Raw genomic sequence first — 269,165 nt, forward strand, 5'->3', positions numbered from 1 at the left:
AGTCCCAGTTTCTTTTGTAACTCTGAATATTCAAGACAGTTTCTTTCACTGTGCAGAGCTGGACAATTGCTGTTTCCTGGTCAATAGCTGGTGTCCGGGGAAGTCGACTTCTGTTATCTTGATTGATGGTATCAGTAGGGCAATGATCATCCTTGGGCATCTTGTGATCACTCAGAATAGTGGCAATCATAGCGATGGCCACATCTATTCGTAAATCAACTGGGTATTGTTCTCCTGCCGCCTTCAGGAATCTCGGAATTCCAAGTAGACGTCTGTCGTTGGGCTGCTTGTGGTCAGAGACTCATTTGGATTTCACAATCTTATAAAATACATTCTCTCTATAAGCATGAATTATTTCATAACATATATTACAGAATGGATGAAGGCGGAGGAGATTCCTGATTGCGCAAGGCAAGATGAACACTGGGCCTAGGGAAGAAAAGAGGAGGTCAAGATTGTCAATGCTGCAGGGCATTTTTCTACTTAAGTCATAGTATTATAGAATGTTAAGGGATTGAAGGGGATCTTAAGGATCATCCAGTCCATACCCCCCTCCCAGGGCAGGCTGTTCAAGGCCTTATCTAACCAGACCTTGAACACAATGTCTCACCACCCTCACAGTAAAGAATTTCTTCCTAATATCCCACCTTAATTTCCCCTCTTTCAATTTATACCCATTTCTCCTTGTCTCATCACTGCAGTTTCTGATGCAGAATTCCTCTCTGGCTTTCCTGGATCCCCCTTCAGATACTGGAAAGTGCTAAGAGGTCTCCACACAACCTTCTCTTCTTCAGGCTGAACAGCCCTGACTTTCTCAGCCTGGACTACTGAGTCCAGTTCTGGTGTAATGGAGTTGCTCCAGTCCTCTTACTAACTTTGTGGCCTCCCATGCACTTGCACCAACAAGTTCCATGTCCTTCTTATGATGGACTCAGTATTCCAGGTGGTTTTTCATAAGAGCAGAGTAGAGGCATGCTGGCCATGCTTCTTTGGACACAGCCCAGGATTTTGTTGGCTTTCTGGGCTGCAAGCACTCACTGCCAGCTCATGGTGAGCTGTTCAGCAGCCATCACCCACAAGTCTTTCTCTGCATGGTTGCTCTCAATCACTTCTCTGCCCAGACTGTAGGTGTGCTGGGACTGCCCTGATCCAGGTATGGAACCTTGCACTTGGCCCATTTGCATGGGCTCACCTCTCCGGCCTGTACAGGTCCCCCTGGATGGCATCCCTTCCCTTCCCCCCAGCAGGTGACTACACCACACAGCTTGGTGTCATCAGTGAACTTGCTGAGAGTGCATTCAGCCCCACTGTCCATATTCCTTACAAAGATGTCACTCTGAAGCTTTTCACAATAGCTTCAGTGACATATCTTATTGAAGCAGCCCTTCTCTGAGTCAGGAATCATTTAACCTGGAAATGAGGTCCTCCTACAAAGGCCTTGTGCAGTCATCCTCTGCAGGCTGCTTTGAACAGCAGAACAAGTCAAGTAAGAAAATCTCATCTATTATCAACTCCTTCACAAATTATTTTAATGTTGTTTTTTTAGAGGGTGTTTTGGAGGGTGAATACTGATGAACATGTCACAGATGCTTGCTAGTATAAATTAAGATCACATAAGGTCTAAAATGTTCCTCAGAAAATGAGTTTGCCAATAAGCCAGAGGAAGGTCTGTCTGAGCAGGGAAACGGTATGCAATGAAGAGATGCTCACAGGCTCCAAGTGCAACCAGAGGCAGGCTATTCATGATAACATATTATTTACAGAACAATTTGGTTTTTTAGCAAGTTTTCAATTTGAAGTGCTAACCAGCCACTCACCTTCACCTATTTAGTCTATTCTAGCAGTAATTTTGTCCATAGGTAGTACACAGGCAGTGTTTGAGAATGCTTTTGGATTTTTCCCATCTGCAGGGAAAGAGAAAGAAATGTTTTTAAAGACCAAAGGGCATTATTTGCTACATAAATTTGTCCAAAAACCACAGATAACACAAGTACCCAATATCTTGCCATTTCAACAGAAGAAAACTTTATATTGGGCTGTGGTAAAGAAAAATGCACTATCTTGCACAAAAAACTCCCACCCACTGGTATGCATTTTGCCATACACTCGTAACTGCCCAGTTTCACCATCAATTCTGAGTCCCACACTTTGGGTCAAGAGGGCCAGTTACTGCCCAGAGAGCAGCAAAAAGACTGGTTAGAAGTCAAGAATGAGGAGGAGGTTAGGAGGACATACTGAAAAACCAGGGGTTTTGACTAATGAAACAAGGGACTTTAAGCCTTCAAATGAGTGTAAAATGTTGTTGGGAAGATGAAAGCAATGACCTATTCTTTCCCTACACGTGTGGAGTAAAGAAGACATAAGCTAGAACTGCAGCAAAATATGTCTGTGGTAGGACTGAGTTAAACTATCCAAGGATTAAGCTACTTACACATGGAATTAGGTTTTCTGTGGAGCTGGTAAAATTTCCAGTAAAAGTGGTGGGAGATGAGTTTATGCTTCGATCAGTGTGAATGATTTGGATCATTTTGGCCTGAGCTGAGGTGTGAGGTCTCCTGGGACAACTTCCACGGCTGTGTGACATTTCTTTTGCATCACAGAGTATACTCAGCAAGATCATGGTATCTGTCTTAGGCCAAGCTGAAGGGCTGCTCATGATAACAACCACGTGCATTGCCTTTCTTCTTATATTGAACAATATATCCCTATGTATGAGATACTTAGTAATTTTTTTTCCTCTAAGGTTTTCTTCTTGTTCAAACTTTTTCCTGTTGACCTAAGTAATGTACTAAGTTAAGCAAAATCTCTTGCAAGTGTCTGTGAATAATTGATTGAAATAACTTGACAAGTTCAGTAACTGACATTATGTATAAAAGAAAGATAAGTGGAGATGAAGAATTAAATTGCTATATTGTGATGATCTAAACCATTGGGATGGTCTGTTTGCTTGTTTCCATACAATTCAAATAGGTTTATAATCTAGAAAATTATTTGAAACCTGAAGTCTAGCTGAAGCTTTATGACATGGTTTGACGCTGGCACAATGCCAGTGCCCCCCATGAAAATATATTCTCCCTGGTGTCTACTGTGGGATGTGATCAGGAATAGAGCAAAGCAGGTTCCAACTTAGGAATAAAGGAAAAAAAAATATTAACTTACAATATATAAAAGCAACACACAGAACTCAGAATGAAAACCTTCCAAAAGGTTTGACCACCAGACTCCCCAAAACTTACTTCCTTTTTAAACCAGGACACTTTATTTTAACACTTCTTGTGACATAACAATTTATTTTTTCAGTTATTATTAGTAAATTTTACAGCTCAGTTGCATTTACCATCCTGTTTTGGCTATGTGAATTTGGGAAAAACTTCAAGCTCAATATTTAACTAAATTCCTTATTGTGACAAGGCACTTCAGAACCTAGTCAGAGTCTCAGTATCAAGTAAATGAAGCAGTTCTTGAAACTTGAATGGCTCAGAGTGAGACTAATCAAGCCTGCATCATGGTCTATTTGGGAGCTCAGTAGTTACTCTGCATTCAGTGTATTAAAATTGGGAAACTGAGTCCCACTTGGGTCCAGACAAGGAAGGATTGACCATACTTTGTTTGGAGGTAGATGGATGAGCAGAATTAACTCCCTGTGCCAGGATTTGACCCACAGTCATCACCATGTGCAGAATTTCTGGTTTCCTGACAGGACTGTCTCTGTGTTGCAGTGCTCCTGCAACACTTCACCAATAAAATGATGTCCTCAAAAGCAAGATTAGCCAGGACACAACATGTATCCCTTACCTGTTAATACCTTGGTAGAAACTCCGATGTACCTGTCTCATTTTGTAGCGGAAGTATAAAACTTCAATCAAAGCTTAAGTGTACAAGTTAAAAACTCCTGCAATTGATAAAAAAATGGCAATTGGGAACTATTGAGGTAGAAGCTGTGGATTTTTCTTCTTTTACTGTTTTAGTGACTTATTTTCCTGCATCAGTTTTGATCATGCATTAAATATGTCTGTGGCTACAGGTAATTTCATTTCCTGAAATAAAAAGGAAAGGACTTTGTTTTATGTAATATTATTGTTTAATATTTTAGAATTAGTATTGATGCCACTTTGCTCCAAATTCTAATATAAGCTTCTCAGGGATGTCTGAATTGTGCTGAAGCCACTGGAATAAAATCCAAAAAACTTCACTGCTTGATTATTTTGTAACACTTTCTGAGAAATTTGCATCTCCTAAATAGATATTCTTGTTTTTAGGACAAATCTGAAATATGTATTGGTAGTGACAATATTTCTATTAAATAAATTATGCTGAATAGTTGATTTGCATAGTTAATAACTTATTTTCTGCTGTTAATCTTCAACAAGGAAGAGGCTAAGAGGCTGGATTTAAGGTCACAAGTCAGGCCAGATCCCTTGGCTGTAGCATGTTTGACATGTCTTTCTGACCTAAGTTTCTGCATATTTTTGGCAAGAAAAGAGTCCACATGCTCTGTTTAAACTAAAGAAAAATACTGAGACTTTATTTTCCTTGCGTCAGTTTGCTGCATGTGGCTCTTTTATGTTGTATTTCTTCAGATGCTAGATGTAAGGTGCAAATTTCATGTGTTGGTTTGACAGTGTGCATCAGGCAAATTTTAGTAACATAGCAGTGTTAATTTTAGTAGTAGAACAGAGAAGAGCATCATTGTCAGCAAGTCCAAGGGAATAATGTGGAAACATGTTTCTGACTGTGCTTGCTTGAGGCAAGTGAGAGCATTGTATACAAATAAAGCTCCTGAGGCTGTACAGGAGTTGAAAATATGTGTATGAATTATGTTGATACTAAAGCCCAGCATAACAAGCTTTTTGGAGTAGCCACATAACTTTTAGTGCCTATAAGACAGACTATATTATACTTACCTTGAATGAGTACATGGAGTACTTTGATCCTCTGCTACATTGCCAGCAGCCAGAAAATCTGGTCTTTATCTTTTGCATCTTTCTATGAAACTACCTTAAGACCTGTTCAGTAATCAGACACTTCAAGTTCTGTATCATAATTTGAGCTATATCACACAGACAGACTGTTTCTTTACAGGCTTTCCACTAGAGAGCATAAGGAGAAATAGATTTAAAAGAATGCAAACAGAACGGTTCTGGTCATAGAAGGGGAAATATCCAGAAAAAAAAAAAAAAAAAGACCTTTATTTATGGGGAGGAAAAAATTATTAATTGTTTTCCTGTCATTTACAGAAACATGCTTTATGTCCTGTCCTGCAAAATTTTATCTTGATTTAATACAGTAGGCTGTGGAGGCTTCTGATGATTAAGTTGAAAAGCATATTTATGGATGGCTAGGTGTAATCTAAGTGTCTACTAAGAAGATCTATGCTTTCCATATTTATTCTGTGCAATGGAAATGAAATGTGAAAAGAGAAAATCAGCTCTCCTGTACCTGGACTGTTACAATGTAAACTGTTTGAATGACATCCTTAACTCAGTTATTGACAGAATTAGAAATTTTGCTAATGGAAAATAAAAATTAGATAAGCTTACAGCTTCCAAATATATGAGAAAAATCATATTTATTACCAGGATCTCCTTACACATGTTAATGCATACTTCTTTAGGTATGATTATGGGAAAATTATATTCCATTAATTGTTCCAAACGTGTAAAGCTACCTATCCCCAAGTATAACAAATCTGCTATAATAATGGTGGTGATGATTAGGCTTTTTTTGCAAAATGATTGTGGAGACCAGCATCATGAATGTATTAATTGATATCTTTGTACATTCACTTCTCAATTCACTACTTTGAGGTGTAGTACGAACTAATAAGCCAATGAAGTTAAGAAAATGACTGTATTTCCAGATTTATGTCAAATAACTTTCCATGATGACAAAGATGATTTCTTTTTAGAAAGAAGGTAATGTCTTAGGCTGTTATGTTGGCATCAAATAAATCCAGTATTATTAATGACTGAAGGAATGATGAAATATTTCCTGTAGAGACCAGTGAGACAAAGCAGAGATATTCTTTACTGTGCTTCTCACTCTTTAGTAGGTGCACCTAAATTTTGGCCTCTAAAGACATTTTTAATAAGTACTAAATTGTTAGTGGCTAACTTAAAACTAAATTAAATATCAGGTTAAAACTTGCAGGTACCATTTTCTCTTAGGTATCTTTTTTTTGTTTTCCCCTGCAAAAGAATTTTCCCATGCAGAAAAAATAAAACACTTTGGTTTTGCTTTCTTTCAGTTTTTTAAAAAGTTTTATCTTCTTCTGGACTTCCTCAATATAATTTCTGGGGTTTTGTCTCTGTACAGGCTATTTAACAGACAAACCAAAAAGTTGACAGCTACCTGTAGTATATACTTCTATCAGAGGATAAGTACAATGTCTGGTTTGATTGATTCTCTCTATAGCAGTAATAGAGTATATTGAAATAACATATAATACAATTCAAGTAAAGCTCAAGTAAATGATGAGGAGTGTAAACTAACTACTTGAAAACACTTAAAGCTTCTTAGTACAAAGTAGATCAAAATGCTTGCATAAACTGAACTTCCTTCTCCATCAGAGATATCTGATATGAAATGATACATGGAAATGGACTATTTCCATAGAGTTCTTATTTTTGAGAGGACTTTTAAATGTCTTTGTTCTTGTAAAACCTACACAAAATGCAATAGAAAGAAATGAATGAAAGCAACACTAAAATTGAGAATGAAACATGACTAGTCTTGAAATAGACCATTTAAACCCTGAAGTCCAATAATCTCATTCATTAGAATTAATTTTGATTAAGACTTGTCTTTCCTGAGGACAGAGTCAGACCAACAGTACTTAATTTTCAAATCTGTTACATTTTGCTTCCTGGAACCAAGATACGTCCATGTTAATGAGAAGATGCTGTCTGCTCAGCATTTCTGTAGTTTTGTTATTTTTACTCTTTGAAATAATAGGCATTGAGTGGGAGAATATGAGATCCTGCTCAGAAAATATAAAATCTCAGTTACCCACATAAGAACCTTTTTAATAATAAATGAGATAGCTGTGATTCAAGGCTTTTTCTCCTGACACCCTGACTAAGATACCTTCCTGCTATCTTCTTTCTCTGTCTAACAGATACTGCTTTTTGAATGCGAAGCCCCTTCAAGGGCACTCAGAATTTACTGACCCACTCCCAATTTGGACATCTGGATTTGTCAGAATGTCCTGTGTTATGTTGACTATTAATTAGGGAGGGAGGGAAGGAACCAGAGGTGTGCCACCCTCATTGAGCATGAAGTGAAGGTGTGCTCTTTCAAGGTAGCTCCCATCCCTCCTCTGCTTGCAGGAGGAGCAGAGATCTGTGGGGTTATTCTGAGTGCTACTGAAAGGTACCGACAGCTGAAGGGGTTGCACAAATGCTCTGTTGTTGGTGTAATGATGCATCGAGATGTGGCACTTCTGATCTCTCCTGAGCAGGTGAGAAATAAGGGCAAAAACCTGCTGTTCATGCTGTCTAGTATAAATATCCATCTGATTTAATTGATATTACTGTTTTAGAGTTTAAAGATGATTTAAAGCAAACTTCCTTCCTGACCACATCTGTCTTTCTGAGAAATTCAAGCCATTTGCTATTTGTAGGAACTGGTATAATGTGTATCAGCTGGATTTAGCAAGCACAAATCTATAGATCAAATTACTGCCATGTGTTACTGGAAAAGTAACAAAGAATGCATGGGCATTTAGGTGAGCAACAGGAAAAAACTGCCCCAAGCTTTCATCTGAATTATGTTTATGACTTCTAGTTTTAAATGTTCATACAATGTGTAATACTTTCCAATATCCTGGTTCCATAAATATTCTCAGTTTCAGAAGAAGCCCTTTTAAACCATTGCTTCATACTGCAGAAAAAATAGATAATGGAAGAACTTGCTTGTACTTACAGCAACATTAGTTGCTGTAGTCACATATTAACTCACTGCTTTGGGATTATTGTATGCTACAACTAAAATGTGACATTCAGCATTGGTTTTAATTTTCAGTGTGGAGTTGTTTGATAATTTAATCTTTTAGAAGATTATTCCGTATTATTGCACGTTTGGTATACTCTGCCTAACTTGTAAGTATTTTCCTTGAAAAGAGTAAGTAGAAAAGAGTAGTTGCTGTTGATCTTTGATAGCTTCTCATGTTATAGTTTACAAAACATCACCTCTGTTACAAATGACCAGAGGACACAGCATTATTTACATATCTTCAAGTAACCTCTTAAACTCAATATGTTGCATATTTTCAATCCAGGTGGATTTCTATGATAACGCAGGCAAATGTAGCTGAATATGGAAATGACCACGGTTTTGTACTGTGAATATGGGAATCTCAAATTTTCCAGGAACTTGTTTGTTTGGCTAAGAAAAAGATACCAGATGAGCTGTATGGAAATGGAGGTTTCAAAGCACAGAAATAAGTTGTGTGCTTTTGAAACTTTAAAAACTAGCCCGAACAGAAAAATTTAAAAACACGATGTGAAGAATTTAAAAAAACAGAGGATGGTCTATGTTCCAGCTTGCTAGAATAAATCTGTTAAGCTTAACTGGAATGGAAGCTTTTACAGAAACGTTGACTTTTGGATACTATAATCTTAACTGTAGAAACTGGTGCAGAAATCTTTGGACATGTTAGTATATGCTTCTACTGAAAGCATAGTGTTGTTAATTAAGCAGAAGAATGAGAATGCTTTAATCTAGGATGTTTTACTGCATTTATTGCTTTCTGTACTTTTAGTAGAATTTAACACCTTTCCAGTTACTTCCTCCTACAGATATTTCTTGTTTACTTACTTTAAAAGGATGTGAGTTGATATTGGGCAGGTTGAATGTGTTAGTTAGCTGGGTATAACAGAAGGACCTCAGTAAAAATTATACTGAAAAATACCTTGGCTTACTTCAATCTTAAGATTTCTATAAAAGCTTTCTTCAGTTTTGTGTAATATTAGCCATTACCATCCCTCATACTGTTAGACGATAAATGATCTAACAGCACTTTGTTGATATTCTTATGATATTTTAGCTGAGCATATACTACTTTTTCACAAAAGATATCAGCATTTTGCTTTCCTTTTTTTCTGACTTTTAGTGCATGTTGAGGCTGGAGCAATGATTTGAAATCTCACATGCAGTAGGTCTGTGATTCATGCAGTTAGGTAAGTAAATGATACAGTAAAATGTGTGCACAGTTGGGTTCAGAGCTTAATGCTTGGGCTATTATGCCAGTAATGAGTATCTGAAGTAACATAACACAAAGACTTGAAATACTGTATTGCTTTAGAATGGAGGCTGCTTTTCTTTTGTAGTTCAGGAGTGTTGTCAGTCTTTCCTAAGTATCATAAAGCATCTAATGCTTAATAAAATCATGTGTAGCACTCACCTAAATAATGTCTTGCATGTTGATGGGACTTCTGTTCCATATGCACAGGCAGGGAGCTAAAAGATTAAGTTATATAAGTTTTCATTTCAAGGTCTGACTGCTTTGTTTGTATATCATTCTCAAGAATTATGAGTAATACATCTCTTAAGCCAGAGCAATTGAAAGGAGATTTCAGTAGCTTAAATCCTGTAAATTGTAGCTGAATAAAATACAGTATGAAGCTGAAGTGCCTCATCAGACAAGGACTGAATAGCAAAAGCAGAGCAAAAGCTTGGAGTTGGGGAGGTAAGTGAAATAACTGATGAGTAGTTTAGGTGATGACACAGCATGAAAAAAATTTGAACAATAATTTTCTACTTAACAAATAGTTATTTACTGCCTGGTGAGTAAGCAGTAGCTTATTCTGTTGCACTGTCTCACAGAACTTCTTTACAGACAAAAGAGCTAAAAATTTTGGGGTTAAAATGCAACTTGAAACAAAATCAGCCACTCTCCCCTATCATGATTTTAATGCAGCAGGAGAAGATCTTTGTGATGCTGTTGTAATAATGGTAAAAAGGAGAGAAGCAGGGAACACACCTATCAAAACCAGTGGAAGGTTTTGGAGGTAGAATGATGTTGAAAGAACGGGAAGGCATTTTTAGCAGCTTCTCCTCAGAGCAACTTGGGAACAATGAGGCCAGGGAAGAATTTACCGAAATAATCAAATCATGTCTGTGGCTGAGACAAAGGATTTGCTCATATGACCTAGGAGAGATCTGACTCTGAGTTTCCTGTCCATATGTGGTGCAGTTTCTAAAAAACAAGATAACATTTGGATGAGGAGCCAGAGGGAGATACAAGGATAATGACCACATTGGCTGTCTTGACTTGTAGCTTCATAGAACGATTTGGGTTGAAAAGGGCCTCTAAGATCACCTGGTTTCAAACTCCCCAGTTTCAATGAAGACAGCTTCATCCAGGATGTTTCTCAAGTTCAAGCAGTAATAAAGTTTGCTCAGTGCAGTCTCTCCATCTTTCCTGAAACAATCTCCTGGTAAGGACAAGTCCTTCAAAAATCTAAACTCTCAAATGCACCAGAAACCATGCAGATATAATTTTGATGATAAACATATTTCACTGCTGTTGGATTACTTTGGATGCCAAAAATTCACAAGAGAAAAAATGAAATATGTCATGTTTTGTAAGTAAGTCCAAGGAAAATCTGGATTTGAATGGCAGGCTCTTTTGAAGGGGCAGTCTGAATTACGAAAGTTTGTGTTGCCTCAATTCCTACCCTGTATTATTGGGGTAGTACTTAACTTCTCATGGTTATTTTGGGGGTTTTTTTTCAAATTGTATAAGTAGTTGGATCAAAAATCTGTCTTCAACATATTTCCAAAACAATCCCATACTCTCCTGATTGTCCTGATAGCAATTAGAGATAATGTTGAATTTTTTTACTGAATAATAATTTTTTATATAACTGTAAGTTAATTCAAATATCTGTATTTCAATATTAAGATTTTTTTTTTTTTTTAGGTTTTGGGGGATAAAGAAGTGTGGTTAGTGTTTTGAAATATAAAACAAATTTAATAAACTTTTGGATCATTTTTTTACAAGTCATGAAAGAAGCATACAGGCTGAAAGAAGTACACAGAAACACACATAGGTGCTTCTTTACCAAAAAGTTCTCTCTTCTTAAAACACTGCCTATTGATTTATGTAACCTGTATTTGGTTTGTGCTCTCAATATAGTATTATGAATAATATAATTTAATTTTATCTTCTTAAACTCAGGTAGTTCAGCTGTAAGATCTTCAGACAAATAAGAAACATGCTGTAAGAGCTGCAACATGACCTTTGGTTTTTTGTATTGCATAGAAACTTTGTCTTGGCAAAAGAATGCATGCTTGTGAAAGGGGCACTTGTTTTATTTTAATTTCAGATGTAAGTAATCCTTTTACATTTAGTATTCATTTAGTATCCTTCTACTTGTCCATTTCAAGCTTGTTTTGGTGGCAGTGTACTCCTCATCTCTGAGCTGATGCACTGTGAGTATTGATGAATAGGGATTTTCATGCCTTCGAAGTCTTCTGTGTGTCAGAATGAGGAGGCTACCATATAGTGCTGGATTTCACACAGTAATAAATACTAGTAGAAAAACGACTAAGATATCAGTGACCTGACAAAGCAATTGCATAAAGCTTTTTATACAGGAAATCATTAAATTTTTTCTATGATTTCTTCTCTAAATTAATTTATTGCAAGTTTCAGATGAAATATCCAGTAAGTTGTAGTACAAGTATGCTTGAAAACAATTTGAAACAATTGATGATGGGCTAGGGAGAGACTTACAAGAGAGATTATGGGGAAAATACTGTCTTTTGCCTAATGGAGGCTGGAGAGAGGTAGAACTCTGGCCATTCCCCACTGGTCTCACTGATATGTGAAAAAATGCATAACATATGAGCAGCCCACTCAATACAAAATACATAAATAATACTCAAAATACATAAATATGAGCAGCTAATAAAGTGCCTGTACTGAGATTTTCAAATCTCAAGGAACAGTGATGTTGCCTAAGGTATCCAGTTCCTCACCACTTTTAAGAAAAAGTCACCTGTTAGCCAGGTGGAAGATTATAAAGATGTGTGGCCACCCTGGACGTACAGACAGGCTGGGGGCTAAAACTCTCGAAAGCATTGCCATGCAAAGGGACCTGGGGCTCCTGGTCCAAGGCCAGATGGATCTGGGTCAGCAGTGCCCTGGCAGCCAGGAGGGCCAATGGTGTCCTGTGGGGTATCAGGTACAGTATCGCCAGCTGGGTGAGGGAGGGGATTGTCCTGCTCTGCTCTGCACTGGAGCAGCCTCACCTTGAGTGCTGGGGACAGTTTTGGGTGCCACAATATAAGAAAGAGATAAAGTTATTAGAGACTGTCCAAAGGAGGAGTAAGAAGATACTGAGGGGTCTAGAGGAGAAGTCATATGAGGCCTGGCTGAGGTCTCTTGGCTTGCTCAGCCTAGAGGAGATTGAGAGAAACTTCATGGGAGTTTTACAGCTTCCTCATGAGGGGAAACAGAGGAAGGCACTGATCTCTTCTCTGTGGTAAACCAGTGACAGGACGTGAGGGAGATGCCTGGAAGTGTGTCAGGGGAGTTTTAGGTTGGATATCAGGAAATGGTTCTACCCCTAGAGGGTATTTGGGCACTGGAACAGGCTGCCCAGGGAAGTGGTCTCAGCACCAAACCTGCTAGAGCTCAAGAAGCCTTTGGACAATGCTCTCAGACACAGGGTGTGACTCTTGGGGATGGTGCTGTGCAGGGCCAGGAGTTGGACTTTGATAATATTCGTGGGTCCTGTCCAAATCAGGATATTCCATGATCCCATGACATCTTTAAGATGTTATAATTTTTCATCGTAGTGTTTCTTCTCAGTAATGATCAGGAGGGAAGTTAGAGTAGTTTCTATTCAATTTAGCCAGATACACTAAGAAACTGGGAAAGAACCTTTAGCACATTTTTTGAAGAGAGGGGAAATTTCCATCAACTGGAGAAAATAATTTCATTACTTAGAGCTTTAGGAAGGTATTGGATAGGAGGTGATATAGGAAAAATCTGTAAATAACTTTCTCAACAACATAATAATGCTAGACAATATACCATATGGAAAGTAAATTTTATTAGGCACATGATTGTTATGTACTTGTAAATGCTCTTAAGACAAGGCTTAGCTCATCTGGCTTTTCACCAAAAGGCAGAACAGGCTAGTGACACAGTCCAAGGTAAAAAAATGAAAATGTTTATCTGATAAAAGTAATATATTATTTTAAGGATGGACTCATTTAGGATGTTGTTTTATAGCACATACTGCAGCTGTGGGCTCTTGAATACTTTTGGTCATTGTTTGGTCTTGGATTGCTTAATGTTAGAAAAGCTTGTAAACACTAGACACACCTGGGGGAGCAATAAGAAAAAAAATAAAACCGGCATGTGACCCATCCACAGGAATTTCTGTGGGACATCATTCTGAACTGGGCTTTGGTTTTCAGACAGCAATTGGAAGTGGCACCCCTCAGTCCTGCAACAGTTGTCACAGGCTTCTGGGAGGAGTAGCTACCTGTTTTGTGCCACTACTGAAAGCAAAGGGCAACTCTGTTTTATATAACCTTGTAAATATCAAGCAGTCAATTGTGTTAGCTGTACGGGTATGACAACATCAGGAGCCCGAAAACACAACCAAAGCTGCAATGCATTCAAAAAAGAATGAAGGCATGGTATGCCTTCCAATGAGGTTAAGATGTAATATTTGAAGGAGTTGAAAGATGAACTTGTTGTAATCTAAGTATTTTTGGGAGGAAGAGTCTTTGGACTGAAGATTGTTTGTTAATATGAATTCTGTCACTGAAATGAATGTATTTAACAGTGTGAGCAACAAACCATAGAAATGTCTTAGCCATGGATATGCTCACTTTAACCTCATTTGACCTTTGAAAAATTGTTTATCTCAAACATTTCTTTGAGCTGCAGGTTTGACTTACAGACTTCAGGCAGAAATATTCAAGTCATTTGGTTTGTATCAAAGAGGTAAGGCTCAGAGTTTTGCAATGTTATAGTTTTTAGAGTATAGGAATCTTATGTTACAATGCATGGTTAGATTACTTGACCCAGATCACAGCTTGTATGCATCCCAATTATTCTTCTGTAGTCATCATTCAGGCAAGAAAAATTGACTTTGGCTGTTTCTTACCTCTACAAGTGCTAAGATTTTTTCCAGTAAAGTGTTCAAGGCTTTTGAGATTTTTATGGTTCATAGGATTGCAAAGCATGTCAAGTTATTCAAATGCAAGGGCTGAAAGAAGTCTGACAATTAGTGCCAAAATGCAATAAAATATGGAATATTAAATGAAACTGTTAAATGTTTGTTTAAAGATGTTAAGCAAAATTCTAAAAATCATGACTTAATATACTTCATGTCACTGTGTTTAAATAACTTTACACAGCAATCTGTGCAGGAAACTAGCATGTTGATCACAGAAATTTTTATCGTCAGGCTTCCTTGATGTATTGCATTAAAAATTATGGTAGCTTGAGGATTGCACATAAAAAATATTACTGATACAAGATAAAACCAGAATTAAACCAGTGAACTCTGCTTATAGCTTCTCATACAGTACTTTTTCTACAACATTGCTAATCCATGGTAATCTGTTATGTCCATACATCTCCTGAGGCTTTCGAACCCACTGGCTTGCACTTTCCATGAAAATCTATATAGAAACTTGAATATTCAAGTTGAATCCAGTTCAATTTTCCTTCTGTAATTAAGTCTAAAAGTGATATAAAGGATTGATTCTTACTCTGCAACTTGGAACTAGCTGCTAAAATTACATGGAATAACTGATAAACCCATGAAAACTAGGTATGCAGGCAATTTAAATATTCAGGTTTTTTCCTTCTCTTTTGAGAATTTTTTTTAATCAGGTCAAGTTTCTATTTGCATGTGGAGAAAGTCAATAATGATGATCATAATAATAATAACAATAATAAATATAGTGTAATTTCTGCTTTTATACTGATCTAACAATATGCCTGTCCATGAGTTTGACTTAAAAACTGTTTAACATTTTTGAGCATAAGCAAGAATGTTTGTGGTGACTGAAGTACTGAATGGCCCTCAGCTAAAAGATACAGTGAGACAGTAAAAATATAAGTTCTGGAAGAAATCTGATATTTGGTACAGACTGTAAATGTGTATTTTTCAAGTCAAGTGAAATCTTGGCAGCTGTGTTTCTTAGAATATATATGATAGAGAAGTTCCTCACTAGATTACTAGAATCTGTAATCATAAAAATCAGAGTTTGTATCCCTCTTGTAGCTTTAAAAACATCATGAGGTGCAACACCGATCACTACTGAACAATCCCCAGGAGATCTGGACAGAAGGAACTTGAAGAATGAAAAAGAAAAGACATCAGAAAATCCCAAACTCATAAATATACCAAGTCAGATTTAAAATGCCTATTCCTTTAAGTTTCTCAAACTTTGCTTTATTTCTTTGTTTGGTACAATATAAACTTTAAAGCAGTGATATGGTTAATCTCATATCACATATACTTTAACAAGTATTCTTGACAAGTGCTTTCTGATGATAATTCTTTATTACAAAACTCAGCTTGGTTTCTCACTGGAAACAACTTCATCTGAACAACAAAAACAGTTTGATAAAGAAAGAATTGAGCTTTATGACTGACAATTAATGCCATTAACCCTGGTTCAGTGAAGATTTCTGATGAACAAGTTCAATTCATTAGGTCAACTGTTGTTTGATCTAAATTATGCATATATTATGTAATTGCCATAAAATTGTTCTGAAGAAAGTTGAAGACTTTAGTGGCAGGAATTTGAATCTTAATGGAAAACTCTCAGGAGGGAAGTTGACACGTCTAATAAGAAGCTTAGAGAGAGCTTTCTATATCATAGTACCTTTCTGTCAGAATTGAGTGGGCTCATTAGAACTTCTAAAACACCTTGCCTTAGTAAGCTGACAATTATTAGTGAATAATGAAAACACATAAGTGAAAAATCTAAATGGAATCCTATGGAGTTTTTGTAGCCTAAAATTGGTTTATCCCCTTGCTAACATAGGCTATAGTAACACTCTGCAACCTCACTATTAAAGGGTGGGATTCTTGGTGGGCTGGTAATGCAAGGTGCTGAAAGAGATTTGTCTTGTAAGACCATTACCCACTGGCTGAATCACTGGGTTGTAGCCAGCTAATGAGGTGGGATGAGCCCTGGGAGAGGCAGAAGAGCAGAGAAGAATTTTATAAGCATGTACAGCTGAGGAAACTGTACTTAAAGGCAAAAGAACAGGTTTTAAATTCGCTGAAAACTTCTAGAGAGCTGTCAAATTATTGTCGATATATGTAGTCAATTACTGTGGAAACTAGCATGTTTCTTTTCAGTCTAATTTTGGCTATCTCTTGTGTGAGTAGAAGAGCAAAGCTGAATCTTAATCTAAGAACATACTGCAAGTCAAAATAATTAAGCCAAAAAACTTGTTTTTTAAAGTGACTGCTAAGTATTCATAAGTGCTGAAATGAAATTTTAAGAGTGAATTTTTTACATGACTCTCATTTACATGACAAACTTTTAAATGGGCTAAATAATCTTTGATACTGTGTTTGGAGCACTTCAGAACATTTTCCTGTTTAGCTAGTAATTACCTAAAGGTAGGAGGTATTAGCTGCTGCCAGCCTTAAAGAAAAATATTAACCAGCAAACTGACAGCGAACTACTTGGCTAATGAACAATATCTTCACCAGGAATGTCAATTGCAATTGTCTATCATATGTAAACCACAGAAAAGATTAATGGTGTTGAAATTGCATCACGATTTTTTTCAAAGTTTATAGAATTTGTAAATGTTAGGTTTTCCTGAGGAAGAAAGTTCTTTTAGGGATAAGAGTTTGTTATTTTGGGGGTAGGAAAAACTATCTTTCTGGTTAAAATATATTTTTAGCTCTTTTGCCAGCTTACAGTATGCAAACATGGGCATGAAAATTTTTTCGGCTATACCTCAAGAAGGTACAGAACTAGTACAGAACTTTGGATTTCAGCACCTCTATGCCTTTGTTCTGTGGCTTATAAGATGTGTATTTTTTATCAGTTCAATGTTACTGTATATATAACATCTTTACGCTCTCTGGAATACAGTTTTGGTATAGTATCACCAAATATCAGAATAGTAATTACTATGTGCATCTGGAGCAATTCTCATTATTCTTGCTCATGTTCAACCCAGGAATAAATTGGCTATGCTTCTCAATTTTTTTCTCAGACTACCAAAAAAACCCTAAAGTGTTAGATTGTTTCAGACTATATATAAGTGTATGCCAGATTGCCAGAGAGATAACTGAAATTTGGCCAGTCGAACTGAAGCTTTCTTAAGAAAAAACTTGGGAAAAGTTTGTTTTGAAGACACTTAGCAAAATATTCAGACTTTTCAGACCATGAAAGAAAACATGGTACACAGCTGCACAGGTAATACAAAGTGCAAATACTGCTGTCTCTTTACAGGAGCACTTCATACCAATGGCCATAACATTTGGGAATAAGGAGTTACAAAATAGATGGCATAAGATCTGTTGCATATTGAGGATGAAGGAAGCCCCAAGAAAACCCTGTGGGGCAGCACTGCAAGCAAAGGACCCATGGGATGGGTTGGAGGATGTGGTTGTGTGGATGCAGGCAGATGTAGGCACCAGCCATCCTAGGGTGGCTGCCTCCCAAAGCTCTGCTCTCAGTCAGGATCCAAAATCCAGGATTTCTTCCATGTGGAAAATAAAGGACTACTCTTTGAAAACCCATTCTGTAATGCAAAGCAAAGCCATGCAGCTTTCGGATTTGAAAGATAGCAACCAGGGGTGGTGCAAAAGCATGGAATTCCTACAGTTAGTATCCTGCTAACTCACTCCAGGTGTTAGAGCAGAGGGACCATTATGAAAAATATATGTCTTGTCAAATTCTAGCTCCTTTTTCACTACACAGTTTATGAAACAAATGGTTTCCTTAATTTAGTATGCTGTCAGGCTTTTTTTCTCATGTTCATTGATATTTTTTCCTAGATGCAAATTTCAGTGACAGGATTATACTTATGCTAATTGAGACAATTTAAAGTTCTGGGTTGTGGGTGGGAAAATAAGGTTTTTTTTTTTTGATGGTGAGACATTAGCTTTTGAGCTTCTGAAGTACAGAATGGCCCTCAGCTAAAAGATACAGTGAGACAGTAAAAAATATAAGACAGTAAAAATATAAGTTTAGTAAGGAGTTGTAGGATTTTTATTTTTGTTTCTCTCTAGGTAGAAATATAAAATCTTGAATTAGAGTAGTCTGAAGACACAAGTGGTAAATATTCTGGAATCCCAACAGGAAGCAAGTAACCACAGTCTTAGCAGAGATGTATCATATGGAGTTCTGTCTTCACCTTTCAAGCTGACAGTAATTTTTCCATTAAAACAAAAATTGCATTCTAAAATCTTTTCAGACTCACACCTACCAAATACATTTCATATCTTATTTTAGTACTTTTTCTCCTTAATCTCAACATGGACAGGGTTGAATCACTTCAGCTGGCAAATGCGGCAGTACCATAGGGCTTTAGAAAAGGAATGAAGTAGTAAAAGGATCTCAGCTGACTACCAGCTTTTATCACTGTGATACAGAACAAAATGTCATCAGTTTCAACTATGTTTGCACTCAGTCTGATATTGCTACCCACAAGGCATCTGCTGCAAGATTTAATTTTGTCACAGTGGTAAGTGTTTTTACCAGGGGAAATAGTTGAATGTGTGCAGTTAATGATAGGACATGTCTGCTGTTCCGCTGTCAAAAGCATCCATCTAGACATAAATATTTTACATAAGCTTAAAAAGACAAAGGCTAACATGATTTCTGCTATTTGTACACACATCAGTGCTGAAAAGGGTGAAACATCAGTCACATTTCTCTAGAATTGGCTAGGGATATGAAAATCTCTAACAGCTTGCTACTCAGATTGCCTGCACACATCTCCTGGCCTCTCTTAATAAGAAAGATGCAGTCTCTGTGGGGAGAAAGAGATAAAAGACCAGAGAGAGGAAGATAACACACCCACCTGTTGGAGATTCAGAGTTGCTCTTCATTTTTCATTATGTGCTGTAAAGGATCCTGTTCATCAGACTAAAAATTTAATGGGTGTATGGGGCACGCAGGGAAATAGATATGAACTAGGTAAAAAAGACTTTGGATTGGAGAATCATTTGAAAAAAGGTAACACACTGTTTGAATAAAGGAACAGACAAAAACAGAGAGCAGCCTGTGTTCCTAAGTGACCCTTTGCTGTTTAAGATGTACAGATCAGGACATTCTGTGCTGTTGTTTAACTGTGCATTGCCTTTGCCTTTGGCACTTGTATTTCTTATGTACTTCAAAAGCTTGAAAACTGAAATAATGGAAATAACTGGAATATGGGGCTTTTCTTCTTAGCTTTTCCATTTTCTTTGTATTTATGTCAAATAACCATTTTCCCCTTTGCCAGTTAATTTAAATCTGGAAAAAATATGAAACTTTGAAAAAAAAGTGAATTTTAGGTTTTTGGGGTTTCTTTGTCACTAACAACTTGTTGTCACCTTGTAAGGGCATACAGACTGCTAAAATTTGAATTTTAGCAGGGTCATGTACCTGGATCACTGCCAGAGCTATTTTTAGGCAAGCCCTATGCCAGTAGGGTAAAGGGAGATGTGCACCATGCACTGCAGCAGACCTTGGGTGCACAACAGCTGTGTTGGCAGTGATTAAATCTTTCAGAACATCACTGTGTGCTGCAGAGGAACACATTCTGGAAGGCATGTTGAGTAGGAGGATCCAGTGCCCCTTCATCCCTCTCAGATGAGCCAATGCATCTCATACTTGGCTAGTAGCACTGCAATTTTCTCCTGCTGAATGTTCCTAAGACAGTTTGCTTTCACCGTAAACCAGTACTTTCAAGTTGCACTTATTCCTTTTGATGAATTGTTGCAAGTTTTTTCCTTCTAAAATGACTAATTTATCTTGAAGTGTTAAGGAAAGTTTGAAAACATAAATCTGAAGTCAAGAAAGCTAGAAGCTTGAGTATTGTGCAAATTCATGGTTTTGATTCTTTCAAGTATGCTCACTGTTAAGGAGAGAGAAAATGGACTTCTCTCACCTATTTTTTAAAAATGTAACTGAAATTCACAGCCAAATTGAAGGCAGCTACCTTCTTTCTTCCCAGTCAAATGTACAGGTTAATAAGAAATGACAGTTTTGAAATATTTGTAATCACTAGACTCCCTAAGACCAGTCACTTAGTGTGGTGCTGTGCATTGTTGTAAGGTCTTTGTTGGTCTAAAATATGACTTTTCCTTTTCTGTTGGTCGGAAAGACACATGTACTGTCTCATAGGAACAGCACTGGAGGCCCTTAAAAGGATACACATATTCATGGCATCTGCCTGGTTTTGGGGTTTTTTTTAATTTTGTTTTTTTACTTTGTGAAGATTTTTAGCACATGCCTTTCCTTTCTGAATATAAAAATGTCTGTTCTTGGCTCTTTTCTTTGACTAGTCCACTTTCACTCTAACATATTTTTGTGTCTCCCAAGGACATTACATTGGTAACTTCTAATCTAAACCTTGTGAATTTTTTTTCTTCCCCTATTGTCAGATAGTAAAAGATTTTACACTTGTTATTAATTTCACACATTCCTGATAAGAAAGAATGGCTATCATTGTTCTAAACATGAAGTTGTATTTTTATTTATTTTGCCTTTTCATGCAGGGCTTGGATGAATTAGTGTTTGTACAAGTGACATGACAGGAAGGATCATTATTTCTATTGCTGCCCTCTGGGGAATTCACTAAATTGGGTTTGAAGATTGTGATATTTTCAAGCTCAAGTATGCTGTTCTCTAATGGCAGTTGTTTCCACTCTTTCTTTCTCAATTTTCAGTTTTTTCTGTCATGACTGTCTTTCTGTCTTCTACAAGTTCTGCCAGAAAATCCACGTTAGTAGTAATGTTATGTTTCACAGCATCCAAATATGTACTGATTTTACTCACAGAGCCCAGGCTGCTGCTTACAGCTCTGAAAGTTGAAGTTTTTCCTAACTTTAGTAGGGTACAGACTAATTTATTAGCATTTGAACTTTGTGTTTGAATCACAAAATGGTTATGGAGTAATATTTCATCAGATGACAGGAATACATTTTCCAGTAGTTGGAGGGCAAGAGTTAAACACAACCATAGTGATAGGGGTTTTGGGTTTGGGTTGCTTTGTTTGAGTTTTATGTTTGTATTTTTAGTGGGTTTTTAAAGCAGTGGTTTCATTTAGTAGTGGCCTTCACTAAAAGAGGCTGTGGTAATCTCTGCTTCATAACACTTCAAACAAGTCCAACCTTCTGTCTTGCTTATGGTTTTCTTTTTGTCTTTGCCATGTGGAAGAGTAAAGTCTAATAGTTTTGTTACAAAACTGGCTTCAATATCTGTTTTCTTTTTTTTTTTTAATGCCACTATAATCCCCAGGTTCTTGTACTTCCTTCTTTATTATGCAGCTGTAAATGTGTTCAACTTATTTTTACTGGAAAATGCAGGTTTAAAAATAATAACTTAGTTTGGGTAGCATTCCCACATTTAAATACATGCTGTCTGAGGGACATGGAATTGTTTTTGCTAACTTTCATGACAATATATTCACAGGCATGGACAGAAAATAATCATGAGCTGCTTTTGTGTTAACAGTAATCCAAAGACACTCTGTTGCCTTTGTGTCTTTCTTTTTGGTGGATATGTGCTGTGTGATCCTTGGCTCTTGTATATGTTCTTTTCAAACCTATGAAATACTTTGCTTTATATAAAACCTATATTTTAATTTAAAAATATCAGAGATGCATTATGCTATTTTAAAATTTTGCCAACCTTAAATGTTAATTGTATTTTCTTTAGTAATGATTTGTAGTAGGCATCTGTGATCATGACAGTAAAGTGCACCTTGTAGCTACGCTCTTAGATGTATAATCAAATGGATGAAATACTTACTCAAAAACCAAAGGGAAAAAATACCAAAGCAAAACCAAACTAAAATGTTCTAGCAACTCCAAGCCCCACCTTCTGGTCTCTCTGACATATTACCACAAATTTTTGTGAAATTAATCATAAATTACCATCCCCATCACTGGCCATCATTAACTCAATTTCTACAACATTTCTGAAGCTGAACTTTACACTTACATATTCAAACTGGGGTTTAAGGCTTTTTAAGCAATGTTATACTCCTACCTTACCTTAGACAACTGGGTTCAATCTCAATAAGTTATTGTACCTTCTTGCTTTGTATTTGTTCTACTAAACAATCACTGTATCAATATTAGCATGTGCTACTTATAATAGGCTGTAATATTGTTGTGATTGAAATAATGATGCTTGTAAAACAAGCTACAGTCCTTGGATAGATTAACATTTTTATACTGACTTTTCTATTTAGCTGTGCCATCCTGACTTGAAGTCCCCACAAAGGAGATATTCAATTTCAAGGCAGAACTCGCTTGCCATTTCTTGCCATGATGCAGTCTCATCTGCCTACCTACACTTAATCCTAAAAGTATTTATGGAAGATCTAAAGTTATTCTTTCTGAAGGAAGAATGCTGAATATTTTTCTGTCTAATATCAGTGAATTGTTGCTTTGGGAATGAATTGAGAAGTTTCTAAAGTATTTTATCTGGCATTACTTTAATTACCAGAATTACTGGTAACCAAGCTTCTTGCAAAGTCAGCTCAAGCTTCTCCTTCACTTTCTGGGACATTGAAAATTCTAATAGTTTACTCCCTTACTGGTAGTATCTCATGATAGTTAAGACTTCCTCATGGCAATATCTGGTGATAGGTTCTTCATCCTAGATTACCTTGAAATCAATGTGTTTTGGTGCCCTGGGCATCTTTTAAAAAAGGAAGCCCCAGCAGAGAAAACTTTCTAAGCATGTTGCATGTCAAGTCTTTAACATTTGTTATATCCACACTATTAAATGCCTACATTTTGGCTAAAACACCCCTAGCTTTCTCTTAAAGCCTCTGCCAGTTCAAACTCCAATACAGTGAGGAAAAGACAGTAGCTCCTGGCTGAGATGCACCTTCTGAGCTGTCCCAGTGAATTTGCCACTAGGCAGCTGCTGTTATTTCACTAGAGATGAGGAGCCCAGATGCTTGAGTCATCATGTTATTGGTGCCTGGATGTGTCAGGAGCTAAATTAACCTACAGGATACACTGATACCTGCTGTCAATTTTTGTCTGGCTGCAGTTGGGAGGATTTCTTTAACTTTTCTGTGGAGAACCATCTACCCTCCTTTGCACTAGCAAGGCTCCAGGGGTGGCCTGGAGGAGTGCTGTTGGCTGCATTCCTTCTCTTTGGATGATGTTACAAAGCCATACTCATGGAATAAATGCCATACTCATTGCTGCAAATCTGACCTTGGCACATTGACATGGCAAGAGATCATCTGGAATGAAAAAAATGTTTGCTCTGAAGTTCTCTTTTTTCAGGTCTTGTTGCACCAGCTGCAGTTTATGTAATGCATATCAATACAGGTAGAATTTCCTTTGGTAAGGAAATTGCAAACAGCACGCCCAGGCATTTTTTATTGACCCCTGAAAAGATCTTGCTGTGCTTTATCTGCAATTCTAGTTGCATTCCCTTGACAGCAGGAACACGTTTTCCATGGCGGGCATTTCTTGCTGCTTGCTGTCCTCTCTGACTGGTGTGTGTGACACCACCTGCAATCTGTACCCTCTTGGAAGTGAGGTTCAGCATCCAGACTAGGCCAAACACAGAGTTATTTGTAGTCTTGTTGATTCATAATGATGCTGGAGACTAATGCTTGAGATGTTCTCTGTAATGTAATTGCTACATAATAAAAAAAGTGCAAATATGATTGCAGGGTGATCTAAAAGGGATGTTCTATTAGTCTGGATGGGATAAAAGCAGACTGAGTTTGACAACAAGTCTAGCACTCTGTAGTTTGAAGTAACATCTTTCAGTCTGACATTACCAGTATAGATGGAAGTAGGAAATAGATGCTTTGAGAGTTTAGGTTAAGTACTATGCTGGATACCTTAAAGTTATAATTGATTTGTATTATAATTGTCCACCTGGACAACTAGTATTCCCTACCCTAATAGAAGGCTTTTAGCACTCAGCTGTGTGAGCTCCCCTCTGAGCTCTGTCCTTCGAGCATTCAGGTGATGTGATACAAACTTTTTAACCCAGAAAAGTTCTTGAAAAAAATATTGTCCTAAAATTCAGTTGAAATTATGTGTTGTATACTTTTAGAGGCAGCTGGACTGAGTGAGGAGTGAAATGAGAAATCAAGCACTTGGACCATGTTTTATGGGATGTGCAGCCTACACAGTAAGTCAAGGTAATATGATATTATCTCCCTTTATTATTCCTAAATTTATCTTTTCTCTTCACATGCATCAGTATTGCACCTAGTTCAACAGATTTATGTAATATGATCTAAAACAAGAGTTTTGAGTGGTGATTGGTACTGAATTCCAGAATGGTGAACCAGGGAACACAAATTTAGGCAGACCTTGCCTGGCCTATGCAGACCTGTACCTTGAGTGAGTTCTGCTCACCCAACACTGCCTCAGTGTTGATTACTGCTCAGCTGGTAGCAGCAACAGGGTCAACCCCCAGGTAGTCCATTAATGAACTTGGTCTAAACTGGGATTCAGTGTCTGTACTTGAAAAATTACTATTTCCTGGTATTTTGGCACCTGACAACTAGTCTGGTCAAAAATTTCCTGTCTCAACTCAGATCTGAGATTGGGCAGGGATACTTTCAGCAGGCGTTAAATGATATTTGGAGCCAAAGGATGTTTTCCAACATAACTGGATCTTTTATGCCAGCTGGCATGTTTAATTTATGTCCCTTTGTATGTTGTATTTGCTAATATAGACAAAACCTTTTCTTGTTAAAGTTCTAACACTTACCAACTAAAAATAGAGCCTCCAGGTCAAAGTGTTTTCAAAGTGGACCTGAGGCTCCATTGAGAGATTAAACTCATCTTTATGTCAAGTTGGATTGTAGGCACATAAAATTTTCCTGTCAGCTGGGATGGGACATATCTTGGGCTGAGGACTGTCAAGTCCCTGCACCATTGTGGATTTTTTCCTGCTCCTACTTCAGAGCATGTAGCTTATGTGTTTTTCCACTACACTAAAGCACAGGGAATAACTGATTCTTGAGTAGCCTTAAGATTATATGGCCAGAAACTGGTAAAAGATGAACCTTTGGCTCTGAAATTTCTTTTTACCTACCTAAAGATCCCTTATGCTTTCAAAATCTTGTAGAACTAAGCATGTTCTTAATCCCCTGTTTTTTCCATCTTTGGAGATTTTTAGGTATCTTGTAGAGTGGCGCTGTAGGAACCATCCCTGATTTGTTGGACCTTTATTTCAGAAAGTGTTGGTCATAACATTTAGGCAGGTGTTTGAAAAGCCACACAAGGCTGCTGGTGGTACATCCCATGGTCAATAGGTCTCTTGAAAGCACCTTTGGACTAAAAAGCATGCATTCACTGAAGTACCTCTTTTTGGAGAAATTTTCTAATATTTTGTTTCTGAAGCTTGTGGAGAGGGTTAATTGAATGCATAAATACTTTTCTTTGTGTAAGTCTTCTATTCTTTTTGGCTTGGGATTCTTTTTTCCTTTTATAAACATTTCTGACTGTCCACCTCCCAATTCAGAAATGACCCATTTTTTTTCATTTATAAAGCTACTATGTCATCTATCCTGGCCAGCAGGCTATCCTTCTCTGCAGTCATATATGAAATTTGGTTATAGTCTTCAGATAGAATGAATATTCAAAATTTTTGGAGGTGACTTAACTGTGTGTCATTGATTAAGTATATTTTAGCTTAGAACTGTAATCAGAGCTCTGTTATTCAATTAAAAAAACAGTCTTGATTCAACCTTTAACTCACCCTGTGGTGTTTGTGTCGCATGGTTAAAACATTGGAGTTTTTTCTAGACAGAAAAAACTGTCATGAAAAGACATGTGTTGATATTTTGATAGAAATATAGTAATCTAGTGATTAAATTATGTAGCTACTTATATGTCATGCTGTAAATGTATTTGTACTTGGTACGGTACCCTGGTTATGGAAAGTACTTTTAGCACCCCTACAGGTTACATTCCCTGGGGTTACATTCTCTGGGGAAGTGTTTGCCTCCATAGTTAGAGGGCTTCTGTAGTTTTGTTGTCTGGACAATGTTTTTCTTTAATTGAACTATAAGTCTGTTCTCAGCAGGTATTTATTTTTCAGTTACCTGCTGCAGCTACTGCAGACTTGAAGAACAGGTTGGCTCACTCAAAGCCTTTTCTATTTTCTTGCATTATATTATCTGATGTAATCAAATAGATCACTCCTATTTACAGACCCTGTCTTCCATAGGAAAAAAAACCAATCCTATGCAGCTGAAAAGGGTCACCCCTGAAAAGTCCCAAAAGGTGGCTAGTGTCATGCAGATGAAGAATTTACTTTATGTATTTAGTTACTCATGAAAGAATGTTGCTATTATGACCCTCTTATAGATGAAGGTCCTGTAAAGAAATGGGTGAGGGTCTCATGTGCAACATGAACATGGGTAACAAAAATGCTTTTCCACCCAGAAAGAAGCCTGAAAGACAGTTATTTTTACCCTGCATATAATGTGGGAGTTGCTTGATCTCCAGAAAACCAGCCAGGGCCTCACTCAACTCTTGTCTTCTGCATGATGCAGCTGGCATTTTCTGCCTCAACTTCCCTGCTGTGGCTGCTAAAGGCACAAAGGTGTTTTACTACTGGTGAGTGAGGGTGTAGTGAGAGATTAATTTCCAGCCCCTCTCCACAACAAGATCTCCTTAGGGTAAGAGAGAGGTGATACTTTTTTTATGTCGGATTTAAAAATGCAGCTATGCTGCAGAAAGGTTAACAAAAAAAAGAAAAAAGTTAGTTTGTGAAGTTAAACCTGCTTGGATACTTAATGCAGTGCATCAGTGAATGCACAGACAGAGTGAGGCAGAAGAAGACAAGACAGCATTGGAGGTAACTGAGTATTCCCTGTTTTTGCAGGTGATAGCTATCAAAAAATGATGTCATTTTTAAAAGTGATAGCACCTAACTTTTGTTACATTTACATAGGGGTCTCTTAAATGCACTGCTACAAATCTATCTTGTTGTATTTTTATATATAAAGTAGATTTATCTCTTTTGTTTGAGACCCACCTGTTGCCTGAATTCATTTTTAGGAGAGAAAATGTTTTTCCCTTTCCCCTTCTAATGAAATATGGCATTTCTTCCTTATATAAAATTGTGCTTTTGGACCAATAAGTCTCTGCTGACCTCAGCCAAGGTGGACATGCTTATTCAGAAATTCATATGGAGATAAAGTATTTTTAAATAGAAAAATATGCAGTCCTGGCCCTTGGAAATAAAAATCTCTCAAATCTAACTCTGCCAGTTGGTATAAAATATCTTTGTGATAGTTTGTCCTCTCTGCTGATGAGAATCTGAAATGACATGATTGTGTGATGTGCCTCTGTTTGGATCTTAGAACAGGACCTCTCTGTAGATCTCCCCAAATTTCACCCATTTGAAACAGAAGCTGAATAACTCATTGTGTTTTTTTTAAACGATCCTTTTCAAAAGATGTATTGCTTGTTATTGTGAATCAGTCATGCTACAAAAAAAGAAATCAAATTCTTGTTTATAAGAAATACTAAATAAGATATCCAATATATTCAAGTTCTGTTAGAACTGCTTATGAGTGGTACTTTATTTGGTACATTTTTTTATTAAGTGTATCACAGCTGTGGATAAATATGAAATCAGTAGTCAAATAGGATAAATAGTTAATCAGTAGTCAGTTATGGTATTTTCCTCTGACTAACATCATCTAAATTCTCAAATATTGGGATGTAGTTTTATGTATTGCAAAGTTTTATGAAGAGGCTAATAAAAATATTTTTCTAGGACAGCTCTTTAGATGACTGAGAGATTTTTTTCAGTATTTTAATGGTTTATTCTTTTTTATGTATGTTTTTCTTTTATTAAATCTGGTAAACTGCAGAAACAGCAGCATTTCAAGTAACTAGCCTGAGTGGTTTAATAAAAACCATAAAAGAATAGTCAAAACTTTGCTTTTGTGATGTCATTGGAATGCCCTATGTGTTGTGGTTATAGCTATTTATATTAGTCCAAATATTTGTATAATGCACAAAGTGAAAGTATAAGGTGTTAAGTAGAGAATTACCATTTTCTTTACAAGAGAGGTGTTCATTTCTATGAGCAGATGACATCTGCATTTTTAGGGAAATGACTTTCAAGCTTCCAAATTTTTAAGGAAAACATGCATAACACAATATACCAAGGAGAAACATTTGCTCTTTCCTTTGTATTTGTCAGCTGGTCTTAAATGAAACCAAAAGAAACACCTCTAATTGCTATGTTAATTCCTTTCTATGAATTAGAGTGAGCTTCCCCATCTTCAGAGTAGTGCAGACATATCCTGAAAGTGGACGGAAAACAGTGGTTTTAGCTCCTTAGCTAAAAACACCTGTGGCTCTGGTGGGCCAGTCAGCATGCCCAGGAATCAGGACACAAGTCAGAGACTCTTGTGAGGTGTTAAATTCACACCTGGTTGGAAGGTAGTTTCACTACCCTCTCTGTTGTGGTAATCAATAAACAATGTCTCTAAAAAAGGCCTGTACATTATTCAGTGGATTAGAACCTTATGGTTTTAAATTTCTTTTCCTCTTTTGTTGTCATGACCTCAAATTGCACTGTTCAGGCAATTATTTCAGCTCTATCATAGACCAGAAAACAATTTCCAGTAGTAGCAAACAAAATACATTAAAAAAAAAATTCTTTTTGGTCAAAAGGGAGTAGAAAACACAATAGCAGCGCAAACTAGGTCGTATTAACAGTCCTTGCTTAGGATAGCTGGGTCTTCCATTAGCTTTGAACACGTTTTTGATTACTGGAGCTTACCTTTTGATTTCTGCATTCCCAGACACATCTGAACCTTGAAAGGTGGCCTTAATACAACCATTTATATACTCTTGAATTCAAATGTCCATTTAAAAATACAGCAATAAAGCAGTGAAGTACATCAATAACTGTGTCAGAAAACTAGGAATTAGATGATTGTTGATGGATGTTGATGCTTGTTGTATGGAGATTTCCATATAACCTGGTGATTCTTATTTCAAACTATTTTTGAACAGGCAGGAATGATAGGCTTTGCATTTAGGAGCGAATAAAAATGTCAGTTGAGTACTTTTAAGTTTTATTGCAGTCTTTTTAGAAAACAAAACTCACTGTCTGAACTCTTTTTTTCTCTTTGAGGTTCCTGGGATAGAAATCAGGTTGCACTTGGTATGTGGGCAGGTGATATTTGTGATGAGTACTAATTGATTTGATGGGCATATTCTGAAAGACAGAAGGCACTTTCAGGAATTTTGTGATAGTTTTTAAGCAAAATAGATGAAAAGACATACAGTGTTCTGGGATTTTTTGCCATATTGGTCTACATTGTTAGCTTCAATGAATTTGACTGGGAATTCAAAACAAAACTTGGGCAGACTCAGAATAAATTAGAATAAAATCAAAGACAATTGCAGGATGCTCTGTGAGGAAAATCTGTAAACTTTCATACAGTTCTAACTGACAGAAATCCTGTTCTCATGCTAATATAGCCAATAATGAAGAAATGTGGGAACAAAAATACAGTGAATGTGTTGTACAAGCAGAATTGTGCTGAACCAGGCTGAATAATGGTGTTCTCTATGGGATGCCAGCCAGCCCCTTAATGCTTACTGCTGCTGCAAAAGCACTTGCTAATCCTGCACCAGGAATTGTTTTTCTAAATCATGTTAGGACTTTGATTTCATTGTAATGCATGGAGGCAAGGGGGATTGTGTCTGAGGCTCGGGACAGACAGTGTGCCCCTTTGGAATAAGGGTGCTTTGTAATGGTGTGTCATGCTGGAATTGCAGCTGACAACAGCCTGCGCAAGGAGCAGTGGCTTGGAGGAAACTGTCTAATTCCCGGGCTCTTTTCTTACCTGGGAAATTTGGTGCTACAGACCAGACTAATGGTGACATTTGGGACTCTTGTGTCTTGAATGCTTTTTTTAGTTGCAACACAAAAGGGTGACAGTTGTGTTAACACTGTATGAGAGGAAGAAGGAAACAACAGCTAGTCTGGCTGCCAGAATCTTGAATTTCCATCTTACCCTGCAAGGAATTTCCCTCAGAAAGCCAGGTTTTAAACACTGTAGACAGAAATATGCTGGTTTCATAAGTATTTAGATGTGAAGGAGATCTAGCAGAAGACATGCATTCAGAATATCTTCATTTTTAACTTAAAATCCACACTGAACTCTGCTCTATTTTGCTCATCAATAGCTAAATATTGGGATGGTGAAAGGAACAGTTTTATTTAGCACCAAATATGAATACCTGTTTGTAGATGTATCTTGGTGTAAGAGCAGGGATTTCACAAAGGTGACTAATAAAGAAAGACCCAAGTGTTCCCTGAGATTTATGTTTTTAGGAGATTAGAGAATATTAAAACATACATAAATATGAACTATTGCTGAAGACAACTGAGGAGTTTTGTAATAATATTGAGTACATGTGGAAGTACTTAGCTCTGTGAATAACTTGTGGATAACTTGGGTAACTTTCCTACCATAACGTGTAGGAAATGATGTCTCTGTTCAGTGGAAGACAGGGTGGTTCAAGAAACATGACTGCCTGGCAAGCTGCCTAGGAAAGGCATCAGAATCCTCCCATTCCTTTCTTTTGTCCACTTTGTTGCTTTTTAATGCCTCGTTGAAGGGAAGCTGATCTTTTGCAAAATTCTCAGCAATCAAGCCAAACCAAGATGGGCAATGATAAGCAAGGAGTGATTTCAATCAGTTTCAGAATGTCAGTATAACTTTCTATTAAAATATGAATCCATCTAAAAAATCCTTCCCAAAAATTATTTTAAGGTAAGTCTCCCTGGAAATAAAGTCATAGGCTTCAAAAATCCTATTTATTGAAAACTACAGAAGTTAAGCTTTTTGTTTGTGAGATGTTCTGCTGTTTTGGGTAACTCCTGAGTGGCTTTTGTTAGTTTCAGTATAGACAATTTCTTTGACCACTGTTCATTTCCCATGAACTCTGAATCCTCAGATACCCTTTCATCTGACTTGGACATCTTTATCTTGTAGGCATAGAATTCTAGGCACAGAATTGTACAGCTAACATTATTATTCATAAATTGCTTTTAATTAAAAGTCTCTGGAAAATCGACACTGAAGTATCTGCCTGTTATGATTATAAGTTAATATACATTAATTTGCCTTGCTTCTTAAGAGAAGCAAGTGTTACTGCACAGAACTGTTATAATCACAGTCTGAAGCCCACAGAACTTCTTCATAAATTAGATTAAAAAATACTTTCTTATAAAGCTAAGTGACTTTATAGATCAATGTTTCCAGATAAGATCCAGCATAAGCTACTCCAAAGAGAGAGAGCATCAATCTTAGGTGATTCATTTCCTCAGCTTCTCCCAATGCAATTTAGGGAATAGACAGTCTCTGCAATAAAAACTCTTCCCAAAGGGCTGAATATTTATACTAAGATGTTTTTAATAACTACAAAAATTGCATCATCTCATGTGTAAGAGCTTTGTATAATGCATTTGAAAAATCAAATAAGAAAATTTAATGAACACAGTGTTATTTTTTTTTTTAAATGAACAATTTCTCTTTCAAAAGCAGTGTTTCTCTTTTACGTCAATATCAAAATCATAAGGTAACCTTCTTATTGTGGCATCAACTACTTTTACTAGTTGACATTTTACTGTCGTTCTGATTTCTGGGAGATCATTATTGTCAAATTTACTGCATGCACATTCACAAGCAAGTTTAAGAATGATGACTTTTACTTGCCTTTGCTGAAGGACCAGGAAGTGTGATTTGCATGGAAGAACTGGAAGTCAGTAGTGATCACTTTTTTTTATATATTTCCAATAATACTGCCTCTGCCTCTGTTTCCTGGGTGAAAGATAGGGAAAATAATTATTTATATGTCAGGAAATAATTTTAGGAATTTGAATGCAAAATGTTTTGGAAATCTGAACTTAAAACCTAGAACTGTGAAATCCTATATGGTAATTTATTTTTATTTTGCAAAAAGGTAGCAGAGGAAACCAGAAAATACTATGTCACTCTTCTACTGTAAAACATAACAATATTTGATTTGTGGGAAAAAGTATGTTATCTAGAAGAATCACTGCTTGCAGTCTTGAGAGGGAAGGTGGGGGTTCAGGAGTGGGGAATTCTTTGAGTGTGGGCCCTTGGGGATGGGCAGATGTGGCAGAGAGGGCAACAGGAGAAAAATTAGATTTCCTTTGGTCTGTATTTTGGGTCATGCAGTGGGAGCAGACAAAAGTATATGTGGCTTAGGAACCAGGGTAGAATCACAGTGGGTGGAAAAAAAGCTGAGCAGTTTAGAAATTAAAAAATAATTGTTTAACAAGGTAAATTGTAAGGAATATTAATCCCAATATTTCCGGGTGGGACATGCCTGGCCTCGTCTGACCCTTGCTGCTGGACCAAAGGCAGCAGCTGTGGTGTTTCACCCCAGAGATACCCTTGGCTGGCTGGATGCTGCAGCTGGGCACTCGGAACAAATCCAGGCATAGTAGAAACTCAGTTTTCCTCTGGTGGAAAAGGTTCAGGCGACGGTGAAGAGAAAATGGAGAGGATTCTATTGTATAGTTTTAATCCAGAGTTTTATTCCAGGATGATAGACCTCTGAATGTTGTAACAGCTCCCAACAGAATCCTGACCGCATGGTCCCGTCTCCTTTTAAGCCCAGGGACAGGGGAAGGGGAAGGGACAGGTGAGGCACCAGCCAGGTGGGACGAGGAGAAGGCTCAGGAGATAAAGACACTTGGACAGGCCAATGAGCCCGGACCTGAGGGGCATCTTTTGAACTTCTGCCAACCACACCACGACTCTGCTGGAATGTTAAGATTGATGGACAGCTCTCAGCCGGAGGGCAAAGGGGAAAGGAGATGTTGGCACACCTGGGGGGGTTGGGATAGGTGAAACAGGAAATGGCATCACACTGCAACAGTAAATGACTTTTTTTTTGGGTTTTTTTCCTCTATAGGCCGCTATGTCAGAGAACATTCAGTCACTTGTTATCATGGAATCAAACATACAAGGTAGCAGTTGGTATTTACAAAACAGGTGGAAGACTTTGCTTCTGAGGAAAGGCTTATTAACCACATTAAAAATCATGAACAAAAGCTGGCAAACTTGAGCTGATGAGCAGAATTCCAAAACAGGAACTACTCAATAGCAGTGATTTGGTTGAAATGCTAGTATGCATTTAAAGAACCAAATAGTTTAATGTTTGTGTCTGGGTAATCTCATTCCTTCTTACTGTGTTTCTTTGATTTCCACAGCCTAATTCAGATGTTTCCCAATTTTAAATTAAGACATAATCTGTATTATGGTAGGCAACTGAGTTTGGGAGTAGTAGAAACCATGGTTAGTCACTACACTGGGCAAAAAAGGTAGCCTGTATCACTCAGCAAAAAGTCAGGTGATGGTTACCTTTTTTGCCTTAAAAAGGACATTTTCCTACAATAGACAAACTAACAAAAGCTGGTAAATAGTGTGTTTGTGAGAGCAGCTCAGAAAATCTACATCAAGTATGGGAAAAATACCAAGAAATGTACGTGCTGTATTAATTTTTTAGGTTTCTTGGGGTTACCCTCTCCAAGTAGCTAAATTGTTATTCTTCAATGGTTTAGTATTTAGGTATCAAACTGTAAATACCTAGAAATAACACTTTACAACCTTTGTATATCTGGACTAAGATTAGACAAAAGATGTGCAACTTAGTTCTTGATCAAAATAGAGGCTGGTGTGACCCTCTTGACCTGTTCCTCTGTCCTTTGGGCAGAAACCAGCTCTGGATTTGGTTGGTTTGGAATTGCTGTGTGTTGACTCTGGGGATGCTCAGAAAAAAAATTAAATGAGAAATTTCTGAGACTTGTGGATTTTCAGCCATTAAGATAGCAGTTTGGATCATTCTTGTTTTTGAGACTGCTTGTTATCATGACCTTCACGCCTGGGAAATTCCTGCCCCTCTTCCACACTGGGCTGTACTGGCCCAGTAAGAGCAACAGCTCCCGGTGACTCTCTCAAGTTTGGTTTCCTTGAGTAGCTAGAGTGAAAGTAGGTTCTGACTTTCTGGAGTTTCATGATTAAATGGCAATTAAGGTTTTCTGATAAACAAAATAACCTAAATAAATACTGCTACAAACTCTCAGCTTTTGAAACTTGCTTTCTTAGCTTTGGGAATTTTTTTTTCATTTCTCCAGAGTCAAGGTAGAATTGCTTTCTATGTAGTGAGATTTTTTGTTTCCCAAGGCAGTCAATACCATTATTGTAAAAAAAATTTCTTTTCTTTTCATCATTCTATTGTTAGCTTGCTTATGACTAGAATAAAAAAAAATAGTGATAATTGCTAGGAAGTGACACCAACAGATAAAAGCACTGCAAGGCTTCATGCTAACATGCTGCCTGTCAGTATTAAATGTGTTTACTTTTCAGAATTATTGTCACCTTTAGCTGTCCAGAAGGAAAAAAAACCAAGCTGTTAGCAGAGGTAATTTCCAAGGACATAACAATTAAGAGGACGTGAGTGTCAGTTTGTTTAAATAGGTTTCAATATATGTTATTTTTTTAACATTAACTACTTCTCAGGCAAATTAATCCTCTAAAATACAGCTTTCGGTATTGAGAGTTACTGATTCACTGGTTATTTCCTATGAAGATGATGATAAATTGGGATGCTGGTGAACATGCAATTTAGGGTTTCCAGTACAGAAACAGCTGTTAGCAGAGACTGGTCATGTACATCATGTCAGGGAGAGTTTACTGCAGCCCTGGGTTAGGTCTTCTGGCATTCCATGATATGCAGCTTAATAGCTGCCCAATATTTAAATAAGGGGACCAGCTTGGATTTCAGGCCCTGAAAGCTCTAACATTCCTTTCTTGCACAGTCCCAGAGGGCCATGTGGTGCCTTTGATAAGTAAACATTTGTCTGGTGGCTTGAACAATTCAGGAGATGAAATGAGACAGAAGTTGTCTCTGCAGGTGGGTTAACAGCTGCTGCCAAGTGCCTCTCTATCTTACTATCTCAGAGCAAACCTCAAAGATGAGCCTGAATAATTTCCAGTGTCATATAAAGACTGGAAAGCAGCAGGAGTGATTTGTTCTGATTCTTCTGAAAAAGATTGATGCAGTGTTTGTTTTTCAATATTTGAAATTGAGAGAGAAAACCCCACTATTTTGGTTCTCCAGTCATTTAAAATCTTAATATGATATGCAGATTCCAGCTCTTTAAAAAATCTGATTGCAAGCAGAAGCAATTAACCCTCTAAATGCATCTCCATAATTTAGTTATCAATTAGCTTTGTCTTAGTGGCTCACAAACTGTTACAAACAAGACATAGGGAAACTTGTTGGAAACCAGTTACTTGGAAATGTAATTAACTGGCTTATTTGTAGATGAATGTTTTTGACAGAAGCTTTAAGGAGGGAAGCACAGAATTTTATGTGGAAATAGCTCTGCAAAATTAAAGCCACTTCTCCCCCTGCAATCCTATTCAAATCCTCCTGCTCTCTCCCTGTTTTTATCTGTAGGTTACCATGTCATTGCTGCTACTGATTTATCTTAAACTTGAGTTTCCCACAATGAGTAAAGGGGAGAGCAAGAAGGGAAATTATGATATATTAAGTAGAAGGCAAAGAGATTTCTTTGAGAAAGAGAAACCATTCAGTGTTTAGCTGAGCTATCTTCATTCTTCAAATGTCTCATGGCAACCTGACTTTCCCAGTTCACTTTTGTGAACAGGAATTGAAAGAGGGATGCATTTCCCATCACCTGTACATTGCATGCATCAGCAGGCCATTTCTGTAAGTGCATATCTGTGATGGTAGAAAAAGGTTTACTTTCTAAAAATCCATAGAAAGCAGATCAAATATGTGTCCTCTATGCAACTGAATCCTGAGCTGGGATCTAGCTGGCTTTTATGAGCTAATGAGAGTCACTGTGGGTCAAGACTTGAATGGAAACTTCCAGGAAAAATAAAAGTGTAGTAGGAAGTACTCTTTACTGCATCCATAAGAGGTGCTTGCCCTTTGACTCAGTGATACAATATAGTTAGAAAGATACTTATAACAGTTTATGAAGTCTTATGGAGTGGTGTCCAAAAAGATCAGGTGCTTTTAGTGCGTGGAACAACAGCTTCCCTCTGGAAGGTCTGGCACGATGTAATAATAGGGCATGTAAATATCTGGTACTTCTAATGGGCAGTAACACAAGCTGGGGAAATAAAAACTCATCCAAATGCTTCAACAACAAACCAGCTTGATGGAAACATATTTTTTCTTTCATAATTTACCAATGGTGAATATATACAATTAAGAAGTAAATAGTGGAATATATTCTAAGAAGCTGTGAAGGCCACAACAGCAAATGGATTAAGAGCAACCAAGTAACTTCATGCAGAAATTCATTAGTGGCAATAACATATGAGATTTGAAGGCAATCTTCAGACTATGAACAGCTAGTTTGCCAAATCTAGAGAATACACCACAAGAAGGATCATTCTGTGCATGCCTTACTTCCTAAGCAGGCTTTCCTCAGTGCCAACTCTGTGATAAAATAAATTCAGGAGATATTTTCCTAACCCTACTCATGCAGCCATTCCTACAACAATATGCACAGACAACAGAAGGGCTGTTTATAAAGCAGAATGAACTTTGTTTTGGTAGTCCATAGCTTTGAAAAAAAGAAAGAATTATGAAGAGCTGGGAATTTGTGAACTGGCACTGGAACAAGGGAAGTGAAGAAAGCAGAAGAACAAAACTCAGTGTGTCAGGGAAAAATTAAAGGTCTGTCAGTATTTAACTTTATCTTCATCACAAATCCATTTATACCTGATAAAACTACATGTAATTAACTTCAGTTAATTTGTATTGTAGAAGAGATGGGTTTTTTTTATGCTTTAGTGAATATCTCTTTTTCAAATCCTGCTGCTGAAATGTTGAGTAAGTTCAGTTTATTACTATAGTTTCCTATTAGTGCAGCAGATTACCAGGTGGCAAGGACCTGGACCAAGACCCAGGTCTCATGCTGTAAATGCCATTTAGTCAAATGTAAGTGCCACTGTGCATCTGAGGAAGCAAGGCAATTAAGGAGTGTTTTGTTTTGTTTTTCCTTGCTAATTATACCCAGACTACAATTTCCTGATACCTTGAGAGAATTGCAGTGTGGAGCATAAGACTTTTCATCATGTTGCAGTCTTACCAGGCCAGCATAAATATTGCATATAAACTGACAAAAAAAAAACCCCAAAAATTAATTGAATTGAAGACTTTTGCCTTTGTTTGGAAACAATAATTTAATCTTTGCTTTTCTTCCTTTGCATTCTAGACTTAGACTTTCTCTTGACAGAGAGATTTTCGAAGTTTTAACTCTAAAATTCAAAATAATGCATGCTGAAGTAAAAAACTGAACATGAACATTCTAAAATGAAAACCTTGAGATTTAGATTAGTCCAAGAAATTAGGCATGCATGCAGTTTTGTGAAGAGTGCAAGTTCTGAATTATGTGCAATTATCAAAAGTTCTGGAATACCTCAATCCAATCTTTAAGCAGTCTTACAAAATAGTATTCTAATTTCAGCTGAAGGTACAGATTCCTGTTCAAAATGAAATTTTTAGGACTTCTCATGGCCATCTTCAACATATAAAATAATTAATGAAACAGCTTCTGGTTTTCATACAAATTAGTTTTAAGTCACCCATGGAATCCCCATGCTAGCCTTGAATTTTGTCTGTGGCAATCTCTTTCTTCCCATCTCTTGCGACTCCTTGTGGGTATTAATATGAATAATTGCACTAAATTGATCAATACAAATAACCCATGCATTAGTAAAGGACCTTTGGTGTATGAAGCAGACTTACATTTCCCTTGGCAGTGTTAGGAAGCACACAGAGAGCAGCAGAAGCACTGATCATGTATTTACAGAGCTCTAAGTGCAGAGGGAAGTTTTACAGTAAGTTGGCAGGAGCACTCCCTGAGCAGCCCAGCTGAGCTGCTGTGGCTTAAGGATGAGACTGTTTAGCTCCAGGGGAACAGGGCTGGAAGTGATCTGTACTCTTTAAACTGAAGTAGCGTCCTGGTGCTGATGTGCAGAGGTGAGCCTGGTGTAATTTCCTACTCTCCCTCTGCAAATAAATGCAGTGGTTAATCATATGGGCATATACCGTCTGTATACCTTCATTTTAGTCATGTGCTGAGATCCAGTGCTCCCTGCAAAGAACAGCCTTCTGGGGACTTAATAAATGAAAGTGGGATTTTGTTTGCCAAAGTAGTGTTTGATGGTGAATTCTTCTTCCTTCTTCAGAAGATAAATCTCAACCTTTAATAAAGATGATGCATTGTTGCCCTTTGGGGCTTTGAAATGGGGCTGCTCAGTATCTACTGAGGGAGGTTAAAAAGAAGCTTTTTAAAACAGGTTTTGTGTTAAATGAGAAATAAAAACCAACTCAAAGAACCTCTCTTCAGCAGGCCAGTTTCACTTAACATATTTTTCTCAATAACATTTAAGTAATGATGAAAATATAGGACATAGTGCTGTGGAAGGGGGAAGTGGATAAGGTGTTTACCTATAGCTGCCCTGCAGAGTTTTTAATCTGTTTTGTCAATTTATATATGGACAAGTGTTGACCTGTACCAGCAGGTGAAATGTGCTGACACAGCCCTCTAGCCCTGCCAGTCTAAACTTTCATAGACCAGTATGTTTTGCTCTGTTTTTCACTCTTTCCACGGCTCCCCCTGTTCTTACAAAAATTTCTTGTAAACAAAAAAGTCTTTCTTTTGAGGAAATTCACACAGTACAGTGGAGAAAGCAGTAGGTAAGGCACAAGGAGAATTCTCTTCCTTTTTAACATTGCCCAATAAGTTGTTAAGGATTTGGCACCTCGCAGGTGCCAAAAATATTTACATAAAGTTTGTGTGTCTTTTGAGGAAATATAAGTATTTGAAATAAGTAAGACATAATTTTAAATCCTGTGCTTGGGAAAATATGTGTGTGTGTGTATAAATATATATATTTATATACATACATACATACATATATTTTTAAATATATAATTGAGTTAAATAAATATGATTTTCTGACACAGATGTATGTTTGTTTAGAGATGTGCATGCACTGTATCAGAGGCTATACAAAAGTTAATTTGGTGCCATCACATTAATTTGGTGCCAGTTGTGCATGTGGTTAATCTGTGTGGGGTTTTTTTAACTCTTATTTTTGATGAAGAGTCAGGACCTCTCAGTGGCACATACAGTACTGTTCTCTGTGAATATGAGTACTGAAGCCCTGAGGATTTAAATAGAAAGAGGATTTAAACAAAAACATTACCACAGCAGAGCTAGCAGGAGAAGCTATGAAGTGGCACATTTAAGATACTCATTTCCTCAGTGGCAGTCAGATGATGGGGTCCTGCAATGGTATCTGTGGAGGGCAGTTAACAGCTGCTGTCCTCAGTTGGTGGATGACCATATTAGAGCTGATTCCTCAGGTACTGGTAATTAGAGTATGGAGAAGAATAAGGTGCAGAGGATGGTGATGTTTGTCATTCTTGATGCACAGCAGAAAATGTATAAGTCACAATTTGATGGTGGAATCCCCAAATTTATTTTCTGTGTGTCTTTGTGCAGTGCTGAAAACTATCCAAACCTCTGTCTGAACTAGATATCTTGTACTGTTTCTGCCACCTACAAACCCCAAAATTAATTTGTTTATTGCTACAGAAACAGCAAGAGGTATGCAGAAATGTCTTGGAGAAAAGCTTTTCATTCTAATTCTTGTACATACCAAAAGCAAACCCTAAATAAATAAATTACATGCTAGAAAGGCTTCTTATGTCCCCTGCAGAATTTACATGTCCACAGGTATCATAAAGAATTGCAACTTCAGTATGCATGCTCGATTGTGTATATTACAGTTCATTAACCAGCCCTCAGGCTGACTAATTTTTGCCAGATGGTATAATTTCTGTGTGTACTTGACTTGCCACGAGTGTTACTATCTTGATTCTAATATTTGTCTGTAGTAAGTGTGCATGAGGGGGAAGGGTTTCTAATTCACAAGCACCTTCCCTGAAAAGACCAATTACAGATGGAAACAATTTAATGAGTTGTGATTCCAGATATATCAACATGAATGTGAACAGTCAGCATTCATCAGGGGAGATACTGAATAAAATTACAACCTTCAAAAACTTCTAATCAACATTTGAGCATGCTGCTTTGCAGTTGTGGGGAGGCTCATGACCATGCTGAGGGCAGGCAGGAGAAAAAAATAATGTTTCAAAGTTTACTGATGAACCTCTAAAATACATAATTGTATTTTATTTGGTGTTAACACACAGATATACTCCATCCAATTTTTGCACTCTCCTCTGAGGAGCACTGCTCCTTAGCACTTGGGAAATTTGTCCCTTCTTGCTCACCTCTTCTCCCTAAGTTGATACATGGGTAAATTTTGTCAGGATGAACATGAGATTGCTTTCCTTACAGACTCAGTACAAAATTGTGTGTTCCCTTCAGACTCTTGGATGAGAAGTGTTTTATTTATGTAGGTAATTTTTCATAACAGATAAACAAGCCAAATCAATCCCAATGAAATTTCTAAGGGCAGTGAGTGGAACCACTTAATTCAGCCTGAATTTCACAAAAGAAGTCAGTTGCAAAACCTGGAAAACCCGGTAGGGCACTTTTGTTCGAATTATCTCTCCAGTCATCTTCACACAGTTCAGAGCCTGTTATTTCATAGGGAAAGAATGATTACTCAAAAGGGTTCCTTCTGTAAATATGTTTTGTTCAGGAAAAAATAATCTGAGGCAGGGAAAAACCCTTCAATTGAGAGAAAATAATAACAGCAGGACATTCTTCTATTTCTTCAATCCTCCTTCATGTCTATTTGGCTTATAGAACTTTATATTCTTTCTATAAAATGGCTGTATTTTCATTGTGTAGAATATACTTAACTGTGTGAAATTCGCAGAAATACAGTGTTTTATGCTCTTAGCTTCCTCTATAAGCTGTTTCTTTAAATATGTGTCACAGAGTTAAAATATTAATATGCAAGGCTTTGAAGCTGAAAAAGTTGAGAATTTCAGAAGCAAAGTTTATACACATCTGAAGAAACTGGAGACACTTAGGATATGTATTCAATAATCATGTCGATAGGCACAAGAAAATGGAAGGTAAAGAAAGATCCTGAGTTGTAGTGGGATTGATTTGATTTGTAAAAGACACAAATAATCTCTAATTGTGATACTAACATAAACAAATAAATTGCTGTACTACCACTTTTTTTCCATAAAATCAGAGTTGCAAGACAAAAGGTCTAAAATAAAAGCTAAACTCTTATTTTGCTTTCTGATGCCTAACAAAACCACTTATACCATCAATAACTGCCAGATAAATAGATTTACAAAAGGCATATTAAAAAGCAAATCTTCCTGCAAGCTACTTTAATTTTGTCACAGCGCAGCACTCATTGTTTAATTTTAGCAGTAATTAAAACCCTTCTCTAGTGCATCTGAACAGAAATGGCACATTCTTAACAGCTTCTTGAAACATGCTGTACTTTTTTTGAGGGGGGGTAACAGGCAAGGCTGGATAATTTAATTTATTTTAAAAATGTGTTTTGGACTTGTGTGCTTTGGAGGCTTGTGTGCCTGTTGCTAGGTTTGCCTTTTAGTGCTATGGCAACCGCCGGGAAGTGCAGCGCAGCGGGAGCTGGCAGCCAACGCCGTGCATCCTGGAGGATTCCATGTCCTTGGGGTTAGCAGACAGACCTACACCTAGGGGTTTGAGGGGAGATGAATGCTTTAAAGATCCTGCGGCTTCAGACCCACCTGCCAGTCTTGTTCTCATTCTTCCTGGGGGCTGAAACTGGCAGCAGAACCTAAGCAGCAGCTCCTCAGTGGAACAAAACACACAGGCAGGGAGAAAGAGCTGGGCAGGATTTTTTTTAAGCTCATCAGGAAACCTCATAACCTCGCTTCTCAGTACCTTGAATTGTCCAGAACTATGTGCAAAGCCACTCATGGTATTTGCACTAGATGCCTTGATAACTTCCAATATTTATTCCAAATATTAATTACTGGCCTTCTGGCTGATTGGGGTGTTTATGTTTCTGAATGCAGTCATTTTCTATGAAAAACTGTTTTCTTGCAAATTTTTGCTTGAAAAATAGGTCTCTGAGCTGTTACCTTGCCCCTGAATGAATAAGGGACAGTGAGCTTGAACACAGAGTTCTGGGATGTGCTCACTGCCCAGGGAGGCCATCACCCTGCCTCTTTCCAGGCTTCAGTGTTTGCCTTGGACATACTTTGATTTGAGCACCTTGCTCCCTTGGCTTCAAGCTTGAGATTGCATGACCTTATCCTGTTGGTAAATGTTTACATGCATACCATTCCCAAAGGAAGTGTGGTTTTACCCCTGCTGCAAAAGCACGTCTGCTCTGGTCCCCATACTTATCTCTGCCTGGCAGCTGAACCCCTGCAGGGCTTTCCTCTGCCCCTCTCTGATGGCACCCAGCAAGGTGCAGTCACCCCAAGGTCCAGCCTGACTGGAATGGGGCACACAGTCAGTGGCTGCTCCAGGGAAAGTATTGCAAGATGTGGGGCAAGGGGTGTTAGGCACCCCTTAAAGCCCCTCTGTCTGAGAAGATTTTTAATTTAGAGGCAGTAATTCTTGGCTGAGTATGGATGATTGCATTGCTATATTAAGAGTGCTTGTTGCTCCTCATTTTTTACTTCTGTGTGTGATTTTGGAAGGTAAGGGCCAGAAAAATTTGTTGCTATTTTGGGTTTTTTTGTTTTTAAAATATGTATAACTGGGTTTTTCAAAGTCCAGAATAATGCAAGCACTGGCTTCTATGATGTTTTTTCACTTGGAAGTAAACATGGATTTTTTTTGCTTATTTAAGGTACATGTCTGTCGTGGTTTGATATTGGCCAAACACCAGGCACCCCTGAAAGCTGTTTGCTCACCCTTTCTTTCTCGCAGCTGGAAAGAGGAGAGGCTAAAAAAATGAGCAAAAGGCTCATGAGTTGAGATGAGGACCAGGGAAAAAACACTCTAAGGGCAAAATAGGTTCAAATTTAAAGGTATAAAATAAATTTATTATTAACAGAGACAGAGGAGGATAACAATAAGTAAAATAAGCCTTTAAAACACCTTTTCTTCCCCCAGCCCCTCCCTCTTTCCTGCTGACCCTGCAGAGAGACAGTACATGGGGCTTTGTTTTGGCCAACTTGACATCAGAGACCTTTTTCTGTTCACTCAGGGAGAGGAAGCTTTCCTCTGTTATGCCATAGGGACCCTCCCATGGGAGACAGTTTTCTGTGAACTTTTCCAGCATGGCTCAAGTTTCATGAGCAGCAGTCCTGCCAAAACTGCTGCAACTTGAGTCCCTCCCATGGGCAAACAGTCATCCCAAAACTGCTGTGGTGTGAATCACTCACCCACAGGGTGCAGTACTCTAAGGATAGGCTGCTCTAGTTTGGCAACAAGAGCCCTCTATCTCTGGAAACAAGGGCTCTCTCTCTCCATTCAGGTTCCCACTGGACCACAGCTTCCTCTGGCATCCAACCGCTCCAGCGTGAGCACTCCTCCCATGGGCTGTGAGTGGATCTCTGCATCTCCTGTGGACTTCATGGGCTGCAGGGGGACAGTTTGTTTCACCATAGTCCTTGCCACATCCTGCAGAAGAATCTCAGCTCTGATGCTTGGAGCACCTCCTCCCCATCTTTTTCCTGACATTTGCAAACCCTCAATACAACCAGCAGCTAACTTCCAAGGCACAAGTGTTCCATCACTCACTTTAAAAAATTAATGTATATCATTACTTTTAGAATTTGATATTCATCTTGGCTTAGACTTTGGGCAAATCAGCTGCCCATGTAATGGCCTTGATTTTGATTTTCTTCCTCTTTGTCCATGTTGCTTTTCAAGATTATCTGGTCATTGTAAAGCATGACAGAGGCAGCAGATATAACCTAGAAGGAAACTTTTCCTCACTTTGAGGTCCCTGGTTGGTGCAAGGAGCAGCACTGGCTGCTCAGCACTTCTGCTCCTGTTTATTGGGCACTTATTGACTCTCAGCAAATTAGCACGGTTGAATTAATTCTGAGTTACTGATGAGGGAACAATGTTCTTACACTGTTCCATTTCAGTCACTAGCAGGAGGTTTTAATTCATGCAGTCAGAACCTGAGGAAGCTGATGGCAGCCCTTGCTCTGTGCCAGGAGGACAGTAATAGGAGCTGTACCAGCAGTGGTAGCAGCTTGTCCTGCACTGAGAGGAGCACCAGGGTTGGAATGAACCTGCGAATGCCTGATGGGGTTCCTGGGTGACTGAAGCCCTCAGGCTGTGTGTGGGGAGGGCCCAGGTTGCAGCAAGGACAGACAGCTGCTGGAGGGAAGATATCCAGACAGAGTTCCCAGGGGAGCATGCAGCTCTCTAGAACTCCAGATGCATGATGTGCACAGGGTATTTGCTGCTGTCTGAGATCAATGGCAACAATGTCTGTGAGAGGTGCACACAGGTAGAAGAGCTGTTCCTCCTGTTGACTGAGCTTTGGGATGCAGTGAGGAGGTTGAGGAGCATCTGTGATTTTGAGAAGGGATGAAACACTGCTGATGAAACACTGCTGTCCTCTCTGGAACAAAAATGTTAACTAGGTACAACACCTGGTAAGGGGTATCCTGCACTCTCTCCCCAAAAGGAAATCAGTCTCTACCGGGGCCAGGGAGAGAACTCCCTCCTTGTCTCCTTGCACCTCCATGCGTCCTTATACAACAGATATCAAGCTCTGCAGTTGGATGGACTGGGACATGATGAGGTTGAAGATGACCCACACATTCTTGAGAAGTCATCAAAGTCAAGTCAGCTTATTTCCCCTGTTGAGAAATACTTTCAGTGCAAACAGTGGTGTGAGTAGCAGAGCAGCACCAGTCAGGTGACTGGACACTCAGAGACATGGCAGAAGCTGACAATCCCAGACTATTGCGCACTTAGACTGTAAGGGTATAAAGAACAGGGTTTCATTTGATTTGGGTCCCTCCTCAGAGGCACCTGAAACATTTGAGTTGTTATGTTGTTGTTTAGTTATTGTATGAAGATTAAATTATTTGAAGGATCTGTGAGTCTGAGATTCTGCTATGAAAAACCTACAGTCAAACTGGTGAGGAAGCCTGGTCTGTCTGTGAGTGTGGGGTGTGTAGCTGTGAAGGGGCTTTAGTTCTATCTCAGATGGTGCAAGTGGCTCCTAGATGACTGAGCAGAGGTTTTCTTAACATCCACATCATGATTGCCTCCATGAAGAAACAAATGTAAATTTATACTTATGAGAGAAACAGCAGGTCTGATCTACTGACCAAACCTGCCTTCAAGGGAAGCTTGCTGCTTCTCCTGGGGCTTGTGTTAAAGATATTAACAGAAGACTTCCTAGCCTGATACATCCTTTTCATACCAATAAAGTTGTAATTAGAGGTCCAAGGGTGATAAAAAGAGACTTCAAGGCCTTGGAGAGATTGCAAAAGGGATTGGAAATGCAGATAACATTTTCCTCTGTCCTCCCAATTGTAGGGAATGACAGTCATAGAAACAGGTAGCCTGGATCCTGAATGGTGGTGTGTTAGTGTGGGCTTTCACGCTGCACCATGATGTAACTGAGCACACCGGAGCGCATCTGAAATGTTTGTATGTGAAGGCATGCAGAAAATGGGATAAACAAAAGGAGATGATAGCTTTGTCTCTGTCCCAGAGCCAAGACATCACTGCCATAAGTGAGACTCAGTGGGAAGAGTCCAGTGATGGAGTGCTGTGATGTTCACAGGCACCTCAGGGAGAGGTGGGTGGGGCAGGCAAATAGAAGGGGTGTGCTGTATATAAGGGATGGGCTGGGCTCTACGGCACTTGCAGTTAAAGATGATGTGGTTGAAAACTTTGGGGTCAGAACCAGTACAAAAACTAATTAAACAAATGTTGTCAGAGTTTACCAAAGATCACTCTGCCTGCAAGGTAGCCACAATGTATTGTTCTACAAGGAATTAAGGAAAATCACTACATCCGTCACCCCTGTACTTATGGGCAATTTTGATGTCACAGATATTAGGTGGGACTATCATACAGCAGACACTGAAAGCATTAAGGAAAATCCTGAAACACTTTGACGATTACTTTTTGATACAGGTACCAAGGGACCTGGCTAAGAAAAATGCCCTCCAGGATCTGTTGTTGGTCTGTGTATGAAATGATGTTTGGTGTCTATCTTGGCCCCAGTTACCACAAAGTGGTAAAGTTTAAAATCTTTTGTGATATGAAAGAGCTCTGTTAGCAGAGTAGACCCATGGCTTTTGGGAGAGCGCACTGTAGGCTGCTTAAGGATCCAGATAGCAAAGTCTCATCAGAATCTGCTTTTGTAGGACTTGGGGTCCACAAATACTGGTCAAATAGCTGGTCCTGACCACAGGGACAGGTAATTCTAGCTCATCAAAGTATATGGACTTTGTAAGTAAGATCAGGTTTCGCAAGAGGATGACAGAGATACCACCACTGCAGTGAGAAAATTCATATGGCTTAAAATTCCATTGGATTTGAAAATGGGAGTAAGATGTGGGATCACAAAAAGGCTTTAATCATGTTAACAGCAAAAGGAGGACTCAATGAAACATTGATCTGTTACTTGAGGTTGGTTAGCTCACAAACAGGAATGGAGATAAAGCAGAGCATACTAAAAGAGTTATTGATATTATTGTGAGACCTCTCTCATTTATAAACAGTCTTGAGAATCTGGATAGGTCCTGGTAAACTGGAAGTTGCCCGATCAGTCCAATTATTGAGAAAGGCAAGAAAGAAGACCCTGGTACTTGTAGGACTGTCAGTCTGATTTGGTGCCTGGTAAAAAAGGCAAGAAAGAAGACTCTGGTACTTGTAGGACTGTCAGTCTGATTTGGTGTCTGGTAAAACTTCTGGGAGTTAGTTGAAAATGCTTGGAAGACAAAGCAGTCATCAGTCAAAGATGACATGACTTAATGAAGTCACGTTACTAACCCAACATCCTCTTATGAGAATGTTATCTACCTAGTGGTCAAGAGGAAGGTAGTGAATATGTTGTTGTTTTGGTTGGTTGTTGTTATTTTTATTTTAAGAAAACTTTTGATACTATCATGGTATCCTTTTGGGCAAGCATAAAGCTAGACGTGTGCTATAGGATGGATGAACAATTGGCTGAAAGACTGGGCCCAAAGCAAAGTAGTGAAGGGGCAACATCTAGGCAGTCACTAGTGGTGTTCCCCACAGCTCAATTTCAGGACCAGTTTTCTTCAATGCTTTTATCAGTGATCTGGACATAAGAGTCAAGTGCACACGAAGTAAATTTCCCAGTGATACTAAACTGGGCTGGTGATTGGTTAGAGAGGCCTTACAGAGAGATCTTGGTAGACTGGAGCACTGGACCATCCCAACCATATGAAATGTAGCAAGCATAAATGCCAGGTTCTGCATAAATGCCAGGTTTTGCAGGTTCTGCATCTGTGGTGGGATCATCCAGGATGTGTGTACAGACTGGAGGACAAGAGGCTGGAATGTTGCCCTCAGGAAGGAATCTGGGGTAGGATGGTAAGATCACTATGAGTCAAGAGTGTGCCCCCATGGCTAAAAGGGCCAGCCTTACCCTGAGATAGGAACAGAGGCGGAAATGCCTCTATCTCCTCTCTGGTGTCTGGTGATGCAATGCCAGGGAACCGGTTAGACCCGCATTGAGGAGGTTCAGATGGGATAATAGACCACTGAGGGAGGCCTTGAGCACTGGAACAAACTCCCTAGGAAAGTGATCAAGGCTCTAAGCCTGTCAATGTTCAGGAAGTGCTTGGACAATACTTTTAAATGTAAGGTTTAACTTTTAAATTACTCTGTGTGTAGCCAGGACTTGGAATCCCTGCAGGTCTCTTCCAAGCTAGGATCTTCTGTGCACTTGCTTTCCTCTTCCAGCTGAAAGAAGATGATGCATATTATGACATTATATAGTGAGTAAATTACATTTGTTTGTTTTTTCCATATGCCTATATTTGTGAAGAAAGGAAGCTGTTTTTCGCATTCTTATTTGTAATGTCATGGAAATAAGAAAGATCTAGAGAGAGAATATCCTGTTTCTAAGTTTCCTCACCATAGTTTTCAACGCATTCATTCTTTTCTTACCCTCTGCCACCACTTAAAAGAATAAAATCTGTTAACAACAGGCATATGTGATCAACAGCTCCTCCTACTACAAATCTGTCTTTAAGCTTCACTTTTTGGCAGTCCATCCTACATTAACCTTCTGCTAGAGTTTATATCAAACCAAAAATGCTGTAACTATGGTGCTTTGCAAATGTGTGTGTTTGTGAAATTTTGAACTTCTGCATTTGCTAGTCTGTTGATAGGGTATGGCTGAAATCTACTGGCAAAAGTACAAATGTAGGCTCTCTGAAAATTGAATGAGCAGTTACCTGGAGATGCACAAGAAATTAAACTTTCATCCATTAAGGAAATAAAGCTTTCTGACTTATGTGATATTTTAGAATAAAGCAACGTCTTCAAATTCTGAGGATTCAATAATTTCATTATATAAGACAAATAAAAAATGGTGCTGAACAAACTAATGGCTTAACTAAAGAAACAATGTGGTCTGATTCCATTCTTTGATTGCTTAAATTTATCCCTCTTTTGGATAGGGTTTTAGGGAAGGTTTGGTTTATTTCATTACAAGAAGGTTAACATCACTTTTTCTAATGCTGGCTTATAGAATTCTGCTCAGCTGTGGATGCTTGAGGTTTTTGTGTTGATGACCATAGATTGATTCATTCATTCTGGGCCATTTTCAAGGCTGGGCCTCTCTATCAAAACTGTCAAATATATTTGTGTCTTGAGGGATCTGCATCAGTCTGAGGGCTTTTTCTTTTTTTTTTTTTTCCTTTATTCAAGCAGAATATCTGAAAGGGAAAAGTATGTTGAAAGCTGAGAAAGAAAAATAAAAGATTTAAAAAGAAGCAACATACCCACAGGCTATCTCTGACTAATAAGAATTCAAGCAGCTGTGTTTTTTTTCAAGTGAGTGACCAAATGAAGCTTTTCTGTTTGACATTCTCTTTTGCTTCTTCGCCTGCGCCACACAAAGACTTTCAGTCTCCAGCCTCTGAATAAAATCTATTTTCAGGTCAGGTACACCTCACACTGGAAAGGGAGAAATGTGTCAGAGATGAAGGAAGGTCCAAAGCTCTTCTACTTTTACTTCCAGTCATGATATGGTTAATCTGTTTACTAGGACAGGTCTGAAAACTAATGATAACTATTTACTTTCTAAAGTAAATGCTACTTCTCACCTTGAAGTCATTTCAGAAGTGATTGAATATTCATGAGTTTTTCTTCAGAGTAGGATAAAGGCTTCTCCAACCTGGTTGTGTTCTTACTGATATTCAGGGAAACAAGGAAGATATCTTGCAGAGTAAAGAACATCCAAATTTATTTTCTGCAGAAGGAAATAGCACACTGTTTAATGAGCTGACAAAAGAGTAAATCTTGAGTAGTTAGAAGGCAGCCCAACATGCATGGTTCTGGAGTTCAGCTCTGACAAATATGTAAGACTCACTGTAATTCATTGGCATATAAACTCTTTTAAAAAAATTATGTAACTAAACATCACTACGGTGTGAAAATTGTTTTTTTTTTTTTTTTTTTTTTTTTTTTTTTTTTTTTGTACTAGACTCATATAGGAAATAAAAAGGAGAATTCTACATAAAATCATAGGGTGATTTGGGTTGGAAGGGACCTTGAATATCACTTAGTTCCAGCCCACTTCTCAAGGGCAGGGACACCATTCACTTGACCAGGTTCTTCAGAGTTCCATCTAACCCAGGCTTCCAAGGATGGGGCATCCGCAGCTTGTCTGCACAACTCGTTCCACTGCCTCAGATGAATGCTTTCATGCAAATAAATTAATATTGGCTTATCACAGATAGGTAGATAAAAGGTCAGATAGGTCCAGATAAAAGGCAAACTGCAAAGAAGGCTGTGAACCCTGCCCTTCTTTTTCCTTCCTAGTCTTCATGCTGCATATTCTGTCTTCAGCTCCACTGCAGCCTGCTGCTGCCAGGTGCCATCCAGTATCACTTAACACTGATTCACTTTCCCTCTTTGCAAGAGATCAGGGTAGCAATTGCTCTGATATATTTTGTAATCACAGATTTTATTCAAGTTTAAAATGGACATAAGAACAATGCCCATAACAAAGATTGGGGTTTTTTTTTAAGAAATCACACTGGTAATACCTGTTAAAATAGTTACGTGCATTTCTGGCTCAGCAGAAATGACTCTTGTGCCAAAGACTGAGAGCATAACCCTTTGGAGAAATTAAAATTATCTTATTATCTTAATTTTATTTTTTGTTACATGGGCATTGGGGGGTGTCCTGGTTCAGGGCAAATTTTGGAGAGAACCCCCAAAGGGGCTCCTCTAGAAAAGCAGATTCAATCGGCCCCTCCTCCCAACCGGTCCAGGAGAAAATACCTCCTTGGAGAAAAGTGGAAAAAACTGTTTATTAAACAATAAAACCTAAACAATATTAAACAATAAAACCCCTTGCTGCTCCAAAAGAGATGACAAACTCAGAAAGTCCCTCCCCAGGTTGCAGCTCAGCTCACTCAGTCTCTTATCTGTCCCTCAGGTGCTGGAAATGTTGCGGCCCAGGCCCGGCCCGGTGGGCCACAGGTGTGAGCTGCCGGTGCTCTTCTGGGTGTTCAGTCCAGAGCAGGTTTGAACAGGTCCAAAGAAAAGGGAAAAAGGAAAAGCCCACAGTCCAGGGAACTTCTTTGCCTCAGCTAGCTAAACTAACTAAAAGCAAAGGAGAGCTCTGTCCCACTGTCTGTCCATCTGCAGACAACACAGTCCAGGAGCAGGAATGTGGAGGGGTGAGTGCAGTGTGTGAAAACAAACTGTCCACTTCTTCTCTCCTCCCTTCACTCTCTGCAGTGCAAAATTTATTATTCAGCATAAACAGAACAAGGTGATTGGGGATAAAAGCATCATATAGTCAACCTAGGACAGGGGGTGAAATTGTTTCCATAATTTTTGGGTTTGTTTTGGAGTCTCTTTTACACATAACTAATACTCTGGGACTCAAGTTTGTCTTTTTGTCTTTCAGGCTTAGGAGCAAGAATAAAGAAATTCTGATAGTTCACCAAATGGTGAAGCATTACTTTAAAGGATTCTCTTTTTTCCAATCTGAATCATGCAAGGCTTTTTCTTACAAATATTTTGTATCTATGTATTTATACCTCAGTTATCAGAGAGACATTGATTATAGGATTCTTAATTGTTTTAATTTTGTTCAATCCGCTCTATAAAAGACAACTGTTGGAGATGGAGTTTCCTTGAAAAACAGGGAGGTTGATTTCAGTTTGAAAAGGGAATCATGTATTATGTGAAGCTTCTAAAGAATAAAAATGTATAAATTATGCCTTGTTAGGATAAGATGCTTTAAATGCATAGGGCTTTAAATGGATAGGGTTTGCAGTGTATGATTGTCAAAAGTGAGGACTAGGCACACTTTGGGACTAATTCAAATAAATGTTTCAGAACCATATCAGGAACTCATTCAGTCCTGTACTGGCATGAATGACAGTCCTACTTCCCAATGGTGCTGAATTCTAGAGGCAGTTACAGCTGAATACTAACAGAAGTTGGAGGTAATGTGCTGTCCTGGTTTCTACATTTCAAGGCAGGCACAGGGGATTTAATTGCTGCTCTTGTAACTAGTCAAAATGACAAAGGGAATGCAGTAGCTGAAATTTAAAAAATTTGTGACTGTAGTTTGAAGCAGAGTTGTCTGTGGTAGGCTATGACTTAGGTTTATAAAATTGGTAAAGGCAAGATTTAGTGAACTGTTGTTCACTAAATCTTACCACAGAAGAGCTAGGAAATTAATTTAAATAGATAAACAGATAAGTATTCTTCAATACAGTGCATAGTGGACTTCTGTATGTCATGGAGGCAGACACAAAGTGAACAGATGCAAAAAAAGATGGACAAACTGTGAGGGATGACTGGTCCATAAACAGATAGGGGATAAGCAGGGATAATTTTTAACATTCATAATCCATTTCTTGTAGGTCCTAGGGGAGCACCAGAGTGATGAACTCTAGGTCGTGTTGAGTATCATGTGTCCTTCTGCTACTTTGCAAGGTTCTCCATGGCTCTGGCCCAGTAAGGTGGGTTTTGTGCCCTTAACACAAAACAGTATTAAGTGGAAAACAAACAAAACAGTGGAAAATTTCATGTAGTGATCACTGGGTTTTTTACCCCTGGGGAGGAAGGGGTGAAGTCCAAGATGCATTTTGAACTTAACGCATAATTTTAGCTTGGGCCTCAGCTTGCTAACCTTAGCTGTCATTACTATTTTGACCTGAAGCTGAACTGCTGCCTTGTGGTTTGAAATCCCAGGCCTAAAAGTGGCATCCATTTTAATGTGCAGTACTGACAGAATGGTGGATTGCAGCTGTAGGCAGGGGCTAACTGTCAGCCCTGAACCTGCTGCTGTCCTGATATCATCAAAGCCAGGCTGCATGACTGCTTTGTCTCCTGACCTTTTACTAGCCAGCAAAGGAAACCTTTGCCTTCTTTCAGCTGAGAGTGGTGCTGCTTACTGCTCTCCTTCAGCCAAGGAGAGAATGAGGAGGAGAGGTTCAGTACTTGGCTGGAAGGCAAGGCTGCCTTCGCTACCTCCCAACTGAGATTTTCTTCTTTTCTTGACTGTGTGAGTACATAGTTCAGAATTGCTCTCTTATTGCTTTTAGTCAAATCACAGAGAATAAAGTATGATGGCCCAGGAGCTCTTGGGCAACCACCTGCCTCACCTGATGATGAACACCAGTGACTGGAAGTCTCTATTGAGACCAGTGTCTCCTTGTGCGAGTGCTTTACTGAAGCACTAAACTTTACTGCAGTTATTGGTTTGAGTGGAAAAGTTATTGCTGTCAAGAATAGTTATCTCTCAATAGACCCGACCTTGGCATAGGCCCTAATTTGGAGATGGCATTGGCAAAATAATTTGACAACATGATCAAAATCATAATGTTTACCTAACTATTTGAAAACTTTGAAGTCTCAGACTGAAAGGTATGTATAATTCATGGAGTTTAGGCAGTCATAATTTTTTCTTTCTTTCTTATTTTTTTTAAAGATTGGATGCCCAGTGTAAAGTAACATATGCACAATTTAGCTGCTCACAGTGTTTATCCCAGTACCAAAAGATAGGGCCTGAACAAAGAAATCAGAGTTGCTGTTAGAGTAGATGATCATTAAAAGTCCTTCATCCTAACATGCAACAGCATGAACATATTAATTTTAAAATACTGATGTGTTGGTAAAGAAGTGTTTGAAATGTTGAGCAGACTTTTTATTATCTCCTGTCATTGTCAGTTGTTGACCTGAATAACACCTTCAAATATGATGTGAAAATAATCACCACGTAGAGTATACCATGTAGGTTAGTTGAGCAGAAGAATATTATTTGTTCAGGAACCAAAATATCAGGAGATACTGATGTAATAAAAAAAAAAATCTGCTAAAATTGGTTAGAAGCAGAAAAGCTTACCATGGGATCATATAATTAAGGTGTGGAAATCAATGCTGCTAGGTGTCAAGTTAGATCTTAAAGTAAAATCAGGAAATTACATTGATGTGGCTGGACCTATGAATTATGGTATTTAGTGACAGTAATAAATTACAAAAATATTATGCTCTCATTTCCATTTCTGAAAGTGCTCTTTGCTGGTGCTGCTTGTACTTTGGGCGAGGCTTGGCTGCTGGTTGTACTCTGTGTGTGCCCTCTGTGGTGACAAATGAGAGTCAACCAAGGACAAAGGTCTATCCCTAGGAAACACTGTTATACTCATAACTACATTTTATTGACAAAAGCAATTGGCTTATTGGCCTGAAGACACCTTTGTCTGTTTGGACGTATTTTTTGTAATTGAGATTTAATCTTCCACTTTATAATGATCTTGAGAACTGTGTGCCATTTGTGACACTTCCTTTAAAAAATAAGGTAAAGTTAAGATAAATAAGGCTGCAAGCAGTGGCTGAAACATAGCACTATGGATTTTGCATTAGAGAATTACTCCTTATAGCTGGTTTTTCTTTCAGGTTTGGTTTCACATTTAAGTTCTCAGCTGTCAGATATTGATATGCACAATTCTGAGTAACTGTTTGTACTGTCTCTGTGTGACAGGGACTCCTGTTCTTTGCCAGCTCAACATCCGGCTGAAATGATTTTGAAAACTCTTGGAGGTTTTCAAAGTAATAAGAAATTTTAGTCTTCTTTTTCAACTATCCTGCTTAGAAATTGTTATAGGGCTCCTGGAAACTAGAAATCTTGCAAATGGAAATGTTTTCTTTTTTTTTTCCAGAGGAGACAGATGTCCATTTTTTTCTGAGGACTGACTCAACAAAGCAACCCAAATTTTCAGAGGCATTTATAGTTTCAATTTACAAGCCCAGCTTTTGAGGTGGATGTTATCTAGAAATCCAATATAGAACAGTTTTGACATTATCGTACCCAAGTTTTGGAAACTGAAGTAGCCACTATTCACCTGGGAAAAAGTCCCAGCAGTTTTTGAGGAAAGTTGATGTACTCATGCACCAAAAAAAGGTCTTCTGCTGTGAAGAAGTTTAGTTTTTTCTGTAGTGAAAAAAACTACAGAAGTATGAAATATTTTTTGTAATGGTTCAGCTTGTAGCTTCATCACTTCAGATGCTATGATAATACAGATGCAGAGAAAGGGAAGCAAGTTCACGCAGTTGTCAGGTATTTTATAAACCCAAGATTTTCTGCTCATGTCCAGCTGGCCAGCCATTGGCTTTTTCATATTCTGAACCAACTGTATTCACATTAACCACATGTTCTTTTTTATTTTTTACAGCTTGAGAATTGGAGCTTTTAGGTTGGACGTGATGATCTCAGAGGTCTTTTCCAATGTAAGTGATTTTGTGGTTTTCTGATAACTGTAACATTCACTTGGCATGGGAGTTCAGTCTGACAAATGTTTTATTCCTTATTTTCCTTCAGCTTTTATCTCTTCAAAAGTGTTGATACTGAGCCACAGCATTTGGGATTAATGATAGATGATGTGTTTAAGTGTCTCTGAAAAAGAAATTCACAGAAAACAGCTGAAGAGCTGGTGATTTTTGGAAGTATGTCCATTTGTAATGATGTTCTCATTCTCAAAGGTGGATATTTAGGAATCCCATTTGCTAAAAAAGCTGTTATCACAGCTTGAAATATTTGAACTACAAAGGATAGATTGCTGGTCTGAGCAAAGTTATAAGAGGGTAATAAGCCTATCCCTGTGATGTCAGCACATGAGCCATCCAAGATTAGTTGTGAAACAATTTACCAGCCTACTAACAATCTGTATTTTGAGAAGTCCTTGTTGTGAAAGCAGCTAGATGCAGTACAGTGAGAGGAGTTGAAGTAACTTTGAGATTTACCCACTCTCACCTTAATGTAGGCCATATATGCTAGATTCCTAAAAATAACTTTAATATCTGCATTAGACTAGTTGTCAGACTGTGTTCAGCCTCACAGCCTGTTATGTTTCAACATGACTTGAATAAGCTTTTAGATCATGGCTTTAGTCGCAGAGATTTTGAGGTAGCACCGGTGTGTAGTTTAAAATACACGGGTATGAAGCAGCTGTTGAAAATAGAATACCATGGGTGAATAGACTTCTCTGTTACATATATAGGACTTGCCAGCATTTTTCCTTGAAAATGCATTTCTGCAATGAGCTGGTACAAGAAACATGGATTAATTGCAAGGCATGGCTTAAATCAACTGTGAAGTAAAGGGCGTGACTATCAGCTAATCCATGGGCCCAACTGCCTATACATTAGCTTCCGATAATCTTCAATATACCCTCATGACCTACTCTTCAGAGTATGGCTTTTGCCTATGAGTAAGAGCCACACATACAAGTGGAGTTCAAGGTTGATACTGGTCTGGGGAAAGGACTTCAGCTGGTGCCTGCATGCTTCGTATCTCTTAGGCTGAGCCTGCAAACATGGAGGCTTGGGTCTGTGTTCCCAATGAGACACACAAGAAATCATGGCATTAATAAATTCAGAGTCAAATTTGTCAGAAAAAAAAAATATAAGAACATGAATGTACTGATAGGTTTGGACCTTCTTGCTTTCTGTTTTCACTCTTGTCTTTTGTTATGAGCAGACCCCACGCAGTGGATGAAAATCTTGCATTTATTACTATAGTCTTTGGATTTATGTGTATTAATAAAAGGGGGCTCTTGACATAAAAGCTCAGCAGAGAATAAAGTATTGTAGTTACTCCTGGAGTGAGTATCTTAGAGGTCCCACCCACAGCAGATCATCAAGAGCTATCAGAAGTTTCTGGCTTTCTCTAGGTACTGGTGGTTGCCCACACAGGGAAATGGCATTATCATGCCTGGAAAGAGGACTCCATGATCACAGAATAACAGAATCACCGACTCACAGAATCACAGAATCACAGAATGAATTAGTCGGAAAAGACCTTTGAGACCATCAAGTCCAACTTATGACCTAACACTTCCTCATCAAATAAACCATAGCATTGAATGCCACATCCAGTCTTGTTTTTAACACACCTAGGGACAGTGACTCCACTACCTCCCTGGGCAGATGATTCCAGTGTCCAATTACTATTTCAGTGAAGAATTTTTTTCTGATGTCAACCTAAGCTTCCCCTGGCAGAACTTAAAATTTTGTCCTCTCGTTGTGTCAGTGATTGCCTACAAGAAGAGACCAACCCCCACATGACTACAACAACCCTTCAGGAAGTTGTAGAGTGTGATAAGGTCTCCCCTGAGCCTCCTTTTCTTCAGGCTAAACACCCTCAGCTCCCTCAGCCATTCCTCACAGAACTTGTGTTCCAAGCCCTTCACCAGCCTTATTGCCTCCTCTGGATGTGCTCAAGTGTCTCAACATCCTTCCCAAACTGAGGGGCCAGAACTGGACACAGCAATCAAGGTGCGATCATTCATTCCCATTCAATATTCATCATGAGTCTTGCAATCCCTGGGTTAGTATGGGTCCAGTTCATTCAAAGATATTTGAGACCCAGCTGGATGGCTGATTGAGCCATTTGGGCTATTGCATTTGGCTAGAGTTCCTGCTGGCTCACTCTTACACAGGGCTAGGCTCACTCTTACATGTCTTCCTGAGTGACCCTTGGAATTTTGGTCTGGCCTTCCTCTGCAGCAAGGGAATTTCACTACACTGGGAGTTGGTGGATGGTTTGGGCACAAGCTGGGAGATCTGCAGATCATTACACTGACAGTCTTTAAATAAGTGCGTGCTTTCTCCCTACCCCTTCTTCCTTTCATACCCATGCATGTGAGGGTGTCCTCATGTCTCTTTCTGCTGCTAGGGAGGATGAGCAGGTCACAGCTCATGCAATAGCTGTTTCAAAGGCGTATGCATGTGCTGGTTACTCAACTGAGTCAGCCAGACTTGAAAACAGAGCTCAGAGTTCTAGTCATTCCCTCATTAGAAGGAATGACTTAGGCCTTGTGTCCTCTGCACAGCAGCAAATTTTCTCAGAACATGTAGTATTTGCCTCTTGTCTCTTCTCTGATGAATGATGCTGAAATTTCCTAATGAGAACAAAATTGTTGGAAAGATCAGGTTAGTGGGAGGCAAGGAGGAGAATAAGATCAATAGTTCAATCTTCTAAGTAATCTTTCCTTAGGACCCAGTCTTTAAATTACCTTTCGTATCCTTTCCCTCATCTTAGAGAAATGTGTTCCAGTTCTCAGTCCTGCAGCAAGTGCAAAAGAACGCTGCTTATATGCTATGTATTGAGGAATGCCTTTAGTAGCATGAGTCCCACGTTGCCTAAAGGAAGCCCTTGGTTCTGTTTCTAAACTTCACAAATTAGGCAGACCTGTGAAGCTAGTTAGCTTTAATTCACTCGAAATCAATTACTTGAATGCTGAAATCTAAAACATTTCATTTATTTTTGACATAAATTCTTGGATCCAGTCCAGTTTTTGAAAAGTTTGATTCTGCTTCTAATTCAAGATAAAGTATTTTAGAAATCTCGTAGGTATCAACATATATTCCCTGGATAATCTCAAAGTGGAGTAACAACCAAGGAAAGAATAAAATTTAGTTCAGTTGAAATCAATACTTTTTATGCTGGCAGGTTAAAATGTGCCTGCACTAGAATCATGATAGTTCTTTTTTTGTTGGTTTTTTTTTCCTCCTGTATTGCAATGAGTTAACTTTGATGTTGGCAGTGGAAATTTTTTAAGTAAATGGCTCTCATCTTCATTTGATTTTTGAAATATTGTCTTGCCACTGAACCATTGTGAAACTTCATCTGTTTTAGGAAACATGGTTGATTAGTTCTGTAACTTTTGATCCATCATTTGTATATTTTTTAAAACCATTCATGCAGAAAGCAAATCATGTAGGCAATTTTTTCCTCTTTTATCAAATCTAGTTTAAAACAGTAACAAAAAATAAGTCACAAAGCTTTGTTGATGGAAAACTTGTTTCTGTTAGGTTAGACTTGCAACCATTCTGCAGCATTTGGAAATCAGGCACAAGTCCCCTTGAAAGTATGAAGTAAATTAACCATGAAACAAGGAAAGCTATGGCTTGGTGAATAATTCAACAGCATAGTTTTGTTAGTTATCATTTAACAACTTAGAAGACTATGTGGTATGAGAAAAAAACATGAAAAGGGCCAATTTTGTGAGAAAGTTCCAGATTGGTGTATAACAGCCTGTTACATCATCTTTGTAAAATGAAACCAAAGGCTTTGCTAACTATGCCAATAATTCCTGATTCTGCATACAGATAATAGATAGGGACATATTTATTGTTTTTAAACAATAAATGAAACAAGTGTATTCAAATATATCATATTGCTGTTTAACTTTTTTGCAAAAGAGTAGCTAGATATGTGTGGTAAGACTTAATGAGACACAATATCACAGGGAATTTTTTTTCAAGGCTTCACAGTCTTCCTGACCTGAACATTTGACCTTGAACAAGAAGGGTGTTAAAAACCCACTTATATTTCATTTGATAATTTGTATAATGAAGTTGCCTCCTGGGTATCCTCTTCATGGCAATGAACTACTCAGTGCTGCACAAGCCAGTCATGCAGCAGGTACTAGGAACACACTGGAACAGTGGCAAGATGGATTGAGCAGTTAGCCAAAACCAGTGAGTAAAAATACAAATTAAGAAAAAACCTTGCTGTGAGAGCTCTCTGGCTAGGGATCAGTGCTGCTTTGCACACTGAGCTACTCTGTCCAGTTTGAAATTAGTGCTGAACATCCACATCCACTTTAACTACAAAATGAAGACTTGTTCTTTTCAAAACATGCTTGCTCTGTGTGAATCAATCATCTTGTGCACGGAGCTCCTGTGATAAGGAGGTCAGAGTTACACCAGGTATCTGTCAACTGCTGTCAATCAGGCCAGGCCGGGGCAGTGTGGGGATATTAACCTTTGAGACAATTTTTTAGGGATAGGGGATGATTTCTTGACTTCTTGAGTTTTTGATGAGAATTTTACAAAGCTCTTTGCGTGTTTCTAAATGATTCATTTATTTCCCAGACAATCTTCCCTGACACATAAACTGTCTACTTGTGTTCACAGTCATGTGAGTTTCAGAAAAGACAGAATGGATCAAAAAAAATGTATCTCTGATGGATTGTATTTGGCCTGAATTAAGAAGGAGTAAAACATAATCTGTGAAATATTTCAGTCATAAGCTACCAGATAATGGTATTACAATGAAGTCAACAAAATTAAAATAGGTCAGATAGTTTATATGCTGGTAAAAGCAATCATCTCAATTTGTTTCTTGATGGTTCTTTGTGAATCTGGATTAGCTTCCAAAGGAAACTTTAGAGGAACTGATGGAGTAGCTGTTGGTCAACTATGTTGAATTGACCAAACTTCTGACTGTAAACCAATAAGGAACTATAACTACTTGCTGCCCATTTGATAGGGATGCTGGAGCCTGATGCTGAGAATTATCTTAGCATTTTGTAAAGTGCTGGAAGAATTGGATGACATTAGGGGTTTGACTCCTGGTCTTGACTCTAACTCTCAAATTCTTTTTTTTAATATCAGCATAATACACTGTACATTCCCCATTCATTCTTACTGTAAATACTTTTTAAAAATAATTTTTGTCTGAATTAGGCTGAAGTCTCTAGTAGTCATTATTTAATTCAGTAAGAACAAACTCATTTTTTGTTTTAAATGGACATGGGACATGCTCACATGGGTGGTGGGGTTAAAGGGGAGGTACTACACAGTTATTTCTTATTTTCTTGTTTTTATTGGAATTACATTTAGCTCATTGATTACATTTAAGTAGTTAGGAAGCTCACGCTTTAGCCAAAGTAAATTCAGTAACAGTTAGATTTGTTAGAGAAAAGGAGTGTATTTTATAAGTAATATGAAGTCAAGCCCACAACTTCTTAAATGTTCCTATAATTTTTCTTCTTGGTACAAAATAATACACTTGCTGAGAGAAGTTCCTGTGAAAATAGGAAAGCTAACTCTAGATTGTCAGAACAAAATGGTAATCAATGTAACTACTTCAATAGAAATAGCCTTCCTTAGGTTTAATTTTGTGTACTTTACAAATTAGAGAATTCTGATTTTCCACTTGGCAGCTCCATCTTACCTAATATCCAAATCAATCTCAAAGGCTAAATCAAGGCTTTACTGATATCTCTTTTATTCTATTGTTACCTTTGTGGCTGTTACTCATGTAACCTATAATATAAAAGGCAACATACGTGACAGTTTCACATGCTTGTGATTTTCTCCTCCATACAGACTAGTCAAGTATAATTAGAACATTAATTACATAGGAGGACAGGAGACACTAATTAGACGAGCAGCTTTGTTCAGACTGAGATGATGTTAGAACATGGGGGGGGGGGGGTTGTGAGGCAGAATATATGGCTAAAGGAGACATCTTTAATTGGAACTGCTGTGATATTGCTGAAATAAGCAGGCAAACTTTTAAATACTTTTAACTGTGGCTGAAGGTTGAACATACAGGTTTCTTGTCTGGATGCTGAAGAAAGTAACTACTGTATTGATTTTGCTGTGTAGAAGAGTTTTGCCAGCAAATAAGGAATTGTAGGACAAAAATAGCAAGGAATTATTTTTGTACAACTCTATAACAGGCCCTAGTGACTAGTACTGGTATTTTAATAGTTTTGCAGAGTACCATCTGCTGCCATAATCAATGAGGTAAATAAGACCTAAGTGACCATCTTGCTCCAAAGTGTGTGTGTAGGAATATGTACACATATTTGATATCCAATGTATTCACAGTCAGTCTTACTGTATTGGATATCAGTGTTTGCAATCAAAAGGTCATTGATATCCTGAAATTATCTGAGAGGTAGATAAAAAAGGCTCCACTTAACTGATGCTTCCATTTTTTTGAACAAAACCTGAACTGCAGATGCCTCAGAGGGTGGATCAGCATAGTCGTCATGCATTAGCTCGCAACAGTGAAGTGGGAAGTGACAACTGACTGGGACTCATGGAAGGAAAAGATTTGTAAACTGTGGGGTTTTAAAAATAAATTAAGTTGATATTTGAACAAAACTTGACAATACCCATGTTCTGTAAAAGAGCCATGTGACCTTTGACCAGAAGAAGGGCAGAAAAGAGCTGTAAAGAGAATCTAAATGATAGCTGCGCAGTACTGTATATTATAACAGTATTAGAAAAGTTGGCTGGAAACAGATCAGAGGTGGGGGAAGAAAAACACTTCTGCAAAATTCAGCACCTTGTGTGGAGAAGGATTGTTAGCTACTTGACAGTTAAATAAAGCAACAGGCATTAGACTTGAACTCCTGAGAGAAAACTACAGAACAGTTGCAGCACCATTACTTTTACTCAGCTCAATATAGCAAGAAGATTTTAGATCAGGAAATTCTAGTTAGCAAGTGAACTATGCATCTCAGTAATATCTCTTGGAGAAAGATGAGATCAGTGGTTGAATACTTCACTCAACATGTAAATGAAAGTACACATGATAAAAGCTAAATTACAAGGAAATAAATCCAAAAAAGACTGCTGTTTTACCCATTTTCTATTAAGCATAAGAAAGTTCATCTTGGAAGTAGAGAAGGAAATATAGGGATTTTCATCTCAAGCTCTAAATCAGTGTCATTTTATAATGGAAAACGGTGAAACCCCGAAATATGTCTGACAATGGGTTGCCTCAACAAAATAATAGAAGATATTTGCATTTAACCTTTGATTTTTAGAGTAGGATATATTTTAATCTTCTTTAGACTTCATTTATCTGTCAATTTTTTTGCAAATTGAATTCCTTCTGAAAGGCTTAACATTCATTTTTGTACAGCTGACTCATAGCCCAGTTCTGGCACAAAGAGAAATGCCCTGTTTTGAGCACTAAGGTGATGCATCACTCTTATCCTGCACACAGAGCACACTGCATTTTAATTAAAACAAATGATCTGATTTATTCTGCATTCTCAAAACAAAAAAAGGTAGGGGGGGGGAAGTAGGGAAGAGAGATGGGACTAAACCAAAAAATCTGTCCACTCCCAAATGGGAAACTTGGCACACTAATTCTCTGCTTAAAATGTGCTATAACTTTGGTGCCGAGAATCTTGTTTGAATTCCATTTTTCAAAAATATGAAGTAATTAAAAAATGTATTTTAAGAATATGGGTTCTTTGCATTTTGTTGTGGTTATGTGTGAAACCTCGTGTTGATGGGTGGCTTTAATGGGTTTTCCTGCAGTTTTGGGACAGATGATTAGTATCCAAGGAAATGTTACTCACAGCAGCCTGTGGACAGGTCAAAGTTTGTGAGCTAAGTATAGCCTGGCATAGTCTTACTGCTTTTTAATTTTTTTTTACATGAGGGGTAAACACACTTCTGCCATTATTTTTCTGATGTAGGGTCCCTCTGAATAGCGCTGCAGGTGCAAATGAACTGGTACTTTTGTTCATTTTACAGTGCTTCTTCAGGAGTATATATAAATAAGGAACAACTCCATCTCAACCCAAAGACAGCAACTAGTGTTATGAATTGAAGAAGATCTGGGCCTTTAAGAAGAGCATGAAGGCCTGAAAACCCAGTATATTGGCAGCAGATGGGAGATAAAACAATTCTTGCCGATTACTTGTGCTAACTACGCTGGGAGAGATGCTGTTATGTAAGTGTCTCAAACTGGGGGGTCACATGAATAGAACAGTCATCGATGATGCTTTCAGCTTCTTGAAACAATAGACTTGAATTAAGATTGCCCTAGCACTTCCCTCCTTCCTCCCTTTCTTTTTTTGTGCCAAGCTTCATTAGCTCTGTGGTTTTGTTTCATTTGATTTCAATGCTTATATAGAACCAGAAACATATTCAGAATTTTCATGAAAAATGTGCAAGTAGAAATACTGACAATGCAGGGAAACTCTTTTAGTCAGTGCAGAATTGCCAGAACTTGCCAAGAATAGTGATGTCTTGTGGAAAAGTTTGTCTCTTAATCGACCCTGGTTTGAGCAGAGGTTTGAACTCAATGAACTTCAGAGGTCCCTTGCAAAATGAATTTCAATGTTTTTATGGTTTTAGCAGTTCATCAAACAGGCCAGGGATGTTAGACTGGTTTGAGATGCAGGATGTTAACTAGTTGGGTCAGAAATTTCTGATCCGCCTCTTATATACAGTCCATGCCATGGGCTTCCAAACCCAAGGTTGGGTTTGGCTGTCCTACAGTCCTGGAATTATGTGGAGCTGAAGGAAAGAGCCTTCACTTGCATGGCTAATTCTGGTTTCTAGTACCAGATAGTTACCCTTAGTGCACAAAATTCTGTAAAAAAGTGCTGCCATTCAGAATTTTTTTTCCTCAGTGATGCCTCTAATATATGCTTGGAAGGACCTGATCTGCTTTGATATCTTCAGTATTTGGCCTGATTTCATTGTTGTGACCACATTTTCATTATTTGAAGATGAGCTACAGAAAGTACCTTCTTTTCACTTGTTATTTCCTTGTGTTTCTAACTTTCTTGTTGCTCTGAAATTCATTATTATTTTATTAAAGTAAGCTGACAGGAAGATATGCTGAAATAACATTTGACATAGGAACACACCAAATATTCCAATTATCTATACTTTCTGAAATCCAGGATTTACTGGAATATTTTCTAGGCTGCTCATTATTGAGTAATATGAAACATGTTAAAACAAAATATATGCATTGGCAGTGAAGGCCTTCTGAGTGGTTTTTATCAAGATCCTAATATTTTACAGGATATTTAAGCTCTTAAATTTAAGAAAAATTTACTAATGAACAGTAACTCTGTTGTAGTTTTCCAGAATTCAAATTAGGTTTTTACATATTGCTCCTTTCTTATAGGTGGTGAATGCAAAAAAAAACAAACCAGACCTTTTTTTTTTTAAGCATAGAGGTCAGAAAAAGTTGTTGTTCCAGTTCTTTTGAAGTGTGAGTTAGCTATATAAAAACCCAGTAGTGTTATGTACTTTATTCACATTGATATGCTTCTAATTGAGTTTGGCATAGCAATGAAGTTGATCCTTTAATTTTGTGATTTCAGTATGGCTCTCAAAAAAAACTATTTTACAGAGTCATGCCATCTTGGTCTCTCCTCTTCCTGGTAATTTTTAAATGTTTTGACCAGTTTTTTTAATTTAGGTGATTCATTATATTTTATAATGTGAAACTGGGCAGGCAGGGGAGAGAAAAACCATTAAATATGGTAATCTGAAAAGCATACACTGGATCATTAACTCACAATATTAGACAACCAAAGGCTTAATGGAGTTCAACATATTGAAACGTCGCTTGATAGAAAACTGAGCTTTCTTACTTAGGCTGGAGATTAGAATGAAATTTCTGGAGCACAAAATATATGTAAAGCTTTTAGTGAGAGAAACTGTAAAAATAAGTATGGGTAAGTGAAACAATGGTGAAATTGAGTGGTAGTATTCAAAGCTATGACTGTACCTACTAATCTACATTTTATTTCCTTTCTGATTTGATTTGTTTGAAACTTGCTGGTGTTCAATAAGATTGAAGTGTGTGTCTGTCAAGTCTGGGTAAATGCCTTCTCTAGACTAGGGATGCATTTGCGTATTATCAAATCTGGATGGTATGTCACACAACAATTTATGTAAAATACATTCAGCCTTACAGAAGAGTTGGGGTTAGAGGAGACTTCTGAAGGTCATCTAGTCCAAACCCTCCACTCAAGCAGGGCCACCTGGGAAAAGAATCACAGAACCATGTCCACATCTTCTGCAAGATCTAGATCTATTCAGTTTTATGCCCGTTATACATATATAATTCAAAAACTTTTATCTATATATGTGTGTGTGTGTATGTGTAAAATTAATACATACATTAAAAGCATATTAGAAGCATAATAATACCACCATTTTTGATGGGATACATTACTTCAGGGAAAGTTGTTGGTAAATCTGGAAAACTACTTCAAGAAAACGTTAATAACTTTAATAACTGCATCTCCTATTGTTGCAAGAAAACTTCTAGGACCTTCAGACCTTTCAGAGAAATATTATAAACACTATGTTTGTCTCTTTTCCAATTTTCCTTTCATAAATACAGCTAAGATATATAAAATTGCAGGGATCTCTCATTTAAAAATAACAGCTTTCAGATAAAGGCTAACTTTGGACACAAAGAACTGTGAAACATTATTTTTTAAAATACACCTGTTAGTAGCAATTTTAATGCAATGAACTGTGGATGGTGACTTAGACTTCTTGTTTCTGCTGAATGTATACAAAAATGAACTTTCACAGCTGACTGAAGAAAAAGCAAAGAAAATGAAAGATGACCATAAAATTGCTTTTAAGAATCTTCTGTGCTGCCTGCTTCCAATTCCAGTTTTCTTCTCTGGCAGGCTCCATTAATCTTTTCTGTAGCTATTTTGTTTCTCAAATGAAATAATGAAATTAAGGAGAAAGTATTAGTGAGTGAGCTAACTGTAGCCCTAACACACTTTGTTTTTCAAACTGAAATTTTTCTAAAAGACATTTCAATTTAAATGTAGAGAACATTCATTTTTTTTTTTAACTACCTATTTTCTTACCTCCTTCTAAAATTTTTTTTAAACAGGAAGAATGTAGGATCTAACACACTTTTGTGTTTAGTAGTAAAGTGGACTGTTGGCTAACAGTTTAAAATGACAGCAAGTGTGGAGGTCATCTTTGTTGGCTGCTTAATTTGAAAAGGTGTTGCACCATAACTTGGCTTCGACAGAGTAGCTGAAGGTGACTTCTGTCTTTTGAAAATATTTCTTAATTGCATTTATTGATTTTTTTTTTGTAATAGCAAAGTATTAAATTCTTTATCTACATTTTCCATTTTTTTTTTCCAGTAAAATGGAAGTTTCTTTGCCTGAGACAGAAATGTATATTTGTTTTTATGCCCATAACTCGTATGATGTCCTGCAGGTTTTTGCAATAAACTTTCTATGGGTGGCTACAAGAGGCTATAGAACACATCTCTTAAGAACTTAAGTGATATTTGTAATTTTGCAGCAGCCTGTTTTTTTTATCAAACACCATGATTTGTAGGATGAAGAAATTGAAATTAGGGGTGTCTGATTATCTTAGTAGTCAATCCTCTGATTTCCTTGTCCTTTACTTCAGTTTTCCCAGTTCTTCTATCTTGATAAAAGCCACATTAATCTATCCTGATACTGAAAGAAACAGCTGTTTGTGTTTCATAGATGTAGAAACAAAGCAGAAGAAAATATTTTATCCATGAGTATTTTGAATTATTTTGCAACACCAACATTTGCTGTAGTTGCACAGAGGATTACTTATAGCATTGCAAACTTCAAATTATTTTCTCCTTTCAGAGTATCACTCCCAGGTGTTATGTTAGAACCAGGAAATTGCTATTTCTTAGCACAGCAGTTTTTGTTGATTTCAGTCATAAACTAGTAATGATGAATGAAACTGTAATAAAACTGTACTCTGAAGACCATGGTCACTGAGAGCTAGTGGGAGAACCAGTCAGAATGAAGTATTCCTGAATTTGTAGTGCTGTACTGGAATTTGTTTCATCTCATAGCTTTCTTCCTATAATTAGAGATTGGCTAGTAACTGTTTATGTAGTCTGTAGTTTGGCAAGGAGGAATTTAATAGAATGCATCAGACTGCATTCTAACTACTTGGGTAGAAATAAGAAACAAGCTTATTTATTGTCAAACCATAGACATTTGACCTTTTCTAATGGCTGAATGCACTTCAGTATCCCTATTTTTTCCTGGGAGCTTATGTACTTTCACAGCAGCTTCTTTTGAAGAATTAACTTTTGGCTTTGGGCCTGAACAAAAATTAATCTATTCCTATATTTACATGTCCTAGCTGTGATGTCCCTTAAGGGCATTGGTAACATGTCTGCGGTCATTACACTGTGTATGAAATGATGGGCTTTTGGAACAGCTTTCACATATTGCAAGTATTCCAGATCAGTTTCTAACAAACTTCAGGATTGTTTTATTTGCTGTCAACTTTCACAGTGTCTTCAGGGATCAAAATCTTAAGCAGACATTGATGAACTGATTATGTCTACAAAGTCAGAATGACTGATGTAGCAACTTGCAGTTTGACTTTCTTTATGTTAACCTCCTGAAAACCAGATTGGATCCACAAACTCCTAATTGTAGAAGTGACAGCAGAGCTATGTAAATTGCCTGCAGTTTCACTGAGAGGTATGTCTGTTGAGAGTTACCTTAAATGAACTCCATGATAGGCCTATAATGTGAAAACTATTGTGCCCACGTGATTTTTCAGTATTAAATTAACTAAAGCTAAAATTAGGCAAGTGAAACAGGACTGAGGAACATTAGTTTGGATAGTGATTAGTCACAGGCAAAATTCAGCTTTGTCTTTTTATGGAAATACATTTTAATGTAAATGGTGTATTTAGATTTTTAATTTGTGGTGGAGTGAAATCTGTGTGTGTAATTTGAGTCCAAAATCTAAATGTGTCAGGAAAAAACCCAAACCAGAACCCAAAAGAAATAGAACTCTATCTTCCAAATCACAAGAATTATCACTATTTATATGCATATATCTGTGCTGCTCAGAATGTCTTTTGCCATAGCTGATTTCCCCCCTAAATGTGTCTGCTCCCAGTGTGGTGGGTTAACCCTGAATAATAGTCAACTTCAAAGCAGCTGCTCATTCCTCCCCTTAGCTCCCCCTGACCTTAGAAGGAAGCAGCGGAGAAAATAGGATGAGAAAGCTCAGAGAGGTTGCTCACCAGTCATTGTTGTTGGCAAAACCAACTTATCTTGGGGAAAAGAACTCATTACCCCATAAAAGAGATTCAGGTGGTGAGAAACAAAGAGGTGGGTGTTAAAGTACCACCTTTCCTTCTGCCTTTCCTAGTCTCACCTCTCTATTTTCAACTCCTCTGCACCCAGGTCTGTTGTTTAGCAGGGGAAAAGGTGGGGTTTTGGTCAGTTCATAATTGTTCTTCTCTACTGCTCCTTTTTCTTCCCATTTTCCCTTTGCTGTGGTGTCAGATCTGAACAGGCTTCAGGGGAATCTCTGCTCCAGTGCCTGGAGCTGCTGCTTCTCCTCTTCTGGGCAGTCTCCTTCCTCCCTGTTGCTCTCACCTGGGTATCTACATCCTGTGCATCCACAAGTGAAGGGCTATTTGTTTTATAAAACCCAGAAGGGCTTTACCAAATGGGGAGAAATGGTTTATCCTGTATATTTTGAGAATTATCATGTACCAGTTCAAGTAGCAATCTTGTGTTTTGCTCAAGTTTCATATTCTATCCCATTACTATAGCCTTCTACAGTGGTAAATTTGGGATCATTGTAAACTGCTGATCAACAAACAAGCCACATAGATTAATACATCACTTAAAGGCTCAGTTGTTTCACAAAGCTTGAACGCCAACTGAATTCTATCTAGTAGAGGTTTTCAGACCCTAGTAATAATCATAAAAATCAGTCATATAACTTGTGGGTCAAAGATTTCTCTTAGTGACTCAGAAATTGAACTGTGTAGACCTCAGGACAAAAAGTGTAATAGCTGCTTTGTAAAATCAGAAGTACTTCAGCTTTTCAGTAAATTCAATATATCTTACTGCATATCTGTGTTATAACACAACATCCTTTTCAATAAATTAGTGGATGAAGCTTGATACTGTCTTGAACCAAGGTTCAATGTTTTTCTGTCCCATTCAGGGCTGGAATACAAGATTTCACTGTTGATAGAAAGTACTTTGATCTGGTTATCTAGATAAGTTAACATTTTAGGGGGGAACTCAACAACTTTTTGTTGATGGTGACCATTCTGAAGGACTTCTAAAGGACACAAACTGTTTGAATACCCCCTGAAAGACACAAATTAATCTGTGCTGAGAACAGATTAGACAACTAAAGATGTGATAAAAAGAATTAATCACTAGGGTGTCTGTCTACTGATATACAGATAGAGACGTGATCATTCCCAATTTTAGTCAAATACATTATCTCACAGACATGCAGAACTCACTCTACAAAGTAATGCCACATGTTAAGGACTTCCTGCAAAGATGTTAAATTATAAAAATCATTAGGCTTACAGTTTCTTTGACATCTTCAGCTGCATTTGGCAGCTTCATTATTGTTCAAGATGAGGAAGAGGGATGCATGGATGCCCTCCTAAGCTTCAGTGCCACAGACAGAGGTTTTACAGATCCCAAATCCAGAGAGAGTTACTTTTGAAGGTTATACTGCTGCTAATGGGCAAGGCACACAAGTATTTATTGCAGTGCAGGTTAAGGGGATGATTGCCCACTTAGGGTTCTTTGAATTACATAAGAAGTGGTAAAGAAAAGGAAAATTTAATATGCTGCACTGATCCATGAATACAAAATTTTCTAGGGAATTTATAATTCAAGGATCAGACTTGCCTTAGGGGCTACCAACTGAAAGATGAAAAAAATCCTGCTATAGTTGGCCCAGGGACCCAGCCTGAAAGCTGCATTCACATCTTGTACCCTTCCTGCAAACAGGTGTGACGTGAGGCTAAAGGGAAGGAGCCTTTAGCTGTGCAGGACAAGAGCATCTCCAGAGTGCCTGGTGCTGAGATGATATTTATCCAGTGTAACCACACTGCAGAGAAGGCTGGTTGGGGGTGGACTAGCAGAAAAATAAATATAAACTAGAAAAATTCTTGGAGTTTTAAATCTTAGCAGCAAAGTTTTTTCACAGATAAATCTTGACTCCTTTCACCAAACCACTTAGCCCAGCAAACACTCTGCAAATGTAATTTTGTGTTACTCTTAAAGGCACTTCCAAAGTGCAACATGAGAAATCATTCTCTATGAACCACAACAAAATTGTTAGAATTTGCTACATAACTCTGTAAGTAAGATAGACTCCTGCTGAAAATACTGAATTTCTTTTGTTGTACAGTCTTATCAACATCAATCAGATAAACAGATTATGCAGAATTTCTTCATCTTTGATTTTTACTGCCAGAACATAAAGATAAGACCACCCACAAACCTGTTGCTTACATCTCAATTTGTCATCTTTTTCTCCTGTATCTTACTGTGCTTTTAATGTCTTGAAAAGATAATTATGCTTCATAAATCCTTTCAGTAACTGAGAGTTAAATGCCCATGAAAATGAAGGTTTGTCACTGTACTTATCAAGTGGAAACTAGTGACACTGGGAGGAAAGAAGAAAACTAAAATTTCCACAAAAATGATAATTTTTAGAGAGTTTAGCATTTTTTCCCTTCCCAGAGATTTCTGTGATAAATATTTTCCCACATGAGTCAACAAAGACTGTGTTATATTTTGCCTATTAATGTGTTATTCTGTGGAGCATAAAGTCAAATAGCTGTAACAGAGAGTGCAGCATTGATTATTTGAGTTACCTGGGAGCCAGCAGAAGTCTGGTGAGCTAAGGGTCCTTCTGGTCCTATGAAGTTTTTGTATAGCTTCATGCTATTATTTGTTTGGAGGGATGTAGAGTTAATTTTTATTGTAAAAATCTCATTTGAAACAGGGACCTAGAGTGGCTAGGTCAACCCTTCCAAAACTGTCTGCACCATTTGTGGCACCATCTGCAAAATTGTGGCACCATTTTTCATTGCAGTGGTGAAAAATATAGCTGTTTTCACCTCTACAAAAGCTTCAGAAAAAGTGTTCTCAATATTGGAAGTGTCTAAAATGGGAAATTATACTCTCTCCCAGAAACCTTCATTTTGTACTCTTCCCTATATAGGTAGGATCAGTTTGGCTCATGCATCACAAACTTAATGTGGGAGAGAATACTTTTTTTTAACATAACACAAGTGTCTGGCTTCATGAAATTTTAAATGTTGTAAATTGTAGTCACACTGTATTGTATATGAAATTTGTTATTCTAGCATACATTTGACTTGAGATCTGGTGGAGACAGTTTTGCCTTCGTGGAGAGCAGTGTCTATTTTTCCCTTCACATCTAACAAGCTTTAATATTTCATGTCTTTTAGCAGTTGAGAAGATATATTTGTGGACAGGTATGTTTTATTTGCTCTCAGTGTTTATGTCTTAAAATATATTTATGTAACTACTTGCTGCTCATTCACTATAAAAGATAAGGTGAACCTGCCCACAAACGCACTTCCCAACTAGAATTGTTCAACTTCCCCTGTGTAGGAAGAATAATTAGGGCTTCCCAGTGTGTAGAACTCAGCGACACTCTGTCTTTCAGGTGTTTGTGTGGTGAATGCAGACACAGTACTTGGGACGCTGCTCATAATACAAACAGCAGCAATAATCTGTAGTGTAAGAAATTAGGAACAGGGGATAGCAAGATTTTTCCATGTGTCTTTGAAAAGAAAAAATAGAAGATAGGCCTTTAATGTGAGGGGAATGGTACTTTGAATGAGTTGAAATATTTTTGCTGAAGAGTTTCATGCCACCTTGATTGTGGAAGCATGCACCCTGATTGTTCTTTTGTGCTAAGGTTTTGTGGGATGCTATTAAAAATATGGTGCCTGCCTGGCATTTGTAACTTTATTTTTAATCATTTGCTATAAATTAATTTTATCTCTAATTAGCTTTAACTGGACATTTTACTTTGGTCTCAATTTTGCTTTTAACAAAAGCTTTTTTAACTAGTAGCTTACTTGGGTAATTTAGGTATTTTAAATATATGGATTTGACCATAAAGCCCTCTTTATGTTGCAACATAATCTGACTAATGAAATGCGACAGTTGAAGATAATTCAAAAATAGCTGATATACAAGAAACCTGGACAAAAGGCAAATGGGGGCCTGGTCTTTGAAAATGGGAAGCCACCAGCTTATTAACTAGTCATAACACTACTTGTGTTTCTAGACAGAATATTGTAGCAAATCACAAAACAAAATGTGGATATGAGCTGGAACCATCATGTTATTTTCAGGAGTTTGTGTTGGAGCAGCCCGGTCTATTTGCAGGACAGCTAAAACCTTTGTGCATAGAACAGTGGTAGATGTCCCTCAGTATAGAAAAATATTCTATAGTGCACCAACTGCTCTCAGAAAAAAGATTAGGAAACACTGGATATGGGACTAATAACCCTGACCCTAAGGTAAGCAGGCAGAGAGAAGCACTCTGCCCAGCCTTGTGATATGAGCAATGCAGTGGGCCACAGTGACTTAGCCCTGTCAGTGGAAAAGAATTGCTGGGTACTCTAAAATCAGAACCAAGTGAATCATGAGAGATAGCAAATGAAGCAACCCTCTTCTCCCCCTTGAAACCCAAGTTCAAATCAGTTTCTAAGAGTTTCTCACTAATCTCTTGGTCCCCTAATATTTTAAATATAACTTTGCAGGTTTTGGTCTGACTTGGATTTTATTTGCACAAAGGAATTGATAGAGTAGGATGTCTCAGGGTAGTTCCCTTGTAGAGGGTTGGAAGCATAAATTTTTTAAGTGACTCAGTAGAAACGATACATAAAAAGTCACAGCAAATAAATTTTAAACCTTAATAGCTTTGGGTTTGATCTAGAGTTGGCTCAAAAAACCTGTAGGAATGAAATTAAATTAGTTAATCTGTTAAAACCTAACAGATGAATCGTATAAGAGAAGACTGAAAAAATCATTCAAAAACTGTATTTAAAGGTGGTGTTTAAATGGAATTTAGATTGCAGAGAAGAACCAGTTGGTCTTTAAATATTTCTGCTATGACTGACTCTCAGCTTCCTTGTAATTAAAAAAATGGGGAGTGGGGAAATATTTTAACTTGAGTTAGTTAATTTGGTTTTAAGTCCTAGTGAAGATGTTGTGAAAGAGTACTTTCTGTATGACTAAGGAGGCTAAGAAATCCTCTATGATCGTGTGTTAAAATTTACTTGCCATGTTAAATGTGAAAATGACAATTTGAGATGCCTTCAGTAAGGCTTCACTTTGGATTTAGTCAAGTTAGCTAAAACAAGTTCAATTCTTCCTCCATGCTCCCTGACTAAGGACAGGTGCTTGGTTTATAAGAATAAGAAATGTTAGTAATGACTGGACTACACTGACGGAATTTTGCAAGAGTATCAACAATCATATATCACCAATCGGTGATACTGAGGATTTCAAAATGTTTAAGAAAATATTGCTTTGAAAGAAGAACAAGAAGACACTGACAAAAAGGCTTCAGAATAACCACTGTGCTTACTATAAAGAAACCCAAAAGTGGTTGAAATGCGAATTCAGTCAATTTTGCTTTTGCGCTTGATATGAAGGCATCTCTTACTACACTTGATGTCATGATATTTAATTTCAGTCTTGGGGTAAATATTCATAATGGACTAATTTTTCCAAAAAGGCCCATATCCTAGGTTGACTATATGATGCTTTTATCCCCAATCACCTTGTTCTGTTTATGCTGAATAATAAATTTTGCACCTTTAAGACGTGTTCCAGAGAGTGAAGGGAGGAGAGAAGAAGTGGACAGTTTGTTTTCAGACACTGCACTCACCCCTCCACATTTCTGCTCCTGGACTGTGTTGTCTGCAGATGGACAGACAGCAGGACAGAGCTCTCCTTTGCTTTTAGTTAGTTTAGCTAGCTGAGGCAAAGAAGTTCCCTGGACTGTGGGCTTTTCCTTTTTCCCTTTTCTTTGGACCTGTTCAAACCTGCTCTGGACTGAACACCCAGGGGAGCACCGGCAGCTCACACCTGTGACCCACCAGGCCAGGCCTGGCCCATGACATTTCCAGCACCTGAGGGACAGATAAGAGACTGAGTGAGCTGAGCTGCAACCTGGGGAGGGACTTTCTGAGTTTGTCATCTCTTTTGGAGCAGCAAGGGGTTTTATTGTTTAATATTGTTTAGGTTTTATTGTTTAATAAACAATTTTTTTCCACTTTTCCCCAAGGAGGTATTTTCTCCTGGACCGGTTTGGGGCAGGGGCCGATTGAATCTGCTTTTCTAGAGGAGCCCCTTTGGGGGTTCTCTCTCAAATTTGCCCTAAACCAGGACAGCCTTTTATTCCCACAGAAGATATCTCACTTGAATTTGATATGGTAGATGAACATTAAGAACAAGGTCTGTTCACTGGAAAACAGACATGAAATTCTTTTCCTTCCTCTTAAGAAAATAAAAGACTCTTCATTTTTGCTTTTCCAGTGCAACTGTTTCATTGTGTAACCAGCACCTTCTCAGAAGTTTTGCACAAATTTTTAAAATTTCTACAGAGCATCTAAAACCACCTTTTACAGATCTGATGTCAAGAGAAAGCAGAGAATATTGCTGAGAATTACTGCTTAAGAAAGTGCAAAGACCAACTGCATGAAAATGTCAGTGTCCCATGTGGTGACCATAGGATAATTGCTGGAGTAGACCCACAAATACAGATGTTTTAGTGTAGCTTTCCTGTATTAGAGATCTAGAAAAAAATAGTATTTGGGGTTAAGCAAATTCACACATTACTAGCCGTGAGTAAAATTCCAGATTGTATTGAATGGGGATGCTTCCTAGTTTATTTTCTAGCTGATTACTTTCTTGATTCTGATGTCATTGACTTTCAGCCTACTTCTTTCACATGATTAAACCAAGACATTGTGTTTGCAACCAAGTAATTTTACCACTTTTTCAATGTATTCTGATGTCACTAAGTATCATAAAGCCTAGGCTACTTGCATTTAATGTTGAGTGCCACTCAATGATTTTTTTCCTTCAAAAGTACATCAGATGTATAATCATAATGGCAAAATATTAAAACGCTCTTGGTAAACTTGTACTGATATGGGATTTACTATTGAATTTCGTCCCAGATATGTTTTTTTTCTGCTGCTGTTCTGCTGGTTCATCAGAGTAGAAATGGATTAGCACATATTTATACTCTGTTATCTTTTGTGATTGTGTTGGTACAAAACATGTTTAATGGACAATTTGTCTAATATGGACAATTTTTCCATTTCCATGTGTTTGCTAACTGCATTATGTTAAAATGCAGCATACTAACTGAAGCTGAGCCAAAAAATGCCTGATCTTAGACCAGAAATTCTCACTGGAAATGTATAAACATTCAAGATATCATCTGATAGAAAAGTCTGGCTTTTGCCCTGTGGTCTCGTACTGAAGGTCCCCTGGCATCATTTGATGCTTTCCCTCTCTAGTGGGGACAGCTCAGCTAAAACTCAGCAAGTCAAGTAACTGTAGAACTGAGACCAAGTAGTATGACATTGTTCTACTTCAGATAACTGCTTTATATCTGCTTTCACTGTAAATTTGTGCAAAATATATAGCTATTTTGCTATAGCTGTCTCTGCCTTTCTTGGTAAGATAATGCAGAGGCAGGAAATACAGGCTAAATACGTTAAAGCTCAGTGAATATTTCTGTTTTCCTATAATCCCTTTTCTCTGCAGAAAAATATATGAAGAAGGTACAGGGGAAAAAAATTCCATAGCATACAGACAAGGAAAGGCATTATGTCTGCGGATGAGCAGAAGTCTGAGGACAAATAAATCTTTTAAGCTGTGATTGCAGTTGTCTTAAGTTTCAAAGCAGGTAGTTCCAAAAGCTTAGGAAAATAGATGAGCTTTAATGATGCCCTAATGATCTAATAGGCACAGACACTGGCTTATGAGTAGGAAGTAAGCAGTAACAATGTCTGTCCAAAAGAATCTTGGACATTTTTCTAAGTGTGAAATGCTAGAGTCTATATTGTTGACAGATTTGTGGTGCCTTTGTAGTACACCACTCTGTGGGATATTTTGATGGTGGTAATAGCTTAACTGGAAAAATCCTACCAACTCATAGAGGACTAATGCACACTCCAATGTCTTTAATAGGATGGTGGTCCCCCTGGAAGATGCTGGGTCTCATTCTTGCAAAGGGACAAAATATAGTTGGAGATGTTTTTTTCTGAAAATAGAAACAAGATCTTTGAACAACTTGGGACATTTGGGACGCAGTAAACAATACTTTGTTTACTACTGAAGGCTGAAAGTGTATGAATGTGCTATCTGATTAATTTATTAAATATAGTGATGTGGAAGTGGGATAGGAGTGGGAAATTATGTGTGGTCTGGAAAGTGAGGCCGAGGAGCTACATTTGATAAGTACATAAGAATTAAGAGTAATGGTGCCTTAAGTTGGTGTTTCTTGCAGCACAGTAATCACAATGTAAGTGAAGAGTGTAATAATCTTCATTATATCCACTAATGTGGTTTATTCCTGAGGTCTATGGAAAAGACTGCTAAACAGTAACACACTAACTAACTAGGCAAGCATCATTGGATGTTATGAATGTCAGTAAAACTATAAATTAACAGGGCAATAGGGATGTAAAGAAATAACCACATCCAGATTATTTCTCTGGTGGAGACATGGAAATAAGCAGCTGGAGAAACCAGTAAAAATAACTTTCTCTCGGAAGCCCCAACTTTCAGTCTTTTTTCTCATGTCTGAAGCAACTGCTCTGTCAGTTGTCTGTGCTGATGTCCTTTTCCTTGGGGGATTTTTTTAAACTTGACTTGTCAATCTCCTTTGAAATTGTGTGGTGTTGAATATCAAAGGGAATAGCCTTTTGCCTCAATGGTCTCTGGTCTGCGTGCTATCAGATTCCCAATCTTTTCCTGGTTCTCTAATATTTTGTCAAGGGATGGAAATCCTGTATTTTATGGTTTGCAGGGGGTTGCATTAGTTATATAACCCTGCTTGAAAAGCATGGTCAAAATAATCATTTTGTAAGGAAATGTAAGGAAAATCCTTTTTGACCAATATGTGAGAACTTCATACAAGATCAGTAAAGTTGCTCGTATGTTGAAGTGAAACAACTGTCACAGAGTGTTTAGTAGGAATTTTTAATACAGCCAATAAAACACCTTGTTCTGAGGCTTGCAGAGATCCTTAAGCAGAGAATGAGTCTGTTAGCATGTTTTAGTAAAGTTCTGATGGTGCTGAAAGCAGCTGACAAGGATTTTAAAAAAATCTCTAACAGACAAAACAAACCCAACTTGACTTGGAGTGCTGTCCAAATTTCTGCTCTTTGGTCACATTAGAGAGTCACAGGGTGACTTTATAGTCCTGAGAATTGCTTGGAAAGTTTTGCCTCGGTGAAGGAGGCTGTGCAGCAGAGAGGTGTGGAAGCAGATTGTTATTCATCATTGCAAGTTTCACAATTTATGGGGAGAAAAATAGCAAAGTTCTTAAGAGTCTGGCCTTGAACCGTTTACTGTGGGTGGGTGAAAAAGCTATATGGTAATGCAGAAGTTTTATTTTATATCAGAAAACTTGCTACGGCTTGAGAGTGTTGGAAGATGAAGCAGAATGTTCTGTTAAACCCAGACTATGTGGCCTTGGGTCTTCAACCCTATTAATGGATGCTAAAGGCAGTTTTCAATTCCAGAAGGGGACCACTGTCCATTCTTAGAGGTGAGTGTTACTTAACTGCAGTAAATAACTGCTCAGATGCCAACTTCAGAATGGGATATTAAATTAACAGCATTATGAAGCTTTTGCATGTTTAAGCTGCCTGAAGACTTGTGGGCCCTCCTGCATGGACCCACACTGTTTATTTCTTTTGTGGGCAAAGGAATGCTGATCTGAAAAAATGAAATGCTAACTTCAGAGTATTTGCAAACCATCTCTCTTGGCAAGAGTTTGGGTCAGCATATGGAATGCTTGAATGACTGCATAAACTTGAAAATTGGAAGATTGATCTTAGAGCTGGAAAGAGAGATTTGGAGGTCAAAATGAAACAATACCATATGATTCAGTTCATCACTATGTAGTACAAAAATGGCCTAATAATAGAGTGAATACTGATGTTGATCTTCTTTTTTCTAAAGAAAAATTGGCTAAAACTTATATATATGTTATGAGAATTTTGACACATTTTTCTAAACTGTAGGTTCCAATGTCTTGTTGTAGTTATAATCTTGCAGTAAGGTTTGTCTTTACCTCTCTATTTTTGTGTCATAATATTAGCTAAGCATGCTGAGCTTGGAAGGAGAGTTACCCTAATTGTTGCATTTCCTTGGCTTCACTGGCTGAGATTTTTTTCATTTCTGTATACCTTTATTAAATAAATAAAGCATTCTTGGCTATCAAGTGTCAGCATTACTGCTGAGGAGACACTGCAGAGAAATGCACATTTACTAAAATGCAAGCTTTAATTTCTCTGAATGTCTACTGGGAAAATATTACTTTGTTCAGAAGGGACTATGTGCCACTGGTTGTGAGTTTTCTAGTGAGGATTTGTGGAAAATGATAAGATTCTAAACATCAAACATTCTGGCTTTCCTTCACTTCTGAAGCATCTATGGATATCTGTGTTCAGGGAAGCCCTTGGGTTCAGAAACATCCATGATTAGATGCCTTGCCTTGCCTTCTTGGATTGCTTGTCAAACATGAGTTTTCCTGGTTGTTTCCAGGCACTGTATTATGGATGTCTGAATTAGATTAACTCCAGGATCCAGCACTCACTTGATGGAATATCCATCCCATGAGATAAAATGATAAATAAATATCCCTGGACACAGCCAGAGTCCATAATTGTGTACGGACCTGAACAGCTGAATCAAATCTGGTGGTGGACTCTTCTTTGAGTATGAGACTGATTTGGATGTTCTGTGGAGATCTCCTTCAATTTATTATCTAATCCACTCATTCTTCCTTGTATTTAAATTTGCACCAGGAAGCATGGGAGCACCAGCATCTTATATTGAAGCCGGAGATTTGCCTTGACTTCTCAGCAGGAGCAGGTGCAGAGCATTGGTCTGATTGGAGACGTAACTGCAACCAGGTTCTCAGTCACAGCAATGTGGCTTTGTGTCATTTCTTTTGCCTTTGTGGAGACAAACTCTCTGGATTTCCTTGCGCAATTGCAACAGTTGGCATAATTTTGTATTTTGAAGCAAGCAACAAAGACAATTTTCTTTACAGAATCAAAAGTTTCCATAGACATAAATTTCTTTTAAAAAAACCAAAAACCAAAATAAAAATCAATTGGAAATTTAATTAAAACTTTTTCTTCAAAATTATTGCATTTCTTATCAGAATTATATCAATCCTAATAAAAGCTGATGAATCAGTGCTAATATATATTTTTTTTACAAAGCCAGTGAGTTATCTCCTGAAACACTAACACAAGATTTTCTATATATTTCAGCTATTTTTTTAACCATGATTCAGGCAAGGATTTACATAGCTTAGCCAAAGATCCTAATCTTGAAATAACTTTACTTTTGCATACTCCTCTTTTCTGGGGACTTTTCCTAAACTGCTAGTGTAGTTTTTTGTGTGGTGGTGTTTTTGTTTGTGGGGTTTTTTTTCTTTCCATAGAAGAAGTATGTTGGATTTGTAAAGATTTTCTTTCCTGTGAACCAGAGAACTTGTTTTAATATTTCAGTTTACAAGGTATCAATTTAGAGATGGAATATTTCTCAAATTTGAAACTCAGGGTTATTTATTCTAGACAGTACTAGAAATGTAATATGCTTACTATAAGCATACTACAGCAAACCATCAGGTCCCTATAAGCTGATGTTATGGCAGATAAAACAGGGGGCTTTTGTGAACAAAAGCCTGAAACCAAATTCTTAGGAGGAAATGTTTGTTCTTAAAAATCTATTAGCAGCTAAGTATGTGCTGTGAAGATCAGTGTCAGTGTTTGACACCAGTAGTTTTACTTTTTTTTGGGAATGTTAAATAGAATTTATCTACATAAGAGATGGGAGGCAGAGCTTTGACCTTGTTATGTGCAACTAACTTCAAATTAACAACATCTCAAACATCTCAAACAACATCAGAATATCTCAAAAGGCAGCTGAAATCATGGAAGACAAACACAGCTCATTATTACTAATATAATGATAACTATATGAACTACAACTAATCCCTCCTTGATATTTTATTACTATTGTTTCCATTTCTTATCATCCTTACTTTAGAATTGAAAACAATGCAGAGATTAGTTTAACCAATTCAGAAAGCTGTACTCCTCTGCTTGCCAGGTCTCTTTCCCTTGCTGCAGTTTTAGTTTCCAAAAACAGTAAACAGTTACAGACTGAGTAATTGTAACCTCTCATCACCTTTTCTTTTCATGTTTGTTTCCTGCAATAAAGTAGATTTAATTCCATTCATTTATTCAGTCTGACAGGTGAGTTACATCAGTACAGCATGAGAATGGGTAAAACATCTTTTTGCTGGAAGCCTTGCAATCTAGGTAATTTTATTTATTTTAGTATGATAAGCATCTAATCCATGGTCAGACACTGCCTGGAGCCTCTGTTTATCTGTAATGTTGGAAGGGATTTTATTCATGCCATGTGTCTCAGAACCTTATGAGTCTTGAAAAAGACTGTAAACCAGAAACAATTGAAAAATCAATTCTGCAAGAGCTCCTTCCTTTTTGGAAAGTTTGCCACTTACCTAAGCTCTATATTTGAATGACCAAATGTAAACAAACCTTGGGTTTGAGTTTCTGAGCTACTATCAAAAGAGATTAGTCAAAAAAGAAACTGAGAGGTTAAGGGAACTGAGAAATTGAAGGTCTTTTGAGTTAAATTTACAATACTGGCAATTTAGAAAATGCTGATGCAGATGCATTGTGTCTTTTCAGTGATAAGTGTTGTACTATTCCTTAGTTTTTTTAGAGCTGGCTGACATGTGACCGCAAAATGATCTGTCTTTTAGAAAAGCTTAAAAATTAATGCCCTTGAAATTAGTAGAAACAAATCTACATTTAAAAGAATTTGGAGTTTCTGTGTTAGTTTTTTTTCTGTGATGACTCAGATTCACAAGGAAAGATCACATAGGCATTGCTTATTTAGCTGATTAAATACAACTGGTGATCATCCTTTTACTGAGACTTTCCAGTCACAAGCTGGGTGTCACAAACTTTAGTTCACCTGAACTGGAGACCTGAGACTAGTCTGCCCAGCCTCAAAAAAATCAAATTTCCCCACCCTGGAATATGCTTTATTTCCAGTGAGTGGGGCAGGCTATTTTCTGTCAGATCTCTGGTATGCAGATCGCACAGATCTCTGCCTGGTCACGCTTAAAACCATGAAAGAATAGGGCAGCTACCCCTCGGTTGGGTTTACTCTGCTGGGCAGATGAAACCCTGGTACTGGGCAGATGAAACCCTTTCTGGCCCAAGTCAACCCCATTTCCTAAGAAAGCTGTCTTCCTCTGACCATACTGGGCAGCTATTCTATGAGACATTTTCCATCTCCTCTTGAAACTTGTGGTGGATATCAGTGAGTGGGAAGGAGCTGGGTGGTTCACAGGTAGACTGAGTTGTAAAAACCCCTTGGCTTAATCATCTTTTTAAAAGGCTTTCAGATAGAAGAATAGGGAATAAGGGCACTTCTGTGCAGATATATATATATATATATATATTTTTATATATTTATATATTTATATATACATACTGGCCCATCCAGCATCTCTTACCTGGGTGAGGAAAAATCTCTCTCTCACCTGGCCACCAGATGGGGGCATTGCAAAGATATTGATTAATTGGCAAATTTATCATATCAGTGAGTCATTTGCATATAAAAATCACCTCCCTTTGTCTTTTATTCCACGTTTTTATAAGCGTTGTGCACAGATGAAATGCCCAATCAATTATTTGAAATAACATTAAAATGCCCTTAAGAAAACACCCGATAAAATTTCAAAGGATTGCTGCAATTTTAAAGGCAGAATTTTTTTTAAGCTTTTTGGATGTTGTTTCTTGGTTTTGATTCATACTTTTCACTGTTGGACATAAAAGGCTTTTTCCCTTATCAGTTTTGTCATTAGTTTACCAGATGCTGCTTTGGTGAGCATTACAAAATCCTGCTTTTTATTGCATATTGTTATAAATTATCAAATCGTGAGCCAAAATTATCAAAAATTTAGCAAAGATTTATTAATTTGTCTGCGAGACCGAAGTTCGGTCTTCGAAACCACCACAGCCAAAGAGACAGCGTCGAGCCTGGGATCGGCGCCTTGTGAACACTGATCTGACCTCCGAGTGTCAGAGTCTCCCCAGTTCACGCTCGCGGCTCCATGCAGCGAGGTTTTATGCAGTTTATTCTGCCCGAGGCAAAGATGACCGAATTTTCTTTGTGTCTCTTCACATGCATCACTGTTGCTTTCCATGTGCAGAGGTGCAAAAGCCTCATCCAGGTGTGTCGTTGGTGTCAATCGGCTCTGGAGGAGCCGTTTATTCAGATGTATCAGGATGGCGGGGCGCTGACTATCTTGATAGAGGCAATCAAGGGGATAATCACTTTCGGGTGGCTCTCGACAACTCTGACAACTCGGGGAAACCAACGATCATCGCCCTGGAGGCTTCTTTTCTTACGCTAAGGCATCGACATTAATAGCATGAATTATCCCTACCATATATTGCAATATGAAAATATAGTGTAGGTTGTGTCTTTTATTTGAGAGCCATCATCCATTTTCATGATAGGTTAAAATATCCTGCTATGTTTCATAAAGAGGAAGAGCCTGATTCTGCTTTGATTTTGTTCTTAATCCTCTAAGGCAGCTGAACAACTAAAAAATTTCTCTGCAAGCTAAAAAAACCATCATGGTTTCAAGTTGTTTATATGTAAAGTTGGTTTAAATATATAAGGAATGGAGTTTGCCCAGTTATAAACTAGAAAAAAGAGATATAAACCTGTAAATTTCATGGAAACTCATTGATGTGAAAGTCCATTCTCATGATTGAAACTTTCAAAATGTATCTTTGAAGTAATAAATTATGGATTTCTACATTAAGCAGATGATTACTTAGGGTATTTTCTAAAGATTTTTTTTTCTTATTGAGCAAGACCTTTCTTAGAAAATATACTATATGGAAGATATATAACTGCATGTTTCTAAATAAAAGGTAAAATTCTTCTACCTATTAACAAAAAATTAATGAATAAAAAGGAAAAAAGTTCATTTACAAAACTGTGATATTCTTTAAGTAGAAGTTGGACAATTTTTAGGCTGACATTAATTCATGTTATGTCTGTAATCTTTATCATGAGAGATAAGATAGAGAATGCCCTGCGGTTTGCTGATCTGATAAAGCAAACAGATTTGAGGAGAAACAGGAGAATGAAAACAGATAAGATCTCTGTTATGGGTCTCTTTGTAATGCTTCAATAAGGTAAAAAGAGTATTTCTGAAATTTTTGAAGGTTAGGGATAAGTCTTTAAATTTATTTGATAATAAACTTCTGTTTCTTTTACTGAGCTGCATTCTCTTTTAGAGTGAAAAAGGTGTAACATAACCTTATAAAAAGGATCTTTTTTGTTGTGGATGGAAACAAGCATGTGAAATAGTTTTTATTTCAAAACTTCATTTTTAAGAAACAAGTGGGGAAATTGTGGGCATAGCTAGTTCCTTATCTTCCCACAATTTATCTTCCCACTCTGAATAACACTGTTTGCACATTTATATTCAGAGTATATAAATTCAACCAGTTTAGTTAAGCTTTCTATTACTTGATTCTGCTCCCTTCTTAAGCAGGTTGTCTTTTGCCTTTGAATTTCTGTTGCACTTTTAAATGTTTCTTAATTTTCTCCCTTTGTTTTTGATAGAGAGGCCCTGACATGGACAGCACATATGCATGACTATTTGTAGAAATAATACATGCTGTATACATTCTCTATGAAGGTGACTGTGTCACTATTTATACATCCAATTCTCTCATAACAAGAAGCTGGGGGTTTTGATTGCTTTATTTGTTTGTTTGCATGAGTTTTTTTGCTATCATATCATATGGCAAACACTTATCTGTTTTATCTTTTAGGCCCAGACATATAATTGATGTATAAAAACTTGTGAAATATCTTACAAGAATTGTTAAAGCTAAGTCCTCAGAAAATATTTCCCCCACTTACTTTTCTGTATCTGATAATGGATTTTAAATGAGTGGGTAAGGTGCATAAAGTAAGGAGTTACACAGAGCAAGTAATGCAAACAGTTATGCTGAGCTCAGTATCTCAAAGTTATTAAGATGCAAATTTGTATTTGTTCATATTTCTACTTGCATATCCTCTGAATTGCTTTTTCTGTCCTTTTCATTTGATCTTGCATGAGGAAACATAAAAGCCTTTAACACGTAAGACAAATGTTGATGTGATTTGCAGGCCAGCACCAATGGTCCATAACCACTGTATAAAAGCAGATCCTAAGTTAATATTAAGACACTAAAGGGGGTCAGTGACATTCCTAAATGAAATACCAGATAAGTAAAAAAGATTCCCAAGTGTAAGAAGTGACAACTTTTAGGTCAGAATGTCCTGGTGTTTTTTTGTGCGTGGTGTTACCTAAGTTCATCTGACTTGACATGCAACAACTCTAAATCTCTGCCACATACAAATAAAATAAATGTTTCTTTAAAAATCAAGTTAACACTTGTAGAAATCTGCAGTTCAAGAAACAAAGTCTCTCTCCCCTCTCTTATTTTCTTCTGACAGCTAACCCCCGTGTATTGTCGGCTTGTCATCTGCTGCTGGCTTTTCTGGAGAGGGCAGTGGTGCTTATCCTTGTTGTCTCACTCACTCTTGTTTACTATGCAGGTGTTTCCCTCACTTGTTGGGCAGCTGGGACACATAAGGGAAAATGTAAGTCTGTGGAATACAAATGATTCTGGTAAATATAAAATGGGTTTCCAGTAGATTGAAGCACAATGTTCTTTCAGGTATTTCTGCCAATTTTGGCTGATGAAGGGACCTAACTGTAGCCGTTACATCCACAGAATAGGTAGGAAAGTAAAGTTGTAAAAACAGTCAGAGTCTTGCTAAAAAATCTGATTTCTGAGTCCACATTTTTGTTTCTATTCCAAGGCATGAGTAATGGAACAAGAGGTAATTTTTAGCTAGTAGTTACATTTACTCCTTCAGAATTTGAGCAAGCTGTTGGACAGAAGAAAAAAGTGCCAGTGCATTTGCAGTGCCAGCCAGTTACAAAGAGTTGCAGAGAGATTTTTTTTTTTTTCCTTTTCTCCTCATCCTAGCAGTCCTTTGCCTCTGATATTGACCAGTGTTTGTATCTCTGTGTTTTTCTAGATTTTCTTCTGGGACTTTCTAGATGTTAATCAATATGATAATAAAAAAATAAAAAACTTAACTAAAATGCTACTTGTATTTTGGTCTTCCAAAGTATTTGTGATCAGTCACAAAATGCATTCTCAGACAACAGAAAAATGTATCTACAAGATAAAAATACATGGGAAATCAAGATATACCACACTTGGAATGAGGTTTTTGGAGATAATTTTTACTACACAGATGCATCACAAATACTTTGGATTTTCCTCTGACTTCCAAAAAAGTATGTACCTCTGACTTTCAAAAAAATATTTCTTGTACCATGGAAAAGTTGATCTGCTTTAGTCTGTGAAATCTCTTTTCACTGCTTAGGTACCTACTTTGTAAAAAGCTGTAGGAGTGTAATGGCTGGTAAGAGGTTTTTTGTCATTTGGAATAAAATGTAGCAATGAAGTTAGAAATGTCTTGGGAGACAAACACAGAGACAGCCTTATGCCTAGGGTTAGTTTCAAATGGACTAGGCTTAAAAATATTTGACTTCCCTTATAATCATAAAATGGCATTTTAAAGGACCCTTCAACAGCATCTCCTTCCAATTTCCCATGGGCAGGAACACCTACTAGATGAGGTTGCTCTGAGCACCATCCAACCTGTCCTTGAACACTTCTAGGGATGGGGCATCCACAGTTTCTCTGGATGAAAAGAAAACAGGTGAGGACCTGTTCCAGGGCCTCACCACCCTCACAGTCAAGAATTTCTTCCTAATATCTAATCTAAACATACCCTCCTTCACTTTAAAGCCGATCCCCCTTGTCCTATCACTGCATACCTAGGAGAAGGATTTTTTGCTCTGCCCCACTCCCCATCACCTGCATATCTTGGGCAGCTCTTGAATCCTCTTCTGTTCTTTTGAAAGGCTAGACAGCATTTCAGGATTTTAGCAAGTTGCTCTAGTGAGATCCAGGACAGAGCTGAAGGACAGCTGAATAAAAGAGCCCGTTGACAGATCCTTAGGTCCTCCTTGAAAATCACCCAAATAAAGCTGCACTAGTCCATAACACTCCAGGAGCACATTTAATTAGTACACACATTTAAAATCAAAAAGTGAGGCTCAACCCAAAACTTAGGTGCCTGAGTCACCCATATGACCATACAAATGGAATAGGCGTAGTGCTGTTCTGCTGGCCTGAACATCCCAGGAATCAGCACAGAAAAATGTGTACCCTTAGTGCAGGAAGATTGGTCCTGGCTAGAGGGTGTTATAAGATGAAGCGAGATGTAATTAAGGGATGGATAACTAGGAGTGGGGAGGAAAATTGAGGGAAACATGGTTCTAGTTTTCTTTAAATTTTATGCTAAGGTCCTGTTTAAAAAGTAATTATTAAAGTAGCAGAGTGTATGTTTGAATTGTTTTGCTTGGACCCAGAAAATTATTTTTTCAGAGCTGTCACACAGATGCAGTATTAGAACTTTTGGGATCACAGAAATGGGAAAAATAACAACTTTCTTTTTTTTCCCCATGGACATTTCAAGTGCCTAGGATAAGTGTTTATGACACATGCAACCATTCCTGAAATCAAAGGCTCATTAGAGCTGCAGATAGAATGCACTAATTAAATGGTTAGCTGTAAGTTTATTTTTAACATTCTTTTTATCTTGATGTCCACAAATGAACACAGCTAGGGGTTCCTACATTGCCAGTGCTGTAGAGATCTAAAGCAGCCATGGCTCTTAGAGCTGTACAATAAAACTTGTGTTTGCTGTTTAAGATCTATTTTTTTCATCATCCAAACTAAAGGATCTACTGACACTAGGAAGTGCTGTTTTCACTTTTCATGTCTGTACTCTTTCCTCTCTGAAATAGCTTTGCTCTTCTTTTTGTTGCTAAGAGAAAGGGAATGTTGCCAGGTAAAAAGTATCCAGCACATCTGTCCTCTGTCAGATGTCAAAAGCATTCCTCCTAAATATTTTCATGTGCTTACAGTGGACAAGTCTTAAACATGAAGGTAAGGAAAAGTGGAATTGGCCAGCCTTGCTCAGTGATCTTCACAACACTAGCTCCAAATACTCTATAGTGTACTTTATTTTTTCCTAGCCCAAGCAATGGATAAAATACCAGGCCTAAAACTTCAGGGTTTTTTTTACCTTACTCATTTAGAAATGAAGTTTGCTCTTCCACGTTAAAATGTTTCACGTTAGTGTTAGGTGGTCAGAGTGTGCAAAAAATCCTCAGTAAAAAAACAGCCTGGGGTGTGGTTGAGGCAGTGGTTTGTTCCTCCTAGGTTTGCTCTTGAAACTGTGAGCATCTATCCTGTTGCTGAGGGCTACCATGGTGCCTGTGGCACATGCCAGGAGCAGCAGGCAGAGGTGTTTAGTGGGCAGTTGGACTGTCCTTAGCTGTTTACTTGGCTTTACTCCATAGTGTAGAATTAAACCTTCCAGTTCACAGTTTCTCAGTCACAGGATTTAGATGGCCGACAATGTGTAACGTGAAAAATCTCCTTGGGGAGAAAAAGGCAGTTCCTGTGCCGTCCTAGAATCAGGGCTGTGTGTTCTCAGTTATCAGGAGTATACTGCTGGAATATGGAAAAGGCATCTCTGGACCATGGAATATTTCTCTTCTTCATTAGACATCCTAAGGATGTCTAAGGATGTGCTAAGGATGCTCCAGGACAGGTTGTTGTACCTTACACTGTGTCTGCTTGTACTTGTACACATTTCATCAGCACACTTCGTAAAGACTTCAGAGATATTAATTGGTGTTTTCCACTGAAATGGTTTGTGGCTGCAAGCAACTTGGAGAAATGTTGAAAATTAAATGTAGGTAGGCAACACTTGGTTCAAAGAAGCTGGTAAAGGCTGATGTTTTAAAAAGCTAAAGAAGTTGAAAGGAAATGGATAAACATTATCACAGTTTTATCATGCTATTTGCATAAAATTGTGTATCTGGTAGATTTTGGCCTATCAAGACTTTCTAACATATGTTCTAACATATGTTCTAACATATCTGGGTTATTGACCTAAATTAGCATTTCTGTTGTCTTAAAACAAAGAAGAAGCAAAAACAGTGGATTCAGAAATAATGATGTACAGCTGTGTGTTAGTATGGTCTCTGCAAAGTCTCTGGATTGGGTCCTTTTATGGGAGAGTTGCACCCAGTGATGTCTGTTGTAAGGAATGCTTTAGCTCCTCTGGTCATCCACAAATCATCATGAAAAAAAGGGGAGAAAATTTGCTGTATTTCTCCCAAGCTGTTCTGCCCCTTGCCTAAGCCTAACTTTGGTCAGGAAAAAACAGAGAAAGGACTTGTGACTTTCTTTTCCAGAATTTCTGTTTACTGTTTTCCAACCACAAGCAGTTTTCCTTTCCATTTTACCTCTGAACTAATCTAAAATTAATTTTCGAATACCTTTGGGTTTTGAGGTAAACAATTCACTTCTGGGGTGCCTTTTACTTCACAGAGTTACATTATGAAGTATGATTCTGGAGATCCCTGCCTGTGGTCCAGTCATGCTTTTTTGCATGGCAGAGCAGGGCTTTGGAGACCCAGTTCACATCTGGAGCCAGCAGTGTCCTGTTAGCACAGGGAAGCAGCCCAGTATCCTTCAGTGATGCTCACCAGCTATGCTTTCATCAGTGCTTCATGTTAGGACCTCAGCTCCACAGCCACAGCCCCTGCTTCAATTCAACTGGCAAAACTGTTTCTTCTTGGAGAAACAAAAGCAATAGAAGTCAAAGGTGCTTTTAATGATAAGAAATGCAAATGAACAAGTCAAGATGATTAAGGAGTTTTAATCACACCCTCCTTTGTGTTGAGCTTACTGTCTACTGTGGAATTGTTAGAAATCATAAAAATCACTGTCCTTTTTTTTGTGTCTTGCAAAACTCAGCTATTATATTATCTCACTCATCTCTCTCATGGCTTAAGACTACAGCTGGGTATTCTTCCCTTTCATTTTAGAAAAGAATACAACTTGCAGAAGATCTTCTTTTATTTTGTCTTGCTAGATCTGTGTACAAACACCTCGTATTGTCCTCAGCTGATGGAGTTTTTTGAAGAGGCAATTGTCAAAAGCAGAAATGCACAGATAAGATGTTCTTCAAATTTTAACTATTACCTGTGACACTCATGGGAGGTTACTATACTGTTCTTGCCTCATACAATGAAAAATGTTGTCAAAAGTTTCCTGCAGAAAAGAGTAGTGCATACATGGTTTTTGGAAAATGACATCTTCCCTACGAATTCACACACAGAAAGCAAGAGTCTATTTTCATGAACTACATTCTGGGGGTGCTTGATATGCTTTTCATTTGTAAAAAGCAAACAAAAGGATATTATAGTTTTGCATGGATCTTCATTGTGTTATTTGTTCCTCAGTAGCATTTCACACAGAAACAGAGACTTAGAGTTTAACTTGGTCTGATGATGAATGAACAAGAAACAGTTTTCTACTTGTAAATCAGATTTGCCTTTTAAATGGTTTAGTTCTTCTGCCAACTTGTTATTTAGGAGCATGTCAGTATTGTAAAAAATACTAAAAATTAGTTGACATTAATTGTGCTTTGCTTGAGCAAAAACATTTTTTTTAAAGAAATGTTATTCACAGAAATGTCCTTTAAGTCTCTAAAATCAAAAAGTTAATTTTGTTATGCCTAAACAGACTTCCTTTAGGGTGATTGAAATTGATAGTAGTGTAGTGAATAAATGGTAAACAAAACTGGCTTTATAGTTGGAAATTTCCTTAATAAATCTGGATGCAGTTCTGCCTCGTGCCATACACAGTATTTTTTTATACAAAAAAGCAAACCTACCCTGTCTCAAAGATTTCATTGATCAAGTATGAGAGAAGATACTGAGAGAAAATGCAGTTAGGGTTTTTTTTATACTTAAGCTAATTTTATATGACTGAAATTGCTTCGGTGATTTTTATTCTACAGCATAATGATTAGCGATGGATTTATGGACCACCCACCGAAATGCCATTTTGTACTGAAGTGTTTGGCTATTGGAAGCTATGCTTTGTAATAGCATACAAGGGCACTTAAAAGTATTTTTTTAGGTAAAAAAGAAGTTTTGCTTGCTCTGTGATTATAATAGAGATGGTCTAAACTTTGTGGGAGTAGAGACAATAATTCTGGTCAAGTCTGCTAATGTTTTCCTGTAAAATATTAACTCTTCTAACTCTGCCATGAAGAATAAATCACAATACAATATTTTATAGATATATTTTCTCATTAATTTAAGACACTGTCAGGTTTATGGTGCAGGATATTATGTTCTAAATTCTCAAGTTAATATCTCCAAATAGTTACTGTGGCTTCTGAAGTTCATTACTGTCTAGTGATTTCTCAGTATTTTGCTGCTTTTCTTAGCATTACTGCTGGTTGTGAGGCACTATGTGTTTGCTACCAGTATTAGTTTCTTAACCAAAGTCTCTTTGGGTAGAGAGACTGGAAGATGCCAGAGAAGAGATGAAATTAAACAAGCCTATTTTCATGGGAGCTTGGGACTTCTTTATAGATCTTCTTTTAAATTTTCAATCTTCTTTTCATTTAGAAACACATTTGGATGAAGCTGGATTGATACATTGTGATAGCTACATTTTTTTCCCCAAATCTTGTGAAAGAGAGCTTGATTTGATGACATTATTGAAAGTTAATTACTGCTAGTAGATTATTGAGAAACCACTTAATAAAATAAGCAAGAAAGTCTATAACTGTCTAAGTCCTAAATTGTCTATAAAATACTGGTTTTGATGTAGGTGAAGAAGACTTTGGACTGCTCTCAAAATAGGTAGAAAAGAGCAAGAAATTTTACTTTTCATTAGGAGAATGCTAATTTATCTTCTTACAAATGTGGTTATTTGAGGTTTGTTTTTATATTTCGATGATTTATGACTAATACGAAATGTGTTATCTTAACACTGGTTTGCATAGTCCCTGAAATACTCTGCATTTTAATATTTTTGAAGGTGATATAATTGACAGATGGAAGTAGCAGCCAGACATAGGTCCTGTCAGTGTGTGGATGTAATTTGCTAGGACTACTGAAATGACAGATTTCAACATGCCTTGGCATACAACATGGTATGGATGATTTGCTTTCTTAGGCACAAGTTACAGATGACCCAGTAACCTGTAAATATCAAAGTGCAGCCTTGCACAGTGTGCTGTGAATGACTGACCAAATACAATCCGTATCTGACCCAATCTCCTCTGTATGTCAACAGTATGTTCTCACACTGCTAGTGTGGTATTTCATGTATTAAGTCAGCAGAGTGTCCGAGGACCTTGGTTCTCCTTCAGAACTGCAGAGCCCATCTCAAGTATCATGGCATGGGTGAAACCTTTCCCTTGTGCTTGGTCTGTGCGCTCATGAGCTAAGCTATCAGTGCAGTTTTAGAAGTGTTGGGAACTTGTGATGGTACTAGGCCAAGATATTACTTTGTTGTAATCGATGACATCTTCAGTCAGTCCAGAGTTACCTACAGATAGAGTAACTCTGGCAGGTTTTTATAACTTGAAATTATGCTGTGTTTTTTGTTATTCCTAAGGGATTTTACCTCAGTTTACTCATCATTACATTGTGCTAACAGAATCTGATCTGTTTGGTCATGTATTGAATGCAACATCACCACAGGCCTTGAAACTGAAGTTTCAGACTTACCTAAGACTTGACTTTTTTTTTCTGTAGTCTTGGGGCATTATTCGCTCTAGTGCATCAGGGCTCAGGCTCTTTGCTCAGTGCAGAATCAGGCAGCAAACTGTGCTGTGTGATTGGGCTGTCTGCAACCACAAATATGGTTGCTTTCTAGTGAAGTCTGTGGGCAAGGAATTTGGGAATATGATATTAAAGCTGTAGGGAGGTGCCTCAGTTTCCACTATGGCAGCAGTTGTTCGTTGAGCTTGACTTCAGATCCAAGTTTTACTGGTCTCAGGGGACACAAACAGAATGCAGGTAGATTGCAGGGTTTTGAGATATTGGAATTTTCCCTTCATGAAAGAGATATAGGAATGGACTCTTTTGGGAAGTGAGCAATTGAAAGAAAAAGGAAACCTGGTTCTCTGCTGCTTTTTCAGTGTGCAAGGTGCCACAATAGTTCTCTTTACCAAATTTATTTGTTTGACCAGTTAGTCCATTTTCCCTTTCAGTTTAAATGAATCAATAATAGATTCAAGCAAGAAATTAAAATGGCTCGAAGTAGTTAATATTTTTCTGTTAATCATCCCTGTAAAACATCTCTTTTAAAATTCAGTGATTGACCTATCATCCCAAGTGTCTTGCTTTAACTAGACGTCACTGTTTAGGCAGCTCAAGTAGTGGCATTGCTCTGTTCACCTGGCACACCTGCTTTTTGCCATAAACTGATGGCTGCACCATCTCCTTCTATGAGTGGAAGGAACAAAGAGAGTAACACAAGTAAGAGGTGAAGAAAAATTTGTCACTCAGTTTCTCCTGCTACATTCTTTGTCTTTTTAGCCAATATGTAGTGCTTTCTGTATGAATTGAGGACTGGGTTTTGGACAGGAAAATGATAGTGACTGAGAATAAAGGGTCCTGAATTAGAGCAAAACAGATTTATTGGAATGCCTCCTCAGGTTCATGTCATCAGTATATTTTTGTGTGCTTGTTTATACATCAGTGTGCTTGTGTATTCCGCAGTGGCCTTTGCTCTTTTTCCATTTTGATTCCTCTTCATAGTACTCCAGTCTTCAAGTCTTAGAGCTTAATCAGGGTAAAGTTGTGATTGCAGAGATAGTGAAGGATAAGTAGAGTTAGAAAAGGAAAATACAACATTAAGTCCTTGTGGACTATGTAAAAACAAACTGAGAGAAGAATGTCTATCACAATACACTGCAGATAAAAAAACCGATTCAGCATGAACTGCTGCATGCTATATTCAAAATGGCTCCAAATTTTATGTATCTAGTCAAATTTCTTCTGATCTCCCAGGGACAGGTTTTTACACTGTAACTTTACAACTAAATTTTATGCCTAAAAATCCTCCTCCAAATCTTAATATTTCAAACCCCAAATCACCTAGTTCACTGTATTTTATGTAAAACAGCACATTGAAACGACTGGCCATATTTCATTATGTGAGCTATTGAACTAGTGTGCATTTCTGCTTTTTTTTTTAAAGGAACTTTAAAAAAAATTTTTTTCAAAAAATCTAGTAAGAAAAAATCTAGTAAAGAAAAAATCTAGTAAGAACTAGTCAGAAAATACAGCCTATAATTATGTCTCCTTTCTGCATTTAAACCATTGCATGTGGGGATGGATGATACCTTATTACAGGGAAAAAAAGGCAAAGGACTTATAGATGACCTGTGAATCTTTGTAAGATGTGCCTGGTGGAGAATGGGATCCTAACTTCAGATGTCATGACTAAAATCCTAAATTTGGAGCTGTGCTGTACATGCCCTAGGAAACTGCCAAACCCCACTGTGTAAGACTGAGGGGGAGGGCAAATTACCTGGAAGGTCCCTTTAAAAACTCAAGTACTAACCTAGAGATAAAGAAGCAAGATGTTAAATCTCATGATTTTGTTGTTTCCTAGTGCAATATATGCTGAAAATCTACATGGCAGACCAATAAACCTGGAAGACTAAACTGCAACAGTTTCTGTTCTTGGAACAATTATTTCAGTCCCCAAAAATATTTCTAGGCTTCTGTGCAGCAAAGTTTGAATTTAGCTTTCCAGTATGCTAATAGAATAGATGAGACCTGAATTATACTCTGAAACTGAAGAGTCTGTGGGTGATCTGGATTTGGGCCACTGTTTCATTTATTTGTGTCTCTGTTCTTTCCCTGAACTTGAGTCTTTAACTAAGGGGAGCTGTCTGTGTATGACAAATGAAGATCATTATAAATGTGAGGAATTCGACTGAAATCAAACCCAGCAATATTTTAGACATTTGTTATCCCAAAATATAGTCACCAAGTAAGCAGGGGAAAAGAGGAGGAGTAAATTTCTACATTTTTGATAGAATTACTGTGATGTCCAAATGTGTTTTGGAGTATATGAGAAGAGGTAGAGAAGTAAAATCATCACCATTCTGTTTAGTTGCCTCTGGTGCTTGGGAAAGGGATTTATTCAAGGCACGAGTTATTAACTACATAGGGTGAAGGCTTCTGTTCCTGTTAATATTTCCATTCAATAGCTCTGAGATCCTGGGAGAAAAAGGTAGGAGCTGCTCAGTAGATATCAGATGTTAGTTTTCTTTGTCTGCAGAGCAAAGTTGCTTTTGAATGTTTAGGAGGAGAGAACAAACCTCAGTATCATCATCTCTGTATACCTGAAATTCCATGTTTGGGCAAATTGTTTCCAATGACAAGCAATTGAAGGTGGTTGATTTTTGATTTTAGTTTATCTTTAACTGAAGTTTCACTGCCACTGCTTATCATAAGACATGTATGCTATTATTTGTTGAACTTTGAATAATGCAGGCAGAACTTCTTTCCTTGATTTTGCCAAGTCTCATAAAAACCTTTGAGAGATAGAGTAGGTCCTCTTAGAACTCGGTGTCTTCCCTATATGACACAAGCTGTTTTATTTTTCTAAAATAATACTTTCACTAGGAGCTGGTATTTCAGATACCAACTCAGATATTTCTACTTGAGGGTGTTACTTTTTCAGATAATAGGTTCATTTCTTGCACTTTGGTGCATTCCATGTTTTGATGTAAGCTATTCAGATACCTCAGGATGCACCAGTTATAAATGAGTAAAGTATTTTATGATGAATATTGTCACTTTCCAAGGTTTCACAGTGAAAAGACTAAATATAACTTTATAGATTAGTCCCAGAAAAAAAAAAAAAAAAGAAGCAGAAAATATAAGTATGACCGTGGAAGCTGACCTGCCAACATTGAGCCATCTGCACTCTCACATGGTTAAGAGACAAAGGCCAAGAAGCCAAGGAGAGAACTCTAAGGAGCCCATTTCCTTATGTCCATTCAGCCTATCCCCTTCCTTACATGAAGGGGCTAGGCTGAATGGACATAAGGAAATAGAGAAGATGAGAGTGGAAACTTCTTACAGATATGGGAAAAATTTAGAAAGCTTATGAGGTGTTTCTTTGGATAATTACAGTAGGTTTTCAGGAGCTATAAAGCTTACAGTTAATTTACAAAAGGATCAGAAACTCTTGGTGATGTCAAATCAACTTCTCAGGTGCGCTTCCTGTGATTTTTGCAAGGCAGAGAAATATGTATTTCTGCTGCTTCTACATCTCTGTTATAGATGTAGCCCACATTTATTAAGTGTTTGTAGTTTTATCTCCTGTCTGACCATTAAAAGGAGAGATTTAAGATTCCCTTGCAGCACGCTGAACTGAGATGTTTTCAGATATGAGGAGTGCAAGAACTAATGAGTCATAATGGATGGCAGCTCCTGACTTCACAGACTAAATATCTGCCTGCAGCCACATCTTCACTAGAGAGCTGCAGATGCCTAAGATATATAAATATATTGATGATTTTTGCAATAATTACAGAGATGTAAAATGTGTGAAGGCTTTAATTTTTATTTTCATTATGTATTGTCTTTAGTTTTTGGGAGTTAGAGTATTTGGACATTGTCATTCACACCATGGTTACCCTAATGTTTGCTTTGATTATTCAGGCACTTGCATCGATGTGTGGCAGAACGTGACTCTTAAACAGTTTCCCAAGCTACCATCTGCCACTTGACACCTCACGTAACTGTGTGCATTCCCATAGCCCAGCATGGTTGTAAACTTAAATGCATTTTCAGCCTCAGTGTAAAAGTTAATAGCAAAAAACTCATTCAACCAAAACCCTCCTGTGCTATTATTTCCTACCTTTTAAAACTTTTAGTAAGTACATGTTATTTATATATGAAAGTGTAATTGTGAGCTGGCATGGTGTCTGAGCTGGTGGTTAGTGACTAAAATCAGCAGGACATAATTTTTTGGCTGTGTCCATGCACCTAATTTAGTATGTTGTTGCCTAAATTTTTGTTTGATATATTGATATCAAGCATCTAAGCATCTAATTCTCATATTTGGATATGGTGATAAGTAGTCGGGTATAGGACTGTGCCATTAAGAATGTAAATCATCAGAGTGAACACATTATCCAGGTGTACTAAGGGTTTTAAGAAAAAAAATAACATTCTTTATGTCATTATTCATGTTGTTATTTTTGTTATGATATTAGCTCTCTGTTGGTGATACACCTGTGCAAACAGATGAGCTGGAGCAACGAGGCAATCACCTCAGCAGAACAAAATTTAACACTGTACTTATAATAGGATCTTCGTGTCTGATATGCTTTGAGTAGTTTTGGGTGGCTATCTGTTGGTGTTTGGTCTTGTGGATTTGTCGTTTTTGTGATTGTTCCGTGTGGTTTTGGTTTTTTGTTTGTTTGTTTGAAATACTGAAGGGTTCACCATGTAAAAAATAATTTAACAATACTTAAAATACTTGACTGCTTTCTACTCCACTATCGAGAATGCCCATATCAGTTTGAACACCAGTGCAAAACATTGTAAGTAACATTTCACCATGAGTGGAAAACATGCAAGGTTTCATCTGTACCCCTCTCGTTTTGCTGTATATTCCTTTGTGACAGATACTGAAAGATTTTACTAATAGGACTGCCAGTAAATCTCTTAAGATTTTGTCATAACTTTATTTTGGGCTTTCTGATTTTTGTTTGGTCTGTTTCCGATACTAGCTTCTGATTTTTCTCTTTCCCTCAGGCCATTAAAATATTGCTCTAGATATTGTCAGGCAATAATTGACTCATAATTACTCATATAGCACTTTATGCACTGCTTATTATCTTGTGCAATTATTTAATTAAAACATACTACTAGGATGCCAACATACCAAAGCAGATAGATGAATCCAAATTTCACTTGGAAACATAAAACTTTTGAATTCATCTGCAGAAAACAAAAGGCTCGTTGACTGTAAAAAGAACTGGCTTTTGGGTATGATGCTTATCTGCATCACCACTATAAATGCATTTTATTTTGAAAACCTCCCCAGAGGGTCCATGAGGCTTGTTTGTTTGCTTATTACTATAAATCTGGTTGGGCTCAAGGCTTCCCATTAAATCAGTGTAATGAATACAGCCTTCTGGTGCAATTACTAAAAAAGCTTTTCAAATAAAATTGCAATTGAGTTACTACTTATTCAAACTAACCCAGGTGCTGGCAGAAGTTGAAGTTTTTACTTAATTTTTTCTTATTGTTTCTTGCATCATGTTGTGTTTTTTCATGCATTTTGAAAATAACCTTTCTAGAAGCATCAAAAGATTAACAGAGACCACTAAGCTGAGGCAGCTAATAACTGTAGAGGAGAGACAATAGTTTCCTCACACTGTGGGGTTTTTGTTTGTTTGTTTGTTTGTTTGCTTTTGATGTTGGGTTTTGCTTTTTTTTCTTTAACTTGATGAGTTTATCTCTGCTCTGCCTTTGGCCTGGAGTTGTCAAGCATTTGGTCATTTTGGTGATGGAGTTTAGATTTCTCCCTTAAAAAATATGAAAGTGATGTGAGTTAAAGCTCAGCTTTGGTATTTAGGTACCAACAAGCTTAGAATATACCTCACAAAAATAAAACTAATATCTGAGTTAATTGCATATGTATTTAATAAATGGGCTGTTTCCATTTGAGAAGCCACATTTATAGAAGGAACGTTCCTCTCATTTAGCTGAAAATACTTACCCCAAACAAATTTGTTGTTCATGTGACTGAGCCCCAAAAGTAAAATAAATGAGAACTGAATGAAATAGTTGGATTTCTTCCAGGAAACTTACAAATATATTGGAAAAATTGAATATGCAATGAGAATTAAGGAAGGATTATAAAAACCTATTAAATTCCGTTGGCAGGACAATTGAATAAATTTCTAGTCTAATGAAAGAATAGAATGCTGTCCTTCCATCACTTTTATTAATGTTACTAATCTTTGTTCATTCATATGATACTGATCCTTATTCCATTAATAAAATAACTTCTGGGATACTACAGCATTAGGAGGATATGTTAACCTGTGAAAAGGACTGCAAGCCTGAGGCAAAACCAGGGAAGACAAATACTAGGAGTGTAAGGCTGATGCAGTTTCCTTTCTATGCCCCAGTTCTCCTAAAATGCATGCACATGCTAAGTTCTTAGTCCATCAGCATGATTTAACTGTACAAATCTGGGTTAAAAGTGGTGAACAAAGCAAGATTAAATCCATCTGTTCTTGCAACAAAGCGTTGATGTTGTGGAGATATAGCCACGTCATCCAGAGAAATTGCTCTTCATAGGTAGAGTTGGGCAATAAGGAGACATTTGGAGGAGGAGATGGGAACAGCTGAACTGCAGTGAATTTCAAGGAGTATCAAGCCTGGAGCAAACTGAAGGCATAAGTTTGTCATGGTGACACTTATGCCAAGCTCTTGAGAAATTATTTAAGCAGGGTTTGGTTTTCTTTCACACATTTTTAAACACATACTAAACAAAGTAATTTAAATTGAGGTGAGTTAAACAAGTAGGAGCACTGTGATATCTGTAATCCAGTATATTCTGTTTGTTTTTTTAAAGAAAGTATGCTGTACTGTGGCAGTATTTCTACGACTGAATTTTTCTAAGAGTTTTTAAGCTGTGTCACCTCTGCATGTCAAGCCTCAGAGCCTGAGGCTGGTGTTTGAGCTCTGGCACATTGAGCATGTCAAGTGCAGAGCCCCAGCGCCCCTCAGAGCACCTTGCAAGCAGACAGACCAGTAAGGAACAAGATCCAAAAAGGGGCATCTCCTACTTGTTTCCTGTTCAAGTAAGTTGGGCTGGGAGCTGGGGCTTTCATGTTCCCCAAGAGCTGGAACTTTCATGTTCCCCATTTTAGCTAAAATGCTTTTGAATAGTTCTTTGTTGCCTCTCCCTTATCCAGGGATTGGTACAGCCAGCCCGTGAAAATAGCTTACAAGCAGCACAATTTCACAGTAAACTGAGTTTGTGTTTTGTCTCAGTGTAAGAGATGCTAATATTTTCCAAAGGACTTTCTGTTCTAATATGGTTGATATGATTCCCCCTGTTTCCAGAAGGTAGTTGAGAAGACTGATCAGTAATTTCCTCTAGAGATGAAGAAGAGAGGTAGATTTTTAGTGTTAGAAAAGAATTTACAATATGTCTGAGTTTATTTATTGAACAAATATTTGGGAAAAAATTCAATTTTTTGATCCTTGATTTCAAGCTCATATGCTGAAGGTATGTCCAAGAGGATGCAGTCACCGACTGTCAGTTTGCCCATGTGAACTGCAATGTCAGCACATGCCGTACTTTTTTTTCCCAAAAATACTTCTTCCTGCTTGTGTTCAATGAATCTTTGTTTCCACAAAAAGATATTTTTATATTAATTAGTACCTTAGTCTCTGAACAGCCTCCTCATAGGCTGTGTAAAGAAAGCTGAATATTTGCCTTCAAAATAGAATAATAAATAAACCAATTAAATACAATTTAACAAATACATCAGAAAACATGGTCAAAATGAAGCACAACCCATTTCTTTTCACCATCTACTTTCTCTTCCATCAAGAGGAACATCAATTTCCACTGCTTCTAAAAAAGACTGAAATCTCAGTTTTTAACTAAACTCTTTCACTAGAAAGGGTTTATGGTGCAGTGAGGTAAGCAAAGAAGTGCACAACAGTGAGAAAAATTAAGTAAACTGGACTTTTTCATGTCACCTTATTTTCATATGTGATTTTTGCTTTTAAATGCTTTTGTAATGTATCTTCACATCAGGAAGCAGAGTGGACAGGGAAATATCACATTATTTTGCAAGAACATGAGCTCTCAGAAATGCTTTGTGTCTTGGCAGGTCTGGAGAAAACCCAGTGTGTAGAGTTCCCTGCAAAACCAGATCCCCCAGTTCAATAACAAAAGCCAATCAGCAGGTAGCTGAGAATTTGGCTGTCTTCATTGTGACTTCCCAGCAGCTGGCAGTGCAGGAGCCACCAGTCAGGCCAGTTTCAGCCCTGGCCTGGCAGTTTGGGGCTCCTTGGTGTTTGAGCACCACCCTGGCAGGTGCCCAACAGCTCCAGTGTTTCCCTTCTCTGGTATCTCTAACAGCCACATTCTTAGGCAGATGCACACAAGTAAGTTAGTATAAATTAGCCAGCCTCTAAATATATCATTAATGTGATTAATGAGCAGTTTATCACAATATTGTCTTCTCTGATTCTTCTCTGAAAGCATGTGAAAATATTCATTGGACTGTTGCAGTAGCATAAGCACCTGTGGGATGCTGGGGTTGCAGGCTCCTGATAAAATTGCAGTGGGATGCTGAAATTCTGGGATTCAATAACAATGCTTTCTGTCAGTCCCAGAATGCAATGACAGCTTGTAGCTCTGGAGAGTATTGAGGTATAAAAGTGATTTTAAAATGGCATGGGTAAGAGAAACATGACACTGACAGTTGGGAAGTGTTGCAGTGTGATTTCCTGTTTCACCTATCCCAACCCCCCAGGTGTGCCAACCTTCCCCCTCCCCCTTTTTGCCCTCCTGCTAAGAGCTGTCCATCAATCTTAACATTACAGCAAGGGCGTCGTGTGGTTGGCAGAAATTCAAAAGATACCCCTCTGGTCTGGGTTCATTGGCCTGTCCAAGCGTCTATATCCCTTGAGCCTTCCCCTCCTCACACCTGGTTGGCTCTTACCTGTCCCTTCCCCTCCCCCTGTCCCCGGGGCTTAAAAGGACACGAGAGCATGTGGCCTGGGGTTTTACTGGGAGCTGTTAGCACATTCAGAGGTCTACCATCCTAAAATAAAACTCTGGATTAAGACTCTATGATAGAATCCGCTCTTTTCACCGTCGCCTGAACCTTTTCCACCAGAGGTAAACTGAGTTCCTACTTTGCCTGGATTTGTTCCAAGTGCCCAGCTGCAGCACCCAGCTGGCCAAAGGTATCTCTGGGGTGAAACACCACAGCTGCCGCCTTTGGTCCAGCAGCAAGGGCTAGACAAAGCCAGGCAGGACACACCCGGAAACATCGGGATTAATATTCTATAGTGAAGGTCCTTAGGTGACATTAATGCCATTTAAAGTCGTGAATAAGAAAAGCAGCAATAAGTGGTAAAGTTTACATGCATTTGGTTTTTTAAATATGTTACTTTGTAAGTAATTGATTTTGAATGATAATTGTGATGCTGCTTTTGAAGCAAATAAAATTATATATGGAAAGCTGGAGCAAATCAAGTAAATGTGATCACTGCTTGAAGTCCTCTTCAGAGGCATTTTTTGGTAATAGTTTAAGCTTAAGCTAAAGTGGTTTTCTAATGGATAATGCAATATTTCTAACCTAACAGTAAGAAATAAAAACATTACCCATTTGTTGCAGACATCTTTTTTTGAAAATCTTTTCTTTAAGATGTTCCTGCTGAAGCTGAGAAATTTCAGCAACACATGTAAACAATTATTATCTGCTGCTGTAGAATGCAACAGGTCCACCTGTGATTGGCCCATCTTAGATATTTATAATTAATGGCCAATCAAGGACCGAGCTATCTTGGACAGAGTCCGAGGGAGCTGCCTTTGCTGTCATTCTTTTCTTTTCTATTAGCTTAGTTAGCTTCTGAGAAAACCTGTCCTTCTTTTTCTTTTTAGTATAGTTATAATGTAGTATATATATATATATATCATAAAATAATAAATCAAGCCTTCTGAACATGGAGTGAACATTCTCATCTCTTCCTTCACCTGAAAACCCCTGTGACCACGGTCACACCCATTGTCCAAAAAATGTCCTAAAAGCAGTATTAGGTATTGAAAGATTGTTCTTGGAGGTTTTTCTCCTCCAAGTGCACTTGAATATAATAATGTGGTATCTTTCATTTGGGCTGTCTGAACAGTCCTCTGGAGCTGATAAAATCTGGAAACGAGGACTAGCGTTGTCTTGGTTTTGAGATGGCCGAAGGAAGCTAATGGGAGGAACTGCCACAAATAGTGATGGGACAGCTTAAACACAACCAGAGGAATAGAGCAACGTAATGAATGGTATTGGGTGGAAAAGTCATGCACTCTGGTGGATGCTGACAAGGAGCAATCTAGCAATTCAACAGGCTTTGCTGGAGGATTTTGTCTCCTCCTAGCTCTGCCTTCATTTCTCTTGACATTTTTTTAAGAGACACAAAATTTTATGACTACAAGGAGACTTCTGCTCTTCCTAGAGCTGTACTACAGTAAAGAAAACTAAAAGCAGAGTATTACTGACATAACTGAAGGATCATTTTAATAAACACTAAAGGGGATTGATATAGAGCTTGAATTTACAAATCTACACAAAGGGCCTTTTGCATCTGAACGCTGCATCTCTTAAGAGTAAAGATTTTCTTAGGAAGTTGAAGGAACGAATTTTACCGGAGCTGTCAAAATTGAAACACACTACAAAACCTGCTGCTTTTTTTTTTTTTTTTGGCTATTTCAAAGCCTTGGTTTTCTTCTTTAAGTAGTACTCTGGGGGGTTGAGAACTGGGATAAAACATAAGCCAGTAAACTCTCTACAAAAATCACTTCAAGCACTTGCTCAAAAGTGGCCATAAATAGGATGGTATTTGAATGTGACTTTAAGGGTGTTGCAGAACTTAGCAAGAGAATGATGTGCCATTTTTTCCCTCTTTACATTCTTTTTTTTTTCTTTTCTAGAAGTGTTTTATCTGTGAGTTTTATACAGCAACTTCTAGGGGCTCTCACTTTTTTTGCCAGAAATATGTCTTTTTTAGAAGTACAGCTTCATTCTCTCTGCCACAGTCATGAAAGCTGGTCTGCCACATATATGAATTAGGATGTTAACAGGACAAGAGCCAGGAAAATATATCTTGACAGCTTTAACATTGTGTACTGAGAAATAACATGAGATAAGGAAAATTAATGGTAGTAGCACATCAGCTAGTAAAAATGTGACTGGCAATTTTTATTTGTATATGCTTTCTGGTTCTGAGCTGTAGAAATTATGCGGAGATTAAAAAAAAGTGACAACTTGAACAGCTGCCTATTGAAATTCAGTGCTTGATATTATAAAATTTGTAGATTGGTTTCATCCTGTGATTTTACTGGTCGTCATTGTGACATCTGCTAAAAACTCTCATAGTTGATATTTCTGACACATTTCTCTAAGAGTATTAATGATTCATTGTTTGGTCTTGGTTTTAGAGCTTTTTTTTCGTGCTCCTTGCATGTAGTGATTTCACAGGCTCATTATCAAAGTTCTGGGGACAAAATGATCTCTGGTGAATCTTCCTCAAAGCTAAACTGAGGGTAGGAGGATTGAAAACAGCTAATTGCTAACATTAGGAGCAACTATTTGCTGGAGTCATATTGAGTCTAAACAGAACTACTGGTTGTGAATGTGCTTGAAAAATCCTAAGTTTAGAAACTTGCTTAGGTACCCTTCTGTCTAACTTGCACTCACAAAGATCATATTTTTAAAGGCTGTGTGCTAAATTTCTACCTAAGTTTTGAATTTTCTATAGTTTTAATTGATCCCCACTCATTTATCATTTTATCGCAACATTCAGAATTCTACTTGTTAATCATCTTTTGATGTTGACTAACACTGCTTAAATTTCTGAATACTACATTTATTTTGCCTGAAATACATGAATAAAGCACATAGGAGGGGTGGGGGTTTACCAGATCAAGAGTACTTTTTTCCTGGCTCATTATCTTTCTACTCTGCATGAAATTTGTTGGTTCTGAGTCAAGTGGATGCAAACCTGGTGTTTTATTAGGGACTGGATACTTGGAGAAATATCACATCTGAGGATGAAGTATCAAGTTTGTATCCATGTCTTGACACAACCAAGGTGCATAAAGCATTGAGTAAAGATAAGGTATGTTGATGGAGTGAGAAGTATCACATGAAATAACTAAGAGCAGAAAAGTCCTACAAGAAGGATCAGTAGAAATTGCTCAATAATCACGTATTTCAGACGTGTCTTATAGCTTCTAGAGCTATAGCTTCTAGGTATAAATTAAGGTGTTTCTCTATTTCTAGGGATTTGAGCTTCTTTTCTTCCCACTTACACTTGCTAAAGAGCTTTAAGGCTTAGCTTTGCATGTCCCCTGATGTACAGCAGCAGTGACATGCCAATATTGCTACTTTGCAAGGAGTTATGTATCACAAGATAAAAGTTATTTGTTTCACTGGATAGGGAAACCCCACAAAGATATTTTATCAGTAATTAACTTTTTGAGGTCTTCATTCTTGTCCTAATATTTTCTCCTGGGTATCTGGGTATATAGCTCTGTTTTCTTACCCACTGCTCCTGGCATTGTTTCATTCTGCCATAAATTCTGCTCTGTTTTTTTCTCTGGTCTGTGATGATTGTTCTCCACGTGTTTTTTAATTTGTACTACTTTCCTATTGTAATTCCTGGCGTAATTCCTAGCGTAATACTAAATTTTACCTAATTCTTGTAGCTTTACAGGAATCTGAGATATTGTAAGCTCATTTTATTGAGAAGGATTCGCTCCCATGCAGCTCATTATTACCTTGACTCTGCATGTAAACTGAGCTCTGTGCTGCCCTCATTTTGTGAAGTCATCTATCACATGCATTGCAAAAATCTGAAATATTGGGAAGAACACTGGGAAGTTGCCCATATTTAAATTGTAATACAACTGATGATAACCTTCTCTAACTGGCCTCTGTTTTTTGATCATTCTTGAGCTATTATGCTTCACTTGAAGCATAACAAACCTTTGTTACTCTCTGGCACTCTAGGCCAGTTTTAGAATTTAACAGCTAATCTGGGTTTGGAGGGGTGAGGTGGCTTGTGGGGTTTTTTATGTTTGGCTGGGGTTTTGCACCACTTCATTTTGGTGAACCCTCTCTTAGGCAGTTTCTGTGCATCTTTCTAAATTTTATATTGATCCTTTAATATGTTGCCTTTACAGTATTGTTTCCTACTTGAATCACAGTAGTTCCTTAATCTTGAATAATCTGAAGATAGGATCTGGTTTTTTATTCCTTATTTTTGATCCAAGTCAGAGGAACAACTCTTCCTCTCCCATATCCTGTCTGAAGGGCAGCCATTTGGCTGAACCTTTGTGTTTGTTTTGTGAGAAGGTGAGACTCAGGATCTAGGAAATAGGGAAGGTGGTGTGGTTTAGCCCTGCTGACAACTAAATATCATGCAGCTGCTCATTCACTCTCCCCCTGCTCAAGTAGAGAAAAATTAAACCTTGTCATTGCATAAAATCACTTTAATAATTGAAATAAAATATACTAATACTACTAAATAATAAAAAGTGTAATGGTAAGAAAAGAGAAATACACCTGAGAGAAATAAGTGATGCACACTACAGTTGCTCCCCACCCTCTGACTGATGTTCAGCCTGTCCATGAGCGCTAAACGGTCATTTACAGCCAACTCCCCCCAGGATATATACTAAACATGATGCTTCATGGTGTGAAATATGCCTTTGCAAGTTAGTCTCAGCTGTCCTGGCTGTGCTCCCCCCTGGGTTCCTGAGCACCTACCTTTAGGCAGAGCATGGGAAACTGAGAAGTCCTTGGTTTAGAGGAAACACTACTCAGCAACAACCAAAACATCAAACTGTTATCAACATTATTCTCATACTAAATCCAAAACATGGCACTTTATCAGCCTACTAAAAGAAAAATTAAATCTATTCCAGCTGAAATCAGGACAGAGGGTTACACGAAAAGGAATTCAAAGTATAGGGTTGTGTACTCACGAATATGAAGAGCTGAATTCCATAAGATTAGCAGAAAGGTAAGAAAATTATCAGAGCACCTAAACCCCAGTGTTAACTGTTGATGTTTTGAATCAAGTATTTTCTTGTTAATCAAACCCAGCGTATCTTCCTGATCATAGGATAATGATGTAGTAAAGTTTATATCATTGAAACAACCCACCCTTTTTGCTCTCAGAATGAGTACATAGAGGAGCAATTTTCAACAGCAGATCAAAGGTTTGAAAAGACCTTAGAGATCATTGAGTCCAATCTGTGACCTAGCACCACCATGTCAACTAGACTGTGGCACTAAGAGATAAATCCAAACTTCAGGCATTAAAATTTAACAAGTGCAAATGAATATACTATCTTGAAACTTATCCTTACATCTGATTTGCTGAATTTACTTTGATTGATTTGACCATGTATTAAAATCTTCTGACAAATCAAAAGGAAAAGCAGAGAAGATGCAAAAATTATGTAATTTTACATAGTGAAGCCAGCATTATTTTATGTACAAACAGTTATAATTACCAGTTGCTGGAATTTTCTTAACTTGCAGTTGAGTGCCTGAAAGTGGTGCCTTAAAATTGTGCTTTCAAAGTGGTAGTGTGAACTGATGTAGTTCTGTCATTTCCCATTGCACTTTATTCCTGTGGCTGAACAGGGTTGTTTTTACTCAACTCATTTGAAAAGTCTCTCCCACTATGCATGATAAGTTCTGGAGGCATAAAGGATGTATTTTTTTTTTTTTCTCAGGCCACCCTACTACCAGCTTTTGACGAAGGCAGAGCAGCTCTGTCAGTAGGAAGATTATCGTTCTCTAGGGTTTTTCCACCTTTGTTGTTTTGTTCTGACCAGTAATTAATTTAGCTGCTTTGTGTCAGAATTGTTGTTGATATGGCATAGGAACTGTATTTACTTCTTCTGATCCAGTAAAAATGCATTAGTTGAATGATGCTTTAAGGCACGTGATTTCTCTAATATTTAAACACTTGAATCAAGTTCAGCTGTAAATGCTATGGCTCAACCGTCATTAAGAGCTGTTTACATGTTTTTAAAAATAAAAATAAAAAAGCGAAACTAAATTTCATAGATTTGCCTGGCATTTGGCTTATGCATTTCTCCTGGAGGTGCATATGAAATTTTAGGGCATTTAGTTCTCCATCTACCTTTCCTCTCCATTTATTCACCAAACTGGGTTTTTTCTACCATCTGTATTGGACTACTACTTGATTAAACAGCTTTATTGCATTTGCTAGTAGCTTATTTTATTGTCATCCAACAGAAATTAGTTTTTACTGATTGGGTGAATATTTTAAACCCAGCAACACCTACTACTAGCTCTATGATAAATTCCTTTGTAATTCTGAAGCATGAAGAATATAATTTTACTGGGACCAGTATAAAACAGTTCTTGGTTTTTGTTTTTTAATATTGTTTGTTTGCATATCATGAAGTAATGATTTTGTTACAGAATTATCGGGAGTATAAGTAAATTCAAGCTGTAACTTGTGGGGTACTCAGTAGCCCTTTAGAAGCTGTGCTAGTACTGCTTTTACCAAGATAACTAAACTTATGTAGCTTTGAATCGAATTCACTCTTTTCTGTTTTCATTGCTCTTCTTGAATGATTGCCTTGCACAATGAATATATAGATTGAAGGTTAATAAAAGCCAGCTTATCAGGAGAGGTACTTTTATTCTGTGTGACACAAGGCACAGCCTGTGTGTGTTTGGTAATTTGACATTTATATTGTGTAATAATTCCTCTGGAATGGCTGAATTAGACATTGAGTTTAATTTTATTTAAATGACAAAAAAGTCTTTAAATGTGGATAAGGAAGAATAAAATAAGTTATTGTCCATGTTTCTGAGACAGGTTCTGAAATTGGATATATATGAAAACAGAAAATCTGTATGTGCTTTGTGTACTGTTGTGTCATTGCTTCAGTCTCTCTTTTATATACACTTAAATACTCTATTAAATGCATAACATTTTTAAAATATACTGAATAGTTGACATGATGAACACCTTCCTTTGGAAAGTAAGCTCTGGAGATAGAAGTAATATGTTGTCTTCAAGTCCCTCATCAGACAGTGTAGCAAGAAGGAGGGGTTTATTTAAGGAAAAAATTTTTTCCAGAAAGAAAAGTCAAAATCCTTTTTGAAGGTAAAGAAGTGAATGTATCTGCTTACCATTAGCAGGCAAAATGAAGGGTGTTCGAGCAGATTGTGTTTTGTACATCTGTTAATGCAATTACTACCATAGTGTATGTGAGCCTAATAAGATTAGATACAGCTGTATCTTTGTAAGGCATTTGTCTCTCTGCTGAAGTGGGTTTTGTATTTATTTTTCTTTGTGCTATTCTATTATTAACAAAAAATATAGTTTTCTATTGGTGGAAATAAAACTGATTTTCATCTTAGCAAATTGCTTAATAGTAGTACCATGATTTTGCTTTTATTTGTCACTATAGGAAGAAAAAGCACCCACTGCTCTAGGTAAAATTAGAGCTTGAATAAACCTTGCCTTGACAACAAAACTCGGAAATTTGTGAAAATCATGTTGATCTTTTCCCAAAAATGATGACACTAACTCCTATATATGGAGGTATTACCCTAGTCACATTCATATTTCTGCTTGGCATAGTACATAAACACAGAAGTCAGTGAGCTAAATGTTAATACAAGCAATATTCAGTGACTTATTCTTGAGCCACATTTAGATGCCTGTATGAGAAAATAATTATTTTTCTTTGTAACACTTGCCTAGCAAATAACATGGAAGTATCATAGGTCTGAAAAAATGTTTTCAAAGCAAGCTTCAGAATCCCTGTCACAATGAGTCGTTCTTTTATCAAAATATCCCTGTAGGATTTTTCCTGAATTAATAACTCTTGATTTACATTCAGGTTTTACTTTTGGGCTTTTCTTCTACTTGTTTAGTAGGGTAAGATTAAATGGATTTATTTAAAACAAACAAGCAAGCAACAATAAAAAAGGATCTGTACAAGAATGAGCAGGTCTATTTCGAGTTTTATGAAAGAAGGTCCTTAAGGCAATACAGATAGTGTTCTTTGCTCAAAATTAAGGTGGTCTCTGCTTTCCGCAGCAGTCCAAACTGAGAATTGATGATTTACTAGCTATACTAGATCCTAGTGGCTTTTATGTTTATGTGTTGCCTTCTAGTACCTCTTTTTAATCATAGACTGATCTTACATCAGGGTACCCCTAGTGGAGACCCTCAGCCCTTCTCAAATGTCAGGAAATATGCAACTGTTAACAAAAGAATAGTTTTCATTGACCATCACAATATTTATCACTTTGGATTTTCTCCAATACCAGTAGTACCAAAGTACTTTCTGGTTCCCCTATACCAATGTTAATTTACAGCATTGTTTTTTATTCATTTTTATTTACTTTCTACCTCATTAAAAAACCTATTAGGTCATGAGTTTCAGGGAGAAACTATACACAGAGCAATATACTGTACTTTTCTATTTAGTTATATTCATTTCTAACATGCAAAGTAAATCTCTGAAGACTTCATTCCTTCATTATACTCCTTTTGAGTATAATGAGTTTGCAAAACTGTATTTTAACCTCAGCATATGCTGCTGTAGAAATTTAACCATTCTTTACAGCTTCTTTGAAAAATAAAACTTGGAAAGTTCAGCAGGATGAGAACTCTATCTTTAAAATCTGTTACTTTAGATAATCATTGAATGTCACAGGTGCAAAAAATATTGAGGTAAAAAAATATATTGATCTGTGTGTTAACTCTGATAAAACTTGGAAATACCCTCAACCTACAATTCTCTACCAAATTGGTCAAAGCAATCTCTCCTAACCTGCTTATATACAATTAACCCTTGAATGCATCACAAGTCTAATGCATTCATATACAATTCCTAGTCTTTCAACAAAACCACCAAACCTAGAGCAGATTCCACTTGGTGGGGAAGGAAGTAGGGTCACCCCACATCATTACACATGAAGTTCGGTGCAAAGTACCTTAAAAGTTGCTATTTTCTTCAGGTAGGAGACGAAGGGTTACTTTATGAACTTTTGAGGCCTGAGGCCTGATACTAAAGAGTAACTTCCATGTTTGATCTTACTATGGTGCAGATAAAAAGAAATCTAGAGATAAGCATGTGGTGCACAGCTGTGAGTTTGATCTGCTTAGAATTTCTTCCCTGATGTCTGTGGGTGGAATTTATTTTGGGCAATTACATACATTTTCTGATCAGGTTCATGTTTAACTGGGGATTGAAATGTCAGGTGTATATAAAGTTTTGTTGACCTGTAGCTGGAGGTAAATCCTCTTGGATTTGTTTTCTCCAATAGCATCTCAAATTGGTCATTTGCTCCAACAGCACCTCAAATTTGAAGGAAAATATGTAGTTGAAAAGCTACATAGCAGGAGCTTAAGAGAAGAATTAGAGAAATTAGACAGCTTTTCTGAACTATAGTGAAAAAAAGCCAAAAGGATATTCTGAAGACTTGATATTTCTTAATTTGAACAAATTAACACCTGCCTGTGTAAAAGACCTTATTCAGCACTCCTAGCTAACACTCAGATCTTCTTAGTTTCACCTGGAGAAAACAAGCAGAAGAGGTGGCAGAGCAGGAGGAAGGAGAGGAGTCAGTCATGTGCTGTGCAGGCTCACAGCTGCAGAGGAGAGTGCCCTGGGTTATGTTCTCCTGGCTTTTCTGTTAAGAGTCTGGCAATGCTGGGGCCAAATATGACTAGTTTTAAACATTAAGCTTTCTTGAGTTTTAAGTCTGTCTGGAAAATGCCTTAGCCTTCTCTAAAGTGAATTATAGGTGGGGAGATGGTGCCTTTTATTACAGTTATTACACATACACGTGTTCAGGTATGCTACAAGTTGCTTGGCAGTGTCTCTTCAAGGTTCATCAATCTTCGCCAATTCTATGAACCATTTTAGGGACAGTTTTATTGCACTACCTTTCTAGTTAATTGACTACAAGCTACCATAAAACCTACACATTTGTGTATATGTATCTCTGTATTTTATTCTGTAGGAGCTCTTTCATTCAATCATTTGTGATTTAAACATTTTCATCTTTTATCACAGCCTCAGTAAGGAGAATGCTGTTTGGAAAGGGCCAGACATTTGTTGTACTTCTGCATGTATTATTTAGTAAGTGTTCTCAATGTCTTTTAGAAGGCATCAAACATACAAAGTACTTTGCAATCCTCAAGCAATCTTGTCAAGAGGAATCAGACCACATTCTTCTCCCATGTTGTCTGAGAGCTACTTGATCTGTGGATGGCTGTTGTCTTGGTCTGCTGGATATCACATTGCTGTGCAAGCCAAATCTTGCTGACTCCATCAGCCCATCCAGGGTGATTAATAGTCATTAATGATAAGTAACTTCAGATGCTGTAAAGGGGGGGTTGCATTCCCTAAATAAATGCACAAATACTTGTTGCCTTGAGATTCAAGAGGGACTCAAGCTACACTGAGTTAGAGCGGATTCAGGATGTCCTTGTGCTGTGGATTTTTAAATAGCAGGATATTTACTTAAGCCACATATTTGCATTTCAATCATTCATTCTAAATAAAAAGCACCCCTTTCAAATATGCAGAAACAGATTTTGTGGGTGGAAGTTTGTTGAGACAAAAGAATCTCCTAGAAAGTCAGGAGTTTATCTCCTAAAATTCCAGATTGGTATGTAGACACTTTCTTTTGGGGAGGGAAAGTTTCATTCCTAAATTACCCTGGCAAGCTAAAGAAAGTAAATTATGGTGAAATTCTTTGCACAAGAATTCTCTCAATTCTTTGTTGAAGAATCTTCTCAGTTCTTTCAATTCTTTGCACAAGAATTCTCACCTGCTGATTTATGCTACCATATTTGACTGTTTTCAGGTGTGACAGATTTTACTGTAGTGGTACCTTCTATGAATGTGGAGGTGTTAAAGTAAGAGATAGAGTTGAAAATGCTTTCTGGATCTGGATCTCTAAGAATTTAATCTGTTAATTGAGGAGGATTGTTCTTATAATATAATGTTTCATTTGTTGCCATTAAACCATATCTAAATCATGAAAAGAGGATAAATTGTCTTGTAATGTGTTTTGACTGGGGAAGCCAAGCAGTAGAAGATTATAATAACAATAAAACAAATGCCAGTGGGTTGCTTTCCAGAAAGGTCATTAAAATAAAATGAAAAATTAATTGAACTGTGAATTCCAGATTGGTATTATGATAAATCTCAGATCCAGTGCAAAGAGTAAATTCTGTGTATTAGAAAAACTTATGCCAGGGTTGCCCCCAGCTACACCAATCTAAGAAAGATGTCTTATACTAGAAGGAACTGTGGAATAAGGGACTTAAAATACAGCACCACATTGAATATTATCATCAGTGCTGAAGAACTGGGATTTTAAAAGTTTACACATAGCAGAAAATTGATTCATTTAAAGACAATGAGCCAAATTTGGGAAAAGATTGAATTCTCATGCTGATTTACCTTGAGGCTGTTATACCTGACTGGTTTTGGTATTTGCCTCTTCCATTGTAAAGTGAAACCATTTTTTAGGACTGTAATGACAGTAGTGTAGATAGTAAGAGCAATGATGAGGATGAGAGAAAGGTTTGTCACAGAGGAATGGGAACTAAACACTATCTGCTGACATTCTTAATACAGAAAAATGTGAAAATTTAGAAGAAAATGGTTAGGGGTATTCTCCAGTGCATGCACAGGGCTTTGGGGTTTGTTGCAGAGGGCACGGCACGCCAAGCAAAGAATCTGAGTTCTGCTTGCTCTGGAACTTGCCACAGATCTACTGAATGACTATGGTTTAAATCCACTTTGTCTTTCTATGTCTATTCTGCCTTTCCTTGTCTTGTCCTCTATCCAACAGTCCATCTAAATGTCCAATACGGTTGTTTAACATGTTGTATTCCAGTTTGCTTGGATAACACATAGTATAAGGGGACAGTTGGATGCTTCCATATTAAATTATTATTCCTCCAATATAAGCAGAAATATGAGATTTAATATGACAGCACGTCCTTAAAACTAATGTAAATTTTTATTCAATGTTGGAGGATGGAACTAATTTTAAGCAAAAAACAACCTGAGAAAAACCTATTCCCAGCTTTAGAAGTTTCAGAAAGCTAGGACTGGTGAGGAAATTTGGTATACGATGTTGTGTTTCTGAAACACTGGAACTTTTGAGAATTTTTGGATAATCCCACAGCTGATAAAACATACAGAAATTGCTAGTGGTAACAATCCTTTTTTCTTCCTGTAAAAGATACTCATCACCCAGGTCAACCAGCAGGGAGAAAGACAGTCTAGGAAAGACAGAATTTGTGGAAGTGTTTGGCTCCAGTATGAGTTGTTATTGAGAGATACCATCTTAGCAGAGGCAATAACACTGAAGGTTCAGCAGAGACATCTGTGGCAGCTCAGTCCAGAAATATCCTGGCACACTTGCAAAGCACCAGCTGAAATGCTGCTGTGGCAGATGAGGAAGCAGTTTGTAAGACACTACTAGTATATAATTGCTGAACACATGTTCACAGAGCAGACCTCACCAGGCTTTGCTGTAATTCTAAACCAGAGTCCCAGTACTGGTAAAGAGTAAAAGGAAAGAGACCACTTAATTGGCACAGTGGAGGAGCTTTCCAGAAGTTACTCTTGGCAAATAGCTCAAGCAACATGCTGGGATTTGGTATCTGACAAGTGCCAGTATCTAAAAAGAAGGAAGCCAAATTATTTCAACAGCAATTGCTTGCTTCACTTGGTTTATGAAAAGCCTAAAAGAAACTTTCTAATTTAACATTGAGAGTTACAATTTTTTTGTTTTCATGATAAACAAATATTAAAACAGAGGCTGAGCAGCTAAAAGACCTGCTGGAGGCCAGAGGTCCCCATGTCTCACTAAATGAATACCAGTAGAATGTATGTTTCACAAAGGGCTTAGTGAATTTCACCTCAGTAAATTTTTACAACAGCAGCAAGGCCAGTCAAGGCTTCATGTTTTTTCTTACACGTAAACATAAAAGATGGGTCATTTGTGTCAAAGTGAAATGAATCAATAACTAAAGAAGAACTTGATATATTCAATCTATACTGTACTTGTGTATCCTGTTGCTAATATAAATGTTTATGGTATTCAGTGAACAGTACAGTCTTAAAAACATACCTACAGCTTGAGTTATTAAATTTTTTTAGAAAACCGAAGAAAAAGAGATACTCAGAGCTCTGCACTCTGGATTCAGTTTGACTTTAGAGTTTGGCACTGGAAAGGGGCTTTCCCTTAGGTAAAATGATCATATGTATGTTTATAAGGATAGTTGCAAAACATTTCTCTAAAGCTGCTTTTTCTACACAAAGTGGAAAAAAGTGTATGGGAATTGGTGATGAGTTCTGACACCAGGAATGTGATCTACCATGTAGCTTTTGCCCCTGCATAGTGTGGTGAGTTGATCCTGGCTGGACACCAGGTGCCTACCAAGATGATCGATCACTTCCTTCCTCAGCTGGACAGGGGAGAGAAGATAAAATGAAAGGCTTTGGGTCAATATAAGGGCAGGGAGAGTCACACACCAGTTACCATCTCAAGCAAAACAGACTCAACCTGGGGAAGTTAATTGAATTTGTTACCAATCAGACTAGGATAACAAGAAATAAAACAGATTCTTAAAACACTGTCTCCATCCCTCCCTTTTTCCTGGACTTAACTGAACTGCCAAATTTTCTGCCTTACCCTCTTATTGACACGGGTTCATGATAGATGAGGGCTGCAGTAACAGAATCACACATTGCCCCTGCTGCTCCCTCCTTCTCAGAGGGATGACACCTCACACTCTTCACCTACACCAACACACTTCTCCTACTCCTCACACAGTTCTCCACAAACTTCTTCTACATGGGTCCTTCCCACATACTGCAGTTACCTCTCCACTAAGGGTCCCTGCCATGGGGTACAGTTCTTCAGAAACAGATTGCTCCAGCATGGGATCCCTGCAGGTCCACAGGTCCTGACAGAAGCTGGCTGCATCATGGGCTTCCCATGGAGTCACAACTTCCTTTGGGACCCACCTGCTCCAACATGGCCTGTTCCATGGGCTGAAGGTGGACCTTTGCTCCATCATGGACCTCCGTGGCCTGTGGGGGCACAGCTGCCTCACCATGAGCTGCACCCTGGGCTGTAGGGGAATCCCTGCTCCAGCAGCTGGAGCAACCCCTGCCCCTCCTTCTCCCCTGACCCTGGTGACTGCAGAGATGTTTTTCTCACATATGTTTATTTTTCTCTTCTCTGGCTGCAATTTCTCTTGTGCAATAGCTGTTTTCCCTTATTCTTGCAACATTATCCCAGAGATGCTGCCACCATCGCTGATGGGCTCAGCTCTGGCCAGCAGCAGGTCTCTTTGGAGCCACCTGAAGTTGGCTCTATCAAACTTGTGGAGGAAACTGCTGGCAAATTCTTACACAACCCAACCCTGTGCCCTTCCCAACACTCCTAAACCTTGTCACTCAAACCCAATACACAGGGTTATCTGAATGGGTGCTTTCCTGCCCTACTCCATCAGACCACAGTCGCCATTGCTTCTGAAAGATAGTAGAGGTGTAGTTTTTCACATACAGGATGACTTTTCCTTCCCCAAACTATTTGTTGTTCTCTTCTCCCACCAAAGACACCCTCAGCATCTTTCTCTCAAGGTTGTGTACGTTTCTTCATGTTGTGTCAAACTATCCTTCTTTGTCAATGACCTGAGTTTCTTTCAGCCAGATTTGTCTGCAGGCATAACCCTTCTCACACAGCAAATACTGTGCCACAGTCTTCCTTGACAGCCAGTTCTAGTTCCTGAATGCCTTGAGGTGATGCTGATTAAGTTCGCCAGCTTGAATAAAGCCAAGCCAAATTCAGATCTTATGAGACCTTAGCTTTGTTTGTGCTGACTGACACATGAAAAATGAACCAGGAAAAAAATAGTTGAAATAAGCAGGCACACTCGTTTCTGCTGACTGTTGAGGTTTACCATTAAAGCCTTCAAACCCTAGCTTGTTACCCCTCAAGACTGGGGGATGAAGAGATTGAGAGCAACCCTGCTGAGGAGGACTTGAGAATGCTAATGGATGAAAATCTGTCTATGGCTCAGCAATGTGTGCCCACTGCCCAGAAAGCCAAAGTCTCCTGGGCAGCATCAAAAGCAGCGTGGCCAGCAGGGTGAGGGAGGCCCCCTCCTTCACTCTGGTGAAACTCTACCTGAAGTTCTGTGCTCAGTTCTGGTCTCCTCAGTATAAGAAGGAAACAGATCTGTCATGGTGGATGCAGAGGAGAGCTACATAAGTTATAGAGAGCTGACACAGCTTTCCAATAAGGACAGGTTGAGAGACTACTTAAAGGAGGCTTATAAAAAAGATGGGACCAGATCTTTTAAAAGGTCCTGCAGCACTAGAACAGGTATTGGTTCTAAAATGGAAGAAGTTCAATTCAGATTAGACATAAACACTAAAGTTTTATGATGGAACTGGTTGCTCAGAGAGGTGGTAGAGGCTCCATCTGCAGAAATATTCATGGTCTGGTTAGAGCAACTTTATCTGGCTGAAGATGTCTTTGGCCATTGCAGGAGAATTGGACTAGACAACCCTTAAAATTCCCTCCCAACGCAAACAGTTCTGTAATGTTCAGAAGTTGATTCACAATAAATTTTGAGGGAAAAGTGGTCAGTACCTGTACCTGTAGGTATGATATATACCCTCCTATGAAACTTAGACAGTGATTAGTTTTTTGGCTCAAGATGTAGAGAAATCCAACCACATCTCAGGGCAGAGGATGTCTCAGAGCAGAGGCTGCAGTGGGTTGTGAAACAGCAGCAGCGTGGATCTGTTAGCAGGACCTTGGCAGAAGTGAGATGTGCCAGGGTCACCTTGATTCTCAGGAGGGTTTCTTGGTGCCTGCTGAGCTCCACACGGACAAGCACAGGGTGGCTGCCACTGTTTGGAATATTAGCTCGAGAGCTCAGCTGAGGGTACACTTCACTACTCATAGACACACACTCAGCAAACAGGTGGTGTCAGTGTACACAGACTTTCTTGGAACCTAAAGATGCTCTGGAAGGCAAATGCAAAATTGTATGGACTATAGCTGACTCTGGGAAAATCTTGCTCCAGTGTGTGCCTGCAGTAGGACATTATTTCCATGGCTTGGGTATATCTGGTTCCACGGCAGTCACAGCTTTATTCTCTCACCTTTTTTTTACTGATATAATATACCCTTTAGACTTTGAATTATTCCACTTAGACAACACAGGCATCTCAGTTTAGGATAACACGTGGTAAATTCCAGGATAATTTTGTAGATAAATCAAAACTTTCTGAGAAGTGTTTGTCCATAACAACTCTTTAATATTCTTTAAAATATATGTGTGTACTTTATTATTGTTTTAATAGGGTTGGGGCTGCTAGTACCTTTGTTTTCCATTGCTTTTCCTTGCTTCCTTAAGTAGCTGAATCCTATATTCTGTAAAATTTAGGCATATGTCTTCAAAGAACACTGGCCTGCCTGCGTATCAGACATTTGAGTTGGTAGCAGCTGGGAGAAAATCAATGAGTGGTACCCTGTGCTGTTATAATGTCAAAGCTAGAGTGGGGTGGAGAGGGTGCTTATATTCACAGTCTGTTTAAAAGTGGAATGTATCACATTTTTTAAACTTGTTCTTTTTACTGAAAGGGTTTTTTTCCATTTTTCTATTTCAGAGATGAAGTCTCTGGCAAAGAGTAGTGTGAAATTTTAAACAACTTATTTTGAAAAACCATAGGTCTCTAATTATATCTTTAGTTCTTAATTATTTTAAATTCTTTATTTAACTCAACCTATTGAGTCGTTTGTTGAAATAACAAAATGTGCATGTGCAGTTTCTTTCTCACATGGGATAACATAATGGGAAAACTAGAGCATGCTATGCCAGGAGAAGATGGTATTATGGCATGCTGCCATCACCTGTCCGTGGCTGTCAAAATTCTTGGTGCAGTGTTTATCACACTGTGTCCATGTATTGATGTGCTCTTAGGTACCATTCATGTGTGTAAATGTGGGAAAAGTGCTGCATGTACTATTTCTATAGGGATCTAGTAATCAACCGTTTGCCTTATACTCAACATTGAGGTTCTCATTCTAAGAATCAATTGCAGAGCTCAAATGTTGTAATTTGGATATTTTCTTTCAGGCATGGATGGAGTGTCTGCATCAGCACTGATCTTAATACACTCGGCAGCTTAGTCAGAAATGAACGTAAGAAAAGACTAAATAAAAAACATGGCCATTCCAGTGATCTTAGCTGTATCAAAAGAAAGTAATCTCTCCCATTTAATGTGTCTTGTGCCTTCAATTAAATCAGATATATAAACAGTTTATGTGACCTTGGATGGTATGGTGGCAAGAAAAACTACAAGCGAGGAAAGAATTAAAAGAGCCAAAGATAATCTAAACTGCTTTTCAGCAGACAGTGCTGACAGCAACACAATAAAAACACCCCCTCCTAGAAAAAATTGATGATCTTGAAAATCATCACAGAAGATCTAATCTTGACTCCTTTTGGTATGCCTACAATTGGAAGGCTGCTGATGCACCGGGGTTTCTGGGCAGAAATCTTTACTCTGCATCCTGATTATTTGCTCTGTGCCTGAAAATTCCATGGAAAAAAACAGGCCTTATAAACGTTCATATTTTTCCACCTTGTTTTCTAAATGAAAGGATGAAAAAGTTGCCACATTGTTACTTCTCCTTTCTGTAGACCAATTTTGTTCTTCCCCATCCCTGAAAAGATTCAGCTGAGTTAGAGGACAGGTGAAACTACGCTGGGAGGAAAAAAATGAACTCCACTAATGGAAAAGCCAAATAATGTCCTTTGTTTTCATAGTGATTTTGATAGACTGGGTTTGAGGAACAAAGGGATAATTTACATTTGGTATTGCTAAAGATGAAGAATATTTTTTCTTCATTTTAGAAATAAGTGGTAACTGTAAAAGAAGAGAATGAACAGTCTCTAAAACTGATTTCTGAAAAGTATAAATAAATTTTATTAAAAAATCCTTCAGAGTGATTTTTTCTGTCAATTTTTTATTAATCTCATATTTTCCAGTAACTTGAACAAAGAATAATTAGATTATAATACTGTGTAAGAACTTGATATTTATGCTCAAAAATATTGCATATCTTTCCTCAAGATTAAACTGCTTATATTTAAAGAAATAATATCTCAAGTTATAGCATTTCATTATGGGATTCTTCCATATCAAAGCCAGGTTTGCAGCATTTGTATTCTGTGAGTTACAATATTCTGTATGGTGTTTTAACTTGGTTATGAAGGAGACAAGCTCATCAATAGGGAAATGGTTATTGCATTATAAGTAAATAAGTAATGGGAAAGGAAGATAAGAAACCTCCTTCTGACATCTCCCCTGGCCATAATCACCTTGTCCTGATATTCTATTTGCTCTTTTTTCCTTCCACTTCATACCTTCAGCAATTCATGAGGAAATTTTAGAAAAAGATAATCTTCAGGCTGACAGAGAAAGTATGACCACCTTTATGAGATTTATGGAGTTTATGTGTTTTTTGCTCCTTTAGCAAAAAGAAAAAAGGAAAAATAGTGTCATTTTTGTAGTGGTTAACACAGAATAGAATGAAAAATCTGCCCAACCTCTTTCTGATTCCCTTTCTACCCTCATTATAAAGATGTCCCTATATTAAGTCCTATCATCTGACTGTAAAAGACCTAAATGTATCCCCCTTGGCACCCACTGTCAGGCATCTTTGTATAGTAGAAGAAGAGGAGTAATTGGCAATCCTTTGATGATACTTGATTTTCCCTAATGGAATAGTTGTAGAATTCTTCGAGATGTCATTAATAATTGTCAGTATGGGAACTGTTACTGCCTGAAAAGCCCAGGAGCATTCAAAGATGTAATGGAAGTACGGGCAGCCCTTCCAGCATATTTTTCTTGTCCCAGGAACACTGCTGAATTAGCTGGAAAGGCATATGGACTTTTTATTTTTTCTTAGTGTATGCAATTGTTGTAACAAAATGTCAAACTGTGAAAAATTACCATTGAAGTTAATCAAAGGCTCTTACAGCAGTAAGACCTGAAGGATTTAACTCAGGAGCAATTTATGGTTTCAATCTGACTACACAAGACAACCTTGTAGTTTTGCAAAGGTTGTCTTTATAATCAAAATTGGCTGCTACCTTATAAAAGTGCAGAAATAAGTTTGTGAGGAGGTTATCTCAGAAACAAATGTGTATGGTAAAGAATTTTATTTAATTATCAAATTGAAGACTAATCAGGGAAGAGATTTAATATATATCCAATACCAATTGGTCTGTTTTTAGTCACAGTGACCTAAGATCAAGAGCCATCCTCTGAGGACACCAAGTTTCATTCTCAGTCAAGCAAAAGGCATTTTTGCAAAGTAAACTTTATTGAGCTTTAATTAAAAGCAAGACTAGTCTACATGACGCTTCTGAAATCCATGTTCAGATGATGTAAGAGTATAGTTGAACACCACATTTTACTTATGAAATGTGTAATAGTAAAACTACTTTGGTGCAGATGCTGTTCTGATTTAGAAAGTAAGTTGTGAGTGTGGGTGGTAATATTTACTATTTTCAGACAGTATAAATGCCCAGAAAAAGTTACCCATGATCTTAAAATGGCATTAAGTGGCATTTGGAGTTATGAAAAGACTAATTATTTGGGACTATTAGACTAAAGAAAGATCCTTGTGACTGACTGAAACTTGGTATAGTTTGATGATGTTGCCATGTGGAAATATTTCATTTTATATTTTGCCCACTTTAGATAAATAGATAGTGATACTTTTGTTATCTATCAGAAGAGTGGAGTATATAGATGTGAGCAAACAAAATATGGCACAAATGTTTTTTACAGACTGTTGTCACAAATGTTTTCAGGAATCTTAATTATAATATTAATTTAAAATAATTAGTGCTCTAGATCACATGATGGTATTAATTGGTAAAGAGGGGTGGAGTGGAAGGAAATACTGGCAAGTGGTGTAGTTCCTCCTCCTGATATTCAAGTGCTTCTGTACAAAGGCAGAGTGTGTTCTTAGTCTGCAGACATCTGAGAAAGTTGTCTTTGCTATTGGCTACTGGTCTCCTGAAATTTCTTATCTCCAAAGATGAAGTTTACCTAACTGACACTTAACAGCACCATCTTACCTTTGGAGACCACTATTAAAACCAAAAGGTGTGGTGAGGAAGAATAATATAGTTGTCAGCTCAACTGTGAACTTCACTAGCTGAATGCTGTGTACCAAAGCAAACAAAATGAAATGATGAGTTGTTTTTTTAGAATAGAAAACCTGAATGATAGTGTCAGAAGCAGTTTTCCCAAAGCAACTTACTTATTGGAGGCAAAAAACCCCAAAAACAACCAACAACAAAAACCCATTCTAAAACTGTAAGCATGAATGCTGCTGAAAGAGACTAACACAGGCATTTCAGTGAGAGAGATTTCTTCAGGAATCTCAGAGGCAATGGTAGTTCAATGGAGTGTCCATCCTATGTGTAGCCTGTTGTCAGGAAAAAGGGTAGAACAATATGAGGAGGAGTTTGATGAGTAGTTACCCTGAGAGAATGAGTGACAGACATAGTTTGTTTCAGTATCAGAATACATGTTGAAAATTTAAGAAATAGTAAAACATGGGGTGATATTTTTTCTTATTGCCTAATCAATCTATGATACAGCAGCTTGAGATTTTAAAATGAAAAACATTATTCAGACAAAGGGATTTTTGCAGTAAACATCCATCTTCAGCTCTGCCATGTATGTGTAATGTAGCCTTTGAGAGCTAACTTAAGACTGTAAGCAGTGAATAGTGTCATCAGAGAGTGCAAAACTGTGGAGAAACTGAAAGCTGTGTCTATGTTACAGGTAAGTCAATATACATTTAAACGACATTGCTATAACTGCCTGAAGACAATATGAAAATATTACTAGAGTCTGGATATGACAAGTGACATTTTTCAGTGTTGAGCTCAAGTTGACATATGAATAGAGATGAAAGGAGGAAAAAAGGAAATTCTGCTATTCATCAAAAACTGGAAAGCACATAAAACTGTCAGCTGTAAGAAGAAAAAAAAATGGTTATTGCCTTCCTTTTCAGTTGCTGCTGCTTAAGAGCCAGCAGAATAAATATTACCCACCATCCATGAAAACACTAGTGGAGTTGTTTTATATTTAATACAACTAGATTTGGTATCTGGGATCGGGCTGTTTGGGGCTGGCATGTTAAAATTTCCGACTAGTACAGAAGCATTCCTCCAGGTCTGCATTGCTGACCATTTCAAAGGCCTCTTTATAGAGCTCTCCCAGTTACTCTTGTTTGAAGAGCAAAAATATACAAGAGAATATTTTCTTTGCAATCAGTCTTATCTCATTATTTCAACTGAATCTGGAGATATTTAGGACTTACAGAATATAAAAAAAGGTAGTGAATGTTAATGAATGGAAAGCGTTGATGTGATGTTTTGCTCTGGCTGTATTCCAGGTATCTTCCAAAGCCATCCTATCACTCCACTCTCCAGCTGGACTAGGGAGATAAAAGAAGACATTGTGGTTGAGATAAGGACAGGGAGGTCACTCACTGAGTACCATCACAGGCAAACAGACTCAGCTTGGGAAAATTAATTACATTTATTTCCAATCAAATAAGACCAGATACTGAGAAATAAATACAAACCTAAAACACCTTCTGCCCACTTCTTCCTTCTTTCTGGAATCAACTTAATTCACAATTCTTCCCTACCTCCTCTCTCCACATGACGCAGGGAGATGGGGAATAGGGGCCATCGCCAGTTCATCAAACATCTCTGTTATGGCTTCCTCCTCACATTCTTTGCCTGCTCCAGTGTGTGGTCCTTCTCAAGGGAGACAGTCCCCCACAAACTTCTCCAACAGCAATCCTTCTCACAGGCTGTAGCTCTTCATGAACTGCTCCAGTGTGAATATTTTTCCACAGGCTGCAGGTCCTCAGAAAAAGGCTGGTCCAGTGTGAATCCTGCACAGGGTCACAAATCTTGCCAGCAAGCCTGCTCCTCCACCTTCCATGGCTCCGCAGGTCCTACCAGGAGCCTGCTCCAGTGCCACAGGGTCACAGCTTCCTTTGAGCATCCACCTGCTCTGTGTGAGATGCTCCATGCACTGCAGGGGCACTTCTGCCTCACCATGGTCTTCACTATGGGCTGCAGCACAACCTCAACTCTGGCCCTTGGAGCACCTCCTCCCCTCCCTCACTCACCTTGGTGCCTACAGAGTCGTTATTCTCACATACTCTCTCCCCTCTTTGTGTTTGTTTTTATAGGGGGATTATTTTAGCCATCTTAAATATGTTACCCCAGAGTCAATACCTCTGCTGCTGAGGGCTCAGCCTTGCCCAGCAGTGGGTGTGTCTTGCAGCCAGCTGGTGTTGGTTTTATTAGACATAGGCAAAGTTTCCTCTTTTCACAAAAGAGAAGCCTTCCCCACTCCAAAACCTTGCCACACAAATATAATACAACTGGTGAAAGTGAATGCAGTCATGCAAATGAACTCAAACTTCCTCAATATGACTGGACAAAACTGATGATCAAGAGCTGCAATTGTCAAGTAAATGCTGAAGCTTACTCCTTCGTGATGGAAAACCAAAAGAGCATAGATGAAAAATTTGTTATTTAATGAACCATCTTTTTAAAATAGATTCCTCAGACAAAAGTTGAAAACTGTTCAGCCATTGTCTGTTCAGTTGTGCAATGTGTGGCACATGAAACCAAGACTGGTTATTTCAGTCCAGTTGCTGATGAACAGTTGCCTGCATGATTAAAAAAAACCCTGATGTTCAGGGGTGTTGTATGCAATCTTAAGAGTTGTACCCAGAACTGTATAATCTCCAGCACGTGACGTCTTGCTATTTAGAATGGCAAGGAAGTAGAGGACCAGCTGAGATGGTATCAGGGAGTATTCTTTTGTCACTTCAGAAGTGAAACTGCTTCTGTGAAGAAATAAAACTTCAGCTGTTGAGCATGGGACTCCAGATCTTATTCGAAGTTCTCAGAGATTCATGGTTAAATTCAAAAGCAAACTTTTGAACTGAAAGTACTGTACAAGGGGAGGAATATACTGAGCCTTTCCCTGAATTTATAACACTGAATGTCTCATCAGGGACAATACACAAATCCTTGCAAGACTTGCAGCATGGCAGTTCACTGCCCTAGTCAACAACCTGTAATCAAAAGTATAATCCCATTGACTTTACAGTGCTTGTGTCAAGCATTTCACTGAAGCATGGATGTTAAAATTAACACAAGCCTTAAACTTTGAAGGGAGCCAGGATTTGACATTCATTAAAAAGGAAAGTTAGGACTTGGGCACTGAGTTTCAGCATCAGATTCTGCTCCAAGAGATTATAAACACAGTGGTTAGGCATTTTTTCATATGATTAAAGGCTTATATTGCTAGGGATTAATTGCTTTCCATTAGACTCTACCAAGACCTTGCTTGGGACCATAATTTGAAACAAAATGGCTGATTTCATGTGTCTTTTTACACATAGAAGAAAAGAGAAATATCTCAGTAAAGGAACCTGTACTGCAGATCTGCTGTCCTATAAAAGAGACAGCAATGTGTAGCAGCTACAAAAACCTCTGAACTTTGATATCTGACTCTGATGTTATAAAGTCTCATTCATTTTATTGCTTGTTGCACAGTGCCAGTCACATTTGAGATCTCTTTCCTGCTGTGTGAGATGATTTTGTCTAGTTGTTCCTTTGGGTTTTTCCATATTTTTCAATCACCAAAATGACAAGTGACTTAGTGTTTAGTTTAATGTTTTCTGCCATAGGTAAACATTACTTGATTGATTCAGTCATTAACAAGGAAAAGCTAGTAAGGGAAAAAAGGTGCTAAGGAAACCAAACTCAAGGAACCCCCTCAAAGGTGTATGATGGAGACTGTGTTTTGATTGAATTATTTTTGGTCTCTCCTGTTATTTCTGTGAAGCTCTTACATCTACTTGAAAAATCTCATCCAGCTGAGCTTGCTTTTAGTTGAAAAGACTAATGCATTGTGACACACAAGCAAGGTTTCTTGCACTTAGAAATTATCATTTTATTTGAAGGAAGCTCAGGGCTTTCACATTTCAGCCATGATTGTGAACACATATAAAATGTATTCCTCTATGGCAGCAACAAGCATAAAGTTTGGCAGCAGAGGATATGTAAATTCTGCTATTCTGCTAGAGAATAGACATTCTGCTATTCATACAATTTTTTGTCCTGTAAGTCTAATATACCTTTTTAATCTTGTTAACGTCACTACTCTTTTTAATCTTGTTAACATCACTACTTTCCTTAACTGGAATTTGATGGCTTTTTAAGGCACCTTAGTTTCATACAAAATTAACTCCCTTGCTCCATAACAATAATCATCATATGACTGAGATAATACTCTGATGGCCTATTTATCTTTAATTTATTTTGACATTACTACTGAGCTTGCGTAAAAAGACTAGCCTATATCTCTGCTCTAGTATTGCAGTCTGGGAGGATAAGAGAAGACAAGAAATGAATACATGAATAAGATACATGGATTATAATCTAGCCTTACCACCTATTAAGAGTTGAAATGAGCATTTTACTGTCTCTATTTAAAAGGTTCTTTTGCTGGTATGGTCCCTGCCAATTACTGTGTTGCAGGTGCCACTGGCATGGAACTTTATACCTGAAGAGTGCACAGAAATAGCTCGTTTTTCTGTCATGTAAAAAAGATAGAAACATTGGTTTGGTTCTGTGTGATTATTTCTGTGTTTTGCCTTACGTGTTTACTGTCCTTCAGTTTCTGAAAATTGTGTGCCCTTTTCTTAAAAGCTGGGCAGAGGCAAATATTTTTTGCAGGAACTGAGAGAAAACATCCTTTTGGTTCCCTTTGTGTTTAAGGATGATAGTAGAGAGATCATATCAACTCTACAATCTGTGCTCTCACCTAATCAGACAGTTTTGAAAAGAGGGCTAAACACAAAGGAAGTTGTAACTTCCCTTGGATTTTCAGACTGGAAATGTACTTTTTATTTCTGTCATCTTTGGTCCCATATAATCAACAAAGCCTGCTAGGACTTAGTCTAAGCCAACCAATTGCTCCTCAGAACTATGGATCATTCTCATATCACACTAAAAAAGTACAGTTTCCAGATTGTTTGTGAGTTAGAGTAGAAACCCTGATTTTAAACCAATTTATTTGTGAGACACTACTGAAACCTGGTGTCTGTGACACTGTTGCAGAATGAAAAGTCATGGGCAAACTTTAAACTAAAGATCAAGTTCTAAACCTAAGCTTACCTTTGGAGGAAACAGCATGTTATGCAAATAGCATCAGGATTAACCTGATCTATATGCCCAAAGAAACCCAAAAAATCTCACTTTATCCATATTGGCATATATTTTGCCATGTTATCTATTCTGTTGATAAAAACTGATCTTAAGTAAATAGACATTTGCATATTAATGTGGATTCTTAGCCTGAACAGCAAAAGATAATATTTTAAAAGTTCATCACATTTTGCCTTATGCTAAGGAAGACTAATCTTAGTATAGCCAGGACACCTGCCAAATGCAATGCCCGAGGAAAATGAAAAAATGTTTCTTTGTTATCTTTTGCTTGCCTATTATTTGGTTTGGGTTTGGTTTGACTAAATATGAGTTGTAGATTTGAAATGTGTGGTATTTATTGTCACAGCAATATTGTCTCTTAAAGCACTTGGTAGTCCAGCCACATATTTTGCTTTTGAAGAAAAGTGCCCTTTTCCAAACCCAAGGCCCTTTGCCATCAACAATTAATACACTGGCATTTGCTAACAGCTTAGTTAATATTTCAGTCCAGAATTTAGATACTCTGATATAACCTCTTCAGTTCCTCCAGCCTTTTGTGTTGTTTTTCACATTTCTTAGCCTGAATCAATGTGAAAGTCATCTTAACCTCAATGGTTCTGTAGCAGCACCAATGTTACTACCATAAATGCTTAATATTGTATTCCCAAAATTTTCTGTTTAGAATTTGATAAGTGTAAGCATTAGCCAAAACCACTTTTTAAAAATGAATAAACAAATTATATTTTCTATTGAGATACTTAAGCAAATCCCCTCCTTTATTATTACCTATGAAGACTATATGGCTTTTAGTTTTTAGTTGGCAAGATGTGCTGCATTAATGACAAATTGCACTAAGACATTCATATTGACTTTGGACTGTCTCTGAGTTATCAGGGCTTTTACCTAAGGAAAACAAATACTTTCTTAAAAGGATTAGAAATCTTATTTCAAAACAACATTACAGTACTGTTTTGGGACCAAAACCACATTCATCTCATTAAGTTAATAAATCTCTAAGTTGACAGTCTTCTCTAGATTAAATTTTGTTTGTTGGAACCAATTTTTATCTAAATATTTTAAGAAATATTGACTAAAAGATGGCAAGGTGTACATATTGTGAACAGCTCCCTGGAAAAAAAAGTATCTCTCTGTTGCTTCAGTATTACTTCCCTGCAGTGGAAGCAAATAAAACCAGTAAGAAATAAATGTCTGTAGCAGAAGAAATCTCACTCAGAGACCTAAAAGTCTACATACCAGAAAGTACACGGAGCTCTGTGTTCCTTAGTTGACCGCACTGCTCTGACACAGCAAAGTTCTCTGACAGTCTAGATCTGTATCACTTCACTCTGCAGAAACCAAGCTGCAACACAGATTGAGTTTCCTAGTCTAGCCACAGAAAAAGGGTGTTAGCTTCCATGTTTATGTGTAAAGTAATGTAGGTATTCAAACTGTCAGACACTGGATACTTTAGGAAGCAATTTTTCTGTAGATTAGAGCAAGTTTTCTGTTTAATTGGGTACTGGCATTTTTTAATATATTTTTCAGCTAGCCAAAGGGATCATTCTTGTGAGCTGGGAAACAGAAGAGTGGCACCTGCTTGAGAATGAAAACCATGAGCTGGCTTGTGTTTGCCCTGATATTGTTGATTTTTCTGAAGGCTCTGAAAAGCCCTGATGTACACTAGACAATCCGTATCAAAAACTTTTTCTGCCCTCATTAACTGCTACTGAATTTACAAAAGGATGAATAAAAGCCAGCCTCTGCTCTTGACTGACAAGGAGCTGTCAGCCTCCTGTGTTATAAGAGTGTACCTGGGCAGCCCCAGGGGCTGGTGCCCAGGGCTGGCAGTGCTTCCCAGAGGGATGAAATAAATGTTGCAGTCTGCAGAAAAGCTGTGGTAAAGAAAAAAACTGCAGTTATCAACAGGCTGCTGATGATGTGATGCAGAGTCTCACAGTGTATCTCTTTGTATCTGAATGTTTGTAGTATTTTTGTCATAAGTTCCACATGGAAAACCTTCTGCAGATGCTATTTTGCTGTTTAGGGTGCACAACATGGGAATGTCTTTCCCAAGTTGGCCATATGGTCAAGTGATCTGAATCTTGTGACCTTCTCCTCCACACCCTAAAAACTCACCCTTCTGACTGGGATTGAAAAAGACTGGAAAATAGGCATCAAGCTCCTGACTGCTATTCTTCCAGTGCATACTGCCCATCTTGTTTAATAGACAGCAGCACAGTGTTATTGATCAAGAATAACATATTCTTCCTCTAGATGCAGGAGAGGAATTTTTTTACCTGGAGAAAGGATGATTTACAATAGTTCAGTTTCATTGGTGTTGTCTTTCTGGAACACCAAAAAGAGAGGAATGCAGAGCTAGACATGATTTCTATGCTTGTAGTGGGATCTTGTGCTATTCCTCTAACTCTTTGAGTTCAGAGATGTAGCTTCTAATGACAGTAGGAGAAGGCTGGCCAATAGGCCTCCTTTTCTAGGTTTTGGGTTAGGATTAAGTAGCTCTTGATAATAAAAATTAGATGAGAATTTCCCTATCTGAACTACAGGTTATTTGTCTTTTAAATTCTCTAGTCAGTTTTTTCCTAGCTGAGAGGTTGTTCCTGTGAATTGTGAGTACAGTGGTTTGTTTCTCATTCCTTCTCTCCCTCAAGAGTGAAATCTTTCTCATTTATTGATTGATTCTTCATTAAACTGTTACAAAAATAATTCCTGAAAGAGTTTTTTACTTTTTTCCTTTTAAGTTAAAGATTCTTTTAAATAGGCTGAGCCTTGCTTAAGGACCTGAAAACTGTAAAAGAATAACATTTTCATGTATATCTGTGTACTACTGTATGGGAACATCTTAAGGAATCTGTTTAAAAATTATACAGACAGGAAATCCATCTGAGATCTACAGTGTATTCCAGCATGTAAAAATGGGCCTAGAAAAAGTGATTAATCCTTTTAACACACTGTGTTACTAGACAAGTTGTATTTTATTGGTATGCTAGTCCTAGGAAAATGCTGTGACAATTCCACAATACTAATCTGCTGAAGTTAAATTGACTCCCAAGATTTAGCTGGATGAGTGAAACATGAACATTAAAGTTAATCAGATGCCTGTGCAAAGAGTGACCTAATTATCCTGGATGATGTTATTGTCTTAGAGCAAACTGTTTTTACTTTTTCAATCTAAACAGTGAAAAGGATGAGTTGTCTTTGATATGCCTAGTCTTTGTATACGTAGGGAAATCTAGATCACATGCAGTAAAGCATGTAACTGCTTTACCAAATCCAGACTTTCATGCAAAAACATTACCTACTTGAGAACCCTAGGAAAAGCTTAAGGAGTCAACAGGAGATCCTGGAAGTACATGTTACAGAGTCATCCTTTAAAAAGCATTGATAAATTGTATTATATTGTTTGCAGCATTACCAAAGCCCTAAAAACACACTGAAGTTATTATTCTTCCATTATCTTACTTTACTTTTTCTCAAAAACTGAGTCCGTTTTAAAACTCATAATTTTTTATTCAATCTATAAAAGTCTATCTTGGGGTCCTCTCTTTTTTCTTTTTTTTAATATAGGATTAAAATCACTGCTTAGTAGAAGAATAGAAGCAGATTGTGGGGTTTTTTTGTTTTCAGTTATGTGATGTTCCTCTCCTGATCAAGAAGATAAAAAAATTAATCCTTGAAATATCTTTTTCTATCTTTTTTCACTGGAGGCATCGTGAGTGCCTTTCCTCTAGCCGAGTTGGGTTTTTTTTGTCCCTAAGGGGCAAAGAATCCCCTTCTTCAGACTAAATTCAACAGTTCAGTATGTGATATTTTCCCTTAGAAGGGAAAGTTTCTAAAAGCTAAACCTATATAGAGAATTTAAACTGCTCAGTGTGATCACAGACTTCATCCCATATGCCATGATTCCAGGAAGAATGGAATGGAAGGCAGGTCCCTAATGTGATTGTTTTTAATTATTTACAATGCTGAGTGTTTTTTAATGGGACTTATGTACCTCTGCTTCAGATAATTTCTCCATCTCTTGCCTTCAAAACTCAAGAAATTGTAGGGTTGCAGCATAGTTCAGCACTAATACTCCTTCTTCCAGCTCTTAAACACTGATGATACTTAATTGGAAGATGTGATGGATATTCAGACTTGACACCTTTTAGTTTCTTTTCTGTTTCTCTCTCTCTTTTTATTTTTAATACATAGTTTTGTTGCTCAATTGAAATCTATGATTCTTTTACGTGTCTCTGCAATGCTAACAAGCTTGAAAAGTAAAATAATACTTAATAATCTAGTAATGATGTATAACTTGCAAAACAAAGACCACAACTGTTTTATATTTTACTTTGGGTTCAGATGAATATACAACCCCATCTCAGCCTTAATTTGTAATGAGTTTTCCTCTGCTTTTCAGGGCTTTATAGACAAAAAGAAATTTTCTCCCGTTTCTCAAATTCATACATATCCTTCTCATACACATTCTTTTTTACATGTTTTTTTATGCTCAAAGCCCTATAAGGAGAGGAGCAGTATCAGCCTCTTACAAATGAGGAAACTGAGGCACAGAGCTTGGTAGAGGCCAGTCATCTCTAGCAGGGATGTACACAGCTGCAGGGAGACCAAAGTTTCCAGAGTCCCATGAAAGTGATCTCAGTAGTGGACCAGTCTGGGAATCCTTCTTAAGAAGAGCACTCCTTATTAGCTAGTTTTTTTCTATGCTTGCACTAGACTCAGCTGCTTTCTTGAAGCATTATTTACATGAGGATATTGCCTAGCACATTGGCTTACTTAGGACTTGATATGGTGCATTCTGCTAGTTTGGGACAAACATGAATTCATGCAAATATCTATAGAGAAAGCATATTGAAAAAGAAAAAAAAAGAAAAAAGGAAAGTGATTTTAATGTGCCTTCCCATGTGGAAATTAGCCCATTCCCTGTGCTGTTGTACAGTATAATTTTTTCCTTTGTATTGCATGACAGAGAATGTTGTTTCTTTTCCCTGACTCACTGATACTTGAGAAGAGCAATTACAGTAATATATTTACATTTTTAGGGAACTATAAAAGTGTGTCAAACACAAATATTTCACCTGATTGTTAATGTTCCAAACAGTAGGGTGTGCAGAACAGTCTTGACAAGAAATGTATGGCTAATGTGAGATGAGTTTTATGGATCTGCAAAAATAAATAAAAAAATAAATCTCAACAGAGCAAAAAATATTAATATTTAAAAGCAAATACTAGAACATAACTCAGGAGGTGACAGCATATGCAGCTAGTGTGACTCATGCAATAAGCTCCCCATATTTATAGCTGGCTCTGAGTATGGTTCAGAAATGTCTGCTGTTTTGAGCATGTCCTCACTTTTGTATATCCCAGCATGGCCCCTTCTAGCTAAGTCCAGCAAGAGGAAATACTCCTCATTTCTTTCAACAAAAGCAGAACAAGTTTGAGTGTCCCTTCATAAAAGATAATAAATAATATAAAGAAAGATCTGGGAAGTGAATAAATAAAGCCTGGAGCAAGCAAGCTTCTCTTTACAGCCAAACTGCTGGCACTGGGATGCTCAACTGGCTATTATTTTGTACTAGAACATTTGGGAAACAGAACAGCAGAATTGAAAGGCAGGTGACTTAATATCTTTCAAGACCACTATTTGGATAAGGAAATTTTCTCCTTGTGCAAATGCTAATGCCTGCATGCTTGAATTTTGTACCCGATTGATGAGGGTGATGCTTTCAAAGTATTATCATTCCTTGGTGTATTTTCTACATGTTAATTGGGCACTGGTATAAGGGAGAAGAATCTGTGTGCAGTACAGAATTTTTATTTTGACTAGGTGTAAGCCTATAATTTTTCAGCTGTGTCTGAGCAGTACTTTCAAACACATCCTTAAATGCCTTGTGGGGTAATACAAACCTGTAGTCTAAAATCATAGTTCTTTTGAGATATTTTGCTAAAAATGGTCATTGTGCTACTATGAAGAAAAAAGAGTAACTGAATGAACAACACTCCATTAAACTAAAGAGGTTGTGTGAGCATTCTAATTATTGTGGGCAAAACTGATTAACTTAGTCTCATACTCTGGACACGTATTTATGCAAATTGCAAGAAAAGGAGAAAGGAATCCTTTCTCCGTTATGAACTCATCAGGGCCGGGAAGCTCGCAGTGGTGGATTAGTCTGGAAAAATTAGGAGTCAGACTTGGCTGTATTCTTTAATGGAAATATAATCAGCAATATATCTTGATGAAATGTGCACTGCCATCACATAATACCCACTTGGAGGTGAAGTAAGGGCTGGAGGCAGTAGTCCAAAACCATTAACATCCCCCAGGGTGAATATAATAGGATGATAAATGCTCGCTGGGAAAGGATTCATTTCAGTTTTCAAATGATTTTGAAAGTAGAACAGAAAGTCAGTAATTTTATATCAATTTAGTCAACCCATACTTTAATTCAGTAATGAAAGACTTTATGTCCATCCAACCTCAGTGTATATGTAATGCCTGAGTTAGGTGTTGGCATTATTTTTGTTAGCTCAGTTTCACAAAGGAAGGTGCCTGGGTAGGAATTCTTCCAGTGTACAAAGTGATTCATTCTTCTACAGAACAGCATCAATTGACTGAGTTTCTTTAATGGAACAGAATAGAAAGGCACAGTCCCTGGACAGATATTTGGGTCAATGGACTTGCCCTGATAGCATCCTTTCTTTTTATTTCTGCCAGGAGTGATAGGGTCTGGGATGGATCAGAAACAAATGTTCATCATGGATATTTTAAAACCCTTTAGAGAAGGAAGGAAATGGCTTGAATATTCTGGTTTTTATATGAGGATGCAGTGCTTTAGCAACTTATTTTTCAGTGAAAAGAAAATAATCATGCAAGATATTTGGAGGTTGTATAGATGCTGGGGAATCTTAGTACTTCAATTTACCTACTCTCACTACAGCAATAGACACCTTGTGGATGACTGCAGAAGAAACATTTCATTTTAATTGGATTTCTAAAGTGTCATTAACCCCAAAGGATTAAGTCTTCTGGAATATACACTGAATAGGTTATAGCAGAGAGAACAATATAATTGTGTCATTTGATTTTAAACCTTCATACTTTTTAAATCATCTGCCCCATTTTAAGGGATATGAAAGCAGAGAAAGCAGTTTCTCTGCTTTTGAATGGATATAAGAAAACGTTATTGCTTTGTCTGAAGTATTGGGCTTTGAGAGACATATTAAAAATAAAATTACTCTCTCATGAACTATCTTGCTAATAAATCAGAATCTGGTATCTACACTACTCATAACTGAAAAAATGGGGCATTTTTGACCTCTGCTTAGACAAATTATGCTGCTGCAAATGGATCTAAATTGACAAATATTTATGTATATACAATTAGTCACTTAGATTTCACCTTTCAGTCATTGCCATATTTATTGAGGAGTTTAGTTCTTCTCGGCAAGTACATCATGGACTTTGCAGTGTCTCAGCACACCTGAATCCTTGTAAGAGCAGATGTATCTAGCACACTGTTAGTAAAGTAGCAGCAAACACAAATCTGTGAGTTCTTACCTTTGACTTAAAGTAGAGAAGCTGCTTGAAGTAAGCTGAGTAGGAGTGATGACACTTGTACTACTCTCTACCTCTTTAGTTTACTGCCACCCTGAAGACAGTCAATAAAATTGCTGGTGCATAATATTTGTCTCTTACTACTATTTAGTGTCCTCTTATCAAAATTTAGGCACAACCCTTCCCACAAGCTCAAATTCTCTCTTAATGGTGTTCTTGTGCTTCTAGAAAATGGTCAACTTTTATCAGAGATTTAGGCATGCTTTAGCTTCTGGCTAGGTATGGTATGAACTAGAAGCCTGAGAGAAACAGTAATGAAATGTTTTTGTATTCAGAGTGGGCATTAAGTGTTGACTCCTAATGTCTGTCATTACAGTGTTGGAGAGAAATGCTAATAATGTGATAGGATGGAAGCAAACAAGTGGGTTGAATATAGCATGGATACTTAAGTTTTTTTTGTATTTGGATAGCTGGTGGATAAATGAGAATCCTTCTTAACTTTGTATGTATGTGTTGCTCATGTAGCCAAATGTCTTGCAGACTGTCAGGGAGTGGACAGCACTGCATGGTCTGGAAAAGATCAGTGCGTTGCAGGCAATGTGCCAGCAGGCATGAAAACATCAGTGTCAGAGGCATGGAGAAAAAAGGCATGTGGTACATCTCAGCTGTAGGAAAGGCAAGACTTGCTGATAGCAAAATCCACAAAGTCAAACATTACCTGAAAGGCCACTATGCTGAATCCCAGCCAACTTCAGTTCACCTAAAATATACAAATACTTGGGTTAGTTCTGGAGTCTGAGAGCTGAGCACAAGGAGTGCAAAGATGAATAATCTGAGTGGTAAATCCAGGTGTTCTGCATATTTCTTTCATTTGCTTTGCAATTGTGCCTCTTTCTGCTGACATTGTTGGCATGGTGGCTTTGCTTTTGTAGTTTTTGTACTCAGCTCTTGAACTTCCAGAGATCTGAGAGAGAATGGTTGCAGTGTATTATTAAGTGTAATATAAAGTACATTATTTAATAACTGTAGTGTAAAGTGTGTTATTATTCCTTCACGAGGAAGGAATTCCCTTTGTTAGATATGTCTCTCCCAAAGCCTTTTCAGGAGATGCCTACTGATGAGATTTGCAAAAGTAGTTGGCATCCATTTCAAAGGATTTGCTTAGGCCCTGAATCCTGCTATATGACATCCTTTAGTATTGCTACACCATTTTTCCAACAACTGAACTAAATACTTGTCTGTGATATGTCAGAGGTGCCTGACAGACTGCCACTGCTAAATTACTCAAGGCAGGTACCTACAATGACCATTCTTTCTGTTCAGTGATACAGGGAATGTGTTAGCCCTGGCTGAGAAAAATGTCAGACTTGTGGGAGAAGCAGAATCAATTGCCTGCAGGTAATGTCTTTCATTAAAGAACCTGTGAAAGAAATTCGCTCTCCCTGCAGAAATTCTCTACCACTATTTCCTATCAAGCCTCTCAGGTTTATCCTAGAGACAATCCTCTGGGAGGACTAATTGTGTGTAGATGTAATGGACTAGAAATCATTCCTTTTTTAGAATGCTAGATGAGTTGTAAGTGTAGTATTAAGCTAGCCTTTGTGCTTGCAAATGACCAAACTAGCCTCCTCCTGCTCACTTTTCCCAGATTTGGGATATCCAGAATTACAATTCAAATTTTAGGAGGATATTGGCGCATACAGCGACAATATTTTATTTATCCCCGCAGGAACATAAAAATGGTGTGAGGTTTTACATGATCTGCCTTTGAAGGCAAGGGTAATTTAGGTTCTTGCCAATAGGTTATTTGGGGTGGATTAGAATAAATTGACACAGAGTGATTGGTACTCATAAATATATCTGTGTGTTGGTTGCAAAGGAAAAGAGGTATGTAGCTACTTTTGCTATTATCTGCAGAAATATAGTAATATCAAAGCATAAAAGAAAGCACTTCAGAAAGGGTATAAGGAAAAGAAAGAGAAAGAAAGAATAAGAGTAAATATTAGAGAGGAAAGATAAGGAAAGATATCATCACTGTGGCTCCAGGGACAAGACCTGATGTTTGCAATTTTGGTGTCTGTTGTTTGTAGTGATGCTCACAGTCTTTATCTGTCAGAGGTGGGAGAAGCCCATGAAACACAAAGTTCAATGGGTTAATATACACTTCATTTTACATGGGAACATCCAGCTACTGCCCCTGGGGGGGCAGTTTTACACTGTCTGAGGCAACACTGCAAATCATGTGGAGGAGTCCTGTCAGAATTCAGGACATCCTTCTGGCTGTCCTAGATTGCCAGGACCCCTGCCATGGGGCTTAGAGACCTTGGCACAAAGCCCAAGATGCCTGTAGTTTTGATTGTGACCCATGGAGCAAGGTACCAACCTTATATGAAGAACTGCAAGCCACGACAGTTTAAGTAGAATGATAGTGAATTTATCACGAGGTGAAAAAGTAGATTTTTGGGGTTTTTAGAATGGGGGTTCAGGAGCAAGATGGAGGAATCTAGGTGTGTCCAGCCTTTCTCCTTCTTCTTCTTGGCCTCCATCTTCTGCGGTGATGTTGGCACTTTTAGATTGGTTTAGAGTAGAAGCTCACTGTCTAACATAGGTGATAGGTATTGGAAAGTAATTGTAAATATTGTACACATAGATTTTAGTATAAAATTATACTGCCCTGGGGGCAGGCAGAGTGCCACTGACTGTCTTGCTGAGTGGACCTCAACAGGCCAAGAGAAAGAATTTTATAGATAAGAAACAATAAACAACCTTGAGACCTAGAACTGAAGAGTTCTGACTCCTTCTTCGACCACCACGCTGGGAAAAGAGACTTTCTAATGTATCTCGGGGTCACTCTGACCAGTTAAAGTCCCGAGAGAGTCCTCTGGTGGAAGGCCCCAGAAATGAGTCTGGGGGCACTTCAGGGGTCTTTGATGGGTTATGACCCCTTCTAAGGCATGAGGGCTGCCTCCCTGAGCCAGTTATGCCCCATTGGAAGGGATGAATAGCTTCAGACCTAATTGTGAATGTCCTGGTGCTACCCCAGGTACAAGTTTTCCACATGATCCAGGTGTGTAAGGGAGGACATTGGCATGATAAAAACCATTATCCCACCTAGCAGGATCTGCCTTTTCACTCTTCCCTTACCTGACTCAGAACCCAGCTTGTTGCTAAACAAAGGTTGGTTTGTTGAGGTCATTCTCCAGTGAGGGATGTTTGCTTCCTCTGTCTTGTGCAGATCAGAGGTTTTGCCACCACACATAAAAAACTCTTATCAATCTCATTTGAGGGGTGCAAACCTGCCCTCAGTAAAGCACCTGCTGATTTTGCAGATGGCTGAATTTTTGAGTCCTTAACCATTAACATTTCAGTGTCTGTCAGATGTTTACTCATTTGACAAGAGACTATAATAAGAATTGTTGGAGAGCCAGCAAGCAGAGAAGTGGGTGATGTGATTAAATGCCTTTTCAAGTGATTTAGGTTATAGAAGTTTGAGAAAGGATGTGCTCTACCTATAAAAACTCTTTCAAATGCTCCTCAATAAAATAAATAAATTCTAAAGAAGAAATAGCTTAATATATCCTTAAAAGTGTTTGACAGTTCTGTGCTGTTTTTTTCACAATGGCATTTTGCAGCTGTAGCTGTATGGAGCTGGAGATGAGACCTGGGAGAACTAAGCTGAGGGTCAGGCTAGAGAAAATTAAGAGAATGGGATCTTAAAGTAAAACTTCCCTAGACAAGTTTCAGGTCTGAAAATGCTTGTTAGCCTAGACTTTACTATGGGAAAAAGAGAAAGTTTTTTCAACCAGAACCACTCTGGTCTGTACCTGTCCAGCCTCATGGACTGGAGAAAAAAGAAAGACTACATCAATTTTAGACAGCATTTTAGACTTCAGTGGGAATTAATTTTTTGGCTGGTCTGGTTTTATTGGTGACTTTTTAAAACTGAAGATAAGCTATTACTCCATCAAGGAAGTCCATTCCGTGAAAGGGCATTGAGGGAAGTGTTAATCTTCTGGATTCCTAAAATCTGTAGCACAAGTGCTATTGTAATTTTAATGTTTGAACCAGGCAAGATACCAAAGACTGCTGTCTGCTTATTTCACAGAATTTAGTCTGAATTTGAATTTCTCCAAATTCAAAACTCCAAGAATTTTAATTAGAAACTCTTAATTTCTCCCTCATTGGTCTTTCTTAATTTCTGAGCTTTAAAAAGTAGAGGGATTTAAGGATAAATAAATAAATAAATAAATATAATTTTTTATTGCATTCTGTTAAGCCTACAAGTAAACTTTCAAAGACCTGTGTTTACAGCTGCAGTGCTGAATTATCACTCAGAGTAAGAAAGACAGCTGAATTCCGTATGCACATTGCTATCAATTTTTGAGTATTGAGGATTAATTTACTACCACTTGCCTTAATGTTTTAGTCAAGAACTGTTTTTTATATTATAGACTGAAGTCTACAACTTCTTAAAACAAGAAGTTTTAGAAAAGACAAAAATGTCTCTCAGATGAAGAGGAGAAAAGAAGTATATGTCACCTTCGACTCACAATTCAGACTTTTGCAGCTGTCCTGTAGTCATGGGCAGGAGTCTAAAATAGAAAAATGGTGACTCAGTAGGAATAACATTATGCCTTGATGACCCTCCCAAGGATATTTTGAACTTTAAGTCAAGGCAAAGAAACACTGATTCAAATGCAAGGTGCCATATCTCTCCCCCTTTGTTGTATATTTTTCCTCTGAGGTTCCTCTTGCATCTGGTTTTTGAAAGTGTGCTGCATTGCTTAGTAAAACTGGGGATTAAGACAAAAATAAAAGTGGAAGAGCGATGATGAGTGTTTTATATTAAGGAAAAATTTTTGGAGGGAGAATGTAGCTGAGAATGAAAACGTGGGGAGCTGGAGCTCATTTCACCCACTGTAAAATGCCTTCTGCAAGGTAATGATGAAAATGTTTCTAACCCCCAGGATGAGGCTGTGAGTCAGCTAAACCCTCCTGTTCTGATCTAATAGGTCTATTGTAGTTTTTGACTGTGAGCCAGCTGTTCCATACAGAAGGCCCAAATTTGTCTTTTAGTAGTTGGGTGCAGTTTGCCAGGCAATGGTGTGAGTGAGGGGCTAGTGTGATGATGCAGAACGAATGAGTCCATCAGACTCCTTGGTTTATTTGCTGGAGTTTTTTTTCCAAAGGACATTCACTTTAAAATGTGCTCCATTTCTAATTATGTGGCCTAAAAGATTGAAGTCATGTAATCAAAATATTATCTTAATTACACTAATTACAGACCCTTATACTGAGAGAAATCTCAGGCTATTTCTAATGTGAGCAACTAATTAAGGTCTAGTAGAATAATGACAGCTTAATTGCTTAGGTTTGTGTGGAGGTATCAATTTAGAAAAAAACTTGTATATAACCTGCTATAATATGGTTAAAATAGTCATATTCTTAAGTGCACTTAAGATAAAATTACAGTTTCTAAATTGGTTTAATATCATCAGCCATCAAGGGAAGTATCTTTAACTTAGGGTTCTTTATTGAGAGCTATATTTGATAGAGTGTGCTTCTAGACCAATATGAGGTACTTGATTTGTAAAATAGGATAAATAAATGTACCTGTTTAATATAATAAATAAATAACTGAATGCTATTTATTATTAATTTATTTATAATTATTATATATAACATAATCAATATAATTAATTATATTAAATAATATGTATTATTATTTATACTTGAAAAGCTACTTTGCTGGTTTGAGTTTTCACTAGAGAATTACTTTTGAAACCTTGGGAAGGCAGTCAGTGAAGACTGACCTCTGATGACTTGTGGTCATTCTTTGACTTTGGGAACTGAGTTTAAGTATGTCAGGTCTTTTGAGAAGAAGATTTGTTAAAGCTCTCTTTATGCTACAGGATACACAAAAATTTGAAGAGTCAATATAAACCTTGCTGGAAGGGCCATATCAAAAGGAACATGTGATAAGGAGATATGGAATCCCTCAGAACTCTGCCTTAGGCTTCATACATTGGTCAGGGGCAAGCTTCCTAAATTGGAGGAGGAGCTGCTGGGTCACTGCCTGCTAGTCATCATGCCCAAAGATTCTGTTCATGCTTAAAGGACGAATTAATTCAGAATTTTGGCTTACAGGCTGCATCAAAAATTTGCTTTGGTTAGAGGAGGAGAAGCTTGAATTTAATTTTACTTTAATTCGGTTCTTTAGCTTTAAGTTGCTTCCCAAATGTACATTTAGTAAGAGGATGAATGAAGAGAGTTTTGGTTAAAACAAGCTGTTTGAAACCTAGTAGTGTCTGACTGTAATGGTCCATGGCTCTTTTCAGTCATGGCGACAAGACAGGCAATTACAGTAATCTTGGCTTCCAGTAATTGTTGGGCTCTGGAGCCATCCATAGGCTTTAATTTCTGAGTCCAGCTTCTCCTGAGAAGACCAGGGGTGACGTTTTGGTTCAGCTGTGGCCCTAATCCTGCCCTGAGCAGAGCCAGGGACCCCAGCCCATCTGCTTTGGCCGGGCACCAGCTCAGGATCCTTGAGGACTGTGCCTGCCTGCGGGAGGCTGTGCCTAGATGATCCCCCAGGGCAGCCCTGCTTCTCCGCTCTGCACCCTCACAGAAGGGGTTGCAAAGCCTGTGTTGAAAATATCTCTCTGCTTAAGGAGAGTGTGCTGGAGTGTGGGAAGGAGTCTACAGCTGACCAAACTTGGAGGGAACTTCTTCAGAAAGGGGCTGCATTGTCTTGGAGCAAAAAAGTTTGTGCTGTGCCCTCAACTGCTCAGACAGTAATCCACACACTTAAAAGAAAAAAAAAATGGAAATAATTAAGAATCTTACAAATCTATGCTGTGAAATAATCTATTTTCTAGGAAGATTCATACGACACAGGCAAAGGCCTCTCCTGCCACAAACTGAGAATACTGCCTAGTCAACTCTGCTTTCTTCTTATGTCTGCAGGAGACTCTGTCCATTCCCACCATTAAGTTGTTTAACAAAGTAATTTTATTTGTTGGAAATTGGTGCTTACCATTAGACTGTTTTTCTGTGAAATTCTTGCAGATTAGCACAAACCTTGAGAATGCATGTACCAGCTCTTGGGTGCTGTATACGTGGATGAAAATCACCTACAGAAATCACAGAATCATATAATGTTTTGAATTGAAAGAGATCTTTGAAGGCCATCTAGTTCAAATTTACTGCAATGAGCAGGGTCACCTTCCGCTAGACCAGGTTGATCAGAGCCCTGCCCAACCTGACCATGAATGTTACCAGGGAAGGGACATCTACCACTTCTATCACAAGGAGCCCCTGCTACAAAGTCTGTCCCTGTCTTTCCTATAAGACCCCTTCAAGTACTGGAAGAGCTCATAAGGTCTCCTAAGAGCCTTCTATTCTCCAGACTGAACAACTCCAATTGTCCAAGCCTTTGTCATCTCTTTGAGGTATTAATCTCCAGAATTGTTGAGCATTGGTGAGAATGACTGGGTTTTCCCTTTAAATGGATGTAGCCCTGAAAATGATACGTAAATACTTGGCATCTCTTTTGTGTAGGGATGAAGCCGGGAATGAAGAGGTTTTTCATTAATTTTTAAATTCTATTTCAAAGAAGTTCTTGATCTATTTGTCTTATGAACAAGTTACCCCTACTTGTGATTGTGAGACAACAGTCCACTCATTATTTCTGAATTAATATTAGTAGATATCGCAAGGTTTAGAATTCACTCTGAAGCTGCAAAACATTCACTCTGAAGCCCAGCTGGGCATACAAACTTTCAGGCCAGCAGCAGAAGATGATGAAGCCATTCAATATCTCTTTGATGACTCAGGGCAGACATCATGCTGGGAAAGAGGGGCTCTTCATCGTAAGGTGTTCTGTCCACCTAGACTTCCCAAGGTTTTAGTCTCAGCTCCATTAACACAGAAGTACTCTCTTAACACTACATATTCCAGGAATTCCATCGTTACCTTTCCTCATATTTTTGAGTGTCTGTATTTTTGGCCTTGCAATTGAACCAAACCTAATCACACACTACCATCATTGACTGCAACATTCATTTTGAAATACTTCAGAGCCTGTTTTCAGGTTCAGTTTTGTGTCTCTTGGACATAGTCTTGTTGAGTGCCATATCTTCCACACTGAGAACAATTCAGTCCTTAACTTCAGCTTAATCTTTAGCATCATCTTTCTTCATTGTCATTGTCTCCATGTGTGATGTCTCCTTTCCTTCCTACAATACCTTTCATTAGTCTCCATGATCAGAACTGTCTTAAGGAAAAACTGTACTCATTTTTCTTTCATTTCTTAGACTAACTAGCAATAAAAGCACAGGCTGTGAGCTGGATACTTTCAGGCTTGATTAGATTTCAAACACAACATTTTTTGAGAATAGCAGCTGGAGGAAACAATAGAAGCTGCAGAGGTAAAGGAACAAATTGTTCTGATAACATGTTTAAAAGTATGGTGAGAGTGCCTGTGTACGTAAAAGCAAACAAAGCCCTGCAGGCTTCTTTTACAATGTCTACATCAAGTCTTCTTTCTGAGACTGTGTTTTCAGCTATTCTCAGTCCTTCTATCTATATACAAAACAACCAAAACTCTTCTTGTCTAGCGTAGAGCTTACCTCTGTACATAGTGGTGTTGTTATTTTGGGACTTCATGGATTTTGGTATTCACAGAAACAGTTTATTCTTCTCCTATATCTTTCTAGATGAGAAAGTAGGAATGTAAAATTATCAGTGGATAGAACTTCAGCTGTGAAGGACCTCGAATTGACTTGGATGCTGGGTTAAAATCCAATCTTTCATGAATAATTCAAGCTGTCTTGAATTAGTGTGATGGTTCCTTGAGGATATACCCTTGGTTGGAACTGACACATGCAGTTGTCACTTACATACTCAGCTTTTCATTATAGAAATGCAATAGAACATTTTGGAAATCCTCTGGTGCTAATCTCCTCATCTTATTGAAGCTGGTTTTTTTCTATGACTGAAATGAACGTCAGGAATGTGAAGAGTAGAATCATTAATTGCAAGTGTTCATGTTAGCCTATGTGGCAGCAGCTCTCTGGCCACAGAAAGCAGCACATAACTTTCCCAGGCCTTTCTGGGAAAGGCTGTGAGAAGATTAGAGGAAAGAATGAGAAACCATTCTTATCTTCACTTGCTGCACCTGTTGTTGTGAACATGTGGAATGTGTTATGGAGATTTGTTTACCAAAGGGTGGTTTCTTAATTAGTCAATGGTGATGGTGAGGTGGAGGACCAATTAGGTCTATCTGTATTGTAACCGTATGTAAAAGCAATGGGCTTCTTAAAAATAATATAATATAATAAAGAGATTGATCAGCCTTCTGTGAATCATGGAGTCAATGCTAATTATTACCAGTTCAGGGATGCCTCGCAACGACAACCCTATAGCTCCATTTGCAGTGTACATTCCTTTGTTGTGATTTGATGGGTCCTCTTAGTAGCAGATGATATGCCTGGTCTTGGTTCTTCAGACACTGGTACCCAGGAATCAAATTGCCAGAACCGTTCTTACAGACACAGCCATATTGCTGTTCACTTACGAAGGACTGTGCAAGACAATTGTGATCTGAGCGAGCTTCTTTGCAGGCGAGATCCAGAACATGTTTCCTGAGCATGCATTTTGTACTAAAAATGGGAAAGTTTTTCAGAGCTGTGTAGGAAATTGTAGTGGCCTTCTGGTCCTCCATCTGGGATCCATGGTCTTTGTTCTATGGAGTACTTCTGATAAAGTAAAACAGCTAGTAATGCTTTTAGTTGACATTGCTGGTAATCAGAAACCTGGGTAAGCCTACAGTAAATAAAAGGTTAAATAGTGAGTCTCAAAAAAAGATAGTTAGGATATAATTGTTGTTAGTCCACTTTGAATGAGCCTTTCTCACTTCATAGCATTTCAGTGAGAGGCTCAGCACTATTGGCAATGTGTTTAATACCGTGTCTTTTAAGTTTTTTCTTGATAGTCTAAATTCATAATTACGACAACTGAAATTATTCATCCAGTTTAATTTCATCTGTTTGAATACACTGGAGATTTTATTAGTTGCTTGCCCTCACACTTGTCTAATTTAAAAGTTACAGATAACTGAATATTTCTGTGTTTATGGTCTCTATATTTGGGTCATGTCAGTTCTCACATTCTGTAAAATTTTAATAAAGGAATTTAGGATGAAGCTCGCTATTAAGTTGTGGGATGAATCCTGCTATTAATATTATGTTACTTTTGTAACATAATATTAGTAATATGTTACTCTTGCCAAGAGCATTCAAAACAACAAATCTGAAAAGAACACAGGGAAACTGTTCTCTTAACTAACAGTTAAGCATGGAGTTGTTGAAAAAACAATATGTCAAACCAATCTAATTTTCTTCTCAAATTCTCCCAGGGTAAGAGGCATTGTGGTTAGAAAAGAGATGGTAGGTGCCCTGCACCCTGACTTTGCTCAGGCTTTGTACACTGTCCTATCTGACAGTCTCATTAGCAGACTTGAGAAACATAATGTGGAAGAAATTAATAAGGAGGATGCAAGGCAATTTTGAAAACTTTTTAGCACTGTTGGTGATTAACTGTCAAAATGAAAGAAGGAACTGACTGGGATTCTGGAAGGACCTGCCTAGGCTCTAATACAACTCAATATATTTATTAATGACCTGAATGATGGAATAGCCTGTGTGTTATCAGATTTGAAGCTAGAATGGACTGCAAGAATGACAGAAGACAAGGTCAAAAATGAAAATGATCTCTACAAAATGAAGAACTCGGCTGTAACAAATAAATAAGATGCTACTCAAGAGGGAGGAATCTCTTTGTAGAAAAATGAATGATCAATCCTACAGCATTGTCTTGGAGGGGTTCACAAGCTGAGAGGCAATCAACAGTTATGTTGATGAGGAGAAGACAAACATCTCCAGTGGTCTATACTGAGAGTTGCATGCTGTCTGCTCTGCACCAGTAGGGCCCTGAAGTGCAGGAAGGTTTCAGGTAGATATTAGGAAAACTACTTTTGCCATGTAAATGTCATGCACTGAAACAGATTTTCAGCCCAAGTTATGGCAGGCAGTAAGAAGTTTTGTAAGTAGGAAGCAGAAGGAGCTTCCAATAGGGTGAGAAGATGAACCTAACGAGTTTTGTATAATCCGCCCTGCTCTCCTGCCTGTTTCTAGCATCTCTAAGGAAAACCTGCAAAAATCAATGACCTGGATCAGGGGCAAGACTCATGCTAGACATTAATCATAAGCTGGAAGAAACTTGTGCCACAAGTGCTCCAAATATATGTTTTACCTCAGTCTGCTGATCATGGAGCTTCCCAAGACTAGAGTGGAAAAGATCATCCAAAGTTTTGTAGGAAATACCATATGCTGACAGTTCATACATTCATGGTGACTAAAACATGACTGAAGAAATACCCTAAAATTAATTCTGTAATGTTTCAAATGCTTGTTGTAAATGAAGTGAAAGCATAGTTGGAGATTGAAGAATTGAAAAGTTGAATTCATGGCAAATTAGGTATTTCTGTAGTCTTGAGTTGTATAGTCAAGTAGGTAGGTAACTGATGAAACAAAGATCTTCTCTCCCTAATTCTAAATTAAATACTGACATTACTGGAGAATCTAATATCTTTAAATGATATATAGGGCCAATATATTACCCTTTGAATTTTCTTTGCTTATCAAAAGTCCACTCTCTTTTACAGTGACTTTTTATTGCATTATTAGAACAATGCACCACACACATTTTCCATAAAAATGTAGTTGTAATTATTCTTAGGAAAAAGAATATAACAAAACACACATAAAGCAAAGTTTATGCTCTGTGATTTCAGCTGTTGGCTTTGAAATTGCCTTTAGTTGTAGAACTATATAAACTCTGCGTTCTGGTGGTGGTGGCAGACAGTGCACCCCAGCACCCTCTTACTGTGAATGATAATTGTCCCCTTCTTTCTCACTCCCAGAATGTCTCCTAGTCTGAAGTGCAGATCACCACACTGGTCTGGCTGTGTTCACCCTTGCTTTGGTGTCTGTGGGTGAATTGGGGTTTAGCTGACTCCTAGAATACAAATAACTCCCCATGACTGTAGGTACGCAGAATCAAGGGCATTTTAATTAACTGATAACTAACAAATCCAGAAAGAAAACCAATCAATGCACTTAAGAAGATGATGTAATTTAGCAGATTCCTAGAATTTTTACTAAAGGTGAGAATAATGAAGAGAGTATCTTTGGTGCCATATCTGAGCATTTTGAAAGTTGTGGAAAAGGAGAAAGTGACAGGAATTTTTACTGCTGCTTTGGTAATGCATAGATCAGGATTTTAGGATTTCTGCACCACGAGTATAAAACCCTGTTGACTTTAGAGGTTAAACAATTAGCAGAAGAATTTCCTGCAGTTTCTGAATAGGCTGAAATAGTTTTAAATATATAGAAAAGATATACTGACTTAAGAAATTGAAACTTTTCTCCAGAGTATGTCTTCACCTTTAATCCCATCTCTTTTAAAGTATGGTTTTTTATTAATAAATGCTGTGATCCTTTGAAAACAAAGGGGGTTATTTTCAGTACCATCTGATGGGCCTGCCTTTGTCTGGCATATAATGCAGTTAATTTTATATGTGACTAATGAACACCAGTTATTTTCCGGGATAATTGTGACACATATATGGAGAAGACTTTCATGTCTTAATTGCTTGACCCTGAAATTAGCACAAGCAGATGGGCCTGAGCAGATACTGAGGCTGACTTGAGGTAAGAGACCACTAATGCAGTCAGTAACATGTAGTGTGTGAGAAACTATTTTCTTGATTTAAATAATTTATTTCTCTTTCCAGTCAGTTTCACTCTTTTAATATCTTGTGGCTGGCTGATGTGAGAAGGATACCAGCTTAGTTATTTACCACCTGTAATTTGCTACACTGGAATGATAAAGTTGCAAGGTAAATTACTGTCTAGTACCAAGAACATAGAAAAAGATATTGCTTAATTATAAAATGAAGTATAAACTTTATTGTGGACTTTCTTCATAGTTATAAATAAACTGTTAATTGCCTATATCCCTGAGTATGTGGGGAGGAAGATAGTGTTTACTTTTAATTTTGGAGTTTAAGTAAATTTTAAGTTGTCTTTGTTTCAGAAATATCTTGTGTATAGGTTACATTACCTTCAGCCTACCCAGACAACATCAACAACTTCCAGCCTTTTATGTGAAGTAATTCAGCACCAAATGTCATTTGCAGTGTGTGTCATATGAAGAAGAGGGAATTGATCGGGGATTTGGGAGAGGGAGAGCAGTTCTGTAATAGTTGTGGCTTTGTTAGAGGCTGCTACTTGGTGCTGGATTGCTGTTTGACTGCCTTGTACTTGCACCTTCTTCGGTCAGTTCCTCCAGGAGGTGTGTCACAGGGAAAAAGCAGCCTGTTGTTGGCAAAGATAGTCTGACCTCATTACTGAGGCAGACAGGTGTATTCTTTAATCACAGCCCTAAGGCCTCAGGAAACCCTGGACTTTTTCCAAGATCAACTGGGATTAGCCTAGTTCTTTGATGTTGCTGTATACATCCTGTGGAGACTCTAGTGGAAGAGGGTGAGTGAATACTGACTGGCTGTGGTCCTGGGTTTCTTAGGCAAGAGAATGATTTGTGTGGGAGAAATTGGACCAAAGAGGAAAACTCTTTCATGCTAATTGCAATTTCCAATGGTAAACCCGGAGGTGAGCTGCCACAGTCAGGCTCTTAAACTAATTAACCAAATAGTCCAGCACCCCATGCTGTGTAATGTTACACAACTATGAATAAACAACTCTGCTGAAGATTTATTCTGACCCCAAACTTCCAACAGGCTCTGCTGAAGTCAAACAGGCTGTTTGAAGTGTCACGATGATCTGCAGTCCTCCTGTCTGATGCACTACATGCTTGACTCTAATTAACGGTAATCAAATAAGGAAAACCCTAATCAGCATTCAGCAGCTATTACCATCAGCTTAGCAAAGAGAAAACATAATTTCAGAAGAGAAATAAACAAGTGGTATTGTGTGGAACTATAATAAATCATTTTAAGTGGCTTTGTGAAAAAAATGTTGTTGTAATATGCCATTAAACATGAATGCCATTAAACAATGAACTAAGGTTGTAAGAGATAAAAAGAAGGGGTTGGGGAGGAAGGAAATCCCATCATATCCAGGGTTGGCTTCCATTGAGTCCTGTTTCTGGAATGTAAGAAGCATTTTTCATCTCTCTTGACTTTGGACTTAGAAAGTAAAGTGTAAGTTATACTGTACTCTTAGGAAATACAGGCAAAATATTATTTTATAAAGACTTATAAAATAACTCTTTATTAAAATGCTACCATACATAGCTCATTGCAGTCTATAAATACTCATGATCTTGTGATGGGGACTTAGGAGGAGGGTTCACGCAGGTATCAGTACCCACCACATCCTGATTTGATCTATATGCTCTGCTTCCTACCTTCATAGGATCTTAAGGAACCTTTTAAAACTTTTCAGGGTGGTAGAAAAGTCATCTCTTAGATAATGTTTATCACTGAATACAAGCTTTGAACCATGAGTCCCTGTACCTTTATGCTACACTGCTCCTTGCTGCATGAAGAGTGGTCAGAGAAGAGAAAGGTTCTCAAGAGAGGCCTATGGTCACTACAGTAACCTGGAAGCTTCCTATGGTCTAGAAGATAGAGATGCTTTCAGGAAATCATTTTCTCCTTTGAGTGACTACAGATGATGAGATTCCTGACCTGCCTGGGCATCCAAAGAGCTCAGCCTTTGATTGTCAGTTGTTCATTCCTTGCCCACAGGTATACTCTTCCTACTATATCTGAATAATTGTTTTGCATCAAGTCCTTTGAACCCACTCTCAGTTCCATTTCAGATGCTTAGCTTCAAATTCTTTTTCTCCTTTCCCTGTGTTCGCAAGGACATAAATGGATGCTCTGTGATTGAAAGCCTTTATTTCCTCTTAAGTACCATGAGTTTGTGCATAACTGTAAGCAATTTCTCTCCTGACTGTGCAATTTCCCTTGGTGATGTTTAAAGGAACATTTCTAAGTTCTATTTTTAAACTGTTAGGAATAGCTCTCCAGAGCTTCCACTGCTGAATACTAATAACTTTTTATATTAGCATAAAAGGATATCTTCATCAAAGTTCACCATTTTAGGGGAAGGTGGTAGTATATGCATCTCAAGAGGCATGAGGAAGCTGTTCTTAGGCTCAATGAGGTTTTTGTCCTTTTTTTCAGCTTCCATAGTTTGGTTAATGCCAAATTAAATTAAATGTGCCAAGGATCTGTAGTGAGCTTTTGCTAATGTGCATGCAGGCCTTATCAGAGGGTGTTAGAGAATGCTGTTTTCTCTCAGATGCATGTAATTTTAACACCTACTCAGCCTGAAACTTAGATTACTTTGTCCTAGGACTTTTTATAACTGAAGCTGTTGTTGGTGATTTTGGTATTTTTACGTAAGCCCATATGGCTGCAAGGAACTGCAGAGAGATGTACAAAATGGAACAAAGGGCAAATAATGTACTGGAAAACCCAGACTGCTGTTCAATATGTCTGGAAATTGTGTAGCTGTAGGCAGAGTTCAATTAAATCATCCTGGGTTTATGTAGGAAAAGGATTTGCAACCACTGACTTGCCCCTCAAAATCAGCTTTCTTCTTTACCTCAAGCACATAACTCATTGAATAAAACCTAAGGTGATCTTGGTAGGCCAATATATATCCTTCATCCATGAAAGATGAGCAGTCCTGTCACACAGAGGCCCTAGAAGCTGTACCTGGTGTGACCTTTTCCCACACCGTGTTGTGCAAGTGTTGTGAATCTCCAGCTAGACCCAAGTACAACTGAGTAAGGAGGAAGGGCATTTCCTGTCCTTCAATCCAGACCTTGCTTTCAGAATTCCTTTAGAAATGTGTTTTGTGCGTGAGCTGCAGAAGTTGGGGGAATGAGTTCAAATTGCTAATATGCTTGGAATATTTGAAGAAATATGTATTTCACAGGTATATTACAGACTGGATATTGTCAAACACTGCATTTCCACGAATCTGTAAGACCTAAACACATTCATTATTGCTCCTTCTTCATCACACCACTTGATATTTTAAGATTTTGAAGGTAAGTGAAAACTAATCCACACATACAGCATACACATTTTTGGCTTTTTAAATTTCTCCTCCTGCAACCCAGGTGCCTAATGTTTCCAGTCTGAAAGATTTCACTGTGATCTAAAATGTATCTGATGTATGATGCAGTCCCAAGGAGGAGCTGAGGCTCTTGTGAGTGGAGTTTTGCTGCCTAGTAGCAGAGCAGATTGTCAGTGTCCCCTTGTCTGTTGAGCTCACATCCTGGTTGAAATAGATGGTGTTTGGAGGTCACGGCACCCAGCTATGAAATGCGTTGGCACAGAGGGACTGCACTACAGGGACTGCTGCATTTCCCTGGCATGCTGCACTGGGGTGGGACAGGGGAAGCAGCTGGATACAGCGACTTCTGCTGCCACCACTGACAAGCTGTCAGGTATCATGAGTCAACACACTGTGCTTCTGATCTGTGAATCCTTTTGCTTGAACAAAAAATGTTCAGTGTCTATTACCTCTCATCACAAATTTTTATGAAGCAGCATGAGGTTCTAGGCTGGATGGAGCTCAGGAGTGAGAAATACTGCATTATGGGTTTTTTTCATCTGTTTCTGTAGTTTTTTCTCTTTTATGCTGGAGTAATACATTTCCTCAGAGATTAAATATACAATTACTCTTTGTGCAGACCTGTCAAAGTTGAAATGTTGAAATTGGTATGTAAATATCATATACTACTGTTGCATTAATTGATGACTGAAATGAATAATTTTATTCAAATTGTAGTTTTAATTTTTATTACTAGGGTTTTAAGTGCCTGGACCTGGAAAGCACTAAAACACTACAGCAGCCAGATTCCATAGGGCAATATTACCCTTGTGTTGATATTTTAGTGAATTAAAGTAAATCCAAGACTTCTTACACCTTAGATTTCCTTACTTTTTCAGTAAGTATTTCATTCTATGGTTTCTAATATTCATAGATTAATATGGGAAAAGACCTATGACTGACAGCTTTTAAGATTAAAAATTAACACATTTAAGTATATTTCCTAAAATGCCTGTTATATTCTTTCTCTGTTTTCCTCTCTTTATTATCTTTATTCCCTAATTATTTTGGTGCACTACAAATATGTAATTGGTCTTTGAGAAGTGGGAAAACATGGAATTGTTTCTTTCCCCAATGGAGAAAGAGTGCATGTTTTAATTTTCACTCTTAATTTCACCTGTCTCTGCTGCTTTGGCCACAAATACATGTTCATTGCTCTTTATTGTTGTATGCCATAGTCAGTGATAACATGAATTTTTTTTTCATTGGTATTTTAATATGACTCTGTGAATCATTCAAGTTTTTAAAAAAGTCAGTAGCTGCTGCTATCATTCATATTTTCTTACTTCCTACTGCAGAAATTTTATGATCATAGTCTTTATCCTCTGGTAATGCAGAGAATGAAGCATCTTGGGAGGGTAAATCAATGTTTCTGAAATTTTGAACAATCTCCTGGAAATGTTTCTTTTAGCTGTATAAAAGCCTGAAATACCTGCTTCTAAGAAGCTTTTTAAAGCCAGGGTAGTCCAGGCACCTGTGCCACTTCTCTCAGGTTTTGTGGGAATGCCTCTTTTGATACCTCATACTTCTCATTTTGCTGGACTCGGTAGGCCCTGGTCTTTTGCGGGTGTTTTATGCAACTCTGAGTCACTGAGCTTTCATTAATGTAGGTTGATCAGGAGCTGCAGTATTTTGGAGCACACCTCCACGTTTTAAGTCTCATAAAGATCAGGTTAAAATAAATCTGCTGCACAGCTTGCATCTACCCTGAATTCTTCTACAGTGGCGGTGTGTTTCTGGCAAAGCAGCAGTGAAGTGTCCCTGGCCAATTGCTACAGAACACAGTATTTTCCAGTGTGATAGGGTTATTGTGCACACAGTAAGTCTAAACTTCTACCATGGTTCTTCCACCTTTTTTTTTCTCTTTTTTTTACTCTAGGGAGACTGCCTCAGAGAATAAGGATGTTGTTTCAGTCTCTTCTGCTAACGCTTGCCACAAGGGTAAAAATACTGTGTGTGATGGACTGTCTCTGTTCTACAGAGGATGAGTAAACTTTCTCATGTGTTTCATATGGGCCACTGACATGTTTTAAAATGAAACTGAAATCTGAATTAAAAGAGATTCTACTTAAAGACGTATGAACCAGTTCTTTTGCATTGTTCTTAAATGCATTCTCGACTTTGTTTGCAAGTCAGATTTGATTAAATTTGATATTTCTCTTAATAACTTTTGTTTGCTCTGATGTAAACATATTGTAGCTGGATAGATTCTGTAACTGGTGCTAAGATTGTGTTTTGATTAAAAAATCCCAGAAGTTTAGGTTCTATGTTTATTTTATTGCTTTTTTTTCTCTGTTAAGATCCTTTATCCATAGTAATAGCTGATCTCGTAGGAACTTGACAATTTATCCTTCACTGAAAAATTCCTACCTTCAACATCATAAGGGAGATTAATTTTTCTTAACATCACTCTTTAGTTCTACTAAAAGATGTCAAAATGTCTGCACTTCAGAATAAAAGTGTCTTTTTTATCAGCATAGCAGGTAGTGTACATGCAGTAGCGCTTTCAGATTTTAGAAATGTCACTGTATTTTTATTGTGAATTATCACTGACAGACTTGATTTCAAGAGTTAGAAACCAAGGTATTAAAGGGGAAAATGTGTCTAAATGAGATGATGTAATCTTAAAATGTGAGTAATTACATGGTAAATTGAGAAGACTCCGAGTAATTCAGTTCAAACTAAGACTCTTCCAAACTGTGGTTATTTTAACACTGAGCTAAGTATTTTGTTCACTTATTTTAAGCTGTATTTATATGACAGCCTGCCTGCATATATTACTCTTCATTGTTACAGAACAAAGAGCATCAACCATGTTGACATATGGGTACACTTGGGTCATCTAAAATGCCTCAAATGATTTTGTAGTTGTGTATATTGTGTATGATTTCCAACCACAGAATAAGGCACCCAAACTGTCATACAAGTGCCTACAGTTGTCACGTTTCCACAACAGAGCCACAGCAGGGCTGAGCACAGGGATGTTAATAAGCCATTCTGTGATCTGCTTCCCCTGTCCTATTTTGCAAACTTGCCTGTGACTATTGAAATCAAAGCTTTTGCCAGAGATCCACTATTTTTTTTTTTGTAGAAAATATCTGGTTAAACAGTCCTTTTCTGTACAGTTCAGCTCTCATTTCAATACATTTCTTAAATAAAATATAGAGTATGTTTCATTTCTATGTGAAATATCATTATAACAGGAAGGCAAACTTACCCATTTGGTTTCCAATGTAAATTTTTTGTTTAAAAAGTATGTTTGGATAGTACTCAAAACTTTGATCAGTAACCTGGATACTAAGGGATCCAGACAGTACTGGTTTAATCAAATGAATGCACTGCTGAGTAATTTAGAAAACGTAATTGTTTTTTGGGCTTGTGGCCTATTGTGACGCAAAGATACAGCTTCTGAGAAGACAGCTGTTAAAGGAAGCAATGTAGAATGAAGACATAATTTGAATATTTCTTCACCAGAGTAGTCTGACTTAAACAAAAAATATAACAGAGAGGGTATGAACTGAAAAACTTTCCTATGAAATCAAGTCCTAAGGATCAAGAAGGGAAAAAAATAAGGGTGAAGGAGGGAGGGAACTTTCAAAGCATATGAAGGATCCAAAATAGAAATGCCATTTTCTCCACAGAAGAGAAATCCCCACAGAAGAGGGCTGATAGCATTTTGGAATTAAGTCTGGAGAGAATGGATGTTTAGTAGCATCTAATGCACTTTAGCTGGCTGCAGTAATGGTCCTCTGGGCTATAACCTTCCCAAAACAAAGAAACACAAAATTCTTCAAATAAAACATACCATGTGTCACATGCAGTTTAAGCTCCCTCTTGATAACAATTCTCAATGTAAAACCCTTCTCATAGGATTATTTGTGTGACAGCTGTCACAGGTGCACCTCTAAAACACTGTTTGAAACACTGCACAGGTTTGTCTTTGCCAGAGTACGAACAGTTTTTCCATTTCATCTGACCTACAGGTCAGAGAGCAGAGGTGTTTTTTTGTGCTAGATACCTCTGCTGTTCACTGGGGAAATGGGCTCTGTTGGGGAATATTCCTCCCTGAGGTTTTTGCTGGCACACAATGGAAATTTGGGAAGGGAGAACTGCAACTGTAAATTGCCTGCATGGGAAGTACAGCAAGGGTAACTGTGGGTAATATTTAGGCATGTGACAAAGCTCTTAGACTTCCAAATAGTTCCAAAATTTCAGTGGCTTTTGTGAAGCATGTGAGCCAGATACAGAATCACTCTGCTCTGGCTAGACCAAATCATTATTTAAAAACAAATGGGGCTGATAAAGTATTAAACTGACCTAACAGAGGGATAGAACCATATTTGTTTTCCTCACAAGTCTGCTAAACTCTTATCTGGTTGAACCTTAACAAGTTCATTGAGTTTAATCTAGTTTTATTGAGCTCCAGTTGTTTTCTGCGATAACTTCCTCTGTCTTCTCAGTAAGTGTTTATGAAAACTTAAAGTAGTTAATTCTGTTCAGACACTAAACTATTAAAGAGGTATCAGTATGCCCCACGTGATTTGCTAGGCACAGCAAGACAAACTACCGTTATCAACCGTAGTCCTTAAAATGTTCTTTTCATTGGGCTGTTGGGAGCTGGAGGTGTCGTGTTTGTGTTTACCTAGGTCTGTGTCTCTCCTTGGCTGATAACAAGCTTCTCTCTGACACTTGTAATAGCTGATTTTTCAATGCTTGGGATTTTTGCTTAAAGGTAGATTGCTGAGGGCCTGGAGGCTGAATTTGGCAAGGTACATTTGATATAAATGGGCAGGCAATTCCCTTGGCTTGGCTTTAGGGCTTTGCAGCTCCCCTGCCCTCACCCTCCCAGGCTGTGCAGCAGGGCAGGACTGTGTTGTCCCAACCCTGCTGTGATACCAAGAGACCAGGAGCATCCTGCAGCTCCACTGAGCATCATCTGTGCTCTCAAGGAGTATCGACACATGATTATCTGCACCACTTTTAACAGGACATTTGGGAAATAAGTTATCACATCTGCCTCTGCTTGTTTGGTTGGTTCTGGAGGTTTTTTTGTTTCCTGGAGGAAGGAAGAGTAATCATGAGATGACAGGCCTGGCATGTTTGCAGGCCAGTTTATTTTTTTCCAACAGTGTATTCTGGATTCTAAGTGTGTTCTCAACATTAAATTCTCTTCTACTTAAGATACAGTGCCATGTTGCCATTGAATTGACTGTCAAACAGCCAGTTTCTTAATGCTACCTGGAAAACCTCTCACACATTATGCATATTTTGTTTGTTGGTTTAAAGTTCTTTAGCAACTTATTTACTAAAAAAGAAAGAAAAAAACCCAGAAAAAACCCCAAAACCCAATAAAAAACCAAAACAAAAAAACTTTAAGTTTTCCTAGCACCTGCTACACTGATGTTTTGTTTCTGTTTCAGACTCAGGTCCTGGAACTAACTCTCTGTGTGGATTAGAGCCTTAAACACTTTCTGGTATTTTTTTTTTTCACTGCTTCATAAAAAATATGATTGATTACAGAAGACACTGACACACAGAAATAGATGGAAAAAGTTTTAGTGCTGGTTTTGGAGCCAAATCTAAAACCTCACATGTATTGCTGAGAGTCAGCAGGATTTTCCAGATTTGCAAACTGTAGGATTACCAGAAGGGGGGAAAAAAATGTAATGTCTGCATGAAAGCAATTGTAGAGATATTTCAGGCTGTACAAACAGTTTCCAGGGTTATTTTCAAGGAATCTGGAGTACATAAAAAGCCTTCAAGTAAAAGCTGTGTATCAGATGATTGGTGTCACATTGCTAGCAGTTGTGCCACAGACATTTGAAGAATCACTTTGCTCCATGAATATCATGATAGTAAACTACTGTACAACAGCTGTCAAAATACATATTGATAAATCTTGACATTCTCCAAGATTGTCAGATCCTCTCTTGCTTTTTTACAGGAAGTTCATTAATTTTCAATTGATGGTTTAGACTTCTAATCGGTGTGGCACTTAATTATAAAGATGCCACATAGAGTTACCAAGATTCCATTTTTCATGTTCCTTGTCTTGTTTCTTGGCTCAGGTTAAACTCCTGCTAGGATTGCTCAGTGTGTATTTACAACTACTACGATTGCAAAATGAGCATAATTTTTGTCAGCTTTTTATCAGTTCTCCCCAAGACAAATTATATGACAAAATGCAGACCTTGTAGTCTTGCATCTCTGTGAACACAATGACATGACTTCCAAATAGTAACATGCAGGAATTATTCATGTAAGACTGTGTATTTATGCAATGGTCTGATTTTAATAAAGTAGGATAGAAATCTAACTTTTTAAAAATAAATGAGTAAAACCGACCTAAAAACATTAGGGATACTTTGTGACTATTATTTGCTTATCAATGAAGAAAGGTTTTGCTAAATCCATCTTCTGCTAATTATGAAAAACATTATAACAAATGTCAATGTTTTCTAACACATACATATATATATGAGAATTTTTTCTGTCTACATATTTTTACCACAGCAAAAAGCTGATCTTCCATGTTGCATGTCCTGTGTCAGGTTTCTAGTGGAAGCTTTGTTGAACTCATGGTGATTTAAGGACAATGACACAGAAAAGCTATGAAGTTAGAGCTTATCACTTTTAAATATGACAAACTTAACGTACTTTGGAAACAACATACAAACTATCAGGTGCACAGGCTGCTTGTCAAGTTGGAAAAGGTAGTAGCAAGTTCCAAAACCCAACACATGTTAGGAACAATCCTTATGACTTCCAATGGGAAGGCAGTGAGATTGATATACTGTTTTATACCTGTAGAGCACAGAATTGTTGGGAAAGGAGATGAAGTGGCTGTCTATAAGGGAAAGATAAAGTTATGATTTGAAATGCCCAGTAGAATTGCGATTTATCACTAAGGAATAAAAGACCAGGAAATTGAGGGATTGTTTTTGTTCTCTCACTGGCAAGTAGACATATTTGTCTGTATGACTTTACTCTGGTTTGAAATGGTTGTTCAGATTAAGACACAGAAAGTTCAGGGTGAGACCAGAGGTTTTGGCAAAATTCTTACACAGTGTTTTGGTGTTTCTTTCAAAATCTGACTTAATTCCTCAGAAGGGTGCCCTGCTGTGTACAGCGGGTATATTCCTCTCAGAGCAAAATGAAGTCTGAGGGTGTAGTTATATAAAACGGATTTTCTTTGGGGATGCTTCAGATATTTCCTGGGGTTTTAACAGGAATAGATATGCTTGCCTTTGGGGTTTTTGATTATTTTAGTGTATATTGCTACTTTTAAGCAATCATTTTGGTGGCTGGTCATGCTACATGAGAAATTGAGGGTGATAAGGTAGTATACTAAATTTGCTTGTTCAGAAGATGAGTTTCCAAATTTATGAAATAAATTAGTGTTATAAGCCACTAATTTTCTTCACTAGTTTTGTGAAGATAACCAAAATGTCATCTGAATGTGCTAACTTTACCACCAAAGATGCAAAACTTGTCTTTCAAAACAGGTGATGTAAATGGTGCTGTATTTTGGGTCCTTCTTGGTACTTCCCATATCCCATTCTATTTTCTGAGTAGGATGTGACAAAGAAAACGTTGGAATGATCTTCTCAAGAGGAAAGGATGCAGTAATTCTGTGACCAAAACATTTAATTCCTTTCAAAGAATCTGAGTTTACATCAGTTTGCATTGAGATTGGGATTGCCAGTGATGGTGGCTGACAATTAGAGATCAGCAAATATGAGTTGTTATTAATTTCCCTTACTTTTTTATTCTTGTGCCAATGGAAAAACTTTCTGTCAAAGGAGTCAGTGCTTAGCATGATCATGGCATTTAGCATAATTGCTCAAAATTGTGTATCAGCTTGTTCATAAGCAGCCAAAAAGCTCACATAATATGTAGCTAAAAAATATCTCAAAGGCATGCTTCAAAATCTCCAGATTACCTATTTTCCCACCTGCCTTAAAACATATATTATCTATCCTTTAAAGTTAATTATACAATGAAGAACCATCACTGGAACAAGCAGTCAGAACATAACATTGAGTTCCATTTATCTTCAGTTGTGAGTGCAAGAAAAATAAATGCAAACATGGAAGAGAAGGTATGTCAGCAGAGACAAAGCCAAGGATAACCACATTTAGCGCTAAAAAATGTCTGACTTATTTACAAAATTCCACCTGTGAAAAACAGTCTTTTCTGGGGTTTCTGGCTCCTCTGACATTTGATTTAAGCTGGAATTAATCAGCCCTTATTAGAACTTTGGGGGAATGAATTATACTTAATAGATGCATAGTATGTGTACCTGATATGCATGCCAGACTGTATACCCTATTACTAACATCCATTATGTTGATGAATAGCAACTTAAACCATAATTTCTTAGACCTATAAATTTTCAGTTCTAATGTGCTTGTAAGTTTGCTGTGTTTGAAAGCCAAGGTAGTAATGTGACAAGAGTGGCTCACCTACTACCAAACCTGTGACATGGCCAAGGGCAGGGGTGGCTCTGGGTCTTGGTGGGAACAGGAGAAAAAGCGGAAGGAAAGAGGAAGCAAAAAGCAACAAGGCAACATGTTTTAAAGACTTTCGGTGAATTAAGTTCTTCTACTAAAGCTGTTTGTGGTGTGGCAAACTCTCAGGATGGATACATTCTGGCAAAACTGTAGTGCAGCTGGAAATACTTGCCACTGGGCTGGTTTTTGTGTGTTTGGCAGGAAGCAATGATTTAGGTTTCATCTTCAGAATATATTTTTATGCAGGGTTTCAAATTACAGTCAGGAGTGAAATAAAAGTATTTGATTAACTCGTCATTTTTTGAGTGCTCCTCTCTATCTTGAATGATAGAACAAACCCAAAATATGAAGTGCCTCTATCAAGACATTCTCAACTCTTTTAAGTTTCTGTAGGATCATCAGTAGTATCCCATACTTATTTGGCAAAAATGTGCAGGTCTGATGAGAAGTGGTCAGGGTCTTCCAACTGAAGTTGTTACTATGGACTTCCATCTGGAACTGTGGGAACAAATCTGGGATGCTTGAGCATGGGCTCTAGTTTCCTCAGTAACTAGGTGTCATTGTCTAAGGAAATAGATGGCCCAAGAGGAGAATTAGAGAGGCTGGCTCTCTCTGTTTTGTTTTTTTTTCTTTTTTTTTTCCCATATTCCTTCTCTTTTTAAATATGTGTGGTGAATCTCTCTTGAAACTTCATTTGTCTAGAAGTAGATGGCACATTGCAGGAGAAAGTATCTGGCTGCTCCCAGGATGAGGGGCCTGAGTGTGTGTTTTTGAATGCATTTGAGCAAATTTTTGGCTGACAGATTTTCTGTTGGAAATTAAATTTTGACTATAGAGAGCATGATGATGAATAGCATCCCTGTTTTGTGAATTTCATTTAAGTACTGAGCTTTTTTCAAATTAAATGAAAAATACTTTTTGGTGTTGTGACTAAATGTGTCCTGACTAAAATAAAATTATGTGTTTTACCTAACTGCTCAATAACAAATGTTGCCCTCCCCTGTGTCTGATGCTTATTGGAATCTCACAGGATATGTATTGACCGGAATAAAATTTGGCTGCATATCACATTCTCTTACATAGTCATAGTCAGGACTTCACCCATAAAAAATCTGAGGACAGGTGTGAAAGAAAGGTGTTGTCTCTTGATAACCTGTAAATCAATTCTACCACATTCTTTAGAAGAGGGTCCCAGTTAAGCCCTGTAACATTGATTCATGGATAAAAATAAACATCTGCAGAAAGACAGTGTAATAAAATTAGCTTAATTTTTTCAGGATTCACTGTAGAAAGGGAGTACTTCCCAAAGAGTTCAAAAAATTTCTGTAACTCTAGGATTTTTTTCATAATAAAATGTAAATTAGTTTAATGTAGGCTACTAATTTTAATCACTAAAGTAGTCTTATTTCCTTTAATAATGTTTTATAAAGCATTCTGAACAATGTCAAGGGAATGAGACCATTTTGAGTTGCAAATTAATCCCTTTTGGTAATTGTTCATCTTTACAGGTAGAATGACTCACAGGATACTTTAAAACTGAGAGTATGAACTAATAATATTCTTCTCACTAGACTGGCAAGAACAGGTCTACTGTCCTAACACTCACACCTTGATTTGTCTAAAAGTGTAATCAAGTCTACTTCATGCTGCCCTTACAGGGTTTTGTTTAACCTTAATAGGTTTCTCCATTAGAAATTTATGCCCCAAAGGTATTATAATGTATTTTAGTATTGCACTCGAAAGGAAACAGTTACAGTACTTGCATACAGCAGTATATTGAAGACAAAGGTACATTTTACTATTTTTTGAGCAATAAATGTGAAGCATAGAATAATAAGATAATCAGGCCTCCAATTAGATTGGTGACTGTGATTCAAAGTTGGGTCCTGTTGGGTTTTATGAAATCCTGTAGGATTTTAAATGTTGCCTTGGCTGACTTTTGACATGAACACTGTCAGTGAGTCACTCACAGTTTTTTCATGAATTGAAGTGTTGAGTATATTTAGTACATATGGGGTTTCAGATCTCATTTAAAAGCAAGGTTCTAGACTGATGAGTGCCAGAACAACTTAGGGACACCAAGCCTAAACCTATGAGTAAACAAAACCAAGCAACAGGAAATAATTTGTTTTTCTCTTCTGCTTTCCTTGACAGAAGTTTTGGACATATCTTACTGCTATTATTAAGGTTTTTACTAACTTCAAAGTAGCGCTCAGATTTAACTGCTCATTGATTTCTTATTACATATTGCAATCACCTTTTGGTGAATTAAGGATCTTTGAGGTTTTGTACCATTCTTTTTTGGCAACCTTTTTCAAAAAATGTTAGAATAACACCTCAGCTGGAACTGTGTGAGATTAAATTGCAGTTGCTGGAACAATTGTGTTTCCGCAATTCTAAATAATTAGGCACAATGGATTTTTTGGGGTTTTTTTTTTTACATTTTGCCAATGTGGAAATTAACTTTTTCATTACTCTCTTGTCCTCAGGAGTAGCTGCCCCTCCTCTGTTTGACTCAGTTATCTGCTGTAGCAGTTTGTGGGGACAGTGTGAGTCCTTATGTGTGTTATTCTAACAGGTCTCACAGGTATTTTGGTCTTTCTCTACCAGAAAGAGAATTTCAAAATTCAGTGAAAGTTCTTGACATTTTTAAGAAGGGATGGAGAGGCAGTTCTCTAAAATATCAGGAAGTTTACATTTATATACACACATAGACATTTCAAAGCTATTGCATAAGTAACATCTTCGCTAGGATTACCTTCATCTTGCAGTTTCATAATGAAACTCATATTTAAAAAAACTTCCCCAGAAGGCTATCAAGACACTGAGCATGATCTACTAGTGAGAAATTACTCCTCATTTCCCTCCCAGGGGGAGGCCTTAGAGTTATGTGGAATTTTTAGATTTTTATTTTTATGCCTTATAGTTTACCTGAAATTGAAAAAATCTTTGCCATAAATTTAAAAGACAAATAAGCTCTCTACAAAATATAGCAAAGGGTATAATTATATTCTCATCATTATACAGGGGAGGCATTTATGGGTAATTGGTGGTTTACGTAAGCTGTTATGCTTGCCTCTTTTAAGCATAGCTGCTTTATAGAACAGCTTCAAGTGTGGGTTTCAGCCCGTTTTTTAACAGCAAACTCATATTTCTGTAATTGTTGCTGTGAACATCTGCAGCTGATGTGATGGTCTTAAGCTGAAAGGATCTATCCTATCAAATCAACACAATATTTGTGGTTATCAGCATGATTTTACAATTAGCTTTTAATTAAATGTGGCATTGCTCTTGCCTTTCCAGTTTCCGAGGCAGCACTGGGGTCTGTTTCTGTCGTTGAAAATCCAGCTGTTGTCCTTTGAGGCTGCTCACCCTACCTCAGACTCCTCTCATATTTTCAGTATGCCATTTAAGCTACTGCTTTGCCCTGTCTAGATGTTCTGGATCTACTGACTTCCTTTGCTCAGTATTTACTACAGTTAACAGAATTAAATAGAAACCTCAACTCAAAATCTTTGGCATAAAGTTTGTCCACTGCTTTTCTTCTAGTTTTTTGCATTTCTACTTTTAAAATATAGCTGACCTTTTCTTATAACATAAAGTTGTAGGAACATATGGTGTTGCTGACAAAAGTGTGTTATGTCTTAATATCTTCTCTGATATCTGAGCAATAATGCTGCCCAAAAGTTTCAGCAATGGATTCTGAATTTGTAGAATAGTTATCCTGATTTCACACTGAACTACTTGGACTGAGTACAGGATTTTCAGTTGCTGTGTATTAAACCACACAGAAACAAAGCTGTGTATGTCAGGCTTGCTATCTGTCAGTGTAGGCAGCAGTGAATTACTCACTGCAGGTGAGATAAAAGTGGTTAAAAGATTTGGTGCTAATGAACAGCAATGGAAGTAAAACATGCTTTTTATACTAAGTATTTCACTGTGAAAAAAAAGCAAAGAAACCATGTATTTTTGTTCATAAGATCTTGACTTGAGTACAACAGAAACAATATGACCAAAATGTTGTGGCAATTTCTGTCACTGGCTGTTTTGATTCTCAAAGTGGCGTAGCTATTTAGAGAAGTGTCGAGGAAAAGCAACTGTTCACCCTAAGGCAAAGAGGCTGGGTTAAGTTGTTTAGGTTTAGAGGTTTAGATTTTATTCCTACTTGGGATAAACGCAGACATGTAAACAACATCAGGGTAGAGTGTAGGGCAGGACAACTTAATGCTATTTTAAGTACAGTGCAACACTGGCTGAAGCCAGTGGCCAGGCTAGTTTCTTATGTGATCATGAAACTTTTGATTTGTGTGTTCCTAAAAGAAAGATGACATATTTTGTGTGTAAATGGGAATTGCAAAAGGACTGCTTTGTAACTTGGATTCTGGATCCAACCACTGCTATCTAAATAGTATAAAACATGGTAGTGGCTTTCAAGAAGATCCTCAAGGCCTTGCTTGTCTCAGTGCTTACTGGAAGAAAAAAATTACATATTCAAAAATCTTGTCAACATCTCTGGTGTGGGTTTTCCTCTCTGTCTCTCCATATTTAGTATCTTTCAACTCAAAGGCTGCCACAAGTCTGACAATGTTCCTGCTCACTCTGAAGGGACAAATGTACTTCAGCACTGGGTGAATCAAAAGGTTGATCAAACTACAAGTTTTCTGGTAAAATTACTGTGGTTTTGAATGCATATTCCTATGACTGAAAAAAATCCCCAAACTGAACTTAATATAAATTTATCCAGTTGTCTGCATGTTGGCTCTGTTCTTGGTTTGTTTTTTTTTTTTGAGAAGTAGTTCAAAGCTGTTGTGTGTTAGCAGTTCTTGGTAAATCCCAAGTGCTGTAAATTCCAACTTCTTTCAGGTACAGTTATGATTAAAAAAAAATTCTGTGAGGTTTTATTCAGCTCTTCAAAATAGAAGAGAGAGAAGTGAAGAGCCATGATTTAAGACAAAGATTGTGATTGAGCAGTAAGTTCATTTGGCTATGTTCCTGTGGCTGTTTAAGAAATCTAGTGATTTGGGATTTGCTTTATTTTAAGAATCCCCTAGCTTTGAAGTCAGTAGCTAGACGCCAAATTACCTAATTTGAAACTGATGTGTGCAACTCAGAGAAGAGAGATTCCAGCAGCCACAGCAGCTTCTCTGGTGGTTTCCCAATTCTGTGAGATGTAATAGTTGAGATGTAGAAAGCCACTCTCCAGTCTGCATTCAAACAGTGGTCTTTCTGCTGGGACTGACAAATGAGAAATGTTACGTGCTCTAAGAAGTGAACTGAGGCCACCAATTCTTCCCATATGTCACTGAGCTGCTGCCAGAAGTTAATGACTTTTAGCCATTACCATTCTGAGCTTTCTTTATAATGAACAAATAGTGACAAGCTACCTAGCTCATTAATTCTAGAGCTATGAAAAGCCATTTTTAGCTCTCTCAGAATTATTCCATGCCTCTAGCAGAAGGATTTTACTGCTTCCAGAAGGTTGAATGATGTTTGGGAAGCAGACTTCTGGAAGGATGCTAGGCAAGCAGACTTCTGTTCAGTATGGGTTGGCTTTTAAATATTTTACTTTGCAACATATCTACAAGTGAGGAAATATTAACTTTGTTCAGTGCTTGGATTAATAATAATTTCTATTTTCAGATCTTACTTTTAGAAGAGAAGCTAAAATTATTTAAAATTAAAATTTTAAAAAGTCTTATGGCAACGAGTAGTGGGACTCCTGGCATCATGTGGGACAGACGGAGGAAGGATGTACTTTCAGGTCACAGATGTGCTCCAAAAGATGTCAAACTTGCAAACCTGCACATCATAGACAGGAAAGTATGTAACAGGGTACAGGAGCTCATCCATAGTGAAACCAAAACCCAAACTGCTTCTTGCAAGTACTGGAGCTAGCTAATTTCCAGCTGTGTTTCTAAAGCCACGCCTACTCCTTCCCCACCTTATTTTTCATTCTTTTTGCATGTAATATGAGAAATTTCCTTCCTTTGTGGGAAATACTGGTCTGAGCTACATGTATGCTCTCAGAAGCTGTCCCAGAAGCCCATTTCTACCTGAGTCTGGGGGGTGTCAGTGAGAAACAGACTAAAGGACTACACCCTTTTGAATCCTTAGATCCATGTAATGGTCCAGGGCTCATATGTGTATTACACTATCATGGAATCTACTGTGAATTTGGCCACAAATACAAAAGGAATGTTTACTGGGAATGCTTCAGGGCAACAGTTTAGTCTCTGTATAAGTCTATGGTGACATTTAATCAACAAGTCTTTGTATTCTGTGCTTTGCAAAGGAGGCAGAGAAGGAACACAAACTGTGCCAGACTGAATCGCCAGCACCAGAAACCCATACCCTGTATCAGATTTTACTTGCGCTTCCTGGGTTCTGCTGATATTTTTAAAATTGATTTGCATCCAACTAATTGATATTGCTTTCAAACACAGTGTTAGTAGCTGAACTTCAGTGCTCCAGCCCCATTGTGTTAGGTCACATTTCACTTCTGTAGTAAGTGGATCAAAACACAGTTCACTGCCAACAAGATAGTTTCTTATGTCTTGCGTTATTAAAAGCGTTATTACTGAACATGTCAGACAAGGTCTCCTTCTCCTACATGCTCTCACGTGCTTGCTCTCTTGCTGGCATTTGCCCTCACTGCTGCTCTTGCAATCACTGTTGCCTGCTCTCATGCACTTCCTTGCTCTCCTCATGCTCTTTCTCACTTGGTCTTGCTTCCTCTTCTTGCTCTCTCCCCCTCTCATCCTGTCTCACTTACCCTCACTCTTTATCATGCCCTCTTGCACACCGCCTTTTACACACAATTCTCTTTCACTCCATTTCCCCATTAAGCTGTCAAAGCCAGATGCCTGATTTCCAGCTGCCTAGAAAATCCTTTAAAATACCTTCTCAATTCATAAACACTTAGAGATGCACAGTCATACGCTGTAGGCCTGTCTCTCATAGCCTCAATTACCTTGTACATACTGTTACGGCAAAATGGTTTTTTCTAAAATGTGGCATAATGAATTGGATTGTAGACTGACTCCCATTTTACAATATCAGCACTCACATTTTTTCTGTAATTACAGTCCTGGAAGACTTTCTGGCTCTTCTTTCTCCTGCGAACTAAAGCTTGGTGTGTATTGTCCATGTGATTTTTGGCTTTAAGTAGCCCCAGTCAACTTTTCAGCAGTTTCAGCTGTCTGACATACATAAAAGTGAAGATCTACTTTTATAAATTTTTTTAGGATTTTTAAGTTCTGAAATTTATTTTCTTTATTTCTTGTAAGAAACACAAGAAATGTGAAATGACCTCATTATTCATACTTTCTTCACCACCTTTTTTTTCCACCCCAGTAAGCAAAATGAAACAAGACCAAAGGCTGAATATTTTTCTATTTTGTCAGAAATCTGTTTCCTTCAAAACCAAGCCATTCTTATTTATTAAAATGGGCAGACAGCTCAAAATCACTTGTGTAGGTGTGTTGGTTTAATTTACTCAATTTACTTCATAAAGTGGGTAGCATCTAATTTAATTTATTTTGTAGAATAAGTCTTAGATGTGAAATCGTGTTTGTATTCTCAGAGACATGACACAAGTGATTTCTTACATGTCTTTGTTGTTGAGGGAATTCTCAGCACTCAAAGACTCAGGTCCCACACAGTAAACTCCATTTCCTTGAAGTGTCACATGAAAATAAACCACTCCTATATCTGTGATTTTTCTGCCTGTGATTGTTCATTTAGCAAGTACAGGTTTTGTATGCAAGAGGCATACAAAGAAATGGGGAGGTTAAAAAAGGCCTTGCAAAGTATAAAGAGAATACTTTTTCAGCTGAAGTGTGTTCAACTCACTTAATTAAATTAGTCTTAAGAGTAATTTACAAATGTCATTATAAATTTATACTTGAAGGTCAGAAGTTCTAAACCTTGCTTAAAATCTGACTATACTGCATTCATGTGTTTAATTCTAAAGTCATAGGAATAAATCTTTTGGCTGATTTTCATAGGCTGTGGCTGGATCAGTGAAGGCTGTGTCTTTTGCAATAAATATTGGAAAATACTTTTTTTTTGTGATGGGCAAGCAAACAAGCTAAAGTTGTGTCTAAAGCTAAACTTTTTGTTTTTTTCACAAAACAGATGAAAAAGCTAATGGGATTTTATATTTTGCAGTTGAGTGCATAGCACTTAAGACTATCACAAGCTGTAAATGCCCCACTGTTCTGTTTTTCTTGCTGAATTCCTAAGCACATACATTTTTTTTTCTGCTGGAGAGCCACAAGAGTATAGGATATACACCTCAGCAGGATGTTCTGGGTCACAGAGAGAAATAGATAGGATGAGGTTTTCTGACTAAGACTGACTAGAGACAGGTTGATGCTGTATAAATCTAAATCTAAATCACTATATACAATTGCATACAAGGACAAGTAACTTTGCTTTCATGCAAACATTGTCTTCAGAATATGTCTATGGCGCTTGTAGCTAGCTAAAACATGTTTGACAAAGCCATTTTGATCATCCTTAATGATTAAATGTGGCTATTAACGTAAAAGGGATTAAATAATTACATGTTATAACATTTTATATGCAATTACCTTCCAGTGACCCTTGCCTTTTGGCCCAGGAATTTGTGACAGAGGTCAACAGCAGAGTTGTTTTTAAGGATATTTTTAATAACTTGAAAAACTTATTTTATTATATTCCTGGCACAAGTTTAAAAGAAGCACAGAAGATGTGACGAGGTTTTATTTTATATATTTTTCTGAATTGTGACAGTTGGATATTATCAGTATGCTGTCTGTTAGCCAGTATTGTAACACTCTCAGCAATAATTCATCTAGTGGAAATATTTCACTAAACTCTAATTTCTGGTTCTCAAAAGAATTTGAAGCTTCTAGAGTTTTGTTTCTTTTTTAAAAAAACTAACTGTTGCAGTCCTTTTCTACAGTGGGTATTTCTACAGCACAAATGGGTACCTCAAATTACTACAAATATAAAAGCTAAATTGTCTTGACATGAGATGTTCAGGGGTAGATTCTGCCAGTCCTACAGGGATCATTTAATGAGTGCATTAGTGTCTGGTATATTTTCTTCAATAACACAAGCAAACAGTTTTTTTTATTTTTTAATAACTTGATTGAAGACAAGGTAAGTCTTTTCAACCATTAAAGGAGACTAACATGCATGCTCCTTCTTCATAAAAGCAATGAAATCCTGTATTTTCTCATGTGATCAACATTTGTCTGGGTTTTTTTAATCCAAACAAAACTATACCATAACAAAAAAGCACTTCTGCCACATAAAGAGGAATTTCCTAAAGACATTTGGAGAAAGGGAAATAATATTTGAGAGTAATTTTTAATATAAATCTGATGTAGTGCTCAGTCATACTGTGGTTTTGCCTTTTCTATCAAAAGAGTCTGTGGAACCCTCTTGTTCTTGGGGAGTAGGAGATCATAAATGACCGCATAAATGACCCTGGAGTCTGATACCTGCCTGGTTTTCATCCCCAGTGGACTTTGCTGTTCCTGAAGCAACTCCATAAAATACAGCAAGAAGTCTGCTTCCTAAACAAGATGGCCCCTAGAAATGTTTTCCTTTTGTTTTCAGCAAAATCTTTACTCTAAGCAGATGTAGAATTCATCTGTAATAATGCAGTGTGTATTTAAGATACTACAAATATCCTTGAACAACCTTTAATAGGACATAACAGTCTTCAGGATGTGTTGGTAAAGGTTTCCCAGAAGAGACTATATTTCAGCTAGAAAAGGGCAAACCTGCCAACTTATTTTGAGATTAGAAGCACAATCAGTGGGAATGTTCCACCAAATGCACAAAGAGATATTGAAGATAATACTTCATCTTCAGATGAAGCATTGCCCTTTCTCCAAAGTAATATCTAATTATTAATGCTTGCCCAAGAATAGCTGTGCTGCTTCATGTGTCTCACCTTTTCAATACCTGCACTTTTAGACTTGGTCTTTAGGAATGGTAACATCCCCCATAACCTTTAGAGTTTAATTTTTGGTATAAATTATGTAAAGAAAAATCATTTATTAACCACTAACAATGGAGCTAGCAGGTCACTCTTGACAGTGACTAATAATCTTCAAAGAGAACTCTGTGATGAAAAAACAATTGCTGAGACACCAGTGGCAGCAAATCAGAAAATTATTAGCACACATCATATTGTCACAGCAAAAACAGCATGACCAATTCTTTGTTGAGAGAGTAAGGGATTTAAGAATTTAGGGGAGATGCATTCAAAAAGCTTGGCTTTCTCACTGCAAGTAATGGATATGGATGAAATGGTTACATGTGTCAAGGGGAAGAAAGGGCACAATTATCCATGGTAAACAAGCTGTAGCAGTTTTATCTTCACTTGATACTGATAGTTTCTACTGGTTACTTCAGCTGTGCAATGGAACTTAAGTGAGCAAAGCACTGACATTTGCAGCAGTTATAGAGAATGAGAGAAAAACACAGTAAATTCTATGCTTTTGTAGATCTCCATGCCTCAAAAATGTGAGCAGGTGGTATTTTCAAACATGTGAACAGTTATCTCTCCCTCCGTAAGACCAATGATCAGAAAGACTTGGATTCTGGGAGTTTGTGTTCATATTTTTTGTTTATGGGAAATCTGTAATTCCTGCTCTTCAGTAGGTGCAGGAGACCTATGAAAAGCTTTTTCTTATTAGATATGTCATGAGCTGTTCAGGTATTTCTAAGCATTAAATAGGTGATGTGTTTATAAAAAAATGAAGAACTGGGCTAACCTTGAGAGTTAGTAAATGGATAAACTCAATGACGTATTTTGATTTGTTGTCTCCATCCCATCTTTGCTAGCCCTGCAAAATTTTGTCTCTTTCTATTCAGTGTTGCAAGAACATGCATATTGTAAGTTACTTAACAAAAATTCTCTGATTCTTAGTTAAGCTACAGATGTGCAAGGCTCCTGATGTTAGCTTAAGGCTCAGATTTATTGCAATTTCAAGCAGAAGCTCTCTGCTTTATATAGCAGAAGAAAAAGAAGACTTTTTTATTTTCCCCTTAAAGGTCATGTTGTTTTTCAGAAAATGTCCTCAGTATTTCTCCTTTAGTCACATTGGGATATTAACCTCTGAGGGCAGAAGCACAGCAGGCTTCCTTCAATGGTCTAATTGCTCTTCATCCCCATTCAGCATGATGTGCTGTTTCCTACCGGACTGAGGAGCAAAATTGACAAGATTACTATGACCAGTCATCTTGTTCCAGCACAGCCAATTCATGGATATTCATGTTACAATCTGTAGGGATTAGTTGCTTCATCCTTCTAGAAATGGAATTGAATAGAACCTGATTTTTCTGAGATCCTGATGTCTAAAAGATGGCCAAGAGTAGACAAACTAGTGAAGCAATTCATTAGACAAGTGGACAGGGAGATGGACTGGAAAGAAAACTGCTGGCCTCAGCATATTGTGATAGTGACTTGAATTCTTGCTGGAGGCCAGTCACAGTAGGATACCCAGGGATCAACACTGGGGGCAGTACATTATTCCTGACCTAGACAACAGTACAGAGTGTAGCCTGAGAAAGTCTGAAGGAAATATGAAAGTCTGATGGGTGGATCTGATGGTGGATACACAAAATATCTGTGCTGCTGTCTGAAGGTATCTTGACAGGCTGAAGAAATGGACCAAGGAGAAGCTCATAAAGTCCAACAAAGATACATGCAAGATCTAGAGGAGAATAACTCCACGCACCAGGACAGACCAGGGCCTGAGAAGCAGCTTTGAAAAAAAGTGCTGGGGAGCCCAGTGGACCAAAACCATTAAACATGAGGCAGTAATAAACCTCATGGCAAAGCAGGCTGCATTTGGAAGAACACTGCTAGCAGTTGTGACTCCTGGTTCTAGTCATGCCTGCTGCATCAAGAGTTCTGTGTCCAGATCTTTCCTCTCCAGTAGAAGAGGAGACATGGATATACTGGAGCAAAGGGCACAGTGATTGAGTACATACAGGGACATATAGAGAGAAGCTGAGAGCTGAGATGGTTTACCCTTAAGTGAAGGCTCAGCACAAAGAAAACATTTTGCTACAGAGTCAGAACACTGGAATAAAGAGGAACTCTACTGCCTGGAAAAGTTGTGGAGCCTCCAGCCTCTGAGATATTCAAAACCAAACAGTTCATGATTCTGGACAACTTGCTGTATCTTGAGCTGAGGGGTTTGGACCAGGCAATCACCCGAGATTCCTTTCTGAGACAAGGTGTGATTCCGTAAACTTGGTACAATCCAGGAATCCCTGGTACAGTGCCAAATGGAAACAATTACAGCCTTTTCATGGAGCATGAGGCCAGTGGTAATTTAGCCTGAACGTAGACACATTCTGCTTTTGTCTAGACTGATCCAAACAAATAGGAAGAGAACTATAGTTTTATTGTGCCAGACCTGTTTTCTAGCTTTTTCCACAATATTGACTCACTTAAATGGAGATAGAAATTAAGTTTCAAGTGCTGAAAATATCCAATTAATAGAGATTGCTGAGCAACTCTTTTGCAAAGCTCCTAATCTGCAAACACTTTTCTAATCGATAGCTACTTCTGTTCAATATAACCCCAAGGTGACTGCATTCTGTCAGCTGAGAGTGAGACGTGGACTTCTTGAAAATCTGGAAAGATTCACATCTTCAGGAAAAAAATTAATTCTTTTTTTTTTTTTGTTTTACAATACATCCTACAGAGTAGCATGAAATTCAGCATTCCTCATTCCTTACATTTATTGGTATAATCATCTCTTAGTTGCACAAGATTTCCAAAGCACTCTTTTTCTACAGTTCATGCTATGATTCAAGGGTCATTCCCTGATAGAACATCTCTTGGTGTGTAAATGCTTGCACACCTTCCCCAAATTCTTTAGTCCTCTCCTTCAGTCATTAACTAAGTCCAAGCCAAGAAGTGACATGTCTTGAGAAATTCCAGTGGTGCTGTGAGTGGATTGAGATATATTGGCAAAATTCAGCAATGTGCACTACAATGTATTTTTGCTGTAGTAAGTTTTAACCTGCATTTCATGATGAGGAAAGCCTCTATGAACTCACCTGCAGTGTACAGTGGTATGATTAATGAATATTCATGCAGAGAAAATAGTGTCTGCTCTGACAGACAGAACAGTAATTGGTTTCAGGATTGATGAACATTTATGCTGCAGTCTACCCCAGACAGTGCATACTGGAAACATTAGCACCCTGCTTCCCTTGTCAGAGCTCAAAATGAGTGGAAACAATTTTTTAAGTTATTTTTTCTGTGCAAATTTTTAATTGTTAATTTTACACTCTTTTTCTGCCAAGTCTCTCTCAAGGTGGCAGAAGATTACTGTATGTGGTGAATTTCTTAGTGTTGTCTGGGGAAAAGTGTCACTGGTTCAGATGATGCTCCTGACTAGTATGGAATTGCTTTTATTTTATTTCAGGATGCATCAGAAGTAGCTGTTTTTCCTCTATGACCCTGATCAGAGAGACACCAGTGCTCAGCACCTGTCACTCAGGCAGTGGGAGCAGTAAAGCTCATTCAGCACATTGCTCCAAAAGGAGCCACAATCACACCAGGTCCCCTGAAATCTCTATGCCCATAAGATAAAGATAATCAAACAAGAGGAACACCAAGGAAATGGCCAAATTTACAGATCCTTGAAGGGGAAGAGATTGATAAATTTCAGGCTTCCGAATAGCTTCTCTGTTACATCTTTCATTTATTGAAGGGAGATATCTGTTCAAAAGGTATTGTAGAGAAAGGATTAAGTATTCAGGCAACAACAATGTGCTACAACCTGCAAGACAGAGATATCTGTTACAGGAATGCAGTGGAATTCCAGATTGAATGGCTGAATTCTTGCATTCAAAACTGAAATGCTGTATATGAAACTTGTTTATTTGCAACATGTTTTTCCCCAAATGAATCAGTATTTCAAAGGCACTTACTAAGAAAACCAGATGGATTTACAGATAGAACAGGGCTGTTATGGATTTAATATCATATTTCTGTTGTTTGAGAGAAAGTAGGAAAAATTACCCTGATATGTAAAATTACTGATTAATATCTAAGTACTTACACATGACAATCATTGGGTAAATCCCTTTATTTTACTGCAGGGATTACAGAGAAAATGTAACACACAGAAAAATTTCTGTTAATCTATCCACATAACAGTGGAGATATGAAATCCTTAAAAGGCTGAAGATAGACTGCATAAGACTGTCCTTAGTCAGCTTATTTTAAAATACAGTGCAATCACATTTAAAACCAATTTAGCTCATTGATCAGGTGGAGGTTGAGAGATGAATAGATTTTTTTTAATCATTAGAGTAGCAATCCTTTGTATCTGACTCTTACCCAATGGCCTGCCATGTGCCTTGTGAACATGATTTCATCAGTTCTTGCAGGGCAGCAAAGCTGTACTATAAGATGCTCTTTCTGATAGGCCAGAAAAAAACCAAACCCTCAACAAAATCATGTTTTGCAAGTTTACATGCAACACAGCCTTTCTGAACCTGCTTACTTCTCCCAAGTCTGCAATTGAAATATTTTTCTGAAACTTGGGGATGTACACGCAAGAATACATAGCTTAGGAGCAGACTGTACTGTGTATGTATGTGTGCCTGGGTCTCTTATTGTAGGAAAAACCCTTTTTCCTTTTCGTGGCTCCTGAGATTTATGCAGTTGGCAAGGATTTCAAGTTGTAATTGTGAGTTGCTGGATGTTAACCCAAACACTCTTTCTTTGCAGGCATGGAATAAGCAATAGGGGGGAAAAACAAAGGGATAAAACAGCTTGCTTGGTTATATAAACAAATCAAATGACTACTGCTGCCCATCAAGTTTTTCACTGCAATAGGGACTCAATTCTCCTGGTCAGTTGCTGGTGCCAAGACTATTACATGTTGCACTTATCATCAAATCAGCTTTCTATACTAATTAAGTCTCTTGGAGTACTCTCTTGGCATCTCTTGTGCAGACTGGCTGTAGCTTTGGACACAGGCATAAATATGAGGCTCTGTCTGTGTAAATTCTCAGTACCATTTATTTTGATTCCTGGAACGTGAAAGAATAGAGCTTAATATTTTCAGCTTCTTTCTGCTACTTTAATTAAAATCAATATCTGTCACTGTGAAAATGGATGGTCTTCCTGGACAAGAGCTATCGGCCTCTTCAGAGAGAATGGAGTGAAGGGAAAGACATTGTAAGAAACTGTGAATTGTCTAATTACCCATTAGATATGACATTGAGATCTTTCAAAAATTAGGCTTTTGCATCTGCTATTGAAATAAAAGGATATATGGGAGTGAATAGTATTTTAAAATATAAATCTTATCAGGAGATGTTTGCTTTTTAATACAGTCCCAGAGCTGAATATGGAGATTTTAAGCATTGACCCTGACTTTTGCTGATGCTGTATTTTCAATTGGAATAGGTTTTCAGAGTAAATGGGAATCAAACAGAGAACTATATCACTGCTTAGGCTCTGTTTTGACAGTCTTCATTCTGGGTACTGACCACTGTATCTCCACAATTCAATTAAAGATTAAATTTTTAAAAGTGTGTTTGAACTACAGGTCTCACTTGGGAATAAATGGAATTTATATTTTAAGGTATTGTTATTGTTTTTTCTACACCAGGTAAATGCAGAGAGTCTTCCTGCATGTGGAATTGTTTAATGTTTGTGCAGAAGACATCCCTGGTACAAGAAATGAATATAAATGAATATATAAAATACATCCTGTAAACAAAGCAATATACTCTATTTGGCTGTGTCTTTCAGAAAGAAAAAAAGCAGCTTGGCAGTGTCAGAAAAAATTTTCATTTCTTCTTTCATACTATTCCTTTTTAGTAAGACCAATGTTTTTTCTATTTAATTTTTCGCACTGAACTCATCAGAGTAACTTTTATGGCCACTCTCTTTAAGGCAGCAGAACTTTCACGAGTGAAGATTTCTTGCTTTAGGATTTGTGGCTGTAATGCAGGAATGGTCTAAAACCGTAAAGTAATATAAGTGAGTCTTGGGAGGGCACAAGTTTGCACTCATTGAAAAACAGAACAGTGAAGTTCCCAGTAAGGCTGTCACAAAGAAACACAGCTTTTAGCTTAGAAAAGAATGTGGGAGACAGAGAGCATAATTTGGATGCCAATTAAGAAAAGTCTCCTTAGCTTTGTCTGAAGTTCATTTAAACTCTATATTAGCCACAAAAAGGAAGTTATTGATTAAAAATTGAGTTGTTATCAAGCAGCTCTTAAGCAGGACACTTGATTTCTCTTTCTGACTTTCCTGTCATCATCTGTCTTCTCTGTATTCCACACAATTGGTTTTTTTCATACCTACTAAGCCAGTTGGATCACTTAGTGAGTAAAAGCTAAGATTCAGTGTGTTCATACCACCATGTCTATTTTAATATTTTGCTTGATAGGCAGGGCAGCTTCTGAGGATAGTGCTATTGACAGAACAAAAAATACAAGGAGTGTGGTAGTGTTGGAATTAGAGCTGTCTGGAAACCCTGGTAGCATAATCATTTGTTTTCCTTATTTATTTCTTAAAACCCTGCTGGACACCTTTGTCTGCACATATGTAAAGCTGCAGGTTGCTTTACCCAAGTGGCTGGAAATGCTAGTTTTTTCTGCTCAGACTGGCCTCTGTAATGAAATGAAAATGAAACAGCACGAGTAAGTTCCTTTTGTTACTAAGATAGCAAGGCTTGAAGTAATATTACTGATTCTCACTGGGCATGTGTTGGTGGATGAGACAGAAAATTCAGTCTTATTTCAGAAACAATGTGAATGTGTAAAGAAACTTAAATTGAGTATGATAATAGATCTGTTCATAGATCTATGCCCCCATTTGTAGAAAGACAATGGTTTTTGCAATCAAGTGTTATATCAGGTAGCATTTAGTTTGTTAGGACATAGGCTAGTGAAATCTAGACTAACAGTGAGTAGATTGGTGTTAACATGCAGCAATTGCATGTGGCAGCTACCAAAAGCTGAATCAAAAGTCTTCCATTCTACATATGTTTCTATAGTTTTAAACATTTTACCTTCTGCTTGACTATGTTTTGTGTCCGAATATCAATATTTCTTGGACTGGTATTTAGTTAGATATATTATGGTGTCTCAGAATTAGCTGTTACCTCAGGAAGGAGGTAAGTGTTTCTTGTTAATGATCATCTAAAACATTGGAGATAAGTGAGCAGAAGACGGAGTCTGAGATTCATTCTAGTTTTTTGCTTAAAAACATGCAACTGCATTTTAAAAATTATCCATCATTTTGAAAAAAAAAACATTTTCTCTTTTAACTGAGCACAATGAGGTGCAGCTAAATCATGTATTACTGGATGTGGACAAAACATCTTGCCATTATGTTTTGGATCTTGATCTTTGTCTTCATGCTGCACTCCTGTGCCTGAGGTTCTGATTGCAAGCTCAGAATCTGTTTGACTTTTGTGTTTTGTGTGACTGCGATTGGTTGAAGATTTCAGCTGCAATTTCAGTTTAGAGCCACAGGGTATGCTTGAGCCCCGACTCTCTGGTCATTCATGCAGCAGAATTTGTCTTTCTCCAGTCTGAAGTTGTAAAATTGTCTCATTTTGTTCTATAAAAACTGAGTGCTCAAACTTTTATAGTTGCCTTTAGCACAAGCATCTGGGACCTCTCTGCATGGTTTTTTGCGATGTACATGTGAGGCCAAATGATGGGAAACTGGGATTAGGAGAATTATTCACATTTTTGCTGTTAGGAAATGGAGAAACTGCAGAGTGTCTTGGCACTTCCCTGACTCTATTCAGACTTGTCCAGCACAGACAAGTGCTGTTGGTATGTTGTACCTACAGTGTTATTCAAATGCTGCTTTAAGAAGCTTCCCTGAAACTGATAGGGATAGAGGTGGGAGCCATCACTGGGTAGGATTAGCACTGTAGGCCACATTAAAGTATATTTCTGACTAGTATGGTGATTTATATTTTATCCATGCAATATATTAGTTATTTATAAACATTCTGTATTTTTGCTAGCAGAATATGAAGAACAATGGATTATTTTATGCATCAGAGTGTCTGTGCACACAATAAATTCCTAGGAGTGGAAAAAAATCTGGGGAGCATGGGAAGTCTGGACCAGAATCTAACTAGGGCCTACTTTATGAAAAAAGTCGTCAACAAATCAAATATCTGAAGACTAGATAATGAAATATCTTTTTGGTTACACAGAAAGAGGAAATTTTCACTGAGACTGGCTGCTTGCTGACCTGGCCAAATACATGTAGAACATAATTTTAAAAATTATTACAAGTGAAGTTTTTGTTTTCCATATATTATTTTTCCACCTGGATGCCATTTTGTCTACTGTTAAGGAGATGCAAGGCAAAAACTGAGTTATTGCAGCCATGCAAATGGGATGGCTCAAGATGTTTAGCTGGTCTAAAAAGAAGTAAATGATAATTACTTGACAGATTGAGCATTAGGTGTTTTATTTCTTAGTCTCTCTAATTTTATTACTACAGAACATTCTCTTATAATTCAATGAACAATGGCGTTCATTGGTTTTTGTTAGAAATGTAAAAAAGAAAAGCCTGAAGAATTCAGCAAAACCCATGTTTTGTGCCCTTATGTGTTCTGGATGCTGGTGTTTTTCAAGGGTTTTCTGGTAAGGCTTCTTTTCACTTTGTTATTTTGCACAGTTTTTCCTGAATGAATCTTTGTGTCATATAGACCTTCACTGACTGCATTCTGACCTTCTCTCTTTGGAGCTGCTGTAAGGAAAGACACACGGTCTGTGTTGGTAAGGATTGGACCAAATGTCCACACTACCTGAAAGTAATATCTTAAATAGTTTTAGGGCTGTTTTGCAAGCTCATACTAATTATTATTTGTCAGCTCCCCCTGAACTGGATTAGAATTCTGGTTGCATATAAGTTTGCAAGGTCTCTTTTTGTTGACCGTAAGAGCAGCATGTTGCACCTTTCACAAGAAACAGTAAACAGAATGCAAGTTATGAGGTTCAACAAGTCCAAGTGCAAGGTACTGCACCCCCATCAGGGCAAGCCCAGACATAGGACCAGAGTGAAGATGAAGTCATTTGAGAGCAGCCCTTCTGAAGAGGACTTGGGGGTTCTCATGGATGAAAAGCTGGACCTGAGCCAGCAATGTGCGCTTGAAGCCCAGAAGACCAAACACTCTTGTGCTTCATCCAAAGCACCGTGGGCAGCAGGACAAGGGAGATGATTCTGCCCCTCTGCTCCATCCTTGTGAGACCACCTGGAGAACTGCATCCAGCTATGGGGTCCCCAGCACAGGAAGGACATGGACCTGCTGGAGAAAGTCTAGAGGAGGGCCATGAAGATGATGAGAAGGCTGGAACATCTATGAAGAAAGGCTGAAAAAGTTGTGGCTGTTCAGTCATGGAGAAGACTCTGGGGAGAGCTTAGAGCAGCCTTTGGGTATGTTAAGAGCTTTTACAAAAAAGAATGAGAGCAATTTTTTTTATGGGCAGACAATAATAGGACAAAAGGGAATGGTTTTAAACTTAAAGACAAGATTAGGTTAGATTTTAGAAAGAAGGTCTTAACTGGGAGGGAAGTGAGAAAGTGGAACCAGTTGCCCAGAGAAGTTGTGGATGTCCCATTCTTGGAAACATTTCAGACCAGATTGGATGAAGCCCTGAGCGACCTGGTCTAGACAGGGAATTGGGAACTAGATGAATTTAAAGTCCCTTCAAACCAAACCTTTCTATAAAATGACTCTATGACTTCCTAAATTCCCAATTCTAGCTGAAAAATGTTTAGCCTGAAACTAATAATTTTTATGGGTCTAATCAGCAATAACTATAACGTTTTCACAGGATGTTCCTGAGTGCATCTAGTTATGGAGGTTCAACAAAACTTCTTTGGATACAGCAATTTCTGAAGCATTGTGATTCCACCTTCTAAATGAATAGCTTTAATGTGCCATAGCTGCCTTTCCAGTCATCAGCTGCTTTGTAAATCATTGCAGTTGATAGCATATTGGGTTCTCGGAAAGCAATTACACAAGACTTTTTTGTATTTTCCCCCTCATCTCTCATTCTATCTGAACCTGTCTCTTTCTCATGTTAATTTTAATGTAAACCTTTTTTGTTTGGGTTTTTTTAAGGCTACGTAGTGTCTGCAGCTCAATGCATTAGCGGTGCCCTCCAATCTCGGGCAGACAAGTTCCATATCAGTAATTTAATAAGTCATATATAAAAAAAACCAGCATAGATTTATTTTATTTTAAAATTGAATAGGGTCATCTGTGTGAGCAATGTATCTGCCAACTACTGTCATTGTTCTGCCTAGGCAAGCTCATTTATCTTTGTTAGTAAACAACTTAAAAGGCACAGTAGTTGGATGGCTTAAGGGAATGTTATTAGGACACAAAATCTCTGATGTCTTGCCTAAATCCAGGCTGAATAACTTATTAGATATCTACCACCAGTATGCAGTTAGGGGATGCAGCTAAATATATGACTAGTATTAGCAGGTGACAGTGGAACAGGCAGTTATCACAGCTAGGAGGTCAGCACAGTTAAATCAATCACAGTCAGGGTGTCTGCAGAGAAAACAGTAAAGGTGCAAACTTGTAAATTCTGACAATCACCAGCATTTGAGGTGCATGTATGCAGTTGCAAAGTCTTAAAATTTAAGGGCCACTGACTGAAAATCTTAGACATAGATGATGAATCTAATTTTTTTCTTCCTTTTTAAACCTAAATTCTTTGGCATGTGGAATGCTTTATGTTCTCTGGTGGGAAACTACGATTTGTGATATATGAAACAATTCAAATAAGCAGTTTAAAACAGGTAAAAATTAGTGAACAATTTGTTTAGTTTTCCAGTCAATTTCCCATACCATCAACTCAGTAGTCCTATGTCAACTAATCTAACACCAGTTTGAAAATGTAGTTTAAGCATGGGTACACAAACATGCTGGATGGTGGGGAAGGGCTTTCTCTGCTGAAGAACCACAGCAAAACCACTATAAATTAAAAACATATAATCTGCCTTCAAAAAAGCCAACATGAACTTGCAAAACCTTTCTGAGACCATTAAAATGTCTGTATTTCCCAGCAGAACGCATTACCCTAAGTGTATCCCTGTGGACTCCAAGAACTCCAGCTACATATAAGAAGTATCTCAAGGGCAACTGCTTCCTCTGTGTCTGAAAAGAGCGTTGTTTTGCTCTTTTTCTGAAGACAGCACATACTTGAAATGATGCGTTTAGACGAGAAAAAGAGGTTATAGAATATACCAAGTTTAATGTCAACACCTGCAAAGCTACTTGTCATGTCAACTGTAGAACTTGGACAATTCTATTATGAAGTAGTTTGAAACACTTGAATGATAAAAATTGATAATAGAAAACTATTGGAGTCATGTAGGCTTCTCAGTATTCAGACCACAATAAATTTTTCTAGTGCTATTGTCCCTTTTTTCACTGAAGTAGAACGTTTCCAACATTCTTCTCTCTTTTGCTCCAGAAGACTGTTTTACAATACACTATACCTTACTGTTTACCTAATTTCTGAAACTTTTTACTTTGTTGCATAGAAGACCAGAGATTAATTTGTTTGTTTTTATTTTTCTTCTTCTGTGAAATTGGCAATGATGGGAATATGTATTTCTTAGATGAAATTAAGTACCTGAAGTTGCTGAATCAGGCCTCAAGTCTGTTCTGTAGAAATGTCCTTCAGCTTTGCACATAAAGAAATGAAGCGAGTTATAATGCTTCTGCTTTCTTCTCACTTACTCTTTGCAACACAGAATACAATGTATGATAAAAAGTTCATTAAATAGAGGTCAGCAAAGAAGTCTGGGAAGGCAGTGAGAGTTTTTCCAAAACAAGGAGTACAAAGTGTAGCAAGGGCAGAACATACTTGTCTGCTGTCTTGCTAAAGCTGCAGCTATTTCATAAGCAGCAATTTTTTTCTCAGTGTTCCAGGCGCCAGAGTGCAGCCCCTTTGTTGGAAGTTGGCAGCAGGGGTATATGAATATATGAAAGGCTACTTGCAGAAAACACTGGGAAACTGTTGAGGATGCACTTATCGGGCACGTTAACACAGTGCTGCTTAGACTGTTTCTTAAACTTCCAAAGACTCCCTCTCTCACATACCTCAGAAAAGGATAGGAAGGAGTGCTGGCCCGAAGTTGTTCTCTTCACATTAAAGCATTGGGATTTTTTGAAAGATAACTGTGATGATGATTGTAAGAACTGTGCTTTTACTTGACCTACCGAAGGAGCAGAGTAATGCAACCAAATCTCTGCATGAAGAGACTGGGAACAAATTAACATCAAAAATCTGGGGTTTATATTACACAAGACTTAAGCAACTAGGCAAAAAGAATTTCTCTTATTAGAGAAAACAAAGATGAGTGCACTTGCACAAACAGGAAGAAAATAAAATTAAAAATATAGTTTGAAACTTTTTTCCTTGAGTTTCACCTTGTCTAACATTACTTGTTACTTAGTTACTGAAGAAGACTATTTCTATTTAAGCATTGAAGATTAAAGGCCAAAAGATCAAATGTGCTGTAATAATTTTTAAACAAATTTTTAAAAAGATAAAAATATTTACAAAAGATTGAAATTATTCATAGGTTATAAGTATTGCTTCAGTGCATATTTCTGAGATCACTATTAGCAATATTAGTTTTGACTTTATTATTGGATGAAGAGCTATATTAACAATATCATCATTATTCTAAGAGGAAAAAGTAAAGACCTCAGTTCTTTTAGCAATTCTGCTGCTGTTTCAGTATTTCTAATTTTGCTGTTCTGAGTTCTTTGTATGAAAACCAAAGGAATATGAAAGAATTGAAACAGCAGGATGTTTCTGTTTCAGTGGCTGATGGCATATCAGCCAGTAACTACTGTATCAGTGATAACACTGCCAGTTTACGAAAGAAGAAGCAAACAACAGAGAAAAGTGAAAGTCTTTCTTAGGTAAGGGTTTATCTGCCAAAATAATAGGCAGCTGTTGATGTTGCTGTAGATTTAAAATAAATGTATCAAATATTGAATCACTGGTTGATTAATTAGGAAGCTGTATGAATGAAGGAAAAAAATACAGGTTTTCTATGTTACCTGTTACCTCAAAACAAACAGTGAGTGTAATCAAATTTATGAAGGATTGATTAATACTGTTCTCTAAATTATTTTCTTTATTGTTTTCCTTATAAGCAGTCACTGAAGGAGATCAAATTGTTTAGCCTGGAGAAAAAGAGACTCAGAGGTGACCTTATCACTCTCTACAACTTCCTGGTGGGAAGGTGGGTGTAGTCGGGCGGGGTTGGTCTCTCTCTCCAGGCAACAACTGAAGAATGAGAGGACAAAGTCCTAAGCTGTGTCAAGGGAAATCCAGGTTGGATATTAGGAAAAAGTTTTTTACAGAAAGAATGATAAAGTACTGCAATGGTCTGCTGAGGGAGATGGTGTAGTCAATCACCCTGGATTTGTTTTAAAAGACTGGATGTGGCACTCAGTGCAATGGTTTAGTTGAGGTGTTAGGGCATGGGTTGGACTCAATGATCTTGAAGGTCTCTTCCAACCTAGTCATTCTGTGAATGTCTCCATAGTCTGACTTTGTTACAAGTTGGAAATATGTAAGAAAAAAGGGTCAAAATTTCCTAGCTATGTATTATTTTCCTCTGGGATTTTTTGTTTTCTTGGTTGTTTCTTTAGGTTTTTGGGTTTTGTTTGGTTTTGTTGGCTGGTCAGGTGTTTGGTTGGTTTTGGGGTTTTTTTTCTGGTGGTGTGTGGTGGGCTTTTTAATTGTGAAAAGCAGTTGATGGAAAGAGCTGGCTAGAGTTTATCAATTGTCTGACTACTGTGCTCTCTGAGAACTGAAGCTGTTCACGGAGAGAAGTGTGTTCTGACATTTTATTAGCATAGTTCTTAAGAAAGCACTTAACAAAAAGAAGAAAAATGTAGGCCTATCATAGATAATTCTGTTATCTGTGAATACCTCACTGCAGCCCCGCAGTCAGAGCAACTCATGGTTCTTAATAATGATATAATTCTGTGATGCTTGTAAACTCAGAGTGAAACTAGCAAGGTACCATCCACTTTGAAAGATTCTGCAGGTGGGACTAATAAACTGAGCTACAGTTAGTTAGTTAATAAGTTATTAGAGTTAATTTAGTGTTAAAAGCTTGATTATAACCTCAGAGCCAGCTGTAAATCTTATCTGTCTTAGTTCTTGTGAGGGGCTGTTCTGAGCCCACTAGAATCCTGTTAATACATACCTTGTCACAGGGTTTCTGATGAGCAGAAACCAGGTAATTTTTTTACTCAGAAATTTCAGATTTTTTCAGGATTTCTACAAAAAAAGTATGTTTTAATGGAAAGTACTATGGCAAAAGCTATGGCTTTTTAAGTGAGAGGCTTTTCTTCTGCTTTAACCTTATGATTTGGTAAACTTCAAGAATGCAGCAAAGCAAAAGGGCTCCCTAGTGTTCTGGGAGAGCAGCTGGGCTTGCTTGTTTGAAAAAACAAAAACCCAAAAACCTATAGTGCCTTTCTCACTAAACCTTTCTCACTAAAGGACTTGCAGAGGGGTCCAGTTGAGAAAAGCTAAGGATGGCAGCATGCTGGAGAGAGAGAGGAGAAGACATGTGATTTCTGAGAGCTTTCTTTACCCAGCCAGGAGATGTGAAGAAGCAGTAAGTTTGGTCCAAAGAAGGACTTCCAGTTTCTTTGTCTAATCACGTGAGACTACCCCTGCTCTCTTGGAATACCTAAAATAAACCAGCTTGAGACAGCAGTTAACCACAGCAATTGCGGCGCTTGTTTGCCTGAACTAGAAAACAGGGAAACAAAAGCACTCTTTTACTGCTGTTCCTGACCAAAACAAAAAGAATCCTCCCCAGTCCTAAATGCAATACTTAGATGATCTGATCACCCTCAGATTAAATATGCACATTTTTTTGACAAAATAGTGGAAAATTTTCTTGTGTTGAGTTGCCAAAGAACACAGTATTTTTTCTCAAATATTTGTAGATGTGTGCATGGAGCAAAAGGCATCATAAGGATCCATGGGTGCTGCTGAGGAGTCAAGAAGCTCAGTCCAGGGCTGAAGTGGCTTTCAGGAGACCATGACTGTCTTCCTGAGATACTGAGCCCTGAACAGAAGAGCAGTGTCTGTCTTTCTTTAGGTGTTTTACCTCAAGGGGAGAAAGGTACAACTGCTCCCAAACCTTGAATTCTTAGGGCTTGTGAATTTTGCTTTTTCTGCCTTATTGGAAGGTTTCCAGATCTGCAGATGTTTGTTAGTTCATTTATAGTTTAATTTCATTTTCACTGGTAAAGGTGACTTAGAAAACACTCCGCTGCAAATGACAACTTTGTGAATAGATAACATTTTGCAAACCATACATGTTGGCTTACCTGACCTTTTTTTAATTTTTTTTTTTTCTCAGAAATAGCAGCTTTGGATGCAGAATCCAACTGTGGATCAAGTCAGCATAGGCCTTAAAAGGTAAAAAGATACTTTCCATATTATGTTTATGGGGAAAATTTTTTAGAAATTGTCTAAAGGTTGATAATTTTTAGCTTTTCTCCCTCAGCTTCTACTCACTCAATATCCAACCATTAGGAAAACTAGAATTTTTCAACTATTTATGTTTCTTGATTCTAGGGACTATATGACTTGCTAAGCTTTATAATTTTGTTACTCAGTGATCTTTTTTTTTTTTCATTTTTAATAACCAGCTTCTTTTTTGGAAGGGGGTGTGGTGTGGTGGGGGAAGTAAGGAGGAGGCTCATTACAATTTTTGATAATAATAAACAAAGTTGTGTTGTATAAGTGTTAGCTGGAGTGAAACCAGTTGCCAAATGTACTTGTATGCAAACGTCCTTGGCACCAGGTTCAACACCACCTTCCACAAACTTGGACAGCCATCATGATGCTATTTGTACAAGGCACCTAAACTCAAGAGTAGAATACAAAAGAAACTGCTAAGGCAGCTGTTGACGACAAAAACTAATTTAATTTCTTAACTATAGCACAGCTTCCTACTCCATTTTCTTTAACACTCAGCTCCTGGGGTCACTCCTGTGAAGGCATTTTCTGTTGTGCCAAGACAAACCACACATAAACCACATGGAGGATACAGCAATTATCTCTTATTAATATATACAGTAACAAGCTGGGACTATCATTTTTGTGTGGAGATTTTATGTTTACTGTTCTGGTGTTTTCTCTCAATGAGTCTGTACTGGCCAAACATCTTCCAGTCAGATGTGGAAGAGTAAAACTCCATGGCATCTTGAGATGGAATGACCCACAATTTTGCTGAGCTGCCTTTGTTTTTTTCTCACAGATTTTTTATTTTGTCACAATGCTGTCACAGTCTTACTTGAAAGCTCCTAGTAAAGTTTCAGCTCATCCCTTTTCTTTCTGTGTTCTTTCTTTATTTATACTTTTTCTCTTCCAGGACTTGGTAACTTCAATTAAACTCTTGCTAAACTCTTGCATTCTGACTGACGTGAGAGTAGAGCTATGGTTTCATCTTTAAGTTTTTTTCATTAAAACCTGTCCAAGTCACATATTTCCCTTCTTCCACTACATATTTAGGAAAAATCCATTTGAAGTACTACTTATACTCATTATGTACATACAAATTATGTTTGAAACTAAGGAGAAACTTCTGATTTCTGAAATTTTAATTGATACCTGTGAGAGCAACAGGGTTTTGCTTATATTTTTACATTGCAACTGAGAATTCAGTCAAAATTTAGCAATAATAGACTGTATAGAGCTAGCAAAATGCTTCATCTTTTTGTCATCAGAATGAATTAATTTCTTCTTTCATAGCTATCTGGATTCAACAGCCTTGGCTAATTTAGCAAATGCAGTTTTTCAGTGCCATATAAAAATGATCATTCTCCTTCCCAGCTTGATTTTGCTAGGTCATGGAAACATGTGCATTTCAGTTGTGACATGCAAAGCTTAATACTTTTTCTTTTAATGTCTACTGAGCTTGTGGAGCTTTTTTCTCTCTTTTGGCCTGGGTTTATTGTTGTTGTAAATAACAAAATATAATATAATATAATATAATATACTATTAATGTATTAATATAATATATTAATGTATTAATGTATTAATATTATAAATTAATATATTAACATAATATAGTAATATAATATATATAATGTAATAATATAATATAAGAATATAATATCACAGTAGGGCAAAAAAAAAAGACGTTTGCAGAAAAAAGACAAAAATCTTCCACTTGTGCTCAGTGTTGGTTTTATGAAGGACCAATCCTTATAAATCAAGGAAGAAAAAAGTCTTACAATCTTTGCTCTTGTGATGTCTTCAACTATGGTTCCTGATTGCCTGTATTTTAATACCAAAAAAGCATAAAGTTTTTACATAGGCCCTAGAACTCTCAGCTCAATTTAAAGAAGGAATGGCTAATTTCAATGCTGTCTTCTCAGGCCATAAATTTCACAGATTATGAGTGTGAATAGCTGGAAGCAATGTTCTCATTCTCTTTAAATTTAAATTCCACTGCTGTTCTTTTCATGGTGACATTTTTGCACTTCTGAATGTGAAAAAAGCAATAGTGGCTGTTGCAGGAAAATTCTCTAATGCCTCACGAAGGAAACATACCTATTTCTCTTGTTCTCCAGATAACTAATTTGGGGTCTTTAAACCTTCTTTTGCATGGTGTTCTCATCTATTTATAATTTTATGAGTGTCTTTGTGGTTGCCTTCCTAAAAATATTATTTTCTTCTGATGATAGTATAAAAGCTTTTCAAAACAGAACACAGTCCATTTGACTGCTGGTTATCTATTGGCTGTCCATTGAATGTAATGTTCAAAGCTCTAAAAACAGAACCATGGTATGTAGCACCTTGCTTAGCAGTGTGGTGGAAGGCTTATTTTCCCTGTATACTTTGCACAAGGAAGCAGTGGAAAAATCATCTGTTAATTTGAGCAACTTCTTGGAACCATTTTGTTTTTCAGTCTCTACATTCTGAATGCTATATAAGACTGTAGCAAAAATAAAAAATCTCTTACCTTTAAAAGGGGATGTTTGGTCCATTATGCTCATATTATTCCTCAGTCTGAAAGTCTTATCAGTGATAGTGCTAAAGGGAGTAGCTTGGCAGCATGAGTTGTTTAGCAGGATGTTCATAAACAGGGAAACATTCTTTTAGTTTTTGTTAAGGAGAAAAGAATGTGATTCATTAAAAATTTCTCCCAAACTGCTCTATGCTGTGTTGATCACACTTGTACAAAACAGAAGTCATGACGAGCTGATTCCACTGTCACATCTGTGCCAGCCCTGAGGTCTCTGGTCACTTAACTCTGTCTCCCAGCTCACGTCAATATTTGTGTCACCTTAATCTACAGCATGATCTCCAAATTGGAAGTGTTTAATTATTCCAAGTTGTTAAAACATGCTGGTTTGACTCCTCAGGAAGCCTGAACCAAAAGTATGACAATGTGACCAGATCAAATCCTGTTTGTATTTGTTCTGTACCCTAAAACATCTATCAGACTTTGTGGTAAACTTTTCATATTCTTGCTAAGTTATTCTGGACTTCATGATAAGAAATGAATGTTATGTTGCAGGCTTTACATAGTCAGAAATGTCTGTGGTTTGGTGCATTGTCTTCACTTCACTTGCTATTTCATGCCTTTTTTCATTCAGACCAGACACATTAATAAATACTTTTTTAATTTAGCAGTTTATTATGCTTGAGTTTCTCAGCTTGTTTTTTGTCTTCTTCCTGTAGAAAGATGAATCTTTGTGACTCCCTGGCTCCCTCCTAGGAGTTGTTTGCAACTAATATCTTCCCTAGTTGTCTTTTCCTTGACATGTTTTGGAAGGGACTTCATTTTTAAGACTACTGTCATTTCCTCTTGTGTTCCTCAGTGGATTATTACTCTTTCTTTTTCCCTCTCCCCTGAATATGGCTGTTTGAAATATTTCTTCCATGACAGTTCTTTACCCAAGCTTTTTTCAAAATATGAAAGTATTCCTTTTAAATACTTCTCACATTACTATTCAAAATGTACAAAATGTACTATGCCTCCCTTTTGATAATTTTCTGATTGCATGTTCCTCATTTTATTTCCTTCTAGGGAGAACTTGTGTTGTTTAAGTTTGAAAGTGTGTATTTCCTGACCAGCTGCCATTGTTTCACACAGGCCTTGGGAAGACTTGCTAATTGTCTCTGCAAATAAAGAAGCCTTGGTCCAGATGGAATCAGATCTCTGATACCTGGCTTTTGAACTATCATGTGGACTACCATCAGGTGTGGGCTTGCAGAAAAATGTATCAGGGATATAGCTCAGGGTAAAGTTTGTATCTGCTATTTAGGCATCAATCTTTAGCCCTGGTGACTGCTTCATACCACAATTGTAGAAATGCGTGTCCTATTTCATTTGTGTACTTATCTTTCTATTCTGCTGGGTATATTCTGTAGTTTCAATAGTAGGGAATGCTAAATTGTTAGTCTTGCTTTTTCTCTCTCTGTAGTTTTATAAAATACAAACACCTAATTTCTCTCTCTTCTTGTAAATCTGAATGGTAGATCTGTGACAACTCAGCTAATAGTGTCAAAAATGAACAGCTTTGGTTCATGAATTGGAATGGAAAACTTGTAAAACTGCTTGTGATAGACTCTTCTGGTCTCCATCCCCTTGCCAGACCTCTGAAAATTCCTTTAATAATCATGTTACCTTCATCTGATATTTTCAATTATTTGAGGAAAAAGAAGAAAAAAAATTCCTTGGGATTCAGTGTCCCCTTCTCAAGCAATGCAAGGCAGAGTTATGGGATGCCATAACAAACCTATTTGTATAAAGGTCCTTAATAGCCACCAGTAACATTTAATGATCTGAAACAGTCATTGTTAGTGATGGCTCTTGTAAGTCTTACGGGATCATTTCTGCTGTTCACATTTAAGTGTTAGATGAAGCTGCCAGACCAGATGGGATTCTGAAGAGAGTACAGAACAGACTCCTCCAGAAAACAGAAAGTGGTGGGACTAATTCCTGCTTTCCTGATAATAAAAGATGCCATGGGAAATTACCCTTATAATTTGAGTGTTGAAATTAGATATCTAAAGTCAGAGGAACATTACCAATTTTGTTTTCATATCCTTGTTTTTTCATTTCCCCAACATTGTGTGCTTAATTCATAGTGTGTCATATTTGTAGATGTATATAGTGGCTTCTTAATTCAAGCATAGCTGGAAGCTTTTAGTGCTTATTTTTGGATCATCTGGAATATGAACCTTAATCTTCCTAAGCTGTATTTTGAAAGGGCTGATGGACTTCTTTGCCAGAGTTTAATTTGACAGAAGAGTGGTTTTATTTGTTCCATCAATTAAAGCATAGTCTATTTATTATCAGTCAACAATATCATTTATGATAAGTACTGTAACTGTTAAATGCATTATGTTGCCCATACGGTGGCTGTCCTGTTGTTGTCTCTCTCTTCAAATATACATTTTTTTAAGTTGGACATCCTATTGCTTTTGCTTAAAGCATGGTAATCAGGAATATAACACTGAAATATAACCAGGAACTCAGCCCAAAGAACTCTGATGAGTGTGAAGGCTTAATGCAGCAGAACAGAAAGCAAAATGGAATCACTGTCAGAATTACTAAAAACTTATTATTTCAAATTTAACTAAAGAGAAAGGGTTCTTACTGCTATTTTAAATCAATAAAAACATTGCGACCAGTACATGTTCACTAATCCTGAAAAATTCATTTCCAGACAGCAAAATCCTACTTTGTGTGCCTCAAAAAAAAAAAAATTAAAAATTGGAAGAAATATAGGTACTCTTTAGAATCTTTCATGGTAGAGGGAATATTGTTTTTAAGGTATGTTTATATTTTGTAGTTTGAAACTTTTCACAAACATATTGTGGAAGTTTATTTTGGTGCCTACAGAAATACTTTGAAGTGAGCTTCCAGCATTACATATAAGTAAAAAGTAGTGCTGGGAACAATAACATACATTTTTCTCTCATCGTTCTGAGTTTTTCCTGAGCCTTAACAATGACTATTGATGACAGTAGCTCTGAAATCTCTGTAGGTGCTGTATTTTTCCCTTTCTATTGTGCTATCAGTACCTGCTCTGTACTGACTATTCTAACTATCAGGAAGTTCAGCCAAGAGTGACTGAGACTTCACCACTGAAGAACATGCCCACAGTACAGGTCCCACAATTTCTCTCTATGAAGCTGGTGCTGATGAAGATTCATCAAAAAGGAGAAGGATGCAATTGGAGGACTCCTCTCCTCTTTGGATTAATCTGGTTTGTAATATATTTTATGAGCTGTTCAGCACACTTCAACTCTGTGTTTGGGAAAATATGTGAATACCCAAAGGAAAATAGAATTTGCAGTGCTGAGCCTTGCAAAGGGACGTGGGCAACTTGGAGGCTCTCAGGAATATTTCACCCTTTTAATTTAACTCCTGTGTTTTCTGAAGGTGATCAGTATCAGGGAAATTGCATTGGGCTTTGGTGTGCCAAGCACTGTGATTTTTAGTCACAGTGTCTCACAGAAAACTGTTAGTTGAGTTTACTCAAAAGTTCTAAATATTTGAAGGAGTAAGCTGCTGACAAGTTAAAATGAAATAGTAATTGTAATGTTACCTTGATAGCAATTTCTGTACTTCTTCTGCTCAAGAAATTGTTCCAAAGCACTTTGAGAAAAGGAGAGCTACGTCAAGTTAACATTTTTTTCAGGCCATGTGCCTTCTTCATCTGGAATCCTATTTTCAGGCAGTCTGTCTGGACTTTCCAAGTTATTCAAGGCATGAGGTACAAAGACTTGCATGCACAGCTCCTGTAGAAGTGGAAAGCTGTTAGACCTGTCTGAGGTCAGGCATGCTGTAAATGGGCAAAGAACCTCCAGAGAGCTCTGCCACTGTATCTTATATTTGGTCTGTGCTCTGCCTTGGTAGTCTTTCAGAGTCACATACTGGATTTTGCATATGCCAGGTCATTTGCACCATCTGCAGCACAAGACTGTTGAGCAGAAGTGGGATGGGCATTTGGATAATTGATGTCAGTCTCTTTGGAACAGGAACCATTACTGAGGCAGAAAACTCAGGAAATTAAGATGGTGTCTGTATGGGCATTGCAAGGGGACCTCCATTCCTCAATAAATATGAAATAAAGTATGTGCTGTATTGTCTCAGCTGCTGGGTGCTGGAATGAGTGGCTCATCTTTTCAGACTGAGTACTTTATATAAACATTTGTCAAAATTCATCTTGTGGCTACTACACATCTTAAGGTTTTCCATTTTGGATCCTGATAAAGTCAGTCTCCAGGGCTGACTAGAGTTGTGGTGGAATAACCAACTGCACTGCTTATCATCATGACACAGTCGCAAATATTTCAGTCTGGCAGCTGTCATTTCCCTTAACCCTTTTGCCAGCCAAGTGTAAAATTCACTCAAAAATACTTAAAAAAATAAAAATAATAAAACAGAAAATAAACAGCTCTATGACAGTATTGTTATGGCTTGACTCTAGACCCTAAACCTCTATCTCATAGTGCAAAGCATTCCCTCACAGACCCAGATGTGGTCCAGGCAACAAAAGAAAGTGTCAGACAAATAGACATAATGCTCAAAATATGCTAGAGTTAACATGGAGGATCAGATTGGACATTACAGAGCAAATTAAAGCAAAAAAACTGTGGGTTTAGTCCCAGTAAGAAGCAGCAAGGCTGTACAGTGCTAGTCCACAGCTCATTTCACAGTGAGCCTAACATTGTAAATTTCAGAATTGCCATGTACCATGTTCTTCATGGATTAGGTCCAAGCATAAGCTGAATTAGAGCACAATCCACCCAAGCTATGCCAAATTAAAGTCACTGAACTATGATGATACTCACTGTGAAGACATTGTTTTATTTTTGGGTTTTGTGTCAGCCATAAGCTGTTTACAGGAACTTGCCAATTAAGGTTGACATAGAATATTGTCTTCCAATTACAGTTTAGGAGGAGGGTGATAGTGGTATACTGTCCAAAAAATTTTAGAAATACCTAATACTTTTTTGGATGATGCCTTTAAATGTTACTAACTCTACACTGCTTGGGGAGTTAAATTATCTCTTTTGAGGTATGAAAAAAAACAACATTGTGGTCACTGAAGAAACCAGATTGATAAAATCTCTCATATTAATGTGATTTTTTTGTAGTTTCCTTCAGAGATGAGCAAACCAGCAGCCTTTGCATAACACCTGCCACTGCCCAGCAGGCCAAAAGGCAGAGGGTGAGCAGATGGGTCTGGAGCCCTGACTGGCGGCGTGGATGTGAGTTATCAGGCCTCAGTCATGCATCCCACAGGCCTGTAAGTGGTGGTTCCCAAGCAGAAACAGGCTCCAGCTGTGGCTGTGTTGTTCTAGCAGCAGCAAGAAAACTGTATGTGATTGTGCAGTGCTTTGACTTATCAACTTCTTCAGTTTGCACTTCATCTAAATAGAAGAGAAAAGCACAAACACATATTTACACACACAGAGACGCAGTTGTACATTTGTCTGTATGTATATACACATCTATTCATGTATATATATGTACAAACACATTACACACACAAATCTGCATCATCAGAAAGAGTGGATATCTTATATCGTGATGAGAATATACTATTTGAAGTTTTCACCCGTGCTGTTGTGGAGGAAAGAAATAGAATTAAACCCAGAAAGAGGTGAAGAGTTTGTGTTCAAATTAAGGATCCTGGTATGATGGCAATTTTCTGCATCCTACTGCTAATCTAAGAACCTCTGTAAAATATCTTTCTATAGAATACCCAAAGATTGTATTAGTGTGTTTAAAATATCCCTTAATGATTCCTGATCCTTTCTGTATGAAACCCAAGAGCATTTACAGATAGTTCTATAATATTGCATCCTATGTTTTGGAAAGAAAAAGCTGAAATTCAGCTGGCTGCCTTCTCATGAGCTTGCTAAATTATCTATAATTTGGAGCATTTAGTTTGTGTGTGAGTTTGGATAATTAAAACATATTCCATTAGCTGAAATGCATAAGCATTGCTACCTGTTTCTGCTAATCAGTTCTGTTTCAGGAGAAATGGTTTCTCGCTTTTGTGGGGAGCTTTTCCTTTCACAGAGGAGTTTTCTAGAAACAATAGCACTAGAAGAATATGAATATTTGAATATCCCTATAAACTGTTATTTATCCATTGCAACATTTTTTTTCAAATACCTCATCACTTTTCTGTGGTTTTAGTTACACTTGCTTTCTACCTTTATTTGATTTTTTTTTCAGGAGTCCCTATTTGAGGAGATAAGAACTTGAGAAAAGGAGAGAAGGCACTCTGGTTTAATGTTATAAACTGTTAATATAAATATTTACCTCTTTTTACCTCTTGATTCTAATCATTATTGGAAAGCTGTCTTGTACCACCTTTATCATGAAAACTTCAATAGTTCCTTTAGTAGGTGTTTCTCAAAAGACCAGGCTGGAAATCCTGTCCCTGTTATCTCCTAATGAGGATCAATCTATGGCCCCAACAAGAACTGGTAATGTGCTATATCATTGCTTCCACCCTGAATTAGCAAGCTATGGAGATATATGGCAGGAGGTGAAAGAAATTTGCCCTGCAACACTTCTCATTTCAGAAGGTAAGAACAATTATCTTTGGAGCTGGTTAACACCCTGTGGAAGTGTTAACTAAGTAGGGCTCACCAATCTGAGAAAGTGCAAAATGTTTGAATTATATTGGCTCTTTTTCCCAAGCTACTCCTACATTTTTCCTGCTTTGTTTAGACATGGGATTTTAACAGCAGAGATAGAAGGACTTTCTTTGCTCCTCAGTGTTCTACTGTCTCTTCTTGTGCTGTTGCTTCAGTCCTTTAAAAGTCTCTAGACTATAAAGTGCAGTCATGTTCTTTCAATATAGTCCTGTGAGAATTAAAAAAACAAAAACAAAAACAAAAACAAAAAAACAAAAAAAAAACCACAAAAAAACCCCAAACAAACAAACAAAAAGAACCCCACAACAAACTCAAACAAAAACCCAACAAATTTGATGACCAGTGGCTCCTCCTATGGCTTCTTAATGATCTCTGGGCATTTTGACACAAGGTGAGTGGGAGCACTGATGTTCTCAGAAAGCTTTCCCAGTCCAGGTAGATAAGAAACCAGGGTATTTTAAAGGTTTCTGCTGGGAGATGGAAGCTATACCAGAAGACTTAACAGTTTAGTGCTGGGTTACTCGCCTACGATATGGGGGCTGAATTGCTATTAGACGCTGGGCTTACCTCCTCCCAGGCAGCTACCCTGATGTAATCATCAGGGTCTTCTTATCTATGTTCAGGCCTTTGGGGCATGAACAGTTTTCTAAAGAAAACTTTGTTCCGGAAAGCTGTTGTGTTCCCATATGTGTTTAGGTTTGACAGAATGTTATTAAAAATAAAATCTTTCCCTCCCCTGATTTTTCACTTAAAAAAGAATATAAGGGTTGAATATTTCCACTGAACAAATACCAAATACTTGGAGGATCACACAGCTCAGCCTTCAGGAGAACTAAAATCAGTGGAGTAACTCAGGCCAGTGGGCAGCACTGGGTGTATCTTTGCCTTGTACAGGGCAAGAAGGAGAAGCAACACAGCCAGTTCAACATGTCACTACATTTGGACTGCTTGGTACAGCTCAGCCAATGGACCCCGGGGTGATGGCTCTGCACTGGGGGACTCCTGCACCTTCTGCTCCCTCTTGGGGCATCTCTAACATCTCACCATCTTGCTCATTAAAGAGAGACCCACAACTGTTAGTTGAGTCAGTAAAACACTTGAGCCTGGACATTACTTGGGCATCAGGGCAGAACTGAGCAAAGCATACTGAAGTGCTTACAGATCTCCCAGTTATCATAAACTTTCCCTTGGCCAAAATGACTAGTTCTACCCTTTTGAGATATTCAAAGCAGGTAAAAAAGTGAGTATTTATAATCCCATTGAATATCTGCTAACTCTTCTTTGCCCTGCCTCAAAATTTATGGTAACATATTTTCTAACTGCAGCAATTGGCCACCAACCTATACAAGGAGGTAGAATATAAAGAACATATTAAAAAGTGGGACTAAATCAATCTCAGATGATTAAAAATTATTATAACTGTGTAAAAGTGTACATTCATATGAGACATTTAAAGTGGAAATGTGTAGCAAATTATGTGGGCAGGAGAAATGTCTGAACTCAAATGGCAGTGCAAGTCAAGGGAGCTTCCTCCCTGCACAGACATGGTTTTAAAAAGGCTGTGTATTTTTGAGGGTGGTTGCTATTTACTAGCCCATGGTAAACCTAATTACCCCTGCTGTTTGCCAACAGGCAAATTCTAAAGCAAATCCTAACCAGTGTGTTGGGGCAAAGAAGCACTTTCCATTAGCCCCAGTACAGCTGCAGCAGGATCTCTTCTGACAGCTGCCCCACTACATTCCCAAATGTAGCCTGCCCACTCTCCATGTCTCCCCCAGTAGCTGCTGGGCTAGAGGCATGACTTTTTTGTGTGTGATGGGAATGTTTAGCTTGGTGCTGCTCTGAACAGGGTTTTGCTGGCTCAGTGACCAGTATTTTTTGGGAACTGTCTGAGCTCCTGCTGCCACCAGGAAAATTTGCTGCCATGTGTCATTTACTGTCACTGTGACTGTTTGCCCAGTGGCTTGGAGGAGTCTATAATATCCTCAGTTTCCATAACCTCTTCTGCTTTCCTGTTTGTTAGCAGTGCTCCTTTTTCCTTTACTGTAGGACGCAAGGGTGTTTTGGTGTTGTACTTTCAAATAGTTGAATTTCTGATGCAAATGCCTTGGTCATTTACACTACTCACATGAGTTTAATTCTCATGAAAAGGAATCAAAGAAAATGTTGTGTGAAAAATGCATCATAAAGAATAGGCAAGGGACACAGTTAATATATATTTGGTTATATTTGTTATTATAATATTTGGTTAATAAGAGTAAATCAAATAAACTTAAATACCATCTTCCTGATGCTACAAGGTGAAAATTTCTTTCCCTTTCTCCAGTTTCATTTCTAGAGACATATTGTGATTTGTTTTATCCTACTTTTGGTCAGGAGGGGTTAGTGAGACATTGTGATGTCCTGCTCCCAAAAATCAAAATTAGGTTTAGGAAAGGTGGGTGAGGGGTGCATATGTTGTCATATACACCCAAAGACATTCCAACTTTGCTGCTACCTTAACAGGAAAATACAAGTTTCTCAGCTATGTTTTTTTTATTTATTATCCTCCTCTTTAAATTAATAAATAATTATTTTTTTAAGTAGCTCAGGAATCAAGGCACTGTAATATTGTACATAACAATTATTTTATGGTGTTTGGGGGGTTTGGTCTGAGAAACTTAGTCTCTTATGAATATATCCACATTTATAGATATCTATCATTAATAAAAGGTGGTTTAGGAAGGTATTTATTTTAAGTTCATAGGATTTAGTGTGGACTTGGCAAGCTAGTATCTGCTTTGGATTTATTTGAAGCAGATGTTAAGCAGAGAGAAGAGACTGACATGTCTGTCGTGTTCCATAGCTGTCTGAATTATTGTTAGAATCCCAGCACTGGCACATCTCTAATTTAATACACGTTTCAGCAGTGACTGTGGTAATAAAATCTGAAATGCCTCATTCTCCTTTCATTAAAGTCAGGAGAAAAAAAAGAGATCTGTATCAATATGAACAGAAGTGTTCCTGACCAGCATGAAAGCATCCTTTATTGTAACAAAAAAAGACTAATCGTCTTGTTCTATCTATTGTTCTATCTTGTATTCTACAAGCTATCTATTGCAGGCCTGGGTTTCTTTTCAATCAAATGTTATGCTATGACATAATTCTACATGCCCTCAAATGGTTAATTGCAAAGTTGAGTTTCCAAAGGACCATGCCTCACTTCTGAACTGAACAGCTGAACTCACAAGAGAAAGACAAAAGATGAAAATGTCTGAAATGGATGTGGAATTTAGGAAATTAATAAAAACAGGATCAAAATCATGAGTTACAGACTTCAAAACCTATCTGGATTTCAAGGACACTTCAGTGAACCACAATAGGCATCCTGTCTGGTAGGGGCAGGCATCATCAAGGGGTGGGGCACAGAAAGCCCCCACCATGGATTTCTGCCTCAAGCAGGGGCTAGGTCTGCTCAACATCCTGGTCTCTAAGATGGGGTTTCCTTCCCAAAGGTGACTTGCAGTAATAAAAGGGGCTAATGCCACCTCCCTGTGCTGCTTTCTTTTAACAAGTATCTCAGATTGTTTCAGCTGCTTGCCAGACAAGCATTCCCATTTAGTTTAAAGGTACCTCCGAAAAAATGGGGTTGAGCTGGCTTCCAAGAAGACAAGTTTGAAATAAGTGGCAGATAGAGGCCGTTTGTAAATCTGCAGAAGCTAAAAGTTAATTTTCTTCCCAGTATCTGAACAGAGATTATACCACTGTGTTTTATAGCAGAACCTTCTGTAGGGGGTGAAACATCTGCTCAATAGAGCAGCCCACCACCAGGAGTGTGTCTGATTAATCCTGCTGTACGGTGAAGGGGCATCAATCCTATCAACCCCTTTGGACAGTCTTGCACTTGTTTCAACAATTATATGCTGCTAAGTTACTGTAGTAAGGGTTGAAAATCAAGAGGGGGTTTTAGGAATATATATTTGTAAATTTGCTACCTTAGCATCTAGTTTTAGGATTTACTTATTATATTGCAAATAATAGAGCAGGGAAGTCATAATTTTGATGAGCTCTAATTACACAGGTAATGCTGGTACAGTTATCCATTTATGAATGCTTTGATCACTTGATACACAGTAATTCTCTGATTTAATGCTGTATGCAGTACAATATAACTCCCTCTCTTGATATAAGAATATACACCTCAGGAAGGAAGTTAATTGCTTTCAGAAACAAAAGAGAATTTAAACTTTGGGGCTAATTAATTTCTCATCTGCAGTTGTAAATTATTTTAACTACATTGTACAGATTGTAAGTAGGGTTTATCTGATTTCATTAGAAAATAGTATCATATAAGCACAGTAAAATGTTCCAATGAGACATTTTTCTATTACAATAAAAATAATCCATTGAACCTTGTTATGTTCAAAATTATTTACTATAGTGGAGCATGTGCAAAAGTCAAAATTATAAATAAGCACAACTATCCAACCAAAGAATAATAAAATCGCTAGAGAAGCATGCACTGTTATTTTGATTCTCTTAAACACATCTCTAAAAAAAGTGCTTCATCAGAAATTTAGGGAATTTATTATTTCCTTCACACTGATAGGATTGAAAAAATGATTAATTGTGTGCCATAGTCATCTGGGAGAGTGAGGAAACATTTTGCCCTAATAACACTTGTCTATAATGGCTTTTAAAAGTTCTAAGTGATCCTGCCAATTTAGAGACTCAAATAGTTAAAAGCTATCTTTTTTTTCCTAAGGAAGATAAAAAGAAGGAAACATCTATGATGACTCACATACACTAAACCTAATTTGAAAAAAATAAACCAGACAGAAACAAATGCACAGCACACTCTGTGACATCCTGCTCTATTGCAGCAGATTTAGTCTCTCTCCAAATTGCTTTGAGCACTTCTAGAGGGAGAACACAAACATATGTCGATGTTTTGGTGAGTCACTTCCTAGAGACAGGATATATTCTCATCACATGGTCTGTCATTAGCTGGCAGAGTTGGACAACACTAACACTTTGGAGATATGACTGTCCAGTTTTGCTGCTTGCAGGAATTTTAGATCTGACCTTTCCCTTTAGGTTGAACCAAATTTGTGCAGCTGTTTAACATACAAAAGGGGTGTTCTCATTCAAGGAGAAGAATGGCTTGTATAAATGGAAAGGTTTTGTCAGAAACCACTTTAATAGAAGACTATAACTAGGTCTTTGGATCCAGAGAAGAATTACTCAGTACTGTTTCTATGAAATATTTGATGTGAAGATTTTTTTTGGCTCTTCCTTGTTGTTTGCATTCTTTCCCTAAGCATTTTTTGGGTTTGATTTGTTTGTTGGATTTTTTTGGTCAAAAGTCCAAGAAGTTTCAGTGCTCAAAAAAAAAGATTGAAAGTATGTAGTTCTGAAGTTTTTCACAAGCATCCCATCAAGTTGCCTTTTTAAATTTGCCCTCTCCAGAAATGATTTAAATTTCTTAAGTTTTTAGTAGAACTTGCAAAGGAAACAATATTCTAGTTATCACTGTTGTGAAAGGAAACTATAAAATATAAGCAAAGAATATGATTAAAGTTAAAATTCAGAATAAGATAGAAATCTAATTTAAGGCAGTTTTGTAATTTGGAGATTTTGAAGCATAACATTTTGAAGTTCTGCCTTGTCAAAGTATCTTTTGTCAAGTTATACTTAGCAAGAAACAAGGCAGAACAAAAATGTTGGTAAAACATACTCACTAGAACTTCTTGTAAGTGTGCTCCTTCTGCTACTGAAATTTTTGTTGAAGGGTTTGGTTTTTTTAGTTCCATTAAAATAATCGGTATAAAATAAATTTTCAACCTTAGAAAGATACAATTCTTGGCACTCCTGGTGTCCAGTGGGGAACTTTCTCACCTACAGGGACCTGTGGCAATAGTGGAAAGGGCTTTTCCCTGTATTCTTGAAATTTAAATTGTGCATATAAAATTTTAAGGGCTTTTATCGGACGGAAAAGTAACTAATATATTTGTTTTCATTCTACAGCCCATTATGTTGTACTGAAACTATCAAAATTTTACATGTGTGTGGGCTTTGCCTTTTTCTACATGCGGCTTTTCAGGAGTCTGGCTTTTTTATATTTTCAGGTTTAGAAAGCAAAGCTGCAACAAAGGACAAACACATGGCAAACACAGAAATAGTAAAAAAACTGCCAGGGAAACACACATTTTTCATGGCAAAACATTAACATTTTAATCACAATAGCAACATTTGTGATTATGTACATGTTGTGAGATGAATTTAGTTACCGTTGCAGAGAGGAGTCGAACTGTGAGCACAAAAATAGCCAGTGATATTTGACTTGAATCTAGAAAGGTTGTTAAGTTAGATTTACATTTCAGTAGAAATTTCTGTGCTCATCTTTTCCTCTAACATGTGAGAATATTCAGTTATGTATAAATCCTTATTATAGCCTTCTGATATTGGAAAATAGTGTCATTTTGCCTGAAGAAGGGAAACTGGCAAATGGAAAGATTTAAGTGTTTGAATTAAGGGCCTCATCAACAGCATCAATGCTGCTTTTACCTATGAGGCATTGCTGGTGCAGATAAAAGTGGTAATTAGATTGAGTAAAATCATATACTTGACAGATCTTCTCCCTGGATGAAACTTTTCAGAAGGGGCTATCTTTGTAGATGAAGTACTGGTAAGGAATTGCAAGGAGCTTTGGACATCCATTCATTAGATAGGTATTTCAGGCTACAGTTGCTAGGAATAATTCAGCTTTATTAGTTTTTTTATAAATTTTAACTTACTTGTGTTGATAAAGCTATGTGTTGATGCATGGAAATAGCTGGTGGCCTAGACCTTGGTGTCACATCAATGGCAAAAGGAAATTACCTCCTTGTTGGTGTATAGACTAAGCTAATGTTTTTGTCTAGCATCTTTCTTCCTGAACTGCTTGTTGGCTGTGACCAAGTCACATATCAAGAAAACATGATGTCCCTCACATTTTCTTGAGTTATATGCATGTAGCTTAGGATACCTGTCTAGTTAGATGTCAAAATTTAGGTCCCATGTTTCACCTGCAAGTGCCCCCAGTAAATCCACTCGAGTAATTAGAATAAAAAAATGACAGACAGGACTATTTTCTGTTTGACACAGCCTGTAAGCTGAGTGCTCACTCTGAGTTGACTCTGAGAAATTAGACATTCTCATTTTCTCCTTCCCTTCTGTTTCACAGTGAAATGTGTTGGCTAGGAAGCCACAGCGAAAGGGCTGCTAACCTGAAGAAAAGCTTTCAGAAATGTCCCTATGCTAAATCAGGAGGAAGTCAAGATATCTCAGCTTGTTGTGAGAAATTGGAGGCAACAGCCTAGTGGAAGAGCTATCACCTGAGACTGGGAAGAAGAAGAGTTAAATTGCTTAAGAGTCTGGACTTGGCTAATGTCACTTGAATGACAATGATGTAATAAAAACTGATAAAGTAATGCCCTTCACACAGGGTCATTGGATATCTGAGGACAACATGCAGTGCCTGATTAATTCCTACCTATGCTTAAGATTCTTTCCAATGCAAATTTCCAACTAGAAACATCATAAAATGATGTTTGGCATGAAATTTTCTCTAAATATTCCATTAAAAATTTTGCATGTGTTATTGTTTACTTCCTGTAAAAAGACTATTATAGTACAAGACTTTTTCCCAAGAAAATTTGTTTTATTTTCATTTCAAAGGACTAGAATCCAGTGTGTGGCTTTTTCTTTTCCCTGGTTGATGCATGGTTTTTCATGTATTCATTATTTGACTGATCTTGAAGTGGCTACAAAATTATTTCCTCATCATTCAGATGTCCATGGAGGCTCAGTAGTCTGACTGTGATGACAGACTGTAATGTGTTACCTCAGCAATAGACAGGGGACCATGGAATTTCCCTTCTACGCTGAAAAATTAATTAAGCAAGAGGATGGAGGCAGCCTAATCTTTTTATAATAGTCCTCTTAGGCTCTATTACAGAAAAACTCTGTTAAGTAAGTAATGCTTATGATGAGCATGAGGCATAATCTGATCAGAGCCCAAAGCCTGTTCTCTATCCTGAGCCCTGGGTGTCCCAAGGCAGAGCAAAACTTCATGTCTGCAGGAGGTGCTAGGGCCTCCTCCTGATAATATTATGGCAAAATAATGTCTGCACTTCTGAATAGCATGTTTCCTTATGATTAAAGTCTGCTGAGTTCTCTCTCTTCTCTTAATGTTTTTCTCTTGCTTATTTCTTAACTCTCAGATCAGATTCCTAGCTCAACAGGACCAGGTATAACTTCACTTAACAGGCGGAACGTGCTAACAGATATTTTATAAAGATAATGCCTAACATGTTATAGTCAAATGCCAATACCAGAATCAAAAATAAATTAATTGTCTCCTTTTCACTTGAATCATAGCTTGATTAGTGTTACTAGTAGTGCCAATATTTTACTCAGGTTTATTTGAGCTTCTAAGGAGCAAGACGTGAGGCAGAAATATTTTTTTTTTGTTCAGAGTAACAAATAAAGCATTTTAGAACTTACAGAAATCCCCTTTTTCTTTTCATCCATGCTTTTATAAAATAAGTTTTCTTCCCTTGAGTGTGGCACAGGAAAATCATCTCCACAATTACTGTTTGTTTATCAATGCTTGCAATTGTGCATGCATACCAGGCACTGTTTAAAGCACTTTTAAAGTATTCCTACCAGCAAATGTCAGACTCCTATGAAGAGTTGACATCCTGCTGTAAATCTCACCCCTCTTGTCCCTCTGAGGGGGACTTATGACTCCAAGAGCACAGTCAGAGCAGAAGAAGTGTTCCAGCCTGTGCACTGGCAAGGCGAGTGGGAGCAGCAGAGGACACGGGGAAGCCACAGCTCAGCCCTGAAGAGGGAGTGCAGAGTGAGAAGCAGCAGGAGAACTGCCAGCAGCACACTTGAAAGCAGAATACAGATATGTTTGTACATGCCTTCCTGACTGCTGTCTCCTGACCTTCCTTTCCCCGTCCGCCCATGCTGGAATTACCATAACCCACTTTCAGGGCAGACACTTCCTCTCTCCAACTGGCTAGTCATTTCAGGAGAGCTTCGTTGTATGAATACTAAGTTAGTAGAACTCTTCCTTATTTCCACTTCCCCCTCCTGCTGCCTCCCAGCTCCTGTTCTAAAACTTGGCAACCCTAAAATTGTGACACCTTTCCTTGGCCATGTTGTGCTCCCTTTCTTACAACTCTTATTTCTTCTATGGTGCTGCATTCAGCAAGCGAATAAGCTTTTCTAAAAGCTTTCTTTTTTGAAACCTAAAATTGTCTCCACTAGTTTAGCAGTTCATGCCTTCAATAGAACTAGCCTTCATGATTCACAGAGGTTCAGTTCTAAGAAGGAAATATATTGGTTGTATAGAGCAATTATTATGTTTTTCAAATATTTATTTATGGCAAGCATTTTAAGATCTTGTGTGCTCTGTCCCTCTGTCTGTTTATGGATGCAAATCTCTTCTCTTCCCCAGTTATTTTTATTTCATTAGCATCTAGAAGCCTCAGCAATGGATCCTTTATTTATATATACTGGGGGAAAAAAAAGATACCTTTGAGGAAATGAACAAGAGCATAGGAGAATTCTCAAAACCTTTTACTTGTTACCATCTGTTTTTTTGGATATGTATTAAAGGGAGTATGAATGTTAGCTGTTGGAAGTACATGTGGGAATTTTTAATCTCAGAAGACTTCTCTTCTAATTTTTATTATTAACCTTAAATCTGAGGGATGTACATGTTTAGGTGATGCAGACTGGCATCCTTTTTTCCTTACCTAGAAATATTACTGAGGTAGCAGCTGCAGCACAATTTTCTGCAGCAAAATGCATGCAGAAACGTACAACATATTAATTAGATTATTTCAGTGGAAGTACATAGGCTTTTTGCTGAAGACAGATTATACTTAAAATAAAATTATACACACATGCATGTACATATGTACAAATGCTCAGATAAAAATAGTCTAAAAGCAAGAGCAGCCATGGTGATTTCCATTTCCAAAGTAGAATTAGAATATATAAGTAAATCAGTTTGGCCTTATAGATTATAGTAACCCAGCAACTTAGTAAATAGGGGGAACATGAGTGTAGAAAATGTAAAGAAATGAGACAAAACTGCCCAAAATTAAAACACCAAAACACTTTTTCTTTGGGGGCAAGCACTGATCCTAGGAATAACATCATTTTTAACTTATGCTTAGAACCAGCATCTCAGTGGCAGAGCATCACATGTAACTGTACACAATATGTTTGCCCTCCAGTAAATAAATCAATGAGAAAATAAAGAGCATGGCAGGAAAAACCAGAGTGAGGCACATTTCCTCCTGAGACGCAAGCTCATCCTTTTCACAAATTAAGAGTGTAGGAGAAATAAGTGGAACATTCTACTGCTGAACAAATGCCTTAAATGATTGTTATAAACAATGCTAAAGCAATCACAGGAAATGTGGGGTTCAGATTGAGGTATTCATCTCTTCAGATGTATACCTAAGAGGAATTTTTATTAATTATACTGTCTTGTTGGGTTTTTAAGTCTAATATAAAGAACCTATATTGGTTCTTTATGACTCTTCCTTGTCAAAAGAAGGCTGCAGTTTACCCTTAAAACAAACAACACAAAAAATAAAATGAAAACTCTCATAAACTGCAGTTAACTTGAGAACTTTGTTTGCTATTTGGTAGAGTATTGGAATTAAGCAACAGTAGAGTATAAGCTGAGCGAAACAGCAGGTACTGAGTGTTTAATCAAAACATGGGTATAGTGTGTTAAATTGGCACATCTATTTTGAAATCAAACTAGACAAACATTCATCTTTTTGTTTTTCCTTTGTTGATTTCTAGACCTTTCTATCTGTATTTCTAATCAGACTCACTTTGATAATAAATATATAAAAGTTGGTTGCCTTGTATCTGCGACAATGGCCTGAAGATGCAACAGCATCCCAACAAAGACACAGTTAATATCTCTTATTTAGACCATGTGAGGAGAAAAAACCCTCACCAGTTTTTGGCCTCAACAGAAAAGCTGTAGAACTAAACCTTAAAACAGGGGACGAGTGCCTTTGTTTTAGCTGTGTTTTGCAGGAGATTTTTAACTGTCAGATCTGCTGACAGGTGAGTAGACCTGCTTGAGCCTGAGAGCATGCCTGCTTTTCCAGCTGGTCCCATTGATGCACACTATCTCTGGCTCGCCAAGTTAGTCGCCTTAGCTATAAATATTTGAAGGGCAAAGATATTTTTTGCTGACATTTTATTAATAATCACATAGCACTTGTATATTGTCCTCAAATACTAGAACAATGTGAATCCCCTCAGCTGTCAGCAGTGGCTGCATTTAAGGTCAGAAAATGCAAACAGAAGGAGGAAAAATGTTCTATCACAGGCTCAATGAATTGAATTTCATCGATTCTTGTTCCAGTCTGTCCTTAGTTTCTTGCACACAGCCCAAGCCAGCAACACTGAAGAACAGTTTCCTAAAAATAATCACGCAGCCAAAAATACCAATGCACTAAATACAGTTGGACTACATACTTGAAGAGGGTAAAAGAGTCTGTGTTACATCTATAGAATGAGGCCTTGATCATCTTCCAGAGTACATATAGGAGATTTAGGTTCCTAATTAAGGCAGTTCTCCACAAGCTTCCTTTATATAGTAAGCATCCTTCAAATCAGTAATGGTAAACCTAAATCAAAAAAAAAAAAAAAGCAAAAATCTAGTATCTGTGTTCAGCTACCAAAAGCTCTATTCTGCACACATTATTTCATTTATTTCTTATTTTAATGAAATATGGATTATAAATTGTGTTAGCATTTGTCTACTTTAATTTGTGTATATATTAGGTTCTGATTTCTATCACAAGGATTCCCTTAGTCTCTTAGCTTACCATTAAATGCTTTTTAAAATACTCAAGTGACCTGGCAGGGAAGCTGTTCAAGATAGTCTCTTGAGGAAGCAAGTAGGTACTCTCTAATCTTCAAGTTGAAAGTGGGGACAAGTCATCAAGACAAGCTAGATGCTGGAGTGTTTTCTGCCAGTTCCCTCTGTTTGACTGTCATCACAAGACACTTAATACCTGGGTATTTGCTAGTTATTGTTTAAAAGTACTGTTTAACTGCAAATATTACTGGGTATGGTGCAGAACTTTCTACTTCTCCTGAGCCATGAGGATTCCAGTAAAAGTGCTTTGAAATTGCCGGACAGTGTTCAGTGAATGAGGTAAAGAAGCAATGAATCCAGGGAAGGGTTCTCCTTTGAGAGACAAGTGTGGGGTGAGACATTTCTCTCTTCAGATACTGGTGCAAAGAAGCATAATTGAGTAGAATATTCCTGGCTGGTACCATATCTTTCTTTAGACATTACAGTACCATACTACTTCAGTCAGATAGTATATTCAACACAAATATAGGAAAATAAACATTCCTAGAAGTCAGGAACTAGTCTTCTGATCTTTTTCCATATTCAGAAATAAATGACAATAAAGAAGTGAACAATCTCAGTAACACAGGAAGGTTTTTTCTAGCCTATAACTAGGTCTCAACACAAATGTTAGCTGGGAATTCTCTTACTTGTAACTATGCACTCAGAAAACATTTTCCAGACTTTGAGACAGCTATTCATTAAGCTCAACTTTGAACCATCTTCAAGTGAATTATACATATGTCTGGGGCTATTTGCTCTCTCACAAGGTGCATGCTCTCAAGTCATGTGACCATTTTTTCAAGCTTTTCCTCTTTAAAGAAATTATGCTGGATCAGAGCAGGTGGATAACAGCAGATCAACAGTCTTTTCTCTCAACAAGGTTGATGAACTAGGAAAGAATTCAGGATGGAGGTGAGGGAGACCATGCTTACCACTGCAGGTTTGACAAAAGGACAAAACCCCTCTTAAAAATGAAATAATCAGTTCCTTAAAACATACTGTGTGTCATTCTTCATAGAGAAACATTTACTTTACTTAGATATGTTAATATTTAAAAAAAACCCTTCCCTCCTGCTACCAAAAAAACCCAACACAAGAAGAAGAACAATAACGAAAACCCAAAACTTCATAATCCCATAAAGGATAAGATCATGTGCTTCAAACAGCTGTCTTTATATTGGAATTGCCATGCCATTGAATAATTCTAACATTTTGGAAAGCAAAGCAGCTTTTTTATGTCATGCTTCTGTTTATACATCAGATTTACATAAAATTCCCTTTCTTCCTTAATTCCTCACATACAGCTTTCCACCACCATCAGTAGAAAACCTGATCACCTTCATCTGCTCAAATCCTCTTCTTTCCCTTCTTCCCTCAAAGAAAACCCCTCAAAGTCTATTCTTCTTGCTGGGAGCTTGCTTGCCAAAAGCAAAAGCATAAGAAATAGCATAAGTTCTTTCTAGGAGTAAAACAAAGTGGTTGCTGGTCCCTCTTAACTCTTTCAGAATATAATAAATTCCTTGCTGTGGAAGAGGTTAAAAAGGTTTTATTAGTAAAGTGGTTAAATATGTGCACATATTTAAATGTTTGAAGCCTTCTACTCTTTGCATTGAATTAGTGTTTCTTTCTCAATTATGATTTTACCTATTAGATAGCACTGATGGTCCATCAGTTCTAATATCTTGTCTCTCACAAACATCTGATCTTCGTGCTTCAGAGAAAAGTGAAAAGTCTATGTTGGCTTTGAGAGCCTGAGATATACTCAAAGGGAACAGGCATTTGACTCTGGTGTCTACATTCCTCAGCCAGCTTTGTGAAGTATAAATTGGGATTTCTCTTGCCTTAATAAAACTAAGATGCATTAAGGGTACTGCTGGTAATCCATCATCTTGTAAATTCATAAAAATTGGATGAAAGAAACAAAATATAAGATGACTTTCAAGGGATGAAATTGTAAAATACCTTCGTGTTTCAAATTTGAATTCAATAGAAGCTGGGGTTTGTGGAGTTTCAGAACTTACAGTTGATTTTTGTACTTTATATTATTTGTAAGTGCTCTGAAGTGCTACAAATCTATAATCTGTTTTCCTTAGTTTACAAAGAACTTGAAACACAACCTTTGCTTTGTGAAGGATTTTCTAAGAACTACATTTAACCTGTACTGTATTCAGAAAATCACCACCACAGATGAGGGAATTACTGCTTGCACAGTTACAAGTATTAACTCTCTCTTTTGGAAAGCAAAAATTCATAGAGTATCCCATACAGAGAGAGTTTTGCAGGTATTTGAATATCAGAGTTTGATGTAGCACAATGTTCAGAAACATAGCATTATTATCTGGATTTTTTTCATAGTAGAATATTATAAATAACATATATTCTGAAATTATTTGGTAAAGTGCAGCCTGGCTACAGCCAAATCCATGGTTAGTACGAAAATTTTGTTATTTTAGGTCTTGTTGCCCAGTGAACCTTTTCATACATAAATGTCTAAATAAATTTGCTAAAAACTTGATCTTGTGGATTTCAGGTTAAGAAAGAAATGCTACCAGATTTATTTTTGTGTGGAGTTGAAACCAGAGGGTTTCAACTCCAGTAGTGCTTACCCAGTATGCTGTACAAAGAAAGTGAAAGTTATATGAATCTCTTTATTTTAGATGAACTCTCTTTCAATATGACACTCCTACATCAGATCAATGACAGGTCAGTGATAATGCTAACACTCTGCACTGCAAACTATCACCTCCTTTAGTATTGATTTTCATTGAATATGTAGCTGGGTGGTCACTTAGAAGTGCTTTTGGAGAACCCTCTAGTGCTATTACCCTATCAACCACTACACAAACTCTCAGAGATATTTGACCTCAGATAAAACTTTACAGTGTATATTTGTAGCTACCACCAGAGTTAAATGGGTTTTAAAATGGATTTGTGTAGTCATGCTAGGCTGATTCTGAGGTTATCAGTTTAGCAGCTGAGCTTGTTTGCTTGTTATTCTTGTGAGTAAGAGCTATGAGCTTCAGTTAAAGATAGAGCCAATCCACTCCTGGTCATAAACCAGCATGGATAGGCTCAGGTTTTCAGCAGATCTGCCCTCTCCTTCTGTGCATTAATAATGGTTTCTTCAGGTCAAGCAGGCATGCTGTTTCTTAAGACATTTATCAGAAAACAAGGATCTGAAAATCAGAGCTTCTCAAAACAAGAAATTTCCTTCTTGTTGGAACAGACTGCCTTTTAAAAGTACAGCAAATTTGTTGCATGTGTGGTGTCATTTTTAAAGTACTGTTATATATTTTCTTCTTTGAGATGGCATCTACACTGAGAAAAAAAAATCTGTAAATGAAATTGCTTTTTTTGCCACCCTCAATTCAGACACAGAGTAAAAACCTGTTTTATCTCAGTGGCAAAAGCAAAGGTGTGTTTTGCTTTCCTACATTTCCTGCTGGTTAGCCTCAGTCAGGTGTAACAGACATGCTTCCTGATGCCTAATTCTTCTACATCAATTCATCTACATCATTTTCTACATCACCTAGACACTCAATCACTCTTCTTTCATGGTTGCAGAGGTCTCAGAAAGGTGCAGAGCATGTCCAGCATACAGACTGAATCTAAAACTATCACAAAGTCTCTATGGCATATGCAAGTATCTTGAATTGATCTTAATGCAAATGTTCTGCTAGGTTACTCCAGAGATGATGCTGTTTAGCCAAAGCAAGAAGGAATGCCATGCCAGTGTGCTTGACCTGCATTTACCTCTTAGTACACAGCAAATTCAAGTCCTAGATTTCTTTTACAATCCTTCTATTTAATTTCTTGACTGGTTTTACTTTCCAAAATTTATTTGATCAAAATCCACAATACCTTCAACATATCTGTTGGTTATTTATTTCCCTTTGAGTATGTATCACTAAAAACCTCCATTGTGGAGTTTGTGATGCAAGCACATTCACAAAGCCAAGAAAATTGGGGTTGAGAACACCCTGGGAAGAAGAATGTTGATAAGAGATGGCTGCAGTGAAATGCTGATGCATGAAACCTTAATATTACAAGCTCTGGCAAGTGCATTGTGCTTGGCAAATTGTGATCTGCTGACCCAAGGGTCATGCAGACAAAAACTGCTCATTTCAATCAAAGTAATGGGAATAGGCATGTTACAAATAAAAGGATGCCATCAAGCTGCCTTTGTAGCAAAATGTAAAAAAAAAACATGTTAATAAAACAGGTTTACATGAGAGTAACCTTCAGAACATTATTCCTTTCCATTGGTGTATATATATATCTTAAGAATAGTTCAACCATAGTATTAGGAATTACTTGGGCTGGCCACAAGATATATATGTGGAGATTTCCTTACCAGACTACTCTTTGTAATGGGATAGAGTAGTTAACTCTCAATAGTTTTTTTCCTTCAAAAAAGTGTGAAGTATAGCCTAGAATCAGGAATTTCTGCATTAAGACTCACTCCTCGGTGGTATGAGAGAAAGATTTATACTCTAGAATTACTCAAATACCTGGTGGTGGGAAAACTGGTTCAAATAAGAATTCTAACTGTTGGCTGTTTATTTAAGCCTCTCTCCTCTGCACCTCTGAATTTATCTGTGGTCTCTGAAATCATGATAACTTTTACTGGAGCTGATATGTCACTGCTAAAAGAGAAGAGGCTTATTTTTTCTATTTTCAGTATGAAAAAAGTTATGACCAAATCTGTGATATATACATATAAACCTGATCTTTAATGCAACACTCTGCTTACACTGATTGTGTTCATTTACATTGTTAAAAAGTGACAGAACTTACATAAAAAACAGAATAAAATATGTTAAGTCAACCACAGTGCAAATTCATGGTCATCATATTACATGGTTACAGCCCAATATGTCTTGTTTTGTCTAGTGACTTTCAGTAAATGTGGAAAATGTTAGAAATTAAAGCTGCAAAATTCATTGGTTACAAAGCATCCTTGCTACATGTCGATATCAAAATATTTTGTGTCATGGATATGCTAGTGGTCTTCAAAATGCTATAAAGTATTCAATACAAAATGAAGAGTTTGTACAGAGGATGTTCAATATCTTTAAGGAAAATTCTTGGGTCTTTTAGTCAGCAATTGCAATTGCATTAAAATACGTTCTTTGCTAATGCCTTTGTATAATGAAATTAAGTAATTCATCCATTGAGAATCAGAAAGTTAAGGGCTTGATATATAACTACTTATTTAACTTTGTGTCACTGTGTATAGGACAGGACAACTGTTGTGAAAGAGATTATGTTTATCAGGTAACACCTATTTGTGGAGTGGGGCAGAAGTATTTGCTTGCTTAAACCAGTGAATTGAAATACAATTTAGCTGTCACTCATCTAGAAATGGCACCTCCCCTTTAGCAGTCTCCCCTTCAAATCTTAGAATCATAGAATAATGTAGGTTGTAAAGGACATTTAAAGGCCATATAGTCCAACCCCTGTAATGAGAAAGGACACCTTCCACTAGACTAATTTCCTCAGAGCCCCATCCAACCTGGCCTTGAATGTTTCAGAGGATGGAGCATCTACCACCTCTCTGGGCAATGTGTTATATAACACAAACTTTGTAAATGGGACAGTTCAATGCCTATGTACAATGTTGCCAGTCATGGCTTGCCTTTGATATATTCTTATTGAAGCTTCTATATATTGATTGTATGCATATCTAAGTGGAGCATAAAAAAATACTTTGTGCTGTGAAAGAAGGAGTCTGTGAAGGGATTTGGTAATGGGATTAATTTCAGAAATGAAATTGCTGCCAAAATTATCAAACTAGATACATGTCTTATGTTCATTATAATATTGCTAGGGGAAGGAGTTTCTGTGAGAGCCAATGGGAAATTCTGCATTAAGGTTGTCCTCTTGCTTATGTACCTTACTATAAACACATGTAAATTGTAAATAATTATGCATGCATGGAAACAATATCATGAAAGAGTACCTAATGATTGGTGTCAACTTCTTCCTCCTCTTCAGTACTTCTTCTCATCTCCCAGCAGGCCCTAACTGACATTTCCAGTTTGGGAGCCACAGTTATTCAATGTCTTCCTGCTAAATTGTGTGAGACATTTCTATGCATAAAGACTTTTGGGGTGAAGACTGTTCTATATAGGTCTGATTGGGCTGATCAACTACTTCTGACCCAGATTGAGTGCCATAAAAGACTTCCAGCTATTATTAATTCAAACTCAGCAGCCCCCAGAATCAGCCACAATGTTTAATGTATGTTTTACAGAAGCACTTGTATAAAGCTATTAATTGAAACTATTTGTAGGATCTATTCAGAGTGAGACTTTGTACTGATGATGAATGGCTTCATTGTGCTAGGTCATTATGGTCCTAAGTAATTTTGTTGGTTAGTACTTTTCCTTTTATACCTAAAAATCAAATAATAATGACGAATTGCAGAGAAATGAAAAAAGGTATAATTGGCAAAATAGATTATTACACCCTGTGACTGGAGGTAATGAATTGCAGCAGGAATTAAAGACAAAGCTTTACCAGTTAAACTGAATTTAATCTAAGTAGTGAAATAGATATTTCTGTAAAGCCATAATCTTTTTGGGTTATCTAAATGTAATACAAAGTCCACAGACCATATATCTTTAAACTAGTAGTGTTCAAGGGGCTTAACACTGGAGGTTTGATTACTAACAAGTATTAGGTCATGACCAAAGTGGTTAAGTGCAAAATCAAACCAGAACCAAAATCAGGCCCTGCCCAAACACACTAAACAGGCTTTTGTCAATTCTTGTTTGTGCACAGCCTACCTCCAAAGATTCATCTGGCAAAAAAAAGGCCTATTCAGAATAGAGAAATGGCCAGATGATCAATGCACAGCATCCCTTAGTGGTATGATCAGAAATGCACAAGTTGGAGTTCGTAAACTGGCAGATATTTGATGTGGTCATGGTTCAGACCAAACTGAATATGCAAGGAATGTGCATACTCTTCCTGCCCTTTAATATTCCCCCCCCCCCACCACCCCTTTTTCAGTAAAAGCATTGAGATTTAAGCCTGTGCTCTGTAAAATCCAAATAGATATAGCTGGAGAAGAAGAAGGATCCATTTGATATCTTATATCTTTGTGAATTGTTGAATCATTCAATGCTACAATTGTATCTAAAATGGTTGGTTTGCATCTTTTTAATGTGTTGTTTATCACATTCTTGTCATCATGTGTTAATAAGGAAAATGGCTAAAGAATTCTAGAAGTAGATTAGGTAATTAAATTATTTTGAAAATTAGTCACAAAGATAATTGATTTTTTATTTGTTGCCAAGGGAGGTAAACTGTGCTTCCTTCATTAATAGTTGGGAGGACTTGCTACACAGGAGATTTCTTAAGTATGGATGCTTTGTTCATTTTGACTTTCCCCTTGCAAATATATTCATCTGCAGTCTAACAAAGATTTAAGAATGATCTTGTAGCTTGAAAATTTTAGTCTTTTAGCTCTCTAAGCAGGCTTTAGAAATAATTCCATGCATTTCTTAGCAAGGAGCCTGTTAGCTAGCTTTCATTTAGATTGTGTGTTCTTTGCTTTTCAATTTCTTTTATCCACTAAAAAAATAAAAATACCCCAGCAATAGAGCTCTCTGAATAAAGTCATTCTAGGAGGTGTAAAAGTTTGAATTCAGAGTACAAAAGAGAATGTTTCCTATGTAGGGATTGTGGAATGCTAATAAGCCTGGCACATCAACTTGCTGCAGCTCCTTACAAGTCCTATAATTCAAAAAGTTCACCTTGAAGTTTGCATATAATTTTGCAATTCATTGTACATGTAACTTTCATTGTTAATACTGGCATTTTTTTCATACCAAGAATGAGACAATCAGTTTCAGTAGCAGCCTTGTCAACACATTAATTTCTTTTGGCAATTTTTTTGTCCCCATGTCTCTTTCCCTCCCTCCAACCTTAGTTAGTGTGATACAACCTTATTTTATTTTCTTTCTCCTATAACTCCTGCTATTGTCAACACACATTGATTTTCCAGTTAAACACACTGATTTCTGAGCTTTTTGTATTTCAGTCCAATTGGACAAATCTTCTTTATTTTACAGCACTTAAAATACTATAAATTTAATGGTTTGGGTTTGGTGGGGTTTTTTTGTGGGGGGGATGTGGGGGTGCTGGTTAATTTGATTTGGTTTGGTTTGATTTGTTTGTCAGTTAGTCTTTTTTGTGGGCAGCTGGTAAAGGCAGGGGATTCCAGCCCTCTACACTGCTCTCATGAGAGCCCAGCTGGAGAACCACATCCAGCTGTGGTGTCCCCAGCACAGGAAGGACATCAGTCTGCTGGAGCAATTCCAGAGGAGGGCTATGAAGATGATCAGAGGGAAGGAAGATTTCTCCTATGAGAAGAGTTTGAGAGAGTTAGGGTTGGAGAAGAGAAGGATCCGGGGACACCTAATAGTACCTTCCAGCAGCTAAAGGAAGCCTACAAGAAAGGTGGAGAAAGAGTTTTGACAAGGGCCAGTAGTGAAAGGACAAGGGGGAATGGCTTCAAATTGAAAGAGGGCAGGTTTAGATTAGGTATATGGAAGAAATTCTTTCCTGTGAAGGGTGGTAAGGCATTGGAATACACTACCCAGAGAAGTTGTGGATGCCCCATCCCTGGAAATATTCAAGGCCAGGTTGGATGTGACTTTGAGTAATCTGATCTCATGGAAGGTGTCCCTGGCCATGACCATGGGGTTACTAACTGGGTGGTCTTTAGGTTCCTCCCAACCCAAATCATTCTATGATTCACTATTTCTATCTACCCACTGTCTCCTCATCTCCTGTGCTGGATCCTGAATGTTTCAGATCAATTATTATGAAGCTGAAAGTTCATTAAATCTTTGGGATATTCTGCGTAGGCACTTGCCATTAAAAACAAGAAGAGAAAGAAAATACACAGATAATGCAGCAAACGGTTATAATTAAGCATTAAAATATTTTTGTGCCTCTTTTATTTTGTTGTTCTAGTGGATGAGGAATACATATATTATTTAAGAAAATAAACCAGGAAATCTGGAAAAGTGTTTCCTTGTGAATTTAAATTGAATGTGTGTAATATTTCCAGGGATCTCCAAGGAATATCCATTACATTTCTTTTGTCTATTCTTGAGCATTTTTACTGTGTGTATGAGGAGGTATAGAATGCAAAATCATAGAATCATGTAATATCCTGAGTTGGAAGGGACTCACAAGGATCACTGAGTTCAACTCGTGGCCTTCACAGGACACCCAAGAATCACACCCTGTGCCTGAGAGCATTGTCCAAACACTTCTTGAGCTCTGTCAGGCTTGGTGCTGTGACCACTGCCCTGGGGAGCCTGTTCCAGTGCTCAACCACCCTCTGGGTGATATCAGGAATATCACCTGTTCCTAATATCCAATCCTGGCGCAGCTTCCTGCCAATTCCTCAAGTCCTGTCACTGGTCACAAGGCTAAAGAGATCAGTGTCTGCCCCTCTTCCCCTTGTGAGGATGTTGAAGACCACAATTAGGTTTCCGCTCATTCCCCTCAGTCTCCCCTTCTCTAGACATGCTGAGCAAATGATGAGCAAAAAAATAAATCAAATGTTTAGACAATGAAATATTTATTTAATTAGTATTTAAAGACACATTGTGAGGGAGGCTAAGATATCTTAATCTGACTTGGAAATGAGTATGCATCCAGGTAAGGTGTAATAGTATGCACAAAATAATGTTTCAAGTGTTTTAAAAGACTGGAAAGTAAATAACTGGGGTCTAGCTTCTGTGGAAAGGTAAATAAATTTTCTACAATTTTAGTTTCTTTCCTTCTTCTCCCCCCTGCCCCTATCTGTTAGGCTGTCTTGAATGTAAATGGTAAAATTTTCACATGACACCTTCAATAACAGTTTTAAATTTTGAAAAATCTGTATATCTCCCTGGAAATATAGTGTAAGATATAAGCATATAAAAATAATTTGAAGAAAAATTAATTCACCTGACTAAATTCAGTCTGAAAAGCATTTAATCTCTATTTGCTCCTCCCCAGAAGACAGCTGGATACAGGGAGGGAAGATAAGCACCCCTGTCTTTACTTCTCAGCAAACTATCTGAACCATGACCAAGAGGGATTGCCTAGAGGCATGAAAGAAATGGCACAAAACATCTATTCAATCTTTGTCTCTTCTACCATCACCACTTAGTGCAAATGTATAGTATGAAGCATTTCATGAAGATGACTTTTCAGGTGAGGACTGGGCTAAGGCTGATTTGCCTTTCTCAGCCCACTGGACAGGCACCTGTCAGAAGGTAACCTGGAGTTGTTGCTGCAGTGTTGAACTGCACAATCTAACGCTTTGTAACTCTACACCCACTGTAATGAAATTTAAGAACCTTAATATGTAAAAGCCATATTGTATTATGAATTGCTCTCCTGCTTCATCAATGTGTTTTTTTCAACCAGCATCAACCTAGGGGCTAAGAAAAATCTCCTCAGCCCCCACAAGCTCCAGCAGTTCCTCAGCTTTCGATACTTTTGAGCACAGACCTCTTTCTCCCACCAGAGCTGGGCTTTATATTCTGGCTGCAGTTACATCACACACAGGAGACAGTTACAGTCAGGCTGTGTCCACAGAAAGGCCTCACATTTTAGGCAAAACACTTCCAAAAGACTGAGGGAGTTGTTAATGACTTCAAAAATTACCTTTACTTCAATTGCTTCAAATACTTTTCTGCCAGGCCATGGAGAACACTACATTTGGGACACATTCCAAATGTAGTCCTGATCCTCTGCAATCATGGGCGGTGAACTGTAAAACAAAAGAGGCGCAGAGGTGATTTGGGAGGAGTGTTTCTCTTTAAAAGATGTTGAAAGTCCTCTATTTATATCACTTGAGGAAAGGGAATGAAAGGAGTGAGAACAAAACCAAAGGGCTAAGTGAAATGATTACATACAAGAAACAGATTTTTCAGTGGCTCCAAGTACAGTTGGGCTGGAGAGAAGAACATGATGTAAGCTTCAGGTATATCTTTCCATGGCAATAGGGGATTAAAAAAAAAAGAAAATCTATGTAAAATGAAATAGCATATATTTATGAGCAAGATTGTATGTCTTGTTTCTAATACCAGATTTAGTATGCCTGAAAATATATTAATCCTATGCTTTTAAGCTACCATTAATATAGCCATCAAAAGTAAAAATTATTTTTGGACAAATCCTCAAAAGTGTATTTAACTACTACTCTTGAAATCTCTGTGAATGTAAAAAGCTAGTTTGCTTGTCTGCCCAAAAATTGATACGGTAGAAAAGTGTGTTGGATTATAGAGTATTGCACCACTGTAGATGGGATAACATTGAGCAGCTCCCTCGTTAGAGTGGTGTGTCTGACACAGTCCAGGTACGAACACCTTGATTGCCACTGGAAAGAAAGCTTGCAGGAATGAAGATTTGTGTTCTTGTCTGCAGAAGATAAAGAAGAATAACATACACGTGTTTGATAAAATGGGAACAGCAAAACTGTCTAAAATATTCTCAGAAAGGCTACACTGCAGGAGCTTATTAAAAAGGAGGTAAAATACATAAATCTGTTTTTACAATACCTGCACATTGATGGAGCTAGAGTTCTTGGAAGGAAGCTAGTGGAAAAAAAATAAGAAAACATCAAAAAAGTGAGGTAATTCTGGGTGCTGATAGCATGATTCCCTTGTGTTAAGGGTATGATAAAGAACCATGTTTAGGGTGGAAAATCCAGTGAAGGACAGCAATACAGAAACTAAGAAAAGGAGAGAGAAACTTGTGTTTTAACTGAAGCTTATCACAAATGCTGATTTTCTCTTTAATTAAATATACCATCTTCTCATTTATTCTTTTTAGATAGGAAGAAGCAACTCAGTTGCCACATCAGATCATGAAATTAGGTTTTTTATTCCCTGACTAAATCTTCCATCTGGCAGTAAGTACATCATGATAATAAATATATTCTTTCTAAAAGGTCTCTGACATCTCTCTACAGGAACTCTCTGTCAGATAAAGTTCAAATTTTGATAATTTAGCTAAGTAAATTTTTCGGGTAGGACTAAGAAGCAGAAGTTGTCATTCTTTCTTGCATAAATGCTACCTAACAATTTTTGCAGTTATTTTTAGACTTTGAACAGTTAAAAATATGTCTTGGCAGGACCACCAAGTTGTAACCCGGACCACAAAGCCCAGCTGAAGACTGCTCTCCACTGGAGTACTGCTGAGGGCAGCAATCCAGCAGCCCCATTCTTTGGCACTGGAGAGGCTGCATCTGGAGCACTGTGCCCAGTTTGGGGCGCCTCAAAAGCTTGAGAGGCTGAAGTACTGGATGGAGCCCAGCAGAGGGACACAGGTTGGTCAGGTCAGGAGAACAGAATGGAGAAAGAAAGGCTGTTAGAGCTGGGATTGTTCAGCCTGGAGAAAGTGAAGCTGAGAGTAAGAGCCCTGACTGCTGCCTGATGGGAGTGTGTAGGGGAGACAGAGACAGATGGTTTTCCACCGTGTCAGGATGAAAGAATGGATGCAAGCTGCATCCATGCTTCACATCCAAATGTGAAGAAATTCACATTTGTAATTAAAGAAAATAAATGTTCATAAAGAATTAGGGCAGGTTTGAGTGTCACCACTGGAGATAATTGAAGCGTGACTGGGTAAGATCCAGAGCAAACTGATTTAATTCTGAAGTTGGATCTAAGATCTTCAAAGTGGGTCCTGCTCTAAGCAGAGAGAGTAGACTGAATAATCTCAAAAAGTCCCTTCTGTCATAATCTGTTCCATCTTCCCAGGAAAATTCAGTTATCATTCAGATAAGGAGACATTTTCTCATACTTCAAATGGGTAAGCTGAGGCAGCAGTTACATAGGCTGCCTAAGGTAACAAAGCTATTTAGTGGCATCAGATTTCAGTTAATGTTTGCTTTAAACCTTTCTTATTTCCCATTTGAAATATGCCTTCATATATTTTCTTAGAATCTGTGTTTATCCCAACTTAGAGGGCCAACTCTTTTTTTCACAGACTACTGATCCATGTAGTATTAGCAACATTGAACATACAAGTGCTTATGTACTCTTCCAGGTTGTTTTTTTAATTGGCCCTTGCACATTTTCATTTGTTGCAATGTCAGGAGGGCATAACAGTTTCATTGCATGTGTGAATGAATATACAAAAGTTAACCATTACCTTTAAGTAGACAAAAGAAAGCCATGAGTATGCATTCATTCATTCCAGATGACATCTAATTTTTTAAAATTATTATTGTTCAAATAAATGTGAGGAGAAAACTAAGCTGATCTTATAGACACACAATATATGTATATATAGATACACATACCAGACTGATTTGTCAAAAAAAAAAAAAGCCACCAGCATATAGGAAATGAAAAATGTTGGCTTTAGGGAGCTCCTGAGGGAATTTTCATTCATCGCTCTTCAGCCAGGCTGCGTGCTGACACTGATTTCCTGACATATCAGTCAGCTCCTGAGAAACAGGTGCCACACACAGCCTGCTTTGTAGGTGCTATTTAGTGCCTTCTACTACCTCACAAGTGTGTTAAGATCATCTATGCCAATTCAGCAAAACGGTAGGTTAGGGCCTTCATGTTTATACTTAAAGGCTTTGTAAAGCCCCTGGTAAAGTAACAGCTTCTAGTAACATGACAGGCATGTTACCTGAATATAAAGTAATGATCTTGTTCCTGTGAGTCTTGAAGATTTTGCTTTGCTTCATGTAGCAGTGCTAAATATTTCCAAATTTAAAGATGTTGAATGTGTATTTGCAAGTCCTACACTCCCTCAAGTCTGTTAAACTGCAGGCCAGGGTCTCTCCATGAAAGTCAGTCAGAATTTGTCTCATCTCACTTCTATTTTTAATTGAAAAATTGTGGCTCAAAGCAGAGATGAAAGAGTCAAATTGTAGCCCATTTACTAGAAATAAGTTCATCCTAGTTATGACGATAAATTTTTATTTAAAATACAAGAAAAACCTTTTGCTAATTGCTTTCACATAGCGCAGCTGTAAATTCTTTTTTATCTGTCTTGCTGCAGTTTGCGTGTCTGCATTTCTTGTCTTGTTGTGATTATTGAAGAATGTTTTTTCTTTACTTTTTGGAGCTCTACAGTGCTGGCATTTATCAAGTGAAGACACACAGCACAGACTTGCATAAATAATGGCACAGGGCCAAGTACAGCTGAGGTGGCTGCCAGCACAACTCCATTGAAGTCAAAGGAATTGCACCACGGGTGGGTTTGGCCCTAGGCTCAGGTCATGGAGGACTTTAACATGACAATTTTCAGTAATGCTTCAGCTGTTTGAGGTAGTTGAGTCTGGGTTTGCTTTTTGGTTGAGTACTGTATTTTGTTTCAAATAAAGGAGCTGAACTTCTGCTCAATGGGGTGAATGGGGCTTTTGTAAGTGGACCACTTCTGCAGTTTCTGTCCTCACTTAATCTGCTGTGAGTGCTAAATAACTCAATTTCATAAGATATCATGACAATAGTATTGGGGTCTAGTGAATTCCTGGGAAGATGCACTGTGCTGAATATTTTGTGGGGTTTGCTCTTATCTTTTGCTTAATATATTGTATTTTAAGTGACAAGATGCTGCCTGTTGCCTGAATGCCAGCTCTCTTTTACACTGGTTAGAAACCCTCAAACAGCGCTGATTTTTAATTGGTTTCTCTTGTTGGCCATTGTATACATACACTTGTAGTAATCAGCTTCACAAATAAAGAATGAATTAATAAATAACTTCCAGTGTGCAAGGATGGAATAAACTGTGTTAAGCATGTTGTAGTAAGGCAGGTCAGTAAGTTTATAACAGTATTATAAACACACTAAAAAGCCAGAGACTTATTAGAGGAAGCCAAAACAGATTTGGATGTTAAATTTGGGGGTGTATGAAAGAATGGCAAACCGATCCAGATGTCAGATTCACATTGCTAAGCACTTCTGAGTCAGTATCTCAGCATTAAACAGAGATGCCTGTCACTTGAAATACATTAGAATTCAGGCCTGGATTTAATTGATCATTGTTAGATCATGATAGCATCACATCTTTTTTAATAGTAGGTGTTTTTCTAAGAGTCAGATGTCAGAGAAATGTAGTGAAGTGAGAAACTTTGGCATATGTTTAAATCAAGTAGCCCCAGAGATATGTCTTCGGACTTGAAGAAGTTAAGTGTCCACAAAAAGAAGGTAATGTGAAGTAAATGTGCAAATGTGAAGAATCTCAATGATATTTCAGGGGTTTTTGTTTTTAAATATCAGATTTTATGCCAATATTTTCAAGCTTTGTGGGGGAGTAGAGAAGACAGAACTAAGATCATGACAGTAAAAACAAATTGTAGAAAACATTGCACGAAGAGGAATTTAAAATGCAATCAAATAACAGTTCAAGCTTGTGCAGCTTTGTGTCATATTTTACATTTCATAAAATAATATTTCTTCCTCAGTTGGTAGAAAAAAACCAACCCCTTTGGAAATAAAGTGTCATTTAAAATAATAAATCTGTTTACAAGTTTATTACAGTACACCCAAAATTTGTATTTCAATTATTTTAAATTTTAAATGAAAAATTCTTGCTTGTCAGTAGACAAATGTTATATATTATTCTGAAGAAGAATATCTACATCTAAAGTGCAGATGTAACTAGTTCTTGTGGCCTAGTTAATAATTTGGAATCAATAGATAAGTCTAGAAATACATCTAATCATAACATTGGAGAAAGTGAGATAAAATTTTGTAGAAAAATCCTTGCCTCTTTTACAGAAGCAAAAAAAATCCAACAGAACTATGTTTTTTTAAAAGCATGCTGTTAAATAAGAAAGACTTGTTTTATTCATTATTACTCTTATTTTCTCAAACTTTTTCTATGAATATTCTCAATAGAGATTTTTAGGGTCAGGGGAATCCCAACAACAACAAAATACAAACCTGCATCTCCTTTTATGTAAGGAGGAGTAAAAACATTATGAAATCAATGTGTTATTCTATTAAGGGATAATAAAAACATTAAGGATTAGTCCTGGGGAAAACACATACCCACACCTGTTCATTTCCCTGACTCGAATTGCCTTCACTCTGTGTGCTTTCACTCTAAGAGACAGCCCGAGCAGCAAACCCAGGGCTGTTCTGCCGTACAGGCTGTGCACTGTGCAGGGCCTGAGGGTCTCACAGGCACATCTGGCTTCGTTCAGCTTTCCTGTCAGCTACAGCTTGGAACTACTGTTTGCTCCCACCTACGCTTTGTTCCACTGGCTGCTGTTAGCCAAACAGAGGAGATCGTGGAGGAAAGGTGAACAGGGGCTCTGACTGTCTCTTCCTTAGAGGCAAAGTTCACTGCAAGCACTTGGGGTGTAAAGCCTTCTTTGCACCGGGCTCCCAGATCCTCAGCAGTGCTAGGGGTAGCAGGGACATCTTTTAAGCTCCATGGCCATGGCCTTGACTCTGTCAGGGTAAAAACCAATGCTAGACAGACGATTAAGCAGAAATGTAGCATGTTCTGCAGTGACAATTTGTAATGAGGTTTACCAATATGAATATTCTGACTAATATGAATATTCCATTGGAAAGTCAACCCTGCTGATATTAACGGACAGATTACAGGAAAAAAAAACAACCATGTGAACAGTATATAATCTGTCTGTGACAAACTGTAGTAGGTAAGACCTCCAAACAAGAGAAGCTAGGTGGTCCTTTCTTTGACTGAAACCACTGTTGCCAACCTACTAAGCTAAACACACATTTCACAGCTTGTTGCTTCTTGAATACATTCAACTGAGTTCACTTTGCGTGCCAAGTACTTGTTCAGAATACACTGAACATAACATCTAGTTTTTCTGCCAAAACTGCCTCTGTCAAGCTTCCCTCCTGCATTTAGCCAGCTACAAAAGCTGTTCCTTGCTAGTGAATTCCAGTACCACAAGTGTTTTCCCTGAATAATTATCGTAAGTGCCCTTCTTTCATTGCTTTATAATGTGAATGTTCAGATCCTCAGTTTTCCAGAGGAGACAACAAGGCTATTCCTGCCTTGGCTAACAGAAGGCTTGGAAAGAAGGTACTGGCTAATACTTTGCTTGCCTTCTGTTACCTCTCTTCTTTAATTTACTCAGTTTTGTGTCAAACAATTCATTAAATCATGTCCTTAAAATCTTTCCAAGGAAGTGGGGAGATTCCTTCTGTTTGTGTTACAGCAGCCTTAAAGCAGCTTCCTTTTCAGGCAAGTCTGCACCTGCTTGTCTGTCATCTCCCTGGACAGTCTGGAATTATACTTGCAAATATAATCGTCAATTTTTTCAGGGATTTGAACACAGTGGCATGCATGCTAATTCTCCTGTTGCTTCTCAGCCTCAGGATAAATAGCAGTAATTTCTCTTGAATTGTTCAGAGGAACACTCAGTACAGGGCATAAAGTTGGGTTTGGTCACTTAGGGTTAAAAAAATAAACACTTTAATTAATAACTTTCCAGTGTCTGTCTAGGAGACACTTTTGGGGGTTCTAATATAAATGAGAAAGTGATGCAGCTTGGTTAAGCCCTGTAAAAAAAGGCTTAGACTAGATAAGGACAACAATTATAGTAACTCTTTCATTGCAAATGTGAGGCAAGTGTATATTTTGGCAGCAAGGAGCAACCTGAAATTATGAGCTCATCCTTGCCAAAGCTGTATTTCTAAGGTCCCTTCATATTTAGGTGCCTAGCTGCAAAACCATGCCAGCAATGCACTAACCCTCAAGTCACAAGTAGTTCCCATTAGTAATTTTTTTTTTAATTTTGAGTCTTGGTTTGCATTCCAAATATATTCAGTTGCCTGACTTACAGAGAGACAGCAGAGGTTTGGCTCCACAAAACAGCATTGTTACCTTAAAGATGACATCAGCTCCCCTGGATCCAGGGCTATTGTGTGAGGGTGAGTGACACCTGTATTGGGTCTGGTGTGCCTGAGAGGTGTGTGAGGTGCCCTTGCCCTGAGGGCCGCTGAGTTCTGAAGAAACAAACATTCCCAGCTCCGCTCACAGACACACTCACATTCCTTCCCTTGTGCTGGTGCCAGTGGTGGGCTGGCCCTTGGAAAGGTAACTCAAGGAGTTAAACCAGCAGAAAATTAACCCTACCAAAAAGAAATTAAGTAGTCATCTGTTTAATAAGTGTTTGAGTCTGCAAGAAGAATGTTGTCACATCTCAAGGACAGCTTGCAGGCAAATCTCCTCAAAAAATCATTGTTAAGTAATTTGTGATGAAATGATGGGAGTTGCAGTTAGCAAGTTCAAATTTACTGGGGTCCAAGTCTATAATCATCATAAAGAAAACATTAAGAAACACACAGTGGGCTCTGCTTTGATTTCTAGTATTTACCTCATCTGAGTTTTTGAGTCTGGGTGAGGCAAAGACGGAATTTGTTTATCAGCAATGTATAGATGTCTGGCCATGCTTTAACTGGTTGTCATTCTTCTGCCTCTTTCCTCTGCTTTCTGAGAATGTTTAATTTCTCCAATTATTTATCTTAACCTTTGCTTCCCTGTTGGGGAGGCACACTTGAATTATGACTTCTGGAGCATCTTTCCAGTAATAAGTTTTGGTTAGAACAGGTCTGAAAACTCTCTGACATTTCTGAGAAAGATCACCACATCTTGTCACCTTTGCACTTCTGTTTTGGCTTAGACAGGGCTTAATGGTGAAGCTGTAGTAAGCTAGATACAAGTTCTGGAGGAATGGTACATTTCTAATTAGTTTCTGATGAATGAAAGCAATGTTATAGAAGAATATAAGGCTCCAAGTTTGTCTGGTTTCCCCAGCTGCATCAGTTGTATTAATAGGATTTTACCTTACCAATGGGACTTCTACAGGTTTTGCAAGCAGTGGCTTCATAACCTAGCTGATGTACTAATAAACAGAGACCTTGGTTATGGTGAATCAGGCCTATTTACTGATGAGCAGTTTAGAAAACAGTTCTGCTTCAAAGAACTTCTTTTATCTTCATGTTTCAAATCAAGACAAACCTTATTACAAATAAAAAAGTCAACATCTCATTTCACTGTAACTACTTTAGCCTATTCTGTGAAAATATTATCAGAGGCATTAAATTAAATGGAAGAAGGAGAGGATATTGCATGCTTAGGCATCCAGGTTTGCGTATCCAGAAGGTGGGAGTCATCTCCTTGCTGGCTGAACTGTCTTGAAGGTTGCAGCCTTCTCTGAGCATCAGAGTTATTTATGACCCTGAAATAGAAGAGAGGTTAATCAGATTTTTTGAAATGCATTCCAAAAGGAGTTTTTATCTCACTCAGAAGAAGTTCAATAAATTCATTGGAGAACATCAGAAACAAAAATAGCGCAAGAAACTCTGCTGTTTGCCTACCACAATGAATTCAGTGAAGCAATTATCAAAGAGTTACAAAGAGTTGAGGGCCTTTGCCACTCTGGGAATACTGTTGAATTGGCTCAGCCTACAACACAATGAGGCTGTTGCTGGCTCAGCTCCTCTGTCTGCCCCAACCACCATGTACAGAGATTTTGTCCGAGCTGTTTTACATGTGCATACGAGTCACATATCACACAGACGCATAGGCCTGGTATCACACAAGTGTTATGCACAGCATACTGGTTTCCTCATTCTCTATCTCCTTTTTTCCCCTCTGGATTCCACTCTGCAGGCTGCAAGAAGCTTGTGCTTTTACTTTTGGAAGAGAGCTTTTGTCTACCTCAATTTTATGTTATTTGAGGTATTCATATGTTAATGCATGCATTTAATGCTTACACTCATAATTATATGTATGGACACATGTAAACAGAAGACACATGCAAAACTTGAATGTATAAAAGCTTAAACTCCTTTTTTTTATATTTTTTTTCCTTTTCAATATAAAGTTATTTATGTTGGAAATCATATCACAGTAGTGTGCTTTGCCAGAACACCTGAGTTTTTGGTTGCCCCATATTATTTTCCTTTTTATATTGCATTTTCACCTCTCACATTAACTGTTCCAAGAGACACTGATTGCCACCATCTTTCTGCAGTGCAGCTCTGTTTGACAGCAGGTATTGAGTGTGTGTTCCTTCAAATTCAGGGCTCACTACTGGCTGTTTAGAATGCATGTACATTCACACCAATATGCTCATGCTACCATGTCTTGTCTCTCTTATCTGGTTTGTTTCTCCAGATGTTGCCTTCTGCCCCAGGTCGCCCTTTCCCTTCAGGAGTACAAAGGCGGGTGTGTCAAAGAAAAGGGAGCACTAATGAGTCCTGCTCTGTCATAGAGAAGCAAAGAAAGCCACTGTTCTTGCATTGTACACTTTTTCTTTGACAAGTTATTGGATTTTGTTGTTGTCATTACTTGTTCCTTGCAATGGAAATGTCTACTGGCTTCTTAATGATGTTTTGAATTATAGTCTCTGCATCCTAAACAAAGGGTGTAATTATTTACAGTATTTGAATAAATATTCATCAGATCAGGAAGTAACCAGGGGTGGAGAGAGGTTTTTCTCTCTCACACACATACACAGTTAATCTCATCTTGTCCACGACCTAGAAATATATTTATGCTTAAATCTTCATGTTTTTCACTCCAAAGCACTTATTTTACCCATCTTAAGAAGAGGTAAGAAAATCTGGCTTGCTGTAACTTGACTGTGTAACTCAGCCAGTGGTGACCTTTGAACACAGGAAATGCCATGGTGAATTTTGCTTTGAAAGGTAGCCATGGGTAATGGAATGTGGAGATTTTGCTGTTTGCTACAGCAAGAGTAAGCCTGTGATAAAGTTAAACCTTTTGTTTCTTCATCTTCTCTCCATTTCTTTTGCTTCTTTCCCTCACCCCCCACCCCAGTGAATTTGTACATGGCAAGAAACAGTAATCTGAACTGCAAATTTCACACCAGTTATTGAATATAGGCCAATATTGGTGTCATGATTTGTGTCTTCCTTGAGTCAAAGTTCTGATGCCTGAAAACACCTTTCCCCTAACCATATTACCTCTGTCATCTCCCAGCAGCAACAACAAATGGCAGCAAAAAAGAAACTTCAGAGTGCTTTTTCACCCACAGATTCCCATTTCCAGGCAGTCAGGTATTGTGAACTTGACTGAAAGCAGTACATTTTTTCATGGTTTTTAGTCTTTTAGCCCCAAACTAATAAGCCTTCTTCATTGTCAAAGGGGAGGGAACTGCTAAGCCTGTTGTGCATTGACCAGTTCTCCCATTTCAAGCCCAAGAAGGTAGGTTTTTCAGCATGGCTATACCAGTGCTTTAGGATGGAACACTGAAGAGTCAATGAGGTCATTGTCATCTTGGGGCAAAGCTAGTGTTTGCAGAAAGCTTGGATAATTTGATTGCTGTTGTGCTGAAAAGGCATTATTCCCCAGGCCATCCAGAATTCAGAAGCTATGTGGTCAGGTTAATAAGTGATTATTAATAACTAATAACTCTAATAACTAATAACTCTGCTGGGCTTTCAGACTATTTTAAGAATTATGCTTATTCAGTATTTAAATTGTGGGGTTTTATGATATTATATGGAGGATACAGATTTTGATTTCAAGAAAATTGAACTGGAGCTACACTGGAACTACATTTTTGAGCATGGAATTTTTAAAGAGTAAACAAGTAAATTTTAAATAGAAAAAGTTGTATTAACTGTCTCCTGAAGCAGTGGCAGCTGCCCTAGAAAGCAGGTTCTAGAGCCAGAGGAGGGTGTAAGCTCGCTTATACCCACAAGGCAAATGATTTACCAGTGACATAAATTATGGCAGGGGCAGGCTATCCCTCTAAGTAAAATCCTCTTTTTTTTTTTTTTTTTCCAGGAAACAGGGCCAAATGTGGAAAAAAAGGAAATGAACCCATTGTGTCTGAGTTAGCTTCCCAGGATCAAATGTCCCCCTGCATGAACCTTTGAATGTATTTATGAAATGGTATTTTTATTTGACAGGGCACAAATGAACTCAGCAGCTCAGTTATTACTATGCCAGAGCTTTATAACATGCTTTATGTGCTTCTCAATATGATTGTGTATTTCCTGTCTCTATACATACCTCTCTATGTGTAAGTGTCAAAACGTTATTCTGCTGCTATTGTGGCCAATATCAGCTGGAATTTTGTCTTTTACTTTGAGGAAGAGGGATCAAATTCATATTTGTTATTGAGAAATGCTTCTTCACATAATGTGAGACCCTGTGTATCACTCAGTGTTCCTGTGAAAAAAGAAGCATCCCCAAAATCACACATAGTCAAAGGCAATAGAAAGACTCACTTTGTAAGGTTATGGTCTTTTCTACATCCCACAGTGGATCTTGACGTCTTTTCTGCTCTGAAATCTTGTTTCTAAAGGACACATATGAGACAGCAGGTCAAATTGGAAGAAATGCACCATTTAGATCTGAAAAGAGCCTTCAGCTACAATGGGATCAATACCTCAGAATACAAGAAGAAACATTTTTGTAACAACACTCAATAGAATTTATCATTTCTTTGTAATTCAAACCAGAACAAGCCCAAAAGTAAAGGGTGGAAGGGAAGGTAGCATAATAAATGTGAGAGGAAAAGAGACAGCAGGAAAGCTACAGAGGACACAAGCTGAAATAGTGTTGCACAGAAAAAAACCCAAATTGGCTTCTCTGCATCAAATACAGCAGGAAGCCTAAGAAAACAAAACAAAAAAAAAAAAACCACAAAAGTTTAAATGAGCATGGCTGCAGTACAGTGACTGTCCATGATAAAGTGTGATGGGGCAAGCAGAAAAGATACAAAGACTCAAAAGATTACTACATATTCTTAAACTTTCTTGTATTTTTCTTGTTGACATGGTATTGTCAGAATTTTGATCTGAAAAGGCTTATTTTTCCCATTATTTATCTGTTTCATCTTGAGAGAGTTTTGTTTCACCAACTGGAAGAGGTGTAAGTAGCCGTGATCGTTTAGTACCAGCCCAAATTTGTTACAGTGGTAATGCCATTAAGAGCATCCCCAGCTTTTTGGGACATATGTGGCTCTTTCCAAGGAACAGAGCGGTGGAGGCTGAAGGAGGTTATATACTGAATCATGCAATACATGGGTGTGAAGAAAATAGTCCCATGTATCTTATTCCCTTTCTGCAAATCAGAGCCAAACAGGCCAGCTGGAGAGATTTTTTCACCTTTTGTATGCCTTATTTTATCCATCAGATAAATACTCCCCTTAAAGCCAAAATTATTTTAAAATCCTCAGGTATTAAATGTAACATATTCACTTACATGGTCAAAGCCATTGTCCCTTTGTTCCCTTCAAACATAATTGGAGGCCATAGAAGGCACCACCGTAAAAGCCACAACACTTGATGACCCTTTTTTTTCCAAATGCATAGCCATTCCTACTGGATACATCCCAGCAAGGTGATCTTAGAGTGGTGTTTTCCAGCAATCTGTCCAATTGGTTGGTAACTTTCTAGGATGCTGAGTGCTCCCTGCAGCCACTTAGTACTGATGTTAGGAGCAAGATGCTTAAAAATGCATGGCAGATGGCTCACAGCAACAATGTGAGAGAATTTATCCTCCAGGAGACAACAGTTTATTCCTGTTCTTTTGCTGGTGACTTTTGTCATATTGAGCAAGACAGCAAAAGCTAGGGCAGAATGAAATATGATGTCTTTCCCACGAACATTTCAAAACCCACTTGAAAAGGTTTTTGTTTTGAAAATGAATTATTCAGTTTTGCAATGTAAGATGGAGGTATTTTATTCCTTTGGATTAATAATGAGAAGCATTAATTTTATTATTTTCCTTCCCAAGACTGGTTTTTGAGTTACTTGAAAAAATTAACTGGGGAGTAGCTGTAGTCTTCCTAGAACCTACTGAATTAAAATGTGCATATATGTATATATGGTGTGTGTAAATATATATGCATAAATTTATACAAATATGTATAGTGTATGTAAATATACATATATAAAAATATAGAAGTATGAATGCATATAGCTATAAGAATTTGCTTGAAAATGGGAATTACCCCAAGTTCAGCTTCTCTCTTCCAACAGATTCTGAAATGTTAGAGAGAGCCCAGATTTATCAGATGTGATAACCTTGCCTTTCCATATATAAAGTTTACCTGCGTATCAGTGTCTCCTGTGACCTTTGATTAAGAATGTTACAAGATTTCAAATGGGAAGAAAATATGTGAGAAGTCAAGTGGATATATTGGAGAGGGCTCCACTACAGCATGTCATATTATTAGTCTCTCACCCAAGTATCAAGACAGTAACTATTAAAGCAGAACTGTACAAACAGTCTTTCTGGTGGCATGACTCCAGTTCAGCTTAAATTTTTGGCTGAGAGTAATAAATTTTCCTTCTGCTCTCTCTGGTAACAAAGGACAATTGTCCTCTGTGGAGGCTGAACTTTCCACCTCACCTTAAAACCTGTCAGTGTTTTAATAGATCATACCTCGAAGTCCTTTCTTTCTGCAGACCTAGTGTAGACACCCTGAGTGCAAAGAACTTTGGTTGACTTATATTAAGATTAAGAAAACAGGCACTGTCTCTGCAGTATGGCTTTCCAGGCAAATGCCTGAGTGGTCCCTTCATGCCTTTTCCTGAAGCAGCAGTCCCATGCCATGTGTGCAGCCGCTCCTCTTTCAGAGACATGTAACTAAGGCACTCTGTGATAGAGGCACCAGATTCCACTTTTTCCAGACACCAAATCTGAGACGCTTAGAAAGTGAGTTCTCAGAGTGCCTTAATGTTAGTAAGGCTCAGAGACAATTCATGTCAGCATGACTTTGTCAGCTGGTCTTTGAAGTTCTCATCAGTTTTAAATACCAAACCTTAGGTATACAGACAAGGGATTATTTGAAATTTAATAAGTGTCAATGAAAAGTTGTGCTTTAGGCAAATAATGTGTTGTTATTAAAGTCAAGTTAGCAGAGCCAGGGTATTGCAATATGACAGCTTAAGCCACGATGCTGGTCCTTCTGTTACTTTGGAGCACACCCAAGCCAATGTGTCATTCAGGGAAAACTTCTCCTGCTCCTGATGTAATGCTGTATGGAGCCATCTGAGACTGAGCCACCCGTTTGTTGACATCTGCATCTTCCTGTTTCAGTTACAGGCTGAACAAAGTTTAGCTATCTAGGCAATTCCACACAGGATTACAAAAGGCAAATGTCAGTTTAAAATTACTCCTTCAGCTGTGATATATGATCTCACAGTGAAATAAAGAGTCTGAGTGTGGTTGAAACAAGAAGACAAATCCAGTGAGTTTAGAACTGAAAGGTGTAAAACAAGTAAATTCATGTTGAATTAATACAGTTTTTTATATTAAAATACAAATGATCAAACAAATGGAAATTTTGTCACTAAAAAGAATTGGGAGACTGGTATTTGTGAGAAACAACAAAACCCCAACTGCCTAGTGTTTTAGCACAAATGGTATATGAATAAAAACATCAAAACTAACTGTATCCTTTACCTTTCAACTATACAGTAAGCATTATGAAAGTAAATTTGTAAAGGGTTGCAACTGGATTAGGGAAATGTGAAAAAGACATGTATTTCTCTTCTCTTTTTGTTTTTTTTTTACTCGTGGTCTCAAGTTGCTTCACTTTCCTTTGATATAGTCTCAGTGAAATTCAGCTGTTCTAAGGTCAAGAACAGGACTCTCCAAATTTAAGGGAACACCTTTTGTTTTCTGGCGTCTTCAGCATGACTTCAGCAGGAAAGGCACTCCCTAGGCAGGACATTTGTTACTGGGTGATTACACTGGGAATAGATTGCATACTTACGGCAAACAACTAATTAAAACCCCAAAGATAATGTGCAGGGGTCTCTGACAGCCAGCTGGCAATACAGGGGAGCATTTAGATCTTTGCCTAGAGCCAAGGGGAGCTGTGTACAGCCAAAGCATCTGCAGTAGTGGGAAAGATGGGTGTCTGCAGGTGTGTGGCACCCTCCTGTGCCAGAGGCTGATGTACCACCACCAGGGTCTGTCAACAGAGCTTGGCAGGTCAGTATCAAAGGCCTGGTGGCAGAGAAGGAGATGGACTTGGCACCTGGGTGGCTGAGGAATGCTCTGGGTTTTTCTCAGTTCAGTTTTGGTGATGGAATGGTAAAAAGTAGCATGAGGTCGGAACAGTAACACTTTAAAAAAGCAGACCTGTGGAGAGGAGCCAGTGATCTCATGGTTTGGCCCATCAGCATCCCCCATCATTTGGGACAAAGGATTTGGCACAAGCCTTTTGTGGCTAACTATGTATAAATGTGGAAAAATGTGGTTTTGTAAAAAAAAATGGAAGAGTTAGAGTTTTTTAAAAAGTACATTGTTAATGTTTAAATTATTTTCTATTTTGGGCTAGCAGGTTATTAAACTTCCATTTTCTAATTCTGTCAAAGTCAAAGTCCATTACTCACTATGAAAGTGTACCCCAGAACCAGACTGCAAAGCTCAGTCTCCACATATAAGGTGTCGCTGTCGAGGCGGTCATGACATAAAGCAGAGACTACAAGCAGTCTTAGTTGGTAACACTTTATTTTTGAACATGGCTGACTTTTATACACTTTCTAATTGTTTATGCTTTTTCTATCTTTACTATTGGCCACAATAAATCAACATAATACTATTGGTGAGAAGTTATAGTGACTTCAACTAACTTTCTAAAAATGCTTCGTCCAGCTGAAAAGTTCTTTTATCTTTCTTCTCTCGGTCTCTAGTTACAGCCTTAGAGAGAGCTCCTTATCAGCTTCTTCTTACTTCTCAGCTTCTTCTCGCTCCTTTAGCTAACAGGCCTGCTGTTAGCCCCTAATTTAAGATGCCAGATTTACATTCCCTTAGCATTTGAGAGCATTAGAACCGGCAGTAGTTTAAAGTGTTATCAATGGATAAAATTAATCTGTACTCAGTTCTGATACTGCCCAAATCTGAAAGCCTGTATGTACAATGTGTGTGAAATCTCTCCATCAGAGCCTAGTGTGAGGAGTTTTGAATGCCACACCTGAAGGATCCCAAAGATTCAGAAGAAGCTGAAGTGTTTGTAGGTTCCCAATTTGGGAGAAACAGGAAAAAAGAGAAGAGGTTGGTAGTTTTTAATCAATGGTGACTACATATACAGCTTAATAATTCTCAGCCTCCCATAAAATGCCTTATCACCTCTACATAAATTAGAAGTTAACAATTCCTAAAATTAAGTCTCTTTTTATTTCTTTTTCATTTGCTTTTGATTTCTACTTCACTAGTAAGGACAGCTACAAAACTTTCCTTGTCTACTTCTTCCCCAGCAAAGCAGGAACTGCTTTTGGGGATCTGAAAGAAAGCATTCTGGTTTTGGCTAGCAAAGCCTTTGTCTCCCTTCACTGCCATGTTTCCCTGGGACACCAGTCTGTCTTAAGTCTTTCAGGAAATGAAGCAATTAAGGGACATTATAATAAAGAGATAAAGAAAAGCAAAAACTGAACTGTATTTTAATTCTGTGCTCCATTAAACTTCTTCCAATTGCATGTTCATTGTCCCTTTGTTCCCATTTTTCTTCCCATGCACAGCCACATGTGGCTGTAGGCTGCGAAGTGCTGTACTCCACAGCCAGTATCATTTTCACACAATGTTACAGTCTGTGGTTCTTCTGACTGCCCAGAGATGCTTTTGAAAGTTAAAAATACTCTGTTGCAGTGAAAAATAATGATATTCTAAAAAAGGAAGTCTGACCTGTTTGAGTTGAAATTAAATATTAGGAAGGCCAGGATGAAAGGAGTGAAAAGATGAGCTCTAATGATGAACCTATTACTGTGCCCTGGGGCCTATTGACCCACTAGAGCTGTGGGTCAAGGCAGGATGGCTCACTTTTGGCTAGTTAGAAATCATGTTAAAAAACATATTTAAAAGCAATACCTTCTGTAAGCCTGGAGACTGTGGGCTATACTGAGGACAAGGGAGTCCAGAGACTGAGAAGGATTTTGGACATCTAATTTAGAGGAAGAGAGAGATATTTTAAATTAAGCATTGAGCAGACCTGAAATACAGTAGTTAGTTTTAATGGGTATTTCTGAAAGAAAAAAGCAAGGGGATGAATGGAGGAGAGAAATAACTGGCCATATTGGCTAGCAGAGGAAGGAGGAGCAGAGCATGAAGGGCAGCCAGTAGGGGGTAAGTGAAGGAGTGGAAGCAAGGGATAGGGAGTGAGTGGAATGGGCAGGGAGCAGCTTACCTGCAGGGCTAGCAGCACCTGGACCTGCATTAGCAAATCCTGCTGCTTAGCAAATCCTGCCAGCTCTGTCAGAGGGCAGAGCATTACTGTGCCATCCAGTCACTGGGGGAGTCAATGGGCAACCTCCTCCTGCCTCAACACTTGCTTCCCCAGAAAAACAAGTGTCTTCGAAAATTTTGATGATTATGTATTGCAGCTTGATTATATGCCTTGCTTGAGTATTTCTGCTTTTTGTAAAATCCCAGTTCTTGATAGATGTCTCCGTGCAATAAAAATGAGCTGGTGAGGCAGCAGAGTGGTCAGTCTAATTTTCATCTGGGTTTGGGTGAGGCTGGGGCAGGTGTTTTATGGTGAACTCTTTCCTACCAAACCCAGTCCTTGAAACTGCAGTTAATTCTTGACAGAATATCTTCACTCATGTCTTAAAAAGAGTTGGAAAGTTTAAGTTTATGTTGCAAGAGTGACAGGAGTGCTGGACCCTGTGGCTTTGCATTATCACACTTGCACTAAGGAATTTAACAGGTTACAGTTGAAATATCTCACTGAGCCTTCACCAAAAGCTTCTGCAGCCTTCCTACTGTGACTCTTGCTGAGTGAGTAAGGATCTAAGCTGGTGTCCTTTCTTAGTATGAACTGTTTTTAGACTTCTGAATATCGGATTTGTCCTACTGGGTAAACTGAGGCATAAGTCTGGGAAAGCCTTTTACACAAAAGGTCATTTTCTCCCTGTTAGAAAAGATTACTGGAGAGTATGTCATGTTCTCCCAGCAGGTTCTGTCAAAGGCTGATGTCTGCCTCTTCACAGGAGGCACAAAACAGTGTTAGATCACAGCTGCCTGAAAGCTTATGCTAAGGAAAGGGAAAAAAATCATCAACTACCTTTTTAAATGCTGCATCAACACTTGCTGGAAAGCAAAAACAACCCTGTCCTGCAGAGCTGACATTTGAGGAAATGTTGTGCTATTGGTTTTCAGTGGATTTTATGGTAGGAAAAATGTCTTCCTCTGCCCTGTGTTTTCTACCTACCTGTCAATTGCCAGGTTACCTGCACCCTGCCTGCCTTCTTTTGAGCCTTCTTCTGCTAAGACTTCACATTTTCAAAAACATTTAGGTACCTAGCTTGAAGGATCTTTTAAAGTGGCCTGCAATTTATGATGCTCCTGGAAAGGCAGACCTTTTCAATTTGACAAGACCCATTTGACTATGGGATGCCAGTACACCTGGAATTAATTTTCTCCTCCCACCTCCGCCACCTTGTTTTAAACTTTGCAAGGCAAAGGTCTCTCACCCTTTTCCCTTGAGTCTCCATACTTCAATATGCAGTAGTGCTGTGTAAGCAGTGTATTGGCCTGGTAAAAATTTCAGCCCTGTATTGGGAAGTATAACAGCTTCTCTTGGGAGGGCCCACTTATTTACCTGTTGCCCAAAACAGAGCAATGAATCTGAAGAACTCTGCACCTCAAATGATGCTTCACTTCAAAAGTTAGAGCAACCTGAGCACAAAAGTGACAATGGAAAGAAGGGAGCAGGGAGGTAGTACCCAGCAGTCCATGCTGGTGTTGCCTCCCCTTCCCTTGGGTACTTTCTGCACATCATTAATGCAGTATCTGCCTGCTCTGCAAATACAACTGTGATTTCATCAAACATAGAGAATGTTTGGGGCTAAGACCTAGTTTTCCTGCTGGCTCCACAACATGTGAAGGCACTGAGTTCACATCCATTTGTTTGCTTGCACTGAGTGGGTTTGGACATGGGATCACCTTCCTGTACACATCTCCACCATCCTTGAAATGACAGAGAGAGGGGCTGCACAACAAAGAGCAGGGTGACTTTAATAAGCGAATGTATCACTACTGCAATGCCAATGCCTATACATGTAGAGTTGGTATTCTGATTTCAGAAGTTAAAATTTACATTTTTGCTTTTTAAATTTATTTTATGTTTTAATGTTTCATTTATGTTTACATTCTTTGTTTGTTTTATTTTGCACTGGGAAATACTGATAAAAATTAGGTGAAAAATATTCATTTCTTCTATGGCTTTATTTTCTTTTTATTAGTAATGCTAGGTGAAGTGCAGTCATTAAGATACATATATATGGATTGAATATGAATCAGGTATGGGAGAAAACTTTGGAAAGAACTTGACATTTGTTCAGTTTAATATCAATGGTTAAGCTTTTGACTTTTGTTGGAGCTGAGTTTGGCTGCTGTTAGGTGCTTTTTTTTTTTAAACCCTTTAAAAGAAAATGGAACCAATTTCATGCTGACTGTTCTCAAATGCATCAAAATAGGTACTATTTAAGGCCTTTTCACTCGACCTTCTTGCTGAGAACCAATGTCCACCTGTCTATTTGGAACTACTTTGAATTCACCAATATATCAAGGGAGACTTGAGAAAAATCTTCATTATTTTAGAGAGCCTTACACTTACTAAGTGTCTGGATGCCCAGAAAAACAAGTCTCTTATTTCTGAAGAGCTCACAGCCTAAACAGACATGGCTGCAAGTGGAGCTGACAAAGTTAAATGCCAAAGCCAAGTGACAAAGGAGAGAAGTGGTATGGCAGTGATTTACTAAGACAATTGATGAAAATGTGTGCCTGTCAAATTAGTCTTTATATTTTATGGAAAAAACCCTATAGCTGCACACATGATTGATGTCCTGATGGACTGATTTTCTGGTGATTCATAAAGAAAAAGTCACTGCAGCAAGGGACAGCTGAGGAGAGAGGCATGAAGAAGGGTAAATGCATGAGTGTTTGCAGGACAGGTAAGTTAAGCAGCATTAGCAGAGGTGAAGAAAACCAGGAGACAGTGCATGGAAGTGAGAAAAGGATCAGTCATAGAGATCCAGGGTGAAGAGACTGGCAGTGTAAAACCTGGACCACTGGAAATGGCCAGCCTGGTTGGGACCAAATTATCTGCTTTATATACCTTCACTACACATATTTCTACTGGGGCAGTATTTGTCATCTGTTTTTATGATTCTCCAAAGTGATTGTTAAAGTCACCAAACAAATAATACAGAAAATGTTCCTGGGAAAGCTCTGCATGTGAGTAGGGTATTTACTACTGAAAAATATTCCTAAAATTCCTTTTCTAGTATCTAAGTATTGATGTGGCCCGGTGTGTGACTGCTCTCACAATTGTGTCACGATTATCACTTTTACTAAGGATCACAATAGGCCATGGCTGAGGAGCCTACACTGTCTGGGTAAGCTCCTGTCAACCAGGAAATTCTTTTCCCTTGTCTCAGAAAAACACAAATTAGAAAATGTGGTGCATGGCTCATGGCTTCCACCCCTTGCCTGAATATTAAGCTTGCCATTTATAGATCTGTGATTAATTCCAGATTTGCTTTTTCCTTGTTTTTCTGGCACAATGTTTTCTGCTGGAGTTACATGAACGCTTCTTCCTTTAACTTGTATGGTCCCAGGACAAATGCACTAAGCAAAAAAAATTCTTGCTCCCATTACACAAATGGGAAATGAACATACAGAAAACCCTCAGCAGTTTGCCCAGATTCACAGAGGAAATCTATGACCAAATATTGCACTGATCAGTGTAAGTGCAGTGACCAGATGCGGAAGGCTGTTTAATGTGAGGAGGTCTATGTCAAGTATGCTCTTGCAAGCTGCTCTGTTAATTGCTACTGGACTCAGCACAGGTGCTTGTAAAGCAGAATTTTTGGAATTGGGTAGGCCAGAACACATTCAGATTAGCTTAGACATGGATTAGTTTAGGCTGTTCTTGGATTTTCACTACATAAGACTATACCAATAGATACAAGAAAATAGACTTTTCTTGTATTTTTATGCATTACACAGAAGAGTCCTTTATATATTTATTTGCCTAAAAAATGTTGAGTTTGTATCACAATTTGTCATGAAAGTCTCCAGTGTCCTATTGAAATCTGACAGATAAATGAAAAATTATTTGCATGTCTTACATTTTCTGGTCAAGCACATAGAAATTTTTAATTGGAACAAAAGTATGTTAAACTGAATTTTCAAGGAGATAAAAATTCACAGTTTTTGACTAACATTGTTTCAACTATTTTTTTTTTTAGTTTCTGCTCAGTTGTTCTTTCAGGGGTTTTGTCTTTTTTCAGATTCCTGTTTGCCATAAAAGTCTCTCAAGAGCTTCATTTTGTGAACAGAAATTCTATTAAATGTATAATTGGATTCAATGAGATATACTTGCACTTTGAGAAGAGTTTTTCTGTCTTCCCTGTAGTTCTAAACTGTCTCTATTGCAATGATCAGTAATAATTGTGGCTGGATGAGGTAGTTCAGGTCAATGTGTAACCAGGAGTTATCTCTTGCCCGTGGCTGAGGCAGGTGAAAAGTCCCCAGGTGGATCACTGAAGTTGAATGATCTTTAGCCTTATGGTGCTTTACTTCAGAACCGGGGCTAATCTGCTTTGCTGAAGAAACGGGTGGATATAGGCACACAGAGTGGCTATTTGACCAGAGGGAAAGACAGACTTCAGATCTTTGACATTATTCCTAAACAGACTCTGTGAATGATGTATTCTGAAGAGAGAAAGGGATGTGGCTAGATCAACAAAAAGTTATATTACAATAATCTTTAGTACTTTCAGTTATTTTTCCACAATTTACAGTTCCTTTTCACTTTTACATTGTTACTGGCTTTATCAATTTTTACTTTAGGAGTGTAAAATCTGGTATATATACCTTCAGTGAAAAAATATGCATGGGCATATGGTCCCTTGGCTATGAAACTTTGCTTTGAAGAAGCCTATTTCTGACAAACTTCTTGACCAACTCTACATCCCACTCCTTTCTATATGCATTCAGCTAGCCCAGAATGCTTCTCTGAGACAAGCTATTTTCCTTGCTGCTTCTATTAATATAATGTTGATGTCTTTGGCAAAAGAAACTCCAGCAGAGAGGCAGAAATTGTAGAATGAGATTGAAAATTTCTTGAGTTGGTCGGATGTGAAAGCAGTGTCTCTCTCTGACTCAGAAAAATTTTGTGGAAGTGAATGTGCTCGCTTGTTATGAATTTAACAAAGCCCCTAGCCATGAATGCGCACTGCAAAAACAGTCCAAACACTACCAGAATAACCATCTTGAATGCAAAAGAGGCTGAGCCAGACAGCAATGTACAGCTGCCTGTATCCAGATTTAGAAGGTACCAGAAGTGATACCTTTTCTACACCCATCACATCTACATTAACCATGGAAAGAGCCATTCCCTTACTAAAACATATCAGCACTGCATAAAATCACTCTGAAAAAAATGTCCTTCTCAAAATAAAGCCTGCTATTAGAGATTAAATTTTAATGGGACTCTCATTTTTTCAAGCAAACCAGATCAAGCATTTGCCCTTTTATTAAAGCAGTAGCTCCAATTATGAGAGCTATAATTAAAGGCATGTCAGTGGCCCAAAGACTGCTCATCTGGTAGATTATCTAGACCTTTTACTAACAGACTGAGAGTAAAATAATTTCCTAAGGTGTTTCTCCTCTCCCTCCCAACATGAGCCATCTTTCCACTCAGCCGAGGTGGTGCTTGTGGTGTTTATCAAAGGTTTATTATCATGCTGGAACGGGAAGGTCAATATCCATCTTCAGCTGAGGAGGAGGGTCAGCACAAGACTGTGTGGGTCTTGCCTTTCAAATGCCTTGTGCATTTTCACTTTGACTGAACTATGGCTGCTTCAAAGGTTTCATGCAGTTAAATGTTGCTTGCAAAGGTACCTCTTCTTGGATAAAGGGAGAACCTTGGAACAACATTTAGAGATGAGGCTGGATAGTCCTGATGTGCCTAAAACTCCGTGCAGAGGGTAGGAGCATTAAATTATTCCATTGCTGTGAAAGGAATTCTGCGTGAATTGGAATGTGGTGGCCTAATTGTGGCTTACCACTGGTTATTTTTTTTAAATAAATACCTTCACTTATTCTTTTGGCTTCTCCCATTCAGTTACTGATTCAAAATAGCTTTGATTCAAAATTTGGTTCTAACAGACAAACTGGTTTTCTACTATATTATCTTTCCTCAAATGCAGTCTTAAATACTACCATATAGCTATTTAGACCATCTTTTCATGAAAACTAAATTGTGTGATGTCATCTTAGGCTTTCTTACCCAATTCTGTCCCCAAATCATGCCTATTTCCCATGTTCTCTTCTTGGCTTGTAGCAAACTGTCATATTTTGAAAGGAAATCACCAGGAAAATGTCTCAGCAAACAACATAGCCAACTCAGCAGCTGATGTACTTGAAACAAATATTTCTGCCAAAACTGGCAGGAATTGCTTGAGTGCTAAAGCAGCAGGCAAAGAATTTCACAGGAAGTTGAGGAATTCTGCTTCCCTCTATAAAGATTTGCTTCTGTCATGATTAATGTCTTTTTTTTTCCATGCAGTAATAGTTGAAGTGAGATCTTTGCCACAAAAAGGTCCCTCATATGCCAGGTCTCAGAGTGTGCAACACTAAAGTGGAAGAATGAAAATTCCTTGAATAAAGATGTTTCCCAAATACCTGTGTCATATCTGTGTGGGTAGCTTGTCAGGATCCTTTCAAATATTAATCTTTCCCTAATTCAGAGCAATGCTTAAAAAATTAAGAAGCATCTTCCAGCTACTTAATAGGTTGACTATGATATAGCTGATGGAAAAAATATTTGGCATTTTAAGAACCTTCAAAGACTCAAGAGAGACATAAGTTTAATTCTTCCCAAGCCATATTGATTCTTACCTCACGCTCAGTTTGGATTGATCTGTTTAGAATGAAGGTTTGGCACTAAAGACAATTTTAAAATGTCAAAGACCCAGGGTAAAAAAAGAGTGAGAAAATGCACATAGAGAAAACTGTCATCAGTATTGAAGAACATTTCCTTTCTTTTTTGTGACTAGGCTTTATTTGGTATTTTTAAAAATTGGTTATCCACATTTGTTTGGAAAAATGTCTCATGAGCAACAGAGGGAAAAGATTCCCAGTTACCACCAAGAAGTGAGGATTTTCTGGCAGCTGCTGAAAGATCACTTTAATCCAGACGAGGAAAAGGGACTTAGTCCCTTTATTAGAGAAATAAACCCTCAATATGTTCAGCTCATGACCTACAGCAATCTGACAGGGCTGGAATGATGCACTCCACTAGAGAGGGCTACAGTAGTTTCTTATAAAGGTTGTCTCTTTGGCAACATTCGTTTTACACTGCCAAGTTACTGGGATTTGTAGGCTGCAGTGACTGCCTTGGTATTTCTCTATGGCCCTTTAGGACAAAGGGATAAGTTTTAGTCCTATGCAGTCTTTTCTTCTTTCCCTTCTTTCCCAGCAACACAGATTCAAAATATGTGTTGTTTTCTTGCACGCTTCCATAAATAGAACTGATTGCTATTAATCTCCTGACATTTCTGAAATGGTCAGTAATTCTTTCTGTGTATCTTCTTGCAAGATTGTCTAAGTGTGACTGGCCTTTCTCCTGAGGAGACCTCTCTTCAGACTGCCTTGAATTAACAATGGGATACATATGACATAAGGATTAGGAGGGAAGTTCCTTCATGCAGGAGTGCCTGAAGACCAGTGCCAGTGAAACAGGTAACAAAAGCAAACAGCCTGTGAAGAATGCAGAGCAAGGGGAGAATCAAGAGTAATTTCACCAGGGGGGATTGGAATTGATTGTAATTGCAGAATGGCCTAGAAGGACATTTGCAGTTTTCCTGCAAAACTATTTATAAAGGAAAAAACAGAGGGAGAGTGTGAAGAGGTGAAGAGAAGAGGGTAGGAGGAAACCAGAAGCAGAGACTGGAATATGCAACAGTTGTTTCAGGTGCAGACAGGGAAAGCAAAGGATCTATCCAGAGCATCTGGATAATGGTAATGGAGAAAATGGAGAGATAATGGAGAAAATGGAGAGAGTTAATGTGCAAATATGCATTCTGAAAGAATTGATGTGCATCTCACCCTTCAAAGAGCTGTATTAGACCACAGAAAATGACCATCACCATAAAGCTGAGGTGACTTGTGTGGTAACTATGCAAAGTTCATAGCTGAAAAGATATTGACCTGAATACACTAGCTCTTTGGGTTTTAAACAAATCAACAACATATTTGCACATATCTCTGAAAAAAAAACACCTGAAAACCCATCACTGGTTTGTTTTGGAAAGATGGGTACAAGGAACAGCAGAAAATGGCTGTTCCATAGCACAATCTCCTCTTTCATGACTTTAGCCTGAACTTGCAACTGTTGTTTCCAGAAGAGCTGCTGCTGCTCAACAGAAACTGGCAAAGGTATTGAATCATTTGGCTATGCAATTGTTTACACCAGAAATGCTGAGCAACACAGGATTAGGAAAACACACTGTTGAAAAACAGGGGAGAATCAAATCTTCATTTTACAGTCTGTCAAGATTCCCTTGTTTCTCTTTTTTTCCTCAGATCATATGGTAATGAGATTATTTTACTATCCCAGTGCAAATGTTGAAAATAGAAAGGGTTGGAAAAACTTCCTTTGTGTTTCTGGAAAGCAAAATGGGATTTATTCATTAACAAGTTCATCTTTTTATTAGCATTGTATTTTTCCCATCAGAACAATCAGGCTTGGTTCTAAACCCAAATTTCTTTGAAGGTAAACCCTCCCAAGGAAATTGAAATGGTGATTTTTATGTCTATTCATTAGGATTATTTATTATTTTCATTTTGCTTTCAGCAGTTGAGGACACTTGAAAATCCAAGACGGGCTCCTTGAGCAGGTTGCGGTGCTGGTGCCGGGAGGCAGCAGAGTGTGTGCTCCCTCTAGTAAACCCTGATCCCGAGCATCTGGGATCAGCCTGCCCGCAGCCTCCGGGCAGCTTCCAGGGCTTCAGCCACAAAGTGTTTTCTTCCTCAGGTAACATTCATACCAATTCTGCTGTCCTGTCTGTGGAAACTGCTTATACAGGCTGAGTCACTGCTGGAGCTGGAGGAATCTAGGTCGGCCACAGGTTTGCTGAGAAGGTCATTGTGCTCTGAAAGTTCTACACCTGTGTACAGTGTTTTGGAAAACCCTTTTCATCATACTTAGACAGCTCTTTGAACCTTCTTTCAATGAACAGCAAATTTAAATTAAGGAGGAAGAGAGCACGCACTGACTTTATCCCTGTGCAACACTTTGAGATGCTCAGGTAGAAGGAAATCTTAGTGGAAGATAGTCCCTGAAAGAAAACAGTCAGTGGTGGAGCACACTGACAATGCAGTGCAACTCCAACCTGATGGTAAATTGCTCACATGTAACCTGCAGCTCTGCCATTTGGTCTTACTGATTCTATAGTAACACTTGCTTTGTATATAAATATAGAAGGGGAAGGGAAAGTGTGCAAAATCTAGTTTTTACTGGGTATTTCTGTATTTGAGTGGTGTAGAGATAAGCATACTCTCTTAAGGAGACCCTGGGATATAAATATAATATATCAAATAAGAATTCACATGAGAAGTAATAAAACCTACATGTTATATTTCAGACATGATTCTCTTTCATTTCATGGTCAGTAGGAAGGATATAAACGAGAAGAAAGGGAAATACATATTGGTTTTGTCCTTGTTTATCCTCCAGCCTTTAAAACATGAAACACAAAAAACAGAGGATCAAATTATTTAATAGCTGTGTGTAATTATTCACAAAGTTATAGATGTCAGGGTCTGGGTTTGTGAAGAAAGATAAGGATTCTACTGAAATGGTTTCTTTTCTTGGACAGAAAGGTACCCTCTGACTGTTGTCATAGCACACATCAGTCTTGAATAAGATAGCATGAGAAATATAGGTGTAAGAGGAAAAGGAGTGAAATATTTGTTTGGAATGTCATATGAAAGCCCCTGCAAAATCTGGGTTTGTATAATCAAGTTATGAGTTAAGTCAGGGAAGTAGAACATGACTTTTATTTAAAACATTTCTGTGATAAAGCTGTTCCATACTGCACACAAATCATTAAACTCCCAATGCATTTTGAGTTTTGACCTGGAGGGAAACCAATAGATTTCACTGCCTTCCCTTTTGGCTTCTGAAAAGGGCAAAAATTGTGTAGCCCGCAGAGGAAACATCAGTCTTGGCAGCTCTGCATCACCTATTTCTGGTCAAAGTCTAATGAATGGAAAAGATGTTGACTTCTAAGCACAAATTGTCCATTCATCATGATGCAATAGAAATATCTGAAGTTAGGTTAGTAGTCACTAGATTGTGATTTCTCCACATATATATATATATATGTGTTTAAATCCTTATTTAAAGTCTATGAAACACTGGTTATGGGCATATTTTCAAAACTTTGCACTGGAGACCAGGCAGAACCCTTAATTGTTTATGGATATTGAAGATTATGAAACTGTTGTGACCACTGGACTGGACTTTTTTAAGAGTAAAATACATGTCAAGCTCTTTTACTTTTCTTACACCAGTTGTTTATTTACAAAATTCTTCTGCCATGTAGACCTTTGTACAAAAATCAAGCATTTAATAAACTCTCAAGTTTTCTCCACTATCCTTAGCCAAAAATAATTCACAGAGAAGGAAAATGTGAAAAGAAAGCCAAAAATCTTACTAGGGAAAACTTTCCCAAATTTCAGTAGACATTTCATTCATGTACGAGAAAACTGGTTCCCCCACCCATCCCCCCATTTTTACTGGCAGGAAGTTTCAGAAAACAAGGTTGAAGATCATTAAGTTTTCCCCTCTCAGAAATCTTTACTAAAAGGCACAAGGTATGTATGAATGGCATTAGAGTATAAAGGCTTCATGATTCCAACTGCTGACAGTACTTCCATAGAAGAAACTAGGCTTATCCATGGAAACCAAGTATTCTCCAGAAGAACTCCCTCCTTCCCCATCCCCTTTTAGCCATACAAGGACTAATTGTGGTGTCAGCTGCCACAGGAATGCAAGGCATGTATCTGGTGAATCCAAAGAATAGCAACTGCTGTCAGCAGCATTCCTGCTCTTCATCCACAATTGATGGCACAGGGAGCAGTTTGAACAATCTTTGTCCTGCTTACAAGTAGGGGAGGGGTGTAACTTTTTTATGTGTCTTTTATAAAGCTTTCTTTCAAATACATATATGTACACATACCTGTGTACATATGTACACAGTATGGCAACTACACTTATTTTTTGGAAGCAATATTGTATTTGTGTTTGCCTACTGCTGATGACATTCTCTAAGCATGTTAGAAACTTAAGATATTTGGGTATACAATGGTGCCATTTCCTTTTTATTAACAGTAGCTCAAATTTTCTTGTAATGATGTGAAAGTTCTAGTCCACTAAACAGAAGATGACTACTGTCATTTTTGTTTGAAGTAGGAATATTTTCTCTGCTCCCTTAGCTGAAGTGCTACTCTTTGAAGTGTAATAAGCTAGGCAGAAGTCCAACATTTTATCTCAATTCCAATATCAAACTTTGCTTTAACTTGTGACAGAGTTGCATGCCTGGAAGGCCACCAAAATTGGGCCCTAAAGCTTCAAGCCATCTGCAAACCAAGACAGGGGTATAAATTGACTTTTGTAGTTCAGGTACTATAAACAGAGCCATCTCATACATAGAAAAGAAAGGCTGTGAATAAGTCCAGTCCTGTTGTCTCGACCTCTGTTTCATGCAAAGTATGTACATATTGAAATGAGACAAAGTTAGTAAATAATATTAGGCATGAAGAAACATGTCCCTGCTATTCTACATGGCTCATTTTGATGCTGTGGTTAAAAAAAAAACAAAAACTAACTAACTAAAAAACAAAACCCAAACCAGCAAACAAACAAAAGCTGTAGTTTTTGTTATTCAGAATGGTCACAGAGCTGAATTTTAGTGTCTTGTTCAGGTAGATAACCATGAAAGAGCATCCTTGTTGCCTTTTCAGCAGGCTAGAACTGGTTCAAGAAGATGGGAGAAGCAACAACAACAAAACATTTTTTAAGTTGTGATATTAATTTTTATGAGCTTTTTTTTAACTGCCAATTTGTACTCAACTATATTGTATAAGTGAATGCACTCAGAGCTGTAGGCAAGACAAATGAATGCAAATATATCCTCACAGAACAGCTTGTAAGAACATACCTTTTTATTTCTCTTTTCCTGATTTAGGTGACTAAAGATATCTGTTCCTAGAAGCAATTTAAGAGGCCCAACTGTCCTTCAGATAATTGCTGAGACTTTGAAGTTAAGAAAGCTATAATTTTGTTTACCTATATGCAATATGATGGCTTTTATTCTGAAGAGGTGATTCTATGGTAGACAAGACTCCAAGACTCTTCCTACATTGCTTGTGTGTAGGCTGCCTCCATTTCCTCTGTTTGGGGGAGAAAAACCTGTACATGGTGATGGGCTAGTAATCTTTACACACACGTATTTTGACAACTAATACTTGGAAAATATTGAGTTTGTGGACAAAAGTTGCTCTGACAATTTTAAAATGGCAGCCCTGAGACTCAGCATCTTAAATTTCAAACTGTGACCATTGAGTCACACAGGAATGGAATGAATGTCCCTCTAAACAAGTAGCTGTTTTTTTTTAAATCTATGTGCTTCTTCAGTAGTCATTCTAGGTTCATAGTGACACAAATCAGAACAGCACTTTCCTTCTTTTTTCAGCTGGGACCTGCTTTTACACAAGTTACTACTTGAGCTGAAGATACACATCCATGTGCCATATAAAGCCCTACTGTGCCATATGAGGTCTTACTGTAAAAAAAAACCACAACAAAACATAAGAAAAATCAACAAACACACACCTCCACCATTACTCCTCATATCAAAGCCCTGTTCCATTGTGGAGTCTATAAGATTTTTGCTCAGATGACAGGTGCAGGTTACATTCATAACAGTCAAGAAACAAAACAAATAAATAAACACAATCTGGCACCTAAGCTTTGCATAACAGTTAGTACCATGCTGGGGCTACTTAAAAAATTTAGAATAGAAACAGTTGACTCATTTTATCACTTTAATGAAGAAAAAAAAAGCATCAGAAATTGGAGAGCCTAGTAGAAATTTTGAAAAGTAATGGTTAAGTTTAGAGATAAAATTAAGTAAACTTTAAAGATTGCTAAAGGGTACATTCCACAACCTCTATGGTTTTTAGGATAGATTTCAGTTTCTGGAAAACAGATAAAATCTTTATAGCCTACAGATAATATTGAATAGGATGTTTAGAAAATATTATTGAGACTAAAAACATATTATATCTTTGTTGATTATACTATTTAAGGTATGCTATATGAATTATTTAATCCTGACATAACAATGTGTAGAGAAAAATATTTTCATTTGTCTTCAATTCAGATCATATTGCCACAGAACATAGCATGAGGGAAAATATTATCAAGTCATAATTTTACCAGATTTGTGCCAAAATACTGAGGTATGAGCTGTAAGAATGACCTTGATAAGTTTTAAGTTTGGTGTTGTACATAATAAAAGTGATAATTAAATGCATACATCTAAATTAATATTTAGAATTTACTTCTCTAGGGCAACAGTGAAATAATGTCTGAAGCACTGTGTGCAGTGCTAGTCATCCAGGCCCAAAAAAGCTGAACTCTAATTACAGCAGGAGAGAACAGACTATTGGAAAAGTTATGTGGAAATGCATTTTCTTTTCAAATGAAAAATTAAACAGGTTGACTTTTTTATCTAGCAAAATCATGACTGCAACAAGACATTTCCTAGAATACTTGGTGCAATGTGGGAAAAGAGACATTTTTTTAAAAGGGCAGTGTTGTTATGAGGATAAATCAGTTATGAATTAATTTGAGATGAATATTACAAATTTCCAGCAAGTTGCAGAGCAGTGGGGTCACAAATATTTGACCTTACTTAATGAATGAAACAGGGAATTATGAGACTGCATGAAATGAAAAGAGTTGGCAACAACTTTATCCTTGTCTTGCTGTAAACAGAATGAAAACTACCTGCAGATTTATTCTGAATTCAAGGATTGTTAATTCCATTCACTTTCCCTACTTTCTCTTGGGTTACAGCTGTTTGTCTTCTGAAAGAGACTTTTCAAGTGGGAGTTCTAGTGTGGTGAAGCCAAGCCACACCACACTCAATGGCTTCAATGTCTGTTTTTCCTGGTTGCCTTGTGTCAGCAGAGCCAATGGTGTCTGCAGGAACAGCTTGGGAGCTCTCCTCTCATCCAGACTGTTGCCCTAATAATTCAGTTATGCTGCCATCCTGTAACTACAGTTGTCTCCCTTTTTGCTGAGAAAACCTTAAGCTAAATCTCAAACTGAATTGCCTTGAATGTTAAGTTGCAGATTTGTTACAGTTTGAATGCATGATGTCTTTTATTCTGTTTCTGGCAGGGCTTCTGAGTTCTTTAACAAAGGTGGGTGAAGGGTTTCTTCTGTTGGCACACGTTTCTCTATGAGCAGTCACAAGTGTGAGCTCTTGGTGAGGATGGCAAAATCGGTTCAAGTACTTTCTGCCCTCTTCTTTTTAATACTCAGAAAAGCTTTTACAGATTCATAGTTCTTGTATTCTGACTGACCTCCAGACACGTTCTTCCTTCCTGGAGAGGAAGAGACTTGCAATGAAGGAAGTTTTTCTGTTTTGTTTTTTACTTTGGTAACTTCAGCAGTCTCACCAAGAGCGCAGCACGTAGGAGAGTCACACAGATATAGTGAAGAAATGCTGAAGCAAAAGCTGGACCAAGCAGCAGAGGAACTTCTTGATCCAGCTTTGATGCCAGAAGTGTGTTTGTGTAGCTATACCATTAAACATATGTATATATGTATATACCATTGTGTATATGTATACCATTAAACACATGTGTAGCTATACCATTAACATGGTGTTTAACCTCATGTTGATAGCTGACAGTTAATAAAGCGAGTGCTTAAAAAACTTGGGACTGAGCATGTTTCCCAAATCCAGAGATAGAGCTATTCTGGGAGCTTGCTAGAGCCTCCCTCTCATGGATATATCCATCTATTAAAAAGCAGCTGTGTACACTTACATGAGTTTGGTTTGTTCTTGTAGCTCAGGTGGAGGATTCCTGGGTACGGTTTATGATATCCAAGATTGATGGATTAGGTGTGGCTGTAACTCCATTAATTTTCACTGGCATTAAAGCCCTCTGAGAATGACTTGGGAGCAGGAGGCTGCTGGCAGGAAAGCATCTGTCCCGTTCCTGGTGTTTGTCATATGCTGGTGACAGGCTGGATGGGATCACTAAGATTTGGCTCTGAAAATTAGGGAGAATCTTGCAACGTGTTTGCACTTGATGTTATTGGAAGATCCCAGTGGAAGACAGACCTGAGCCTGGTTTAAGATTACTTTCTCCACAGATGAAGTTGCAACTGATCAGGTTTATTTTCACAGCTGTTCAGCTGTGATTAGGCAGCAATTTTGGCTGTTGGATACAGCAGGCCTTGGGCACAGTGTGTGTAGATGTTTCCTTTTGTAGTAGAGCTCCGTGGGTGGTGGTTTCATGGCAGTCCACAATGATCCGTGCTAGTGCTGGTGTGGGTCTGCCCTGAGAGGATGTATACACTCTCAGAAAGGCAGAGCATGATTCTGCCTTTGATGACCAGGATGGCCATATGGTCTTCTCATATATCTCCAGTTCTTTCCTCTTCAGCTACACAAACTAGGTAAAGTAAGGACAGTTTCTAGGAATCTGGCTTAGACCACAAAGAAATAACTGAGTGGGACTGTGAAGCCCTGTCATTACACTTGGAGGCAGGTGGACCTTGGACACCCAATGAGATGCCACAAGCGCATGCTGCTGCATGGGAGAAGAGAAGGCCTGACATTGAGCTTCACCCATATGCCACTTTGGCATGAGACGAGAGATTTCCTTAGAGGAAAATATCTGGATAGTCCCCAGTAAGAACAGTGTATATAACACCATAAAGGAAGATAAAGAGAGACAGCTAAAATGGTCTCCTCCAGTCTTGCCATGGGAGCAGAAAATGTCCTATTTTCAATGAAGGAAATATTACATAAAAAATAATTGAAAGGTTTTGAAAAATGCAATTTTGTGAGAAGTTAGTGAAGGAAGATACTCTTCTGAATTCACTATTTAACATATTCAGCAGTCAATGTTCAATTCCTGCTCCTAACATTTGCAAGTGTATTGGAGATGTGCTCTGCCAAACTGTAGAAGCAGTTCTTCAGAGAGATCAAGAATACTGAACAACAGAGTTCGTTTAAATGAAATGAATTTTAATATGAGAAGTAATCAAATAATGTGTCTAGAAACATAGACCAACATTAAAAAATAGGGGGAAAGAAAAGTTGTGACTCTGAAAAAGAGATTAGAGGGGGCATTGGATCAGTGTGACAGTCCCTACAATGACAGGAAAGGTGGCATGTGCTTTGGAGCAGGAAAAGAATATATGGAAGCAGTAACATAATTTTATGTGTGAGTACAAGTAAGAACCTGGAAATGTTTTCATTTCATACTTTTTAAAAGGATATTAAAAATTGCAGAGTGAAGAAAGCAATTACTACTAAAGAGGAAGAGAAAAAGCTGTATAATGAGATACTTGCAGATCAAGTTGTTCTTTATACTAGAACAGATGGAGAAATTACTTGATTTGTATATAAATGTTTCATAGGAAGAACAAATGAATACAAAAGTGCTTCTAAATTAGCAGAGAAATACACAACAAGAACTAATAGCTGGAAACTCAATGAGACAAGCTCAAAATTAAGTATTAGGCAGGGAATTTTTATGATTATATTTATTTAGCTGTTATTAACCAGTGGCAAAATGAACACAAATCAACAAAAACATGGGTGGGATATCTTCAAATTAAGAGCCAGCTTTAAGTTATTCTCCTAAATACAGCTTAAATACAAATACGGGCTACAGACAGAGATTGTTTTCATTCAAAACTTTGTTTTAAGAATTGTGTTGTATTTAAAATAATGTAAGCATTGAGGAAATATTCTTTCACTCCTTTGGTAATGTCCTGGAACACATTACCTGCACCGTTTTTCAATTGTTGTCCCCGTGTTTAGCATGGCAACATCTAGTTACAAATTATTTTAATTGTTATGTGGTTTTTTTATTATTATTGTTGATGTTAATTGAACTGATATCAGGCTTTCTTCTTACCTCATGTGGTACACTGACTTTCCTTGAGCCAGATTTCCTAATTCACAGTCCACCTGGTTTTGTGGCTATTTTTTACAAGGCAGTGGAAGTAATTGTGAAAGACACCAGAAAAAATAGAAGGGTGTTAAGGTTTTTGTAAAAAATGAGAAAAGAAATTCAGAAGTATTTGTTCCGCAGGATCTGAGAGAGATGCAGAATTGCTAAGAACTCTAGAGCTGCCCAAATGCTGTGCCATCTCTCCATTTCTAAAAAGTAGCATAAGCATCAGTTCTGCTATGTAAAAGACTCAGAGGACTGCAGTTTGTGTAGGTTTTGGCTGGGATACAGTTCATTTTCTTCCTGGTAGCTCCTGTGGTTCGGTGCTTTGGATCTGTGCTGATAACAGTGAGAAGTTTTCATGATTTCTGAGAAGCACTTGCACAGCGTCAAGGCCTTTTCTGTTTCTCTCACCTCCCCATCAGCAGCTGGGCTGAGGAGCACAAGGATCTGTGAGGGGACAGAGCCAGGATAGCTGACCTCGAGATGTCACACACCATATGGCATCATGCTCTGCATATAAAGCTGGGGGAAGAAAGAGGAAGGTGGGACGCTGCTGCTTGTTTTCCTAAGTTATCTGATCCATCTTCCTGATGGAGCTCAGCTTTCCTGGAGATGCCTGAACAACTGCCTGCCTATGGAAAGTGGTGAGCAAATTCCTTGGCGTGCTTTCATTGTGTGTAGGGCTTTTGCTTTATCTCCTAAACTCTTTCTCTCAATCCTTTACTTTTTTAACTTTTATTTTTCCCATTCTCTGGACATCCTACTGAGGGAAGTGAGCAAGCAGCTGTGTGAGGCCTAGTTGTTGGCTGGGGTTAAACCACAATCCAGACTTAGTTGTTGAAATGAAACTGTCCAATATTTGTACCATAGGCAAAATTATGTGGTAGTGGATAAGCAGAATTAATTTGGTCTTAGAGATGGGCAAAATTTAAAGCATGGGCATAATATAATGACAAAAATCTCAGTTACTCAGCCTTCTTCCTCTCCTTTAAGTGCTGTAGTCTGCAATGCATTAATTCTTTTTCTGTCTTTACATTAACAGGCCAAGTTCTCCATCATGCTCATAATTTTGATTTGAAGAGTCTCTGTGCTTGAAGTATTTCTGTTTTCCTCTGGTTCTAGCTACAGTTTGAGCATCTGTCTGGACAGCTTTGGTTCTGCAGTAGTTAAACATCTTGTGACTTGTCTTCAGTTGTCACATTCCTGGTCCTTCCAAAAGGCACATATGGGCCACTTAAAACTTTCATTTAGCTCATTAGTAATGTAAGTGTAACTTGATGGTATGCCAGATGCTCTCCAGTTCAGAGAAATATGTCTGTCTGAGTGTGACTCTCTCCTATGAAATCTGCTTTCTGCAGCAGATTTCCTCAGACAGATCAAATTTCTTTCATGGCTCTGAAGAACTGATTCAACATCCCCTTTTGTACAGTTTGCAGAGATTAAATGTGGCTTTGTGCTCTGCTCTGCTCAACCCAGGACATGCTGGACAGTGAGTACTGGGGCACATTGTTGTGGCCACTGAGAACAGGTTGCTACAGAGATCTCTGCAGGGTCCCAGGGAAGATGGATGAAACACAGCTGCAAAGCACCCTCTTGCAAGGGAGAATCTTTTAGGTTTAAAGTGTATAGACAGTATCAGCTGTCTTAGATAGATTTCACTGAACATTCTTTGTCCTTAGCAACATCACCATTGTAATACACCAAGTATGCTATTTGTGAATGGCATATTCAGTGCTATTTTTCCTTCTGCCTTACCCAATAAAGAAGCTTTCTCCATATGCTTTCCCAACCAGAAAAGAAAATCTTTTGTTTATAGATTGATCTACTTAAGGAAATGTTGTACTGCTTCTTGTTTCTTAAGATCCAGAGCTCTTCTAGATGGTTTCTTCTGTGTAAATTTCTAGGGGAATGAGTAAGAAAGGAGGACAGAAGGAATATTTTAGGCAGCTGTTTGGCAATCTGTGAAATAATCTGGGGTCTTAGCCCCACAGGTGTCCGTGTGACACTCCCCACCATTATTTATAACCTTTTTGCTTTTACAAGCAAAGAGGGCAGGAATGTGCAGGGAGATTAGGCCAGCTACTTTCCCATGCCTAGATGTAGTACTCCAGTTAACAGGAAAAGATACTGGGAAAGAATATTGTGATGGCTATGCATGGGGAGCTGGTGCTCTTATGCCTCCATATGGCATCTAATTTTTGGAAGAAAGGTGGGGAAAGGGCTTTCAGCTTCCAGATTGGTTTCTACAGAGCCTTTCATGAAAACTGTAATCCTGGAGAGTCTTCTTTCCAAACACCTTCAGATAGAATTTTTTTTTCATTGTATAGAAAAACAAAATGAATGTACAGAGTTCATATATGGGGTTTCACATTGGCTTTTAAAGCTAAAGCAGTGTCAAGCTTGGTGTGAAAGTAATTTCATTAATTTTATTAAGTAGATGATCAGTTACAGCTTTTATATCTGCATCAAGATTGGTGAACTGTAAACTTATGTGGTAAGTTGGTGAGGTAGTACCTTTTAAACTATGAAAAAACAACATTAGCTGTAATGCTCAGTATGTCTGCTTATTGTAGGCATAGAACTGAATATAATAGAACTGCTACTTTCAAACATAGCTGCCATTTTCAACCAGGTGGCTATGCTGAACAGATGATTGCATTTTGTTCCCATGGAAATTTGCCCATGTGTTTAGCTATTTATAGTATCTATTGCTGATGGAAACCATCATAACCTGGGGTGAGCAAAATTGGGAAGTATAACAGTGATACTTGGGAAGCATATATTTTTGATAGCTATTTTCTGTTTACTGTACCTTTTTTTTTCTCTCTACATTTTTCACTACATGGATTGTCATTCAAAAACCCAGAGTTCACTGCCCACCCTGAAAATTTGTAATTCCTTGACTTCTTTGGCCTCTATCTCAAAAGGATATAACTAAAACCAGGGTAGACACTTCAGTTAATCCAGACTCAGAGTCTTTAAAAGGAGGTTCATCAGAGTGAAAATTCAGGGAATGCTGTTCCAGGATGAACTTTGTAAGAAGTCTGGGTAAGACTTGTGTGTCTGTGGCATCTGGGTAAGACTTGTGTGTCTGTGGCATCCTATGAGCATGAGAAAAACTCAGAGAGAAAGGTGTGCATAAGAAGGCACTTGTTGCCAATAAAATGGCTTTTAAGCCCTCCTCTCACCTCCTCCTCAGATGAAGGTATGCACAGCAAGGAAAAATGATAATGGATTTTAAATTATTCTGCATTAAATTTTACTTCTCTGTGATTTGTTGCTACCTCCTCATTACTTAAATGCTTTAGAGAAAGTGCTTTGCAGACACCAGCTATACTAACTCAGGTGGTTTTTAATTTAACTTAGATAAATATCATACTTCCTTCAGATTAGCCCAGGTTAAAAAATGTTCCTCTTCTAGGAAAGAAAGTCACCTTGCTCAATAGAAGCCAAATCGTTTTGTATTTTTTTTTCTCAGGAAGTATCCGAGTCTTGCTCAGAGAAGACTGAGTGTTCCTAGTGATGGACAGTGCCAGAGCAATCTGCTGTGACAGTGACACAGGCTCCAACATTACAGAGCATTGTGAAGCTCTAATGTTCTGAGTGTTTTGCTGGGCTAGCTGGGGTCTGGGGGGCCCAAGAAGAGAAAGGATCTTAGTGAGAGGAGGAATATCTGTTCACTTCTGTAGAAGTTGTTAGAAGCTGGTTAATTTTTTTTCTTGTACCCTTCAAGTATAGGACTTCCTTGCAGATGGCAGCTCCCTTCAAGAGCTTGGCTGGCTCTCCCAGCCACCAGCTGTGCTATGCCTACACAAATCCAGCATGGGCATTTGATAGAAAAGCAGAAAAAAAAGGTGAGAATTTGGTGCATCCCCTGCTCCACTTTCTTGGAAGAGAAAGTCTGTGCAGTGCTAATGCCCATGTGCCAGGAGACTGGAAGCAAAGATAAAGCATGCAGGACAGACACTACTGTCACCATCATTGCAGAAATCACGGTCATGATGGACATGGATGACTAAATGCACCATTATCCTTGTTCTGCTACATTGTATGTTGTGTCCCTGTACAGCAACACGCTCAACATTCACATTTAGTTTGAATCAGGTGTTCCCGATCACCTCTTTGAGGTGAATGACTTTATCATCCCTCCCTACCAAGCTTTGCTTCCCCTTGCCAAGTGCTGTGACAGCACATGAACTGAACTCCTGTCAGCTGAAACCTAGCTGAGAGATGCTCTCTAGCAGTTAGTGTGTGCTTTCTCCACAGAAGCAAACTAAAGGAAACTAAAATCTCACAAGATATGCAGTATGTGAATTTTGGGTCCTTAACAACAGATATTTTCCCTTTTGTTCTCTCCTATTAGGATGATTTATGTGTTAACTGTGTTTATCCAGTTTTCCTCAGAGAACTGACTTATGATTTACTGACTAGCTTTCTGTTGTTTCCAACTTGCCTTTTTCCTTCTCATTGTCTTCCACTTACTACTATGACTGACAGAGTCCAGTCAGGATAGGAATTAAAAATTTTTGGGTCATTGTGTGACTATATGCAAGTGAAAGTTAAATCATATTAGATGGTCAGTCAGTAAAAATAATCAATTTCTTCTTCACAGATAATGTGATTTTCTCTGGCCTTGCAAAATGTGTGCATACTACTTGACTTGATGCACCTTGTATTTCATGCCTCAGTATGCAATGATCGTTTGCTTCTAACAATTAAGCTGGGGATAATCTCTATCAATTTCATAATAATTTTCTATTCTATATTAACAAATGAGATCAAAAATTATACACCCTTACTCTTGTATTAGTTCTGTGCAAATGTCTTTTTAAAGTTCTAAATTGCACAATGCAGCCTAATAACTACTAACTGCCTACAAGTGCATGCCAAGGAATAAGTATGTAAAAGCAGAAGCACTTGTTTCAGCTTACAAGCTTTTTAAATAGGAGGGGGAAAAGTCCTTCTGTTAAAGTGTGGAAAACCAGCTTGTTGAAGTGTTATAATCTATCCACGGAAGGATTGGGAAGGATAATTTACTTGAATCCTCTATAGAGGCATATTGTAATCCTTACCAACTGTTATCAAATTAACCATTGCAGTGAGAAATGGTTACAGCCCAGGCAACACAGATAAGGCATGAACACAAAGAGATAGGCTTCCTCTGAAGAGATGATAATGCTATAGCCACAATTACATTGTTCTCTAATTCCTGTCAAGCTGCTTCAAGTGTGGGGGAGTCAATAAAACATGCCTATCATAGACTAGAGGCTCATTTGTATTACCCAACAAAAATCAATCAAAACAAAAATTTCATTTTTTAGTGGCCTTGATGTAGGTTCCTCAATCATTTTCTCATTAAATATTTCTTGGATAACTTGTGATATTCACTGGGGAACGACTAAGACATTTTGCACATGATGGTAAAAGACTTTCTCCTGGTACTATCAGGGAACATTAGAATTTTCTAGGCTCTGAAGCGTGGAAGCTATTAAAGTGTCAGGAATCTGAAGATCCTATCTTTGGCAGTGTAGTAAATATACTGATATCAAAATTCTGTGCCTAATGCTAAAGTCATTAAAAAGCAAGAATGATTTCTTCAGTGAAAGCACACATTCATAGGTAATAAATTGCCTTTGGAAAAGCAATGCCTGTCAAACTCATAAAAATTTTCCATTACTCTGTGATCTTCCTGAAAGTGATTGATAAATATTTTAACTTCATTTCCCATTGCACTATTTAATGGACTTGCTTGTGCTTGGTTGCTCCCCATTAAGTTTGGTAGGTGTGCATCACCTGATTAGGTTCTTGTTTTACTTAGATGGTGTCAAAGATGTAGCCAAATTACAAGTTTATGGATGGTTAAATTTAGCCACTTGCCAGTTTTATTTTCTCACTCATAGATCATTTAAAGAAGCCAGTGTATTTTTCCCACATCATGCAAGTATATAAAATAGCTACCTCTTCACACTGCACAAGAGACATGATTCTAATAGGACCTGTAAAATTGACTCAGAAAACCTTAGAGACACTTGAGAATCTGGGAGTTATACTTAGGTCAAAGTTGAAGTAGAAAATTTGTTCTTTTTAGCCCATTACGTCTCTCTGAAGGCTCCATGAAGATGATACTCAGGAAGATTATTTTAGAGGTGAGAAAAAGAACATACCAGGAAGGATTGGGTTTAAGAGCTGTCAGGAGGACCTTTGGTATCAAACCTGGATTTTTGTGCTGGCAATAGTGTCAGCCCTTAGCTGTTCCATGGGCTTCCAGAGCAAATTGTGGGTGAGGGTGATGCCTCTGCTTTTGGTAGTGGTAGAAAATGGGAAATTATAGCAAAAGGATACCATCTAGGTAGAGGGTCTCTGGGAAATCGGTCTTCACCGAGCACCTTGGTAATGGGAACTGAGACAGTTCTTGAGGCTGCCTTGGCTCTGGGCCAAGAGCAGTGTAAGGGAAGACCTAAAATCCCAGATGAACTATTCTCCTGGATAAACTCCATACTACACGTAGTACTGCCCCTGTCTTTGTGCCCCAAGCCTCAAAAGGCAGCAACAGGAAAATGCTGCAGCTCACGAGCTGCTCATACAAATGTCAGAGGATAGAGCTTGAGCAGCTGATGGGACAACAGAAATCATGACAGTGAGCTCTGATCTGATGCAACTGAAAAGCAGGCACAGCTTCAGAAGGATGGGGTAAGGAACAGTCTTGACTAGGTTGCAGTTGACTCAGATAGACTTTTGGGGGAGACTCAAGTGTTTATTTGTGACCAGAATAGGATCATTATAGTACCAAGGCTTTAAAAACATTTCTTACCAATTTTCCCCTTTCATCCAGTGAAAGGATTCTGTACTCATCTGCATCCAACTCCTTGTAAAAGGCTGTCTCTGTTTAATGACTACGTTCCACTTCATCCAAAGATTAATAGCAGCACAATTATTAATTGTGAATCTATAACCTTTTGCCAAGGTAGGGAGAGTGTAACTGCTCATAAACATTAGCTCCAGATGAAATGCCAGATTCAAGGTCTCAGCTGTGAAGCTGTGCTTTTAATTAATTTTCAGATTTTTCATTTGTTCTCAGAGATATCACAAGAATCTGCAAACACTCATTTAATCTCGATGGGTTGAACCGTTCTTCCATCCTCCTGGTGATGCATAGATGTTTGTTTGCATAGATGACTGCATTCTTGAACCCACTGGCACAACAGCCAGTTTCAAGGGCCTTTGAAAACTCTAGGAGCCTTCTCTACAAAATCAGAGGTCAGAGGTACTTGCCACCTAGCAGCAGGATTTGACTACAAAGACTGCCAGCCTTGGGAGATACAGTAAGGAACAGAAAAAAATGGCTCAGAAAAAAACCAAACCAACATCTAGACACCTTCATGATGAGAGCATCCTTTAGCCCATGTTGTTAGCTGTTCTATTGTTTTTTTTATTCCTGCTAGAAATGGTTACAGAATAAAAATCTGCAGACTGTCAGATAATTTTTGCACACTGATCAACATTTCTGTGTTGATCTTCAACAAATTGAGATGAATTTTTGACACTGAGTGTTGCAGGGTTTTCCAGCCCCAAAATTTTCTTTTTCTTGGCTGTACTCCCATCTACTGGAATTGTTCCAGTTTTCTATGATTGATTATAATATAAATAATTTATAAATGTTAATGAATTGGAGAACCCTTCATCTAAGCAATTTTAGGCATTGTGGGGTGCAAGTAAGTTGCCTAGACTTGTTGATTACTTATGCCCATGTTTAATCATGGCAGATGTGGCCTTTTTAAACTATTTTACAATGTTTTGTATTACATAAAATAGATGAATTCTCATTTTATAATTCTCTTTATAGAATGTAAATATCTAGTGAGCATTTTAAATTTTCTCTGGTGTCATTCATCATATCTCTCTATCTTGAAATGTATTTAATCCTTAGTCAGGCGCTTCTTATTAAAAATTCCATTTTATTGTTCTTAATTATTTTGCCTGTTGAGATTTCACTGAGTTTTTAAATTACCATACATTGCTCACATGACTTAGCTGCTTCTCCAATTTTTCCTTTCTTTAAATATTCATTTCCTCTATATTCTTGCAATTAGATCTCCTTATCAGTAGGATTTTAATTTATTTTACTGGTAATTTTTTCGGGTCTTTTTTCTTTATATATTAAGTGGTGGGACATGGAGATTTCTAGTAGCCTATCAGTACTTCCAAGTTTATAGCTCTTGAAGTTTTTTAATGGTTCTGGTAACAACTATTCTAAGCAAGGAAATGGCTTTCAAAGTTTTTCCCAGGGTATATATATAGTATGATTGACTGTATATTCTGGATGCACAGTGTAGATATATGTTGATTATGATTTTCTTCCATGGATGAAGACCAATTTTGGTTAATGCTTATTTCCTTTTTGCCCCTTAAGGAGGAATTCAGATTTGAGTCAATTTACACTGAACAAAACAGGTCCCTTTAGTATGAAATTTGTCTGTTCCTTTTTTCTTTTCCTTTTTTTCAAACTCAAATACTGAATTCCAGCTTTCTGAGATGTGTGATACAATCTTTCAGCTTAAAATCAGCTATGACTTGTTCATTCTGCACATTGTAATTTCAAGCTTAAGGAATAGTTTGTTTTGTTTTCCAGTAGGATTTTTCTCATCTGGGAGAAAGCTCATCCATCTCTTAATTTTACTTTAATCAGTTACAAATTTAAACCTCAAGTGTTTTTAATTTATTAATCTGATTCAAATTAAACAGATAAGTGATAAGTATGGTGGGCCCCAGCTTGCAATGTTGCATTGGAAAATAGAGATACCATGTGCCAACTTAGTAATATGAATTGTTGGTTTATTTTAAAGTGTGTGGTCTTTGTGGAAACCAATATCTTAATGATAGTGGTTTCCTTGACATATTTATAATTTGTAATCAGGCTATGAAAAATGCAACAACGAAAGTCATGGTGCCAGGGGCAAGGAAAACCAGGCAAATTCCAGCTCAGTTCCCTCTCCATTTTATTGTGAGAAATCAGTGTGTCAAATTTTTGTATAATCCTCAGACATGCCTGAGAACTACTTCTGTTTACATATTCACAGGCTCATCACAATTGGTATTATATTCCCTTAAAATTAAATAGTAAGGGGAATGTGCTTGAAAATTATTTTATATGTGTTGATATTATGGTCATACTCAGATGACGCTGGAGAAAAAGTCCCTTTAGCCTGACTCCAGTCTGATATGGAGGTCTGTATCTCACAGCTGTCTCTGTGGTGCCAGTCTCAGCTGCCTTCAGCATGCCACAGCTCTCTAAGCCTTGGTAGCAGACAGGAGTTAAGGATAGCCTAGTAATTTGTGCTTTCCTGCTTTTTTTTTTAGTGTGTAACTGTTTCAGCACAACCCCTTTGTTTTGCTGAGATTAACTTGGTTTGCATTTTTAAGCATCTCAAAATGAAGCCTAATAGGCACTAGGGCCCCCTATTTTCTTCAAAACAATAGATTTAAACAAATTGGAGTTCCAAACAAACCCATCAGGGTGTCAACAGATGAATCTGGGCATCCCAGAAGCTGGAATGTATTTCCTTGACATGTTTCAAGAGCCAGGGGAAGGCTCGTAGCATGACAAATCAAAGGTCTGTGGGGGTGAGGTAGCAGAGCTCATTTGCTGGCACACAACAGAGCAGGGCAACTGCAAAAACAACCTCCTTGTTGTGGCAAGCAGTCAGAAGTAATCAGGATGCTCTAACAGGTAGAACACTAAGACTCTTCTTTCTCATTGCATAATATGGACAAGCCATTCATTTTGATCTTCCCATCACTCCAGCAAATTTTTCTTAAATCTGATCATTTTTTTCCCTCAGATTCATATATGAGAATGAACACTGCTAGCCCCTTTTGTTTACTGTCTGGTCTCAAGCCTATGTGTACACTTTTGTGTATATGTGTATGTATATATATATATATATATATATATATATATATATATATATATATATTCACAAATACACACAGGCAAGCATACATATGTGCATGCACACACATATTAGAAAAACATGTTCTTTTGTGCTTAAAGTTACTGCATACATAATGTTGTGAGTCTGACATGTTTTGTGTGGCTGAACCAATGCTGCTACAACTACATCTTTTCCTTTTATTTTAATAAAATTAAACAATTGCTTCTGGGTCTAGGCAGCCATATATCCCTTACAGCCCCCCTAACAGCTGTGCCACCTTACCACCTCCCTAGATTTGTGTCAGTTTTTCTCACAGGCTAGATGAATACTTATACACTATGGCAAAAGTAGGCACAAATATTTCTTTCCTTCTCATTGTAATCAGATCCAAAAAGCCTTCTGAGAGATCAAGGTACATGTGAGGTCATTTTTTTCATTTAATGCCAAGGAACTGAAGCCATTTTCATTAATGCTTTAGTCAAGGGTGACAGTGTCTATCCAAGATTTTTCCACATTTTGCAAGGTCAGAGACAAGGCTGAAATAAAAGCACAGTATGGATATTCCTTTGTTGCTCTCCCAGCCCTAGAAAAGTTACTGGGGGAGGGAAAATAGGTTTAAAAGAGATGTCTGTTTCTGAAACCAGATACTGATCTACTGGTTTACTCTTCTGCTTCTGGAAAAAAGAAGCAAACTTTGAGCATTTAGCGATTATACAGATGATAGCCAAGATTCTGCCCTTGTACCCTCAGTGGCAGACAAGGTCTTGATGTTTGTTTTAGTGCTCATATTGCACCCTGCTCTGGAAGCACAGGGTTCTTTTATTGAAGATGAGAGGTACTAACAAAGGGTTTTCTGAAAGGGCTGACAGCACCTGCTGATGTTAAACTGAATCTCTTCCCTTTTGGACCACAAAGTTGGGGGTGTGTTAGTGGTGTCAGTTTGACGTTGAAACACAGTTGTATGCCTGTGCAATCCCTTTAATGTCCAAGCATGGTTTGGCACAGGATCCTGCTTTCTCTCTCTGTGCTGGGGAGGCAGTGAATACCAGCATGGCAGAAAGCAGAACTCTGGGCATTTAAATCTACTCAGCCAGCATATTTGCCTTGCCCTGCATAGAGAAGCTGCTGGTGTACGGTTGGTGAACCACTTTCCAGAGCGGTTCCTCTTCTCTCATCTACACATGCCCTACATGGGCACCCACTAAGCCAGGAGATGAAGGAGGTGTTTGATTTCCTTGTGAGAAGTTAAAAAATACATTCAGCTGAATCTGATCACTCCCCACTGAGGAAGTATTTTTTTCACAGAGCTGTCAGCAGAAAGCAAGAGTGTTACATTCAGTTTATGAGCAGTGAGCCCTGTTGTGTCAATTATCCAATGTTTTGGTGGTGGTGTGCCAAGATTATGCACCTTTGTTTTCATGGGCTTGACCAGCTTTCCTGTCTGTGTCGCCCTGAGCTTTGGACTCATTTTGCTTTAAAATTTGAGCTTGCTTTAGGCTACGATGAGCAAGAAAGATGGCAGCTGCATCAGTGTCTGTCATTAAAATCTGAGAAGTTGAGTAGTGTGTTGATGGCAGCAGGGTTATTTTCTATTTTTCAACAATGTGAAAGAAAAGTCAGATCAATTGTACATCTCACTCCTACGCTACTAATGGATGGACAGACAAGGAGCTTTTTCAGCTGACACCTAGTGTGCTAAGTAAAGAGATTATTCCCCTCAGTTTGATTCCTTCATGTAATGAATGATAAGTAGATTAATCAGTGGGGTAAAATGTGTGATAGATAAAAAATATATTACACACTGTAATTTTGCATGGATGCCCTGACACACAGAAGTAGGCATGTGCTGGTGTGCAGACTTGTAGTCACTTCTGATTGTGCCTTGATGTTGAAATAAGTTGTGCTTCCAACTGATTTCTCAGATGCTCTTAAAATTTTAGGATCTTTTCAGGGCACAGGAAACCCTTGATAAATCTTCTCAATGAGCCTTAGAACTGAATTTAGTGGGTTGTCATTTTGGGTTTTTTTCCAAGGAATAACATTCTATTACAAACTGTGATATCTGTAGTTTTCTCCTAAACTCCCAAGCACTGCTTTGGCTTGTAGGGAACTTCTCTCAGGTGACACAGAGGACAGGCAGATGTCACGCAAACCATCCTTTTAATCACTGGCTGTAACAGCAAGGCAACAGTAGAGGCAAGGCTTTCATTGCAAATCAATATTGCACTCATATTAATAAATCACCTGGCTTTTTATTTACATCATGAGTGATGAGGAGGAAAGGTAATAATTTTAATTCTTCTTTTTTCATGGAGTCCATGAGCCAATGGAGTATCAAAACTCTATTTAGTTCTTTGTTTGTAAATGGCCCCTTCTCAAAGCATTGATAGATTGATTCTTACCAGTACAATATCTTTTCTTCCATTTTCTTATTCTCTTAAATTGTTCTCTGATAGGATGGTCAACAACTCTGCTAATTACTCCCTCCACTGACTCTCTTTAGGGGTAGAAAAAGTAACATAATTTTTAAATAATTACTTTATATGTAGTATCTATTTATTTTTCTTACTAATCCAAGAAAGAATAGGTTATAGTCATGGGATATAATATTTTAAGTCTATGGATTTCAAATACTTCTTGAAAAATGTTAATAATGTTTACAAGTAACTGCTCTCTTTAAAAATAAATATTTGTCTGATATCAAAACATGGTGCTAAATACTTTCAAGTTTCCCATTTTGACTGTGCTGACCAGGTAATCTAAAAGCTGGCTTCCTAAATTCATAAATTTTAATTTATCACATACATAGCTTCTGGTGTTCACTTTCTGTGAATAACTCCTGAAGGATAAAAAAAAAATGGCACAGCAAAAAGAATACTTGCAGCAAAGGATGGACTTAAAACATCTAGCAAATTTAAAACAGGAAGCATCTTCCACTAGTAACTAATGTTTTGATTTCTGGAAATATTATCAAGGTTGGCTCAAGCTTTATTTTATCATAACCATGTCATAATATATTTTGAGATGTGTGTTATTTTTCATGTAGTAAATTGTAGCATGAATGAAAGGATGAAATGTATGAAAGGATACTTTCCATCAAAGCAAATTTTATGGGATTGTTATGTATTATTCTTTTATTTTCATTTTTGTTATTTTTGCAAATGTTCACTTGTTTTGAAAGATCAAAAATATAGCAGAAGTTCATCATGATTGTAGTGAAAGCCATTAGTCCTATTAATGAAGTTATAGGGAATAATTTTTTATTACTGATTAACTGAAACAATTAGTAAGAGGAAAAATAAGTATCAGTGTTCTTAAAAAATAAATGCAAAGATCTCATAAACTCTGAGTTCCACAGGGACTTTTGATATTGGAAAGGATTTTTAGGTCAGATGAGTGTTTGCATTTTGTCCACATTCTAGCAGATAATGTAATTTTCTGAATTGTCTCACTTGCTTTCATAAGTTTTTTTGATCCTGTTAGGTCAGCAAAGAGGGGAATGTGTAGCATAACATCCGGGTCCTACTGGAAGACTCAATCCTGTACACCATGGCTGTGTTTGGAATTGAAAACTGCAGTGGTACTCTCAGTTAGAGAGTACATGCTCCTGTCTTGGGCACTTTGTCCTCTGGTAGCATTTGTTTAGAATGCTTTTTGGCTTTTTTTCTGTGTCCAAGCAAGGAGGAGTCTGACAGAGCCCTTCCCTACATTCAGCTTTCCTAGGTTAGATTGAATTTTCTTAACATTGAGTGCCTTTTAGGTTGTTCCCAGGCTTCCAAGACAACCAAAAAATGTTGTGTGATGTGACACAGAACCTAGAGATGACCCTTAGTTTCGTGAATCAGTGGGTGGAACAGCCACAGGGTTTAGACATAGGCCATTAGTGTTTTCCATATTGATTATATATGATTCCACCACCACATGATGATCCACTTTGCTGTTTACTTGAACAGGGTCTCATCATGTCTCATATTTTACTTAACTTAGTGTGCTTTTTTTACTGTATTCTCTTAACCTGCCAACTTCAGAAATATTTATAAAGGAGATGCGGCTGTGGTTTTTTTAGCAACAATTTCCTAAAGACAGCAGGTAGAACCAGGTGTGCTCATGTGCACATGCATCTTTTATTTAAAGATTTCTTTTCAGGCACAACTGCCTTCCTCAGGTATGAATCAAAGTTAGCAGACTTCAAAGCTAAGCACAAATTGAAAACAATTGCTCAGGTACCTACCAAGGAAACCACCTCTGAAAGAAAATGTCGCTAGTATGTGCAGAGTAGAGACAAGTTGATAAGGCAGTTACCTTGCTAAGGGAAAGAAACAAAATATAATTTCTACTCTGTGGAACATGGAAAGGTTAGTGGAAGAGAAAGGAAATTATACTATGCCATGAAATCAATATCTCTGTTTAATCCCTGTTTCCTGGTGACTAGAAGTTCAAGCTGTTAGTTCCAGGCCCTCCTTTGGAAGGCATTTTGGAGATCTTTAAAGATCAGGACTATGAGATCAAAGGCGTTATGGCTGTGAAAAGTGCTCTTTATATGAAATGGGGATATTAAATCTGTGTCAAGAGTCTTCACACAGCTGAATTTCAGAAATATTTCATTCAGCACTTCTAGTCCTTTGAGTGTGTCATGCTGAGTCCCAGAGGATGAACTTCTGAGATTGGAAAGGATCTTTTAGGTCAGATGTATGTTTGTTTTTGTCTGCACTTTAGCAGATAGTGTAATGTATCTTGTTAAATGGGATTTACACTGGCTAAGTCTATTGACATCTCCCTTTCATCTGCAAGATAGCTGTGCCTAAGTGCTACTGCTGTTGTGCTCAAATCCTCAAGTCTATACCAAGTTTTTATTGACTCATTTCTGAAATTCCATGTTGTTCTTAAAACTGAAATCAATCTCCTTCACCATGACAGTACATCACAAGTGGGCAGGGGAGTCTTAGAGCACACAATGCTGCCCCAGACATGAGATCTGCCCTGGTGTGCTGTCCCCATTCTAGAAATAATATTTTGATTAGAATAAGGACTTTTCAACCCCATGGTCTGATCTTGCAGTTGAAGCCATGCAACCTGGCATTTTCTCATTCTGTGAGGTTCCCTACTCACTCTGCATCTCTTTCACTAATCTTGATTCCTTAGGCCTGGAGAAATGCCATGGTCAGAGACATGCTCTGATTGTTCAGAGTTGCTCAGGTTGCTCACTAGCTTAGGTTGCTCAGAGCCCCATCCAACCTGGCCTTGAACACTTCCAGGGATGGGGTGTCCACATCTGCTCTGGGCCAAGAGCCTCACCACCTGTGCCAGAGTCTCAATCATCCTATGCCAGAGCCTCACCGCCCTCACAGTAAAGAATCTCTTCCCCACTTGTCCTGTCACAACCTGTCTTAGCAAAATTTCACTGTCCAGCTTTCTTGCAGGCCCCCTTAGGTACTGGAAGATGCTATAAGGTTTCTCCGGACCCTTCCCTTCTCCAGGCTGAAAAACCCTGTCTCTCTCAGTCAGTCCTTGTAAGAGAGGTGCTGCACCCTCTGATCATCTTCACAACCCTCCTCTGAAGTCACTCCAACAGGTACACTTCTTTCTTTTGCTGGGAATCCTGGACCTGGATGCAGCAGTCCAGATGGGTTCTCACAAGAGTAGAGGGTAAGAATCCTTTCCCTTGCCCTGCTGGCCACACTGCTTTGGATGCACGCCAGGATACATTGGCTGGCTCATGCTGAGCTTCTTGTCAACCAGCACCTCCAGATTCTTCTCATCAGGGCTGCTCTCAACCAATTCTCCTCTAAGCCTATATCTGAGCTTGATGGGACTTTCTTGTTCCTCAGCTGAGTCCTGGGCTCTCCTCCCTTCCAGAAGCCGATTGCTCCAGTGGCAGGTCTGTTGTCACCACACCTTTCCTGGCTCCATACATACAATGAATACTGAGGGAAACAGCCATAACATCTGTGACACCAGATAAATTATTTTAGTTTGTAACTACAATTGGGCGACAGTTAGTGGAAGACCTGGATACCTTTTATTCACCAACACTCATTCAGGAGTTAGCTGTCAGGAAGGTGGGATGACAATTCATTTATTTCTTATTTCCACCTCCTTAAGAATCTTCCTGGTCTGTGCTATTATCCAAGAAGGTGTGCTCACCTTTAACACCTTCTCTTTGACAGCAGCCACTGTGGGGTATTTCTGAGGGATGCATGGAACTCCAAGGGTTGATATCTCAGTGCAGTTCTGTCTCTGCCATGTGCGACAGGTGTTTTGCTGATACAAGAGTCAAGGGGCTGTGGCAGGCTGTTTCTCCAAGCAGTGGTGAAATGAGACTACTGAAGTAATTAAGAAGTTGTTTTACCACTCTGATGATCCCTAGAGAATCTATTGCCATTTTCACATTAAATAAAGCACAGATAGATCTGACATATTGTCTTTCTTCAGAGTTCCTACCTGAGATGATGACAGGGAACAAATTAATTCCTGTTTGATCCAGTCTAATTAAACCATCTCAAAGGTGTTGCATTATCTTGGATGTTCTGATCTTGTTATTATTTTTATTTATTGAAACAATATACCATTCTTAGTCTGCCTTTTGCTAGAAATACAGTGATTTTGTTAAACTTTATATTCCTAAGTAAGAGTCTGGGATACACTAATTGAATACTATTATTGAGCATAGATGATATAACAGAGGCTGGTAGAGATACTTCCAATATAGGTTGGCAAACATTTTCAATCAGGCTCTTACTGTTCTCTTCCTTGGGAAACTATGATTGTGATAAATGTCACACCTGGAGCATTTCTTGTTCCTTTTTTCCAGATTTTTTGAGCATACCTGATTATTCTTTCATTACTGCATAACTACTGTTATTAACTATTCTTTAATAAGTTAGATTGAAAGTACAAAATTATTTTATTGAAATATTTTATAAGAGTTTTGCAAAGATGGAAACCTTAATAATGAACTAATCACTTTGGCACACTCATGCAGGTTAATAATTCAACAGTGCATTAATTATGCCCATGTTAAAATAATTCCTTTCATTTAGCAGAAAAGGCCTACTCTGGCCAACTTGGTAGCTTTGTATTTATTCATATGGTTTTTATAGAGCCTGTTGTTATTATAGTGCCTGAAGATGTTACTATAGTGCCTTTGAGTGCCTTGAAATCAATAATGCATATTCACTTTGATAAAACTCAATTGGTTTTATTTCCATTCTATAGACAGAAAAGTGAAAAATGTCAAACCTGTAATTCTGAGGTGGCCCAGCCTCTGTCCACGGGTTTTTACCAATCTTGATCTGTGACTCTGGACCACTCTTGACGCTAAAGGATAGAGAAATTGAAACAGCTTTTTGTTTTGTTTAGTCCTACTTATGTGTTGGACAAGAATCCTTCCTCCCTGTATATCAGGTAAGTTACTCATTTGCCCTTGGAGCCAGGGGTGGAACTCAGTCCTCTCTGAACGTCCTGGTTCCTTTAGCATGCTAATGGAGGTGCAGGGAGCAAAGCTGAACACCAAGGGTTATCCCTATACCTTAGTTCTGGACAGGTGGAGAAGCAGTTTCCTTAATCCTGCTTGTAGAGTTTTCCCAGGGGCTGCTGGAACTCTGTAGTCTGCCTTTGCTCCCTCAGAGCAACACAAGAGCTATGACTCTGAAGCTGATTCCAGTTAGATTTGTTGTTATTTTAAATCACTGTATTTCACAGCTAAATTTGGATTGCAAGCACAAAAACAAAAAGGTAAGGCTGAACTGATAAATCAACTCCAAATATATTGTTTTACTAGAAACCAAGTATTCTGCTCTGTAGTAAAATTCTATGGTTAATTTTATTTATCCTAATTTTTAATAATATTTGACCTCAGGAACTAAACTGAAAAATCTGATTTCTAAACACAAAATTGCCAATCATAATATTTTATTCAAAATAATAATTTTTAAATAAACATTTTTATTTAAGGTGGGGTTTTTTGCCCCCAAGTTATCTTGTTTCAAAAATATTCCTTGGAATTTAGTTAATCTCATGCAATGTTTTGGTTTGATCAAAAGTGCATATTTCAGAAGACTTTATTTACCAGAAAAACTTTATTCAGCACAAATTATTTGAGTTGAGATATCTTTTTCTTTGGCCCAATCTGAATCCAGTAAGTGAATTATTTTGCCTCTTTTGGT

At 37.8% G+C, this 269,165-nt stretch overlaps 1 long non-coding RNA gene across 1 annotated transcript; it reads left to right on the top strand.

The window, feature by feature from the left end:
• Positions 1–24,243: 24,243 nt before the first annotated feature.
• On the top strand, positions 24,244–202,348 carry LOC143693398 (uncharacterized). Its single transcript, XR_013181037.1, has 10 exons — positions 24,244–24,349; positions 55,110–55,164; positions 63,229–63,427; positions 152,516–152,712; positions 182,366–182,451; positions 183,726–183,843; positions 184,600–184,658; positions 188,351–188,457; positions 192,370–192,521; positions 201,092–202,348. It is a non-coding gene; the product is annotated as an uncharacterized LOC143693398 (long non-coding RNA).
• The last annotated feature ends 66,817 nt before the right edge of the window (positions 202,349–269,165 follow it).

The sequence above is a fragment of the Agelaius phoeniceus genome, chromosome 2, assembly GCF_051311805.1.
Source record: "Agelaius phoeniceus isolate bAgePho1 chromosome 2, bAgePho1.hap1, whole genome shotgun sequence".
NCBI classification, from domain to species: Eukaryota; Metazoa; Chordata; class Aves; order Passeriformes; family Icteridae; genus Agelaius; species Agelaius phoeniceus.